The following is a 223,936-nucleotide window of genomic DNA, read 5'->3' as shown; positions in this document are numbered from 1 at the left end:
ATATGAGAAAATCACCTCAGTCAGAAAGTTGATGGGAAAGGGGCAGTGAACTTTGTAGGATGATTGCAACCTGAAATGCAACATCGAACATAGAACAGTACAGCACAGAACAGGCCCTTCAGCCCACGATGTTGTGCCAACCACTGATCCTCCTGTATGCACCCTCAAATCTCTTTGACCATATGCATGTCCAGTCATCTCTTAAATGTCCCCAATGACCTTGCTTCCACAACTGCTGCTGGCAATACATTCCATGCTCTCACAACTCTCTGTGTAAAGAACCCGCCTCTGACATCCCCTCTATACTTTCCACCAAACAGCTTAAAACTATGACCCCTCGTGTTAGTCATTTCTGCCCTGGGAAATAGTCTCTGGCTATTGACTCTATCGATGCCTCTCATTATCTTGTATACCTCAATTAGGTCCCCTCTCCTCCTCCTTTTCTCCAATGAAAAAAGTCCGAGCTCAGTCAACCTCTCCTCATAAGATAAGCCCTCCAGTCCAGGCAGCATCCTGGTAAACCTCCTCTGAACCCTCTCCAAAGCATCCATATCTTTTCTATAATATGGCGACCAGAACTGGACGCAGTATTCCAAGTGCGGTCTAACCAAAGTTTTATAGAGCTGCAACAAGATCTCACGACTCTTAAATTCAATCCCCATGTTAATGAAAGCCAAAACACCAATGCTTTCTTAACAAGCCTGTCCACTTGGGTGGCCATTTTAAGGGATCTATGTACCTGCATATCAAGATCCCTCTGTTCCTCCACACTGCCAAGAATCCTATCCTTAATCCTGTACTCAGCTTTCAAATTCGACCTTCCAAAATGCATCACCTCACATTTATCCAGGTTGAACTCCCACAACATATTAAGACTTGCAGAAATGTTAGCTTCTGCTTGTTCTAAACCAGAAATTTGACTCTCCAGTAATTTTTGGTTTTTTTTTTAGGTTTCCAGCGTTTGTTTCTTTTATGTTAATATAGAATTTGTGTACATTAGTACAAAACATAGAGCACAACTAACCTTTCAATTTTGTTGTTAAATTGTGACCTGCATTTTGTAAGATATTGTAATTATTTCTGTACTGAAATGGTCATTGTGCATTCCTTTTATTATTTGTTCTTTATTTTAATGTTAAGTTTATTTTTATCATCACAATTTGGCACCTGCTGCCATGATGATTTTTCAATAAACCAATTACTTACATCCACACACTTCTATTCTTAGAGGAAAACTTCCTTCTAGAAGCTCGGAGGCGTTTTGAAACATTTTAAAAGGTAAGCCTAAAATAGTTTTATACCTTCAAATGCCATCATTAGATATTATATTGTAATGTAGATTTGTTTATAAAGCAGTGATTCATCATTGAGCTCTTCCCTAGAAAGGTAAATTAACCATTACATTAACTGCCATAGTTTTAGTGCAGAAATGTGTTATGCTATTGCTTTGGGAGAAAGAGCCATAGACTATACAAAAAATGTAGAAAAGTGTGTTGGCAAACCGTGCTGGTCATGTTTCATACAATTGAAATTAAAAATGAACATTAAAAATGTATGGTCAATATTGACTTTCAAAGAGATTAAAAGGATACAATATATTTATCATTTTTAAGAGTTTGGATTTTAAAGTAGTGGCATATGACTGCTAGTTACATTTATGATTTTTTTTAAATTGCAAGGTTAGAAAATGTGCTCCAAATAATAATCTAAACCAGTCTGGGGCAGACAGCAGGTAATTGTAAACCTGGAGTGTTAATGGGATAATATGAACATCTTATGATTGATTTACAAAAGATAAGTGAACATTGAAAGCTTTTAAATTGATTTCAGTTCAGAATAGTCAAGGTTTGATTTTATTTCAGAAAACCCAGAGATTGAGTTTTTGAAGGAGACCTGATTGGGTTCAAAAGCAAGTAGACTTCGTTCTTACCCAGAGCGGTTCAGGGAAACCACAGTTACCTCAGGAGAACCACTAAATTTGTAAAAAGTTTCAAATTTCGAGTGTTTGGTTTAATCTGCAGGATATTAAAATGAGAAACTTTAAACTCTCAATATTGCGAGTATTTGTGAAATAAGACACCACACTTCACAGAACAGACACTGGAAATAATAATTTATGTGGAACTTAAAGATTCATATTGATAGCTTCTTTTAATAATATGCATACATGGAGGTTCTAAACATAATACAAATTTACAGCACTAATTGGACTTTCAAGATGCCTTTGAATGTTGTAGTTTTCTAGGAAGAGAAAAAAAAACAGTGCATTATTTGAAATCTTTGACTGAGACTAAACAGACAAGAGTTAGCAGATAAATTTAATATAAAAATAGAAGCAAGATCTCATAAGGAGCAGACATTTAAAGTGATTACTCAACACATGGAATTGAAAAGAGGAGATATTTGAAATTCAGATGTTGCTACTGAAATTAGCTAAGATGCAAGTAGAAATGAAAGGGGGGGCCATGACCTACTGTATTATCACTGGACTATTAATCCAGAAACTCAGCTACCATTCTGGGGATCTGGGTTTGAATCCTGTCATGGCAGATTGTAGAATTTGAATTCAATAAAAACATTCTGAAATTAAAAATCTCCTGATGACCATGAAACCATGTTGATTGTTGGTAAAAACCCACTTGATTCACTAATGCCCTTTCTTTGGGGCATCCTCACCTGGTCTGGCCTACATGTGACTCCAGACCCACATTAATGTGGTTGACTCTCAATTGCCCTTTGAAATGGCCTAGAAAACAGTTTTATCAATCACTACAAAGTCTCAAAGAAATGAAACCAGACAAATCACCTGCATTGACAAAGGGTCTGGAAAAGGCAATGACAGAAATAGCCCTGTTGATCCTGTAAAATTCTCCTTACTAACATCTGGGGGTTAGTGCCAAAAAAGGGAGAGTTGTATTGCAGATTAGTTGAGTAACAGCCTGACATAGAATTATACCTTACAGACAATGCATCAGACACATCATGACCATCACTGGATATGTCTATCCCTAGTGGCAGGTCAGACCTAGCAGAGGTAGTGGCAGAGTGGTATACAATCAGGACAGAATTACCCTGGGAGTCCTCAGCTTTAACACAGGACCCCATGAGGTCTCGTGACTCAGGTTATAACATAGACAAGGAAACTCCTGTTGATAACAACATGCCATCCTCCCTCAGCTGATGGATTGGTACCTCTGCATGTTGAACAGCACTTAAAGGAAGCACTGAGGATGGCTAATGCACAAAATGAACTCTGGATAGGGGATTTCAATGTTCACCACCAAGAGTGGCTGGGCAACAGTACTACTGAGTCAGTTTGTCCAGTCCAAAAGGACATAGATGCTGGATAAAGTCCACAGCAGGTAGTGAGGCAAAAACATACTTGACCTCATCCTTATCAATTTGTCGGCTGCAGATGCATCTGCCCATGACAGTATTGGTAAGGGTGACCACTGCTATTCCTTGTGGAGACCAAGTCCCGCTTACACACTGAGAATAACCTCCATTGTGTTGTGGGGCACCATCACTGCGCTAAATGGGACAGATTTTAAACAACTCAAGACTGGTCAATAATGAAATGTTGTAGGCAAACAGCAGCACAATTGTATCCCAGCATAATCTGTAACCTCATGGCCCAGCATATCCCCGACTCAACCATTAGCATCAACCCAGGATCAATGAAGAATGGCACGCCAGGAACAGAACCTGGTATACCTGAAAATGTTAACCTAGTGAAGTTACCAAACAGGATTACTTGCATTCTAAACAGCATAAGCAGCAAGTGATAGACAAAGTTAAGCGATCCCACAACCAATGAATCAGCTCGAAGCTCTGCAGTCATGAATCATGGTGGAAAATTAACTCACTGGAGGAGGAGGAGGCTCTGTAAATATCCCCATACTCAATGATGGGAGAGCCCAACACATCAGTGCCAAGTGGATGGTATACCTTGGCCTCCTACAGTGGTCCCCAGCATTACAGGTACCAGTCTTCAGCCAATTCAATTCACTCCACTTGATATCAAGAAACAGTTGAAGACATTGTATACTGCAAAGTCTATGGACAACATTCTGTCAATAGTACTAAAGATTTGTGCTCCAGAACTTGCCACTACCCTAACCAAGCTGTTACAGTGCAGTTACAGTACTGACATCTACCCGATAATGTGTATAATTGCCCAGCTACGTCCTGTAGGACAAATCCAACCCAGCCAATTACCACCCCAGCAGTCTACTCTCAATCATCTGTAAAGTGATGGAAGGAGTTATTAGAATTGCTATCAATATGCACCTGCTTAGTGAAGCCCAGTTTGGGTTCTGCCAGGGCAACGCAGCTCCTGACCTCAGTACAGCCTTGGTTCAAATATGAATCAAAGAGCTAATTCCAGAGGTGTGGTGAGGTGACAGCCCTTGACATCAAGGCTGCATTACACTGAGTGTGGCATCAAGGACCCCTAGCAAAACTGGAATCAATGGGTAGCAGGTGGCAACCACAGGGATGTGGGTTGTTGGAGTCATACCTGGCATAGAGGAAGATGGTTGTGGTTGTTGGATGTCAGTCATCTTAGCTCCACGGCACCTTTGCAGGAGTTCCTCAGGTTAGTGTCCTCGACACAACCATCTTCAGCTGCTTCATCAATAACCTTGCCTCCATCATAAGTAGAGATGTTCACTGATGATTGCACAATGTTCAGCACCATTCGTGACTCCTCAGAGTCTCTGTTCAAGTGCAACCATATCTGGACAGTATCCATGCTTGGGCTGACAAGTGGCAAGTAACATTCATGCCACACAAATGCCAGGCTTATAACCAACTATAATAAGAGACAATCTAACTACTGCCTCTTGACATTCAATGGTGGTACCATCAGTGAATTTCACACTATCATCATCCTGGGAGTCACCAATGACCAGAAGTTCAACTTGAGCCACAAGATATACACAGTGTGTACAAGAGCAGAGCAGAGGCTGGGAATACTGCGTCGAGTAATTTACTGTTACTTGACTCCCTAAAGCCTGTCCACTATATACATGGCAGAAATCAGGAATGTGATGGCATATGCCCCACTTGCCTGGATGGGTGCAGCTCCAGAAGCTTGACAATATCCAGGACAAAGCAAGCCACTTGTGACACTACATCCGCAAAAATCCACTCCCTCAAAATACTATGCTCAGTAGCAGCAGTGTGTACAAGGTGCACTGCAAAACTTCACCAAAGATCCTTAGACAGCACCTTCCAAACCCATGACCACTTCCATCTAAAAGGACAAGGGCAGCAGATACATGGGACACCACCACCTTAACATTTCCCCACAAGTCAGTCATTATCCTGACTTAGAAATATATCACTGTTCCTTCACTGTCACTGGGTCAAAGTCCTGGGATTTCCTCCTTAAGGGCATCATGGGTCAACCCACAGCAGGTGGTCTGCAGTGGTTCCAGAAGGCATCTCACCCCCACCTTCTCAAGGGCAACTAGGGATAGACAATAAATGTTGGTCATGCCAGCAATACCCCCACCCCAGAAAAATGAAAATAAATAAAAACATTAGAGTTAGAAGACAAAGAGAAAGAGAATTTACAATACTCAAATTGGAAGAGAGAGAGAGAGAGAGAGAGAGAAGAGCAATAGAAAGAGAAGAGAAAGTAAAGAGAGCAATAGAAATTGAGGCAAAAAAAATGAAAATTGGAAATAAAGCTGGAATTGTAAACAGAAGATAAATAAAAGATGGAATTTAAAATGAAAACTTGAACACCAAAGAAATCAGTAATTTTGACAAAATGATTTGGCTAACAAGAAGCTGAGAGAAAAGAAAGAAGGCCACAAGGATCGGTGCTGGGTCCACTACTTTTTGTCATTTACATAAATGATTTGGACATGAGCATAAGAGGTACAGTTAGTAAGTTTGCAAACAACACAAAAATTGGAGGTGTAGTGGACAGCAAAGAAGGTTACTTCAGATTACAACAGAATCTGGACCAGATGGGCTGAGAAGTGGCAGATGGAGTTTAATTCAGATAAATGCGAGGTGCTGCATTTTGGGAAAGCAAATCTGAGCAGGACTTATACATTTAATGGTAAGGTCCTAGGGAGTGTTGCTGAACAAAGAGACCTTGGAGTGCAGGTTCATAGCTCCTTGAAAATGGAGTCACAGATAGATAGGATAGTGAAGAAGGTGTTTGGTATGCTTTCCTTTATTGGTCAGAGTATTGAGTACAGGACATTGGTTAGGCCATGTTGGAATATTGCATGCAATTCTGGTCTCCTTCCTATCAGAAAGATGTTGTGAAACTTGAAAGGGTTCAGAAAAGATTTACAAGGATGTTGGCAAGGTTGGAGGATTTGAACTATGGGGAGAGGTTGAATAGGCTGGGGCTGTTTCCCTGGAGCATCAGAGGCTGAGGGATAAAGTAATGAGGGGCATGGATAGAATAAATAGATAAAATCTTTTTCCTGGGGTGGGGGAGTCCAGAACTAGAGGGCATAGGTTTTGGGCGAGAGGGTAAAGACAGAAAAAAGACCGAATGTTTTCACACAGAGGGTGGCATGGGTATGGAATGAGCTGTTAGAGGAAGTGGTGGAGGCTGGTACAATTGCAACATTTAAAAGGCATCTGGATGGGTATCTGAATAGGAAGGGAGGGATATGGGCCGGGTGCTGGCAGGTGGGACAACATTGGTTTGGGATATCTGGTCGGCATGGACAGGTTGGACTGAAGGGTCTGTTTCCATGCTGTACATCTCTATGAATATATAAGTAGCTTGGAGGATGATTCTAGTTTCAATAAGATTTAACTAAAAACCTATGAAAATGACAAACTTTACCGAGGAAGGAGTTGAATGGCTTTTCACTTCATTTGAAAAGGGGGCAAAGGTGCCAGAGTGTTTTGACAGGTACAGCTATTACTGTGCATGCAAAATTGTCAGAAGAACAATCTGCAAACAAAAATAATATTATATAAAGGAAACACTCTATGCTTATAAGCGTGTCCCTGAAGTTGTCAATTAAAATTTAGAACAATGGCAAAGAAACCAATCAGACATTTGTAGAACTTGCAAGAGAAAGGGAATGCAGTGGAATGAATGGTTTGAATCACTGAAGGTAGATGAAATTTTTGAGAATGTATGGAGGAATTCAGAACTAGTATTCCTGCAAACCTTAAAAACTATTTAGGGGGAGATCCAAGATGGCGGCGACTCAGCAAGTCTGAGTCTACAGAGCCCTTCCCAAAGCCTGGGAAAAGTGGGTTTCCTGCCCCCACCACACTTGCCAAACCACCCAAAAAATTTCTTTAATCTTAATTAGCTGCTGAATATTATATTTAAATAGTCTAATACTGAGTGGATAATGAGTAAATCAAAGGGACCCCGCAGCTCTCAGAAAACAAAGACCCCTCCCCCACCCTCCTCTCCTCCGGCTGCAGCTGATGTAAAAACAGGCCTTATAGGGATGATTGCTAGATTGGAATCGACACTCGTCAATTTCATCGCAGAATCCAGACAGAGATGGAATGCATTCGAAGAAAAGCTGCAGAAACAGAATCAAACCATGGAGGAGCTGCAGGGCCGAGTGGAGGGGGCGGAACTAAAGGCCACGACCTCCGAGGCTGCAGCTCAAACAGCTGCAGAACAGGTGCGAGCTCTGGAGCAGAGAGTCCGGGCCTTTGAAATCTACATGGATGATATTGACAACAGAAATCGGAGAAAGAATATTCGGTTGCTGGGCCTTCAAGAACAAGAAGGGAAAGGACAGTTAGCAGCATTTCTGGAGTGATGGCTGCCCCAGCTTTTAAACCTGGGGGCTGAAACTGACCGGGTAAGGGTGGAGTGGGCCTACCGGGTCGCAGTACGCGGATCTGGCCCAAACCAGCGCCCACGCCCGGTCCTGTTCCGGCTGCAGAGTTATAGGGAGAGGCAAATACTCCTGGATGCCTCCAGAAAGCTTGGAAAGAATCCTAAAGCTATGATTCATGAAGGATCCAAGATTATGTTATTTCAGGACTTCTCCCCGGCTTTGGCACGAAGAAGGAAGGCGTTTGATGAGGTGAAGAAATGTTTAAGGGACTTAGATATTCAATACACCTTACGCTACCCAGCGACGTTATGCTTTACCCACGAAGGATCCGAGTATAATTTTAGATCATCGGAAGAGGCTAAGAAACTTTTAGACTCGGTTAAATAAATCGTAAGAGACAATTTATGTTGGCTTGCCTCTCCCACACTCCGTGGGGAGAAATGGATACTTTACTCTACTTTACTTTTGCCTCTGGGAGCGGGGTTGTCTTCCTTGCTATGTTATTATACTTAACTGTAATCTGTTGGAGTTGTAATTTTATAGTTATGTGTGTTTGTACGTGGCATTGATGCTATTAGATATACTCAGGTATGGGTGGGGAGGGGTGGGGGTGCGGCGCTCACTGTTAACTCTAGCTCGGTATTATATCTAAATCCTATTAAGGAGCGCCCGGGTCGAGGGTGGGACACTGTTTGGGAGAGGATATGGTGGAACGTTGGAAAGGTAGTAAGGCCCCCTGAGAACAAGGGGGAAGATCTCCATTCAAACATGTTTAATTTTTTTTTTGTTCTTATTGTTTGGAAATAGCTTCCTTTTTTTTAATCATACTGTTATGAGTGTATTAGAGAACATTTTCTCTTATTTGAAGGATGTAAGCGACTCAACTATACACTCTGGATGATTGTGGATTAGTTGAATTTTGATGACTATATATTTAAGATCTATTTTTATATTAATGTTTGTGCTTGAAAATTCTGCTTATTTTTGTAAATTTGTCAAAATGTTAAATTCCCAATAAAAATATCTATTAAAAAAAATATTTAGATGAATTTCAGGTATCAAAGATCCAAGATGCAGTAATTCTAACAGCTATCTATGACATCTCACACAGACAGTTGTGGATAGGGAGATGGTCATACAGGACAGGAAGATTGTCGGATGGAAATACACAAGGAAATTAGATGAATAAAAATAGCTGCAGATAGAAGTAGTTCTAGTATTAGTGTACAATGAGAAAGATGCTAAAGAAGTGAAGGAGCAAGGCTTGAACTGAAAAATGATACGAAGAAAATAACATTGTAATAAATCTTGACATTCAAAAGCCAATAATTGCAAGTTAAATGGGATACCAATTGAAGGAGTAGTTACATCTGAAAAATCCTCAGAAAAGTGGGTACCACAAAATGAAATAGGTATTAGGACTATCATGGTGGCATTAAAAAAAGCTTCCTTAGAATATTTATAAATAAACTCAGATAATTGGAGGTTCTGAATATTGTACCTCAAAAGTAGTGGCATTTGAGAGAGGGGAACATGTAACCTGGGTGTCCTTGCACACCATTCGCTTAAGATAAACACACAGATGCTGCAGGCAATAAAGAAGACAAATGGTGTGTTGGACTTCATAGCAAAACAATTAGATGAAGAGCTGGGGTGTCTTGCTGCAATTACACAGAGCCTTGGTGAGACTACTCCTGGAATATCATGTGCAGTTTTAGTCTGACAAAGTATGTTCTTGCTGTAGGGGGAGATCAATGAAGGTTGAACAGACTGATTCCTGGGATGGCTACACGTCTCAGTATTCAGTGTGGGATTAAACAGTGACTTTAACAGAAATTGTAATTGGATTACTTAAATAAACCACGATAGAAGGAATTGATTTCAAGTTGAGAAATGACCTGGATGATCCCAAAATATTGGCCTCAGGGAGGGTGAAGCAACAACCAGTGAAAATAAAAGATACTGGATGAACGTCTTGGATAGTTTCTTGACTCTGTTGTGATTAGATATCAGATCCACATAATTAGAGAGGAAGAAGAGGAGAAGTGTCTGAAAATGGAAGATGACTTGGAAATTCACTTATCAGATACAATTTTTGAAAACAAATAAAAGGAATGAAGGCAAAGGGAATTAGCTAGCACCACAATGGCCTCAGGAATTTTTCCACCTTCATGCAAGATCTCATCAGAACTCCCTCCTCCACACCTACCTGCGTATTGATAGTTAGAAAATAAGATCCCACAATCCTTTGATCATGGTTTACTATTCAGAACAATCATGGCTAATCTTCTGTCTTAATTCCATTTTACTGCCTTTTCCTCATATTCTTCAATTCCCTGAGAAACTAAACATCTGTCCATTTCAGCGTTAAATATATCCAATGATGGAATATCCATCCTCTTCTAATGTACAGTATTCCAAAGATTCACAACCCTCCAAGTGATGAAGTTTCTTATCTCAGTCCTGAGTGATCAGTCACCTGTCCTGAGGATTGCGCCCCCATGGTCCAGACCCTGTCCTGGAAATCTACCCTGTTAAACATGGTCGGAATCTTCTATGTTTCAGTTAGCTCTGATCTCATTCTTCCAAACTCAAGAATTATAGAGCCAATCACTATCACCGCTCCTTTACTGTTGCTGGGTCAAAATCTTGGAATTCCCTTCTTAGGTGGGTCAACCTACAGCAGGTGGCCTCCAGTGGTTCAAGAAGGCGGCTCACCACCCTCCTCATGGACAACTTGGGATAGCCAATAAATACTTTCTCTCTCCCAAATAAACTTTAACTCTTGATGACTTTGACATTTAAAGAGTCATTTAAGATTAGTTCAAACAATTTAATCAAAACTGGATGCTGAAGATCTGAAACAAAAATGATAATTGCTAAAGAAACTCAGCATGTCTGGCTGTATTTGTGGACAGAGAAACAGTCCAGTGGCCCTTCTTCACAACAGCATTCAATAATTCTATGATCTGATGGGTTTTCCCAGCAATTTACGTTTCAACAACAATTTAATTGTTGGCTTTCTATGTGAATGGGCTGAGATGACCCTTCTCATCTGCAATTATCTTGTACTCAAACCTGTACACTAGAATGTCTGGATGCCTAGTGTACAATTGATCCCATTATAAGTGCACTTACATTCGGGGTGCCAAGCTGGTTTTTCAGTTAGTTAAGCGGGGGGGGGGGGGGATGTTGATGGCGGTGGCTTATGGACATACCAATACAAAGTATTAAAACTATTGATTTTGTGGATTGAGATTTTAATGGGGACAGAGGGAACCTAGGCAAAAACCATTACCCATTCAATGAGTGATTGATGGTGGTAATAAGGTTCTCAAGAATGTGTCCAGATTGTCCATCTTATTAAAAGAATGGCACCACTGGTCACCTTTTCCAAGGTGACATGAAGCATCAAGCCAATTCTGTCCATCTATAAATGATGACCATGCAAAATACTCAGTTAGGACCGATGAAACTTTCACATTTGCTAATAGGCCACAATCATATTCCAATTTTACTAGTTCACTGATGCAAAACTGTGGGTTACCAAGTTATCCCAGTTTTCATGAACAAAAATGAAGAATCTAAACAGCAGGAATTGTTTTGTTTATTGTGTAAATGTTACTGTTTTTTTTAATCTTATCAGCCAATATAACATTCTGACCATTAATAGTACAATAGACAAATATTCTCCGAAATGACATTAGAAATAGCTTCATACATAAACCACAGTAAAGATTACTCATCTGGGAATATCACAATGGAAGGATTGTAATAAATTGTTAACTTTTTTATGCCAAATTTTTGCTTTAAAAACTCTGGGAGCCCTTTGATTCAAATACCTGCAAGAGTCCAGGTTATTTTAGAAAACAATGTTCAACACCCAGAAGAGACTGCTTCCATTTTCAACAAGGTCTTTACAAAGGATTCTTCGGGCTTCCCATCCAATCAGTAAAGATTTTAAATGATCCGAACAGCTCGGAAGCGATCACAGCCAGCCCACAATGGATTAACGGGAGATGATGCTACAATTTCCAGATATCAGGGATTATGGGAGAGGAAAGCAGCAACATAGGGAAAGTGAACTTACTTCTCAAAATGTTGAACTGTTTCTTTGAAAAGCAAGTACGAGAGACAATTTGTATTTAATCTCACAAAAATGACCAGTTAGATAACTAAAACTGGTTCTTATACATATCTTACAACCTGTTAGGGTAAAATTTACATTGCTTGGATACAGAGGAAGATGTAGATAGCATCCATTTTTACGCATATTTGATACAGTGTTTTCCAGATTGAGTGACTTCGACACTGGATTTCTAGCATCTTGTCTTCGGTACTTGCTGTTTCTCTTTTTATCTCTTTCCCTTTTACAATATTATGTTTATTAGAAGAATACATCTGGCAGATTGTCATTAATTCACAGGATGTTACTGCCCATATTTACTGTGGCAGAACTAATTGTTTTAAAATCTAATGCTCAGTTATTTTGGGTGTGAGAATGATCCAGTCCGCGTGTATAATATATGCCCAATGCTTTTCAGAAGGAAGAATGTAACAATGATGTCTAATTAAAATGCACTTTATAGTTCAGTTACTTAAAAGGCACAATTTCCTGTATTTGTTTACATGGAAACCTCTTCCTAGCGTGTAATTTAAATGTTCTTGGATGGGTTTGCAGGTCCTAATTTAGTTTGATGACTTACATTGCCTTGTATCTTGCTGCCCTATAATCTGTTCCTCAACTAAGTATCATTTAACACATTAATGCAGGCATCTCAAGTATTTGAGAAGTATCAAATGCATTCTAAAGCTTGTGACTCAGTCCCAAATATCCAATTACTGTAAATATAAAAAACATACTTCTCAATAAAATGCCTCATGTCAAGTGTAAACTGCTGTTAAGACTTGGTATTTCTTTAGAAGGGAGAAAGTGAAACTTAACCCCCAGTCGACAAAGACCGTAAATCCAAAGCACCATGTTCTCATAGTTAGAAAATCATGGACGAAAAGTTGTAAGACAAGCTGGAGTTGGATGCATTACTCATATTTTATAGCTCATCACGTGTTCCCTTTGAAAAAGCCAGTTATAAAGTCAAGTATAAAACCAGCTGGCATGATGCAACAGTACCAAGTTTTGATGTGGGTGTAAATTATGCCATTTGTTGCCTACAGTTCAAATTCTGCCTTGTCGTAATTAAACAGGGTATAAAGTCAGCTACTTATAAATCTTCATGTCCAGTGCATCAGCAAAGAGACTGTTTTTTTGGTCATTCAATAAAATACAAGTCTGCTATTGAGAAGATGGTAACATGACATGCTAATAATGTTACCTAAAGTTAATAATACTTACGGATGCAAAGGAAGCTCTATAACTTATAAGTCTTTTGCATTATTAATAGATAGCTTAGATACAGCAACATTCGAGCTCTCTCATTACATGGCTCAAAAGCAAAGTTGGTCTTCTTAACAAAGTGACCCATTGATTTCAGTATTTTATAATCTAGTTGTTTTGAGTTCCTGTATAAATCAGTGTCCTCATCTACACTATTCAAGTACCCTTTGATTTCAATGTCTGTAATCTAGTCCATTCGTATATCAGTTCAGTGTGCTTACCAAGACCAACTGAGTACCTTTCGATTCAATATCTATAATCTAACCTATTCAGGTACCTACTTAGTTGAATACCCGTGAGAAGATCTCAAATAAAAAATGAAATTTTGGTGCAAAGGTGGGAAACAGAGGATACTAAGCACCTTTGCCAGAGCTCCAATATTCTTGAAAGGCCAAATGCTATTCAACCATGATTTACCAGCACCATTCTGATATGTGCACCTGGACTATCCAAATTACAAAGTCATAGGATGATCAGAATAAGCTGCAAGGCAGTAATCAAGTAATCTAAATCAGAAAAAGATGAAAAGTGAACTTGAGCAGTTTATGAATGGCACTGGATTTCAGAAGTGGTATTTATAAAAAAACTCCTCCTCATTTGCAGAGTTGCCTCTCCAGCTGTTTCTGCACCTCACTTCATGGCTGCAAGGTCCAGAATGGTATTGCAGCAGAGATTCAGAGGAGGAGAATAAACTGATTAAAGAGAATAATAGTTCATACATTTCCATCAAAATTATTCACCACTCAAAGTTAGAGCTTACAAAACAAGTAGAAAGTATTCCCAGATGACAGCGCAAAGGCACTCCCAAATATCAGAATCTAAAGGAAACTCGCCTTGTGTACATATTCTGTGACATTCACACACACTATATACAGACTAGATTATACAAACACAATCCATTATCCAGTAATGGAACAACAGGATTGAATAATATTGGATGGAGGATTATTTGCATACAGTGAAAAGTCTACATAAGCAGTTTGGCCTACTAGAACACTAATAAATTATTAATCATCATACAAACGTCACTGTAGCAAATCACATTATCCAAATTCTTAAACCTGTCTAAAATATTAAATACAGAATTCTTTCTAAAGGGCCCAAGGTCTGTCTTGAACCTCCAGCTTCCTCAGAACAGAGTGGAAATAGCATGTTTGGCCTTTTGTGTCTTCCCGCTACTTAACAGCGCTGTACTCAATGAAGGCAATTTATTTTCGAGAGCTGGTTGAACAGGTTGTTATGTTTGTTCACAGAACGTTGCTGTGTTTTTTTTCCTTTTTTTTGTGCTTTCAAGTTGCTGGTCATCTCACTGCTCAGCCGTAATGATACACAAAGTCATAGCTGCTGGGTTCTTTGGGAATAGGAGGTGGTGTCTCAGGGATTTGGATATTCTCCAGGTCTAACAGGCGGAGTTTCATTTCCATACTTAGCAAAGTATCCAGGTCGTTCTTCGTCAGTTCGCTTGTCATCTCTTTTCCCAGCAGGGCGTTCAGTCCATCAGTCCAGATACAGTACTAAAGGGAATATAAATGGTATATTTAGGAATCTGGAAGGTTTGAGCTAAGGGGACGACACATTTTGAGACAGTCATCCCTGTGCTACTCTCATCTCACATGCAGTTTGTGCTATCATGGTCTCTTCCTAAGGATTCATGTGTGGGGCAAGACTCTAAAATAAACTACCCCAAAATCTTTCATCAAGCCCCACTTCCACCCTGAATGAACAAAACAATTAAGTTCAAATGTTTAAGGTAATATTCCAACATTCCCAACTGAAGAACCTGGTTAAACAAACCAGAAGAGCTGTACATTATCAGAGGTTCTGTCCTTTGAACTAGATGCTAATCTGAAGTGCTTTTAGGTCAGCATTATTGCAAACTAGAGTAGAAGTGTCCAAGCAAATTTTCACCTCAACCGACATCACTATATCACTAAAACAGATTGTCTGCATTTGCTTAGTGTTGTTGATGGGACCTTGCTGTAGTCGAACCAGCTACCACGTTTCCTGCATTTAAATGGTGACCACTCCTAAAGTACTTTCTCGGCTATCATGTGTTTTGGGGTATGGAGAGATCATATTATTTACAAACCTTTCTTTATCTTTCATTATGAAGTACAATTTTCAACTAGAGGTTACATCACAGAAGACATTATAAAAATGAAGATTACAGCACTAGAAAATCAAGCTTGCTTCAACTGTCTTATTGCAAGTTAATCTGATCTCCATTCATCCTTGATGAAAAGTATATATGTTTATTGAGCATGTTTATCTGAATACATGTGACTTTGTAGTATTGTCTGCAATTTCCCTGAGTATTTAATGTTTTAAAACTTTCATTTGGGATTAGGGTCAGTTGGTTTATAAAAGTTGATTTTAAAATGGGAACTCACTGGTGTGAGCATCATTCATCAGCCTTGTATACATGGAAATAACGAGTGCCCTACCTGATATTTTGGTCTATTATTTTTTAAAGGAATGACACGTCATGCATAGACTGTTTTCCCAATAAGTACAGAAAGTGGGCAAATGTAGTCATCTGTAAGGTGCTTTCAAAGGTCTTACAATCATCTTCCCCTCGTTAACAATAGAGGTGTTCGCCACATTATCCTGATCTCCTCTTCAAAACCTTGAATGTTCCTCTCTGTTAGGGCTCCCCATGACTGAGCAGCACACAATGGCTGAGGCTGCCCACAGCTAATACAACAGAACATGGCTGACAGTAGTTAGAGACCTTGGGAAAATATTTGCTTAATGTAGTCTTCAAAAGTAGAACAATAGTAGTTCTGCAGACTCAAGGTTACAGGACTGAGATGGAATGTCCAGCTGTAGTTGTTAATACACAAGACATAGATGACATTCAATTAGCAAATCTCTCAAACTATTTAATCAATCTGTTACAAGACAAATAGTAGGTTTTAGTTAAGATTCTGCAAATAATCATTGACATAGAATCCGAAGTAGTAATATATCCACCTATATAGACAAAAAAAATCACTAAAAGCAATAGAAGAAAAGATTCAAACCAGTCTCAGACAGTAAAAGCAGCCATTATCATTACAGGGAAATAAGAAAGTCTGGTAACAATATGAAACTATGTAGGGGGCTGACCATAAGTCTGACCATCTCTTTGTTGTTCAGTAATATGATTAGATTAATTGGAAATATATTGAAATTACTGAGTGTGGCAGTACTTCCTTCGGGTTAAGGACTATTAATATTAAATTGTGCACACGACTGCAAGTAAATTGCTGAGGCAAGCTTGAATGATAAATGTCCTAACTGGGGAGGAGACAAGCCTGACACTGAAATAGTAGTGTTGAGCTCCTCTCGAAGGCAGGAATGACCTGGCTGGCATGAGTGGTAAAGGCAGGTGGCAGTCATGTTGGAGGCTGCTGCTGCCTTCCCAAATTGAGCAAAGCGCTCCTTAAAGGGTCAGCAGCAATGGGGAAGAAAGTAGCCATTAGATGGAGCTTAATGGGCAGTGAATTGGTGGCCAGCAGGATCCCTATTCTCTCTCTAGCCCTTCAAAACTTTCAATTTGATTGAGAGGGGTCAGGATCCTGAGACTACCTCAGGGACAACACTGAGAGATCATGTGTACACCATGTCTCAATCCTGTGGGCACTTGAAAATCCAACCATTGTCCTGATGAAACATTTTACAGACTTATCTACAATGGGTATTAAACCAATAGACCCATTATTTTCTAGTTAATCTCTTTCATCTTTAAAACAGTATGATGTGATTGACCAATTTTTATGGAGACAATTTGTGAACTATTCTGCAGTTTTCATTATCTCCCTTTGCCGCATTTATATCTATTCCAGTCTGTGGGATCTCTACTGTTCTTTGCCTTTGTAATGACTTCTATTATAGTCTGTACCATCTCTCACTTCCTTTGCTAAGCAATTTGTTTAATTACAGAGTAGAACTTTGGCTCTTTGAAGGCATTTCAAAATTGCATTTTACTAAATACTTTGAACATCTCCCAGTGGAGGAACAATACATCTGTATAAGTATCTGTTAATAGTTCTTTCAATTCAACTGGTTAATTTACACTTCATCCCACCAACATCTGACTTCTGCAAAGTTCACACCTTAATCCTGACTCATCCTTCTCCCACTCAAACCCAACAGTGAATTCAGAGAAGTTACGCTGACTATTTATAGCTCTTTCCATACCTTTACATTATTAACTGAGGTTCATCTATTACCTCAAAATCTAAAAAGAAAGCCTGCTCTCCTTTATGGTTCAAGACAACATTTGTTCCAGAAAGCATGCTCAAAAACTCAAGAAATTCACTACTTTTAGAACATGAGATATTTGGGCTTCCCCTAGTCCTTGTGAAAATTAAAGATTGTCCCTCTCGAAATGACAAAATTATAGGATGGCCAGAATAAACTGCAAGGTAGTAATCTATGGATATCATGAATCACAAAAGATGGAAAGTGAACTTGAGCAGTTTATGAATGGCACCAGATTGCAGGAGTGATATTTTTAAAAAATGCAAATGGCCAGTTATAGTCCACCTCCTCCTCATCTGCACAGTTGCATCTCCGGCTGTTTATGTACCTCACTTCAGAGCTACAAGCATACATAATACAGGCTGAATGTGTCAGTCTGTAATTTTGGAAAAAGGCTTCTCCACTCTCCACATTTATGAATTTCATTTCTTTATCACTGCTGTTTGAGTGTGTAGACAGCTTTTGCCAAAATCCTTAACTCTTTTTCCTCATATGCATTCAATCCACAATGGCTGTGATAGATCCTAAAGAGCCACCAACTGATCACACTCCTCACTTCCCCACAATTCAGATTTTTTTTCCTCACTTCCTTCCAAAGGTTACTATTAGATTTGCTTTCACCACTCTTTCAGGCAGTAACATTCCAGATCAAAACTTTTTGAATAAAAAATTCTTTTAAACCTTCACTGTTCGTTTTGCCAGTTTCCTTAAAATATGTGTCCTCTTGGTTACCAACCCACCTGCCAATGTAAACAGGTTTTCCCAGGTAGTGTATTAAAACTCAAAATATTTTAAAAATTATTTAAAATTTCCCTTTAATCTTACATACTGTACAGAGGAAATTTTTATATTTTTCAGTCTTTCCAACTGAAGGCTTTCCAAACTGATATTTTCTAATTAATCTCCCCTTCATTCTCTTTTTGTCAGCCCTTATTTTATTTCTGAAGTGTGATAACACAATTGGACACAATACTGTAGCTCAGGAATAACAAAAAATTTATAAAATGTTTAACTTGCTTGGTGTAATACTTGATGGTTTCCTGATGAAGGGCTTATGCTCGAAACGTCGAATTCTCTATTCCTGAGATGCTGCCTGGCCTGCTGTGCTTTGACCAGCAACACATTTGCAGCTGTAATACTTGATGGCTCAATTATCAAAATGCAAGGAGCTGGTATGTATTTGCAAAAATAAAACCATCATAAATATTTCCAGTAACCTTCAAAAGCCTGTTGTCTGTGGTTCGTGTACCCACTTTAAAATTATTGCAATTTAATTTATAGTCAGTCAGTCAGTAACACAGAACTGGAGTGTTGTTGAAAAAATTCACAGACATTTTCTTGGAGCTTTTCATTGTGCACTCATCAGGACACACACATGGATACCAAATTTCACAGGGAACAATAGAGTACTGAAGAAGGGACACTGGACCCAAAACGAGAACTGCTTTCTCTGCACAGATGCTGCCAGACCTGTTGAGTTTTCCCAGCAATTTCTGTTAATAATTTACACTGCATGAGAGACAAGTTCATTGATTGGTAAATGAACTCTGATTGGACTGGTGTTGCCATGAAAAATGTGTCAGGGAAGATTTTTTAAAAAATTCATTCATGAGATATGGGCGTCGCTGGCTGGGCCAGCATTTATCGTCCATCTGTAATTGGCCATGAAATGGTGAAGGTGAGCTGCCTTCATGAACCACTGCAGTCTGTTCTACAATGCATTAGGGAGGGAGTTCCAGGATATTGACCCAGTGACACTGAACCCAATGGTGAAAAATTTCTAAGTCTGAATGATGTGCCTCTTGTTAGCCTCAGGCCTTTGTTGATCCTTTTTTAAATTTGTATCACCTTCTCTTATGCAGCCAAGTCATAAAACCTTCATTATTTATACTGTCTCTCATTTTTCTGGCAATAATGCATTGCTTTACAGATCTTTGCTTTAAATTGTGTCAGCTAAATATCTACCCATTTCCCTTCAGTCAATATCCTGCTAACCACCTCACTATTTATCACATTTTGTGACAGCTTCAAACTTTGAAAATATTCTATGTATATATGCAAGTTTTTTCTTTCTCAAAGTTCTGCCTTTTCATCAAGTATAAACTGAGCTCAAATTGAACTGCAGGGGTTCTATTTTATTCATGTCACATCATCTGCTTAAACAGTAATTGATTACAATTATCCTACTTAGCACTTAGCTGTCCCACAATCGCCTTGGCAGTAGTCCAAGTTTCACTATTTTTGTAATTCCTGCATTTGAAACTCCTAATCACATCTTTATCTTTCTTCACTTTTCAGAGTGTGCACACACTGTTTTCTGCCCCTCTAACCAATAATTTGGAGGGAATGAAGCAGAATAGGCAAATCTCAAATGTTAATGCCTACTGGTACAAAGCAGCAGTTAATGAGTTCAACAGTTTGAAAAAAAGATTATAAAGCATTGATTTGTATGGAAAAGATGGGGAGTGTGAGGTCATTCAATCTGTACTCATGGAAGCATTGCTGAGAGAAGATTTTTCTTTAAGCTTGTCTTGTACTCATCAAGACAATTTGCAAGAAATACAAGTCAAGGGAAAACCAACATTTATGGTCTATGAGAAGAGAATGCTGATTAGTTGACAAGTTGACTTGGATTGGTAGAGGCAGCACCATGGAAAATGCACTGGGTAATGATGACTGACAGTTAACTGACAGATAATTTAGAGCAGGACAGTACCAATTGGGAGACTGAAGTACCAGAACATGAATAGTTGTTGAGATAGTTTGAGAAGGAGCTCAGGAGTTAAGTCTTCAGCAGTCACAGAATGCCATGTAAAGCTTTAATAATATTTGGTACCCACAGTATCAATAATTTTGGAGGGATTGCTGAAAAATTAGTGGGATCTGTTTTGACTGCATTTTCTATTTCCAAGTGAACCACGAATGGCTGTTACCTATTTTGTTGAGTTAAATCAGGCAACCTGGGTGTCCATGTTCTCTCGGTGTGCAAAGAAAGGGATTCTGGGTATTAATATATGTATTTAACAAGAATGCCACACAGCAAGCCTGAATACAAATCCCAAATTAGTTGTCAAGATAATTCTTTGCACACTCAAGATTATTCAAAAATTGTCCAATCAATTTTCTATCCAACACACCCTGCAACCTTATGGCCCGGATTACTCCCCCCTCCCAACCATTACCATTATGCCAGGGGATCCACCCGGGTTCAGTGCAGAGTGCAGAAGAGCATGTCAGGAGCAGCACCAGGCATACCTAAAAGTGAGGCATTAACCTGGTGAAGCTACTAAACAGGATTAAATTAGATTAGATTCCCTACAGTGCAAAAACAGGCCCTTCAGCCCAATCATTCCACAATGACCCTCTGAAGAGGAACCCACGCAGAGTCATTTCCCTCTGACTAATGCACCTAACAATATGGGCGATTTCCCATAGCCAATTCACCTGACTTGCACATCTTTAGACTGTGGGAGGAAACCCACGCAGACATGGGGAGAATGTGCAAACTCCACACAGATGGTCACCTGAGGCTGGAATTGAACCTGGGACCCTGGCACTGTGAGACAGCAGTGCTAACCACTGAACCACCATGCATCCTAGACACAGAGAGGGAGAAACAGATGAGGAAAGAAACAAGAAAGCAAGCAAGTGAAAGAGATGAGGTTCCCCTACCTCCCTGGCTTCTTAGGGCATGTGTTTGTTTATCAGCATTAAGGAGGATTGTTAAATTGCTCATCAGGAGTTGGGGGGTAAGGAAACAAGGGCAGCGGGTGCATTGGACCACCACCATTTGCAAGTTCCCCTCCAAGCCACACACCACTTCAACGTAAAGCAATACAGGCTAGAGTCCTGGAACTTCCTCCCTAATGGGCACCATGTAGGGTAACCCTACACCTCAAGGGGGGACTGCAACCACTCAAGAAGGTGGCTCACCCCTGCCTCTGAAGGACGAGTAGGAGTGGGTAATAAATACCAGGTCAACCAACAGTGCCGCCACCCCAAGAACCAGTTTAAAAATGCATATTTATTACATCTGCAAAATGGGGCTTGCAAGTTCAGGAAACACTGGGCTGGATGACGAGGTGCCACATTTAGAGTTTTTTTTCGAAAGGTCATGGTGCAACAAAAGACTGATCATTGGTGGTCCATCAACAGTTTGAGAAAGAATCCCCCCAGAGCACAGCACAAGTTGCCCTGGAGACAGGGGGTAATAGGTAATCACATAACACGAGAGGTTGAGGTTTCTTTCCACAGTTTAAATACTGACATATATTGCTTACATGTCAAACAGCACAGCACCAAATGGTAGGCAGACCTAAACAATTCCATAACCAACAGATCAGACCTAAGTTCTGCAGTCCTAGTACATCTAGTCATGAAAGATGGTGTACAATTAAACAACTCATTGGAGAAGGAGGTTCCATAAATATCCCTACTCGAACTGATGCAAGATCTCAACACATCAGTGCAAAAGATAAGGCTGAAGCATTCACAGCCATCTTTGTCCAGGAGTGCCAAATAGATGATCCACCCTGGTCCCCAACATTACAGGTACCAGTCTTCAGCAAATTCGATTCACTCTACGTGACATCAAGAAACTATTGGGGGCACAGGGTATGGACCCTGACAATGTTCCAGCAATAGTACTGGAGACTTATGCTCCAGAACTTGCCACTTCCCTAGCCAAGCTCTTCCAGTATATTTACAACACTGGCATCTACCCAACAATGTGGAAAATTGCCCCAGTATGTCCTGTATATAAAAAACAGGACAAATCCAGTCCAGCCAATTACCACTCCATCAGTCTAATCTTGGTCAACAGTAAAGTGATGCAAGGTGTCATTAACAGTAACACCTGCTCAGCAATAACTTGCTCAATAAAACCCAGTTTGGGTTCTGCCAGGGACACTTGGCTTCTGATCTCATTGGTTCAAACATGGACAAAAGAACATTTAATCGAATGTGGCATCAAGGAGCTGCAGCAAACTTGAAATCAATGCATAACTGGGGGAAAATGGTCTGCTGTTGGAGTCATTCTGGTACATAGGAAGATGACCGAGTTGTTGGAGATCAGTCCAGGACATCTCTGCAAGTGTTTCTCAGTATGGTGTCCTAGGCCCAATCATCTTCAACTGCTTCATTAATGAGATTTCCTCCATCATAAGGTTAGAAACTGGAATGTTCACCGATGGTTGCATAATGTCCAGCCTTATTTGCAACTCCTGAGACACTGAAGCAGTTGATGGTCAAATGCAACAAGGTCTGGAAAATATCCAGGCTTGGGCTAAAAAGTGGCAAGTAACATATACGCCACACAAATACCAGGCAATAATCACCTCCAATAACTGATAAACTAACCACTGTCCCATGACATTCAATGGTGTTACCATCACTGAATCTCCCACTGTCAACATCCTGGGTTACCATTGACCAGAAAATCAACTGGATTTGTCACTAAACATAGTGGCTACAAGAGCAGATCAGAAGTTAGGAATACTGAGATGTGTAATTCATTTCCTGAGTCCCCAGAAACTGTCCACCATCTACAAGGCATAAGTCAGGAGTGTGATTAAATACTGTCTGCTTGTCTGGATGAGTGCAGCTCCAACAACACTGAAGAAGGTTGACATCATCCAGGACCAAGCAGACCACTTGATTGGGACCACATCCATTTCCTCCACACTGAAACTCAGTACACACTGCTACCATTTACAAGATCCACTGCAGAAATTCACCAAAGATCCTTTGACAATTCCATCTAGAAGGACAAGGGCTGCAGATACATGGTAACACCACCACCTTCAAGTATCCCCACAAGCCACTCATCATTCCTGGCTTGGAAATATATTGCCAGTCCTTCACTGTCATTCAGTCAAAATCCTGGAATTCCCTCCTTAACGGCATTGTGGGTCTATCGACAGCACGTGGGCTGCAGTGGTTCAAGGAGGCAGCTCACCACCACCTTCTCAATGGCAGCAAGGGATAAGCAAAAATGCTGACCAGCCAGCGATGCCCAAGTTCCATCAATGAATTAAGAACAAAAACACAGAATCATATCAAATGTTGGACAAAGTGTTTTTGTTGATTGGATACAATCAATATCTTTCCTGTTGTGATGAGCTGAAGACATATGCTATTTGACACAATCTGCCGTTCTTAGGGAAGTATGGCCTACACACCTGGCATCATTCCAGGTGAAATGCATATAGACAGCACTCATCTGTGAAAGGCAGAACATTTTTATGGCTTTATGGCAGTTTTCTCATAATGATACTACTGCAGAACAGCAATATGAAACAGCTGGCTTCACCTACTGCTTAAACGTTTTACGCTTCCAGAGTAATCTAGGCTAAACTGTGCACTTCTCTGGACCAAAGTGACATTCTCAAATCCATTCATCATTGCACAATAGAAAATGAGAAACGATCTGTTCAGGGTAACCACTATCCCATAGGATGCAACTCAAAGAGACCTAGGGGTGCAGGTGCATAGTTCCTTGAAAGTGGAGTCACAGGTAAACAAGGCGTTGAGATGGGACACCATGTTCTGGATGTACAAGACACTGATGAGTCCACTTTTGGAATACTGCATTAAATTCTGGTCTCCCTACTATGGGAAAAATGTTGTTAAACATGAAAGGATTTACAAGAATATTGCCAGGGTTGGAGGGTTGAATGATAGGGAAAGGCTGAATAGACTGGGGCTTTTTTCCTTGGAGCGTTGGAGGCTGAGGGGTGACCTTATAGAGGTTTATAAAATCATAAGCAACATGGATCGATGAACACACAGGGTCTGTTTCCCCAGAGCAAGGGAGTCCAGAATTCTCCACGGCAATCTCTTCTACCAACCAGAGTCCATTTGGCAACTCTTCCTTCATACAGCATTAACATTCATTTCCTTTACATTGCTTTCTTGTGAATTGTCCTCACGTATGCAAGACAAAATCTGCCTTTGTCAGCAGTATTCCAGTGATAATTTACCTCGTATTTGTTAGGGGCAATAAAGTTTAGGGCCTCATCAGGATCATGAAGGATTGAGAAAGCCAACTCTTGAACTTCCTGTGAAAATAATAAAGACAACATTCAATACAAAATACAGAAATTAGGTAGTTTTCATTTACAATATCTGTAGTAGCTGTCCTATGATGCTCACATAGGATATATTATGGATCTCAGTTTCTCTGATGTACATTTTCTACAAACTAACACATTCCAATTACAATATCAGACTTTAAGTCCTTATTACATTACACACAGAATGCAAAGCTGTATTGGTTATCCTCTAGAAGGTTCACAAGCTATTTAAAAATAGTACATTATGATCCAAACTGATGGTATTACTGGGCAAATCAGATCACAGAATGAAACCTGGATTGATAGATTTAAAAGAAAGGTTTGCAGTTAGTTAGTCACTGAAATGCATTCACATACGGCTGCAGGTATACTTCAACAAGGAAGAAAAACAAATCAAACTGAATAGAGAATCAATATCAAAGACAATTTTTAAAAATATTGAGATACCAGTTAATGATTCATGATTAATTAATTTTACACCAATCTGAAGACTTTCAGTTTCTCAATTTTAATAACTTGGAGAGTTCTATTCGAACTCTCCTGGCCTGAAAGCTTTATAAACTATCACTTCCCTTGGAGTCACTGGCTTCCTCAAACTGAACTGAAAACCTCTTACCAGGAAAGGAAAATAAAACTTGTTTCTGAACTTAAGAAAAATCAAAGATTATCTTAATTGAAAACAAAACAAATAGCCTTAAATATGTTTACTCTACCAGTCATAATCTCAACAGTATGAACATCTCTCGATTAACACCAGGGAGTCTGAGCAGTGTTGGATTTAGATAACTGGTCCATAAATTACAGTGACCTTTTAAAAAAAAACAATAACCAAAATCCATGTACTGCTCTTTTCAAGACAATAATGTTTTAAAATGACAATATTGTATGACCTTTTTTTTTAATCACAGATGTCACACAAGGACCCTTGAAACTGTGTATTTAGAAACTGTGGCAGAAGTAAAGTTCAGTCTTTTTACAGTCAAATCTCCACTAAAACCTTTGCATATGAAATTTTCACAGACCTGTATATTACAAATTAATACATACGGTTATGCGCACACATACGTTATAGATTCACATTGTAAATGCACATACACACAAAGATGAAAATAATGTATATGGAAAATGAAAAAGATCCGAGGGTCTTGATTGACAATTTACTGAGATCAATTGATACAGTCAAAATTCAGCTGAAGTATGTGGTAATTCTGCCACTCTGTAAACCATTGATGCAACTGCAGTTGGGATACAGTGTAGAGTTCTGTCACAATGGTACAGGAAGCATAATGCCGTTATTGATAGAATACAGAAGAGAGTAACCAGAACAACTGATAGGATGGAGGCACTGGATCCCGAGGAACGATTACATAAATTAGACATACTTTCATTGGGAAGAGGAGGCAGGGACGTGTTATAGTTATAGTTTCTTGGATTTTAAAGGTATGAGATTCATATAGACCACAAAGAGCTGCTTCACCTCATCCAGTAAAACCACAAAAGATAGGGGAAGGAGTCCTCACGGGGTTTGGATTTGAAAACTAATCTGTGAAAATAGCTGTTCAGTCAATTGGAAGGTATTGAACAGTTTCCAAAGGGTGACAGTGGAAAGCTGTTAGTACTATTTTATTCAAAGACAAGAAGAGACAAGATATGAAGGAAGCAAGGAAAAGGAGACTTTCATTTCTATAACACCTTTCTTGGCCTCAAGGCATCCGAAAGTGCTTTACAGCCAATAAGGTATTTTTTGAAGTAATGGTTACTGTTGTAACATAGGAAACACATCAAGAAATGTGTACATAGCAAACAGTAATGTGATAATTACCAGATAAATTATCTTTGTAATGTTGATTGAGAGATAAATATTGGCTGGAACACAAGGAATAAAGCACCTTCATTGAAACAACATCACAGGATCCATTACATTCACCTCAGAAAGCAATTGGGCCTCGGTTTAATATCTCGCCTGAAAGATGGCTCCTCTGACAGGGAAGCACTCTTACAGTACTATTTTGGATTGCCAGCTTAGACTTTGTGCTCAAGCCTCTGTTCTGGAATTTCAAACCATGACCTTGTGATTCAGAGGCAAGAATACTACTTACTGAGCCACAGGAAATAACATTTTGGATACATTATGACTAATTTGAAAAATGACCCATGTGGAGTGCATTCAAAGAATAGGCAACTTAGCCAAAGTTGGGTTGTCTTTGATTTTTATTGGAGTTTGATTTGAACTGATTATTTGAGATCATGTGTTCTCATTAGTCAAAAATCCATGAGATTTTGGGTTAATCAGATGACTCTTCTTCATTCATTTTGTTTAATAATTGTTATGTTCCTTTCTATCTCTATAACAAATGCACAGATACACACATATCAAGAATTAAGCTGTACCTTGTTTTGTTTCAGGGCGCTCTTTTCTCTCATGTGAGGGCAGTCCTTCCCAGTTACCACTGCTTTGATATCTACAACAGGAACTAAAGAAAGAAAAGAGAAGCAGATGAATAATTACTGTTAAGAAGAATTTGTGTGCTTGGAGACGAAAATGATTGCAGAGTACATGTCACCGATGTACTGGGGAAAGCAGAATGTATTGTAAATATTACAAACTTCAGGCTGCTCCAGATGCTGGAATTCAACATTACTTGTCTTAATTGTAGTTACCATTTAAAATCAATAGTTATATTGTCATCACATGATAGCGCAAGATGGGGTCTTTACAATTAAAGTGTTCTGGCTCTTCAGAGTGGGTTTCTTTCTAAACAATTTCACAGGATGCGAGCATTGCCAGCTTGGCAAACTTCTGTTGTCCATCGCCCAACTGCCCCACAGAAGTTAGTGCTGCCTCCTTGAACTGTAGCTACACCCAGAGTGCTGTTAGGAAAGGAGTTCATCGAATCTTCCCCAGCAAAAGCAAGGTAACGGCATTGCAATTCTGAGTTAGATGGACACTCTTGACCTTCTAGGTCGGGGTGAGCAATCACTAACCTGGGGGCCAAATCCAGCCATTGCTACATTGAATCTGGCTTGCTGGCCTTTGACAAGATCTTGGACCAAAGGAAGCATTGAACCCCAGCAGCACTGCACCATCATGGGGGAGAGCCGGAGTATACTGGAATCACCGCCAGAGAAAGACATCAGAGAACAACCTGAAAACCTTGAACCCATCGACAGTCTCATGAGACACCATGTGAAAACACCAGCACAGGTCTGTACTGGGAATTAAATATATTTGCACGCTGTTCAATATTGAAGCTGATGTACCCAAAAACCTTCAACATGAAATTATAGAACTGCAAGTCAGCATTGACCTTATAGATTAAAAACACAGTAAAACTGCCTCAGATTGAATTCTACAGATGTCATATAGGTGTCACTTATTTCCAGACCTGAGGAAAGACACATCGAGAAATGAATTGCTGTTTGGTAGTACATACCATTGCAAAAACTCTGTCAAACAGCCTGTGTAATTCCAGATAAAAACCCACAATAATTTGGAACAACAATTGAGGTTAGCAACATCTTCACTGCCAGGTGACTTAGAAGGCAGAATAACCTCAGCCACATATTAAAACATCAGATAAGTTGAGAACTTTGATTCTCTCTCTTGGAAAGGAAATAAAGTTGCTTTATCCAGTGTGCAGCCCATGACGAGTTTTATCCACCTGTCACTGGCCTCTAATGGAAGAAAGGTTCCCCATCCCTGTTCTGGGTGGTAGAGTTCATGAATTTGGTGCTATTGAAGGGGACTCTAAGATGCCCAAAATGTCTTGGAAAATTTAATCATGTGGACAACCAAAGAAAACAGAATGGACAGAATCAGTGAGATGTTCCAGTCACATTTGTTACTGATAGGTTAGCTATCCTAGCTACGGGATAAAATGCAAATGGGGCTTGATGCAGCAAACTTGGAGTTCAAAAGCCAGTAGCTAGTAGGACAGTAGAAAGAGGTAAATGACAATGGCAGCAGATGAAGAATTCCAAAGGAGTCTCAATCAAAGAATTATAGCAGGAGACTAACACAGGAACTTGTGAAGAGAATGTGGAGGGGAAGAGGGGCTTAAGTAGGCATTTAAAACTTAGAAGGAATGGAATAGAAATAGCTTCTTCCTGTTATCAAAAGCTTCTTCCTGTTATCGTTCCTATATTTGCACCACATACAAAACCTAATCTCCACTTGCACAAATTAAGACTTACAATTAAACAGCACATTTCACAACCTCAGGATGCTTCAAGGTGATTTGCAGCAGAGCGCGGCGGGAGCTGGGCGGAAGTTCAGGCGGAGCGCAAAGCTGGTCGGGAAGGTAAGTGATTGCTATTTGAGTGGGTGTGTTCTAAACAAAGTAGGGTCTCCCACCCTCCCTCCTCCTCTAACCTAAATTAAGAGTCCACAGACTTTCCACAAAAAGAGGGTCTAAGGAAGTTTAGATCGAAGAGTGAGGCTTCAGCTCAGGAGTCTTTGACAAGGAGGTTGAGTGAAATGATTTTGCCACAGTTGAAGAGGGTGAAGACATGACTGCCCAGCTGGTTCAGTGCGCTACGTGCTTGATGTGGGAGGTCAACGACTCTGGTGTGCACGTTCAGCTATTGACCGAGCATATTGCAGCGCTGATGAAAGAATTCGAGGACCTTAGGCTCATCCGAGAGAACGAGATCTTTCTGGACAAGACCTTTAGCGAGGTTATTACACCAATCATGCCAGAAGAGAGCAGAAGAGAGCAGACGATGAGGAAGGCAGAGAGGACACAGGTGCAAGAGACCCCGGGAGAAGTACCTGTCAGGAACAAGTTGAAGCTTTTGGAAACAGTAGAGCCCGATGACACTGCCAGTTCGCAAGGCGGCCAGGTCTGTCAATCAAAAGTTGGCGCAGAGGCAGAGCGGAAGAGTCAGACGTCGCACAGAGCCATGGTAATAGGGGACTCCATTGTGAGAGGAACTGACCGGGGTTTTTGTGGCAGCAGACAGGATTTAAGGATGGTGTGTTGCCTTCCTGGTACCAGGGTGAAAGACATTGTGGATAGAGTGCGGGAAATCCTCAAGGACGAGGGTAAAGAGCCAGAGGTGGTGGAACATGTTGGCACAAATGCTGTCGGGAAGAAGAGGAGGAACATACTACAGCGGGACTTTGGAGAACTAGGAAGAAGGCTGAAAAGCAGGACGTCCAAGGTGGTTATCTCCGGTTTGCTTCCAGTTCCTCGGGCTGGTGTGGCCAGAAACAGGGAGATAATGGACTTGAATGTGTGATTGGGGAACCCGTGCAGGAAGCAAGGATTTAAGTTCTTGGATCACTGGGGTATATTTTGTGGTAAGCATAAATTCTACAAGAGAGACGGTTTGCACCTTAAAAGGTTAGGGACCAGCATTCTGGCAGGCAGGTTTTCTACTGCAACACCGCTACATTTAAACTAAGTAGCGGGCGGGAGGGGACAAGCTGGATGTTTAAAAAGGAAATTGAAGGGAAAGTTAGAACAAGAGAAGTCAAGAAAGACAACTGTATCAATGAGGCAGAAAACTCAGAAAGGGATCATGCTGTAAGATGGAGTGAAATAGGGGTTGATGGGAAGGGTGAGAGAGGTAACAAATTAAAAATACTATACATGAATGCACGAAGCATTAGAAATAAGATGGATGAACTTGAGGCTCTTTTGGAAACTGGCAGATACGATATTGTGGGGATAACTGAGACGTGGTTCAAGTGGACAGGGCCTGGGAAATGAATATTCAAGGCTACACATGCTATCATAAGGACAGACTGACGGGCAGAGGGGGTGGGGTGGCCTTGTTGGTAAGGGAGGATATTCAGTCCCTTGCGTGGGGGGACCTAGAGTCAGGGGATGTAGAGTCAGTGTGGATAGAGCTGCGAAATACTAAGGGTAAAAAGACCCTCTTGGGAGTCATCTACAGGCCCCCAAACAGTAGTCTGGATGTCGGATGTAAGATGAATCAAGAGCTGAAATTGGCCTGTGGTAAAGATGTTACTACAGATGTTATGGAGGATTTTAACTTGCAGGTAGACTAGGAGAATCAGGATGGTATTGGACCTCAAGAAAGAGACTTTGTGGAGTGCCTCAGAGATGGATTCTTAGAGCAGCTGGTGCTGGAGCCGACCAGGGAGAAGGCAATTCTGGATCTAGTATTGTGTAATGAACCAGAATTGGTCAGAGACCTCGAAGTGAAGGAGCCATTGGGAAATAGTGACCATAAAACATTAAGCTTCAATCTGCAATTTGAGGGGGAGAAGGTACAGTCAGAAGTGACAGTACTTCTGTTGAATAAAGGGAACTATGGAGCTATGAGGGAGGAGCTGGCCAAAGTTCAATGGTGCAATACCTTAGTAGGGATGACTGTGGAGAAACAATGGCGGATATTTCTGTGTATAATGCAGAAGATGCAAGATCAGTTCATTCCTAAAAGGAAGAAAGATCCCAGGAGGAGGCATGGGCGGCCGTGGCTGACGAGGGAAGTTAAGAAACATATAAAGTTAAAAGAGAAAAAGTATAACATAGCAAAGATAAGTGGGAAAAATGAGGACTGGGAAGCTTTTAAAGAGCAACAGAGGATTACTAAGAAGGAAATATGCAAAGGAAAAATGAGGTACGAAGGTAAACTGGCCAAAAATATAAAGGAGGATAGTAAAAGCTTTTTTAAGTATGTGCAAGGCAAAAAAATGGTTAGGACTAAAATTGGGCCCTTGAAGACAGAAACAGGGGAATATATTACGGGGAACAAAGAAACGGCAGAAGAATTAAATGGGTACTTCAGATCTGTGTTCACTGGGGAAGACACAAGCAATCTCCCTGAGGTAACAGTGGCTGAAGGACCTGTACTTAAGGGAATCTATATGTGCCAGGATTTGGTGTTGGAGAGACTGTTAGGTCTGAAGGTTGATAAGTCTCTGGGGCCTGATGGTGTATATCCAGGGTACTGAAGGAGATGGCTCGGGAAATCGTGGATGCGTTGGTGATTATTTTCCAGAGTTCGATAGATTTGGGGTTGGTTCCTGATGATTGGAGGGTGGCTAATGTTATACCACTTTTTAAGAAAGGTGGGAGAGAGAAAACAGGAAATTATAGACCAGTTAGTCTGACCTCAGTGGTGGAAAAGATGCTGGAGTCTATTATAAAGGATGACATCACGGCACATCTGGATAGTAGTAACAGGATAGGTCAGAGTCAGCATGGATTTATGAAGGAGAAATCATGCTTGACTAATCTTCTGGAATTTTTTTAAGGATGTAACTCCGAAGATGGACGAGGGAGATCCAGTAGATGTAGTGTACCTGGACTTTCAGAAAGCTTTTGATAAAGTCCCACACAGGAGGCTAGTGAGTAAAATTAGGGCGCATGGTATTGGTGGCAAAATACTAGATTGGATTGAAAATTGGTTGGCTGATAGGAAACAAAGGGTAGTGATAAACGGCTCCATTTCGGAATGGCAGGCAGTGACCAGTGGGGCACCGCAGGGATCCGTGCTGGGACCGCAGCTTTTTACAGTATATGTTAATGATATAGAAGATGCTATCAGCAATAACATTAGCAAATTTGCTGATGATACAAAGCTGGGTGGCAGGGTGAAATGTGATGAGGATGTTAGGAGATTACAGGGTGACCTGGACAAGTTAGGTGAGTGGGCAGATGCATGGCAGATGCAGTTTAATGTGGATAAATGTATGGTTATCCACTTTGGTGGCAAGAACAGGAAGGCAGATTACTACCTCAATGGAATCAATTCAACTGTACTTGAAATTAACCCCTTGTGCCCTGGGAAATCATTCTGCTGAATGTGCACAGCATCTGTTGCAGGATTAATTACATTCAGGCAGCGAACACAACATTGCAGATAGGGTCCAGCCAAAGCTCTGTTTCCTCCTCCTCCTATCCCTTGTATGAAAATAAAGGCCAACATTCCATTACTTTTATTACATTCTTTAGACTCCTGTACACTAGCTTTGTGTTGTTGCTCTCCTGATTCTAGTAAATGTTCATATCTAGGTCAGATGTGTCGTATTTGCATTTATAAACTCCTACAAAGACGTTGATTTTTATTTCTGCACAGCTCTGCAACCTCTCACCTATCTCATTTCATAAGATTATTGCTGCACAAAATCAAAGGAAAACCTTTCATTGTACCATATGGAGGTTGTCCATAACCACATTCTGCCAGTACCGCACCAATTTAATCTTACAACAGAATATGACCTCAATGTTCTCCTGTGTTTCTTTTGTCTCTTTCCTATACCCTAACAAGATACTCAAGTCAAACTCCAGTCGTTTGCACTTTTAATTTGGGAGTGGTTCATTAGGTCCCTGCTGCTTTCAAACCTACCTGTTTAGATACACTTGTATGTTCCTGAAAACAAATGGATGGACTTGGAGGGAATCTCCAAATGCTCCAACTCAGAGTCTCTACAGAATGAAATAGCAACCATCATGTGGTATCGATTCCCAAAACATATAACTTAAATGCAAAATCCCACTTGTATGGTTAATTTGATATACACTTGCTGCCTTTTCTATGTCAATTTTATAACTTCAGTACAGTATTCATCCCCTATATGTCCTTGGGCCTAGTCATAGTCTGTTGGTGGCACTCTTGCCTCCGATGGAAGCTTGTGGGTTCAAGTCTCACTTGAGATTTGAGAACAATATTGGGTCTGATACACCAGTCCAGTACTGGGGGAGAACTGCACTCTCAGAAGGTGCTGTTTTTTGAATGAGATTTTAAAAAGAGGCCTCTTCAATCTTTTTTATGCCTGTACTGGCTATACTTGATAAGTCCCCATTAGATACAATAGATAATAGGTGCAGGAGTAGGCTATTCAGCCCTTCGAGCCAGCACCACCATTCATTATGATCATGGCTGATCATCCTCAATCAGTATCCTGTTCCTTCCCTATCCCCATAACCCTTGATTCCACTACCCTTGAGCGCTCTATTCAACTCTTTCTTAAATGAATCCAGAGACTGGGCCTCCACTGCCCTCTGGGGCAGAGCATTCCATACACCCACCACTCTCTGGGTGAAGAAGTTTCTCACAACTCTGTTCTAAGTGGCCTACCCCTTATTTTTAAACTGTGTCCTCACCCATCAGCGGAAACATGCTTCCTGCCTCCAGAGTGTCCAATCCTTTAATAATCTTCTACGTCTCAATCAGATCGCCTCTCAGCCTTCTAAACTCAAGAGTATACAAGCCCAGTCACTCCAATCTTTCAGTGTAAGATAGTCCCGCCATTCCGGGAATTGACCTCGTGAACCTATGCTGTACTCCCTCAATAGCCAGAATATCTTTCCTCAAATTTGGAGACCAAAACTGCGCACAATATTCTAGGTGCGGTCTCACCAGGGCCCTGTACAGCTGCAGAAGGACCTCTTTGCTTCAATACTGAATTCCTCTTGTTATGAAGGCCAGCATGCTATTAGCTTTCTTCACTGCCTGCTGTACCTGCATGCTTGCTTTCATTGACTGATGTACAAGAACACTTAGATCTTGTTGTACTGCCCCTTTACCTAACTTGACTCCATTTAGATAGTAATCTGCCTTCCTGTTCTTGCCACCAAAGTGGATAACCACACATTTATCCACATCAAACTGCATTTGCTATGCATCCGTCCACTCACCTAGCCTGTCCAGGTCATTCTGTATTCTCCTAACATCCTCCTCACATTTCACCCTGCCACCCAGCTTTGTATCATCAGCAAATTTGCTAATATTACTTTTAATACCTTCACCTATATCATTAATGAACATTGTAAAAAGTTGTGATCCCAGCACTGATCCCTGCAGCACACCAGTGGTCACCACCTGCCATTTTAAAAGGGAGCCGTTTATCATGACTCTTTGTTTCCTGTCAGCCAACCAAATTTCAATCCATGTCAGTATTTTGCCCCTCATACCATGTGCCCTAATTTTGCTCACTAACCTCCTATGTGGGACTTTATCAAAGGCTTTCTGAAAGTCCAGGTATACTACATCCACTGGATCTCCCTTGTCCATCTTCAGCGTTACATCCTCAAAAAATTCCATCAGAAAGCATGATTTTACAGAATGAATTGTAGAACTCTGAAACTTTATCTCCTTAAAAAGACGGTAAGTACAGAACCAATATAATTTTTAACACTGAGGTCAGTGTGTAGGGATAGTTGGCAAAGAAGCAAGAATGATCACGTTGATGGGATTGTACTATAGGCTCCCCCAACAGTCAGAGGGAATAGCGAGTTTTGAGATGATTTGAGAAGAATTCCTAGAAGCATGGCATTCCAACCAGAACTCTATCAACAAACACATTGAGTTAGACCCCATCTACCACCCCCTGAGAAAAAGAACAGGAAGTGACTTCACCACAGGAAATAACATCACCAAAGGAAATGACATCACCAACCCAAAGATATGTAGAAAGCAGGAAGTTTCAGCATTGCTTTGCATGAGGTCCACTGAAGATGTTACCTAGTAAGGTAATGAAACATCTGGAAATGAGCCTTTCAGCTCAGCAAACAAACCTACATCGAAAAGTCAAAGAGAAATTGAGGAGTAAATATGTAGAAAGATCTCAGATATATATAATAATAGGCTTGTAATAGTAGGGGATTTTAATTTTCCAAACATTGACTGGGAGTGCCATAGGGTTAAAGGCTTGGATGGTGAGGAATTTGTTAAATGTGTTCAAGAGAATTTTCTTTATCAATATGTAAATGTACCTAGTAGAGAAGGAGCAAAACATCTCTTGGAAAATAAGGCAGAGCAAATGATTGAAGTGTTAGCAGGGGAATACTTTGGGACTAGTGATCATAAAAGAGTTATGGAAAATGATAAGCCTTCCATAAAAGTTAAAGTTCTTACATGAAGTAAGGCAAATTTTGATGGTATGAGAGAAGAACTTTACAAAATTGATTGGAGTAGACTGCTCGCAGGTAAAAGGGATGAATGACCAGTGGAAGGCTTTCAACAGTGATAATGAGATATTATATTCCTGTTAGAGTTAAGGGTAAGGCTGGTAAGAGTAGGGAACATTGGATGAATAAAGATGAATAACAAAAAATCATGTATTAGATACAGATTACTGTGATCAAATGAATCTCTTGAAGAGTAGAAAGGGTGTGGGGACATTCTTAAGAGGGAAATCAGGAGGGCAAAGAGGGGATATGAGATAGCCTTGGCAGATAAAGTTAAGGATAGTCTAAAAGAAATTCTACAAGTACATTAAGAGCAAAATAGCAACTAGAGAGAGAGTCAGTCCCTTTAAAGATCAGTGAGGTTGTCTATATGTTAACCTCAGGTAATTGGAGAGATCCTAAATGAATATTTCATGTCAGTTTTTACTGTGGAGAAAGAAATAGAGGCAAGAGAACTCAGGGAAATAAATACTGATGTTTCAAAAACAGTTCATATTACAGAAGAGGAAGTGCTCGAGGTCTTAGAAAACAGAGATGGATCAAAATTGTCCCAAGACATTCTGGGAAATAGGAAAAAAACCGCAGGGCACGTAAGCAGAAAAATTTGTATTATCTTTAACCATGGGTGAGGTACCGGAGAGCTAGAGGGTGGCTCATGTTGAGTCTTTTATTTTTAAGAAAGGTTGCAGGGAAAAGTCTGGGAACTATAGACCTGTGAGCCTGAAATTGGTGGTAGGTAAGTTGTTAGAGGTGATTTTGAAAGATAGGATTTACATGCATTTGGAGGGGCAAAAACTGATTAGGGATAGTGAGCATGGTTTTGTGAAAAGGAAATCATGTCTCTCGAAAAAGTTGATCTGCTTAGAGAAAAATAACCCCAGTCTGTGCAATCTGTCTTCATAACAAACTCTCCAGCCTGACAACATCTTGGTAAGTCTCCTCTACACCCTCTCCAGTGAAATTTCATCCGTCCTATAATGTGGATTCCAGAATTGCACAATACTCTAGCTGTGGCATAAACAACATTATATACAGTTCTGGCATAACTTCCCTGCTCTTAAAGACTTTGCCTCAGCTCATAAAGGCCAGTATTCCTATGTCTTCTTAATCAGGGATGAGTGTACACGCATATCAAGGTCCCTCTGATTCTTGATGCTTATCAGAACCTACTGTTCATCGTGTATTCCCTTGCCCTCTTTGTCCCATCCAAGTGCATTATTTCACACTTATCTTGATGAATTCCATTTGTCACTGATTAGTCTGTCTATATTCTGCAGTAAATCAGGTGCTATCCTTCTCATTTACCATCCACCAATTTTCATATCTTCTGCAAATTTACTGATTAACCCTCCTACTTACTTTTTTCCTGCAGTGATTCAAAGGCCACCTCACCCTGTGGATTCTCATCCAGATCACCATAGTGCAACACCTTGTGATTGAGAGACAGTCGGCAATACCAGAATTTATCTGGGAAAAGAACAGAGGAAAGAAAAGCTGAGGTGAAAGTACAGCACTAACCAGTAACTAAACGCATGAGTATTGCACTAACAGTAATCACACACATATGACAAACATTCGTACATAATTCCCTCCTTGACAAACAAAGGTGTACTATACAGTAACAATGTACATAGAACAATACCAACTATTATGCAGTGCATATTTGGTTGTATTATGTAGATTACCTCATATCACAAACTGAACATGATACAAAATAAATTCAGTAATTGTAGCCAGAATCTTATAGAGGCCTGGACAGCATGGACTTCAGCAAGAATTCTGTGCGAATCATGTGAAACATCCAGCAAGTTATCAAGGACAACTGGCTGCATTTTCCAGGCTTTAAGAGGAGATTCTCTCTCGGCAGCAGCATCATGCCTATAAAGGGGAGAGTAATTCCTTGTTTACAGTCTTATTTACACAGAATCTCACCTCATCAACATGAAGCTTCCCATCCCATCACAAGGAAACTAGATGTCAACAATCACTGACAATAAGTCAGAGTGGGTACTTGCCAACACTAGCTTGCCACTTGTTCCTGCAGACCACCATCTTGGACATTAGGTAACAACACCTCAGGGTACACTCCAGGGGTATCAGTTGCACATATCTATCATCTGCCATTGTTGGCATCTGACACCTCCCAGCCATACAGAACCTTTGTGGCATATCTCCAATCCACTTACAGGATATGTGTCTACTTTAAAACCGCACTTTGGGGTGCACCAGAACTAGCATTTAAATGGGAGACTGATAAGAAGGTAAAAGCACATAGGATCCAGGGTAACTTGGCTTTGAGGCAGGTGCTGCAAGGTTGTTCGTGTGACTGGAGGCTGCTGTCCAGTGTTGCATCATAGGGAACAATACTAAGTCCCTTATTGTTTGCGATATGTATGAAAAATATAGAAGAGAACGTTGGGGGACGGGGAGGGGGAGGTAGGGCAGGCAAGCGATGATAAGCACATTTACGGATGACACGAGGATTGGCAGGGTGGTTTATGCTGAGGATGGAGGCCTTAGGTTACATGGAGGTATGGATGGATTGGTCAGATGGGCAGATCAGTGGTAGATGGAATTTAACCATACAACATGACTTCAGAAGAAGTAACAAGACACAAGAGTATGCAATTATTGGCAGGGCATTAGGAACTCGAGAGGAACAGAAGGAACTTGGATGCCTGTCTATAACTCCTTGAAGGTGGCAGGGCAGGTTAAAAAGGTCATTAATAAGGCACATGGGACATTTAGCATGTCATGGCACAGATTTTAAGAGTAGGGAGGTTAAGTTGGAACCATGCCAAAGAAAAACCTTTGCTTAGGCCAGAGCTGGAGTACTGTGTGCAGTTCTGGTCACCACTGGAGAAAAGATGTGATTGCATTGGAGGGGTTGCAAAGGAGATCCACTAAAGTGTTCCTTGGGATGGAGCAGTTTATCTATGAAGAGAAGCTGGACAAGCTTAGGTTGTTTGCTTTAGAGCATAGAGGGCTGAGAGGGAATCTGTTCAGGTATATAAGATTATGAGGGACATGGACTGAGTGGATAGGAAGCAGCTGTTTCTTAGTCAATAAGGATCAAGAACAGGGGCATAACTTTAAGGGTGAAATTTGGGAGGTTTAAAGGACTTTAAAAATGTTTTCACCCAGAAGGTGATGAGAATCTGGAATACACTGCCTGGCAAGGTTGTTGAGGCAGGAAACCTCACAACTATTAAAAAAAACACCAGGGTGAGCACTTGAAAATGATGGAAAGTGGGCTTGCTGCAACTTCAGAATACTTTAGTTGGAGTCGACTCAATGGGTCGAAAGGCCTCTTCTACACTGTGCTTCTGTAAATACATGTTGCTTACAGCGAGAAGCAGCCAGCTCACAGCCTGTACCAGGCTGCATCTCAGCTCATTTGCTGTCTTAGCACTCACTCATTTAGTAGCTCCGTGCACTCCTGCCTTGCTCAGCTTGTGGTACCTTTTAGCGCATTGGCACCTCAGCCAGAGCCTGAACACTCAGTAGTGCCAAAGCAGATTTGCCAGTTTAGCGCAGCCGCAGAGCCAGCTGCTTGTCAGTACTGATCAGTCCAAGGACTGGGTACCTTGCTGTATGGCACAGTGCTACATCAATCTCATGTCTACACCCGCTTGAGCCAAGCAGTCCTGTGTGAAAGTACGTAGGCGGTGGGACTCCATCCAGGTGGAGGAAGTGGGGGGTGGGATAGGTGTGTTGGTGGTGGAAATCTACTGTCACTCAAGAGTGCAGTCCGCTAATTGACTGTGGACAAGACCCTGGCCTCTCATTGACTCAAGGTCATCACAGTCAGGGAATATATTTGAACACAATCCAGGGAGGGGACTACAGTCAATCCTGTGGGGTCACATTGGGAATCATGGACTGTCAGTGTCAGGTCAAGGTTGAGGGGTCAGGTGGGGGGGGGGGTGGTGCCAAGGGCCAACATTAAAGGCAGAGGTCTATGTGCTGGGTATCCACGAGGGGAAAACCCAGTGAAACAGGCTGTCTATGTACAGCAATGTGAAAGGGTTTGGTGAAACTCTAGAGAGACACTCAGCAGCCAGGCCACACCCAGTATTGGTGATGTCACTGTAAGCTGCAAGGTCAGCAGTCAGGGGTCTGCTTAATCCTGGGTTGTTGGACAAAGTCAGTCAGGTGCTGTAGAGCAGTCAGCCCTAGGGACTCATACTTAAAGTGGTAGAGAGGGGGAAAAGGGGTGCTGTGTGGCAAGGGGATTGGTAAACTGAGAGGGGGTGGGGAATGCCCAGAAGCATGTGTTGAGGTGGGGACAAGGACAATAATGGGAAAGTTAAAGTATAAAAGGGGTCAACTGTACAAATGGGAGTGCATGGAAGGCTACAGTAAGAGGGAGCTATTAGCAGTGATCACTAGTGACAGCACGGCGACAGCCTTGGGTGGAGTTTGCACATTCTCCCTGTATCTGTGTGGGTTTTCTCCGGGTGCTCGGGTTTCCTCCCACAATCCAAAAGATGTGCAGGTCAGGTGAATTGGCCATGCTAAATTTCCCATAGTGTTCAGGGATGTGTAGGTTAGGTGAATTAGTCAGGGTAAAAATAGGGGAGGGGAATATGTCTGTTTGGAGGGTCAGTGTGGACTTGTTGGACCAAAGGACCTGTTTCCACACTGTAGGGACTCTATGATTGACCATAGCCTCAATGGGGGGACTGTATAGTTTGGGGTATAACACTAACTATATTTAAACAGAATTCAAGGCCACACTTCTGCATCAGAGCTGTATTTTAGCCAGCCACATTCCCATAAAAACACTCACACCACTGATTGCTAACTCCCCATATCTAAACAAACATTCAAACCCAATTAACTCCTAATTAATATATCCATTACGTCTTCACTCAGTCAGTTGGGTCTCAGGCCTCCCTGCCGATCATGTTCGATGATAATGCTGGGGCCTGAGAAGCAGGGCAAGAAGCTCTGCGTTCACATGAAGGGGAGGAATAAAAGCAATGGGCATGGGCTGTCATGAGTGGAGGAAAATGAAAGGATACGCAGTGACTCTGGGGGGCACCTGGCAACAAGGCCTGTGTGAAGGATATCCACCTTGAGCTGCACTCCTTGCTACTACCTGCCATTTTGTAGAAGTGACCTGCAACTATAGAATGCCCAGGATAACATCCAGGGTGGACAGATTCAGTGTCAGTTGGATGGCTCCATTGCTGCTGGACAGGAGGACAGTGAAGGCACAAAAGCATTAATCATGTACTTCTAGGAGCTTCTCATTGCCTTAGCTCACATCTGGAGAAATGGTAACGCACTCCCTCCTCCAGATGCTAGCTGGAACCTGGTAGAAAAAAGGAAATCAAAACAGACACCACACAGTGGCAGAGTCAGGCAGGGGATTTAAGACACAGAGGGAGCGGCAAGAAAAAGTGGGAAAAATAGAAGAAAGAAAGAAAGAAAAAAAGAGGGATCAGAAAGAGGCTGCCAGGAAGTGGCAGATCTAAGGAAACGTTCTTCAAAGTGCAAGGCCAAGTTCTCTGAATGAAGATTGCCCAGGGAGAAATACACAGAAGGTCAGGGTACCATACCACAATAATCAACCAATAACCGATTCACAAATTAGGCGTTAACCCCAGAATGCAGTATGCTAACCAACCGCAGATAAACAAACACACTCGTACCTTGGCGCCTGCGGTTGCTGATTTTGCGGAAGCTAGTGCCTTCACACAGTCTGTTCAGACGCTGCTGTTTAATGAGCTCCATCACCTCAGGCTGGATCTTTTCTCGCAGCTCACTGGAACAGGGAAGTTCAGATTAGGGCACAACTCACAGATGTCATCACTGCAACACCCAGAGGAAAAGTCTTGCTCCATTGCATGTTGGAAAAAATATACATCAAGTAACAAAATAGTTTTACAAATATCTATACTCAGAAGTACGGGACTGATTGAAAGATGTTCGCTGGAGAAGGACCCAATAAAGTTAACGTTAAAAAGAGCTTCTTTCATTAATTCCATTAGAAACAATGAAGATATGACACTGAGAACCAACCTCAAACAAAGAGACCAATGGTTCCTAACTTCCCTCAAACTTGTGTGGCTCATTGCACCTTGCAGCCAATTTAAGATTGCTGCAGATATCATCATAGAAAAGGTCCTGTGGTCCGCTGGTATGTCCCTGCTTTAGGATCAGAAGATCTGGGTTCAAAGTCCTACCAGTACAGGAGGTCTATCACAACCAGTCTGAGCTGGTTGATTGAAATACCTATGCCCAGCCTGTTTGTGGCCAGCCATAGTACATTCTAAACTATGGCATCGCTGTGCATTCATGCCGTTTAGAGGAACATTGAACCCAACCCTGAAAAATGCATCATGTGTCAGAGGCACTGTTGCATAACATGAAATCCAAAAGAGTAGCAGTTCTACAAAACCTTTTTCAAAAATATTTGAGTACACTTTACTGTGCAGTGTCTGTTAACTGGACAGACAGCAGCCATATTGCATACACAAGTATTCCATAAGCATCACCAAAGAACTCTCTGGCTACACCACCTCTCCCTTGTAATAAAATTAATGCAGGAAACTTTCCTCGACAAAAAGATAATGGTCAGCACCCAAGGAGAGGACGGGCCCTGTTGGATGGTTCCTTGTGCAGACTGTCAAAATCATTTGGCAGAATGTTTTATTCTTTTCTGTAAGTTCTGGCAAAGACACAGCACGGTTGGTGGTGAGAAGGGATTTCCTAGTCAGATCCTTTCGACATGCCCAGTTTGAACTGCCTCTACACACTATCCTCCAGGTGACGGTTGTGAGGAAGAGGCTGTTGACAACCTCTTTGTAAAGAAGGTGTAGAGCAAGTGGTTTTATTCGAGAATGATCCTGTGCCAAGGGAGTCTGTGCTCTAAGGGCTGTTCCCTGGTCTGCACATCGAGACAAACATCAACTGCTATCAACTTTGTGAATGATACTCTCTCATTTGTCTGAATCTTGCTGGTCTTCCAGCGCAAGAAGTTACCTTTGACCAGATGTTGCAAACTGGCACATACCAAGCTCCAGGACTATTTGCTGAGGGAGGCACAATGGCGATAATGGGGGATGACAATAGATGATATCCTCCTGCCAGCATTCTGACAGAGAATGGAAACAATGCAGAATCCCTCAGGTAATAGCTTTGTCCTGGGATTTATACTTTCAATATCCTGTCAAACCACAACTGTACTCAGACACCACAGAGTGTCACTTGTAAATTTACCCATCTTGACAGTCCAAATAGGACATTACTGGAAGTACTATACAATTCAAGTCTTTAACCAGGTAGCATGTTTAAAAGTATATTTTTAGAAAATGGAAGTCAGCCTTGTTTGAGTGATGGAATTTGGGAGTGGGTTGGGGATGGCAGTTTTCCAATTCAAGAAGCAAGGTGGCTGTGAAATGAACCAAATTGATACCAGGGCTGCTTAGTGCTCAGGAGGCCTGGGCTTCATTGGGGGAAGCAAAGGAAAGTAGGGGATAAAAACTGTCCTCTACCACTTACACCATCTGAACCGAATGTGGGGGAAGACCAAGGAAAGCAGAGTCACTTACACAATCGGCGGTGACTGGAAGTCATCCTGGCTCATCCTTTCAGACTGTCGGAGTCTCAGGATTTCGGAGTAACTCAGGCCACGGGCTTTACTCTTGAACTGATCCAGAGAGTTTGGCTTCGTGCTCAGGGACCTTGTTATTTGTTCACGCACCACCTGCATGACCTACAGTGAGACAGGGAGATGAGATCTGCAGTGAAGAAAGATACATAGCCTGGTAACTTTTATAACCTTCTTAGCCATACAATGGTGCAAAGTGACATGTGTTACCTGGACAACCTGCAACAGCAAACAAATAGGAGATAATCCTCCAGTCACTTGCTGTTGCAGCTAATTATTACATAAAGCAGACAGCCACAGAAACAAGTCGTTCAGCACAAGTGTCCATAACAATATTTATACTTCACCCCGGCCACCCTTCATTACTATTTCACCTAAGTCAGTCAGCATATTCTAATATTCCTCTGTCTTAGATTTCTGATCCTGAGATGGGTAGTCAGAGTCGGAAATGTCCCAGTTTGCTGGACTTGGTTCTGAAGAAGGGTTATTGGACCCAAAATTTCAACTCTGCTTTCTTTCCTCAGGTGCTGCCTGACATGCTGAGTTTCTCCAAAGATTTCTGTTTGTGTTTCTCATTTCCGGCATCCACAGTTATTTGTTTTTTGTTTGAGGCCTAGGCAGTTATGGGATAGAGGCAGGCCCACCTGAGGACACAGATTGGAGGTAACCTTGGGGGTTGCTGAGTGCTAAGGAAAACTGGTTAAAAGACACACCTCAGATCTTTGCAACTTTGCTCCAGTTGAGTCCTTACATTGTATTCCCGCTAGGCCTCACCCACTCCATGCCAACGCATGCCCTCCCCTTGCCGACTGCAATGCCAATAATGTCAACTGATCCATCACATTTGGCCTTTACACCCTCCAAGTCAACTCATAGTATCCAACATGGGCAGACCTCAAGGACCATGTTGAGATGAAATAAAGATCTAAACATCTATTACTGCCTCATTAAATTAAAAAAAAGACTCCCATTCATCAAAGTACAACTTTTATATCCCATGTTCTATTTCTTTATAAATACAAATTCCTATTCATTGAACCATGAAAAAGTTAGACCATTATGAGGATGCCATTCAGCCCACCAGCTCTGTGCCAGCTGAATAAACTGGCTTTCGAACATATTGAGGATTTCTCCCACAACCACTGAAACGGTAAGCAAATTCAAGACACTCACCATCCTGTGCATGAATAAGCTTTTCCTCCTGTACCCTCAAATCCTTTCACCAATTACCTTAATTCTGCGCCTGGTGGTTATTTACCTCTCTGCAAGGAGAAACAGGTCCTCGCTGTCCGCTCCTTCCTAGCCCTTCATCCAAATATCTCAACTAAGTCATCCCTTGGCCTTCTCGGTCCTGAAGAAGGGCTCATGCCTGAAACGTCAACTCTCCTGCTCCTTGGATGCTGCCTGACCTGCTGTGCTTTTCCAGTAACACATTTTCAGCCCTTCTCTGTTCTAATGAGAAAGCAACTTTGGTCGACCTGCAATTTTCAAATGCTGGCAGCATTCTTGTACTGTACTGTGTCTGGGGCAATTCTCTCCTACCTGTAATGTGACGATGAGAACTATACACAATATAACTATACACTATATTCCAGCTGGGCCCTAACCAGCACTATATCCTTGATTTTGTCTTCAATACATCACCCCATGGGATGGAAAACATCCGTGTACCTTCTTTATCACCTTACCTACCTGTCCTGCACTCCAAAATCTAACCCCTCTCACAGACCTCCCATTTACTATGTATCCCTGTGCTTCGTTTGCCTCCTCAAATGTATAACCTTGGTCTTCTTCAGATTGAATTCCATTTGCGATTTTTCCACCCATTCAACCCAACCATAACCATCAACACTCCTGATAATTAATGACAGGTTGTGGAAAGCATACAAGCTTCATAAACAGCCCTTCGGGTAATGTAATGTAACTATAAAAGCAGATTTTTTTAAACTTTTGACACAGATAGGCTTTTTACATCTTCAAAGAGCTGGGGATTTAAATAACTTCACAGCTCAACAGTTCTTAAAATATTCTTCATCCTTCAACAGCATGACATTTACTGTAAAAGCAAGTAACTCCCTAACTGTGAGACAACATCTTTGCTACAGAAAAATGGGTATGTTTGCACCCAGCAGAGAATTCAAATGGCCCCACTGAGTCTGATTTTCCCTCACACATTACTGCATCCCTATTTCCTTTCTCCTCCCAGTAGAAATGGAATTTGCAAGAAACAGGGATAAGATGTCTGCACCTGGGTCCCACCTGTCATTTTTAAAAGAGGAAACTCTGAAAATCCTTTAATCTCTTATGTGTCTACTATCTCCCAAAAAGCATTTCAGTTATTTGCCTGAAGTATACCAATGTGGTATACTCCAAACGCTGTGTAAGAAAGATTCTCCTGAATTCCTCATTGGATTCACTAGGATCTTACACTTACATCTTCTAATTTCGGTGTGGAAATATATGTTCCACATGTACCCTGACAAGTCATTTCTACTGGTTACAACCACTACGTACAATGGTGGCACACCAGCAGCCATACTACACCAGCTACTTACCAGGACTAAGGACCCCGTACCCACAGCATGCAGGACCAATGTGGTATACAAAATCCCGTGCAATAACTGCAATAAGCACTACATCAGACAAAGTGGTACAAAACTAGCCATCCGACTTCATGAACACCAAATGACCACTAAACAACATGATCCACTCTCTTTCATCTCCGTACTCACAGACCAAGAGGGCATTCAATTCGATTAAGTCAAAGTTACTATCTTAGGACAGGCCAACCAAAGGCATGTGAGAGAAGGCTGGTTTTCAACCAAAAAGACCATTAACAGACACATAGAGATTGACCCAGTGTACAAACCACTGTAGAGAAGGCCTGGAAGTCACACTCATCTCAATAGACCGGACCCACATAAAAAACCAAGTGGGACAGAACAACAAGGCTTCACAGAAGTCGCACTGATGATGTTACCCAGTATGGTAACAAAACGTCTGCATGATAACCCACAGCTTGGCAAGCTAACCAACTACCTCAGCCACTTCTCAATTGACAATGATCTGTTAGGCAACCCCTCAGCCATCTCTTTCTATAACAAAGTCCAGCATGTTCATTCTTTCTTGATATGCATAACTTTTCAGTTCTGGTTACTTGTAGTGTTTGCACCATTTTGTAGCATTACAAACATGATCGTATACAGTACTTTAATAGACAGAATTTCTTTATACGCATAAGATACAAGTGCTGGCTAAGCTCGCTTCCCTACAAACAAGTTCAAAATACCAGCCCGCATCTGCTAGGGCTCTTTCCTATTAATGTGAACAAAACAGTCTGATGGAAAAGAAACAAGCAGTCCAATTTATACACTATATCACCATGGAAATAGATTAACATCGCTGAATCAGAAACCTGCACTGCACCTCCCTCCCTAACACTGTTGGGAAGCCCCTTCACCACTCCAAAAAAAATGGGACTGTAAAAAGGTTCCATAGAAAGTCAACCAATATCTGTGACAGCAACTTGGAATGGGAAACAAACAGTACCATTGACAGTGATACCCACAACTAGAAAACGCACTTTCAACAAAAATAAGAACTTTGATGTTTGAAAGAAAACAAGAATAATTGTTTTCAATTTCCTCTGTGTTAGACAATGAACATGTACATAGCATAGAAAGCACACCCTTCACCTTATCCAAACTTGGTAAAAGCACTGACATTAGTCAAGCTGCCCCTGAATTTTCCCATTACTCCCTTCAAGTGTACATACAAATTACGTTGCTACTCTCTGCTCTCCAGTGATCAATTATCATTCTTCTCAGTCATCTGATTCCCAGTCACCCGTGCATGTCCATTATTTGGCCTACAATTGTTACTGCTTTCACTAAGTTGTGCTATCATTTTATCTATTCATACTCCCCATTGTCCTCATTCTGCCCATTCAAAATCACCTCCACACACCTCATCTGACTGTTCACAAGTACACCACAAACATTACGATTGTCAACTGATCAATTCCTGATCACAAATCCCATTCTGAGCTAGTTGTACCCTCACACAACCTGTGCATCCTGATTCCCCACATCCCCATGAATCATGGCTTATTCATTCCAAAACCTTTATTGTCCCCAACTGCTCACAATCTTCATCCTTTCTCTTAAGGTACCCAGAATACAGAGTAACCACTGGTACGATTAAAACATACAACAGCTACAGAATCAGAAGAATCGACTCTTAAACAAGCACTATTTCCTCCTCCCTACCTCAGAAATACAATGTGAGTTGAACTCATGAAATGCCTACCCTTTGACAGCATCAGAAACATATCCATGTGGACAATCACAACATAATTTCTCAATGTAGTAGCACTCACCAGGACGAGTAAGCAGGGCTGTTTACAAGCCACCTAGTAACCTCTCACGCTATTACACAAGGTTCAAACACTGTAAAGTGCACAATGATAGTGTGTTACGACTACATAGCAACGGCAACAAAAGGGAATATGCCTGCAATCAGATTTCATGGTGATATTCTGGAAACCTGCCGCAGGGAAACTCTGTCTTTGAAGTGCTGTTGGCAGGGTTTGCTCCATGTGTGGGTGTCTCTCAGCTGTTTCACTCTGTTGTTAAGAGCGTTTTTGTGGCACAGTCAGTGAAGGAAGCAGCCTGTGTCACAGCAGGGCTCCCACTGCTGAATCTCAGAAAACAGACAAAGCAACTCGAGGTACATGCCCTGGTTAGGTGGGAGAGTGTTGCTTGTGCTCTGTGGTAATTGTTATACAGCATTAAAACCGGATGTTGAAAAATATTAGTCTCAAAATCAAGATAATCCATCAAAATCTATCAGACATCTAAAATATAGTCAATTATATCCGAGACCATGCTGACTGCTCTCCAAAATATGAGAACTATTTAAATATTCACAGAATCCTTTTGAAAGCCTTCAATGCGTGTTAGGCTGCCAGCATACCCTTTATTCCTTCTTTGATCTTTAATTCCTTAAAGATTCCAGGAAATATTCTAACTGGCTCAGAAGCGAACACTGAATCTGCCAGGATTTTTTTGCATAATCTATGCTCATGTTTATTGTATGTGTCAGATGAGGTAAATAGGGGAATAGGGCTCTTTTGCCTAGGGGAGTGAGTTCATAATTCAGAGTCATAGAGGTACAGCATGGAAATAGAACCTTCAGTCCAATTTGTCCATGCTGACCAGATATCCTAAATTAAACTATCATAGAATCCCTACAGTGTGAAAACAGGTCATTTGGCCCAGCAAATCTACACTGACCCTCTTAAGAGTAACCCACCCAGACCCAATCCCCTACCCAATACTCTACATTTACCCCTAACTAATGCACCTAATCTACACTTCCTTGAACACTATGGGCAATTTCATATGGCTAATTCACCTTACATCTTTTATAATTGCGGGAGGAAACTGGAGCACCTGGAGGAAACCCACACAAACAAGGGAGAATGTGCAAACTCCACACAGACAGACAGTCACCCAAGGCTTGGGTCCCTGGCACTGAGAGGCAGCAGTGCGAACCATTGAGCCACCGTGCCATTCAAAAATCTAGCCCCATTTACCATCATTTGGCCTATATCCCTCTAAACTCTTCCTATTCATATATCCAGCCAGATGCCCTTTAAATGTTGGAATTGTATCAGCCTCCACCACTTCCTCTGGCAACTCATCCCAAACATGCACCAACCTCCAAGTGAAGAAGTTGCCCCCCAGGTTCCTTTTAAGTCTTTTTCCTCTCACCTGAAACCTATGCTCTCTAGTATTTGACTCCCCTACCCTGGGCAAAAGACACTGACTATTCAGAGCTGAAAATGTGTTGCTGGAAAAGCACAGCAGGCCAGGCAGCATCCAAGGAGCAGGAGAATAGACATTTCGGGCATGAGCCCCTCTTCAGGGCTATTCACCCTATCAATACCACTCATGATTTTATAAACCATTATAACGTCACCCCTCAGCCTCCAACACTCCAGGGAAAATAGCCCCAGCTTATTCAGCCTCTCCTTATAGTTTAAACCCTCCAACCCTGGCAACATCCTTCTAGGAGGCATACTTTTAAGGTGAAAGGAGAAAGGGACCTGAGGGTAGTTAGTATGCGGAATGAACTGTCAGAGGGAGTAGTAGATGTAGGTACAGTTATAACATTTAAAAGACATTTGGACATGTAAATGAACAGGAAAGATTTAGAGGGATTTGGGCCAAATGCAGGCAAATGAGACTAGTTTAGTTTGGGAAACTTGGATGAGTTGGACTGAAGTGTGCATTCTGTATGACTCTATGTCTCAAAGACACATGAGGATTGTAATCTTATAATACTGTCACTTTTGTGAAAACAGATGGGGAAATACACAAACTGACCCCTGCCCCACTAAAAATCAACATGTAAGAGTGTTAAATTTGGAGACCAGGGTCAACAATTTAGGCGCAGGATCCAAGGTGATATTATTCTTTAAAATCTCCATCTCTCGTTTTACCCACTCATTGTTTTTGTCAACACCATTAGCCTCGAGGGAAGTATGAATGCTCTGATAGTCCTGTGTTGGAGCATATTGCAGTTGCAAGAGTCCTGGTCTCTCAGAGCTGGTTAGGGGGTTTAGATTGTGAACTATGTTACTTCAAATTCAGACAAGGAGCAAATGGGAAGGGTGACAGTACAGCAGTACTGCCCTACTTACAACACAGCTGCATCTTTGTTTCCATGACAACTGCAAAGAATCCTGACAACCCTAGCACTAAGTTACAGTGAACACTTATAGTAGTAATTACATCCAAGTAGCATTGATGCTGAAATATTGTTGGCACCTGGTGAAGGCACTACTGAGAGATCCGGCAGCAGGAGAGCATTGATAAAAGGGACTGCAGCAACATGCGCTGTCAAACCCTAATTCATTTACAGCAGCTACTAGTCTTACAAACCTCATTGCTAAAAGCCTGACAGCACTAGAGATGGTAAAACAAATCAGGATTACTGTATGAACAGCATTGTACCATGGGAAAACATGATGGTACAATCGCAAGCAACTTATACGACACTAAAGATCAAGGAAGGAAGAAATGATAAAGAAAAAGGGTGTGTGTGTGTTTGAGAGAGATAGGTGTATAACACAGACTCTGACTAGAGAGGCAACAAATTGTTCGCAAAAACAAACATTTGAACAGTTAATAATGCAGATTTACTTCACCATTTACCTAATCTAATCCCAATTCAGTTCTAAGCCGATAAAATAGATCGCTCATTCCAAAGAGCACAGGAAGAAGCATTGAGGGAACATAAAGCAAAGAAAGAGGGAGTGCTGTGGGAAGATTGCAGGAGAGAGAGAGAGAGAGAGAGAGAGAAAAAAAAGAGGCAAGCAGGCAGAAACAGAAGAGAGAGAGAATATGGTTTAAAAGATTTTAAAAAATGAAAACCATCTCAGCATGGAAAGAAGTCTAATTCCTAAAACACTACAGGAAAGCCAAGATACTCACCAGGGCTGGTCTCCATCTCCAAGCTGAAAACTGTCTGAAGAGTGAATAAATAACCACTCAAACACTGCTGCGGAGTATATGCTGAGCAGGAATGATACCGTCCAAAGTGGGGTGTGGCAAAGAGCTCAATGAACTGTGAAATCTCACTCCATCTCTCCCCCATTAACACTTGCTTCACTGATCTACTGCTCAGTGATCTTCAGCACAAGGTTTTGGGACATGGCATTTCCTGGAAGGCTCCAGTATATGGAGTTTTCACTGACAACATCCAATGTTGTGTGTGAACAAACCCATTTCAGAAATAAATGAACGAACTGACATCACAAAAAGGGCATTTTAATGAACCTTTACTGGAGATAAGCGAGGCAGATTTTAAAAAAAATTCTTTCACTCCCTCCTCCCCTTACTGATCCAAGGTGTGAACCACATAATGATAGACTTTTCCAGAGGACTGGAATACAAGGAAGAAGGATATTTGGTACAGCAACACAAAGCTCTGGTTGGACCACACCTGGAGTAGATCTGGGTCCAAGAAATTAGGATATTGGTCTTGGAGGAAGTGCAGCTTGTGTTTCCCAGAACCAGTACTTGCACTATATTTTCACCTCCTTATGGTCCCCTGTGTCAGTTTTTCTTTGTCTCTAACAAACCATCATCCATTCCTTTGTCCGTTGAACTGTCATTGTCTCTCGCTGGCCCTATCTTTGCCTATATGCTCACTCTATTTACTTGCCCCCCTCTCGGTCTTCAGCTCATATACCACCCTTTTCAAGCTATGAACAGTTCTGAAGTGGTGTCATTGGATTTTAAAATGTTAACTTTGCTTTCTCTCCACAGATGCTATCAGACGTGCTGAGTTTCTCCAGCACGTTCTGTTTTTAGTACAGTACTTGCACTCCAAAGGTTAAGCCAAAAAGGAAAATAAAACAAACTAAATTTAGAAGGTTAAGGGACGGTTTGAATTTTTTAAAAAAAGTGTTAAAATTTAGGGAAAATAGATAGACAGATGCAGGGAAACTATTTCCAATGGTTAAGGAGTTTGGATTAGGGAACAGTCTGAACAGAAAAATAGAGCCAGAACTTACTGCAGTGGAATAAAGAATTTTTTTCCACACACAAAGGAAAATAGAAATCCGGAATTCTCATCTGCCTGACTCAACTGACTCTTGTAATTATTAATTAAATTAAAGTTTGATAGATTTTTGGTATTGAAAGGTCTTAACATATGAGGTAAAGACTTGTGAAGTTAAGGCTTGGATCAGCAATGATCTCATTGAGTGATGGGATAGGCTCATGGGGCTAAATGGTTAATTCCTGGTTCCATGTCGTTGTGAATTAACCAAATGGTAAGGGCCTAGACAAATAAGATTCCTGAAGAAGGGCTTATGCCCAAAACGTCGATTCTCCTGCTCCTTGGATGCTGCCTGACCTGCTGCACTTTTCCAGCAACACATTTTTCAGCCTAGAAAAATCATGGTTGGTAGCAATTTCACTGTTGCAGACAGCTATCATCCCTCACTGGGCTGGATATTATGGTTTGACAGGGTGAGGAAGGTGGAAAAGAAAGTGATAGGTCCCCTCGTTATTTTCTAAAAGCCTGATCAGGAAGGAAACCAATTTTCTTTTAGTCAGATGTATCCACATTATGCATTTTATTTTGAATACCAAGTACCTGCAAAATGGCTCAGCTGATCAAACAGCTGCTTGAAGGTGGCCAGCCAACCTCCCTTCAGGACAACTGGCAAGAGGCAGTAAGTACTCATATCCTGAGGTCAAGAACAAAACACAAAAATAAAACTTTGAAATACTGAAGACTTGAATTTGGAGTCTGAGACAGCTGTCCGCTGCTACCTTGATAAAGGATGTGTGACTTCGAGCCATCATTACCACTTTTTGGCTCGACATTCTACCTTACTCCCTGTCTTAACTTCACATGCCTCAATGGTTCATCAAATCATAGAATCCCTCCAGTGGGCCATTTAGGCCATTCAGTCCACACCGACCCGCTGAAGAGCATCCCACTCGGATTTACCCCATTCCCAGTAACCCTGCATTTCCCATGGCTAATCCACCTAACCTGTACATCCCTGAACACGATGGCAATTTCTTACAGCCAATCTGTCTAACCTGTACATCTTTGGACTGTGGAAGGAATCTAAAGCACCGGGGGAAACCCATTATGGGATGGGGAGAATGTCTGTGTGGAGTTTGCACAGTCGCCCAGGGGTGGAATTGAACCCGGGTCCTTGGCGCTGTGAGGCAGCAGTACTAACCACTGAGCTGCGCCCAGTCCACTGCAGTTCACCTGATGTCAGTTGACCCATAGTGCCATTAGGGAAGGAATTTCAGGATTTTAATTCTGCAACAGTGAAGGAACAGCAATTTATTTCCAAGTCAGGATGGAGAGTGCTTGGAAGGGAACTGGCAGGTGGTGATGTTCCCACGTATCTGCTGCCCCTGTCCTTTTAGATAGAAGTGGTTGTGGGTTTGGAAGGTGCTGTCTGAGGATCTTTGATGAATTTCTGCAGTGCAACTTATAAATAATACACACTGCTGCTACTAAGCGCCGGTAATGGAGGGAGTGGATGTTTATGGATGTGGTGCCAATCAAGCAGGCTGCTTTGTCCTGGATGATGGCTAGCTTCTTGGGTGTTGTTGGAGGTGCACCAAAAACAATCTGATTTGCTAGTGTCCTTTAGCAAAGGAAATCCATCATCCTTACATGGAGTGGTCTGTATGATGTGACTCCAGATCCACAGCAATGCTTTCAACTCTTAACTGCCCTCTGGACAATTAGAGATGGGAAATAAATGCTGTCCTAGCCAGTGAGACCCACATCCCACAAACAAATAAAAACATAGACATTGCAATTTGAGAACAAATCTTCCAGCTCAGTGAGCAAACTTACAACCTGAACTATTCCCATTCGCTGAAGGGTCAGTAATTAGTAGTCAGGTTAAGATCACCGACAAGAACTGGAAGAAAGATGAAGAAGAGGAACTTTGATAAAAATGCAGGTAGTTGTTAAGAGGAGTGATGGCGGTTGGTCACAATACCCTTGGGATTTGGGCTGAGAGTGGAGAGACAGAGAAAGGAACTGTAAACCGATATTCTGTTTCCTGATCAGTATCAAATGGTGCTTGCTGGAACATGGCCAATTGGTCAGAATAGACACTGGTTCTGCTGCAAGTGTCCTCTATGCTTGCCCCATCACTATTTTGACTTGTTTCAGACTAACCTCTTCAGCAAGTTACTGGACAGAGTGGAAATATACCCCTGCACGGAGAGGGAAATACTGGAAATATTGGTTGAGGAGAGGGCGGGGGATTAAAAAGGCTTGCTGTTGTTTTTGGAAGCGTTTAGTTTCTGAGTAAATGTTGATGCTGGCATAATTATAAACAGTGGAGATAAACCTCAGTGTTGCAGCTGGGACTGGCAGCCACTTTGACAGCAGAATCAGTACCTTGGGTCCCCTGCAATTATCTGTTACCCTGTGATTTTGGGTTGTCAAGGGAACCCAACAAAGCCAAGAGGCCAGAACGGATCATTCATTCTTCTGCTAAAAACTAATTGGCAGCTCACACATTACAGTCCCAGCCTTCACAAGAATCCATTTCAAGTACACTCTAATGACAGATATTCGCAAGGTCAGTGATTCAGGATTGGATTTGAAACTAAATCCAGACAAAGAAAACTGGGCAGGAACTGCCTTGAACCTTCCACAACTTGAGGACATATAGAGTCATAGAGTGGGAGCCATTTGGCCCATCTTGTCCATGCCAACCCAAAGACACCCAGATGCCCTTTCTAATCCCATCTTCCCGCATACAGCCCTACAGCTTATAGCAGGTGTGGATCCAAGTAAGAGTTTAGGGTCTTTATTTCTATCACCAACTCAGGCAGCAAATTACAGACACCCACCACCCTCTGCACAAAAAGACTTTCCTCACATCCCCTCCAATCTATGATTCCTGGTTTTTGAACTCTCTGCCAAGGGAAACGGGTTCCTCCTGTCTACTCTATCTCTACCCCTCACAATATTGTGTACCTCAAACATATCATACCTCAGCCATCTCTGTTACATGGAAAAGAAACCTAATTTCTCTAATCTCTCCTCATAGCTACAATTCTCCAGCCCCAGCAACATTCAAGTCAACGTTCTTTACACTCTCTCCTGAGAAGAACTGCACACAATACTCCAGTTGTGGCCTCTCCAGTATCTCATACACTTTCATCATTATGTCTCTACTTTTGTATACTATATCTCTGTCAGTGAAGGAGAGTATTCCATGTGCCTTTTTTACAACCTTATCTACCTATACCGCTACTGTCAGGGATCTATGCACGTATGTGCCAAGACTACCCCTCTCAGTACATTCCTGTTTATTGAGTGTTCCCTTTTACTGCTTGGCCTCTTCAACACATTACCTCACACTTATCAGAGTTGAACTCCATCTGCCATTTTCCTGCCCACTCCACCAACCGATCCTGATCATTTTGGAGCTGACAGCTAACCTCCACACACGGCTAATTTTTGTGTCATCTGCAAATTTTCCATTTGTAACCCCAACCTTCATGTCAAAATCATTAATGTATAAAACAAATATCAGGGGTCTCAACGTCAAGTCCTGCGGAACATCACTGGAAACAGCTTTCTATTCGCAACGGCAGCCATCACCCTTTGTTTCCTGTTACTGAGCCAACTTTGGATGCAATTCAACACATTACCCTGTATCCGATGGGATTTTATTTTGTGAACAGGCTGCCATGTGGGACTTTGTGAAATGCGTTACACTAAATCCATCTCAACAACATCCAATCAATTCTCTCATCAATCCCTCATCAATTCTCTCCTTGTCACTTCCTCAAAGAACTGATCAAATTTGTTATGCATGACCCTCCCTTAACATGCTGACTAGCCCTGACTAGTCCCACACCTTTCTAAGTGACAACTTATGTGACCTCTCAGCATTGATTCTAACAACTTGACCACCACCGAAGAAAGACTGATTGGCCTGTAACTGGTGGGCATTTCCTTTGTATCCTTTTTAACAACGGAACCACATTTGGATTCCTCCAGTCCTCTGGCACCTCACCTGTGTCTACTGAAGACTGGATAATAATCTGCTATTTCTTCCATTACCTCCTTCAACATCTTAGGGAACAATCCTTCTGGGATGACAACTTTTCCACTTTCAAGGATTCCAACTCCTCTAATATTTTCTTTCTTGTTATGGCTATTTGGTCCAAAATTTCACACTGCTCCTCTTGGATTACCAAATCCATATCTTTTCCTTTGTGAATGTGCAGTCAAAAAATTCACTTAAAATTCTTCTCACATCCTCTGTCTTCACACAAGTTCCCTTCATTTTCTTTGATAGGTCCCATTTTTTCCCTTAACTATTCTTTTGATCTTTATATAATGGTAAAACATCTTTGGCTTTTCCTTTATCTTACTTGCTAACAAGGAAGTCAATTTGAAATGTACTATCGCCAAGTTTGCAAATGAGTAATTTAGCAGCGAAATGGTGAGGATAGTGCAAAGTCTACAGGAGGGATGTAGATGGGTTAAGTTCCTACAATAATATAATGTAGGAATTTGAGAGGTTATGCACTTTGGCAGAGAGAACAGAGCAGCTGAATATGTTATTTAAGTGAAGAAAGACCGCAGAAAGCTGCAGCACAGAGGGATTTGGGAATCTTTGTGCATAAACTACAAAAAGCCAGCAGGTACCAGGAAAGGCAAATGGAATGTTGGCCTTTATTTCAAAGAAAATGGAGTACAATAATAGGGAAATCTTGCTCAAACTGCATAAGGTACATTTAAAATACAGTGAACAGTTCTGGTCCTCTTAGCTAAGGGAAGACATTGGAGGTAGTGCACAGAAGGTTAACTAGATTGATCACAGGAATGGAGGGATTTTCTTATGAGGAGAGGTTGAGTAGATGGAGATTGTACTCATTAGAGTTTAGATCTTATTGAAATATACAAGATTCTTAGGCAGCTTGACGGGATAGATGCTGAGGCTGTTTCACTTGTGGAAGAGTCTTGGGACCAGAAGGTATCATCTGGTTATCCTTTTCAGACAGAGATAAGGACAAATTTCTACTCTCAGAGGGTAGTAAATATATGAAATGCTTTATCACATAGGGTTGTTAAGTATGTTCACAGCTGAGATTGATTTTTAATCAGTAAGGGAATTGAAGGCTCTGGGAAAAAGGCAGGAAAGTGGAGGATGATTGGTTCAGCCATGATCTCATTAAATGGCACAGCAGAATCAATGGGCTGAATGGCCTATTTCTGCTCCTATATATTACAGCCTAATTGTGCACAGCAACTCCCACAATCAGCAAATGACAACAACCACAGAATCTATTTGGGTGATGTTGACCGTTGGATAAATATTGCTCAGGATACTAAGGAACCTCCTCCTGCTCTTCTTCAAATAGTGGCACAGGATCATTTACATTCATCTCAGAGAGCAGATGGTTCCTTAGTTAAACGTCACATCTGCAAGGGGGCACTTTCAACATTGTAACATTCCCATGGTACTGCAGCAGCAGATCAGTCTTGAGGTAGCATGCTCAAGAATTGACTCCACAGCCTTCTGAATGAATGCTTCCCTCACTGACTTATGTAAACTGTGCAGTGGTGGTGGTTCTTGTTGATATGATTTACCTCTGGAGGTCCACACTCTCTTTCGAGTACCGAATCTCAGAGTACCTAGTCTTGGTGTAGGAGGCTAGTTGATAAATATTAGTATGTAATTTAAATCAAAAGTAGGTTATTATGGCCAACCCCAGAAATAATATCATTACATGACTGTGACATTACAACCTAAGAACCCTAGCTGATTGTGTACATCCGACTCTCTGTGCTCCACCATAGTGACCACTCCTTCAGATACCAAGCCTTAAATGCTGACATTCATTCCTTACATCTCAAAATTTGTCATTTTTCCCTCTGTCACATGCTTCTTGAAAGCTCCCATTTTGACCAAGCTTTTGGTCACCAGTCCTAATATCTCTGGCCCAACATGAATTTTTCTCTGAAGTTCCTAGGTAGCACCCTGAAATATTTTTCTCTGTCAAATGTACTAAATAAATTCAACTTCTTGTTGCTTACCGTTTGTTGATCCACAACATGCTGAAGTCATTCCATATGGACAATCATTCTATGCTCAACAAATCAGAATTATAAGGAGCAGTACTTTGAGTAGGATTTCAATACATCCTTGTTGCAGGGCACAATGGATCATTCACCTGATAAAACATACAGTAAGTCGGAGGCTGAGGGGTGACCTTATAGAGGTTTACAAAATCATGAGGAAAACTCTTCCCTGGGTGGGGGAGTCCAGAACTAGAGGGCAACTTTAGGGTGAGAGGGGAAAGATATAAAAGAGACCTAGGGGGCAACTTTTTGTGTGAATGGAATGATTTGCCAGAGGAAGTGGTGGAGGCTGGTACGATTACAACATTTAAAAGGCATCTGGATGGGTATATAAATAGGAATGGTTTAGAGTGATATGGGCCAAGTGGTGGCAAATAGGACTAGATTAATTTAGGATATCTGGTCGGCATGGACAAGTCTGACCAAAGTGTCTGTTTCTGGGCTGCTCTATGACTTTATCAGGACAGAATGACTCATTGCTATAACAAAGTCCTAAAGCAGGATGGGTTTAAGCTACTGCCAGACTACAATCCACAAAGTCCTGCTTTGCTTGGATTTAATGAACTGTTTACCAGGTTAGACAGGCAACATTCTCTCACCTTGTTAAAGTCTTCCGATGTCGCCCTCATCTCCTTCCATGTCTTGTTGAGCAGCTGGATGCAGATGCAGAAGAACTCTTCAAAAGCTCGGTCATGGGTGAAGAACATGGGATGGTACTCATTGCAGCCCTCATTAGCTGCATCCACAAAATATCAACTATTAGATATCAAGATAACTTAAATCATTCAATGATTTCATGCAGCATATTCTTACTCTGTTCATAACTCCCAAATAAAAATAAACATGGAGTAATGTTGCATGTCCTCATATTGAGCTTATATAAATGGTTGACATACAACTCGCTCAACTCCAACTTCCGTTCTTCCTCTCCAAACTTTGAGGTATTTTAGTTCTTCTGCTGGTCAGTGCTGCTAGGAACTCTCCCTTCTTGCGCTTTTCCTGAATTCCAGAGCATTTCCATAAATGCTCTGCCTCTTCCTGCACCTTCATAGTATTGAAGGCAAGGTCCTTCACATTGCGTCCAAAGTCAACTCATTCCTCACCTCTGCCCAACCACAAGAGTCTTCAAAACTACGCTTACCTCACTGGTCATCCTTTCCTTCTACAGTCTACAAGCCAGTTGGCTGCATGTTAGACACAGATCAGATTGGTGTCAATTGCACAGGGTTCAAATCCTGGCCGGCTGGAGTAGATTCAGGATCTGTCTCCTTGCCTTAGCCGAGATGGGCATGTCATTCGGGCTGGAATGGTCTTTGGGCAGAAAATCATAGAAGAAGATAAAAGCCCTGGGTAGGGTTTTTTTTTTCCTTATTTAAACGCGCAGGCGAGTAACCCGAGGCACTACATGAGTAGTGCCTCCCACCCGTCCTCCTCCTCTAACCTAATAATAAGACCAGTTGTGACTAGCAGGTAAGTGCTGCATTTTGCTTGTTTGTTTCTTTAGATTTAGTTGTTTTTTTTAAAAAAGAAAGCTTACTTTTTAGAGGGATGGCAGTGCAGACAGTGCAATGTTCCTCTTGCAACATGTATGAGGTGAGGGAAGCCATTAGCGTCCCTGCTGATTACACTTGCAAGAAGTGCACCCATCTCCAGCTCCTCCAAGCCCGTGTTAGGGAACTGGAGCTGGAGTTGGATGAACTGCGGATCATTCGGGAGGCAGAGGAGGTCATAGATCGGAGCTTTAGGGAAGTAGTTACTCCGAAAGTTATAGACAGATGGGTAACAGTGAGGGGGAGTGGGAGGAAGCAGCCAGTGCAGGGACCCCCTGCGGTCATTCCCCTCAAGAACAAGTATATCGTTTTGGATACTTGTGGGGGGGGATGACTTACCAGGGGCAAGCAACGAGGTTCAGGCCTCTGGCACGGAGCCTGGCCCCGTTGCTCAGAAGGGAAGGGTGGAGAAAGGTAGAGCGATAGTTCCTGGGGACTCAATAGTGAGGGGTACAGATAGGCGGTTTTGTGGGGGCGACAGAGACTCAGGATTGGTATGTTGCCTCCCAGGTGCAAGGGTACGTGATGTCTCTGATCGTGTTTTCCGGGTCCTTAAGGGGGAGGGGGAGCAGCCCCAGATCGTGGTCCACGTTGGCACCAACGATATAGGTAGGAAGAGGGGTGAGGATGTCAGGCAGGCTTTCAGGGAGCTAGGTTGGAAGCTCAGAGTTAGAACAAACAGAGTTGTTGTCTCTGGTTTGTTACCCGTGCCACGTGACAGAGAGTCGAGGAACAGGGAGAGAGAGCAGTTAAATGCGTGGCTACAGGGATGGTGCAGGAGGGAGGGATTCCGATTTCTGGACAACTGGGGTTCTTTCTGGGGAAGGTGGGACCTCTATAAAAAGGATGGTCTACACCTGAACCTGAGGGGCACCAGTATCCTTGGGGGGAGGTTTGCTAGTGCTCTTTGGGAGGGTTTAAACTAACTCCGCCGGGGCATGGGAACCTGGACTGTAGCTTTAGGGTACAGGACCTTGAGTGTAGGGAGGTTATGAACAAGGCAGCAATCTCGAAGGAGGGTGCCTGTAAACAGAAGGGTGGCTTGAAGTGTGTATACTTCAATGCCAGAAGTATGAGAAATAAGGTAGGTGAACTTGCAGCGTGGGTTGGTACCTGGGACTTCGATGTTGTGGCCATTACAGAGACGTGGGTAGAACAGGGGCAAGAATGGCTGTTGCAGATTCCAGGATTTAAATGTTTTAGTAGGGTCAGACATGGGGGTAAAAGAGGGGGAGGTGTGGCATTACTTGTCAAGGATAGTATTACAGCGGTGGAAAGGACGATGGAGGAAGACTTGCCATCTGAGGTAGTTTAGGCTGAGGTTAGAAATAGGAAAGGTGAGGTCACCCTGTTAGGTGTTTTCTACAGGCCTCCTAATAGTCCGAGAGAAGTAGAGGATAGTATTGCGAGGATGATTCAGGAGAAGAGGAGAAGTAGCAGGGTGGTTGTTATGGGGGACTTCAACTTCCCAGATATGGACTGGGAAAGCTATAGCTCGAGGTCGTTAGATGGGTTGGTGTTTGTCCAATGTGTGCAGGAGGGTTTCCTGACACAATATGTAGACAGGCCAACAAGAGGTGAGGCTATACTGGATTTGGTTCTAGGTAATGAACCAGGTCAGGTGTTAGACTTGGAGGTAGGTGAGCACTTCGGGGACAGTGACCACAACTCGGTGACTTTTACTTTAGTGATGGAGAGGGATAAGTGTGCATTGCAGGGCAAGAGTTATAGCTGGGGGCAGGGAAATTATGATGCGGTGAGGCATGACTTAGGATGTGTGGATTGGAAAAACAGGCTTCAAGAGAAGAATACTAATGATATGTGGAGATTGTTCAAGGAACAGCTACTGAGTGTCCTTGATAAGTATGTACCAGTCAGGCAGGGAGTAAAGGGTCTTGTGAGGGAGCCGTGGTTTAATAAGGAATTGGAATCCCTTGTGAAAGGGAAGAAGGCGGCATATGTAAAGATGAGGCGTGAAGGTTCAGTTGGGGCGATTGAGAGTTATAAAGTAGCCAGGAAGGATCTGAAGAGAGAGCTAAGAGCAGCGAGAAGGGGACATGAAAAGTCCTTAGCTGGTAGGATTAGGGAAAATCCAAAGGCTTTCTATAGGTATGTCAGGAATAAAAGGATGACTAGGGTAGGTATCGGTCCAGTCAAGGATAGTAGTGGGAAGTTGTGCGTGGAGGCGGAGGAGATTGGAGAGACACTAAATCAATACTTTTCGTCAGTATTCACTCAGGAACAGGACACTGTTGCTGGTGTGAATATTGAGTCACAAGTGATTAGAATGGATGGCATTGAAGTATGTAGGGAAGAGGTCTGGGGAATACTGGAAAGGATGAAAATAGATAAGACTCCTGGGCCTGATGGCATTTATCCTAGGATCCTCTGGGAAGCTAGGGAGGAGATAGCAGAGCCATTGGCCTGGATTTTTATGTTGTCATTGTCAACGGGAATAGTACCAGAAGACTAGAGGATGGCGAATGTGGTCCCCTTGTTCAAGAAGGGGAGTAGGGATAGCCCGAGTAACTATAGGCCAGTGAGTCTGACTTCTGTGGTGGGCAAAGTCTTAGAGAGAATTGTAAGGGATAAGATTTATGAACATCTGGATAGGAATAACGTGATCAAGGATAGTCAGCATGGTTTTGTGAAGGGCAGGTCGTGCCTCACAAACCTTATTGAGTTCTTTGAGCAGGTGACTAAGGAGGTGGACGAGGGTAAAGCAGTAGATGTTGTGTATATGGATTTTAGTAAGGCGTTCGATAAGGTACCCCATGGTAGGCTAATGCAAAAACTACGGAGGTATGGCATTGAGGGTGCATTAGAGGTTTGGATTAGAAATTGGCTGGCTGGAAGAAGACAGAGGGTAGTAGTTGATGGTATAGGTTCATCTTGGAGTGCAGTTACTAGCGGTGTACCTCAAGGATCTGTTTTGGGACCATTGCTTTTTGTTATCTTTATAAATGATCTAGAGGAGGGGCTTGAAAGCTGGGTGTGTAAGTTTGCGGATGACACAAAAGTCGGTGGAATTGTGGATAGTGAGGAAGGATGTGGCAGGTTACAGCGGGATATAGACAAGTTGCAAAGCTGGGCAGAAAGGTGGCAAATGGAATTCAATGTAGCTAAGTGTGAAGTCATTCACTTTGGTAGGAGTAACAAGAAGATGGATTACTGGGCTAATGGTAGGCTACTTGGTAGTGTGGATGAGCAGAGGGATCTTGGTGTCCATGTACACAGATCTCTGAAAGTTGCCACCCAGGTAAATAGTGCTGTGAGGAAGGCATATGGTGTACTGGGCTTTATTGGCAGAGGAATTGAGTTCCGGAGTCCTGAGGTCATGTTGCAGTTGTATAAGACTCTGGTGCGGCCTCATCTGGAGTATTGTGTGCAGTTTTGGTCGCCATACTATAGGAAGGATGTGGAGGCATTGGAACGAGTGCAGAGGAGGTTTACCAGGATGTTGCCTGGTATGGTAGGAAAATCGTATGAGGAAAGACTGAGGCACTTGGGGCTGTTCTCATTGGAGAAAAGAAGGTTTAGGGGAGATTTGATAGAGGTGTACAAGATGATTAGGGGTTTAGATAGGGTAGACACTGAGAACCTTTTACCGCTAATGGAGTCAGCTGTTACAAGGGGACACAGCTTTAAATTAAGGGGTGGAAGGTATAGGACAGATGTTAGGGGTAGATTCTTTACACAGCGGGTTGTGAGTTCATGGAATGCCCTGCCAGTAGCAGTGGTGAACTCTCCCTCTTTATGGTCATTTAAGCGGGCATTGGATAGGCATTTGGAAGTTATTGGGCTAGTGTAGGTTAGGTAGGATTCGGTCGTCGCAACATTGAGGGCCGAAGGGCCTGTACTGCGCTGTATTTTTCTATGTTCTATGTTCTATGTAAGAAAATGCAGTGAAATGATTTCTTATCGTGAGGGGATCAAAAACAAGGAGTCAAAAAAAAACCCCTTAAAATTAGAGCCTAGCCATTCAGGAAGAAAAGCCAAAGAGTCATATCAATCTATAATTGTCTCTCTGTTGCTCTTTTCTTCTTAAAGCTGTGGATGCTAGGGATCAACTTGAGACAATTCTTTACTTAAGTAAGGGATATGTAACAAAGGCAGGTAAATGGAAGAGATCAGTCATGAACTGACTAAATGTTACAGCAGGCTAGAAAGACTATAAAACTCATCCTTCCTCTTTATTACATTTTCTCTTCTTTTCTCTTTAAACAACAATTCTAAATGGCTGAGGCTTCTACTGATGTGCTCTCAATGGTAGAATCACTGACCTCTTGTTGAAGTAGTGGGTATTTTAATTAATAAGTTGTGTTGCATAAAGGTCATTCAAAGAAAATGTTAAGACTACATAATTCCATTCTTCACTTTGTCCTCACAAAATGAACTTCTTTAAACTAATTCATATGAAATCACACCTTGCCATTCCACTAACCTTCCTAAGGTTTATGAAGATCATTGCAATTTGCCGAACTTCAAGGTTGACGTCTGGATGGAAGAGAACAAAATTCACCCCAAGGGATGGAAGACATGGAGATTTAGATTTTCAGAGAGTCGGGTCAACTCGTAGAGAGCTTTGATAAGGAGCACAAGGACTAGGAGACAGAAATCCCACTCCCATTTCTGACAGTTTTGCCAACACAGGAAAGCTAAGGGGCATGAATCATAAAATTGAGAGGCCCAAACACAGGAGGGTGACCTGAAATTAGTAAAGAGTTTGAAGAGACCCAGTTTTGGCTGCTCCATTAATTTGTTAATAATATCATCTATCTTTACAAGTTTCAACTTGTTTAAAAAATTTATTGCAGATCCCACCTGAAATCCCGCTTCTCTATTGCCCAGTTCTGACTTGACCTACACGGTTTCCTAACCCTATCTTGAATTTAAGATTATTCTCCACAATCTCCCTACAATATTTAGTCCCTATTAGGCCTTCTCGCCATCAGCAGCATTGACACCATTTTAACTCCAAATTTTGATGGTGGTGGAGGTGGTTGGGGGATCATGGGTAATAGTGATGTCATTGGATTAGTAATCCAGAATCTCAGTCTAATTCTCTGGAGACAGTGGTTCAAAAAACAGCTGGAGGAATTTAATAAATCTGGAATATAAAACTATTTGTAGTAATGGTGACCACAAAGCTACCATTGATTGTCTTAGAAATCCCATTTTGGTACTTTAAAAAAAAAACTCTGCTATCCTTACCAGAGCCAGCCTACATATGACTCCCGAGCCAGGAGACTGCACCTTCATGCAACTCCCCTCTGAAATGGCCCAGGGCACCAATCAATTAAAGTGCAATTTGAAATGGGCAACTAAAGACAGCTATGCCCATGATGCTCACATCCCACCCGCGAACAGAGAGAAAAAAAAAATCCTCTAGTTCATTTTCCTCTTCTATAAAGCCATCCAGAACCCATTTCCCAAACAAGGTTTTCTGTCAACAAACTCCACAGGTTTCCACAAGCTTATTCAAAGATGTAAATATCACTAAAGATGAATCTTTTTTTACCTTGCAATCAACAGGGTTTGAAATCAAAAGGAAACCAATTTCAGAAAGGTAAGCACAGTTTCCTCTTTTTAGCAAGGCTCTGTGTAACCAAGCAATTATTTATTTAAAGTCAAAGAAAGAACATTCTTGGGCTGAGGGTATTGCTGGCAAGGCCATCATTTATTTCTCATTCCGCCCCCCCCCCTTTCCAAGTACCCTCAAGAAGGTGATGGTGAATTCAACTGCAAAAAACACGGTGCAGGTACATTCAAGGTGTTGCTAGGCAGAGATTTCCAGGACTGAGCAGCAGCAACAATGTCTTGGGATTACCTGTTGCTGGTAAAGGCATTACACAAAAAGCAAGTTGTTTGTTGAGACTGCAGTATAGACTGGCTTTTCATAAATCTGTTGATTCTGAATATCAAAAACTTACGCAGCTCTCCGACTTGCAGGATCTCGCACAACATCTTGGTGAGCTCAATGCTGCTGCGGCCAAAGGGACATTCGTGTTTATCCTCTCGACTGCTGTTCTCGAGGACAATCTGTGGTCAAACATCACGCAACAATGAACAGGACAAGGATAACCTCCTAATGTAGCCAAGGCAGCACCAAATGTTAAAAGAAGCTGGAGTTTATGTTTCCCCCAGAAGCTCTGAACCACTGGAACTATTCTTCCCTTCACTGATGGGTATGTAGTGAAGAGCAATTTCAGCAACATGAACTGGATCTACATTTATTTTTCATCCAGCAATTAATGAGGACATCAGCCAAGATTGTATAAAATGGCAGAGCAGGCTTGAGGGGTTGAACAGCCTCCTGCTGCTCTGAATACTTACATTCAAGTCAAATGGATATAGGGCCAACTTGTCCATTGTTTCCTCATCATATCCCTCATCCCAGGAATCAGTTGAGTGAAGCTCTCTGATCTGCTTCTAACACAATTACTCTAACATAGTAATGCCCTGTACAACAGTAATAAAACTCATCTACTTCCTATTCCATTTGTCTTGCAAGAAACTACAACATTTCATTTACATTCCTCATCACTTGCTGTAACTGCATAACTTATGTTTTGAGATTCATGTGTCAGATCTCTGTACCTCAGTTCTACAATCTCTCTCTGTCCATTTAAACAATATATCGACACATGCACATTTTCTAACAGAAGGCCTGTACAGTTCTGCTCAGTATTTCTGGACTAAACGGGTAACTGCTGAGGCTCCTGTAGTGCAGATGATTTTGGAAAGTGGAGGTTGGATGTTGGATATTGTGCCCACCAACACCCCATCCCACCCCCGATCAAGTAGCACTCGCAAGGATCAGTAACCGAGCTGCCAGCTGTGGAATTGTACCCAGCAACAAAAAACAAATCAGCAAAATGCTGGACAGGAGCATTCAAACCTGTAAAAGGACAGAGCACGTGTTCTCTCACCCTGATATAGGTGTCCTGGTGAACCTTGGCCAAGTACAGCATGTTGTCAAGTGCAAGCATTCCTGGAGGGGTCTGGGTAAAGTCCATGGCTGGATTGACATGATTCTGTGGGGACAAGAGAGAGGGGATGAAGCAGTGTTACTTACACACCTGGTGAGATACAGGAAACTCAAAAGCTGCAGATGGGACAACTGGGGACCACAACCTCAAATTATGTAGCAACAGAACAAAGTTAGATATTTATTTACCAACCTGTTCATAGACTTGGAATTGAGCCTCCCACCTCAAGAGTAGAACTTAGTTAGGTGCCAAGAATGAGACCCAAATTAATGTATTTCAGGTGGACAAGCAATTTCCTAAAGTGTGTGGTCCTTCTCAATTTTTTTTTGCACAGGAATTTAAGGGACCCAACCCATTCACAGCCTATGCACAACTCTCAGATTGCTACACTGGCTGTGCAACTTTGAGGGAACATTAACAGGAGGTAGTTCTTTTCTACATGTAGAACCTGCTGCCAATTCACTGAATTCCTCCAAGCGAGCTGCAAGTGGTTTGGCCAGGGGGAGAGGTGATCTCATGACAAAGAGACGTTTTATATAATACAAAATTGGGGCCAGACTGGATCTGGCACTATTTAGGATTACGAATGTTGGCAAAGAATTTCTTTTGGCATCTCAACTGACTGGCAGCTTTGAACACAGCTTGTATAGGAGGGGCTGGCTGCACAAGTGGCTCTGTTGCTTTCTGTATTTCTATTGAAGAACTGCTAGATGTTCAGAATGAATTAGAATTCGTAGTGGAAGTTATAATGCAGCAAACTTTGTTTAAACCGGCACCCTCAATAAATTGGCAAAATTAAGTATTGCGAAGTCTGCATTTTAAAGCTGTAAACAAAGTTTAACTGTGACATGTATACACCTTGCATTATATTCCCATTACTTATTGTGTGTTTTTACACTGATTTTAAGAGGTGTGACAATAATTTTACATAGATGCTTTGAGGGATGCTGGTGTCTCAAAAGGTATGCTTGATCAGGGTTTACCATGGTTATATGGACCTCTTGATTGTCCAGAATAATGATCAACTGGCACACCTCTAGTCCGATAGGTGCTGGTTAAGAAAAAGTTTGCTGTACTTCAGGAGCAAACAGAAATAAAGCTTCTATCTCATGTCTGTAAACTGGCATTCATAAGAATATGTGAATCTAATCCAATATTCTTATCAGAGTGATAGGCTGCATATTTGCTCTGGTTTCCTTAATGCCCCAGGAAATGAATCCATAACAGCTGGTGAGCCAGACAGGCTGCTGGAAAACACTGACTTGCAAGAAGATGGGCAAGTCTTGACTGGGATTGCTGCTCCCCCCGATAGCAAAAAGAGACTGGCAATTCTAACTAAGATCCCACTAGGGCTGTTCAAACCAGTGAGGCCTACACTGACAGTGGGACTGGAAGAAGAGAAAATTGGAAGCGGGAAGAATAAAGGAAATGTAGGAATCAGCACCAGCTCAGTACCGTGAGCGTGAAATGCTAAATTCTTACACCAAATCAGCAACGTAAAATATAAATCTGAGCAGTGAGAATGGTAGAGATAAAGTGAAACAGGATAAAAGCCACACATGACCCTAGGACAAGATTCAACAGACCCGTCCACTGGCACATTTCCAATTTACATGCAGCATAGTGCCCAATAAGAAGGTCTGTCTGTATTGCTCACAAGACAAAACTTTTCACTGTGCCTTAGTACACGTGACAATAAATTCAATTCAATTCAATTCGGGAATGCCAATTCCTCTGGTGCCCTGGATTTGGAAAGCATACTGTGTCAACACTACTTTACACCAAACAAGAGCTTTTGCCACCTTGAACCTTACTCTTGGTAACACAGGATTCCAGGACATTTATACCTTGGGGTCATTTGCACACAGAATTGAGACAGTGGCATCATAGTGAGACTCTGCCCATGTTTACCAATAAACCACCTTCCCCCACCCCGTCTGTCTGTGCAAAGTCTCTATTTTCAAATACCAAGACTCTATTTTCTCAGATTGTTCGAAAGGAAATTTGTTTAGTCATTCTTGCATTTCAGCGACAAGAGAATTTAGACGATCATGTGATGACAGACATTTCTACTGTAAATTCTCATTAAAGAGAGTTCTCGATTACTAGATTACACAATGCTGCCTGCACCTACCACGAACCCCAGCATTTTATAATCCCTCGTGTACATGGCTTTCCGCTTCTCCAGATTGCTGCTGCTGTTTGGATCAGATTCAGCATCAAAGGCAACTCTTCGCAGTTCAAATATGATATCCCTTTGTGCCTGTGACAAACAGAAGGAAGGATTAAGAATGATCAACATGAATCTCCAATCTGGATATACCATTCCCATTCCTGAAACACAGAAGGTCAGCTATCATATCAGCTAAAGGTGTGACTACACAGAACACTTACCACAAGGTTAGAGATTTTGGGTTGTAATATAGAGATGGGCTAGACCAAGATCTAATTAAAATGTTCAAAATTATGATGTAGTTTGATCAGGAAGAACCTAGTCCCTTTGGTTGAGGGGTCTATAACCAGGATTTACAACAAATGCAAGGAGGTTAGAGGGAATTTGAGGGCAATCTTTCCAGATGGAAGTCAGCAGAGATCTGGGACCCATAATCCAAAGGTTGTTGGAAGGGAGAAAGCAACATTCATCATTGAAGAAGTAGTTGGATATGTATTTGAGGTGCTGTCAAGCACAAGATTATGAACCAAGAGCTGGAATGTGGATTTAGGCTGGTGACTACTTGTGGGCTGAATGGCCTCCTTCCAAGCTGCAAATTTCTATCATTTTACATTTCAGAAATTAAGATTACTGTACTCTCCTGACTGTGTAACCAACAACACTTCTGATGGAATCAAATTTAAACTATACATACAAACAGATCTGATCAGGGTGAGCAAGAGGATAAGGGCATAACAACCAGGAGGAGGAGCTGGCAATTCAGCCCCCCTGCCATTTGATACAATCGTGGCTGATCTCATCTCAGCTTTAACTCCACTTTCTCTACCCTGCTGTCCACAATCATTCAACCTATTACTCATTAAAAATCTACCTTTGCCTCAAATTTACTCAGTGTCCCAGCATCCACTGCACTCAGGTATGAATTCCACAGATTCATGACCTTTGAAAGAAGTAATTTCTAGGGTCAGACATGATCCTGGTCAGAGGGACGACAGGCTAAGACCTGGATTACCAGTAAATGTTCACTCTTAGCTCCCAAATAACATTGATTATCTGAAAGCTAGAGTGTGCCAAGGATGTTACTCTGCAGTAATAGATTTTGAAGCATGTACAGACACATATGAAAGATTTCCTTTGCTGGCATTTTGCAGCTAGGTACCACAATGTTATTAGATTAGATTAGATTAGATTAGACTTACAGTGTGGAAACAGGCCCTTCGGCCCAACAAGTCCACACCGACCCGCCGAAGCGCAACCCACCCATACCCCTTACCTAACACTACGGGCAATTTAGCATGGCCAATTCACCTGACCCGCACATCTTTGGACTGTGGGAGGAAACTGGAGCACCCGGAGGAAACCCACGCAGACACAGGGAGAATGTGCAAACTCCACACAGTCAGTCGCCTGAGTCGGGAATTGAACCCAGGTCTCTGGCACTGTGAGGCAGCAATGCTAACTCTCTGCCCAATCTATTGGCCATTAAGAGAACAATGTGAAAAGCTGGATACCACAGAGGCTGGAAAGGGTAAATAAAGAGCTAAGATTAGTTAGGAACCTGTGACTAAGTTTGGCTTTTTTCAGAGGAAAGACCAAGGGAGCGATGAGCATGACAGCATTTGAAGTCCTGCCCATGACAGAGGTGAGGGTAGGAGGCAGTGCAATAATATTACATTCTGACACATCAAGTTAGAGGGTGTCTGTTAGTCACATGACACAATAAGTTGAACCAAGTGCGAAAGCAAAGAAAAGACCATTTAACTCTATGAGCTCCCCAGGTCTGCCTGGTCACAACGTCATGTGTCCCATAGTCAGTTAAGTTATAGCATCAAGCCTGACTTCAGGACTTCAGTACACAATTCAGATTGGAATTCAATGCAGAACTGAGAGAGTGCTACACTGAGGAGGTGCTGCTTATCAGATGAGACATTAAACTGAAAGAGGAAAATAAAATGGAAGAAAGTGACTAGTAACTAAATAATAATTAAACCAATCACTAACTTGATCCTGAGGGTCCATCTTGGTCATCATCCTCTCCTCTAGAAGGTTAAAGGTCAGAACCTGAAGGACATACAGCTGATGGGCCATTTCTGTTTTGATTGGACGGTTTCCTCGAATAATGTGCTATAAAACAAAGACAGCAAGCATATTCATTGTACATGGATATTTGGAAAAGACTGTTCAAGCGATAAAAGCCTGGACCTGTTATTCTATCAGGCAAAGGTTCTGTACGTTGTTAAAGTCAACTTTAAACCTATTAAAAATCACATGAGACCAGGTTATAGACCAACAGGTTTACTTGTAAGGACAAGCTTCCGAAGCGCTGCTCCTTCATCAGGTAGCTAGTGGAATAGGATCATAAGACACAGAATTTATAGCAAAAGATTATAGTGTCATATAACTGATGCAATATATTGAACAAACCTAGATTGTTGTTAAATCTTTCACCTTTTAGGAAGGGTTGCAGGTTTTGATTAATTAATTTGTGAATCCCAGAACTTCTTTTAAGTCACATTCCCGAGATAAGTTATCCGCCCAAGTCCAATACCAGCACCTCTACATTATTCCTGTTAGGAAGCAGAGCCAAGCTGGTTTTTACTCAACGAGCTATACATTTTAACATGCATTCACTCTCAGGATGTCACTGGAAAGGTGACCATGTATTGCCCTTCCCTAATTGTCTAAGATGCTGGAGATTAGAGTCAAGTTTAGAGTAATGCTAGAAAAACACAGCAGGTCAGGCAGCATCCGAGGAGCAGGAAAATCGATGTTTTGGGCAAAAGCCATCCTGCTCCTCAGATGCTGCCCGATCTGCTGTGCTTTTCCAGCACCACTCTAATCTTGACTGAGATTTGAAATAACTGGATAACTTGCAGAGCTATTTCAGAGGGAACAGTTAAGAATTAATCACTTTGATAGGGGACTGGAGTCATAGATAGGCCCAGAATAAGTGGAAAAAAGACAAATTTGATAGTGAACCAAAGTCAGGGTAACTTTTACAGTCACCAGCTTCTTATCTAAAAATTAAATTGAAATTTTCAAACCAGGATTTAAACACATCCCCCGCCCAGCCATTACCATCAAGAAAGGCAATCAATGAAGAGTATCGAGGGACTTGCCAGGAGCAGTACCAGGCATTAGGCATCAATCTATTGAAGCTATAAAATAAGACTATTTGTATGTCAAACAGTGTAAGCGGCAGGTCCCCATCAGTCTACTCTCACTCACGAGTCAAGTGATGGAAAGTACCATCAGTAACGTCAAGCAGCTCTTGCTTAGTAGTAACCTGCCCAATGGCACTTACTTTGGGATTTGCCAAAGGCATTCAGCCCTGACCCCATTACAGCCTTGATTCAAACATGGATGAAAGAGCTGAATTCCAGAAGTAAAATGAGAGTGACAGCCCTTCACATCATGGCTGCATTCATCCAAGTGAGGAATCAAGGAGCCCTAGCAAAACAGAAATCAATGGAAATCAGGAGGAGCACAATTTGCTGGGTGGAATTGAATTGAATTGAATTTATTGTCACATGTACCAAGGCACAGTGAAAAGCTTTGTCTTGCAAGCAATACAGGTAGATCACGGAGTTAAATAGCATAGATAAATAAATAATAGGTAAACAGCAGCAAAACAAAAACACAGATTCAGGTAAATGCTAAAAGTTTGAGTGTCCATTCAGTATTCTAACAACAGTAGGGTAGAAACGGTTTTTAAACCACCTGGTGCGTGTGTTCAGGCTTCTGTACCTTCTCCCTGATGGTAGAGGTTGTAGAAAAGCATTGCTAGGGTGGGATGGATCTTTGAGAATGCTGGTGGCCTTTCCTTGACAGCGGGCCTGGTAGATGGATTCTATATGCATAATGGAGTCATACTGGGCACAAAAGGAAGATAGTTGTGATTGTTGGAGGTCAGTCATCACAGCTCCAGGACATCTCCACAGGAGTTCCTCAGGGTAGTTTCTTCAGCCCAATCATCTCCAGCTGCTTCAAATGACCAGAAATGGGGACGTTTGGTGATGATTGCACAACATTCAGCACTATTTGTGACCCCTCAGGTACTGAAGCAGTCAGTGTCTAAATACCACAAGACCTGATTTGGGCTGATAACTGGCAATTAACACTCCTGCCACATGTCAGACAAGGTCCACCTCCAACAAAAACAAAAACTATCTGCCATTGACAGTCAATGCATTACCATCACTGAATCTCATAAAGCATCATTCTGGGGCTTATCAGTAACCAGATGCTAAACTGGACTTGCCGTGTAAATATGGTGGTACAAGAACAGGTTAGAGGCAAGTAACTAACCTCCCAATGCTTGTTCACCACTTACAAGTCATAATTCACAATATTTCGCACTTGCCTAGATTAGTGCAGCTCCAATAATACTTGAGAGTTTATGAATTCAAAAATTCATTAGATATAGGAGCAAAATTAGGCTATTTGGTCCATCAAATCAGCTCCGCCATTCGATCATGGCTGATATGCTCCTCAGGAGAAAGTGATGACTGCAGATGTTGGAGATCAGAGTCGAAAAGTATGGTGCTGGAAAAGCACAGCAGGCCAGGCAGCATCCAAGCAGCAGGAGAATCAACATTTCAAGAATAAGCCCTTCAATCAAGTCCTTCCTGATGAAGGGCTTATGCTCGAAACGCCGATTCGCCTGCTCCTCCTTCATCAGCACCACACTTTTTGACTCTGATAAGCTCCTCACCCCCATTTTGCTGCCTTCTTTCCATATCCTCCAACCCATTAACAATTAAAAATCTGTCCAACTCCTCCTTAAATTTACTCACTGTCCCAGCATCCACTGCACTTTGGGGGAGTGAATTCCACAGATTCACAATCCTTTGGGAGAAGTAGTTTCTCCTCAAGTTTGTTTTAAATTTGCTACCCCTTATCCTGAGACTGTGACCGCTCGTCCTAGAATGACGCACAGGAGGAAGCACCTGCTCCATGTCTATTTTATCCACATCTTTTATCATCTTGAACGCCTCAATTTGATCTCCCCTCATTCTTCTAAATTCCAGCGAGTATCGGCCTAAACTGTTCAATCTCTCTTCAAACTACAAGCCCATCATCTATGGGATCAATCTTGTGAACCTCCTCTGAACTGCCTCCAATGCCACTACATCTTTCCTTAAATAAGGAGACCAAAATTGTGCACAATACTCCAGGTGTGTTCTCATCAATACCTTGTATAGTTGCAACAATACTTTCTTATCTTTATATTCTATTCCTTTAGCTATAAAAGCCAATTTTCCATTCGCTTCCTTTACTATCTCTACCTGCTTGCTATTTTTATGTTACTCATGAATGAGGACACCCCGATCCCTCTGTACCGGAACACCCCGAAGTCTCTTCCCATTTTTTTGACCAAAATGAATGATCTCACACTTATCCACATTAAACTCCATCTACCACATTTTGGCCCACGCTCCTAATCTATCTATATCCATTTGTAAGGTTCATACCTCCTCATTGCAATTTACCATCCTGCCTATTTTTGTGTCATCTGCAAACTTGGCTATAGAGCTTTCTATGAGAAAGTGAGGACTGAAGATGCTGGAGATCAGAGCTGAAAATGTGTTGCTGGAAAAGTGCAGCAGGTCAGGCAACATCCAAGGAGCAGGAGAATCGACATTTCGGGCATGAGCCCTTCTTCAGGAATGAGGAAATTGTGTCCAGCAGGCTAAGATAAAAGGTAGAGAGGAGGGACTTGGGGGAGGGGCGTTGGAAATGCGATAGGTGGAAGGAGGTCAAGGTGAGGGTGATAGGCCGGAGTGGGGTGGGGGCGGAGAGGTCAGGAAGAAGATTGCAGGTTAGGGAGGCGGTGCTGAGTTCAAGGGATTTGACTGAGACAAGGTGGGGGGAGGGGAAATGAGGAAACTAGAGAAATCTGAGTTCATCCCTTGTGGTTGGAGGGTTCCTAGGCGGAAGATGAGGCACTCTTCCTCCAGCCGTCGTGTTGCTATGGTCTGGTGATGGAGGAGTCCAAGGGCCTGGATGTCCTTGGTGGAGTGGGAGGGGGAGTTGAAGTGTTGAGCCACGGGGTGGTTGGGTAGGTTGGTCCGGGTGTCCCAGAGGTGTTCTCTGAAACGCTCCGCAAGTAGGCGGCCTGTCTCCCCAATATAGAGGAGGCCACATCGGGTGCAGTGGATGCACTAAATTGTGTGTGTGGAGGTGCAGGTGAATTTGTAGCAGATATGGAAGGATCCCTTGGGGCCTTGGAGGGAAGTCAGGGGGGTGGTGTGGGCAAAAGTTTTGCATTTCTTGCGGTTGCAGGGGAAGGTGCCGGGAGTGGAGGTTGGGTTGATGGGGGGTGTGGACCTGACGAGGGAGTCACAGAGGGAGTGGTCTTTTCGGAATGCTGATAGGGGAGGGGAGGGAAATATATCTCTGGTGGTGGGGTCTGTTTGGAGGTGGCGGAAATGACGACGGATGATACAATGTATATGGAGGTTGGTGGGGTGGTAGGTGAGGACCAGTGGGGTTCTGTCCTGGTGACAATTGCAGGGGCGGGGCTCAAGGGCGGAAGAGCAGGAAGTGGAGGAGATGCGGTGGAGGGCATCGTCGATCACGTCTGGGGGGAAATTGCGGTCTTTGAAGAAGGAGGCCATTTGGGTTGTATAATATTTGAACTGGTCCTCCTGGGAGCAGATGCGGCGGAGACGATAGAATTGGGAGTATGGGATGGCGTTTTACAGGAGGCAGGGTGGGAGGAGGTGTAATCTAGGTAGCTGTGGGAGTCGGTTGGTTTATAGTAAATGTCCGTGTTGATTTGGCCGCCCGAGATAGAAATGGAAAGGTCTAGGAAGGGGAGGGAGGAATCTGAGATGGTCCAGTTAAACTTGAGGTCGGGGTGGAAGGTGTTGGTAAAGTGGATGAACTGTTCAACCTCCTCATGGGAGCACGAGGCAGCGCTAATACAGTCATCGATGTAGCGGAGGAAAAGGTGGAGGGTGGTGCTAGTGTAGCTGTGGAAGATGGACTGTTCCACATATCCTACGAAGAGGCAGGCATAGCTGGGGCCCATGCGGGTGCCCATGGCTACTCCTTTGGTTTGGAGGAAGTGGGAGGTTGGAAAGAGAAGTTGTTCAGGGTGAGGACCAGTTCAGTCAGTCGAAGGAGGGTGTCAGTGGAAGGGTACTGTTGGTACGGCGGGAAAGGAAGAAGCGGAGGGCTTTGAGGCCTTTGTGATGGGGGATGGAGGTGTACAGGGACCGGATGTCAATGGTGGAGATAAGGTGTTGGGGACCGGGGAAGCGAAAATCATGGAGGAGGTGGAGGGCATGGGTGGTGTCCCGAGCATAGGTGGGGAGTTCTTGGACTAAGGGGGAACAGGACCGTGTTGAGGTATGCGGAGATGAGTTCGGTGGGGCAGGAGCAGGCTGAGACAATGGGTCAGCTGGGGCAGTCAGGTTTGTGAATTTTGGGCAGGAGGTAGAAACGGGCGGTGCGGGGTTGAGGGTCTATGAGGTTGGAGGCGGTGGATGGGAGATCCCCTGAGGTGATGAGATTATGGATGGTCTGGGAGATGATGGTTTGATGGTGGGAGGTGGGGGTCATGGTCAAGGGGGCAGTAGGAAGAGGTGTCCGCGAGCTGGCATTTAGCCTCAGAGGTGTAAAGGTCGGTGCGCCGAACTACTACCGCACCTCCCTTGTCTACAGGTTTGATAGTGAGGTTGGGGTTGGAGCGGAGGGAGTGGAGGGCTGCAGGTTCCGATGGTGAGAGGTTGGAGTGGGTGAGAGGGGTGGAGAGGTTGAGGCGGTTAATGTCGTGGCGGTAGTTGGCTAGATAGAGATCGAGGGCGGGTAAGAGGCCAGCACGGGGTGTCCAGGTGGATGGGGTGTGTTGGAGGCGGGAGAAGGGATCGTCAGAGGGTGGGCGGGAGTCCTGGTTGAAGAAGTAGGCGCGGAGGCGAAAGCGTTGGAAAAATTGTTCGATGTCTCGCCGCGTGTTGAACTCGTTAATCCGAGAGCGTAGGGGAATGAAGGTGAGGCCTCTACTGAGGACTGATCTTTCATCCTCAGAGATGGGGAGGTCTGGGGGGATGGTGAAAACACAGCAGGGCTGGGAACTGGAAGTGGGGGCGGGGACGGAGATCGGTATGGGGGCGGGGTTGGGCATGGTGACGGAGATCGGCGTGGGGGCGGGGTTAGGCATAGTGACGGAGATCGGCGTGGGGGCGGGGTTAGGCATGGTGACGGAGATCGGCGTGGGGGCGGGGTTAGGCATGGTGACGGAGATCGGCGTGGGGGCGGGGTTAGGCATGGTGACGGAGATCGGCGTGGGGGCGGGGTTAGGCATAGTGACGGAGATCGGCGAGGGGGTGGAGACGTATGCGGCGTGATGGTTGTGCAGGTTAGTGATGTCACTGGGGGCAGAAATGGCTGCAGCAACGGCAACCCAGGGGGCGGAAGTGGCTGTGGCGACAACAGAAATGGTGTTATTCCCGATAGCCGTGGCCCCCGCGGAGGCCGCGAACCTGTCAGTGATGGTCTTCCTGGCGATCGTGGAGGCGGTTGTCTGGGCAGCGAACGCGGAGGCTGCAAGGTCAGTTGGGGCGGAAGTGACGTCATGGTCGGTGGCGGCGGTTGCTGCTGCGGGCGCTGTAGCGGCCGCGTGATTAATGGCGCCCGACGGATTTCGGAGGCCGATGGAAGATTCTGGAACAGTTGAGGAACCCAGAGTATGGGGGTAAGTACATGAAAGGTTTTGGTACTTACTGTCTTTAATTTCCGATATGGCTAGGAAGAACTGTTTGTTTAGTGTATGGATTCTTCTATGGATGAAGAACAGTAGAGGTCCTTTACAAGTTTGAGAGTGTTGTCCTGAGCTGAGGTAGGTCTAATTGCAGGGAATGTAGGTAGCGGCGCATGGCTGCAAGCATGGAGCGGAGGATCCGGAGGGGGGTCTGTTTCTGGAGGCTTCGGATTTGTTGTAGGTACTGGTTGTCCTGGTTGGGTCCAAATTTTGTTGGTCTGAACATAGTCCGGAGTCCGTGCGGGGTCAGTCGGTTCCGTAGACAGGTACTGAGGAATGAGATGTGGCTGTGGTAGCGAGTCTGTTTGAGGACGTGGCTGAAGAGCTTCTGTACAGAGGGGATGACCTGGGGGGTGCAGTGAGAGAGGGACTCATTGAAATCCTTGTAGAGGGAGGAAGAGAGCTTCTTCAAGGAAGGCATCCTTGCAAGAGGATTCGCAGTAGGTTAAAATCCTCGAGGAGAAAGTGAGGACTGCAGATGCTGGAGATCAGAGCCTTCTGTCCCTGTATTGACACCATATAGGCCAAAACATCCAACTTGATTGATACTATATCTACAAATATTTGCTTCCTCCACTGACAACACTTGGCAGCAGCAGTGTGGACCATCTACAAGATGTTCTGTAGGAATTCACCAAGCTTCTCAGACAGCACCTTCCAAACACACAGCAACTACCAATGAGAAGGACAAGGGCAGCAGATAAATGGGAAATCCACACCAGCAAGTTCCCCTCCAAATCGCTCTTTTCAATCATTTCCAACTTGGAGATATCATCATTCCTTCAGTGTCACTGAGTCAAGATCCTGGGATGTCCTCCCTCCCTGACAGCATTGTGGGTCTATCTCTACCCCAATGACTATAGCAGCTCAAGAAGGCAGCTCATCACCACTTTCTCAAGCAGCAGTCATTTGTGGGCGGCACGGTGGCACAGTGGTTAGCACTGCTGTCTCACAGTGCCTGAGACCCGGGTTCAATTCCTGACTCAGGCGACTGACTGTGTGGAGTTTGCACGTTCTCCCCGTGTCTGCGTGGGTTTCCTCCGGGTGCTCCGGTTTCCTCCCACAGTCCAAAGATGTGCAGGTCAGGTGAATTGGCCATGCTAAATTGCCCGTAGTGTTAGGTAAGGGGTAAATATAGGGGTATGGGTGGGTTGCGCTTCGGCGGGTTGGTGTGGACTTGTTGGGCCGAAGGGCCTGTTTCCACACTAAGTAATTTAATCGAATATGTAGAACAGAGCAGTACAGGCCCTTCGGTTCTCAATGTTGTGCTGACCTATTTGTTGTTGTTGTGTCGCCATAGCTTTACCAGACCATAGGAGATCATTAGAGAGAGAAGCGACTGATGGTGATTTAACCTGAGGGCCACCAAACCTCAAGCGAGGGAGGGGGTTGAGAAGGAGAGCCCATCATAGTAACGTCAAACCGGTGATGGGAATTGAATCCACGCTGTTGGCATCACTCTGCTCTGTAAACCAACAATCCAGCCAACTAAGGTAAACCAATTCCTGCTGCCCTTTTATCTTACTCTAAGATCAAACTAACCTACATACCTTACATTTTACTATCATCCATGTGCCTATCCAAGAGTCGCTTAAATGTATCTGACTCTACTATAGGGATGGACAACAAATGCTGGCCCAGTCAATGATGCCTACATCCCATGAAAGAATTACCTGAATTAGGAACCAGCTCTATGACCACAACACTGGATTACCTTTCCAAAATAAAAAGTTCCACATTACTTCATGAGTCAAAAGACTCCCCCTTTTGCTACAGACATGGTTATGTATAAGATGCAGTGGTTTTCTTGGAAGGGGAAATGATTTTAAATTTAATTTACAAAAAAAAGCTATTGAATGTTTCAGAGTTCCAAATAAACATGTTGGACTATAACCTGGTGTTGTATGATTTTTAACTTTGTACACCCCGGTCCAACACCACCAAGTCAGAGCTTCGGGTCTTTGTTGTACTTACGTTTAAAATTATGGACCTCAGCTGCTTCTGTGCCAGGATATTGGACATCTCCTGTGGGAACATAGCAGGACTCAGGTATATTCTTGGCTCAGAAAATGAACACCAACATTAGTTATAAAAGAGCAGAAATTTCTGGAAATACTCAGCAGACTGTGCACCTTCTGAAGTGAGAGAAACAAAGATAAAGGTTTCAGGTCAATACCTGGTCATCAAATGATAACTCTGTTTCTCAGTCCTCAGTTACTAACTGACCTATTGAGCATTTTCTGTTTTCTATTCTCTATTTACAATGTCTGCTTTTGCAGCAATTCCACTTACCTTCTCCTGTCTCAGAACAGACTAACACACCACCTACAGGACACTGTTTATATTGCATTTAAAGGTCATAATGCCTCCGTTCACATGAAGGGCTGTCTGGAATTGGGAATAAATGAGCAGGATTGAGACCATTTAGTCTGCCCTTCATGCAGTGGCTTCAGAACGAGCAACATTTTGTGGGAATAAGTTCCAAATGTCCACTATCTTTTGTATGAAGAATGAAGTGCTCTCTGACAAGAGCCCTGAACAATCCCGCTGTAACTTTAAGATGTGTCAGATAGTTCTGGACTTTCCATTTGAGGAAATAGTTTCCCTCCATCCCATCAAACCCTTCAATAATCTTAATTGCTTGAAATTAAATCACTATGTAGTCTTGCACACTCAAGGTAGTTCAAACTCAGATGATACAACTTCTCCTCACACTTCACTGTTCATTACTGCAGTATCATTCCAGTGAATCTGATTTCACCTTCAAGGGCAATAGATCCTTCCCAAAGTGCAGTGCTACAACTAGGTTAATTAACTAAATGGAGTCCGGTCAGAGCATTTTATAGCTGCAGCACAAATCCCACCAATTTACATTATGGCTTTTAGTGACTTCTTTCCTCACACCTCCAAATTCTCTTTGAACCCCTACTGCCCTTACTTTCTCACCATCTGGAAAGAACTGTATGGGCCTAACCCACCAACCATGCCAATCAGATGCTTGGCTAATGCCACCTGCCGCAGTGGACACTGCTGGAGAGCAGCCCGTCCCTAGTAATGGGAGTCACAGGAGTTGGACACCAAGCTACGTGGAGCGTTTCAGCTGGTTAGCAAGAGGGATGTGGAGAGGGCATGTTTGAGTGATAGCCAGGCAGAGACAATGGTCTTGGATAGATGGGTGGTATGGTGGTAACTCTAATGGGCACAGAGGACCTGCCCTAGGAACTGCCCACCCTCCATCCTGAACCTTGTCTAACAAGAACAATTCCGTTAAAACCACCAACTTCCGAGATAGTGCAGGTCTCCTGTGGTAACAGCTAAAGTGATGTGGAAGCTGGAGGAAGCCCTCAAGTGGTTAATTTGGAATTTATGGACTTCAAGAGGCTCATAGGTAGACAGTTGGGGGGGGAGGAGAGGGAGGAGTGAGGTCTGCAGATCAGAGTCAAGAGTGTGTTGCTGGAAAAGCACAGCTGGTCAGGCAGCATCCGAAGAGCAGGAGAATTGACGTTTCAGGCATAAACCCTTCATCAGGAATGAGACTCAAAGGCAGGCAGGTGGAATGACATCGCCACCTACCTTGTCAAATTTCAGACAGATTCAGTTGGGGGTGGAATCAGCTGTGGGTAGGTCTTGTGTTGGATTTTCCAGGTCCCTCTACTTTCAAACAGATTGGTGAGGGAGCATTACAACCAGCTTCATATTTCTTGGGATGAAAGTGGATGACCTCACATTTGCCCACATTGAAATTCCATCTGCCCCATTCTCACCAATTCACATTAGTCAATCCTCCTTTCCAACTCTATCTCCCTTCTGCACTGCCTGGCTGGACCGCATCAGCAAACTCAGACAGATTGCTCTGTATCCCTCCAACTAATGAGTAGGAAGATGACGCTTAAAGTCCTGTGGGGACCACTGCTGCTTAGAGTACATACACATTACTCCTATTCTCTGTCTCCCATCTCTTAACCAATTCTGTACCCATGTCTGAAATTGCTCCCCAATTCCATATGGTCTCACTTTTATCAAGTCAGTTAATGGGATTGTAGTAAATGGAAGCTCACAGAAAGAACATCCTTACTTTTAAAAAAAAAACTTGTTTGTCACAATCACAGAATTGTTATGTAGAGGCATGTCATTCAGCCCATCAGGTCTGCACCAGCACTCTAAATGACCACCATGACTTGGTGCCATTCTCTTGCCTTTTTTCCCCATACACTTGCATATTCCTTCTATTTTAATAATTATCCAATACTCTGCTGAAAGCCTCAATTGAACCTGGCTCAACACGTTTCCAGTCAGTACATTCCAGACTCTAACTACTCACTTTGTGAAAATGGTTTCTTCTCACATCACATTTGAAAATCACATCGCTTGCAAATCACTTGAAACTGCTCTCTCATTCCTGATCCTTTTACAAGCGAGAGCAATTTCTCTCTATACTCTAACTTCGCATTATTTGGAAACTATCACATCTCCCCTTGGTCTTCATCACTTCAATAAGGACAGTTCCAACCTCTCCAATCATATCCTCCTGAAAGTCTCTCATCCATGGAACTATTCTTGTAAATTTCACATACATTCTCCCCAGTGCGTTCACATCCTTCCTAAATTGAACAATGCACAATACTCTAGGTGAGATCTAACAAGTGTCTTGTGCAAGTTCAACATCACTTCCTTGTTCTTGTACTGTAGACCACTATTAATAAAGCCATGAACACTCTATTCTTTATTAACTTTCATTACCTGACCCGTCACCTTCAATGATCTGTGCACACATATATCCAGGTGCTCCTACACCCCTGTTAAAATTTAACTTTAACTTTTGATGCTTCTCCATGCTCTTCCAACCAAACCACATCACCTCACACTTCCCTGTACTGAACTGCTTCAGCTCCTTAACCAGCCACTCCACCAACTTGTCTACGGTCCTTTGGATTTTTACACTGCCCTCCTCATAGTTTGCAATGCTTCCAAGTTTTGCATTATAGACAAACTTTCAAACTGCCCACTGCACTTTAATATATGTCAGTAAAGGCAAGGGTCCAAATACAGACCTCTGGGAACTCACAACATACCTCCCTCTGTTGTGGTTCTGTTCGCCGAGCTGGGAGTTTTTGTTGCAAACGTTTCATCCCCTTTCTAGGTGACATCTTCAGTGCTTGGGAGCCTCCTGTGAAGCTTCACAGGAGGCTCCCAAGCACTGAAGATGTCACCTAGACAGGGGACAAAACGTTTGCAACAAAAACTCCCAGCTTGGCGAACAGAACCACAACAACGAGCACCCGAGCTACAAATCTTCGTACAAACTTTGAATACCTCCCTGTAGTGGAAAAATATCCATTGATCATTACTCTGTTTCCAATCACTCAGCCACTTGTGCCTCCACATTGCAACTGTCCCTTTTATTCCATGGTCCATAGCTTTTCCCGCAAGTCGGATATGTGGCACAACATCAAAATCCTTCTAGAAAGTAGTGTACACTACACCAACAGCATTACACTTACTGACTCTTACTGTTACTTCTTCAAGAAAGTCCGAAAGTTAACTAAATATGATCTTTAATTTGGAAATTCTGCGGACTCTTCCTGATCAATCTACTTTTCTCCATGGAACTACTAATTCTATCCCTCATAATTATTTCTCGAGGTTTTCTCACAACTGAAGTTAAACTAACTGGCAATCGCTGGGCATATCCTTACTACATTTTTTTTAAACAAAGACATGAGGCTTTCAATTCTCCAAGCATCGGGCACTTCTCCTGCATTAGAGGAGACTGAAGATTATGGCTAGTGCCCCTGCAATTTCCACACTCACTTCAATATCTTTGATGCATCTCACACAGTCATAGAGATGTACAGTATGGAAACAGATCCTTCGGTCCAACCAGTCCATGCTGACCAGATATCCAAGTAAAAAGTGAGGTCTGCAGATGCTGGAGATCAGAGCTGAAAATGTGTTGCTGGTTAAAGCACAGCAGGTTAGGCAGCATCCAAGGAACAGGAAATTCGACGTTTCGGGCCAGAGCCCTTCATCAGGAAACATTCCTGATGAAGGGCTCTGGCCCGAAACGTCAAATTTCCTGTTCCTTGGATGCTGCCTAACCTGCTGTGCTTTGACCAGATATCCAACCCAATCTAGTCCCACCTGCCAGCACCCAGCCCATATCCCTCCAAGTCTTTCCTATTCATGTACCCTCCAAATGCCTCTTAAATGTTGCAATTGTACCAGCCTCCACCACTTCCTCTGGCAGCTCATTCCATACACGTACCACCCTCTGTGTGAAAAAGTTGCCCCGTAGGTCTCTTTTATATCTTTCCCCTCTCACCCTAAACCTATGCCCTCTAGTTCTGGACTCCCCAACCACAGGGAAAAGACTTTGCCTATTTACCCTATCCATGTCCCTCATAATTTTGTAAACCTCTATAAGGTCACCCCTCAGCCCCCCACACTCCAGGGAAAACAGCCCCAGACTGTTCAGCCTCTCCCTATAGCTCAGATCCTCCAACCCTGGCAACATGCTTGCAAATCTTTTCTCAACCCTTTCAAGCTTCACAACATCTTTCCGATAAGAAGGAGACCATAATTGCATGCAGTATTCCAACAGTGGCCTAACCAATGTCCTGTACTCAATACTCTGACCAATAAAGGAAAGCATACCAAACGCCTTCTTCACTATCCTATCTACCTGCGACTCCACTTTCAAGGAGCTATGAACCTGCACTCCAAGGTCTCTTTGTTCAGCAACACTCCCTAGGACCTTACCGTTAAGTGTATAAGTTCTGCTAAGATTTGCTTCCCAAAATGCAGCACCTCGCATTTATCTGAATTAAACACCATCTGCCACTTTTTAGCCCATTGGCCCATCTGGTCAAGATCCTGTTGTTAATTTTAAGTATCCACACTCAATCCAACACTTCTTCCTCTTCAAGTCACCAGGGCTACGGTAGCATCGACCTTCTTGGTAAAGACAGGTACAAAGTATTCTTTTAACTCTTTGTGGGCGGCACGGTGGCACAGTGGTTAGCACTGCTGCCTCACAGCGCCAGAGACCCAGGTTCATTTCCCGCCTCAGGCGACTGACTGTGTGGAGTTTGCACGTTCTCCCCGTGTCTGCGTGGGTTTCCTCCGGGTGCTCCGGTTTCCTCCCACAGTCCAAAGATGTGCGGGTCAGGTGAATTGGCCATGCTAAATTGCCCGTAGTGTTAGGTAAGGGGTAAATGTAGGTGGGTTGCGCTTCGGTGGGTCGGTGTGGACTTGATGGGCCGAAGGGCCTGTTTCCACACTGTAAGTAATCTAAACTCCTCAGCGTTGCCCCCTGCAGCCATGTGCAAGTCATCTTTTTGGTCTCAAATTGCTTTCCTATTTGCTACTCGGTTACTATTTATATGCAAGTTTGGGATTTCCTTTCTGTTGGCTGCCAGTCTTTTCTCAATTTATCTTTGCTTCTCTAATATGCTTTCTCACCTCCCACTGGTATCTTCAATAGTCCTCTCGGTTCTCAACTATATTTTTACCTGACATTTATCACAAATACAATGTTCTCTCCTTTATCTTCATTTCTATCTCCTTTGTCAGCGTCAGAGCTCTGAATTGATTTGTCCTATCTTTCCCCTTTGATGGACTATACCTTGTCAGTATCTCATCCAAATTTTCTTTGAAGCCCCACAATTCTTCAGTTGCTGTTTTTCCCACTAACACCTTGCACCAGTCAACCCTGGGAGAAAGTGAGCACTGCAGATGCTGGAGATCAGAGTTGAGAGGGTAATGCTGGAGAAGCACAGCAGGGCAGGCAGCCTCCAAGGAGCAGGAGCATTGAAGTTTTGGGCATAAGTCCTTCCAGTCAAAGCAGTCAAGCTCTGCTTTTGTCCCATTGAAGTCTGCTCTCTGAAAACTGACTTGTCATATTCTGGATTTTTAATACTATTCTGAAAATGGGTCATTGGACCCGAAATGTCGACTCTACATTCTCTCCACAGATGCTGTTAGATATATCAAGCTTCTCCAGCAATTTCTGGTTATGTTTTAGATTTCCAGCAGCTGCATTTCATATTTTTATTTCCGTTTAAATGCAGTCTGCCATTGTGGAATGGGTCTCTTTTGCACCAGACTGGATAGAAAATGTTAAATGTTTTAGTCAGTATTGGCATTGTCACACAGTCTCAAGCATTGGTCTGCAGACATGCTAATTGCTCCACAAAGCCTGGTGGGATTTAAAGATAGTATATGACACGTACAGGAGGTCATTTGACTTGTTGCAGCTTTTTGAGTCAACAATCCTACTCATTACTCTGCAGCCATAAAAAAAAATCCCTTTTGACTACCTAATCCAAGATGGAGGACAGTAAACATTTCTGGCTTTAACAGCCGCTCCTTTTTTGAGGTATTTTAGGTGCTGGAGTCGATTTCCTTGAATTCCAGGAGCAGCAATTACTGTTTTATATGTTGTTACAAAAACAAGTCAAAACAATGGCAATTTTAAAAGGGACAGGAACAGGCAAAGGCAGTACATGGTCAGGTCAGTGCAGGAGGGAGAGAGAGAGAGAGAGACCCACGCTGCTCCCTCACACAGCAGTGAACCTATGCAGTTACTGCCTTTGCTGTTGAATTCATTTTGCACTGGACATCGGAGTGCATCTGGGAAAATTAACAAACAGTGAAATTCACAGCGGACCTTGGAGGAACCCGGTTGGGAGACGTCACAGCACAGAGACAGATAAGTGAAGGTTTAAGTATAGCCTTGCTGTAAATCTACAAAAGTGAGTAGAGCGGGTTTTTTATGGATTATATGTTTTATTTGAGATATGTCTCTTGATTAAACTTAACAATACGAGCCATAAGTATTAAGTTAGCCTGGAACAGTATTTTGCAGAGGAATAAAACAGTGCTATTTTCTTGATCTGCAGATTGGAAGAAGCTAAAATGGCCCTTAGTAGAGTGATATACTCTTTTTGTCAGATGTGGGAGTTTAGGGAAAGTTTACGTGTTACTGAGGATTACATCTGCATTAAATGCCGTTGGTTGCGAATCCAATCAGATTGAATGGATCGGTTGGAGCGACAGTTGGAGGCAATGAGGCATTTACAAGAGCAAGAGGGTGTGATGGATGGCAATTATAGGAAGGGAGAACAGTCACAGGTACAGTCAAGTAGATGGGTTTGCGCAGGAAAGATAGGAGGGGTAAGCAGGTAGTGCAGGAGTGTCCTGTGGCTATCCCCATCTCAAACAAGTGTGCTGTTTTGGAAAATGTAGGGGGTGATGGATACTCAGGGAGATTTAGCATGAACAGCCAAGTTTCTGGTATCGAGACAGACTCTAATGCAATGAAGGGTACATCGGGTTCCAAGAGATCGATTGTGTTAGAGGACTCTCTAGTTCGAGGCACAGACAGATGTTTCTGTGGCCAGCAGCAAAAAATCTGAATGGTGTGTTGCCTCCCTGGGGCCAGGATCAAGGATGTCTCAGAGTGGGTGCAGAATGTTCTCAAAGAGAAGAGGGACCAGCAGGAGGTCATTGTACACATTGGAACCAATGACACAGGAAGGGAAAAGGATGAGATTTTGAAGGGAGAATATAGAGAGGCAGGAATTTAAAAAGGAGGCCCTTGAGAGTAGTAATATCTGGATTACTCCCGGTGCTATGAGCTGGTGAGGGTAGGAATAGGAGAATAGAGCAGATGAATGCATGGCTGAGGAGCTGGTATATGGGAGAAGGATTCACATTTTTGGATCATTGGAATCTCTTCTGGGGTAGAAGTGTCCTGGACAAGAAGGACGGATTGCATCCGAATTAGAAATGGACTAGAATACTGGCAGGGAGATTTGCTAGAGCTACTTGGGAGGATTTAAACTAGTAAGGTGGTGGCTGGGACCCAGGGAGATAGTGAGGAAAGAGATCAATCCGAGACTGGTACATTTGAGAAAAAAAGCGAGTCAGTCAGGACAGGCAGGGAAGAGATAGGACTAATAAATTAAACTGCATTTACTTCAATGCAAGAGGCTTAACAGGGAAGGCAGATGAACTTAGGGCACAGTTAGGAATATGAGACTGGGATATCATAGCAATTACAGAAACATGGCTCAGGAATGGACAGGACTGGCAGCATAATGTTCCAGAATACAAATGCTACAGGAAGGATAGAAAGGGAGGCAAAAGAGGAGAGGGAGTGATGTTTTTGATAAGGGATAGCATTACAGCTGTGCTGAGGGAGGACATTCTCAGAAATACATCAAGGGAAGTTATTTGGGTGGAACTAAGAAATAAGAAAGGGATAATCACCTTATTGGGATTGTATTTATAGACCCCCTAATAATCAGAGGGAAATTGAGAAACAAACTTGTAAGGAGATCTCAGTTATCTGTAAGAATAATAGTTATGGTTTTAACTTTCCAAACATAAACTGGCACTGCCATAATGGAGAAGAATTTGTTAAGTGTGTACAAGGAAATTTTCTGATTCAGTATGTGGATGTACCTAGATTAGATTGGATTACTTACAGTGTGGAAACAGGCCCTTTGGCCCAACAAGTCCACACCGACCCGCCGAAACGTATACCACCCAGACCCATACATTTTACCCCTTCACCTAACACTACGGGCAATTTAGCATGGCCAATTCACCTGACCCGCACATTTTTGCATTGTGGGAAGAAACCGGAGCACCCGGAGGAAACCCACACAGACACGGGGAGAATGTGCAAACTCCACACAGGGAGTCGCCTGAGGCAGGAATTGAACTCGGGTCTCTGGCGCTGTGAGGCAGCAGTGCTAACCACTGCTGCACCTACTAGAGAAGCTGCAAAGCTTGACCTGCTCAGGAGAATTCAAAGGGTTTTTACAAATACATTAAGGACTAAAGGGTAACTAGAGAAAGAATAGGGTCCCTCAAAGAACAGCAAGGCAGCCTTGTGTGGAGCCGCAGGAGATACTAAACGAGTATTTTGCATCAGTGTTTACTGTGGAGAAGAACATGGAAGGTATAAAATGTAGGGAAATAGATGGTGACATCTTGAAAAATGTCCATAATACAGAGGAAGAAGTGCTGGATATCTTGAAACACATACAAGTGGTTAAATCCGCAGGACCTGATCAGGTGTACCCTAGAACTCTGTGGGAAGCTAATGAAGTGATTGCTGGGCCCCTTGCTGAGATATTTGTATTATCAATAGTCACAGGTGAGGTGCCAGAAGACTGGAGGTTGGCTAACGTAGTGCCACTGTTTAAGAAGGGTAGTAAGGATAAGCCAGGGAACTATAGATCAGTGAGACTGACGTCGGTGGTGGGCAAGTTGTTGGAGGGAATCTTGAGGGACAGGATTTACCTGTATTTGGAAAGGCAAGGACTGATTAGGGATAGTCAACATGACGTTGTGTCTGGGAAATCATGTCTCACAAATGTGTCTGAGTTTTTTGAAGACGTAACAAAGAGGACAAAGATGAGGGCAGAACAGTAGATGTGATTGATGTGGACTTTAGCAAGGCGTTCGACAAGGATCCACATGGGAGACTGGTTAGCAAGGCTAGATCCTATGGAATACAGGGAGAACTAACAATTTGGATACAGCACATGCTCAAAGGTAGAAGACAGAAGCTGGTGGTGGAGGGTTGTTTTTCATACTGGAGGCCTGTGACCAGTGGGTCCACTATTTTCCGTCATTTATATAAATGATTTGGATGAGAGTATAGTTAGTAAGTTTGCAGATGACACCAAAATTGGAGGTGTAGTGGACAGCGAAGAAGGTTACCTCAGAGTACAACGGGATCTTGATCAGATGGGCCAATGGGCTGAGGAGTGGCAGGTGAAGTTTACTTTAGATAAATGCAAGGTGCTGCATTTTGGGAAAGCAAATCTTAGCAGGACTTATACACTTAATGATAAGATCCTAGGGAATGTTGCTGAACAAAGAGACTTTGGAGTGCAGGTTCATAGCTCCTTGAAAGTAGAGTCGCCGGTAAATAGGATAGTGAAGAAGGCATTTGGTATGCTTTCCTTTATTAGTGAGAGTATTGAGTACAGGAGTTGGGAGGTCAGGACATTGGTTTGGCCACTGTTGGAATATTGCGGGCAATTCCGGTCTCCTTCTGATCGCATGGATGTTGTGAAAGTTGAAAGTGCTCAGAAAAGATTTACAAGGATGATGCCAGGGTTGGAGGATTTGAGCTATAGGGAGAAGATAAATACGCTGGGGCTGTTTTCTCTGGAGCACTGGAGACTGAGGGGTGACCTTATGGAGGTTTATAAAATCATGAGGGGCATAGGTAGGATAAATAAACAAAGTCTTATCCCTGGGGTGGGGGAATGCAGAACTAGAGGGCATAGTATTAGGGTGAGAGGGGAAAGATATAAAAGAAACCTGAGGGGCAACATTTTCAGAGGGTGGTACGTGTATGGAATGAGCTGCCAAAGAAAGTGGTGGAGGCTGGTACAATTACAACATTTAAAAGACTTATGGATGCGTATATGAATAGGAAGGGTTTGGAGGGATATGGGCCAAGTGCTGGCAGGTGGAATTGGACTAAGTTGGGATATCTGGTCGGCATGGACTGAAGGTTCTGTTTCCGTGCTGTACATCTCTATGACTATTTAGATAATTCTATTTTGCAAATTACTATTGAATTGGTTTTTGTCATTTCTTCAGCATTTTTGCAATCACATCAAATTGCCATATAAGAAAATTCATCCTCGAGGGTGACTCTGTGTAAACAATTTCTTTACTGTTACTCTGTCAAAACCCCTTCAGAATTTAAACACTTTCACACAATTTTCCTCTGCTTGACGGATAACTCCATCTTTTCATTTGGGTCCAGTTGTCTGCTTCTTTGCCTTTCCTGAGGCACTTTAAAAGCATGTGGTTGATCAATGGTTATTTCCATGTGACTTCAACAAGGGCAGGGCTTAGGTGTTAGTCTGAAGCCAGTATCACTCATCCCTCTAACCATACTAGCACTAGTGGTGTGAGGAATTTTACATTCTTATGTTTAAATTCCTCCATAGATTTGCCCCTCCCTAACTAAGTAAGCTCTTGCAATTTTAGCATTTTGGGGAACCTCTATTTTGATTGCTCCACGAATGGCAACTATGCCTTCTGTTACTTAAATCCTAAGGTCTGGAATTCCTTCTCTAAACCTCTCTACCTTGCTCTCCTCATCGAAGATGCTCCTTAAACCTACCTCTTTGACCAAACTTTTATTCACCTGTTCTAGCATCTCTTTATAGTGCTTATGGTGAAATCTTCTTTGGTATTGCTCCTGTGAAGTGCATCTGGATGTTTTAATGTGTTGGAGGAGTGTACGTTGTTGCCATTTCCACCTGCTCTTTTGCATCCATTACCTAATAAGGACAGAAGCGATTTGCAATTGTTTTCTGAGAGGTGCATTGGGCTCGAGAAAGGAAGACAACTCTTCAATGTTATCGCCCATTGAAGGTTTGAAATGACATGCGTTTATCATTACTTACTGTCAAAGGCAGATCGAGACCAGATTCCTCCCCTTCTGAGGGGGGAAGGACAGACTGTCGGTGACAGCAGAGACCCCCAAAGCAATAGCGTCAACACCAATCGGCCGTATCCACAGAGCATGAGTTAGAGCAGCAACAAGAAGAGATAGGGTTAGTAATGACAGACAGGAAAGAGTACAAACAGGGGTGGGTGTGTGTGGAGGTGAACGGTTAGGGTGTTGATAGAATCATGGGCGCTTATTATAGTTTTGAGGGATGAAAATCTAATTAAAAACATTTGGGGAAGGGCCATAAATTCTAATGCAGCCTTTTGGGACACAGTTCAGTAAAAAACAAACAAACTAAGGGGAATTGTCACTTGTGATGAGTCAGAGAGAGCAAGGGAAAAACACAATGCCACATTGTTTCTTTTCCTGTTCATCCTGGTCTTTTCTATATCTAATATTGAGGAGGAATTCCAAAGTTATGGGATAGGCACTGGAGAAATTCAACAAGACTAGTTCAGGGACAAAGGGGATTAAAAAAGGGATATTTTCAGTGGACCAGAGCAGGTTAAGAGGAACTCTGATCGGGATGCTCCAGATGAAGAGGGATTTTGGGAAGTTAAAAATCAGGAGATAATATTGTGAAATTTGAAGGTAATGAAAGAAATTAGAAGAGGACACAGAGGTGCCTGCACCCATACGGGCTGACAGACAAACAGCGGCTGTCTAGTTAAAATGGAGAGGGCTGTGTGCTGGTGGGAGCTATAACCCAGGAAGAGCTGACACATTTGATTCTGTAATATCTTCCAAGTCAAAATTAATCTGAGTTTTTGGTATTCATCCAATGTTGCCCTTTTGACAATTCCCTACTTCCTCCAGGCCACCTTTGACAGAGTAAAGTGCCTTCTACTGTATAGTTGTTAAGTCCAAAATCTGATCTCGAAACTTCTTTACTCAGTTTCCTTCCTCCTTTGTAAATGCCTGATGAAACCTACGACTTTGACCAGATTATTGATGTCAATATGTCCAATTAAGTTCCTGGGAAGTGCCTGGGAATGTTTTACCACATCAAGGGGGGAGCAAGATAAACAAAAGTTGCTGCTCTGTTGCAAGCAAAGTTGACAAAAACAGCAGAGAGGAACAATGAATGGAGAGAGGTTATGGATGGCAGTGAGCAGCGAGTGCTCAGTTACTAAGAACAGCATTTAATGACATTCAACAAAGCCACTCTAATGCAAAATGTTTTAAGCAGATGAGACTACAAAGCAAGCTGCAAGAGGGTTTAGAGGAGATTGTAGTGCAGAAAAAGAGCCGCCCACCCAAACAGGTTAAGAGACAGATAGAACACTGACCTGCCTACGATCCTCTGGTGCTTTCAGGAATAAAGCATTGATCAGCGCAATGGCGTAAGTCTGGATTTCCTGGTTCGATCTGTGGGGATAATGGCATGTTCGGAATTATTGGCTGCGAGAGTCTGTATTGCTGTGGGTTTAAACATCCCGACACTGCTGCGATAGTATACTCTATACATAGTTTAAATCTATTTGTTCAAATATGTTACGTGAGAGGTGGGACATGAACCAGAACCTTTGGCCCAGAGGTAGGGACATTATCAAGGTACTACAAAAATCCAACTTGATCATTGTAGATATCCAGCCACCTTACTTAGGGTTGCAGGACCATAAACTTGTGAAGATGAGGAGTTTATCTGACATCTTTTACAAGACAAACATGTCTCAAAGCCTTCCACAAGGAGTGAAGATTGTGCTAATTGGAATCAGTGTAGGCTACCCAGCAACTAACAAACAGCAATGTGATGGATCATCAGCAGACTGTTGGTCAAGGTCTAAATGCTGGGACAGGCAGTAGGAGAAATAACCTGCTCTTCTTCCAAACAATGCCATGAGATCTTTCACATATAAACAAAAGGCAGGGGCGAGCTCCATTTAATGTTTCATCCATAAGAATGAAGGAATTGTTATGATGCAGGCCATTCAGCCCAGACAGCACTTCAGAACAGTACAGTACTCCCCAAAACTGAAGCATCAGGTTGAACAGCTCAACTCAACTCCTGCATCAGAGGTAAGAGTGCTAGAAGGCCAATTTCTTTAACAGGGGTACAAACCAAATTCTAACCAGATTGCTGCCCCTAAAGTGAATTAGTGAACCAGTTTGTTCTATTTAAACTATCAGCAACAGTTTCATATTCATCACTAAAGTCTAAACTTCTCATTTTTATTAAATTTTGGAGTTCCACCATCTGCAATGGCAGGATTTGAACCCAAGTCCTCAGGATATTACTCTGGTCTCTAGATTAAATTGCCCTGCCATGTTTTCACCATCCCCCAGACTTCCCTCACACTGACCATGAACGAACAGTCCTCAGCAAAGGCTCACCATGGACATCCAGTCCCTATACACCTCTATCCGCCATGATGAAGGCTTCCAAGCCCTCCATTTCTTCCTCCCCCAGTGTTCTGGGTACAGTGCCTGGAACCCGGGTTCGATTCCAGCCTCAGGCGACTGTCTGTGTGGAGTTTGTACATTTTCCCAGTGTCTGCGTGAGTTTCCTTCGGGTGCTCCAGTTTCTTCCCACAATCCAAAGCTGTGCAGGTTGGATGAACTGGCCATGCTAAATTTCCCAAAGTATTCAGGGATGTGCAGGTTAGGTGCATTAGTAAGGGAAAATGTAGAGTAGTAGGGTCGGGGGTTGGGTCGGGGAGGTATACTCTTCAGACAGTCGGTGTGGACTTGTTGGGCCAAATGGCCTCTCTCCACACTGTCGGGATTCTATGATCAGCCTTGAATTGCCAAGCTAGCACTCCCAAGCTCATTACAAGGATCATGAGGGAGAGGACTTTGGTGTGAAAGCTGCACCAATTAGAACAGCACAGAACAGGCCCTTCAGCCCACGATGTTGTGCTGACCACTGATCCTCATGTATGCACCCTCAAATTTCTGTGACCATATGCATGTCCAGTAGTCTCTTAAATGTCCCCAATGACCACAACTGCTGCTGGCAATACATTCCATGCTCTCACAACTCTCTGTGTAAAGAACCTGCCTCTGACATTCCCTCTAAACTTTCCTCCAACCAACTTAAAACTATGACCCCTCGTGTTAGTCATTTCTGCCCTGGGAAATAGTCTCTGGCTATCGACTCTACCTATGCCTCTCATTATCTTGTATACCTCAATTAGGTCCCCTCTCCTCCTCCTTTTCTCCAATGAAAAAAGTCCGAGCTCAGTCAACCTCTCTTCATAAGATTCTCTAGCCGTGCTGGAGTTCAGCTCCTCCTTGGATATTAGGAAGAACTTTGTCACTCGTGTTGATTTATGCTTGGAATAATCTGCCGGGCAAAGGTACGGAGACTAAAATATCTATAGGACGGCAATCAATGAGTCTTTTCTCCTGAAGGTCTCTGTAATAGAAGGATGAGGCTGAGCCTCTCCATTTTGTTCAGGCTCTTATCCTTCAACCCCACTACTGGCCTGACTCTTACTCCAGTGTTATTATCACAGCTTTGACTGTGATTGCTACCTCAGACCGGCAGGGGAAGGGGTTGGGAAAAAGACTCTACGGGATTAGGCACCATTTTGCAAGAGTCAAACCTTTACTGACATGTTTCAGGAGGAGACCCGAGCTAAGGCCACCTTCAAACTGAAACAATGCCATTGAGAATTGGTCTGACTGTGTCGTATATAACTGGGAGTAGCTGGAGTGATCGTTAAAGAGTCATCACAGTCCCAATGGGACAATTGGCTTCTTTCTGTGCTACAGTCTATAATTCTAATCTAGGAAATGTTTGACAGCCATTTCAGATTTTGTTTTGTTGCCCTTCTCATGTGATGACAGGGAAAGGGTTGAATCTGAAGTGTTTTTGCAATAATAACCACACATTGACAGTAGATGGCAGTGTTCTCTCATTTGACAGAGAGGCTTCTTGGCAACTCTACCAGAATGCTTCATCAATTCAGGATCAGTAAGTCTGCACCCCCTCCTCCTTTGACTAATCTCACCCATTCATTGAGAGATTAGGTCAGTGCTATGAGTCAATTCTACTCTGATATAGTTTTCAGAACAAGGAAATAATTCACTGCAGTAAAAGGAAACAAAGAGACGTAGCGCAGTTTCAACGTTTTGCTCAGGATTCAAGCTCTAATGAAACACGTGCAGCTCCGCGGAACTGTCTGACACTCTCAGCTGTGGTTGAGCAGTGAGCTGTGTTACACTTACACCTGGAGATGAGCAATGAGTTGCCCCACAGTGATCTCCTCTGCCACTTTCTTGTAGAGGCTTTGGCTGTTCAACACCATGCTCTCCAGAATGGCCAGTGACCGTTGCAGGATGGAAGCATCCACTGACGTTTGGTTGACATAGCTTGCAATCTGTGGAAAAGAAAAACAGAAACTCACCGTTCAGAATAGGAAGTAAACACTGGTTAAAACAGCACATAGGTATCTAGAATGGGGCAAACAACATCGATCCCAAAATCGCCCAACTCCCAGAGCAAGGTAAAGGTTTCCATTTAGTATTTAGAAACATAGGCAGATGGCCACAACGTGGGAAGAAAATTTGACATTGGGATTAGTTTAAAACAACCATGCAAAGAGCTAGTTGAGAGTCAAAGGGCCAAATGGTCTCCATGTACTGTAAAAGATGCATACTTCTAACTGTTTCTCCTGACTTTCATAACTGCAAATTGTTAAGATATGGAAAGGTTAGAATGTTTAGTAGGTTAGATCATTTGCATGGAAATCCATGAGCAGGCCCCTCCAGCACTGAGAGGAGTAATGAGAGCTAATGAAACCAGGAGGTATTTACAGAGGAAAACATTAGCCACTGCTTCAAATGTGCATTGGCGCTGTTTTGCATCATGTACACAAAATACCACCCGACCACATGGCTATGCTGAACAGCAGCAATAACAATGCCAAAACATATTTGGTCTTGAAGGATGGATTCATTCAGCTGGTCCCTCTTGAAAGATAATTTTGTTTCTCACAGGCCAAGACAGACAGGAATCAGTGCAGTAGTCAGAGATCAGCCCACACATACAGACTAGAAAGAAGGATTTGCATTTCTACATCAACCTGCACAGCCTCACAAAGTCTAAGTCTTTTCCAGCTAATGAACATATTGGAGGGACAGCTGAAAATGTGTTGCTGGTTAAAGCACAGCAGGTTAGGCAGCATCCAAGGAATAGGAAATTCGACGTTTTGGGCATAAGCCCTTCCTGATGAAGGGTTTATGCCCGAAACGTCGAATTTCCTATTCCTTGGAAGCTGCCTAACCTGCTGTGCTTTAACCAGCAACACATTTTCAGCTGTGATCTCCAGCATCTGCAGACCTCATTTTTTACCCCATATTGGAGGGATAGCCAATTCATGCACAGGAGAAGCGTAGAATTTTTTTTAATATCCACCCAAAGGCCAGACGGGACCTTAGTTTAGGGTCTTGTGCAAAAGCTGACCCCCCCACCCCCGACAATGCATTCTCCCCGTACTATACTGACTGCATCAGCCTGGGTCTGTGCTCGTATCTCAAGCGGAATTTGAAACTGTGATCTCCAGACTTAGAGACACCAGTCAACACAACAAAAGACAACACTGACAACCCAAAGAATGTTTACAAATAGACCTGTGCTGGGAAGAAAGACAGCCCCACCACTTCCATCAGAGTGTCACATGCCACCTGCCGACTGCAGCAAAAGGACAGCACAGCGGCTCAGTGGTTAGCACTGCTGCCTCACAGTGCTCGGGACCCAGGTTCAATTCCACCCTCGAGCAACTGTCTGTGTGAAATTTGCACATTCTCCCCTTGACTGCGTGGGTTTCCTCCGAGTGCTCTGGTTTGCTTCCACAGTCTAAAGCCAAGCAGATTAGGTGGATTGGCCATGGGAAATTGCATAGTGTACAGTGATGTGCTGGCTAGATGGGTTAGACATGAGAAATACAGGGCTACAAGGATTGGGCGGGGGGAGAAACAGGTCTGGGTGGGATGATCTTCACAGGGTAAGTGTGGACTCAATGGGCCGAATGGCCTGCTTCCACACTGTAGAGATTCTATGAAGAAGTGATTTGTATAAAGCAGGTTCTCCAGCGGAGTTTGGGATGGCCCCACACTGATCAGACTGAACCAGGGCACGACTCACCCAAGCTGAGTAGGCAAAAGTGAGGACTGCAGATGCTGGAAACCAGAGTTTAGATCAGAGTGGTGCTGGAAAAGCACAGCAGGTCAGGCAGCATCCGAGGAGCAGGAAAATAGACGTTTCAGGCAAAAGGCCTCACCCAAGCTGAGTCAAGCCATTAGCATGTGAGTGAGAGCACTGCTCAGCTGAGGTGGGAAGTGGGGTATGGGGGTCTGGAATGTCCTGCATCTGAAGCACCCAATTCATCAGCATTGTAGATTCAGAGCAGTTTTAGGCCCTCCTCTTCCATGCCACTAGTTACCAATAAGTCATCGTTCAGCTTATTATTGTCTGCAGGATCATTCTGTGCACAAAATGGCTGCAGCGGTGGTCTATGAACCAACACAGTTCAAGATGTTTTTTTTTCCCATGCAAAGGGAAATATTGGTTTCAGAAAAGCGAGAAGGTGCTGCATAAATACACACATTCCTTCACAAGAACAGAAAGGTCTGTAATCCTCTCATCCTGCTGCAGCTGCTTAAAGATATAACAGCATTCTTTTTGCAACCCAATAGCAGGGATCTGTCTTATTCAGTGTTTCCACTCCCCTTCCCCACACCACTGAGAAAAAAAAATAATTACGATCCAAAATCCAGGAGCTAAGAGCCAGAACAATCTTGTCAGACAGCAATAGTCACATTTGTATGTGCTAATTAGAACAGGCAAGGCTGATTTAATTAAACAACTCAGCACGTTCCATCAAACCCACAAACCTCAGCATTCGGCTTCAGCGTGACCCAATTCTCATAATGAAGGGTCTCCCACCTTCTAATATCTCCACAGTGAGGGATAGCACTGGACAGACAGGAGAGAACGATCGGAGAGTGCAAGGGGAGAGACTGAGAAGGAGGAGAACTTGAGAGAGATTTAGTAGTTAATTGTGATGGGGGAAGAATGACAGAGAGAGAAAACACACGATAGAAAGGCATGAAAGAATGCTGAGCAGAAGCAGAATGAGCAAAAAATGGTTTAAAAAAAAGACTGAAATAGGAAGATGGGATCAAAAGTGAAGAACAAGGAATGGGACAGCAGGAGCGAGATCTATACTGAGAAAAAGATAGAAGAGTCAGAATACAATAGAGGCAGAGAGACACACACACGCACGAACTTCTCTACACAACTCGGTGGGAGAAAGCATTCATTCATTTTTTCCCTCGCTGCTTCCTCCTCCTCCACTGTCTTAGAAGCACCAATTCTTCATCAGTCATTTTTGTTTGAAAAGAAGAGAATTACATCACAACTTGAGGAAAATGAATATAGAAGTTTCGAGAAAGCTATAATCAGAGATTGAAATGAGGACAGACTAGATTGACCTAGTGCTGTGGAAACTGAAAGCAAAATGTGTTTAAGATTTGGGAGGAGACCAATATCAAAATCTTCAAAAATCACACACCTCATTCTCCTCCTCTCCCAACCACAGACAATAAATAGTTAATATTACTTTTAATTCTATTTTGACTTTGAAAATAGTTCGTAGATGGGGACTATACTGAAACATTAACCTATATTCTCAACATGACTGGAGTTGAAGATGTATTTTTCTCCTGTTTTTATTTCTCTGTTTTCTAGCTTTTCCAATTTTATTTTTCTCCCTTTTTATTTCAGGAGGTTTGCCCTGACAGCCCAGTGAATGCCTCCAGTCCTGGGCAATGGTGTGTGACACAGTAAAAAGAAAGGAGTTCAACACAGTGGCTTTGTGCCATGTAAGGGTCCTTGCAAGAGGCCTCTGAGCTGTGGGAAAGATTTCTTGGCTAAAGTCAGCACTGGAGTTTCCCACGGGATAGAGTCTGGGATTCAGTCCAGGCTCAGCGATCTTTGTGTCACCGCAGATGGAAACTGAAATACTCCAGAAGAAAGCTACAAACTTTGAGGTTAAACGCTTGACAGGGGCTTCTTTCACTGGGGTCACTTGCTCAGACATTAAACTATTTCCCATTTTTAAAACAAGGAAGGAAGAAGTGGCCCCTTATTTAGACACTGACTGTCATAGACCCTGCGACACCTCAAGCTGCTTTCCAACAATGATACAACAGGATACATATTCAGCTTCTGTGCCATTTAGCCCAACTACTCCATGCCAGCATTTCAGCTGCATTCAGATCTCCTGTCATTTCCTCATCTGAATCCACCATTGTAAAGCTGTATTCCCAATTCCATTGTTCTTCCTGTCTTGCTTCACCTTGGTGGTGGCAGCCTTCCGTCTTGCAAGACAATGGTTTTTGCTGTGATGGTAAACTCCACATAAAGCACCGCCTGCTGTATCCCAGGATTCCCGCTCTGGAGTGGTCATCTCAGCCACATTTCCTGCAGAGGGACAGAGTGCCCCAGGCAGGTAGAAAATGGCCTCTGTTTCCCCCAGCTCCTCCTCCCAAACTGCCCCTCATTCTACTCCCTCTCAGGCAGTCAGCCGACAGGAAGTCCTGGCCCTCACTGAGCGTCTCCCAATCATCAATGTCTGCCTTTGTCAGATCTCACTTCTCTGTGACCCTGTAGTGGAGACTTGGACACTCATGGGGTCATGACCCAGTAGCCAGGTCACTGGGCAGAAAGTCTTTAGGCAAATAGCCATCAGCGTTCTAGTGAACGTGATTGAGCCAGTGTCTACATCATTAGCTTAACAATGAGTGGATGCTGATGGAGTTAACACATTCTAAGGGACCTCAAAGTCAGTTCCCTTGTCCTGCAAAGAGATACTGAGGATTCGTTGGGGACACTGAGAATGGAAATTGTTCAGACTTTTGTCCTACAGATCATTTATTACCCAGACACCTTGTCTTACGATATACCATTCTCAGGCAGAGTCTGTCCATCTGTCACTGTGTGAGATCCTCGGTGTGGAGTGTTGCTGCAGCATCAGAATGAAGCAACTTTGAATATGACTTGTAGCAACTTTGTCTTGTATCTCAGGTGAATGAGACTGAATATCTTTCTGTCAGTTCTGGTCTTTGAGTAGACACAACCTGGAAATGACCTGAAGGTAGTAAGAATTACATCCCAAAGAGACTAAGTGTCAGAACATCATCCTGTTTGACCAGTAGGATAAATCTGTTGCTCTTGTAGCAGACCTTGACTGTCACGTCGTCATGGAAATAGGAGATCACATTGAGGAATTGCAGCAGGCAGCCTATTTTCTCCAGCAGCTCAACTGGATTACCCTTGTTCATGTAGTTGGTTGTCTTGGTGGGACTAATGAAGATGATGTTTAGCTGTCTCTTTTGTTCATGGCATTTCACTTCCAGTTACAAGACTGTGAAGATCAGGTCAATTGTAGACCTCCCGGGTCTGACAGAGTCATGGACTTTAAGGCAGATGCTTCAGCCAGGATCTGCAGTTTGACAACGGCAACACAGGCAAATACTTTTCTCATGATGTTCAGCAGGGAGATCCCTTGATAGTTGTTGCAATCACTGCAATGTTCACAATGCCTGCATCACACAAACCTTTAAGTGCACAGTTTGTATCAACCACTCCCTGTGGTAACAAATTCCACATTCTCACCACCCTCTGGGTAAACAGCTACGCTGAACAGTGTTGAGAGTGTGGTGCTGGAAAAGCACAGCAGGTCAGGCTGCATCTGAGAAGCAGGAGAATTGATGTTTCGGGCATAAGCCCTTCACCAGCCCATTCGCATCCGCAGGTACTCACTTTCTCCTAGTTATGCTGAATACTGAATTTCTTGGTGGCTTTTTCTTTAAAATACTAATAGCTTTCAAGTTCTGCTTTCCCCAAACAAGAGAAAATATTCTGTCCATATTCACTAAAATTCTGAATATTTTCATTTGAAAGTCACTCTTCAGTCTTCCTTTTGACAGAAGAGACCCAGGCTGATATACTAAGAGATATTGCTGCTGTCTAGAAATTTTCTCTGCACTTTCCAACCTCTTCAACAATATGGTAAACACAGCTGCACGTAGTAAGTGAAGTCTCACCAAAGCTCAATACAGGTTTAACATGAACTCTCTACTTTTACACGACTTATCCCTCTAGAGATAAAACCTGATGATTGGCTTGTTTTTATTCCTTCCTCTTTTATCCTTCCGTGTGATACGGACATCGCTGGTAAAGCCAGCATTTGTTCTCAATTCCCTAACTGGCCTTCAACACTAATCCATTTCACATTACTGTAGGTCTGGAATGATAGACCCAGTAAGAATTGGAGACTTCCTTCCCTAGCATTATAATCCAGATTGGATTTACTGAATGTAAATTCCATTAGCTCCTGTGATGGGATTTGAGTCGGTGTCCCCACAGCATAACCATGGTCTAACTAGAGTGAAATTACCACAATATACTAGCTTGCCTGTGGTTTCATGCCCTTGCTAATCTGTGACACAGCTTTTAGTCACTAGTGAATTTGTACTCAGATCTCATTGATTTTCAGCCCATAGACGGTCATCTCCCAGGTGACATGTGACTGCTCATTTCTTCCAATCACAATGTATTACTTAACATTTGGCGGGGCTGAACTTTGTTTGTCATCACAGAAGTACTTTGGAAATTGAGTCACTGCCATAACAAAGGAAACGTAGAAGCAAGTTGCACAGAGTAAATTCCTACAAACAGCAATGTGATCATGATCAGATCAGATTTTTTTATGATGCTGAAAGGAAGGTAGAGTATGTTTGATGCCTTATCTAAAAGATGGCATTTCAAATCATGCAACGCTCCCAAGTATTACATAAAGCTTTAGTCTAGATTCTTTTGTGCTCGGTTCTAGTTTGGGAATCAAATCCACAACTTTTGACTCAGTGGTGAAATTCTTAACATCTGAGTTACAGCTGTCACATACATAAACCAAGGGAGCAGTGAGCTTTTTATTCTGAAGATTTTATTTACTCCACATCTCCCTCAGCCAATTATTACCTTTTCATTCTAACTGTCAAATATCTGCTTCTGATAATTTTTCTTCAGCCTCCTTTTATCACTTCCTTCTCTTTGAACTCCCTGTCCAGAACTCAAACATTATTGGTTTCTAAATGTAAAGGCTCTATTGTGGGAAAATCACTTACACTGGAGTTGGAAGATCCACTTAAACGCAATAATCTTGGCTAACAGTCTAGAGTGCTACTGAGGGTGTGCTGCACTGTCAGAGGTGCCCGCTTTCAATGAGGACATTAAACCAAGGCCTAGCTGTCCTCTCTGATAAAAAATCCCACAGCAAGACTTTGAAGAAGGGGAGTTATTACACTCTGTTGAATGCGAAGTGTTTTGGTAAATCCTATAGTCATGAAAGATGCTATGTAAATGCAAGTCTTTTATTTGTATCGCTAGTGTTGAGTTCAAGGCTCTCCTGGATCTGGCACATTGCCAGTTCCAGCTCATCTTACAGCAAAGTATATTTTTAAAAAAACTGTGCTTATCATGGGATGGTACAAAAGGAACAAAGTACCTCTGTTTGAGATTCAAGGTCAGTATGAAGAACTCCAAAGATGTTTTTGACCTGGGTCAGTGCACAGGAAATGTCTCCCGTGCCAACAATGCATCTCAATTCCAATTACAGGACAACCTGCTCTTGCATCAGTGCAAACAATTATCCATTGATCGCTCCAGCAGACTTCTGGACTCTAAAGAATGCTCTTCTATTATCACAAATGGGCTCTACATAAGTGCAAGGTGACACACTTGGGAAGGACAAACAATGGTGAACAGTAGGACCCTGGGAAATAGAGAGGATCAGAGGGACCTTGGTTTACATGTTTACCAGCCCCTTTAGGTATTGAGCATGTAGATAAAGTGGTTTAGAAGTCATTTGGGATATTTGCCTTTATTAGCTGAGGCATACAGTTTAACAGCAGGGAGATTATGGTGGAAATGTATAAAATGTTGGTTAGGCCACAGCTGGAGCATGCAGTTCTGGAATCCACATTATAGGAGGGATGTGAAGGCACTGGAGACTGTGCAGAGAGGATTTACCAGGACGTTGCCTGGCCTGGAGAGTTTAGCTATGAAGAGAGATTGGACAGACAGGTGGTGGTTTCCTCTGAGCAGAGGAGATGGAGGGAGGAAATGCTTGAGATGTATAAAATTATGGAGGGGTACGGAGAGGGTATATAAGAAGGAACTTTTCAACTTAGCGGAGGGAGCAAATGACCGGGCACACAGATTTAAAGATAGTGGCAGGAGGTCTGGAGTGGATGTGAGGAAAAACATTTCCACCCAGAGGGTAGGAGAAATCTGAAACTCTGTAAGAGGGTTGTAGAGGCATAATTTCTCATAACATTTAAGAAGTATTTAGTTGGACCGAAGGGTCTGTTTCCATGCTGTTCATCTCTATGTCACTATGATTCTATTTGCGATGCCAAAGAATGCAAGGCTATGGGACAAGGGCTGGAAAACAGGATTAGAATAGTTATGTGGTTTGAATGGTGCAAACTCAAAGGCCTTTTCCCTGTGCCATAGATCTCGGTGCCTAAACTGGGAATTTTCTTGGTTTGTGCACAATGTAATTTGGATCAAGGCACACAAGTGAAAGGGCCTAGTCCATCCAGCTTAAGCCTGACAAGTTCTGAGAGGAGAGACAGAGAATTACTTTTCAGTGTCACATGTGGAATGGATAAATCGTGCTGGCTGTAGCAAAGCTGTATAATGTTTACACACCAACATCACACCCTCCATTACATACACATACACACAGTATTCACAATGGAGGAGTTCACGAATAAACAAATACATGGTACAAAGATGTATCGAACTAGCAAGATAAATAGTAATTTAAAACCCTGCCTCACTACCTTAATTCAGCTGCAAACATTTCCATTAGAAATCTGATCAGTCCTGTGCCTTTTCACTAAATAATTCAATTTGCAATGACTATCCATTTGCCAGCTGATGGTCAGGCACCAGACTGTAGTAGGCTGTGACCAGTGGAGTGCTACAACAATTACTTCTGGGATTGGACCTATTCACTGTTTATATTCGAGACTTAAAAATCAACAGATGGCAAATTTGGACACATTGGCTTTATATAGTCAAAAAGTAGACAAAAATATAAGCTAAGAGGTGAACAAAAGAGGCTGCAATAAGATATAGACAGGTTAACTGGGCAACAACAAGGCAGATGATGGGCAACTATGAGGTCATTTATTTCATAAGTTGTGAAATTTGTACATGTTAATGTTCAAAAGGACTTGGGTATGCTTATACAAGGAACACAAAGTTAGCGTACATGTAAATCCAACAACTTGGACAGCAAGTGGAAATTTTGTCTCTATTGGACTGGCAGTGAAGTATTGTACAAGAATAAAGTTTGGCTACAATCATACAGGGCTTTAGTGAGTAAACATCTGGGCACTGTGTGTAATTCTGGTCTTCATACTGAAGGAATGACATGGAGGAGCCGGTGTTGGACTGGGGTGGACAGAGGTAAAAATCACAACGCCAGATTATAGTCCAGCAGATTTATTTGGAAGCACCAGCTTCCGAGGCGCAGTCTCTTCATCACTGTTCCACAACCACTGGATGAAGAGGCTACACCTCGAAATCTAGTGCTTCCAAATAAACCTGTTGGACTACAACTTGGTGTTGCATGATTTATAACTTCATACTGAAGGAAGGATACACTTGGAGGTAGGTCAGTGATTAATCACTGAAGTGGTCCCTGGGATGAAGGAAATATCCCACAATGTGATGCTGCGTGGACAGGGGTCCATATTATTTGCAGTTTAGAAGAATGGGAGCTGACCTCATTAAAATATGCAGGATTTTGAAGCATTTTAAATTTATTCTTTCATGGGATATGGGTGTCATTGGCAAGGCCAGGGTTGTTGCTGATTACTAATTTCCATGGTGTCCTGGCCAACGTTTATACCTCAACCAACATCACAAAAACTGATTAGCCAGTCATTTGACTTGGGACCTTTTTATTTGCAGTGGTTCCTAGATTGGAGAGATGGCTGTAATTCATATGTATTTGACTGACTGCAACTTAGAGTCAATGAGCTGTACAGCAAGGAAACAGGCCCTTCGGTCAAACTTGTCTATGCTGACCTGATATCCTAAATTAATCTAGTCCTGCTTTCCAGCATTTGGTCCCTTTCCCTCAAAACCCTTCCTATTCATATACCCATCCAGATGCCTTTTAAATGTTGTAATTGTACCAGCCTCCACCACTTCCTCTGGGAGCTCATTCCACACACGTACCATCTTCTGCATGAAAAAAGTTCCCTTTTCATCCCTTTTAAATCTTTCCTGTCTCACCTTAAACTTATGCCCTCTAGTTTTGGATTCCCCCCATCCCATGCCCCTTGTGATTTCATAAACCTCTGTAAGATCAGCCCTGAGCCTCCAACACTCCACGGAAAACAGAATATTCAGCTTCTGCCTTGAGACACTGAGGTTGTAAAAGACACTATTAAAAATGCAAGTCTTTCCTTTTAACAATAGAGCAGAGCTAAGAACAATGATCCATACCATTTGATAACAGATCCTAGATACCAAAAGAGTTCTAGACAGCTGATGAGGAATCGTGTCTGTTTCATTTAGGAGGACATAAAGGGCAGAGACCTGAATGGGAGGAGGATACCGCAGGCATTTGCTCGTTAGTCTGTCTCTCTTCTGACCTGTTTGATGAAGGCAGTGGAGATCATATCCCACGAGACAATCCCATGATCCATAAGCTCCAGGAATGCGGTCAGTGTGAAGGCTAGCATCTCGCCAAAACTGCAGGGAAACAGGTGGTTCAATAGGTCAGTACCAAGAACGCCAGCTCATGTTTACAGACTAGGACATACACTGCTCAAATGATGGAAATATCAATAACTGTGTCTATCCTGTGCCCAAGTGGACAGCTTTTCCAAATCTTGGGATGCCACTGAATACCTAGCCTGAAATATATGATGATTTGGAGGTGACGGAGCACTGCTCCTTCATCAGGTGTTGTGGAGCAGAATCGTAAGACACAGAATTTACAGCAACAGAATTTCAGTGTCATGGAATGTAATATTAAACAAATTTAGCATAAGTCTTTTAGAATGATCATGTTAATTTTGGTTCCTTCATATGTAAATCCCAGAACTTTTTTAATGTCACATTCTCAAGATAGCTTTCACAATAGGTGCCATCTCAGCTCAGATAATTTATTAAAGATGTGAAGTTAAAGTCTATCTGTGTCCCAGTGTTGGGTCAGACTGATTCTATTTCTAAAGTTGGATTTACAGAATCTTACCTGGATTTATGCAGCTTTTAAGCAAAATAAAATGTAATTCTACAAGTACAAATTCACCCCACAAACTTATGTGTGTGTGCGTGTGCAGGGGAGACTGAGTGAGTGTGTGCATGTGGATGTGTGTGTGGGTGCGAGTGTAATGAGATATAAGTCTGAGAGAGGGTGCATGTGTGGGTGAGTGTGGGGTCCCACACACTCGCGCAGACCTCTCTCATACTCTCCCCACACTCTCAGACTTATACCCCATCACACTCACACATGTACACAAGCTCTGTCACAGATACTCACACCCCCACACACATACCCACATGCACACACTGACTTGTTCTCTCCTGCATAAGCACGCACAAATTTTTGTGGGGTGAATTTGTACTTGCAGAATTACATTTTATTTTGCTCAAAAACTGCATAAATCCATGTAATTTGGAAATAGTTTAGCTACCCTGTTTTCTTCTGTTAATATCATGAAAACGTTGGTCAGATCACCCCAAAGTCTTCTAAATCCTAGAGAAAACAGGCCTAATTTGTGTAATCACTCCTCATAACTTAACCCCTGAAGTCCAGATATCTTTCTTGTAAACCTACATTGTACTCCCTCCAAGGCCAATTTATCCTCCTTAAGGTGTGGTGACCTGATCTACTCATAGTACTCCAAGTGGGGTCTAACTAAGATTTTGTATAACTGCAGCATAACTTCTGTATCCTGTACTCCAGTCCTCCCAATATAAAGGTCAGTATTCCATTAGCTTTCTTGATTATTTTCTGTACTGCTTTGTGACATTTTAAAGATCTATGCACCTGAGCTCCCCTGTCTCTTTGGACATCCACTGCATTTAACTTCATACCATCTCAAAAGTATCCTGATCTATCCTTTCTCCGTCCAAAATGGATCACCTCATGTTTGCTTTACTTAATGCCATCTGCTACAGTTTTGTTCATTCACTTAGCTTAAAATTACAAAGGAATATTGATAAACTATCTAAATGGTCTACAATGGTACCTAACTTTGTGTCAACAGCAAATTTGGATACATTATTACCTATGCCAATATCTAAGTCATTAATGAATAATATAAATAACTAAGACCCTAATACAAATCCTTGTGGGACACCACTGGTCACAATGTGCCAATTTGATTCCCTACCCATTAACTCTACTTTCTGTTGCTTGCCACTCAACCAATTTCCAAGTCAGGTCAGTAATTTGCCCTTAGCTCTGTGGGTTTTTACCTTAGTTAGCAGTCTCTAGGGTGGCACAGTGGCACAGTGGTTAGCACTGTTGCCTTACAGCGCCAGAGATCCGGGTTCAATTCCCGACTCAGGCAACTGACTGTGTGGAGTTTGCACATTCTCCCCGTGTCTGCGTGGGTTTCCTCTGGGTGCTCCGGTTTCCTCCCACAGTCACAAAGATGTGCAGGTCAGGTGAATTGGCCATGCTAAATTACCTAACACTACAGGCAAAAGGGGTTAATGTAGGGGAATGGGTGAGTTGCGCTTCGGCGGGTCGGTGTGGACTTGTTGGGCCGAAGGGCCTGTTTCCACACTGTAAGTAATCTAATCTCTTAAAAGGGATTTCATTAGGTGCCATATACACATCCATAGATATCCCCCGTCCACCACCTTAGTCACCCCTTCAAAGAATTCAATGAAGTTTGTCAGGCATAACTGACCGGTCATGTTCAAGGTATTCAGGTACCCCAAACGTAAGACCATAAGGTGCAGGAGCAGAATTATGCCATTTGGCCCATCATGTCTTCTTCACCATTTGGCTGATATGTTTTTCAGCCCCATACTCATGCTTTCTCCCGGCAACCCTTGATCACCATACTAATCAAGAGCTTATCTATCTTGGTGTTCAATACACTCAGTGATTTAGCCTTCTGCAGCAAGGAATATCACAGATTAACTGCCCTCTGCCTGAAGAAATTCCTCCTCATCTAAAGGGTTGTCCCTTAACTCTGAGGTTGTGCCCTTGGGTGCTAGTCTCTCTTACTAGTGGAAACATTTTATCCACATCCATTCTATTCAGGCCTCTCAGTATTCTGTACATTTCCAACAGGTCCTCACTCAGCCTTCTAAACTCCATCAGGTACAGACCCAGAGCCCACAACTGCTCACAATATTCCAAATGCAGTCTGACCACAGCCTTATACAGCCTCAGCAGTACATCTCTGTATTTTAATTTTATTTTGTATTTTAATCCTCTCAAAATGAATGCTAATATTGCATTTGCTCTCCAAACTGCCAGCTGAACTTACACGTCAACCATAAGAGAATCCTGAATTTGGACTCTGAATTCTCAGATTTGTCAAACCTTTCTCCATTTCGAAAATGGTCTATCCTTCCTCTACTCCACCTCTATTTTTCCTACTAAAATGCTTAAGTAATTACAGGGCCTAATAATGACCTCGCCATCGAAGTTAGGCTAACTGGTTTGTAATTTCTTAGTTTTTCTCTTTTGCCCTTCTTCAAAAGCAGAATGATTTTGTAATTTTCCAATCCAGAGGGACAACTCCCATGTCTAGTGAACTCTTGAAGGATTATAGGTAGAGTGTCAACAATGTGCTCCCTAGTTCCTTGAACACCAGTGGATGGAAACTGCACGTTCCTAGGGATTTGTCACTATTTAATTCCATGTGTACATTTAATAGAAGTATTAGGAAGAGGCAGCATCTTTTAATGTCTTAAGCTTGCTCTGCCATTCAATTAAATCATGATTGATTTGTATCCACTTGCTTTACGTTTACCTTTAGCTAATAAAAATCTATTAATTTCTGCTAGAAAGCTGCTCACTATTCCCAATATCTGCAATATTCTAAGAGAGAAAGCTTCAGATTTCTTGGGAAGAAAGTTTTCTTTTGATTCACTCATGGAATGGCCTAACGCCAACTGGAAGATTATGCCCCCTCGACCAGCGGAGGCAGTTTCACTGTAACGACCCTGTAACACTGGAATCCTTTTAGCATCTTAAGCAACTGAATCCAATCAACCTTCCAAGGCAATAATTAGGGGTCTTCACTCAGATTAAGCACCAAAGGATTGGCAGGAACTGTACAAAGCAGAGTGTTAAATGCACATGATCAAGGGAAATTAACATGGCACTTGTGCTTGAATCTGTATGTTTAGAACTCACATCATCACATTCAACCAAGCAGCCAATCAGACTGTATCTGTGACTGGACCACCCAATCACCTGCTAATTCTCAGAGTAAGGATGAAAGCGACACTCAGCTTGTTAAATAGCCTGCTCAGCAGATAATTCAAATATTCACAAAGGAGACAAGGCAGTCCTAAAAAAACCCACTTTACTGACAGGGATCTTCAGGCAGTTATGGACAGACTGAAGGGGGAGCATGGATACGAGACAGAAAAGCAAACCGACCAATAAATAAAACAGTCCAATAGGTACAGGCGATGAGCAGGCGTCCATCACAATACAAAATGATGTGTGAGGCGGGGGTCGGGGTCTGCTGGAACAAGCAAGGAAGATGGCTGTTAATGATCTTGGTTCGCTCTACATGTTGCCAATTACCTAAAAGCAATGGGCATTATTTAATGTTGGCACAAATGGTTATCCAATGGGGATGAAGCCGTCAGCCACTCCTGTTTCAAACATTTCACACAAGAACAAGGTTTACCTGAATTTATCCAGTAAGTTGCTGGAAGTAAAACACAAAACGAAGATAGCTGATAAGTATTAGCACAGGCCAGTAATACAAAATGCACAATATTAACTATCCTCATTTCACAGACTGAAATAGCTCTACTCTCCAGTTAGCCAACTGTCTCACATTTTACTTTATTACATCGAACAGTTCATCTTCCCTGCACTTGGTAAAAACTCTCACAGCAGCGATAGAGAGCCAATGATCATAAACAGATGGCTGCTTTCTGCTTCCCAGACAATGCTGGGGTGAGGCATCACAGAGAACATGGATTATGGACGTGGACGCTGTAGCAGGCAGAGGAAATTTACAGTGTACAGCAATGAGCACTTTTGACAGTATCTTGGAGAGATACTTTCAAAACATGAAGTGAGGTGTTGAACTTCTTGGTGCACGATGTGCTACATGTGGTTTCCAAAATCTTTGAAATACTACCGAACCCATTTTACTCAATAAACATTCACGGCACATAAGGAGGAAAACCAATCCTATGTTAAATAAAAAGTGCAGGTCAGTAGAGAATCTAGAAGCATCTGTGGAGAGACAAACAGAGTTAATGTTTCAAGTCTAATATGACTTCTTCAGCATGCGCTGGCTGTTTTAAAAAGAGCTGTTTGTTTAGTCCTACTCCACTGGTTTTTTGTCACAGCTCTACACAGGGCTTTTTATCAAATACTTATCCAAACCTCTTCTGAAAATGACTGCTGAATATTTCTTCTGCCCTTCCAGGCAATGCATTCAAGATTATGATATCCAAACGCATTACAAAATCCTCAGGTCCACACTTTCAATCATCTTGAATCAGTGCCTCTAACCACCTTCCTCACAGCGGCAGCATGTTACTTTATTTACTCTCTCCAAGCCCCTCCATTAAACCTACTTTTAATCTTTGAAAGAAAAACAATTGCCTTTTCTTCAGTTTATCTAAATAACTGAAGTCCAAGTCTTGAACTTTGCAACCATTTAAAGAATCTATTTTTTTTAATATAAAACACTAGCACTAACTTGGTTCCACTTTCCACCAGGAGAGTGAGGATGAAAATTCCTTCCATGTTGATAAACTCAGTGGCGAAGGTGGCATCAGCAGAAAGTTTCGCCAGCTCTTTCAGAGCATCGAGTCGGGAGTCTAGGCCAGAAGACTGTATCCTTTCCAACAGCTGACGGGCTGCTCGAGTCTGTTAACAATATAGTTGCCGTGAGAAATAGCTCTTCTGCAATGTGATGAATTAGTAGTTTTAAAATCAATATAATGCCGAACATGCAGTATCATAGGAATGCATCCAGCTCACTCTCCCTCTTCCAGCCTGCCTTTACTCCACAATGTTGTCTGACAAGAGGCTGTGCGACTGACTGGTACTCGTAGCTCCAGGTATGGGAAAGTAGACTGCACTGATCTTCCCCCAACGCTGCACAACTGTAGCCCTGAAAAATGTGTTGCTGGAAAAGCGCAGCAGGTCAGGCAGCATCCAAGGAGCAGGAGAATCAACGTTTCGGGCATAAGCCTTCATTCCTGAAGAAGGGCTTATGCCCGAAACGTCGATTCTCCTGCTCCTTGGATGCTGCCTGACCTGCTGCACTTTTCCAGCAACACATTTTTCAGCTCTGATCTCCAGCATCTGCAGTCCTCACTTTCTCCACAATTGTAGCCCTACAGGTATTGGCTATCCAGTACCTTTTTACCTCACGTCCAGATAGCGTTCACAAGCTGTCAAGTGATTTACACAGTCGCAATCATCCAATCTGGGCTGATAGTTTGCATCCAATCCTACTGTGGATTTTGCAATGACATGCTACACAACTGTCACAAAGGTAAACTATCAGCCTCGTCCATCTTAACCGATCAACACTTTCCACTGCTGTCCACCTGGATAGACCCACATTTGCCTAGTTTTATTCCAATCGGTCTCATCACAGCTAAAGCATTGTTTGTAATAGCTTCTCATCCAGCTGCCACACAGTGGCCTCCAAAATCTGTCCACGGCCCCATTCTAATTATTTTAAAAAATCTACTTGCTCCCTCCCCCGCTCCTGATCAACACTATCTGAAACCACAGGATTAATTTTCATGTGTACACTGATGATATCCAACACAAACCCCACCACACTCTCAGTTCCTCCACTGTCTCTAAATGATCAGACAGTTTCTCCAACATCCAGTCCTCAAGATGGCACAGTGGTTTTATCTGTTGACTATTAATCCAAAGTCCGAGGTAATGTTCTGGGGACCTGAGTTTGAATCCTGCCACAGCAGATGGAGTTTGAATTCCACTAAAATATTACCTGGAATTAAAAATGGTCAACTGTCAGGAATAAACCATTTGGTTCACTTCAGGGAAAGAAATTGCCAGCTAGTGTGGTCTACACAGGATTCCAAAACCACAGTTACATGGTCAACTCTTAACTGCCCTGTGGGCAATTAGGGATGGCAATAAATGCTGTCCTAGCCAGCAGTGCCCATTCCTGTGAATGATTAATTTTTAAAAATCCAATACTGGATGAGCAGAAATTTCCTCCACCTAGGTATTGAGAAAATATAAACAAAAGACATGTATTTATGTGGTACTCTCCTTGACCACCAGATGTCCCAAAGTATTTTAGATCCAAACAATTTTTGGAAGATTGACAACTGCTTCATTATGGGAAACAACAGCCAATTTCCATACATGAAGCTCCCTCAAACATAAGTGTAACGATATTGGTCAGGCCACCAGTGATAACTCCCCTGTTTTGCACTGAAGTAGTGATGTCGCACAATTTTTACACCTATCTGATAGGCAGACTTTTTTTTGAATATCTTCAAATAGAATACTGGTAACAATATCAAAAAAAAAGAATTAGAACATAGAACATTACAGCGCAGCACAGGCTCTTTGGCGCTTGATGTTGTGCCGACCTGTTGAACCAATCTGAAGCCCATTTAACCTACACTATTCCATTCTTGTTCATATGCCTGTCCAACGTCCATTTAAATGCCCCCCAAATTTGGAGGCAGTGCGTTCCATGCCCCTACTACTCTCCGAGTAAAGAAACTACCTCCGATATCTGTCCTATATCTATCACCCCTCAATTTAAAGCTATGTCCCCTTGTGTTAGCCATCGCCATCCAAGAAAAAAGGCTCCCACTGTCCAACGTATCTAACCCTCTGATTATCTTATGTCTCAATTAAGTCACCTCTCAACCTGACATGGTGCAAGTTTAACATTTCATCCAAACAAGAACACCTCCAGCAGGGAAACACTCCCTTGGTTACTGCATTGAAACATCAGCTGAGATTTTTCTGCTTGAATTCTGCAGTGGGACCTTATGACTCCCATGTGAGAGCCATCTCAACCAAATTGAGATGCACAACTAAAGTCATTACTGGACTGTCTCTGCCTCAGTTCCCTGCTGAAACCTTCTTTCATGCCTTTGTTATTTCTAGACTTAATCATTCAACTTGCTCCTGGCAGATGTCCCCCGAATTACAGTTTGTAAATTTGATGTATTCCAAAGCTGCTTGTGTCCCAACTTTAATAAGTCCCACCTGCACATTACCCTGTGCTAACTGAATTACATAGATTCCTGGCTAAGTAATGCCAGGATTTGTCTGGTGTTCAAATCCTACACCTCTTGCCTCTTCCCTTCTCTGTAATCTCCTCCAGTCCTAGAATCCACCAAAATATCTATGCATCTTCAATTCAGCCCTCAGGTACGCCCAGTTTTGATCATTTCACGACTGACGGCCATATCTTTAGTTGCCTGGGTCCAAGCACTGGAATTCTCTCCTCACATCTCTCTTTCCACCTTTAATTAACCGCTACTTAAAGCCGACCTCTTTGGCCCAATTTTCGACCACGTGCTCTAATCTGGCTCGGTGTACGTTTTTGCTTTCTGACACTGTTGGTTTTCAGAGAAAATCCCATCTGGTTCACTGATGTCCTTTAGGGAAGGAAACAGCCATACTTACCTGGTCTGGCCTACATGTGACTCCAGACCCACAGCAAAGTTGTTGACTCTTAACTGCCATTAGGATGGCCAATAAATGCTGGCCTAACCAGCAACATCCTCATCTATGAATGACAAAAACACTCCTTGGGATGTTTTCTTACATTGAAGGTGATATATAAATGTAACTTGTTGTCATCACAGGCATACTTTCCAGCCGTGTTGGTCAATAAGTAATGATTTTTGCAGTCTTCCTGATTGGGTTAGCTGTTAACACTGGCCATCTGCAGCAGCTTAAGTTACAATACCAAAGTTGCTCATTGGTCTTGGAATGGTTTCTGAATGCTGATCTTCTAACGTTCCACCCAGTCACATTCATAAATAGGAAGCGTACATCTGTGTTTAATTTGCAAAATATGCACAGGGTAACTTCTCACAAACCATATCCATTCATTAATAAAAGTAACAAAAAAAATACGACAGCTGCAGTGACCTGAAATTTAAACCCACCTTATGGAAGAGCTACCTGGGACCATGCATTAGGCATCTGCAGCTCACTCACTGATCTTATTTAAATGAGACCTAGGGGTCAACATCAAGTGCACTTTCCCACAAGTCATTCGTGCAGGATCACATGAACCAAATGTACAGTTTGTGTTTGCACTTCACAAAATGTGGAAAAAAAATACTCACGGGGGAAATGGCCAACCGCAGAATAGTTCCATTTTTAATCTCATTGCGAGTCTTAAGCGAGGATTTGAGAGAGGTAGCAAGAGAGAAAAACAAAAAAGGACAACTATGAATTTTAAAATGGAGAACGGCTATTAATTTATATTCATCTGCCCAACACAAGTACAGTTGGTGAGGTTTACTGAATTGTCTAAAACAGGTCAAACACTAGGTGTGCAGACAGCATAAGCCTAGCTCTGAAATAATTTAAGATGCTACAACAGAGCAACAGCTCTGGATGAAAAGTCAGATTGGCCTTCTTCACCCATTCCCTGTGCAATGAATGTTACGGAATTACTGATTGACGGGCATTAAATGCTGGTATTGCGGAGGTTGAAAGACTTCATGGAGAAGGAGACTGACCTTTTCTGTAATGTATAGCTGGGTCCCATCAGCATACCGTAGAGTATAGTGCTCTGGGTTAGGTAAAGACCACCTGTAATGCAAACCAGATAAATCACATCAAAAATCCCTTCTGTGTCCAGCAGAGCAACTGCAACAATAAACAATAGAGAACCACAATCACTGGCGATCAGATAATATAAATAATTATAGAGTCATAGAGATGTACAGCATGGAAACAGACCCTTCGGTCCAACCCGTCCATGCCGACCAGACATCCCAACCCAATATAGTCCCACCTGCCAGCACCCGGCCCATATCCCTCCAAATCCTTCCTATTCATATACCCATCCAAATGCCTCTAAATTGTTGCAATTGTACCAGACTTTATCACATCCTCTAGCAGTTCATTCCATACACGTACCACCCTCTGTGTGAAAACGTTGCCCCTTAGGTCTCTTTTACATCTTTCCCCTCTCACCCTAAACCTATGCCCTCTAGTTCTGGACTCCCTGATCCCAGGGAAAAGACTTTGTCTATTTATCCTACCCATGCCCCTCATAATTTTGTAAACCTCTATAAGGTCACCCCTCAGCCTCCGACACTCCAGGGAAAACAGCCCCAGCCTGTTCAGCCTCTCCCTGTCGCTCAGATCCTCCAACGCTGGCAACATCTTTGTAAATCTTTTCTGAACCCTTTCAAGTTTCACAACATCTTTCAGATAGGAAGGAGACCAGAAATGCATACAATATTCCAACAGTGGGCTAACCAATGTCCTGTACAGCCACAAACTGATGATTTTTTTTTGTAACAGTAATTAATAATATCATAACCTGATCAGTATACCATTGATAACTGACAAGCTAATCTGATAATCACTAGTCCATTTCCGTTAACAAGGGGTTAATGTGTACTTCAAATCCATTTTTCTGCCATATCTCCACATCACTCAATACCCTTGCCCTACCAAATAGTCCCAAAATATGGAGAGTACAAACCCAGTAATGACCCAAATGTGAACCACGGTGATAGTGTTACATTCCAATTTACACTCAAGGCAGAATCAAAATGGATTTATTCAGAAAACAAGGCCACAAAGGAAACGTCCTTCACTTCACACTGTATCTAATGTCTCCTCTATTAGCGTCAAAGATATCTAGCTCATCTATTACATATTTCTGCAATTGCTCTGCCTATTCCTATTTTCTTCACCAGTCTCATCCTCTTCCCTTATCTCATTTCCTCAGCAACCCACTCATCTGACACTGATGGGGCCCTGTGTTAACACATTGCTTTGAACACAAATTTCCCATTCAACAGTTTAAACTGTACAATACCTTTCATTGGATTAGAAGGTCTTGCAAGTCCTGGAACACTGATTGATTTGCCTTGAGGAGGATATTGATATTAGGACATGTTTACATAGCACTGCTGAAGACAGAATGGATCGGTAGTGATTGGACAAGGGCAAGGTGGGTTTCATTGAGTTTGTAATATCTGATTGGCACAAGTTAACAACCACAATCAGGAGCCTTGGCTGAAAGATATGAACAGGACATTCAGAAAGCCTCCTCACTCTATGGATCCGCTCCGAGCCAGCTGGACAGAGGTCACATACTGTGCACATGTAAATAAAGAGTGATACTGTCCTCTGTGCAATTATTTCAGTGTTGAAATAAATCCATGTGTTATCATCTAAAACATGATTTCCTCATTACAAAGAATGTTACTCTACATCAGCACTCTTACACAAAGCAGATCAGTCTACATCCATTCATTAACTGCCTCGTTCACAATCACAAATCTATTAATAGCTAGGTAGTCATTTTTATCCAATGTGAATCTCTCCGTTTTGGTTAATCTCCACACATACAATGCTACATCAACAAACACCGGCTAAAATACAACTAACCACACCCGGAACATTATTTTATGTTGAAATCATTTCTTCCCCCCCTCTTTGAATGCACTTACTAATGAGAAGATATGAACTCACTGTCACCCACTTCCCTCATGCTTCAGGTACCGATGTGGACATGGAGTGTTGAGAATACAATAAAAGGTATTGGTCTACTGGCGAATTGGAGTGTCCTGCATTACACACAATGTTGTTTATTAACTCCAAAACTCTCAATGTCCCAGTACATAATACTTACTATCCTCAACATCTGCCCTTTCAATCCTGAGTTTAATTATGGACCATAATACACCAAACTCTTCAACCACCCCCACATTACACCCCGACACTACACTCCCACATAGGAAATAGTCAACATTCAGTGTAGGGAGTCACATGCCAACCTGATCCAATTCCTTGTAGTCAATCACAGATGGAACTTCCCTTCTAGATATGGGCAACTTCAAAGACCAGTATATATGGCTGTAGGCTTCTGACATCAAGCCTTGTGAAAGAACAAGGACACCCTGCACTACATGTAGATTGAAATTGCTGCTGATATTGTACAGACAATTGCCTGAGCTAACACAAATACATTTTCCTTTAATCAAAACTTGAGCCAATCATCTTTTATATTTGTAAACTGGCCCAAGTCAATATAAGAACTTTTCAATGACGTTTGCTCTCGAAATACTTGACGTTATTGCCTCCAATTCCATTCTCCTTCATTGGCTACCATTTGAGGACCAGACCAGTGCGTCTGCAATCTTCAAGACCTTCTTTGATCCCAAACGGAAAGTCCAACCTCACACCATCCTGATCGCAAAGACCACCTGCTGTACACAATGGTGACTCCAGGTCCTTTAAACCTATCAATTTAAAATGCTCAAATCCTCTTAACTTCTTTCATATCCTTGACCCGTATGAGCTCGCATACACGCCAAACTTCTGATACTCCGATTCAGCTTCTAGGCCTCAACCCTCCCATTGGTCGTGACATTCCTTCACTCCTCTGGAATTTTCCTCAATATCACTCAGCCTTTACTATTCTTACCTCCTCTAAATCCTAGCTGTTTGATCAAGCATTTAGTCATCTAAGATAGTATTTGTTTCTTTGGCTGAGTATTTGTTTCTTTGGCTGAGCATCCACTTCTGTCTGATGCTAAAGAAGCTATACAAACGCATGTTGCTGGTGGTGTAAACACCTAGAGTAAATTTCAGCACTGTGCCGAGGATGCTATGTGCTCTGAAGGCCCAGACATCCAGGGGCTCTCACAAGATTAGCTCATCAAATTTAGATTTGATTTTTTTTTTAAATGGTAGGAGAGAAGGGAAACCAAGAAGCAATAGCAGAGAGGGAAACCAGGTGGATAGAATATTAGAAGAGGTAAAGAATGCCAGAGATTTGGGAAGACAATGTCATGCTAATGTGGACTCGTAATCCAAAGGTCTGGGCTAGTGGTGTGGTGACATGGTTCGAATATCACCAGCAACTGGTATTTGTCAAATTCAATTAATATAGTTTGGTACATTAAACAAGTCTGAGTAGTAGTGACCATGACAACTCTCACGGAGTCATAAAGTCAGAGTTATACAGCACAGTGGTTCAATGGATAGCACTGCTGCCTCACAGCACCAGGAACCCGGGTTTGATTCTGGCCTCGGGTGACCAGCTGTGTGGAGTTTGCACATTCTCCCCATGTCTGCATAGGTTTCTTCCAGGTGCTCCGGTTTCCTCCCACAGTCCAAAGACGTACAGGTTGGGTGAATTGGCCATGCTAAATTGCCCATAGTGTTCAGGGATGTATAGGTCAGGTGCATTAGTCAGGGGAAGTGTAAAGTAATAGGGTAGGGGAATGAGTTTGGGTGAGATACTCTTCGGAGGGTCAGTATAGACTTGTTGGGCCAAATGGCCTGTTTTCACACTGTAGGGATTCTATGTTGATTCTATGAAAACAGACATTCAGTCCAACTCACCCAGGCTTACCATATATCCTAAAATTAATCTGGTCCCATTTGCCAGTATTTGGCCCATATCCCTCCAAACCCTTCTGATTAATGTACCCATCTAGATGCCTTTTAAATGTTGTCACCGCCTCCACCATTTCCTCTGGCAGCTCATTCCACACACACACTACCCTCTGCGTGAAAAAGTTACCTTTTCAAATCTTTCCCATCTCACCTTAAACCTATGCCCTCTAGTTTTAGACTCCCCTATCCTGAGAAAAAGACCTTGGTTATTTACCCTATCTATGTCCTTCATGATTTTATTCAATTCTATAAGGTCACCCGTCAGCCTCAGACGCTCCAATGAAAATAGCCCCAGCCTATTCAACTTCTCCCTCAAAGAATCCAGCCTGGCAACATCTTTGTAAGTCTTTTCTGCACCCTTTAAAGTTTAACAACAGTTTTCCTGTAGCAGGGAGACCAGATTTGAAGACAGTATTTCAAAAGTGGCATTGCCAATTTTCATCAATTAGTGTATAAACTCACCTGGTTCACTAATGCCTTTCAGGGAAGGGAATCTGCGATGCTTACCACGTTTGGCCTACATGTGACTCTTGACCCACAGCAAAGGTGTTTGATTCTTAACTGCCCTCTGATATGGTCCAGCAAGCCAATCATTTTAGGGACAATTAGGGATGGGCAAAAATGCTGCTCTTGCCAACAGCTCTCATATCCCATAAAAGAACAAAGAAATTAATACATTAAAACTTTGGAGGAATCAGAGATGGCTAAACACTAGGCAGTCTGAGATGGGTTTGGAATGCTTGTGGGTAAGTGCACAGTATGTGACAAACAAGGCTGGTGAACTGCAAGCACAGAGAGGTGATCAAACAGACCTGGTTCAAAGAAAAGAAGAAATAAGAAATGCAATATTCCAGGCTACAAACGTATTCAGGAAAGGTAATGACAGGAATGGATTCAGTATAGATCAAATAAATTACTACAGCCTTGGAGAGGGATGATGCACATGAGGGACGTAAAAGATAATATATTTAGTTAGAACTCACTAATAATTAAGTGAGCGACTTCATATAAAGTTCACAATGTGGAAAAGAGAGAGGGGGTCAAATTTGCAGACAAAACTGCAGCAAGATGCAAGTGTTAGAGCAGTGATCGTAATGTATTTCAATTCTCCTAATATAGATTGAGATAGTAACAATGCAAAATACAATGAGTGAAAGGGATTCCTGAAATATGTACTGGAGTCAGAACTTTTAGAACACAGAAAGAGGCCATTCAGCTCATTGTGTCCATGCTGATGATCAAGCACCTATCTATTCTAATCACATTTTTCAGCACTTGACCCATAACCTTGTACAGTATGGTGTTCTAAATCTTCCTTCGATGTCACAAGGGTTTCCAATTCTACCACCCCCTGAATTCCACATATTTTCAACCCTTTGGGTGAAAAGGAAATCCTCATATCCCCTCCTGCTCCACATCTTAAAACTGTGCCCTCTGATTATTGATCCTTCTACTCAGGGGAAAGATCTCTCCCTATCTATGTCCCTCAGAAGTGTGACTACTTCAATCAGACCCTCCTCCTACCTTCTCTGCTCTAAGGAAAAAAGCTTCAACCTATCTAGTCTCTCTTCATTGCTGAAATGTTTCAGCCTAGACAACATTGGGGTGAATTCCCCTCTTCATCCTGGCTACTGCAATCACATCCTTCCTAGCGGGTGTCAACCAGAACTGCACCCAGTCCCCCAGCTGTAGCCTAACTAACATAATATGCAGCTCCAAGAGTACCCTCCTTACTCTTGTATTTAATGCCTTGAGTAATAAAGACAAGTATCTCATAGGCCTTCTTAGCAACTATCTTGCTGCCTTCAATCTCTCTCTCTCACACACACACACACACACACACACACACACACACACACACACACACACACACACACACACACACACACACACACACACACACACAATGCTCTGTGCATTGCAGAGCCCTACCATTCAACGTGCACTTCCTTGTTTTGTTAATCCTATTAAATGCATCGTCTTAAATTCCATTTGCCAATGTTCAGCTCAACTGATCAATACATCTATATTGTCCTGTAGTCTCCTCACTATTTACCACACCATCAATTTTAGTGTCATCTATGGACTAATGAGTCTTACATTTATGAGAAAGTGAGGACTGCAGATGCTGGAGACCAGAGTTGAAAAGCGTGGTGCTGGAGAAACACAGCAGGCCAGGCAGCATCCAAGGAGCAGGTAAATCGATGTTTCGGGCATAAGCCCTTCTTCAGGAATGAGGGCTTCCTGAAGAAGGGCTTATGCCCGAAATGTCGATTCTCCCGCTCCTCGGATGCTGCCTGGCCTGCTGTGTTTTTCCAGTCTTGCTTTTATGTTTAGATTATCAAAGTATGCTACTCACAGCAAGGGACCCTGCAGCGAACCCTGCTATATGCCAGTGGGCACAGACCCAAAAACATCCTTTGACCATCACCTTCTGCTTCCTGCTACTAAAGCCAATTTTAGAGAAAGAGAATTTGCTTGATCAATGTATTTCCAGCTCAAGTTGCTGGATGCAATTCTGGCAAATAAATTGGATCATTTCCAGGGCCCAACTGTATTGACCCTAGGTTACTGAGAGAAGATTGCTGAGGCCTTGACTAAGATCTTTGTATTCTCATTAACCACTGAAGAGGTCCCAGAGGACTGACGAGTAACTAATCTTGTTGAGATGCATAGATAGGGTTTTCGGTCAGAACGTTTTTCCCAGAGTTGAAATATCCAATACTAGGGGGTGTGCATTTAAGATGAGAGGGGGAAAATTCAAAGGAGACATGAAGGGCAAGTATTTTTTTGCACAGAGTGTGGTATGAATCTGGAATGCACTGCCGGGGTGGTGGTTGGGGCAGATATGATAAGGACAGTTAAAGAAATTTCAGAAAAGCGTATGAATATGCAAGGTGCGGAGGAATATGAAGCAAGGACAGGCAGAAGGAATTAGTTTCATTCACGATACAACATCACGGTCCAAAGGTCCTACTCCATGCTGTACTGTTCTATGTTCTATTCGTGACCATAATACCATTAGTTTAGAATAATTATGGAAAATACATAACTGGAGCCAGCTAACTTCAGTGAGCTGAAAGAAACTCTGGCCCAAGTGAACTTCAATCAAAACTGCTAGGCAAAAACTATAATTGGAGAACAGAAGGATTTCAAGGAGTAAATATTAAATCCCATTAAAAGGAAGAGGAAGGGCATTAATATCTGGGCTCACTGAATGTCTAAAGATAGCAATTAGTAATCTTCCAATCTTCCTTAGATACAGGAGTGGTGGGCCCTCCTGTGGTGCATTGGTCCAGGGGCAAAAACACTACCAGAGAGGTCTGGGCTTCAAGTCTCACCTGCTCCAGAGGGGACAGGGCATCAGCTGCAGTGTGGAGTGGGCCTCCTGGATGCGGTAGGCCCAGACTGTGGGCCCTGCAGACATCCTGGAGCTGTGTTTGGGACCCCGGCTGATAAAGATGAACTCTATTAAAGTACGTTTTTTTTTAAATTGTACCTCAAAATGGCACCAAATTTTGGCAACAGAACTCTTATCACTGTATCACCCTAGTTATGCTTGACAATTAATCATTCATTCATTCATTAACATAAGACAGAAAAAGTAAGGTTCTGATAATTGTAAAGTTAATAATACAGTAGGGAATCAAACTGAAAATAGAAACTAGAGAAGATATCTAAAAATAAAGGGACAAAGAGACAGCATGAATGGTAAGTATCATAAAAGGAAACTCAGATTTCTTTCATGACCACAAAACAGTCAAAGTCAAGGGAAGTGGTGATTAGGGATCAAATTAGGAGACCTCATTGTGGAGGCAGACAGCATGGCTTGGTTCCCAATAAGTACAGTGTACCTGTCTTCACTACTAAATGTATAGAAGGGATAAAAGTAAAAGCATTGTGCCATATTTGATAGGATGCACTTAAAAGATTGACAATCCTCAAAGTGGTACAGATTCTTGATCCAGATAGATTGTATCCCAGGTTAGTGAGGAGCTTGCAAAGCCTATTACCAATTTTCCAAAATTTCTTGGTAATGAGGATATGCCAGAGGAAGATTGTTACAGTGCTGCCCAAGAAATGTGGAGAATGATAAACCCAGCTACAGGCCAGTCAGCTTTACATCAGTGATTGGGATACTTTGATGAAGAACTCTCTGGAACAAGGTTAACTGGCATTTGGAGGAGCATAAGTTGATAAACATAAGCCAAAAAGGATTTACTAAAAGCAAATGACATTTCATTAATTTGATTGAGTTCTAGTTGTGCAGTTTTTTTATTCATTCATGGGAATATAGGCATCACTGGTTGGACTAATATTTATTGCCCATCCCTAATTGCCCAGAGGGCAGTTAAGAATCAACCATGTTGCTGTGGGGCTAGAGTCACTTATAGGCCAGACCAGGTAAGGATGGTAGATTTCATTCCCTAAAAGGACATTAGTGAACCAGATGGGTTTTTCCTGGCAATTGACAATGGACTTGCATTTCCAGATTATTACAGAATTCAAACTCCACCATCTGCCATGGCGTGATTCGAACCAAGGTCCCCAGAACATTACCCGAGTCTCTGAATCAGTAGTAGAACAATAATACCACGAGGTCAAATGAAAATTGTCACTGGATACTCAAAGTTGTTTGACAATGTATCATTTAATAGACTTCTTGATGGGATTAAAGGGCAGATGCTACATAGGTATAAAAGTGGCTAAAAGGACGGAAGGTAATGGTAAATGGCTGTTCTTCAGACTGGAAGGCAACGTGAAAGGGTGCAACTTGGGAACTGGAGTTAACTTCATTCTCCTTTCTGATGTATTTTTGAAAGACTTATACTTGATAGCTAGAATATCATTTCAAAGACTTCAGATGACACAAAACTCCAAAATGCAGCCAATAATAAGGATATTAACAGTCATCATCAGAACAGATATGGCAGATATAACATAACAGACCTTATAAGTAATTTTGGATGTAAGTTTGCTCGCTGAGCTGGAAGGTTCGTTTTCAGACATTTCATCACTATACTAGGTAACATCTTCAGTGAGCATCGAGAGAAGCACTGGTGTTAATGACCTGCTTTCTATTTATGTGTTTAGATTTCCTTGTGTTGGTGATGACATTACCACAGGAAATGACATCACCAACATAAGGGTTGCGCTTCGGCGGGTTGGTGTGGACTTGTTGGGCCGAAGGGCCTGTTTCCACACAGTAAGTAATCTAATCTAATCTAAAAAAAACCCTTTCTATTTATATGTTTCGGTTTCCTTATGTTGGTGACGTCATTTCCTGTGGTAATGTCATCACCAACACAAGGAAATCTAAACACATAAATAGAAAGGGGTTTTTTTTAAGATTAGATTAGATTACTTACTGTGTGAAAACAGGCCCTTCGGCCCAACAAGTCCACACCGACCCGCCGAAGCGCAACCCACCCATACCCCTACAGTAACCCCTTACCTAACACTACGGGCAATTTAGCATGGCCAATTCACCTGACCCGCACATCTTTGTGACTGTGGGAGGAAACCGGAGCACCCGGAGGAAACCCACGCAGACACGGGGAGAACGTGCAAACTCCACACAGTCTGTCGCCTGAGTCGAGAATTGAACCCGGGTCTCAGGCGCTGTGAGGCAGCAGTGCTAACCACTGTGCCACTGTGCCGCCCAAAACCAGTCACTAACACCAGTGCTTCATCCGGAGGCTCACTGATGATGTTACCTAGTATGGTGATGAAATGTCTGAAAACGAACCTTCCAGTTCAGTGAGAAAACATACATCCAGAACCTCAACCTGAGCTACAAACCTTCTCAGACCTTGCTTTGGTATAAAGTAGGAGAAAAGTAAATATAATCTAAATGGTACAATTTTAAAAAGGGGGTGATGGAATGGAGGGACCAGGGTTACACAAATATTTGAAGGTGACAGAACAAATTAAGGAAGTGTTTAGAAATGCATTAAGAATCTCTTACCAGGAAACCATCATTAAAAGAGTATAAAAGCATATGTGAACTCTGCAAAACACTGGCTTCAGCCGTAACACTATAATTGGGCACCACACATTAGAAAAGGACATCAAGGATTTGCAGAGGGTGCAGAAAAGCTTTGCTGAATGGAATTAAGAATGAGGCAGTTTTGTTACATGGGATGATTTAGGAAGTTGCAGTTGAGAAGGTCAAGAGTCAATTTTCTGCAGATGTTCAAAATCATGAAGAGTTGTGACAATTACTCCTTATTTCCACTATTTACGGGGACCGGAGGGTCCTTCATCAAAGTTAAGGCGATTGACAAAAGAACCAGATATGAGATGAGAAACTTCCTGTTTTAGTTACAGTGATGTTATAATGATCTGGAATGGGCTGTTTGAAAATGTGTTTTGGAAAATATTAATCCTAATTGCCTTTTGAAGTCATAGTCAGAATTGTATAGGAAGTCATTTGGCTCATCAAGTGCATTCCGGCTCCAAGTTGAGTAATTCAGCCTGTGCTATAACCCCATAGATTATTTCCCTCGAGGGTCCATCCCCCTCAATTGGCAGGTCCAACTCATCACCATTTATTCCATGGGGAAAGAAAAGCTCTTCTTCCTCACAGCCCATGTACCTTCTGGCCAATACAATTATTCTATGCCCCAATCTCAGATGCCCACATCTTCATCTTTTGGCTAATACATTTATGCTATGTCTCCAATCCTTGTACCACTACCTCAGGAACAGCTTTTGTCTATGTCATAATCTTGAAGACATCTATCAAATCTCAAAAGATTCTTCATTCAGAGAACAAGCTTAGCTTCATTTATCCCTAAAAGCCGCTATAGTGATTAAAAAACACTAAGAAAGCTTGCACCCAAAGCTATACAACAACCATGGGAATCTTTAATATTTATATTGTGGGGACAAATCTAACACAGCAGCAATAACTTAAAGATCAACTCAGAGAAAGTATTTGAAAGTCCCTTGGAGCAAACAGTTCCTGGACTGAACCAGGGGAGAAATAATTTTAAAATTTTGTTACATGTAACGAGGTAGGATTATTGGACAAAAGGGAGAATGGGGATAGTGAGATTAATTGCATAGCTCAATCAAAATGCCAGCACAGCACAGATCTCGAATCACGCTACATTGTCCTGTGATTCTAAGAAAATTCAAATACAAAATATTACTACATCCCTTTTGTTTCACTTTTTACTCCTTCATTCCATTGCTCCCATAACTCATTTCTTCCAAAGTTCCCATCTTATCTTTCACTCATTTCCTTTCTCTATACCCAACTCTTCTTTCCGATTTTCCTCAAACTCTTTAGTATATCAGCCTATTGCTCTGAACTGCCTCCATAAATTTTATTCTTTCCTCCTTGGCTCCGTTAACAAACAGCCAATTTTGCCTGCTGTGCCCACCTCCCCCTCACTTTTCAAGACAACTCCTGGGTAAGCTAGTAACCAAAGTTCGGGTCTCAGTCATAAAGTCAAAGAGATGTACAGCACGGAAGCAGACCATTCGGTCCAACTTGTCCATGCCAACCAGATATCCTAACCTAATCTAGTCCCATTTGCCAGGACTTGGCCCATATCACGCTAAACCCTTCCTATTCATATACCCATCCAGATGCCTTTTAAATGTTGCAATTGTGCCAGCCTCCACCACTTCCTCTGGCAGCTCATTCCATACATGTACCACCCTCTGCATGAAAATGTTGCCCCTTAGGTCGTTTCATATCTTTCCCCTCAACATATTTTGCTGATCCTTTAAACAGTACTAAACACTACAAGAATCAGCACAATCTGGTGTACAAAGCGGGGGTTGGGGGGAGTCCCCAGAGAAGCAGGAACTAAAATATTGAGTAATGTTCACCAGCATGGATAAACAGTCTTCCCACACACACTGGCTAAAGTTAAGGTTATGCCAGACAAATACATACAGATATTAATCCTTGAATTAATGACCATGGGGTAATGAACAGATAATAATTCCCATCAGTCATTCATTCAACAATAATTGCAGGCTGGAACAAATTTGGTTTTGTATTTGCTCTGGAGAGCAGCACACCCTCAGAGATCTTGGTTCCTTCTTCTTTTAGGATCTCTTGCTCAGCAATTCCTAAACCATATGCAGGATTCAGTGGGAGTGAGGCAAGGCACTTTTAATAGCTACAGCAGCAAAGACTTAGATTTGTACGGTGTATTGTAAGAAAACATTCCACGGTATTCCACTAGAGTGTTATCAGACAAAATCAGTGCCAGAATCCTGGAACTCCCTTCCCAATAGCAGCGTGGGTGGTACTTACACACCAAACACTGCAGTGGTTCAAAATGGCAGCTCACCACTACCCCCTGTAAAGGCAATAAATATCGGCCCAGCCAACATTAGCCTAGATCACATCCCATGAAAAAATTATTTTTAAAACTGACAGAGTTAGACAAGATATTGAGCATGATATATAAAAAGCCTGGACAAGAAGGTCACTTGAGAGAAGAATTTAAAAGCAGGATAGAGAGGTAGAGAAATTTAAGGACTGAATTTAGGACAGCACAGTGGCTCAGTGGTTAGCACTGCTGCCACACAGCACTATGGGCCCGGGTTTGATTCCAGTCTCGAGCGACTGCCTGTGTGGAGTTTACACATTCTCCCAAAGTCTGCGTGGGTTTCCTCTGGGTGCTCTGGTTTCCTCCCACAGTCCAAAGATGTGCAAGTTAGATGGATTGGCCACACTAGTTTGCCCACATGGTCCAGGAATGCATAGGTTAGGTGGATTAGCCATGGGAAATAAACGGTTACAGGAATAGGGTCTGGGTGGGATTCTGTTTGGAGGGTCAGTGCAGACTTGATGGATCGAATGGCCTGCTTCCACACTCTGAGGTTCTATGAATTCAAGACAGATAGAAGCTGGGTTAACATATGCGTCAAGTGTCAAAAGAATAACAAAGATGTGGTTTAATTTCCTGGGGAATTAGTATGAAAGAAAACATAGGAATGACAGTGGTTTATAAATACTGCCCAGAGGCAGAATGAATAAGAAAATGACTGATCTCGAATTAAAGCCACGATAATACAATCTTCATGAGAGAATTGTTAATTTTATTGATTTCCTATTAGATTAACCCCTTCCCTCTTTTACCCCATCTTTACCTCTTTCCCAGGCTGCCATTACCACGTGTAATCTTTCCAATTTTCCCTTGAATTATTTTTTTTCTACCCACTCACAGGTTGTGCCAGGATATTAGTTCTGTACGTGGCAGACACTCTGCTACATCACCAACTTGTTTCTCCCACTATGGATGGTACCACAGCGGATGCAAAGCTGGCCCATACCAAACACTGGCTGCGTGGATCCTAAAGTCCTGAATTACCACCAAAACATTTTCACCTCTCCCTCCTCCTTCAAGATACCCCTCAAAGCCTACCACTTTGACCACGCCTGTCCCAATATCTCGGAGTCTCAGAATTAAATTCTGATCCATAACTCTCCATAGGTTTAGGGTGAGAAGGGAAGATTTAAAAAAGGACCTAAGGGGTAACTGTTTCACACAGAGGGTGGTGCGGTTATGGAGAGGAAGTGGTGGAGAACAAAGAAAATTACAGCAGAGGAACAGGCCCTTCGGCACTCCAAGCCTGTGCCAATCCAGATCCTAAACCTGCCGCCTATTTCCTAAGGATCTGTATCCCTCTGCTCCCTGCCCATTCATGTATCTGTCTAGATACATCTTAAATGACGCTATCGTTTCCGCTCCTGCCACCTCCTCTGGCAGTGCATTCCAGGCACCCACCACCCTCTGCGTGAAGAACTTTCCCTGTATATCTCCCCTAAATCTTTCCCCTCTCACTTTGAACTTATGACCCCCAGTAATTCTTGCTATCCACCCTGTCCACACCTCTCATGATTTTGTAGGCATCAAATCAGGTCTCCTCTCAACCTCCTTCTTTCCAATGAAAATAATCCTAATCTACTCAATCTCTCCTCATAGATAACACCCTCCATACCAGGCAACATCCTGCTGAACCTCCTCTGCATCCTCTCCAAAGCATCCATATCCTTTTGATAATGTGGCAACTAGAATTGTACGTAGTATTCCAAATGTGGCCGAACCAAAGTCTTATACAACTGTAACAACTCTTGTATTCAATACCCCGTCCAATGAAGGAAAGCATGCTGTATGCCTTCTTGACCACTCTACTGACCTGCTTTGACACTTTGGGGAATAAGAGACCTCAACACGCAGATCTCTCTGTACATCAATTTTCCCCAGGACATTTCCATTTACTGTATAGTTTGCTTCAGAATTGGATCTTCCAAAATGCATCACCTCGCATTTGTCCAGATTGAACTCCATCTGCCATTTCTCTGTCCGACTCTCCAACCTATCTATATTCTGCTGTATTCTCTGACAGTCCCTTTCACTATCTGCTATTCCACCAATCTCACTGTCATCTGCAAGCTTGCTAATGAGGCAACCTACAGCACTGTTCACAGGTATCCATTTTGAGAAGCTCCCTTCCACTACTACTGTCTCCTGTTGCCCAACCAGTCCTCTATCCATCGAGCTAGAACACCCTAGACCCCATGCAACTTTACCTTCTTCATCAGCCTACCATGGAGCACCTTATCAAATGCCTTACTGAAATCCATGTATATGACATCTACAACCTTTCCCTCATCAATCAACTTTTTCACCCCTTCAAAGAATTCTATTAGGTTTGTAAGATATGACCTTCCCTTCACAAAACCATGCTGCCTAACACTGATAAGCCCATTTTCAAATGGGTATATATCTTATCCCTTAGTATCTTCTCCAGTAGCTTCCCTACCACTGACATCAGGCTCACAGGTCTGTAATTACCTGGATTATCCCTGCTACCCTTCTTAAACAAGGGGACAACATTAGCAATTCTCCAGTCCTTTGGGACCTCCCCCGTTTTCAACGATGCTGCAAAGATATCCCCTGTTGAAGCTCCAGCTACTTCCTCTTTCGCTTCTCTCAATAACCTGGGATAGATCCCATCCGTGCCTGGGGACTTGTCCACCTTAATGCCTTTTAGGTGGACTCTTCCTCCTTCCTTATGCTAACTTGACCTACAGTAATCAAACATCTATTGTTAACCTCAACATCTGCCATGTACCTCTCCTTGGTGAATACCGATGCAAAGTACTTATTAAGAATCTCAACCATTTTCTCTGACTCCACACATATCTTCCCTCTTTTGTCCTTCAGTGGGCCAACCCTTTCCCTAGTTACCGTCTTGCTCATTATATATGAATAAAAGGCTTTGGGGTTTTCCTTATCACTGCTCACTTTGGATTTCTCATGACCGTTTTTGTTCTCTTAATTCCTCGCTTCAGATTGGAAGAATATCAGGAATGTAGGACCAAAGCTTTGTCTGTCTTCAGGTTATAGTCCAACAGGTTTAATTGGAAGCACATTAGCTTTCGGAGCGTCACTCCTTCATCAGGTGATCGTCTCCAAATCATGTTATCAAAGCTAGTGTGTGTCCAATTAAACCTGCTGGACTATAACCTGGTGTTGTGTGATTTTTAACTTTGTGCACCCCAGTCCAACACCAGCATCTCCAAATCTTGTCTATCTTCAGTCACCTAGAACTTATGTATGCATCCTTTTTCCTCTCAGCTAGTACAATTACAATATTTAAAAGGTATCTGGTTGGGTACATGAATAGGACGGGTTGAGGGGGAAAAGGGCCAAATACTGGCAAATGGGACTATATTAATCTAGGATATCTGGTCAGCATGGATGAATTGGACCGAAGGGACTGTTTCCATGCTGTACATCTCTATGACTATGATGCTATGAATCACAAACCTTACTCACCACATACCACATAATTCTGAACATCAGATCTGCCAAATCATTGTATATGACATTCCAATACAACCATATCTTCCTGGTAAGACACCAATCATTGGTCCCAGTGCATCTTCCTCATCCTCTAACTATAATACATCACTGACTGAGCAATTCTTCAGCCATACCTCAATACCTTATCTCGAGAGGACCCTTTTTTATTCAAATATAGGTTGTGGTATCATAGTACTTACCCATCACAGACCTCCCGGATAATTGCAATCAGTGGCTTTTTCTGAAAATAACAAAGAGTTGAGTTAGCAATTAACCAGCAAATATTTCAGATCACATCAAACCCTCAAGAGTTTTATTTAAATAATATTTCATGACAGCTCAAAACCACAACAGCATTAGTTTTATTTTCTAAGAAATCCCCATTTTTGAAATGCAGAGTTACAGCTTCTGTCCTCTCACATTACCCTGCCCTGATCTTAACCACAGTTTTTTTCAGTTTTTGCTTCTTCACCGCTATCACTTATGTGATTCTCCAGCTTCAACGTGTGCCATTTCCTTACATTCTTGTATCAGTTGGGCCCCCTCAACACATCAGGAATATGTGAGTTCAAGTCCCATTCAGGACTTGACCACAAAAACTAAACATTCCAGTGCAGTATGGAGGGAAAGCTGGACAACCAAAGGTACCGTGTTTCAGATGAGACATTAAATCCATGTCTTACCTGTCCTCTCATGTGGAGGTAAAAGATGACACTATCTCAGCAAAGAACAGGAAGGTTAACCTGGACAATACTTATCCCGTTCCAAAGAAGAGTCCGTCCTGACTCAAAACGTTAATCCTGTTTCTCATTCCACAGATGATGGATCTCTCCAGCAACTTCTGCTTTTAATTCAAAACATGGTGATCTGGTCATCATATTGCTGCAGTATTAAATGATGCTACACAAACGCATCATTTTTGGCAACATTATCTTTAGCAAGGGTCCTGGGGAGCTGATGGCCAGTGTGCTCACTTGGGAAGGAGATAAGGGGAAATTGATGGTCAGCCAGTGATTAGTTGGCTGGTTTGTGATGCAGTGATGCCAAAGTCACCATGAAGGCTCTGTTTTCTCAACCTTGCCTCTCAATTGCAACATGGTGACCCTCAGGTCACTAGTAGTCAGTCAGTCACCGTTCTCCATTGACAGGGCAGCCAGTGATCCTCTGGGACTATGGCGATTTTCACTTTTCAATACATTCAGCTCTGTCAGGGCCAGCGAGAATACCATGATTGGGAGGGAAAAGGTCATTTTATACCTGTGGTGAATAAAGCTCAGTGGGATTTCTTTGCATCATGTTTGGCTCTCTGTAGTAGACCAATCTAGAATTGCTATAATTAGTCAACAAAGAACAGACAACAGTGCACAGACCCTTTAGCTCACTAAGATTGCAGTGACACATGGTGCCTTTCTAAATTAAAAAAAACCTTTTATCCCTATACAGTACACATCCCTCCCTTCCTTGCCTTTTCATGTATCTGTCAAGATGTTTCTTAAACGTTGCTATTGTATCTGCTGCCACCATCTCCTGTGGCAACAAATTCCAGACACTTGCCATCTTCCGTGTAAAATAAAATGCCTCTCACATCTCCTATGACCCCGAGAAATTAATATTCTATCCTGGGAAAAAGACTCTGACTAACCATTCTATCCATACCTCTCATTATTTTGTAAACTTCCACCAGGTTGTCTCTCATCCTAATTTCTCGTCAAAGCCAATGCGCTCCAAACCAGGCAACATCCTGGTAAACTATTCCTCTACCCTCTCCAAAGCCTTCACACTCTTCTAGCCATGTGGAATTGTACACAATATTCCAAATGTGGCCTAACTAAAGTTTTACACAGCTACAATATGACTTGCCCTGACTCAAACTCCATTATCATCATTTCCCAGTATGAAGGCTCAAAACATATTAGATACACTTTAGTCCTTGTACATTTAAGAACTATTAAATTCATAGTTAATAGTAAAAGATGCTAAAAGACAAATTGGTAATGAGAGGCATATGGAACCTTGTGTAGATCTCTAATAGTCCAGGTTTCACCCATCTACCACAGACTTTATCCTCCAACAACTTGCAACTCCCTCTATTCCACTGCAACCTCTAGTAAAATACTGAACTTGCATAGGTATGAGCTTTGAGCAAGGTTTGGAATTAGAATATTTCCAAACCAAACGAACAGCACAAATGGATGGGCACAAGGGACTCCAAGAAGGACAGTCAGTTAGGAATGAATTAACACGTTTGAATGGAAAATGCACAATTAAAATTGTACAGATATTAATTTTATGGGTAAAAATTGAAGATGCATGCTTAATAAGTTGGAGGCAAGATATCCAAAATGGAATAATTATTGATGGTTTCTGCTTGGAATATACTGCAAGAGACATGTTACTTAGTTTTGCTCCTTTCATTAAGGGAAGGGCAGTAGAGTCAAGGTTCTGACAGCTAGAAGAAGCTGATAGCTTCAGGCAAGCAAGGAGAGACAACAGAAAATTAGTTGGGAGTTTAGACAAGAGGATAATGCACTGGGATTAACTGTGTACAGAGGAGACCAGCTTATTGTAATTGAAAGGGGCACTGTCCAAAAGACATCCACTCCGCTGCCTGTAACTTTCATTATACAAAAATATCCATGAGGATCTGTGCATGATAAAATGATAATCTTGCACTTGGTTACACAGTGAGCGTGCTCAGTAGCTAAAACCGAGATCTGTGCCTGATATCTCTCAGTGAGCTCTTAATTTAATAGATGCCACCTTTGTTTGAAACAATCCTGATCCCAAATACATTTGCCTGCTTCACAGGAAGTGAGGACAAACAATGTGGTAGTATTCAATCTTGGTTAATAGTGTGACGGGGGCCTTGAATTTAAATCTATAGAGACGGAGGGCAGGGTAAATAACAAAGGCCACATTTAGAACATGGGGAGGGGTGGAGAATGCAGATAGCTCCTATTACAAGAACACTTTATGGAAGAAGTGGATGATAAACAACCTCATTGATAGCCGTAATGGCATCATCTCACGGCAGGGGTGCATATCCACTCATCCTGGAGGTCACTGTCTGTGGATGTATATTATTTAAATATTGAATATAGTAATTTTACATCATCACTTTTACATTGGAGAATTGATTGCCATGGAATTTCTTCAGTTTTGAGTGTTTTGATGATACTCCACTAATTAGGAGAATCTGCTTTTCTATGCCCTCTGCTTTAGTACATCCCCACAGGCCCAGGTCACCCTTCAAAACTAGATCCAGCCATTGAAATGTGAAAAGAGAGTGAATGACAGTAGCTATCCACCCACAGGGTATTGAGCACAATCAAGGTGAAGGTGAAGAGATTTTTAGATACTAAGGGAGTTAGGGCAAGAAAGTAGGGTTGAGCTAAAAGATAATATTTTTATCTAAATGGATTGCCACATGTACCGAGGCACAGTGAAAAAAGCTTTGTCTTGCGAGCAGTACAGGCAGATCACAGAGTTAAGTTGCATAGATAAGTAAATAACAGGTAAACAGCGGCAAAAACAAAAACACAGGTACAGGTGAATGTTAAGAGTTTGTGAGTCCATTCAGTATTCTAACAACAACAGGGTAGAAACTGTTACGAAACCGGATGGTGGGTGTGTTCAGGCTTCTGTACATCTCCCAGATGGTAGAGGCTGTAGAAAAACATTGCCAAGGTGGGATGGATCTTTGAGAATGCTGGCGACCTTTCCTTGTCACAGGGCCTGGTAGATGGATTCTATAGATGGGAGGTTGATCTTTGTGATCGTCTGGGCCAAGCTCACCACTCTCTGTAACTGTCTCTGATCTTGAATGGTACAGTTGCCATACCAAGTCAGGCTTTGAGTAAAGGGTTAAAACATTGCTCCTGCCTCCTAGTGGGAGGTTGAGAGTCCTAGTTTGGCTTGATCCTATTTTCATTTGCTATCTATATAGTATTTGCTTTAAAGAGCAAACTGGATATCTAATTCAGGATATTTTCATTCAGGCCTCGCTCAGGGACATAGATGGCACTGCAAGAGTGGAGTAGAAGTTACTTAACTGAAAATGTGTTGCTGGAAAAGCGCAGGTCAGGCAGCATCCAAGGAGCAGGAGAATCGACGTTTTGGGCATGAGCCCTTCTTCATGACCTGCTGCGCTTTTCCAGCAACACATTTTCAGTTCTGATCTCCAGCATCTGCAGTCCTCACTTTCTCCTAGAAACTACTTAAACCAATTCAGACTACAAACTAAACTTGGGGCCTCCTGGTGCTGTATGGTGACTTATTCAGCCGCAAACAGATACTGATTGAAATCTTACATTATGATCCCTCAGTGACTAATGAGCAACCTGGCAGCATGCTGAGCAATTCGATTGCAGCTCTGTAGTCAGGTTCCAACCTCAGCAACCACAAGATGATGCACAGCTGATAGTAACAGGATGGACCCAGCGATGGCATTATACTGTTGAAACAACTTACCGAACGATTCTAACTTTCATAATTTTGTTTCTGTGGATCAATTTCTTTCTGGTACACTATTGCTTTCTTAAGGACAGTTAGGAATGGGAAATAAATGCTAACTTTGCCAGCCATGACCATTTTCTGTATAAAATAAAATCTCCTGATAAATATCTATGTTTTGTTTTTTGTGAAGCACTTTTGAGGATTAGGCTGTATTTTCCAAGCAGGCCGTAGTCACTCAGAGGCCAGGTTAATACAAGTTATTTGTAATGCAGTGCCCTTGCTACTAGACCCCGAAGAGTGAATTTCACAACCAACCACATTCCACCAAGCTTAATCCTTACCACCTCTTCTGGATGACATTCTACTGCTCTTGGATCAGCCTCTGAAAGCAAGGTTTAGTCTTTAACCTGAATCACCTGCATTGAAAACACTCAAAGTTCAACCCACCACCTCAGAGTTGGCAAAGACTTCCACACAATCGATCAGTATGGATATGGGGTTAAACCAAGATCCGAGCAGTGGAAGGTTCTTCTGCAATACCATGAACACCAGTTTCCTCATATACCTTGTTGGGCATGGACAAGGAAACTCAAACATTGCAGAATAAAGGCAATCCCACAGAACAGTAATATCCAGCCCAGCACCAGCACGCAACACCCAGTTGTTTTATTTATTTCATGTATCCAAGGTTGTCTGCTTTAAGTGGTCATAACCTAAAGAATAGCAAGTGTCAGCAACAGTAGCTTGGATTTATTTATACCACATTTAAAATATCCCAAGGCACTTCACAGAAGCATAATCAGACAAAAAGTGATGCCAAGACAATAAAAATTAGCATTGGTGGTGAAAGACTTGGTGGAAGAGGTTGTGTGTTAACAAGCACCATAAAGGACAAAGAAAAGCATAGACATTAAGGAAAGGAGTTGCAGGGTTTGGGATATAGGAAGCTGAAAGCACTGCCGCCAATGGAAAGAAACGTGGCTGATGTACAAGAATACTGATTTGAAACAATGCAGGGGGCATCATAATTAAGTAAGATCTGTCCTCACCTTAAATTAACACACCAGCACTAGTCAGCAGGAATAAACAGACAGCAATCAAGAATACAATCCCTAATGTATCGCTCTTATTTTAACAGTTCACTGCCAAAGGGATGATATTCTGACTAAGCAGAGTCCAACCAAGCAGCTTTAGCTTGATTCATATGAAAAAATAAATCTCATTAACAGGTAGCAGCTGGCAAACATGCTGCCTGCAGTGATGTGTGACTTCCTAGAACCAGCTGCCTCTCCACCCAGATGTTCCAAGCCAGCATCAAATTTACAGTCCCCAAGCTCAATTGATAGCAAGTTCAAAACTGCCGGTGCGGTGTGTCACGTTGCATCGTACACTCTGCTGTAGTATCAAACACAATCTCAGCAAAGTGTGACAGACTGTCAACCTTCTACAAGGCACAAGTCTGCTCACCTCGTGAATGCAGTTCCAACAACACTCAAGAAGCTCGACATCATCTAGGATACAGCAGCTGCTTGATCAGCACCCTATTAATCACCTTCAACACTTACTCCCACCACCACCACCGACACACAGTGGCAGCTATTTGCACCATTTACTAGATGCACTGCAGCATCACACCAAAGCCTTCTTTAATGCCAGCTTCCAAACCCATCTTTTCTACCTTCTGGAAGGACATGGGCAGCAGATACATGGGAACACCACCCCCTGCAAATTTCCCAAGTCATGTACCAATCTAACTTTGAACAATGTCATCATTCCTTTAGTACTGCTGGATATTCCTTCAAAACAATATCTATTCCCCCTAAATGATTATACTCTGGCTCTTTTATAAACACTTTGTGCAAATGTTAACATTACTGACTTCCAGCCAGCGTTCACTGGATCTTCTGGACGCTCACCTGGTCTATCTCAATCAGCTGGGCATTGGCTCCTGGCCATTCGATCGCCACCTTCACGATGTCTGATGGGGGCGGCATTGGGACAAACAGTCCAGCTTGTACTCTCAAACAGGTCAAAGGGATGGACCAGCACCTTGAGACATCAGAGGTTGAACCTATGCAGCAGAGCAATGTAAAATTAAAAAGCTGTAATTGAACATTTTCCAACTGGTTATATTTACTCCTTAAATGTATAACTTAGGTTCACAGATCTGAAAGTCCAGCTTTAATTAAGAGTTAGCCGATCCCTGGAGGAGTGCCACAATAGATCTTAGGCCCTGGACATGAAAATGAAGAAAGAGCTAGTAGACTCCACACTGCTGGAAGGAGAAAGTGAGGACTGCAGATGCTGGAGATGAGAGCTGAAAATGTGTTGCTGGAAAGGCGCAGCAGGTCAGGCAGCATCCAAGGAGCAGGAGAATTGACATTTCGGGCATGAGCCCTTCTTCCTGACCTCTCCGCCCCCACCCCCACTCCGGCCTATCACCCTCACCTTAACTACCTTCCACCTATCACATTTCCAACACCCCTCCCCCAAGTCCCTCCTCCCTATCTTTTATCTTGGCCTGCTGGACACACTCTCCTCATTCCTGAGGAAGGGCTCATGCCCGAAATGTTGGTTCTCCTGCTCCTTGGATGCTGCCTGACCTGCTGCGCCTTTCCAGCAACACATTTTCAGCTCCACACTGCTGGAAACCACACATGCCTAACATTAAGTACAGATGGAATTCACTGGTGATACACTCAAAACCAAAGTGACCTGTTCGCACTATAAGCTCACAGCGCAGGAGGCCATTCAGCCCATTGTGCCTGGGCAAGCTCTTATAAAGAGGCAACTTATTAGTCCCACTCCCCCGTTCTTTTCCCATACCTTTGCAAATCCTCCCCTTTTGGAGGTTATATCAAATTCCCTATTGAAAGTAAGATTATTTGACAATTTCCGCGACATTTTTTTGGACTGCTTAATAGCTGTGGAAATGCACCATGGTGGGGATCATTATATTCAGGCTCGGAGAGGGGGATGACACAGAAAATGACAACAGAAACCCATTGAAGAAAAAAATGCAGAGAGAGAACAGGAAAACAAAATGACTAAACATATGACACTGCAGAATTAAACTTCAGGCTAGTGGAAGTAGGTGATACCAGTGGTCAAAACATAATGTGTTATAATTCAGGTCATTACAGACCTGAAAAAGACATTATAGCCTGCAACCTATGACTCACCTGATGCCTCGCCACTCAGTTCAAGGAGGCCTGTCCAAAAACAAAGTTAAGAATTGTCCTGTCACAACTCCCAGATGGGAAAGGGAAGTTGGTTGAACCATTGAACAGTATTATAATCTTCTATCTATTATTAAGAAATAGAAGTATGATTTTTTACATCAATTACATATGATATATATATCTCATTGCTTTAAAGCGACAGATACAAAAAATGGTAGACATTTGGCCCAATGCCCTAAATAGATACATTGACTCAAGGACTCAAATCCCAGGGGCAGGAGACATTTGTACAATTCTGGTATGTTGAATTGTTAAGATGGAATTGTTAGCGTCTGAACCAAGACTGACGTGACCGAGCAGTAGGTTTGCTGCAGGCTTGCGGTATCTGAACAGATAGCTTGCTCTATCCACTTACCCCATACAGCCCTGACAACCTCTAAAATCAAAGTTTTAGGGAGGGGGGTGGAATCACAAAGGCGTTTCTTGGGACATACAATCACTGGATCACACAGCACTAATCATTCCAAATGTTCCATTGAACTGCATCCACACTCATTGCAATTACTTTCATTTTTAAATCCCCAGAGTGAGATGGGTAGGAGTTCCATTGGGTCGAGGGAGAAGAGAAAAACATTTAAGAAAAGAAAAGGTCAGCTCCCAGATTCCACAGCCAAGATTCCAGTGAGAAAGTAACGAATTTGTTCAACACTCTTGCAGTTCCACATCTAGCCTCACAAAGATACAGAGACAGGACAAACACATTTAACGCCTATTAGCTTATGCATCATAGTACTGGTGAAAAGGTTGGGGGAGGGGGGTGGTGATGGGGTTGGAGGAGAGGAAGAAAAAAAAACCAAGAACCTGTGCAACAGTTATTCTTTCCCAACATTTTGGAGAAGCTTGGGCTCTCTTCCTCATTATTTTGGTGTCATTTAACCACCACCACTCAAAATGACCTTCAATCCAATTTCTTCAAAGTCATCAGTTCCTTACAAGGTGAGAGTGTGAACCTTCACACAGTTTAGTAGAAATCGCACAATATGGTTGTGGAAATATACTTACTCTCAATCCCCGATCGATATTGACCATGGGCCACCCTAACCCCACAAGCTATTTCTGATGGTGGTCAGATGGTAGCGGAGTGGATTATGTTACCACCCAACAAAATAAATGTCTTTTCTTTCCACTCTCTACCCCCAGCTCTCAACCAGCAACAGCAAACGATACCACCCATCACCTCTGGGTTGCTAGCTCAGTACTATGTTGATTAGGCTGTGATCTGTATTGCATACCAGTCACACAGTACTGGGACACATTACAAGTGTAAACAATGAATGGGTATCCAAAGACTGAAAGAAGCACACACTCAAATTCTAAGGCTACTTAAGCATGCTTAGGAATAAGTACACGCAAAAACTAGGAGACTACAGTCTCAATCTTTGCAATGGTAGAATAAAGTGAAGATCTGGGAGGCTTTGAAGATTCCATGCATTGGAGGATGGAGAGTATAGAGGCAACAAACAATTGATGAAGAATACAAAGTTAGTAAAGCAGAGGCAAGAAGCACTGAGCCATCATGCCATACTTACTTCTTAAATATTTCCAAGGAATCTGACTGTATTAGAAGGATAGGGGAGATGTTTAAAAATGTGTTGCTGGAAAAGCACAGCAGGTCAGCCAGCATCAAAGGAGCAGGAAAATCGACGTTTCAGGCATAAGCTCTTCCTCAGGAATATGCCCGAAAAGTCGATTCTCCTTCTCCTTTGATGCTGCCTGACCTGCTGCGCTTTTCCAGCAACACATTTTGAAGCTCTGATCTCCAGCATCTGCAGTCCTTACTTTCTCCTAGGGGAGACGTTTGCAAGGGTTAGGACCCGAGTAACCTTGATGCCCTACCAAGGCACACATCCACGTCAAATGGAGGTGGGGAAGGGAGACTAGTTTCCCAGGGCTCTCAAAGTTCCACTAACAACTACAAATAGTTGGTTGTTCACACCAACGACCAGCAGTGTGCGATAATAACACTTCTAATGTGTTCTGTCTGGAAATACAGAAAAAGATAGAAGGTCCCAGTAAATGAGTAGGACAACAGTTCAGAGACCAGCAAGACGCGTGACAAACCCATAGCCACAGTCACCACAATGGTCTGTAAGGTGATGTGACCAGTCTCTTGTGAATAGTCTGGGCTTCACACATTAGAAACTTGAGTTAATCATGGAAGTTGACAGTCAAACAATAGGAGCTACACAACAGTTTGACTCTCCTAGCACCAACTCAATTATGAATAGTGACCAGAAAAAGCTCTTACTTAAAAAAAAACTTATAAATTTATGACAAAGTCACTCAAAACTCAAAAAAAAGAGGTCAACTATTGGGCCTGTTATACCCAGTGGAAGAGGTAGTTTCTTGAGATTAAGAACATGGAATATAAGAACTTTTATATCAGGTTAAGAAAAACTTGATAACTGCATACCGATCATGGAAAAACACTGTTGAGATAATAGGATTGACAGAAGCAAAAAATTAGTCAGATTAAGAAAAATAGGAGTTTTGCATGACTTCTCGTGAGGTCATAGTTTTTAAAGGATGGAAAGAGGCCCTTCAGGCCATCGTGTCCATGCCAATCATCTAATATCCATCTCATCTATTCTTATGTTCTAGCACTTGGCCCGTAATCTTATATGCCATGGCACTTCAAGTGTTTATCTGAAAGTCCTTACATGCCACATAGGTTTCCATCTCCACTACCATATTGGAAAGTGAGTTTCAGATGCCCACAAATGACTGTGTTTTCACCTAGAGTCATAATTGTAGAACTGTACAGAATGGAAACAGACCCCTCAGTCCAATTCATCCATGCTGACCAGATATCCTAATCTGTTCTAGTCCCATTTGCCAGCATTTGGCCCATATCTCTTTAAACCCTTCCTATTCATGTACCCTTCCAGATGCCTTTTAAAATGTTGTAATTGTACCCACCTCCACCACTTCCTCCGACAGCTCATTCCATACACACACCACCCTCTGAGTAAACAAGTTGCCCCTCAGATCCCTTTTAAGTCTTTCCCCTTTCACCTTAAACCTATACCCTCTGGTTTTGGATTCCCCTACCCTGGGAAAAAAGATCTTGGCTATATACCCTGTCATCCTCCTCACAAATGTATGCTCCTGTATAATATCAGCCCCTCAGCCTCCAGGGAAACAAGCCCCAGCCTATTCAGCCTCTCCCTGTAGCTCAAACCCTGTAATACTGGCAAAATCCTTGTAAATCTTTTCTGAACCCTTTCAAGTTGAACAATATGCTCTTTACAGGAGCGAGACCAGTGTTGAATGCAGTATTCGAAAAGTGGCCTAACAATGTCCCTCTAAACCTCCTGCTCTTTACTTTTAAACTGTGCGTCCTGGCAATTGACTCCTCTACCAAGGGAAAACGTTTCTCCCTATCTATCCCATCCATGCCCTCAGAACTTTGTATACCTCAAATCAGAGCCCCGTAGCCTTCTCTACTCCAAGGAAAGACAACCCCAGCCTGTCCAGCCTCCCTTCAGAACTGAAAAAAGGAATTTATTTGAAAACTAGAAATCATAAGATACAAATAATTAATTGATTGTGAAAAATGACTTAAGAGCTAAAAGTATCTGTAAAGGAACTTTAATCTAGCCTTAGATTGAGAAATGAAGGAAGGAAAAAAGAAGAGACAGATATGATTTATTTCTCAAAGTGATTGATTCTGAGAAACCCTATCTTTAAGCAGCAAAATAGATTATACACTTGAAGAAATCCAGGCTGTGAATAGAGAAATGAACTAGATTAAGTAATGGTGAAATCCCATTCAGAACAGTATGAAGAACTGGAAGCAGGATCAAAGACAAGACCAAAAGACTGAAAGGGTGAATAAGGGAAGTGATGGGCAGAGGAATAAAAGACATGGATCAAACAAAGTCACAATGGGAAAACAAAAGTAGGAATGAGACAAGGAACATTAAAAAAAAACAAGGCTTAACACTTTCCGCCTGAATGCATGTTGCATTCAAAATAAAAAGGCTGAATTAATCACACAAATGGATGTAACCTGTGTGATGTGGCTGGGGGCTACAGGGGGACGAGGGATGGCAACTGGCCATTCATTTGTACTCCGTGTGTAGGAAGGGCAGACAAAAAGGAAAAGGGAATGGAGTTGAATTACTGGTTAAAGAGGACTTGCACAATATCGAGGAAAGACATTAGCTCAATGTCGAGTCTGGGTGGGCAGACTTGAGAAATACCAAGGGGTAAAACATTTTAGTGGTGTGATATACAGGGAGCAAACTGCAGTGGTAATGTTGAGAATGTTGTTAAATAGGAAATCAGTGATATATACCATAAAAGGAACATTTGTAATTTTGGGTTTTTAATCTTCATATAGATTGGGTGAAACAAATTAGTCACAATACCATAGAGGAGGAATTCCTGGAGTGTATACGATTTGGTTTTCTGGACCAATATATTGAGGAACCAAATAGAGAAAAGGCCATCCTAGACTGGATACTATGCAATGTGAATGGAATAATTAGTAATGTAGTTGTGAGAGATGTCTTGACATTGAGCGGCCATAACATGATAGATTTCTTCATCAAGATGAGGAGTAAGGTAGTAGATTCTGAGACTAGGATCCTCCATTTTAATAAAGTAAACTACAATGGTATGAGGCACACGTTGACCGTGAAGGATTGGGAAATGCTACCGAAAGAAATGGCAGTGGGAAGAGCAAACATTTAAAGAATGAATGGGTGAACCACAACAACTATTTATTCCTGTCTGACGCAGGCAAGTTAGAAATTGGATGCAAAAGAAAAATGCAAACAAATTGTCAAGGGAAAAAGAAAGACCTGAGGATTGTGAACACTTTAGAAGTCAGCAATGGAGAACCAAGTGATAGATTAAGAAGAGGGAAATTGAGTAAACTTGCAGTGAACATAAGAACTGACTGTAAAGGTTTCTGTAGGTGTGTACGGACAAAAATATTTGTGAAAGGTAATGTAGGTCCCTTACATTGGAAACAGGAAAAGTTTATAATTGGGAACAATAAAATGGCTGATAACCTAAATCCATATTTATCTTCTGTCTTCACAAAGGAGGACACAAGCAACATACCCAAAATGATGGTTAACCCAGGATTTAGTGAGAGGGAGGAACTGAAGTAAATCTCTATTCCTAGGGCAAGTGCTGGAGAAATTGATGGGATTGAAAGCTGATAAATCCCCAGGGTCTGATAACCTACGTCACAAAGGACTTAAAGAAGGGGCCCTAGAAACATTGGATGCATGGATCATCTTCCAAGATTCCTTAGATTCTGGAACAGTTCCTACAGATTGGAGAGGAGCTAATGTAACCTCATCATTTAAAAACGTAAGTTGAGAGAAAACAGGAAATTATAAATGGGTTAGTCTGCCATACGTAGTGGGCAAAATGCTCGAGTCCATTATCCAGGATTTTACAGCACAGTACTTAGAAAACAGAGACAGGATCGGGCAGAGTCAGCATGGATTTACAAAAGGGAAATCATGCTTGACAAATCAACTCAAATTCTTCAAGGATGGAAGTAGTAGAGTTGATCAGGGGATTGAATGGTTGTGGTTTATTTGTACCTTCAGAAAGTTTTTGACAAAATCCCATGGAAGAGATTAATGCCTACAATTAAAGCCCATGGGATTGGGGGTAATATATAGAGACGGATAGAAAACTGGTTAGCAGACATGAAACAAAGAGTAGGAATAAATGGGTATTTTTCCAAATGGCAGGGGGGTACTGCAAGGATTGGTACTAGAACTCAGTTATTCACAATATATATTAATGAATTAGGTGAGGGAACTAAATGCATTTTTTTAAATTTGCAGGTGACCCAAAGCTGGGTGGGAGACTGAGCTGTGAGGAGGAGACAGTGATGTCACAGTGTGATTGGACAGGCTGAGTGAATGGGCAAATGCAGGGCACATGCAGTATTACGCTGAGCAAAAGTGAGGACTGCAGATGCTGGAAACCAGAGTTTAGATCAGAGTGGTACTGGAAAGCACAGCAGGTCAGGCAGCATCCGAGGAGCAGGAAAATCGACGTTTCGGACAAAAGCCCTTCATCAGGAATGATGATATTTGGCTGATAAATTTGAGGGTAATCACTTTGGCAGCAAACAATAGGATGGTAGATTATGACTTGAATGGCTATAAATTGAGAAAGGGAAATGTTCAATGAGACCTGGTGTCCTTGTGCACCAGTCACTGAAAGTAAGTACATGATGCAGCAAGCAGTAAAGAAGTCAAAATGTAGAAAATAAACAAATGACTACCAATACTGGAAATTGCTGGAAAACTCAACAGATCTGACAGCATCTTTGGAGAGAAAGCAGAGTTAATGTTTCAGGTCCAGCACCCTTTCTTCAGAATCCAATATATATTTTGACCTTCATAATGAGAGGATTCAAGTACAGGTAAAACAATGTCTTGCTGTAATTATACAGGGAATTGGTGAGAAACATTAACCAAAACTGATAACAAATTTGTTATCAAATATATACGAGAAGATACATTTCAAGTGACTTGTGTCATTCGTTATTCATCAGGTTACTAAAGATGCCTAAAGCAATGGAGTGTGATCATTTGAAAACTAGAAGCTCAAAAAGCAGAATGTTCTCATGGGAGAGAGGGGCCAGCAAGTGGTCATTGTCCACATTGGAACCAACGACATAGGAAGGGAAAAGGTTGAGATTCTGAAGGGAGATTACAGAGAGTTAGGCAGAAATTTAAAAAGGAGGTCCTCAAGGGTAGTAATATCTGGATTACTCTCAGTGCTATGAGCTAGTGAGGGCAGGAATAGGAGGATAGAGCAGATGAATGCATGGCCGGGGAGCTGGTGCATGGGAAAAGGATTCACATGTTCGGATCATTGGAATCTCTCTTGGGGTAGAAGTGACCTGTACAAGAAGGACGGATTACACTTAAATTGGAAGGGGACTAATATACTGGCAGGGAGATTAGCTAGAACTGCTTGGGAGGAATTAAACTACTAAGGTAGGGGTGTGTGTGTGTGTGTGTGTGTGTGTGTGTGTGTGTGTGTGTGTGTGTGTGTGTGTGTGTGTGTGTGTGTGTGTGTGTGTGTGTCTCTCTCTCTCTCTCGCACGGAACAGCAGTGAGTCAAACAGTCAGGGCAGGCAGGGACAAGGTCGGACTAATAAATTAAACTGCATTTATTTCAATGCAAGGGGCCGAACAGGGAAGGCAGATGAACTCAGGGCGTGGTTAGGAACATGGGAATGGGATATCCTAGCAATTACAGAAATATGGCTCAGGGATGGGCAGGACTAGCAGCTTAATGTTCCAGGATACAAATGCTACAGGAAGGATAGAAAGGGAGGCAAGAGAGGAGGGGGAGTGGCATTTTTGATAAGGGATAGTATTACAGCTGTGTTGAGGGAGGATATTCCCGGAAATACATTCAGGGAAGTTATTTGGGTGGAACTGAGAAATAAGAAAGGGATGATCACCTTATTGGGATTGTATTATAGACCCCCTAATAGTCAGAGGGAAATTGAGAAACAAACTTGTAAGGAGATCTCAGTTGTCTGTAAGAATTATAGGGTAGTTATGGTAGGGGATTTTAACTTTCCAAACATAACCTGAGACTGCCATAGTGTTAAAGGTTTAGATGGAGAGGAATTTGTTAAATGGGTACAAGACAATTTTCTGATTCAGTATGTGGATGTACCTACTAGAGAAGGTGCAAAACTTGACCTACTCTTGGGAAATAAGGCAGGGCAGGTGACTGAGGTGTCAGTGGGGGAGCAGTTTGGGGCCAGCGACCATAATTCTATTTGTTTTAAAATAGTGATGGAAAAGGATAGACCAGATCTAAAAGTTGAAGTTCTAAATTGAAGAAAGGCCAATTTTGACGGTATTAGGCAAGAACTTTTGAAAGCTGATTGGAGGCAGGTGTTCACAGGTAAAGGGACGGCTGGAAAATGGGAAGCCTTCAGAAATGAGATAACAAGAATCCAGAGAAAGTATATTCCTGTCAGGATGAAAGGGAAGGCTGGTAGGTACAGGGAATGCTGGATGACTAAAGAAATTGAGGGTTCGGTTAAGAAAAAGAAGGAAGCATATGTCAGGTACAGACAGGATAGATCGAGTGAATCCTTAGAAGAGTATAAAGGAAGTAGGGGTATACTTAAGAAGGAAATCAGGAGGGCAAAAACAGGACATGAGATACCTTTAGCAAATAGAATTAAGGAGAATCCAAAGGGTTTTTACAAATATATTAAGGACAAAAGGGTAACTAGGGAGAGAATAGGGCCCCTCAAAGATCAGCAAGGTGGCCTTTGTGTGAAGCCACAGAAAATGGGGGAGATACTAAATGAATATTTTGCATCAGTTTTTACTGTGGAAAAGGATATGGAAGATATAGACTGTAGGGAAATAGATGGTGACATCTTGCAAAATGTCCAGATTACAGAGGAGGAAGTCCTGAATGTCTTGCAACGCATAAAGGTGGATAAATCCCCAGGACCTGATCAGGTATACCCAAGAACTCTGTGGGAAGCCAGAGAACTGATTGCTGGGCCTCTTGCCGAGATATTTGTATCATCAATAGTCACAGGTGAAGTTCTGGAAGACTGGATGTTGGCAAACATGGTGCCACTGTTTAAGAAGGGTGGTAAAGACAAGCCAGGGAACTATAGACCGGTGAGCCTGACCTTGGTGGTAGGCAAGTTGTTGGAGGGAATCCTGAGGGACAGAATGTACATGTATTTGGAAAGGCAAGGACTGATTAGGGATCGTCAACATGGCTTTGTGCATGGGAAATCATGCCTCACAAACTTGATTGAGGTTTTTGAAGAAGTAACAAAGAGGAGTGATGAAGTCAGAGCAGTAGATGTGATCTATATGGACTTCAGTAAGGCGTTCGACAAGGTTCCCCATGGGAGACTGATTAGCAAGGTTAGATCTCACGGAATACAGGGAGAACTAGCCATTTGGATACAGAGCTGGCTCAAAGGTAGAAGACAGAGGGTGGTGTTGGAGGGTTGTTTTTCAGACTGGAGGCCTGTGACCAGTGGAGTGCCACAAGGATCCGTGAAGGGCCCTCAACGTTTTGTCATTTACATAAATGATTTGGATGCAAGCATAAGAGGTACAGTTACTAAGTTTGCCAAGATGACACCAAAATTGGAGGTGTAGTGGACAGTAAAGAGGATTACCTTAGATTACAACAGGATCTGGACCAGATGGGCCAATGAACTGAGAAGTGGCAGATGGAGTTTAATTCAGATAAATGTGAGGTGCTGCATTTTGGTAAAGCAAATCTTAGCAGGACTTACACACTTAATGGTAAGGTCCTAGGGAGTGTTGCTGAACAAAGACCTTGGAGTGCAGGTTCATGGCACCTTGAAAGTAGAGTCGCAGGTAGATAGGATAATGAAGGAGGCGTTTGGTATGCTTTCTTTTATTGGTCAGAGTATTGAGTACAGGAGTTGGGAGGTCATGTTGTGGCTGTACAGGACATTGGTTAGGCCAATGTTGGAATATTGCATGCACTTCTGGTCTCCTTCCTATCGGAAAGATGTTGTGAAACTTGAAAGGGTTGGGAAAAGATTTACAAGGATGTTGCCAGGGTTGGAGGATTTGAGCTATAGGGAGAGGCTGAACAGGCTGGGGTTGTTTTCCCTGGAATGTCAGAGGCTGAGGGGTGACCTTATAGAGGTTTACAAAATTATGATGAGCATGAATAGGATAAATAGACAAAGTCTTTTCCCTGGGGTCAGGGAGTCCAGAACTAGAGGGCATAGGTTTAGGGTGTGAGAGGAAAGATATAAAAGAGACCTAAGGGGCAACTTTTTCATGCAGAGGGTGGTACATGTATAGAATGAGCTGCCAGAGGATGTGGTGGAGGCTGGTACAATTGCAACATTTAAGAGGCATTTGGATGGGTATATGAATAGGAAGGGTTTGGAGGGATATGGGCCGGGTGCTGGCAGGTGGGACTAGATTGGGTTGGGATATCTGGTCAGCATGGACAGGTTGGACCGAAGGGTCTGTTTCTATGCTGTACATCTATGACTCTAAGTTGTCTAAGGTGATTGAAAATCATAATAGGAAGGAATAATAGCACATTTAAAGAAAGACAAAGTTAAAAATTACACAACACCAGGTTATAGTCCAACAGGTTTATTTGGAAGCACTAGTTTTGGGAGCACTGTTCCTTCGTCAGACCCTCGTCAGAGAAACACCTGATGAAAGAGCAGTGCTCCAAAAGCTAGTGCTTCCAAATAAATCTATCACCTGGTTTTGTGTAATTTTTAACCTTCCTCAGAACACACTGGAGCCAAAACATTAACTCTGATTTCTCTTCACGTAAGCTGCCAGACATGCTGAACGTCTCCACCATTGTTTTTGTTTTTGAGTTACAGCATCTACAGTTCTTTTGGTTTTTATTTATGACCATTTACATGTGTTTTATAGACTATGAAAGAGCTTTTGATCAAAGTCATCACCAAAAATTAACAGATGTGTTGTTGAAATGCAACATTCACAGTAAAGATATGTGATTTAGCTACAGTTTATAAAGGATTAATAGCGAGTATCGGTCATGTTGGTAGTGAAAAAGAAAAGAGAACTCCTATCACCAAAATTATTCAATCTAATAACAACAAATACTGAGCATTAAATATAGGCTGTGATCAAAACTGCAGGCAAAAATGTGAACTTGCACCATACTGCAAACACAGGACTGCTAGCAAAGTCAGAAGAGCCCCTCTAAAATATCGTAGATCAAGTAAAATCTAAAAGTTGAGAATAATGGATCGAGTATAAACACCAGAAAAGGCCAACACAACAGGAGAAGGAATACATTTGAAGAAACTAGAATGAAGTTTGAAGTGAATGGTGTGACACTGGAACAAGTCAATAAGTATATCTATTTAAGACCAAGACAGTAGATTATAGATGTGATGCAGAAGTTAGATAAAAAGATCCCAGAAATAATTTTGTGAAGGTGAAGTATGTGTTAATGAGAAATGAGAAATTTGCTCATACATATCTCAATCTTCTGACTCCAAAAATCAGTCTGGGGTCTTATCAAGGTTCAACGTCTCCGTGATGGCATCTCATTCACTTAGACTCCACCCTCTTTCTCATTCTCACATAAAAACATGAGTACCTCACTGAACACTCCTTTCCACTCCAACAGCAGCACAAGCAGATCATTTAGTACTACCACCATCTGCAGCACCCCCCATCCCAACCTCACCTCCCCTACTTCCTTGAATACCTCACCTCAGATCTCTTATACCCACATCTCACAATCCACAGGGGTGACTCACTCAGCTTGGTTCATCATTCTCAGATGTTCTTCACCCCAGACCCCAAAAAGAGAATGATGCTAGACAAAGATGCACTGCAAGTGGAGACAAAACCAATGAAGTAAATTCAATAATTAATGTAGCTCTGAGATCAGCTGATTGGAGAGTACCACATGGTCACCTTCACCACTGGTTAATGGTCATTTGCTCGTCTGTCACAAACTCACTTGTTTTCTGTGTTCCATTGTTGCATATTTAACAGCCTGGCTCCTGTTCTGCTATAAACAAATTATCCAATACATATTTCCTCATGGTGCCACACCACCTTCACTTTCTAGCAATCAAGACTGGTCGTTGCAACTCCAATTCATGGTCTAGCTAACGCTATAAAAAAAATGTAGAAACCTCTGCTAAGCCTACATGCTTTCAATGTTGAGCTTGACCACACAAGTGAACTTATTCCCAATCTTCTTGAGCTCCAGGGTGCTTTGCTTTTTGTTGTCTCTCGGTGAAAATGACAGTACAACTTGGTGCAGTAACAGTACTCTGGCATCCAAGCCAGATGATCTGGATCAAGATATTCAGTCCATAATTTAGGTTAGCACTTCAGCATACCAAGCATTGCATCTGATTTTTTTTTTAAGCTGCAGAAGAGCAAGAAGCAATTAACTTTTTTTCTGTGTCCTGATCAACAATAGTAAAACAGGGTTATGGAGCCTTTATCTCATTGCCTTTTATGGAACTTCAATGTGTGCAGACTGACTGGCATATTTGTCTCGAATAACTAGACAGCAGCTCAACACACACAAGTGCTGGGGATAAAAAAGATACAATAAAAATGCATGTTATTTCTTGGCAGCTTCTTTAAAGAAGTGGCAGGGGAGAAAAGGAGTAGATATGGAGCAAACGTTCTATTTTAGTATACAATACGAAAAAGGACAAACTAACTAGGTTATGAAAGTAGGTTTTAATTATCTCAAATTTCAGGTCAGCTTGGAGTCATATATGTGAAACCAAAGAACTTTTCGTTCTAATCTTAGAAAATTAACATAATTTATACTTAACAATAACCCAGGTAAAATAAATACGATATGTTCATTAATTAAACCTCAGTGTGACTTTCACAATAATGGAATCAGCTCTCTGTTGCTTTCATGGATTAATACATTCGATATGGTGGTACTGAGCTATAGTATTGGGTTGAATGGCCCGAAACGTCGAATTTCCTGTTCCTTGGATGCTGCCTAACCTGCTGTGCTTTAACCAGCAACACATTTTCAGCTGTGATCTCCAGCATCTGCAGACCTCATTTTTTACCCTTGAATGGCTGATCTGTTGATCTCAGAGCCAAAGATAGTTGTTTGTCCTTCTTAGTCTAAATTAATGATAGGCAAATATTAGATCATGGTGCCTGAACATTTGCAAATTTTCATTTTGGCGGTATGAGTTCATGCTCAAACAGCCTGCTGCTCAAAATGCTACAGTATTCAATACCTCGAAGAGTGGAGTGGAGAAGGGAAAAAGAGAATGGGCAAAGGCAAGGAAAAGGAATGACCAGACTGACAAGGTCATTCCTACCAAAATGCAAAAATGACCTACTTGCAAGAATTTTCCACCAGTTACTTATGATTCTTACTGTTTCATTTGCAGCAGTTTGCCCAGTAGAATGCCTTTATTCATTTTCTCTCAATATGGCTACAGAGCTTGGACAATTTCCTTTCTGTTCTATTTTAATATCCTGTCATCTCAGGCATCGATGGTCCAGTGCATTAAATGTCACACTCCAAGTCAGCCCAGGAAGCACATGCTTTCCCCCTGCAACGCCATATTTCCTTTACTCAGGTCACTCTGGCTGCCCCAGAGCCATCAGCACACTGCCCTGAGTTGCACTTAAAAACAGAAGACAAATCATAACTGTCAGCATGATCTCCCATAGGATACATAACATAGCATCTGAACATGTATTTACTATTGCTTGAGTATTGAGAACACTGAACACGACTACTCACACAATTGCTGAAAGGTTAGAGTCTAAATGGATGAATACTTTTCTTGATACATTTCTGGGTTAAAAGATTGTGCTTGAATGCAGGTGTTCAATATGGGATTGAATGCTGCTGTCTATCTTCAGCAACTGCCCCTTCCCAGCTTATTTCATAGACAGCATTGAGGTGCTCGCTTACTGCTGATGATCTGTAGGTTTCAGATAGAGAGGGGACACATATTTTCTTGCAGTTGAAGGGTGAATTCAAATCCAGCAGCAAGCTTTCATTAGTTTAAGATGAAGATTATTTATTCACCCACACTTGCTCCCAATTAACACAGACTCATTCACTCATTTGATCTCTCGTTCTCACCCACAAAAAGAGACTGTTACAGATTCACGGAGTGAACTTTTATTGATTACTGTTCAGTCAGGCTCTATTTTACGATCGAGAGTGTGGTGCTGGAAAAGCACAGCAAGTCTGGCAGCATCCAAGGAACAGGGGAATCGACATTTCAGGCAAATACCCTTAATCAGGAATGAGGCTGGGAGCCTAATGGGTGGAGAGATAAATGGGAATGGGGTGGGACTGGGGAGAAGGCAGCTGAAAGTGCAATAGGTGGATGGAGATGGGGGAAAATGGTGATAGGTCAGAGGGGAGGGTGGAGCGGAGAGGTGGGAAGGAAGATAGATAGGTAGAACAGGTCAAGAGAGCAGTGCTGAGTTGGAAGGGTGGAACTGGGATAAGATGGGGGAGGGGAAATGAGGAAACTGGTGAAATGGGGTTGGAGGGTCCCAAGTTGGAAGATATGCATTCTTCCTCCAGGCATTGGGCGGTTAGGGATTGCTGATGGAAGAGGCCCAGCACCTGCATGTCCTTGGCAGAATGGGAGGGGAGTTGAAGCATTTGGCCACGGGGTGGAGGAGTTGGTTAGTGCGGGTGTCCCAGAGATGTTCTCTGAAGCTCTCTGCGACTAGGCATCCTGGCTCCCCAATGTAGAGGAGGCTGCATGGGGAGCGATGGATACAGTAAATGATATGTGCAATTGCAGGTGAAACTTTGATGGATGTGGAAGGCTCCTTTGGGGCCTTGGACAGGAGGTGAGGGGGGTGGGGGGGGGGGGGGGGGGGGAGAGAGGGTGAGTGCAGGGCAGGTTTTGCAATTTCAGAGGAAGATGCTGGGAAGGGAGGGTGGGTTGGTGGGGTGGCGTGAGCCTAATGATGGAGTTGCGAGGGAACGGTCTTTACGGAAAGAGGATAAGGGTGGGGAGGGAAATATATCTCTGGTGGTGGGGTCCCTTTGTAGGTGGCCGAAATGGCGGAGGATGATGTGATGTATACGGAGGTTGGTGGTGTGGAAGGTGAGGACCAAAGGGTTCTTTGTTGCAGTTGGAGGAGTGGGGTTCAAAGGCGGAGGTGCAGGAAGTGGATGAGATGCACTGGAGGGCATCAACAACCATGTGGGAAGGGAAATTGTAGTCTTTAAAAAAGGAGGCCATCAGGTGTATTCTGTGATGGAACAGTTGGAGGACCAGGCCCACACAGAACACACCAGATGGCCTCCTTTATCAAAGACTGTAATTTACCCTCCCACGTGGTTGATGATGCCCTCTCGCGCATCTCATCCACTTCCTGCTCCTCTGCCCCACCCCTCCAACTGCAACAAGGACAAAACCCCCAGTCCTCACCTTCCACCCCACTGAAACTCCATGTACATCACATCATCCTCCACTATTTGCACTACCTATAACAGAACCCACCACCAGAGATATATTTCCCTCCCCCACCCCTATCCACTTTCCATAAAGACCATTCCCTCTGCGACTCCCTCATTAGGTCCACGCCACCCCACCAACCCACCCTCCCTTCCCAGCACCTTCCCCTGCCACCGTAGGAATTGCAAAACCTGCGCCCACACCTCCCCACTCACCTCCGTCCAAGGCCCCAAAGGAGCCTTCCACATCCATCAAAGTTTCATCAGCACTTCCAGACATCATTTACTGTATCCGTCACTCCTGATGCAGGCTCCTCTACATTGGGGAACCAGGATGCCTAGTCACAGAGTGCTTCTGAGAACCTCTCCAGGACACCCACACCAACCAACCCCACTACCCCATGGCCGGACACTTCACCTCTTCCTCCTACTCCACTGAGATCATGCAGGTTCTGGGCCTTCTCCATCAGCACTCCCGAGCCGCCCAACGCCTGGAGGAAGAACACCTCATCTTCCACATTGATGCCATGGGTTTGGAGGGTACCAATGTGGATTTCACCAGTTTCCTCATTTCCCCCCCCAACCTCATCGTAGACCCAACCTTCCAACTTGGCACCATCTTCATGACCTGTCCATCTTCCTTCCCATCTATCTGCTCCACCCTCCCCGCTGACCTATCACCATTACCCCCAGTTCCATCCATCTATCGCACGCTGAGCTACCTTCCCCGTCCCATCCCCATTTATCTCTCCACACCCTATGCTCCCAGCCTCATTCCTGATGAAGGGCAGTTGCCAGAAACGTCGATTCTCCTGCTCCTTGGATGTTGCCTGACCTGTTGTGCTTTTCCAGCACCACACTCTCGACTCTAATCTGCAATCCTCACTTTCACCTGCTCTATTTTATGATCTCCAGTCTTAAACATGGCATGTGGTGTTTGAAAACGTGTGGTGATTCAAAGGTGAAGAGAAGGTCTTGTAAAGCAAAGGACTCCCTACAGTTCAAGGTTTCTCATAGTTACATTTTTAGCAGCTTGGATCTCAGGTGAACTTTAGACTAGAACAGGTTATGTATTTTGACAGCCTGTTGTCTTGCAGTGAGAGTTTTCAAGTCTGGTTCACAATCAGGCAGAACCACTGAATCCCTCCAGTGCTGCAAGAGGTCACTCAGCCCATTGAATCTACACTGACCCACAAATAGCATCCCGCCCAGACCCATCCCCATAACCCCACATTTACCGTGGCTAACCCACTCAGCCTGCACACCCCCTAGATATTATGGGCAACTCAGCAGGGCTAATCCGCCTAACTGTGGGAGGAAACCAATGCAGACACAGGGAGAATGTGCAAACTACACACAGACAGTCAACCAAGGGTGGAATTGAACCAGAGTCCCTGGTGCTGTGAGACAGCAGTGCTAACCACTGAGCCACCGTGCTGAACTGATGGCTTTTGTGATTCTGTTTGCAAACAGCTCTCAGCCAATCTTTTAAACAGATCAAGAAAACATGGTTGTCTTACCATTTGGCATTTAAGAAATTCAAAGTCTGTTCCAAACAAGGTGTTGTCTTATTTGGTGCTGTGGATTAACCCTTCGGAAGCCCACCTAGACAGATTTGGATTGGGAAAGCAGTTGTTTTAAAATGGGATGTTCATAGTGGCCATTCATCTGCCAGAAATTGAGTTTCAATTGTCCCTTCTGTTTAGTATGAAACGTGAAAATATGTAGTGTGTTGGTCTGTCTTTAAATAGAGAGATGTGTGAATTCTCCAGAAGGCCACAATTGCCCTTGGAGTCATAGAGATATACAGCACGGAAACAGACCCTTCGGTCCAACCCGTCCATGCTGACCAGATATCCCAACCCAATCTAGTCCCACCTGCCAGCACCCGGCCCATATCCCTCCAAATCCTTCCTATTCATATACCCATCCAAATGCCTCTTAAATGTTGCAATTGTACCAGCCTCCACCACATCCTCTGGTAGCTCATTCCATACACATACCACCCTCTGCATGAAAAAGTTGCCCCTTAGGTCTATTTTATATCTTTCCCCCTCACCCTAAACCTATGTCCTCTAGTTCTGGACTCCCCAACCCCAGGAAAATTCTTTGCCTATTTATCCTATCCACACCCCTCATAATTTTGTAAACCTCTATAAGGTCACCCCTCAGCCCCCGACACTCCAGGGAAAACAGCTTCAGCCTGTTCAGCCCCTCCCTGTAGCTCAGATCCTCCAACCCTGGCAACATCCTTGTAAATCTTTTCTGAATCCTTTCAATTTCACAACATCTTTCCGATAGGAAGGAGACCAGAACTGCACGCAATATTGCAACAGTGGCCTAACCAAGGTCCTGTACAGCCATAACATGACCTCCCAACTCCTGTACTCAATACTCTGACCAATAAAGGAAAGCACATCAAATGCCTTCTTCACCATCCTATCTACCTGCGACTCCACTTTCAAGGAGCTATGAAGTAAGGTACCAAGTTTTAAAGACACTGGATGGATTACACAAGCAAGAAGAACAAAACTGTTTAGTTGAGGTTTGCACTAAAAGAAAGGTGAGCTCCGCCAATGGTTAAAGTTAACGGTTCAATCTTCTGTTGGGCTTTGATGTTCAAACTAAATACATCCTCCTCACACTGGGATGATTAGTGTCAAGATGGTTCATGTTTCAAAGCCAGATCTGAAGTTGGACAATTTAATTTCAGGAAATAAAAAGAAACCAGACCAGTGTTTACTTTTGAAGAAAAAAAGACAAAAAAAATGCCAGAATTCTCTAAGGAAGGAGAGATTAAAGAGATTTCCTGATATTTTGTCTATGAAAGTTTAATAATGATAACTACTCAGTGACCAAATATGAATACGTATAATCATTAGTCATGACCAACACATCGTAGACCATGACCCCTTCAGGACTGAATCAGTTCCTTGATGACCAATTTATTTATTTTTCCTTCTCATTTCCCTTGTGGGCTCAGACTTTGCTTTGATTCAACTGCCTCCATTTCATTAAAGTGACCACTTTTTATTTGCCTCCAAGTATCTGCAGTGTATGATGAAGAAGACACATGCAACAAGCCAGAATATACGAACTTCCTCCAACATCCAGAAACATTCACTTTCCAGTAAAGGTCATGTATCACAAATTGGGTGTGGCTACCTTCACTGATATTTCCCCTCATTCCCAAACCCCTCCCACCCAACCATGCCCAGGCCTCAGCAGCTCATTGTAAGATGCCAGGCTTCATCCCTTTGTAATGGTATTAGAAGGAATGGCAATGCAAGCAAAAGAGTTAATTGGGCACAGAAGTTTACTAAATATTATACTGTCACTGATTTACAGTCATAGAGATGTACAGCATGGAAACAGACACCTCGGTCCAACCAGTCCATGCCAACCAGACATCCCAACCCAATCTAGTCCCACCTGCCAGCACCCAGCCAATATCCCTCCAAACCCTTCCTATTCATATACCCATCTAAATGCCTTTTAAATGCAGTCTGAAAAACAACCCTCCACCACCACCCTCTGTCTTCTACCTTTGAGTCAGTTCCGTATCCAAACGGCTAATTCTCCCTGTATTCCATGAGATCTAACCTTGCTAATCAGTCTCCCACGGGGAACCTTGGTGAACACCTTACTGAAGTCCATATAGATCACATCTACCGGTTTGCCCTCATCAATCCTCTTAGTTACTTCTTCAAAAAAACTCAACCAAGTTTGTGAGACATGATTTCCCACGCACAAAGCCATGTTGACTATCCCTAATCAGTCCTTGCCTTTCCAAATACACACACATCCTGTCCCTCAGGATTCCCTCCAACAACTTGCCCACCACCGAGGTCAGGCTCACTGGTCTATATTTCCCTGGCTTGTCCTTACCACCCTTCTTAAACAGTGGCACCACGTTAGCCAACCTCCAGTCTTATGGCACCTCACCTGTGATTATTGAAGATACAAATATCTCAGCAAGAGGCCCAGCAATTACTTCACTAGCTTCTCACAGAGCTCTAGGGTACACCTGATCAGGTCCTGGGGATTTATCCACCTTTAACCGTTTCAAGACATCCAGCATTTCCTCCTCTGTTGATTGCCTTTATGTTAAAGTAAATTGCTTGATTCAATTTTTAGCAAGGTTAGATCTCATGGAATACAGGGAGAACTAGCCATTTGGATACAGAACTGGCTCAAACGGTAGAAGACAGAGGGTGGTGGTGGAGGGTTGTTTTTCAGACTGGAGGCCTGTGACCAGTGGTGTGCCACAAGGATCAGTGCTGGGTCCATTACTTTTTATCATTTATATAAATGATTTGGATATGAGCATAAGAGGTATAGTTGATAAGTTTGCAGATGACACCAAAATTGGAAGTGGACGGGACAGCGAAGAAGATTACCTTAGATCACAACAGGATCTTGATCAGATGGATCAATGGGCAGAGGAGTGGCAGATGCAGTTTAATTTAGATAAACGCAAGGTGCTGCATTTTGGGAAAGCAAATCTTAGCAGGACTTATACACTTAATGGTAAGGTCCTGGGGAGTGTTGCTGAATAAAGAGACCTTGGAGTGCAGGTTCATAGCTCCTTGAAAGTAGAGTCGCAGGCAGACAGGATAGAGAAGATGGCATTTGGTATGCTTTCCTTTATTGGTCAGAGTATTGAGTACAGGAGTTGGAAGGTCACGTTGCGACTGTACAGGACATTGGTTAGGCCACCTTTAGCATATTGTGTGCAATTCTGGTCTCCTTCCTATTAGCAGGATGTTGTGAAAACTGAAAGGATTCAGAAAAGATTTACAAGGATGTTACCAGGGTTGGGATTTGAGCTATAGAGAGAGGCTGACCATGCTGGGGCTGTTTTCCCTGGAGCATCAGAGGCTGAGGGGTGACCTTGCAGAGATATATAAAATCATGAGGGGCATGGATAGGATAAATAAACAAAGTCTTTTCCCTGGGGTGGGGACATCCAGAACTAGATGGGAATATGCTTAGAGTGAGAGGGGAAAGATATAAAAAAAGACCTGAGGGGCTACTTTTTCACACGGAGGGTGGTACGTGCATGGAATGAGCTGCCAGGGGATGTGGTGGAGGCTGGTACAATTGCAACATTTAAAAGGCATCTGGATGCGTATACAAATAGAAAGGGTTTGGAGGGATACGGGTCGGGTGCTGGCAAGTGGGACTAGTTGGATGGGGATACCTGGTCAGCATGGATAGGGTGGACCAAAAGGTCTGTTTCCGTGATACATCTCTATGACTCTATTATGGTTTGGCTAAGGCAAATGCTATGTCAATGAACAGTTTCATTATGAGGCGGATCAACTAGCTAAAAGAGGGAATTCGATTCAAAAAGATACCACTGTAATATCAGTTCCCAAATCTCATGAAACTCTAACTGCAGCAAATATAGCAGGGATTCGTAAACATTAGCTTGTGGCCTGACAAAATTGATTGAATAGTTTTGAGGCAGTGACAAAGGGAATGCAACATCCATTTGTCAGAAGTATTTGATAAAAGTCCTTCATACCAGACAGTTATCAAAAATTAAAGCTCATAGAATTGAAGGCAAAGTATGGACTTAATTAGGCGATTGGCTGAACAACAGGGGACAGGGAGTTGGGTTCTTGTCCACTTGGAAGAATATGACTATTGGTGTCCAGCAGCAATCTGTATTGGACCTCAACAATTCGCATTTATTAGCCATTTAAATTATGGAATAAAAAGCCATATGTCTATATAATCAAATAAAAGATTGGCAGCATTGTAAGTCGTGCAAATTGAAGTGCAATCCTGCAAAGCAATATTGATGGATAAAACAAATGGAGAAAATGATAAACACAAAAGGATTTCACAATCATAAAACAGTTAAGGCACAGAAGGCCATTTAGCCCACTGCATCTGCACCAGCTCTCCAAATGAGCATCATGACTTTGTCATTCTCCCACCTTTTCTCCATCTACTTGCATGTTATTTAAAAAGAAACAATCCTCCACAGACCTCTTGAATGCATCAAAATAGCAGCATTGATTTTGACCTTTCAGAATTCGCTACATTTTAAAATAATCCATGCAGATTAGAAGACAGAAAACATGAATCCACTTCGAAAAAGTAAGGTAAAATAGGGAACTGGAGACCAGATACAAAGAAATATAAAGAAAGAAACTGTTAGAATCTATTAGGTATGTGGAAACAGAGCAGTTAGAAATAGGAATATAGAAATCCATGTTGACTGTGCAAAGATATGAAACGGTAAACATGAATTAAACTCCAACAGGTTTGTCAAGGTCAATTGAGCCTGCCTTCACCACGTTTCCAAACAGTTTGTTCCAGATCCAGACTACTCGTCGCTTGAAAAATCTTTCTTCACATCACATTTGCTTCTTTGCAAAACACTAAATCTGGGCTCTCTTATTTTTGATCCTTTATTATCAGAAACAGTTTCTCCCCATCTACTCTATACAGACCCTTCATGACTTTCAAACATTTTAGCCTTCTCTCCAAGGAGAACAATCCTAATTCTTCAAACTATCCCCATATCGAAGGCTTCTCATTTCTGGAACCATTCCTGTAAAGCTCTTCTGCAATCTCTTCAACACTTTCCTACAGTCTGACACCCATAAGCATACAAAATATTTCAGCTCAGTCTATTTAGTTCAGCATCGCCTCTTTGCTCTTGTATTCGATGTCTTTAGTAATAAAGCAGAGGATACTGCATGCTTTATTAATCCGTCTGTCCTCCCATCTTCAATGATCTATGCGCGCGCGCACACACACACACACACACACACACACACACACACGCCCTGTGATAACTCCTACAAAGCCCATGGAGAATCACTAATTAATCATTTGGTGAAGCTCATTGAGTAGGAGTTTCCTCAATGACAGGCTGCCTGTCCAGCTGCAACTCATCACCTGAGCCCATTACAAAACAGACCCAGGGATAGGTCTGCAGAACTGTCTATCCTAGGCTGGGACTAGTTTTGTATGCCAGAAGTACTGGCTCTATTTCAGTGTTTAACAATAACTAATATATCCTTTCCAGTCGGGTTTCCTGAGTTATTATATCCCCATTTGATCTGGCAATCCTTTATTTTCTATTGTCTGTCCATTTTCTTCCTACAAAAATGCAGCACTTCACACGCTGCCAACAATGTCCAAGTCCGTTTGAAATACTACACTGTCTTCCTCACAAAATTACAAGCTTACAAAATTACAACATTTAAAAGGCATCTGGATGGGTACATGAATAGGAAGGATTTAGAGGGATACGGGCCAAATGCTGGCAAAGGGGACTAGATTAATTTAGGATATATGGTCAGCGCAGATTTGGACCAAAGAATCTGTTTCCATGCTGTACAACTCTATGACTCTAAATAGCTGCAAGGATCAGTGCTTAGAGCTTTATGTATCATTAACTGACAGATGAGAGAAGCACATGCAGCATTTCCAGGTTTGCTGAAGACACAAAACTGGTTGGCAAGGATGCTTCAAAGTGATTTGGAAAGTTGAGTGAATGGGCAAGCACATGGCAGATAGCTAAATGCAAAGCTTTATACTTCAGTTGAAAAATCAAATAACACAGCATTATACAAAATTGTGATATATTTGGAATTGTGGACATATAAAGGGATCTGGGTGTTCTAGTAACCAGTCAATGGAAGTAGACAGGAAAGTACAGCAAGCAACTTTGAGTTCAGAAGTAGGGATATCTTACTGCAGTTACACAGTGCTTTGGTGAAACCACACTTGGGGTAACTTGTATTGTTTTGGTCTCCTGACCCCAGAAAGGATATACTTGCTATTGAACATATGGCAAAGATTCACAGCTGACACTGGGGATAGCAGGACTGTCCGATGAGGAGGAATGGGCTTGGCTAGGCCTATATTCACTACTGTTTAGAAGGATGAGAGTGAATTGGATCAAAACATAGACTATGCTAACGGGGTTGATCAAACTTGATGCAGGGAGGATGATTTCCCTGGTTGTAGAGTCTACAACCAGAGCACACAGTCTCAGAATATGGAGTAGGCTATTTAGGACTGAGTTTAGAAAAAAATGCCTTCATTCAATGAAGTTAAAAATCACACAACACCAGGTTATAGCCAACAAGTTTATTTGGAAGCACTAGCTTTCGGAGTGCTGCTCCTTCACCAGGTGGTTGTGGAGCAGGGTCAGGAGATTACAGTGTCGTGCAACTGAAATGATAGATTGAGCAAACGTAGACTGCTGTTAAGTCTGTCATTTTTTAGAATGGGTTGCACGTTTCAGTTCATTAATGTGTAATTCAATGATTCAGTGAACTGTGGAATTCTGTACCACAGAAGATTGTAGAGATCAAGTCAGTGAATATATTCAAGAACGAGACAGATAAAATTTCAGATTCTAAAAGGTATCAATGTGTACATGCAGAGGGCAGGAAATAGCCTGGAGATAGAAGATCAGCCATAATCATAAAGAATGCCAGAGCAAGGCTCAAAGAGAAACATGGTCTACTCCACCTCCTGGTTTCTAGAAATCCAGTGAACTTCCTCTGAACTGCTTCCAACACATTTACATCTTTCCTTCAAGAAGGAGTCTACTGTGCACAGTGCTCCAGATGTGATCTCACCAGTAATTTGAATGAATGAAACATAATCTATTTTGTACTCATTTCCACTCACAATAAGTAAAAACATTCTATTAGCTTTCCTAATTTACAGCTGTATAAACCCTTTGCAATTCATGGACTAGTTTTGCTGAGCAGTACATTAAAAATGTCTGATTCCCAGCAGTGCTCCAGTTTCTCCCTCAACTACAATCAATTCCATCAGTGATGGAACAGGAAAAAAGGGTCCTTCCACTCCATTTTGGTGAAATGGAGAAGCCAAGCTGATAGATTTAGAACATATTAGGGTGCATGAAGGTTCTATCTTCACAACCTCACCCCTCATTCGAGATGTAGTGATTCTCAGGTTAAATTCACCATCATCTCTAGCTACTAACAATGCAGCCTACAATCCTCTAAGGTCTTTAAAAAAGTGAAAGTCACGAATTTAAAATTTAAGGGTTATCTTAGTAATTACATTGCTGCAACTTCCCCATCACTTTATTCTGATAAGTTGAACTTCCATGCCAAGAGCATACAAGGGGAAATCTCAGCTGTGATGCACTGTACACAATCAAGTGACCTCCAGATTGTTACTGACTGATTAAACTAATAGATATATTAATGATGTACTGTACTAAAGAATGAAAACTTAAGTATCCATCCTTAAAAAAAATCCAATCTCTCTTTCAGCATTTGCCAATTGCTGATCCTTCTTCACACCAAGTTACAGACAGGAGGTAAAACAATAGAAGTCAGGACAGCATATCTGCCCCAATTTAAACACTGGCCCTGCCAGGCAATCAAGAGGACATGAGGGAACCCTCCTCTGGTTGAGTGGGCCCTGAAGACTTTCTCCTGTGATCTAAAACAGATGAAGTTTGAAGCAAAATATGATCACTTGGTATGCTGCAGATCTTTGAACTGAAGACAGAGTGCTCTTGGTTGGTAGCCCAGTCCAGTCCAGTGTTATCTCATTACAATAGACAACAGACAATATGTGCAGGAGTAGGCCATTCTGCCCTTTGAGCCTACATCACCATTCAATATGATCATGGCTGATCATCCTTAAATCAGTACCCTGTTCCTGCCTTATCTCCATAACCCTTGATTCCACTATCCTTGAGAGCTCTATCCAACTCTTTCTTAAGTGAATCTAGAGACTGGGCCTCCACAGCCTCCTGGGGCAGAGCATTCCACACAGCCACCACTCTCTGTCTGAAGAAGTTTCTCCTCATCTCTGTCCTAATTGATCTACCCCGTATTTTTAAGCTGTGTCCTCTGGTTCGGCACTCACCCATCAGCGTAGAAACATGTTCCTGCCTCCAGAGTGTCCAATCCTTTAATAATCATATAAGTCTCAATCAGATCCCCGCTCAGTCTTCTAAACTCAAGGGTATACTAGCCCAGTCACTCCAGTCTTTCAGCATAAGGTAGTCCCGCCATTCCAGGAATTGACCTCGTGAACCTACGCTGCACTCCCTCAATAGCCAGAATGTCTTTCCTCAAATTTGGAGACCAGACCTGCACACAATACTCCAGGTGTGATCTCACCAGGGCCCTGCGGAAGATCCTCTTTGCTTCAATACTCAATCCCTCTTGTTATGAAGGCCAGCATGCTATTAGCCTTCTTCACTACCTGCTGTACCTCATTGACTGGTGTACAAGAACACCCAGATCTCTTTGTACTGCCCCTTTATCTAAAATGATTCCATTTAAGATAGTAATCTGCCTTCCTGTTCTTGTCACCAAAGTGGATAACCACACATTTACCTACATTAAGCTGCATCTGCCATGTATCTGACCACTCATCTAAGCCGTCCAGGTCACCCTCTAATCTCCGAACATCCTCCTCACGTCACCCTGCCACCCAGCTTAGTATCATCAGCAAATTTGCTAATTTTATTACTAATACCACCTGCTATATCATTAATATATATTGCAAAAAGCTGCGGTCCCAGCAATGATCCCTGTGGTACCCACTGGTCACTGTCTGCCATTCCGAAATGGAGTCGTTTAACACTACTCTTTGTTTCCTGCCAGCCAACCAACTTTCAATCCAAGTTAGTACTTTGCCCCCAATACCATGCGCCCTAATTTTGTTCACTAACCTCCTATGTGGGACTTTATCAAAAGCTTTCTGAAAGTCCAGGTACATCTACTAAAGATATGAAAAATAAGTCCTGTGCCAAGAATAATACATATTTTATCAAACTACTCTTCCAATGGTGAGAAAACCTGCAGAATCCTGAAGTTGTGAAGGGTGTGAGTGACAAAATCGATATGAAACAACACCAGAACTGAGGGTTGGAGAGCCAGTGAGAGGGCAAATATTCAAAGAGTTGGCCTATGTGACAACTTGCAGTCACCTCGATCATGTGCACTGAACATGAATGACCACAAATATCGTTGTAACTGCAGTCATCTATATACAACTAGAGGAGCTTTGACTTTACTGCAGGCAACTGTTCAGGAAGATGCAATCTCTCGACTTGAACAGACTACACAATGACCATTAGTCCCAGAGTCCTACCATTTCCCAACAACAGAGATAGATTAGCAGCAACAGTTGTTTTTGCAACAGCATTCACCATAGGAGTACAGTTCCACCCCAAAAATGAGCAGTGGTGGAGGCTGGTACAGTTGCAACATTTAAGAGGCATTTGGATGGGTATATGAATAGGAAGGGTTTAGAGGAATATGGGCTGGGTGCTGGCAGGTGGGACTAGATTGGATTGGGATATCTAGTCGGCATGGACAGGTTGGACCGAAGGGTCTGTTTCCATGCTATACATCTCTATGACTACATCTACTGGATCTCCCTCATCCATCTTCAGAGTTGTATCCTCAAAAAATTCCAGAAGATTAGTCAAGCATGATTTCCCCTTCATAAATCCATGCTGACTCTGACCTATCTTGTTACTACTATCCAGATGTGTCGTAATTTCATCATTTATAATAGACTCCAGCATCTTTCCCACCACTGAGGTCAGACTAACTGGTCCATAATTTCCTGCTTTCTCTCTCCCACCTTTCTTAAAAAGTGGTACAACATTAGCCACCCTCCACTCCGCAGGACCCTATCCTGAATCTATCGAACTCTGGAAAATAATCGCAAATGCATCCACGATTTCTCGAGCCACGTCCTTCAGTACCCTGGGATGTAGACCATCAGGCCCCGGGGACTTATCAACCTTCAGACCTAACAGTCTCTCCAACACCAATTCCTGGCAAATATAAATTCCCTTAAGTTCAGGTCCGTCAGCCACTGTTACCTCAGGGAGATTGCTTGTGTCTTCCCCAGTGAACACAGATCTGAAGTACCAATTCAATTCTTTTGCCATTTCTTTGTTCCCCATAACATATTCCCCTATTTCTGTCTTCAAGGGCCCAATTTTAGTCTTAACCATTTTTTTGCCTTTCACATACCTAAAAAAGCTTTTACTATCCTCCTTTATATTTTTAGCCAGTTTACCTTCGTATCTCATTTTTTCTCTGCGTATTTCCTTCTCAGTAATCCTCTGTTGTTCTTTAAAAGCTTCCCAGTCCTCCGTTTTCCCACTTATCTTTGCTATGTTATACTTTTTCTCTTTTAACTTTATATGTTTCTTAACTTCCCTCATCAGCCACGGCCACCCATGCCTCCTCCTAGGATCTTTCTTCCTTTTCGGAATGAACTGATCCTGCATCTTCTGCATTATACATAGAAATATCTGCCATTGTTCTTCCACTGTCATCCCTGCTATGGTATTGCACCATTGAACTTTGGCTAGCTCCTCCCTCATAGCTCCCTAGTTCCCTTTATTCAACAGAAATATTGTCACTTCCATTTGAACCCTCTCCCTCTCAAGTTGCAGATTGAAGCTTATTGTATTATGGTCACTACTTCCTAATGGCTCCTTCACTTCGAGGTCCCTGATCAATTCAGGTTCGTTGCACAATACCAGATCCAGAATTGCCTTCTCCCTGGTAGGCTCCAGCACCAGCTGTTCTAAGAATCCATCTCGGAGGCACTCCACAAAGTCTCTTTCTTGACTACTGTTTGGGGACCTGTAGATAACTCCCAAGAAGGTCTTTTTACCCTTAGAATTTCTCAGCTCTATCCATACTGACTCTACATTCCCTGATTCTAGGTCCCCCCGCACAAGGGACTGAATATCATCCCTTACCAACAAGGCCACCCCACCCCCTCTGTCCGTCAGTCTATCCTTACAATAGCATGTGTAGCCTTGAATATTCATTTCACAGGCCCTGTCCACTTGAAGCCACATCTCAGTTATCCCCACAATATCGTATCTGCCAGTTTCCAAAAGAGCCTCAAGCTCATCCATCTTATTTCTAATGCTTCGTGCATTCATGTTTAGTATTTTTAATTTGTTACTGCCCTCACCCTTCCCATCAACCCCTATTTCACTCAACCTTACAGCATGATCCCTTTTACGTTTTCTGTTTCATTGATACAGTTGTCTTTCTTGACTTCCCTTGTTCTAAGCTGAAAATGTGTTGCTGGTTAAAGCACAGCAGGTTAGGCAGCATCCAAGGAACAGGAAATTCGACGTTTCGGGCCAGAGCCCTTCATCAGGAATGAGGAGAGGGTGCCAAGCAGGCTAAGATAAAAAGGTAGGGAGGAGGGACTTGGGGGTGGGGCGATGGAGATGTGATAGGTGGAAGGAGGTCAAGGTGAGGGTGATAGGCCGGAGTGGGGTGGGGGCGGAGAGGTCAGGAAGAGGATTGCAGGTTAGGAGGGCGGTGCTGAGTTCAAGAGAATCGACTGAGACAAGGTGGGGGGAGGGGAAATGAGGAAACTGGAGAAATCTGAGTTCATCCCTTGTGGCTGGAGGGTTCCCAGGTGGAAGATGAGGCGCTCTTCCTCCAACCATCATGTTGTTATGTTCTGGCGATGGAGGAGTCCAAGGACCACCAATCCAACCACCCCATGGCTCAACACTTTAACTCTCCCTCCCACTCCACCGAGGACATGCAGGTCCTTGGACTCCTCCACCGGCAGAACATAACAACACGACGGTTGGAGGAAGAGCGCCTCATCTTCCGCCTGGGAACCCTCCAGCCACAAGGGATGAACTCAGATTTCTCCAGTTTCCTCATTTCCCCTCCCCCCACCTTGTCTCAGTCGGTTCCCTCAACTCAGCACCGCCCTCCTAACCTGCAATCCTCTTCCTGACCTCTCCGCCCCCACCCCACTCCGGCCTATCACCCTCACCTTGACTTCCTTCCACCTATCACATCCCCATCGCCCCTCCCCCAAGTCCCTCCTCCCTACCTTTTATCTTAGCCTGCCTAGCACCCTCTCCTCATTCCTGAAGAAGGGCTCTGGCCCGAAACGTCGGATTTCCTGTTCCTTGGATGCTGCCTAACCTGCTGTGCTTTAACCAGCAACACATTTTCAGCTCTGATCTCCAGCATCTGCAGACCTCACTTTTTTCCCTTGTTCTAACTTTCCCTTCAATTTCCTTAAACATCCTGTTTCCCATTTATCTTAAATGAAGATTGATTGTTCATAATACAACAATGTGTTTCATAAATCGGTAGACAAGCAACTCATGCATTCCGCACAGAATACAAAAAAACTTGCATTTACACTGCATCAGACTGCCCCAATCCAAACAATGATGTACTTTTGTAGTCACTATTATTTCACAGGGAGATGTAGCAATCAATCTGCAAAACACAATGCCCTTCCAATTCAGGCAGGCATCTACATCATTGTCAGGATTAGAATAGTGCTGGAAAAGCACAGCAGGCCAGGCAGTATCCGAGAAGCAGGAAAATCGACAGGTCAGGCAGAAGCCTTTCATCAGGGGTGGAAACATCTATACCATTGAGCAACAGTGCTGATGGAATGCATCTGATTTTAGGCATGTAAACCTCATTCTTTCTGCAATACCATGAAACACAACTGAGAACATATAGCCGTAAGTTTCTTTCTCACCATGCTCTTTTCTCTATCCCCACCAATCCCCAATAAGAAAATCACCCATTCTGTTTGAAAGTCATATCACAGTCAATTCAGCTCCCACCAGGTCTGCCGGCAACAATATGTGGGGGTTTCATTATTTTGTTAAAAGAAAAGTGAGTCAGTCAACCCAAGTACAACCAAAGAATGCTGTTCACTAGCTCCGTGACAGGAAATGAATAATGAATGCTGCAGAGTGCTCTGGGAAGCTGGGATTGAAGACAGGAAGTGGAGTGCTTCCTGAATAGCACTTGAACAAACAAGTTAAGCCTCCAGCTAAAGAAGAGTCAAAGGCACTGGTTCCCCCGGAGACCAGTCATTCAGCCTCAGACAAAGAGCTCTGCAGGTCAGGCTTGCAGTTATCCAGGAGTCCCAGCTGCAGCTTTCTACACCACGAGGCCTCCAAACATTCTTTAAAAAGCCACAAAATAGCAGTAAGGCAGTATGTTGGAACTAACAAGCTTCCATGCAGGGACAGCATTGCAGCTCAATTCATTTAAACACACACACATACAAAAATGCCTCTTCTCTAAGCACATTTGGAAACTCACAAATGCACAGAATTAAATTTCATGCAATTTGCATGCTGCCTGTACGAGTTAGCTGCTCTGCTTAGTTTATGACACGTCTTGAATATCAATTAATTTTGCCAGAACAAGGTGCCTGACAAGCTTACGGCAACGGCACGAGAATTTAATCAACTAAGGCACAGTACATACTTCACGGATGGAAAAATATTCATTCACAACCACCTGATGAAGGAGTGGTGCCCCAAATGCTACTGCTTCCAAATAAATCTGTTGGACTATAACCTGGTGTTGTGTGGTCTTTAACCATTTCAAAATACAATTCCATACGAGGTGTATGTATGGCTGTCGTATGTTCCATGTCTCACTTGTGCACAGTGACTGTGCATGTTGAGCTGTACACACAGACAGGAATTGGGAGGGATGCGCCTGAAACCAAAGTATCCCAGAACTCCAATACAGGAGCACTCTGCAAGATCAATACCAATTCTGGCTTTGCTGCAGCGTGCTCTTCAGTCCTATTGGTCAATCTGTGTGCAGTGATTAGGAACGCAAGTGGAAGGTTTGCATCGATCACGTGGAAAATAAAGTATGAAATTAGGGAGATATTACTGAATTCAGGGACAATGACAGCCAACCACAGAGGAGAGGAGAGGAGATTGTGCTTGTTCTGGAGATGGTTTGGGGGTGGGGGGGTGAGGGTGGATAGTGGTTGCACTGAGGAGAGCATGCATTAAAACCCAATGCCAAGAGCAGCTGACAGAGGCATGAGGCCCATCAGCAGTGGTGCAAAAAACCTGATACTTGACTTTTATGCTCTGGATACAACAAAAATTGCATAGGCTATAGAAACCCCACCTTGAAATAACCATCACAGGGGTGGTGCTAAATAGGCACCTCCTCAGCTGATTTAGTTCGGTGGCTGTTTCGGACACATACCTTAGAACATAGAACAATACAGTGCAGAACAGGCCCTTCAGTCCTCAATGTTGCGCGAGCCTGTGAACTATTCTCAGCTCATCCCCTACACTATCCTTTCATCATCCATGTGCTCATCCAAGGATTGTTCAAGTCTCCCTAATGTGGCTGAGTTAACTACATTGGCAGGCAGGGCATTCCATGCCCTTACCACTCTCTGAGTAAAGAACCTGCCTCTGACATCTGTCTTAAATCTATCACCCATCAATTTGTAGTTATGCCCCCTCATACAAGCTGATGTCATCATCCTAGGAAAAAGACTTTGACTGTCTACCCTATCTAATCCTCTGATCATCTTGTATGTCTCTATCAAATCCCCCCTTAGCCACTTTCTTTCCAATGAAAACAGACCCAAGTCTTTCAGCTTTCCCTCGTAAGACCTTCCCTCCAAACCAGGCGACATCCTGGTAAGTCTCTTCTGCACCTTTTCCAATGAGAGATGCCAGGATTCTTTGATGCACCAAGAGACACTCAGAGGGAAATGAGATCAGAGTGGTGCTGAAAAAGCACAGTAGGTCAGGCAGCATCCGATGAGCAGGAAAATCGACGTTTCGGGCAAAAGCACTTGGAACAGGGCCAGGTGGATCTCATTGACTGCGAGTTCCCTGATTGGACCAGGCTGACAACCCCAATCAGAGAGCCTTGGCTAGCAGATATAAACAGGACATTCAGAAGGTTTCCTCTGTCCAGGGACTGGCTTTGAGCTGGCTGGTCAGAGCCAGTATATTGTGGAGGGAGGAAGAGAGCTTCTTCAAGGAAGGCATCCTTGTAAGAGGATTCGCAGTAGGTTAAAATCTTCGAGTAAAAAATGAGGTCTGCAGATGCTGGAGATCACAGCTGCAAATGTGTTGCTGGTCAAAGCACAGCAGGTTAGGCAGCATCTCAGGAATAGAGAATTCGACGTTTCGAGTATTCCTGATGAAGGGCTTATGCTCGAAACGTCGAATTCTCTATTCCTGAGATGCTGCCTAACCTGCTGTGCTTTGACCAGCAACACATTTGCAGCTGTGATCTCCAGCATCTGCAGACCTCATTTTTTACCAGTATATTGTGCTCATGTTAATAAAGGGGGACTTAGCGACAGAATACCAGCCTCTGTGCAGTTATTTCATACCCTGAGATGCAAGTCACAGGTCCCATCTCTTCCTTATGTTGATTAGCCAATGAAGCTGAAAGCTGATTGGCCTCAATGAATGGTACTCAGCAGGGACAGTCAGTGTGAAGGTTAAGCCTGCAAGAAGCTGGGAGAGGGGAAATGATATTTCAATCTGCAAATCAACAATCCAGAAAGTTCTGGACATTTGTAGTCACAGTGGACCGTTAAAAGAGCTTGTTTTTATTCTCTTGTATTTCCTTTATGGAAATATGGAGAGGGGTATTATAGAGAGCAGTTAATAGGACACAGGTATGCTGCTACTTTGAGACTGTGCTGCAACTTTTAAGGAAGCATCTTGTTTTGCTTCGCTGGACAAGTTTAATAGAAATCCTCTTCTTCTCTCCGCCCACGAGCCTGCCTCCTCCACCACCTCCGCAGCCAATGGACAAGGCTCAGAGATTTGACAAAAGACAGAAGACAAATAACAACTTCTCCAAGGGAACACAAGAAATAACATTTCCTGCGGATGAATTTGGAATTATAATTGAACGATTCCTTCACATAAACCATATGTAAATTTTGTGATGATCAACCTAATCACATTTTCCAAATAAAGCATATAAGTACAATCAATGTCTTAGTTAATTCACTTGATTTTTCACAATTCGACACATCTTCACGCTAATGCATAAGGTGTTAACTCATTAGAGGAGGGTTTGTAAATTCTCTTTTATACAATTTGAACAACAGTTTTTACAGCTGGGAAAAGCCAATCAATAATCACAGTTTCACACCAGCAATTGTCAGTCAGTCAGCAGTTGGGAACTGGGAAGAGCCATGACTGCCTGGCAACCAAGATTAACCGTTTCCAGCTGGTCTCACATAGCAATTAGCAAATGGTTTAACTGCACCAGCTAAATTGGTCTTTTTCTCTGGAATTGCGAGTTCAAAGCTTATAGGTGAGGGGCCAGTCTACAACATTTCTCTCAACAAGATGGGGGTGGATAAAGAAAATAAGAAATCAACCAGGATTCTCACTATCAATAGTATTTGTGTTGTATTATTAATTCACAGGCCCATTCAGCTCTGTAGATCATATCACAATTCATCCAGTCCTGTCCTTCCGTTCTAATCCTGTAGACCTGAAAAAAATTATTTCCCTCAAATGTCCAGACAATTCCCTTTTGAAATTATTTTGATGGCAGCAGGTTCCAGGTCAACATGATTCACTGCATAAAACAGTGAGCTTCCTCCTGCTTCACACCATCTCGCACCTGTAACTTTCAATTTACGTCCTTCAGTCCTTCTATCATGAGCTCCTGGGAACAGCTTTTCCCTCTCCACCTTACCTAAACATAAATCTTGTTCAGCTCACTTATATTCCTGCCTCTCTACAGCCTTTGCTCCAAGGAAAACAACTGGGCCATCACCCGACCCAAAACTCTAACTCTGCTTCCTCTCCAAAGATGCTGCCAGACCTGCTCAACTTTTCCAGCAATTTCTGTGTTTATTTCTGATTTCCAGCATCCAGAGTCACCTTGGTCATCCAAAACTCCCCTGCCCATGCCTTAGCTCACAGAGAGTCATCTTTCCCATGAGCTTGCGCTCACTGGTTCCCAATCAAGAAATGTCAAAATTTTAAAATTTACTTTTAGTTTCCAAATCCCTCCATGGCCTCACACCATCTCTGTAACCCTCACCAACTCAGGTTCTAATGAAGGGTCACTCAACCCAAAATATTAACTCTGCTCTCTCTCTCTCTCCACGGATGCTGCTGGACCTGCTGAGTTTTTCCAGCAATTTGTTTTTGTTTCTGATTTATAACATCCGCAGTTCTTGTGGTTTTTATTCTGTTTCCTATTAGTTAGCCAATCCTCTATCCATCCCAAATGAATATCCCCAATTCCATGTGCTCTGACATAGCCTACATTCCGCACCTTACCAAATGTCTTTGAGGAATTAAATATATTATATCCACTGGATTCCCTTTATCTACTCTGCAAGTCTTCTCCTCTGGGGAATTTTAAGAAATTTGTCATGTATTATTTACCCTTCATGACATGACGCAAACCTTTCCTTGATTAGATTATATTTTTTTTTAAATGATCTATCATATTCCTTATAATTTTCATAATCCCACAAATATTAAGTTAATTAGTCTATACTTCTCTGCATTTTGTTTCTTTCTCTTTATAAATTAAGGCAGTACATTGACAGCTTTCCAAACCTTTAGTACTCTTCCAGAATACAAGAATTCTTGGAAGATTACTGACACATATAAAGTTACAGGAATCACTATTTCCCTTATTAGCCTAGGAAGCAATCCATCAAATCCAGGAGACTGATCAGCCTTCAGCCCCATTAGGCTCACCAATATGTTTTTTCTAGTCATAGAAGGCACGTTTATCTTCTTTCCCCTAACTTTAGTATTTTTTATATGTTTTTCACGCCTTCTACCGCGAAGACTGATGTAAGTTATTTGCCATTCCTGATTCACTAATGTTATTTCCCCAGCCTCGTTCTCTAAAGGCACCTACATTCATTTTGGCTTCTCTTTTTATATATTTAGAGAAGCTTTTGATAGGACTTGCAAGTTTATCCTCAACATTTATTTTCTCCATCTATTATTTTTTGATCATCTTTTGTTGATTTCCAAACTTTCCCTCCAGTTATCACTAATCTTTGCCACATTGTGTGCATTTCGTATTTCAATTTGATATTGCCTTTATTTTCTATCACTATCTATGATTGGTCTATCCAATTTCTGGTATCCTTCTTTCTCACTGGAAATTCAAACAAGAAAAAGAATCACATCATTGACACTTCATTTCATCAGTGTCAGCAAACAGCTTTATTCAAATTGGGAGGCTAATCGTTAGAACAAAAGTAATTCCACTGACAATGATGCAGGACACATGAAGTTGGAAGAAACTGGCGGCATTGTTGAGGTCAGAGAAGACGTTAGAGACAGAGACAGAGAGAGAGAGAGAGAGAGAGAGAGAGAGAGAGACAGAGAGAGAGAGAGAGAGAGAGAGAAGGAAAGACAGAGAAACAGAGAGAGAATGAAAATTAGATTTTCACTAAAATGGTTAAAGCAATAAGAAACTTCAGCTTACGTTGATAGATTAGAGAAATTGAAATTGTGTTCCTTTGAGCGAAGAGAACGTTGAGAGGGGATTTGATCAGCAATTTAAAACCATCAGGTATCTGGACAGAGTCGATAGGGAGGAACTGTACCTTCTGGTGAAAGGATGGAGAAACAGAGGGATAACTGGCAAAAACAAAAGTGACAGAGGAAACCTCATCTCCACACAGCGAGAGCCTGGGTTCTGGAACAAACTGCTTGAGAATATGGTCCAGGCAGATTCAGGTGAGGTACTTGTGAGGAAACTGGATTATTGCCCGAACAAGGAAGAATCTGAAGGGCTATGGGGAAAAGCAGCGAGAGTGTCATTAAGTGTATTGCTCCTTCAGTTTGCAAGCACAAATATGATAGGTGAATGGCCTCCTTCTGTGCTGTAACCAGTCTAAGACTCTACATAAAGGGAATGATAACAGATGGTTATGGTCCTGGTCTAGTAAACAGGAGGCTTGGACTAATGCTCTGGAGATCAAATTTAAATTCAAATTACACCTTAGCAGCTGAAGAATATTTATATCAAATTCATTTCATAAATCTGGAAACAAAGTTATTTGGTAAAAATACCAGTAATAATGAAACAGCCAGATTCTTATAACAATTTATTTGGGTACTAAATGTCCCACAGGAAAAGAAATTTGCCATCTTCACTCTGCATGTGGCCACACATCAACAGCAATATGATTGACTTAGTAAGCTGTTCAGAGCCAGAGCCCCTCAGTTGTATAAAACTGCTACAGAAACATTGAGTTAGAATAAGACTAGGTGGACTACCTGGCACTGACATAGACATACCCTGTCCAGTCAATTCTGCATTGTATACCTGACTACTACCGAGAAAAACCCAATGCAGCAACACCACGAACTGCAAACTCCCCTCCTAACCATGCACCTTCTTACTTGGAACCAAACAGCCTTTCCCTCATTGTCACTGAGTCCACATGATGGAACTCCTTCCCTAACAACACGACAGGTATACCTACATCCCAAGGGGTGCAGTGATTCAAAGAAGGCAGCTCATAACCACCTTCTCAAATACAATTATGGACTGGCAATAAATGCTGGTCCAGCCAGCATAACCGGCATTCCACAAACAAATAAAAAAGATTACTGAAGCAGAAGAGCTTATTGAAGTTACAAATTAACAGTGCAGTATCTTGCTTTGGCAGAACAACTATAAACACACATTCCAACTGCATGGTCAAAATGGAAGAGTCATTGAGCCTGAGGAAGGGAGCAAAAGTCAACTAATTTAGGAGTTGAACATCTCAAGCTGTGAACTTGTTTAAAGGTATCAGATAGAGAACAACAAAAAAAGAACTTAAGCAGTAGCCAAACAATAGCTGGGGAAGATTGGAGGTGTTATATTGACAGACCCAGTACGAAGGTATAGAAAAGGTATTTAAAGTACTAATTGGAAACCAATCAAATTGGACTGAAGAATGGAAGGCGATTAACACTTCACATAAGGGGGTGATAGTTTGATGTTGTATGGTCATGCCAACCCACTGCACTGTAAGAGCTGTTGCTGGATATTACATATGTACAACCATTACCTGGCTATTACTGCATCACAGTTTTCGGGAGCTTACGATGCCACACTTCAAAAGAATTTCAGTGGCTTTCAAGCATTTTATGGCACGCTGAGGCAGTGAAAGGCTCAATATAAATGCAGGTCTCTTTTCTTAACTAGCTATGAAAGTGGCCCTGAGGACATTAGACCATGAGCAATGTCAGCAGTGTCAGTGTAGCCATGTCCTACAGATGAATTAAAATAAAACAATTTGCTCTTGCAATAATATATTTAAATTGGTCAGATTTACTGTGGCATTTTGCAAGACCCCTTGGGGTTGGGAGAGGAATAGTCAGAGGGTAGAGAGCTCCCCTTTATACTGGTTAGTTTTGTACAGGCTTTCAGGGTACCCACAGCTTCCTAGATGAGATCAATTCAAGACAGCAGCTCAGTCCCTTCTCCAGAAGAATTGGGAATGTGCAATAAATGCTGGCCTAACCAGCAGTGCCAACGTCCCATAAATGAGATTTTTCCAAAAATAGGAATTAGGAACAAGAAAGGTCACATGGCTCCTTCAGCCTGTTCCACCTTTGATCTTCCAATGGGTGTAATCTGGGTCTTAGTGACTCTGTAGCCCACTTGGGGTTATGTACGAATCAAGCTTCCCAAATAATGGCATGATGCCAGAAATGTTTACCCTAACTCAAAAATGACTGTTGCAAGTGAATTTCTTCAGGGGCATATTTTTTTCTCTTATTGCCATTGCAATAACTCTACAGAGGCTGGTATCCCATCACCAAGTTATCCTTAATTTGCACGTGCATAGTAGGCCACTTGAGATGCCTGGAATGCACATTTTTCTTTTCAAAGATGTAATCCTACCTTGGAGAAACATCTAAGGACTATGACCAAGTTCTCTAAGTGCTTTTTATTGGTCTTCCCTGTTATTAGCACATCATCCAGATAAATGGCAACCTGACGTAAAATGTTCGCCATCGTCTGCTGAGAACTGGGTGACCATTTAACCAGACGTTTATTTTGATTGGTTCTGATTTGGATGTTGCTAAGCAATTTAACTATTCCAAGCCAGATGTAGGTGGGCTCTCCAGGGTGTACACTCTCCTGGATTCTGGTCTATGGAGTCCTCTTACTCAATCCAGGCCTAGTGGGACTTCTTTGCTTTCTCAAGTCCACAAAGGCTTGCCGGTCTAGATCCTGAAGAAACTTTTAACAGTTTGGCCGAGGCTTGGCTTTGTTTTGGGTCTTGCTGTGGGCTGACCTAGAGTCCCGCTGACCAGGATAAGTCCCGAGTGAGTCTATGCAATTGCCATCACTTAATTATTGTCCCCTAAGCTCAGTCAGCCTGGTGCGGGTGTCCACTTCCATTGGAATACCCTATAACTCATATGCTCCACTTGCTGCATTTTCTAATGACAAAGCCAGTTGTAGTGCCTGTTTGAAATCCAGTTGAGCTTCATCTGGTAGGCACTTTTGCACAGTTACATCATTAATGCCGCATACCAAACAGTCACTCAGCATCTCATTAAGAGTTAAACCAAAGTCACATGCCTCTGCCTGTCATCTTCAAAAATCCCAACACAAATTCCCCCCGTTCTCGAATGGCCAAGTAAAACCAATAGCATCTCAGAATTAGAGGAGGCCCGGGGTTGTTGTATTCATTAACTAAATCCATCAACTCTTGAAAAGTTTTAGTATCTGGTCTGGTGCCTCAGTGCCCAAAAACCCAAAAAGCTGCAGGTGCATAACCTGCCAGGAGAATTACTCGTTCCTTTTTATCTGCCTTAATGTAATTTGCCTGGGAAGAAAAAAAATGCCTTCTTTCTATGAACTGGGCCCAGTCTTCAGTGACAGGATTGAACAAATCAAACTTCCCAAATAACAGCATGATGCCAAAAATGTTTACCCCAACTCAAAGATGACTGTTGCAAGTGAATTTCTTCAGGGGCATATTTTTTTCTCTTATTGCCACTGCAATAACTCTACAGAGGGTGGTATTCCATCACCAAGTTATCCTTAATTTACATGTGCATTGTACTTAACATGATGCAGCTTTCTTAGAGCCAGCTCTCAGACTGAACAGAACCACCGACACTCCTGTTTTATTTGTCAGCCAGGGCTCCCTGATTGGACTGGGTTAACAGCCCCAATCAGAGAACTCATGTTCTATGAGGTCCCCCTGTTTGACCTCCTTAAAATCACTAGACAGACATTCAACTATTTAAGCAGTGCAACTGAAGTTTCAGGGCAACATCCTTATTTGGAGATGATGGAAAACACTAAATTAGTGGAAACTAAACAAAGGTCTCAGAGATTATCCAACTCAAAAATAAAAAAAAAACTTACTCTCAAAAAGAAAAACGTTCACAACTTTTGGATGTCCCAAAACATTTTGCAGCCGATGAGGTACTTCTGAAATGTGGTCAATGTCTGAAATGGTGTGGCAAATTTGCAGACAGCAAGTAACTTCCTTCTGGAGTGGTTCTAGAACCTGCTTTGCGCTGACGTGCAGTCTAGATGGCTACCTACTTAGTACAGTTGTTAGGAGCTGCCGTTTGGCCATGTAACTGGGGCTTTCATTTGAATTTATATCAATCTTTACACAATCATCACGCTTCCTGTAGTTTGTAGACCTAATATAGCAAAAACCTGAAGCGCAGTATCTGTCTTTATAAGTATCTTTCATGAGGTAGGACAACCCAATGCATTATAAAACCAATAAGGTGAAGTCACAGTTATGACAGAAGGTATCATTCATGTCAATTTCTACACAGAAAGCTCATGGTATTGGGATTTGAGTCAATGGTATTGAGTCAGCGAACAAGTTGCCTTTTACAAAAAAATGTATTTTCGTATTGTCAGGCAATCTAGAGGAACTCCTTCTTTCTCAGAAATCGTGCCATGGGACCTTGGCCTTAGCGAAGACAGGGCCTTGGTTTAATGTCTCATCCAAAAGATGATACCTCCAACAATGCGGCACTCCCTCCATTCGGCATTGGAACTCCAAATAAGGATATTCCCCTCTAAATCTAGCTGCACGTATGAAAGTCTGCAAGCTGTACTTTTCTCATGAATCTTCATTCTCTTTTAGTTAAAGCTTGGAAGGGGTTGGCCAGAGGAATGCAGATGTTGGAGATCAGATTCAAAACGTGAGGCACTGGAAAAGCACAGCCAGTCAGGCAGCATCTGCGGAGCCGGAAAGTCAATGCTTCGGGCATAAGCCCTTCATCAGGAATTGGGCTGAGTCACTGGCAGCTTTAAACTGTGTTATTTTAACTTCCAAATATTTCAAAGAAACCTCTCATTAATTGATTGTAAATGAGCATGCTGGCACCGTCTTCTGGAGTGGTTCTATAATCTGCTTTGTTCTGAGTTGGAGTCTAGATGGCTGCCTACTTCGTGTAGCAGTTTAGCCATGTAACTGGGGCATTCGTTTGAATTTCTATCAATCATTACACAATCATCACGCTTCCTGTAGTTTGTAGACCTAATATAGCAAAAACCTGAAGCGCAGGATAGTATCCATGTAGTAGAGAATACAAGGTTAACAAAACAAATGGTAATACAGCATCATTCTTGATGTTTAGGGAAAGCTCCCTTCTTTGGAGACTTTGTTGCTTATTTTGGCATCTTTCACTTTGACTGAACCATGCTTCCATAGGATCTCCTTACAAAGAAAAACCTCTGTTAATCGTATGGTGTCACTCAGGCAACTCAATATCATCCTTACTGGATGAAACAAATTAAGAATTTGCAATTCCTGAACAAGGTGAAAAACACCACAAATTGCCATTTGAAACACATTGTGCATTCTAGAAAACCAATGAAAAGGGCACCCAGATAAATGCAAACTATTTCGTCGTCTGGAGATGCTGTCAGATCTGCTACACACTTCCAACGTTTTCAGTTTTTATGCCAACGTGAATCTCACGGGCAATCAGGGATTAGCAATAAACCTGTGACTGAATATAAAATTCCATTTTCAGTGTACTAAACTCATAAACAGCTAGGAAGAAGCATTCTCTAAGGGCAGAATGATTTTCTCATGCAGACAGAAGGAAAAAAAAATTGCTTCAATTATCAACAATCGAGTCGGGGATAAAAAAATATCAGTCACAGGAGAATACCTAAGTGCTTGGACAGGGGGAGATCTTATCGTTTGCTACTGCAGTTTTACCCTCTATCAGATTATCAGGAGCATAAATCTCATCGACGGAAGGAACAAAAACACTTAATCAGAGAGTACCGGAACCATCAGGCAAGCAGGCTGTAAGCAGCAATGTGGTCAAACCCACATCATATACAATGACATCCAAATCTTAGGTTCATACAGCTCAATACTGATGCACTCTATTTCGTTACTTGGTTTCTGAGCAAGATGCAAACAGCACCTTACAGATTTTGGTGGGTACGCATGGGACCCCATATTTCAACTATTTCTCCCTCACCCCAAACAACCTCAGTGGTAATGAGGCAGGGATAGACAAGTGCAGCCACTTACTCCATGAGATGGATGTCTTGGCGCAGCATTCTGGCTCAGAGGTTAGCAATGCCGCCTCATAATGCCAGGGACCTGGGTTCACTTCCAGCCTCGGGCAACTGTCTGTGTGGACTTTGCACATTCTCCCCATGTTTGTGTGGGTTTCCTCTAGGTGTGCTGATTTTCTCCCACAGTTCAAAGATGTGCAGATTAAATGGCTTGACGGTGTTAAAAATTACCCATAGATCCAGGCATGTGCTGCCAAAGAGGGTTAGCCATGTAAAAAAAACCCATGTGGGGATACGGGGATCAGGTGAGTTCTGGGTGGGATCCTCTTCAGGGCGTTGGTGCAAACTCGATGGACAGAATGGTCTCTTTCTGCACCATGGGGATTGTATAGGAGATCCTGATCTGCTATTTGAGTGAAGAAGGGATCAGTGACAACCTGACCTTCAAGCCACACTTCCTTGGAGGGAAACATAGAAGATTTGAACAAGAGGAGACCATTCGGCCCTTCAAGCCTTGTCACAATCATGGCCAATTGTTAACTCAATAGCCTGATCCTGCTTTCTCTCTATAACCTTTGATCCCATTCACCGAAGTGCTATATCAAGTGGCCTCTTGAATCATTCAATGTTTTGGCATAATTACTTCCTGTAGTAACAAATTCCACAGGCTCACCACTCTTTGGGTGAAGAAATGTTTCATCTCCATCCTAAATGGTCTGCCCCGAATCCTCAGACTGTGACGCCTAATTGTGGATGCACCCACCATCGGGAACATCCTCCTTATATCTATTTGATCTACACCTATTAGAATTTATGTCTATGAAATCCCCCCTCATTTGTTTGAACTCCAGTGAAAACAACCCTAACCTAGTCAATCTCTCTTCATACGTCAGTCCTGCCAAACCCAGAATCAGCCTGGTAAACCTTCGTAAACCTTCGCTGCACTGACTCGAGAGTAAGAGCATCATTCCTTATAAAAGGAGACCAAAAATGCACAAAATATACTAGGTGTGGCCTCACCGAGGCCCTGTATAACTACAACAACATATCCCTGCTCCTGTGTCGAAATCTCTCGCAATAAAGACCAACGCACCATTTGCCTTCTTAACCGCTACTGCACATGCTTCAGCGACTGGTGCACAAGGACACCCAGGTTCCACTGCACACTCCACCCTCCCAATTTACATCTATTCAGGTGGATAATGAGGCAGAAAATGCCCAAGCTGACAAGCCTCAGGGTGAACTTTAGGTTTTGTTATAGGCCGCAGTGCTCTTCCAGGTCTATAAGAAAGCGTTAAGTCTTAAGCTCATGCTTTGTCCTTTCAATTCCAGCAGCCTTCACCTCACTATCAGAACCATTCCCACAGAAATGTCACTTAAATCCCACTCTCAGCCGCTGGACCAGGTCACTGGGTCAAGCAAACTCCAGAAAAATTCATGTCAAAGAAGGCAAGCAGATTGGTTCTGCACTATGCAACTTCAGGTCGTCAATTTGGCTGGAGACATTTCTGAAGGTTTGCTTGAATGTCGTCCTACAATTGTCATTGTATTTTCTTTATGAAAGGTCGTAGTTGAATAGTCTTTCTGGTTGTTTCACAACAGCAACTGCTGTGTGAGGAATTCGCAGAACTAACTTCCCCTAGCAAAGGGGGAAAAGAAAGAAGGAGGGGTTGGAGGAAGTGATCTCAGAAGTACTGTGGTCACTCCATTTCCTCACTTTGTGGGTTTTTTTTTCCTTAAACTCATTCATGGGCTGTGGATATCACTGCTTAGAAAAGTGGTTATTGCCCATCCACAGTTCTTCTCAAGGTGGTGAGCTGCTTCCTCTGCAGCGCATGAGGAACTATAGAGCCTGAAATCTGTACAAAAGTTACCACTGATATAAAGGGGAGCACTCTATCCTTTGATCATACTGCTCCCCATCTTAAGGGGTCATGTAAGATGCCACAGAAAACATGGCCAAATGAAGTGCATTATCGTAAAAGCAAATTGCTTATTTCAATTCATCTGCAGGGCATGGGCATCACTGGGACAGTTGACGTTACCGATGTTGTAATGTTCTTAACACAGATGGTCTACTAAATAATTTTCAAGGCCAGTTAAGAAAAGGAACTTGCATTTATATACAGTACAGTCTTTCTCTGCCTCAGCGGGTCTCAAAATGCTTGAGAGTCAGTGAAATAGCAAGCTCCAAAAATAGCAATGCAATAATGACCAGCTTTTTTTTTAAAAGAAAAGTGTTGATCAAGGGATAACTATTGGAGAGAATCCCATGTATCTTTCCCTTGCTTGACCTTAGGTACTGCCACAGGACCTTTAATATCCAGTTTAGAAAGCACACGGAGGCCTTGATTTAAGGTACCACCTGAAAGGCAGCAGCAACAACACTAACACGCTCAGTGCTGCATTAATGTACGAGCCTAGATCTTAGGCTCAGAACTCTCATGGGACTTGAACTCTCAACATGTGCGGCCCAGAGGCTACTAAAATGAGCCACAGCTGTCACCACATTAACAAACCCATTGCTGTGGGTTCAGAGATATTAAATGAGCAGATGATGTATGAGCACTTTTCACCTGCTATACAAATCTTCTCAAAACTCATCTCTTCAAACTTTCCTCACCCTTCCTAATTCCTTCTTTGCTGTTTATCATCCATTTACCAGGCATGCATCCAATAATCATTACTGAATCACACAATGTTGTTACAGCTCAGGAGGTCATTCAGCCCACTGAACTCTACTCATTCTGTAACCTTATACCAATCACCTGCCATTTTCCCACATTGATGGGGGACCTGGGTTCGGTTCCAGCCTCGAGCGACTGTCTGTGTGGAGTTTGCACATTCTCCCCATGTCTGTGTGACTTTCCTCCGGGTGCTCCGGTTTCCTACCACAATCCAAAAATGTGCAAGTCAGAGGATTTGGCTGTGCTAAATTCCCCATAGAGTTTAGGAATGTTTCATTGAGGTGCATTAGTCAGGGGTAAATATAGGGTGGGGGAGAATGGGTGTGGGTAGGTTACTCTTCAGATGGTCGGAGTGGACTTGTTGGGCCAAAGGGCCTGTTTTCACACTGTAGGCAATCTATAAAAAAATCCCTGCACACCATTGCTATTTGAAAAAAAACATCAAATGGTACGGTCAAGTGAACAAATGAAGACATCACTACCTTAAGAATATCTCCTCATGAACACTCAATCATTATTTTTGAAAGAAGCAGTGAAGTGAAAAGGTTAACAGTACAGAAGAGAGATTAATTTCCAACAATTCCAGTTTTTATCTGGCAGATTCCTCTTAGTAAACTGCCTGTCCCTTTTCTCACAAATTCAGAAACTCCTCTCTAGAGCCATTAACAGATCTCTAGTTGAGACAGAGCAGTCACATTTGTGTGGATCTTTTAGGAAGCCAGAGTAGTGTTATGAGACCTTAATCATCACTTAATTGCTTCAATCTTTCTTTAAAATGATATAAAACGACAAAACAAAAATATTATTTTATTTCTGTCACACTCAGTTGTCACAAAACTAATTCCAGCCAGCTAGCTATTGGGATGCTTGTCATTCACAAATCAATGTGTCGACAGTAACTCAGTGGCAGTACTCTCACCTCAGAGCCAGGTTTTCTTGGGTTTAGATTCCACACCACGGAGGCAGTCTGCTTTCAGCTGACCCAAGCCAAAAGGAAAAGAAACAAGAATAGGGAAAGGCTGCATCGCCTTGGGGCCATTTTCCCTAAATGGTCAGAGGTTGCAGGGTGACCTTATAGAGGTTTAAAAAATTATGAGGGCCATAGATAAGGCGAATAGTCAAGGACTTTTACCCAGGTTACGGGAGTCCAAAACTACAGGGCAATGACTTAAGGTGAGGGGAAAATATTTAAAAGGGACCTAACGGGCAACTTTATCATGCAGAAGCTAGTGTGTGTATTACATTAGATTAGATTAGATTCCCTACAGTGTGGAAACAGGCCCTTCAGCCCAACAAGTCCACACTGACCCTGCGAAGAGTAATCCACCCCCCTCTGACTAATGCACCTAACAATTATGGACAATTTAGCATGGTCAATTCACGTGATCTGCACATCTTTGGAATGTGGGAGGAAACCGGAGTACCTGGAGGAAACCCACACAGACACGGGGAAAATGTGCAAATTCCACACAGACAGTAGCCCAAGGCTGGAATTGAACTTGGGTCCCTGGTTTGGGGCATCTTGAGTATCAGTATTAATGCCTACACTACATGGAAAATAAAACAATCCAAAATTGAGAAGTCTCTGTTGTCAAGCACTCATAATATGCGAGATAAGTCAGCTCCCTACAGGACAAGCTTAATCAGGCAGCATCCGAGGAGCAGGAGAGTCGTTGTTTCAAGTATAGGCTCTTCATCAGGAATCAGGCGGGGAAAGCCAAGGAGGCTGAGAGATAAATGGGAGGGGGTTGGGGGCAAGTAGCTGGGAATGGGATAGGTAGATGAAGGTGGGGTGAAAGTGATAGGTTGGAGAGGAGGGTGGAGTGGATAGGTGGGAAGGAAGATGGAAAGTAGGACAGTTCAAGAGGGCAGTGCCGGGTTAGAAGGTTGCATCTGGAATGAGGTGGGAAGAGAAAACTGGTGAAATCAACAATGATCCCATGTGGTTGGAGGGTCCCAAGGTGGAAGATGAGGCGTTCCTCCTCCAGGTATCAGGTGGCTGGAGTTTGGTGATGGAGGTGGCCCAGGACTTGCATGTCCTTGGCAGAGTGGGGTGGTGGGGGAGTTGAAGTGTCCGACCACAGAGTGGTGGGGTTGATTGGCGCATTTGTCCCAGAGATGTCCTCTGAAACATTCCACAAGTTGGCGTCCAGTCCTATCACATGCCCAGCTACCTTCACCCCAGCCCCACCCTCCTCCCATTTATCTCCCAGCTCCCTTAGGCCCCTTACCCCACACCTGATGAAGAGCTTATGCTTGAAACATTGACTCTCCTGCTACTCAGATGCTGCCTGATCAGCTGTGCTTTTCCAGCACCATACTTTTCCTGTCTGATCTCCAACATCTGCAATCCCCAATTTCTCCTGCAAGCTTCATCAATTCAATTAATCCTTCCACTTACTCACATCTAACATCTGCAATCGGATATGAAAAGAAAATTCAAGGTCTGGTTTAACATCACAGATAAGATCAATATATGCGGTGAACAACTGTACTCTTTGCTGACCACTTATCAAATGAAGCAAGGAGAAAATTGATCAAAAGGGTGGTAGGGAGGTTGAACAAGGAAATCCCAGAATCTAGACAGTTTGTATTTCCAAACCCAAAACAGACTATACTCACATTATTTCATAGCAGTTCATATAATCAATTCTGAAGAATCAGATCAGACTCAGAAGGTTAACTCAATTTCTCTCTGTCCACAGATGCTGTCTCACAATCTCCAACACCTTCTGTTCGAATTACACAATTTGCATGTTCAGTGGGCCACTGGTGGTTATACTTAGAGGGGCAAAATGTGCTTCTTTCAATGTCATGCCTGTCTCTTGCCAGTTTGTGCAGAAGAATTCAATAATCTGAGTGGCAGTGTGTGAACATACTCTGCTGAGCTCATTGAAGTGCTCTTCTATCATCAGGCTACAAACAGCTTCATTCTACCTGATACAGTACAGGCTTGATAGCCCGAAAACTCTGTTGAAGGCTTCACCATCTACAGCTGTCGTGCCACAATGGCATTCACAATGTCCTTCAGTGCAAAACACACACAGAGAATTTAAGTGAGTTTTAGTCGGAGTACTCTCCCAGTCATGCTGCCATTACCTTGGCAACCTCACTTATTATTTTCACTGCGACAGCAGCCCGCTGAAAGAACAGAGCTTGCAGAAACAAATCCTTGGATGGTGGAGGTATAAAGGAGGCAAATGATCAACAAATTTAATAGGAAATCCTACATATGGATCTTTGTCATTACGTTTTCAAACTAAAAGCTGTACTGTACAAAGACTTTGAGAAGGAGAGGATTAATAGCTCATTTAATCTTCCCCCTTCACTCCCATTCTGCTCAGATTGGTATCAGAGTAATGTGACATACACGCTTTGGGATCAGCTACTGCTCACCTGCCAGGAATTGGCAGCTGCTTCAGTCTCTGTATGAAAGTGCTTGATTTCACATTTCCTCTCTAAAGCACTCACATAGGTGTTATGATAAACATTTTAACAATTTAACTGATCTTGGCATCTACTCTGGTGCCTCCATTCACTAATCCCTCCAGTCCATGTGATCTTTCTGTGTATGAGTGCATGAGCGACAACGTGTTAGAGAGAGAGAGAGAGAGAGAGAGAGAGAGAGAGAGAGAGAGAGAATGAGAGAGAGAGAGAGAATGAGAGAGAGAGAGAAAGAGAGAGAAAGAGAGAGAAAGAGAGAGACCCACTCCAATTTGCCTATCAGACAATCAGATCTACGTCAGATGCCATATCACTTGCTCTTCACTCCTCCCTAGAATATCTTGACACCAAGTACAGCTACATAAGAATCCTACTCATTGAAGTCTGAACTATAGTCAACACTATTATCCCCTTGAGTTTGATTACTAAACTTAGTGATCTCGGACTAAGCCACACTCTCTGCAACTAGATCCTCGGTTTCCTGATCCACAGGCCACAATCAGTGAAGATTAGGGACAATATTTCATTTTCACTAACATTCAACACTGGAGCCCAGCAGGGATGGGTACTCAGTCCCCTACTGTACTCACTGTATACCCATGACTGCCTTGCCAAATACCAGACCAATGCCATTTACAAGTTCGCTGGTGACACCACCATAGTCAATCGAATCTCAGATGGTGACAAAACAGACTACAGACGGGGAGTGGAGACCTGGAAAAATGGTGCATTGAGAACAACCTAGCTCTCAATGTCAGCAAAATCGAGGTACTCATAATTGACTTTCGGAGGGATGTTACTCATGTCCCCCTACACGTTAACAGCACAAAAGGTGGAACAAGTGGAGAGTGTCAAGCTCCTGGGAGTGATTACCCACAACAAGTTTTCTTGAACTCTTCATGTGGACGCACTAGTTACAAAGGCACAACAACGTCTCTTCTTCCTCAGGCAGCTGAGGAAATTTGGTGTGACAGCAAATTCCTTGCCAACTTTTATAGGTGCGCCATCGAGAGCATTCTGTCTGGATGTATCACTACCTGGTATGGCAACTGTACCGTTCAAGATTGGAGACGGTTACACAGAGTGGTCAACTTGGCCCAGACAATCACAAAGGCCAATCTCCCATAACAGAACCCAACTACCAGGCCCGCTGTCAAGGAAAGGCTGCCAGCATCCTCTAAGATCCATCCTGCCCTGGCAATGTTTTTCTACAGCCTCTACCATCGGTGGGGGGGGGGGGGGGGGGGGGGGGGGGGAAGGGGGAGTACAGATGCCTGAAAACATACACCAATTGGTTTTGCAACAGTTTCACAAACTCTTAACATTCAGCCGTACCTGTGTTTTTGCTGCTGTTTACCTATTATTTCCTATCTATTCTACTTAACAACGTGATCTGCGTGTATTGCTTGCAAGACAAAGCTTTTCATTGTGCTTCGGTACATGTGACAATAAATTCAATTCAATTCAATTCAAAAAGAGAGAGAGAGAGAGAGAGAGAGAGAGCGAGAGAGAGGACAGACCGACCGAGTGAGTGAGTGAACCAGTACTTAACTGAGTAAAACCTAAGTAGCACTGCAGAATGAGCAGGTAAAGCAAAAATGTAATGTCACTAAAAAAACACAACTAACTTAAACATCTTCTACTGATGGCAAGGTGGTTTCATAGCATGTTATCCACCACACAGTACTGAGGGTGGATGGTCCCACATTGAGATGGAGGTGCCTTTTCTAGTTGGGAAAACAAGAAGGACATCTTCTCCTCAGACAAAGTACAAAAATCACAGAACGACGTGCTTCCTTTTGAATACCGTGCAAATGAAAAGATGACCAAGCTGACAGCCATCACAGGGTCTAAACAATTGTGGCTTTTTCTAGGTAAGCAGAGAATGTTTGATTCATGAATTGAGAGCTTATGGATCTCCTTCAGAGTACCATATCTGAAACAGCAAACCCAACTAGACAGTGTATGCCAATAAAAAACACTGAATAGTTTTTAAAAAATTGATTGCCTTAAGAATAAATATCAGGGCTCTGAGTGCAGCAGACCACCTAGACTGAAAAAAAATCCTGAAATAAAGCTGGGTGACCGGATTGAAGTGGTGCCAATTTTGATTTCAAAAAGACTCTCGGCAGAAAAAAGAAAAAAACCCCAAGGGTTTAACAGCATTGGTTCAACCTTGATTTATGAAGGTTACTGCAGATCACTAATACAGATGGGTTTTTGTTGAATAAAACATCAAACTCACCTTCAGCAACATGTTGTCATGATTACTCAAAATCATGAACAAAAGCCAAGCTCCAAAGAAAAAGAAAATCTCCTCCAGAAATCAACACAAAACAGATATTATTCATGAATGTCAACTGCAGAGAAACATTTGCAACATTAGAATTATTCCACCTTCATCACCCACTCTGCAGTCACTGGTCCCTTTGCACATAGAAATCACCACATAACCTGGAGCAGAGAATAGGGACCAGGCTGTGGCCCATCAGTTAGGCAATACCTAAGGAAGTCCGTCACATTCGGAATTGGACAATTTATTTCACAACTTCAAGATGTACGGAAGGTAGTTGCAGGCAGTGCAACAATGATATGTTCATGGAACTCTCCTTCTCTCAACAACGATAAGTAGCTTTCTAATCTTCCCACTCCAACCTGGTCTCCCTCCTATAGGAAAGATATCGTGAAACTTGAAAGGGTTCAGAGTAGATTTACAAGGATGTTGCCAGGGTTGGAAGGTTTCAGCTATAGGGAGAGACTTGAGCATTGGAAGATGAGGGATGACCTTAGAAAGGTTTATAAAACCATGATGGGCATGGATAGGGTAAGTAGACAAGGTATTTTCCCTGGGTGGGGAGAGTCCAGAACTAGAGGCCATGGGTTTAGAGTGGGAGGGGAAAATTTTAAAAGGTACCTAAGGGGCAACTTTTTCATGCATAGGGTCATGTGTGTATAAAATGGGCTGCCAGAGGAAGTGGTGGAAGCTGGTACAATTACAACATTTAAAAGGCATCTGGATGGGTATATGAATAGGAAGAGTTAAGAGGGATTATGGGCCAAGTGCTAGCAAGTGGGACTTGATTAATTTAGGATATCTAGTCGGCGTGGACGAGTTGGATGGAAGGGTCTGTTTCTGTGCTGTATATCTATCTCTATAACTCTATATCTCAAAGCGACCTGAGGCTTACCTGCATTGGACTATATTTGTTCAAATTGGAATAGTACTCCAAATGAGATTTCCCACTGCTGCCAACTCAGTTTTAATGCCTTTTCCACATTTCCTGAAAGTGTCCAATGTCAATGTGCAATTAGGTGGAAGATTCTGGATCAGTGGTGCTGGAAGCCCCTAGCTTATCTCTCCATGCTTCCAGCTCACTGCCTTTATTCCTGATGAAGGGCTTTTGCCCGAAATGTCGATTTGGCTGCTCGTTGGATGCTGCCTGAACTGCTGTGCTCATCCAGCACCACTGATGCAGAATCTGGTTTCCAGCATCTGCAGTCATTGTTTTTAACCCTTAGGTGAAAGATTACCAACATGGAAAGAGGCAAAAGGTGTGGGAGAAAGAATGCCTTAATATAAAAGAAAAGGTGCTGGAAATGCTCAGCAAATCAGGCAGCTTCTATGGAGAGAAACTAATGAACTTCACAGGAGAGTTAACAGATAGAAGTACCAATTAGGGTCAAATCTCACATTCTTTTGGCTAATTGGGAGTTATCAAATTATTTGGAGGGATTTTCACCATGACACCAAGTGAGATTTCTTGCCATACCTTACCAAGTGTTCCTCATCATCTACCTATCCAGCTTCTGTGGAGATCCTCATGTCAATTCTAGTCCTATTTACTAGCTTTCCATGGAGTAACTTGCCACTTACAGGACATCTGCCAAAGGACTGGCATCCCTGACATCGAGCCAAATTTACAAAGCTTCTGTTCACCTGATCACTGGCATTCCAAAGATCCCCACTCGGTGAAGAACTGAGTCTGAAAATGTCAAAGGGGAGTGTTGGTACCATGATTCTGCAACATGGATCTGGAAGACCTGGTCGAGGGGGTGATGCAAAGATGGAGAGGAGTCCTCTTACCAGTGGACCAGCAGAGGAGACCCTGGCAGCCTGGTCAGAAGTCATCACCTGGTCAGTGGTCATCACCTGGTCAGTGCCACCTCCACAGAGTAGAGGAATGGTCAGCATTGCCGCATGAAGGTCAATGACCTCTCCGCTCCACCCAATTACATGTCACACACTGGGATCTCACGTCTCCTTTCTGCTACTGCACCTACATACCATCAAGACCCATGCTCTGCCATTATCACGATTCCCTGCACCATCTTCCCTCACGCACTCTCACAACGAAACCCCCAACTTCTAACACTATTTAACCTGGATCCCATCTGAGCTGCCAACTTACTCACTTCACCATCCGTCAATCACCCACATTAGAATTAACAGCCATGCCACTTACTTTCATCTCATTCAAATCTTCCCTGTCTCATTCCAGGAGAAGTTAAAGCCCAGAACAGGGCAGAAAGGTAGAATGGCCAATATTCAACTATTCACAGAAGAACAGTGGGATGGTTCCTACAGGGATGCTGAGACATATATATCCTACCAACAGAGTCAGTCCCATCCTTCATTCCACCACAACTTTCATAATAATTCCACTATCCTTCTCATTCATTGCATACCATTTGGCGACAATGCATTCTCTCCCTCGTGTCTTTGCAGGCACCATGGGCTTATTCATCACACCCAGCCTTTGAGGATGACAGTGCCAAGACCTCGACAGAAGCACTGGCAAGGTTGCCAAGAGAGGGTGCATTCTTAAACTGGTGAGAACCTCACAGTAACAGCTCTGCTGCTGGCACAGTAAGGAACACTCACAGCTGCTTGCATTCAAAGGCCAAAGGAGACCAGGCATCAGTTCAGGTCCCAGGCAGGAGAGTGGACCTGTGGTGTCAGTAATTGGGGTCTTCAGCCATAGGGAACTACAGGAGCAGAATGTAGGAGCCAATGGCCCTCATCGCCCAGAAGCTACAGCAATATTGCAAATCCAGTCAGCGACCACCTGTCCCCAATGGGCAGGTGGCAGCTCCTATGGAGAGCCAGCCCCTGCCCCCTCAGGATCTGCTGGAGAGGCTCCCAAACCTATACTCCAATCACCCAACCACTGATCTGCAGGAGAGAGGGATTAAAACCCCCAGGGTGACCTGTGAGCACCTGGAAGCACAAGGAACAAGGAACATTGGACAGTAGGTTCTGCTGGTACCATTGCCCCTTGACCTACAATGCTCCTATTGTTTCCTTGGCCTCTATTGGCATGATTGAGATACTCAGGTGATGTCAGAGGCAGGGAAGTGCTCAGCAAACAGAAAGCCAATGCATCAGGACAGCCAGAGAGCAGGGACTTCCTCTTCAAGTCAAGTCACTTCGCCAAATGACTCCAGCTGTGGTCAGTGCCATTTTCTTTACCACTTTTGATTTGTTAGTTTTGATTTTCAGAACACTGGAAGGTGACATCAAGCACTCTTTGACCAATGGCTTTCAGCCTCCACTTTTGTGTGTTACTAAGGCCCTAAACATCCAGATCCCCTTCCTAGCAGCCCTTCCTGTGAACCCCATCAGCTTCACATACCTCCCCAGGTCTCCAACCAGCCTATCTACAATGAGTCTGCACCTGACCATCTTTCCCACCAGCCCTGGCTGAAGTGTGACCATGCCAGATGGTCATACACTGTCTCATGGAAGCATGGTAGACCACTGAGTCCTTCGAACTTGCTCCACCATTCAATAATGATGATGACTGACATCCAATCCTGTTCTCTTTCCATACCCTTTGATCCATTTCTCCGCCAAGAACTATAACAAACTCCTTGAAAATATCCAATGTTTTGGCCTCAACTGTTTTCTGTGGCAGATAATGTCACAGGCTCACCATTCTCTGGGTAGAGAAATCTCTTTTCATTGCAGTCCCAAATGGCCTACGCATATCCTTGGACTGTGAACCCTGGTTCTAGATTTCCTGGTCATCAGAAACCTACTAAATCATGTTTTTCGCTGTCTAATTTCGTTTGAATTTTATAAATTTCTATATTGGGAGGCTGAGTGGGAAGTTAAACATCAGTTGAGCCACAGCGATTAATGTCTCCAAGTCAAGACTCATGGCTGGCTGCCTCACTCTCTTAACTCAAAACCATTCAACAAAGGAAGGTCGAAACCACAACTTATTCTGAAAAAAAATAATTTCACGCCTATGGCAGCAAGAAAAAAGTTCCTTGTTTGGACACATCTTGTTGTCACACGTCATCTATTTGAAACCACTAGGGTACTTTTGTCTGTACAATTTCATCCAGACAAGTGTAAAGCAGTAACTGCATTAGCTTTGTCCAGATTTTGGAAATGATAAACTGTGCATTTTCACCACTAACAATTTGCTTTTACATAGCCCTTCTCCTGCAGTAAAGTAACTCGAGCTGTGTTACTCAACAAAATTTAGACACCAAATCATACAAGGAGTTGCTGAGGTTATAACCAAGCTTGGCCAAAGAGGTAGGCCAAGAGTAGGTAGATAAAGAGTATTTTAATAAAGGAGAACTGGGGGCAGCATTGTGGCCGAGTGGTTAACACTGCTGGCTCACAGCACCATGCACCCGGATTCGATTCCACCCTTGGACGACTGTGTGTGTGGAGTTTGCACACTATCCCTGTGTCTGCATGGGTTTCCTCCAGGTGCTCTGGTTTCCTCCCACAATCCAAAAGATACGCTGTTTAGGTGGATTGGCCATGTTAAATTGCCCATAGTAGGGATTTACAATGATAGATTTGCAGTATCAGTACCAAAATCACACAACAGTCACTAATTTAGCTTCCCTAATTTTCTGCACTGGGATCTGACATCATAGCTGACTTAGGATTGGCTTTACACAGATGCCAAAACTGCTTGCATCGGACTTTTACAGCCCCTCACCCACAGCAGAGACAGACCTCTCCCCATCTCATCCAGCCTCTACTGTCAGAGGTGAGCGGCCACTGCTTGTGTCATGATATCCTGCCTCAGTGCATAATTTTGAAAAGGTAAGGTAGAATTCTCTTTGAATATATTTTGATATTTATAAGGCATTGGGGAATTATTCATAGTCATCAAGATTAGAAATGCCCTGGGGAAAATATTATGTTTCAGTGAGAAAACAATGGCAGCTCAGACGGAGAAAGTGATTTAATTGACTCTTATTTGAGTTAAATCAGTGAACAGAGAATTGCAAACACTACAGGGACAACGCTAAAATATTACTATCATACTATTTGTTTGGTTTATATATGCTTAGTGGGGTAAAAGTGATAGGAAGGGGACACAATGTAATCTTAACATCAATTCATGTTCTAATTAGGATTTAAGATCGTGAATTGAAAAAGAGAACAATCTTTTCTAAGGAAGTTGGCATACTGTCACGGTCACACTGATCCTTGTTACATCCTTTGAGAGAACATTTACTCTGGAGCCCCTGATGATTTAGTGTAAACACTGCCTAATTTAGCACTAACACAACAGAGAGCAGAATGTCCCAGGCTCTGTACAAAGTCAACTGATTTCACTCAGTTGGAGTTTTGCAATAGGCCTCATTGTAGCTTTTGGCCTATCTTGGGGAGTGGTGGGGTTTAAAGAAAGAGAGGCCCAGAGTTCTCCCCCTTAGCTGCTACCCAATGACTCTACAGCATGCAGCAACATGGACAGTCGCTGCCATCAGCCCTTCACATTTGACGAGCCAGCTGATATTCTACGTCATTGACGAATAGTCACTGGAGGAAGGCCAGTGGCCCTGGCAAACACCCCCAGATTCTTCCCATTGTGTTTCTATGGTTACAGGTTGAGCAAGCAGCCAACTTCCAGGCTGCTGCCGTCATTCTCCTTGGCTGATCATCCAGCCAATCTCATTTGTCTGCCACCTTCCCCCCCCCTCAACCAACCAAGGAGAGAGATATCATCTCTCACAGTGACTCAGGCTGGAACCAGAACCTGATTTAAGATTCTTTCACAAGATGTGGGAATCAGTGCCCTTCTACTGAGTGGCTTGCTCAGCCATTAAGAGTCAACCAGTCCCATATAGAGCAGACCGAACAAGGATGACAAATTTTCTTCCCCAAAAGGGACATCAGTGATCCAAATGGGACTTTACAAGAATATCAGTAATAGTTTTACAAGCACCATTACCGAGACTAGCTTTTAATTCCAGATTTATGCACTGAATCTGAATTCCACCAGAGGCCATGGTGGGAATTTGAACCAACCCAAAAATAAGATCACCCAGTCATTTATTTAAAAATCACTGTTTGTAAAAACATCCTTGCTGCGTCCAAATTGGTTGCCACATTTCCTACTTTACACATTTGGCTCAAAAGCACTCTGGAATGTCTTGAGAGCGGGGAAGGTGCTATCTAAATGGAAGCCTTCCTTGCATATGGCTGTAGAAGATCCATCCCAACTCCCCACTTAAATCAATATGGAGTGGTTTGAATTTTTCCCCATATTTGCAAGGTAATCAGGCTTAGACCGAATATAAATCTCACCTCATGTCTCCAACATCTTGAAATATAGTACTGGACTGTGCATGAATCCCTCTGTTGGAAATTTCTAGCCAACCAATTTTAAAAAGAAACGCAACAAAGAACCTTTGTTGCCATAGGTGGACATATTGCACAGATCATGAAGAATAAATAAATTATAGAATCCAGTGAGAGTGTGAATGACCATTGGAGGCTCTTGCTCAGTTGTCAAATCCAGACATATTAAGAGACTCTTCAGGGGCAATTGGGACTCCAACCTAGACTATCACTGGACCATAAGATCCCATCTTCTGATTTTACAAGTTCACACAAGTCTGAAGTTCAACTGTCACTGACATTCCAAATGGATGGTGTTAGAATGATCCAAAATATTTTGGGAATAGGCACAGGGTGTAGAGGTAGACTACTGAACCACTTAAGCCTGTTATCATTCTACCTCAATCCCATTTCACCTAGTGATCTAGTGATCAGTCTTGAGAACTTCAAGTGACCTGTTAATACAATAAAATAAAAATAAAATAAAACATAATCTTTTAGGGGAAGACAGTTCCTCATTCTGCTACCCTGTGCACGAGGAGATGTCTCCTGAATTCACTTCTGTTTCAAAAACAAAGTCTTCTAGTTCTTCGCTCCCCATCAGAACACAATCACTACTCTTATCAATCTAATTGAATATAGCTTGATCAAGGAACCTGTTAATTTTCTACATTGAAACAAGAATTCAAGCAGCAGTTCTTCAATATGAATGTGCACCACAATGTCATATAATTAGTGTAATAATAAAGAGAATGTAAAGAACCACCAAAATGTGTAAATTTATCCATCTGCATTGCAAGCAGCAGAGATCTAGGAACAGATCACCTCTTTCCACTTTCATTTCCTGACTTCTTCCATCTAATGTTGAAATCCCAATACAATACAATTCCTCCATTGAGCGTCTCCATTTTCTAAGTCAAGTGTGGGGATATCCTCAAGAGCGAGAGGCCCCTGCTCTTCAAACAAACAATGAGAAAGCACACTGGATCACGAACCAAAGATGCTGACCAATGAGCCCTTTGGCTAAAGGGCACAACTCTTCCTGAAGCTGCCAGTCAATCAGAGGCTGGCAAAAGGCAGGAAGAACACAGCAGGTCAGGCAGCATCAGGAGGCTGCCTCAAGGTACCTGACCACGGGCTAAACATCAGCCATGAAAATTGTGATCAAAAATGAAAAGATGTGTTTTGTTTTGGTGCTGGTGATGGAGGAGTCAAATTGTAGGGTCAGAGGCAATAGTGCGACCCTATTGTCGACTCTTCCACATCCTGTGATCAAGGCCAATAAACATTCCACAACCCAGTCAGGAAGGTTTTGGTATTACCTGCCTGCCAAAAGGCAGGTTGAAAAAGAAACAGCAGGTCATTGGAAGGTTGAGACCCTTTAGTGGTTGTGAATTGACCACCGAAAGAAAGATGTTAATTGGTGGCGAGTCAGGAAAGCCAACCATGAACCCCAAACTGAGTTCCTGAGGCTAGATTAGGTTAGATTACTTACAGTGTGGAAACAGGCCCTTCGGCCCAACAAGTCCACACCGACCCTCCGAACAGCAACCCACCCAGACCCAGATCCATTCCCCTACATTTACCCCTTCACCTAACACTACGGGCAATTTAACATGGCCAATTCACCTAACCTGCACATGTTTGGACTGTGGGAGGAAACCGGGGCATTCGTAGGAAACCCACGTGGTGATAAGGAAGTGGTTACTATTCAAATGCCAACCCACCTGACTGTCTGCTCCTTCCATCAATTTTACTGCTAGATTTAGAGTTCTCATGGAATACTGTTTCTTCTTTGCTTCACATCCTTCAGAACCACAAGTAGCTAATCAGCATTGTTTTACCACAGATCCTTCTAAATGTAAAAGTTTACTGCAGTTGATTTAAAATTTGCTAAACTGCAGAATTTTCTACAGTATCAGCAGGATTCTGAAATATTTCAGACTCTCCCCAAATCAGCACGTGGCTATTTGCATAATCACCCAAGCCTGTATTCAACTGCAACGTCGAAACAAAAGATCACACCAGGAAGATTTCTCAATCCCTATCCAACTTGATCTTCTGATACTGCACAATAATTCAGAATGGCCCCCAGTGGAAACAGCCATGGTGCATCCTTTTCCACAGGAGAAGTTATTTAAATCAGATCCAGTGATCAAGGGTCAGATTTTCAACACTCTTACTGAATCCCTGACCTCCAAGAGAGAAGTGCTGCAGCAAACACCACCAACAATTCCTTGCATTTAGGGGCTTCTTAGTCATAAAACTGGCAAGGGTCTTCAAAGTGGCCCAGTCAGGCCAGCAGTAACACAAAGTCAAAAGGAGGAGCTCATCCACTGAGTCCAGAATGGACTATATTCTTTCACCAGTTCTGAATGAGGACAAATGGCAACAGTAAGGGATTGCTGTTAACTGACATGTGTTAAATTTTCAGCATTTTGCATTAATTCAGATTTTCCAGCACCTTAACTAAATTAGTAATTTAGCTCTGACCACAGGTCAATCAGTTTGAGCACAGAAGGAATCCAACTGGCATGGACAAGTTGGACCGAAGGGTCTGTTTCTGTGCTGTACATCTCTATGACTCGATAAATCACATTTGCTTCAACTCTTTGGCTGAGCAATTCAAAACTGACATTACCCAATTATCCTATACAGTATTCGGCAATGTTTGGAATTTTGACCTACCCAAAGAAAAACCTGAATTCCAAAAGCACCTTTCTCCATGTCTGCTTGTATTGACCCAAAGCTGTCATTTCTCAATGTCTACTTGTCCCAAAGTGCTTTACAGAAGTATGACTGAAGTACTGTCATTCCTCTAATGTACACTGCCTATCTACACAGAGCAAGCTCCCTCACACTGAAATGTGGCCACAACCAGATAAACTTAAGTGTTGCTGATAGAGGGGGGAAAAGACACCAGGATAAGCTCTTGCTCTACCTCAAAAGGAGATTGGGACTCAATTTAACATTTCATCCAACTGACTAGTTCATTGCTGGAGCTCCTCTCAAATGTCTTCAAGTCTCTGGTCTGAGTCTGGAGCCCACAGAGGCCGCCATATTTCAGCAGCTACTTCTGAAAAGGACTTTCTTCAAATCTTCTTCTCCTCATAATTAATTACAGCTTTAAATTGAGGAATTCCCCCATTGCCAACAACCTGACCTGCTCCTACCTCCATAGCAGGACTTCAAAGGGAAGTTCACTCTAACATTATCTTAACTTGTTTGCATCATCTCCTTCAACAGTGACCACATTTTTCAAAAACTATTCATGGGATATTGGCTTTGCTGGCTGGACCGCCATTTACTGCTCATCCCTTGCTGACGTGGAGAACGCAGTGGTGAGCTGCTTTCTTGAATTGCTACAATCAGTCTGGAGCAGGTAGGCCCACAATACCATCAGAGACAGAGTTCTAGGATTTTGAGCCATTGGTACTGAAGGAACAGAGATATACCTCCCAGTCAGTATGGTGACTGCCTTGGAGGGGAAAGCTGCAGTTGGTGGTGGTCCCATGTATGATTAGATTAGATTACTTACAGTGTGGAAACAGGCCCTTCGGCCCAACAAGTCCACACCGATCCGCCGAAGCGCAACCCACCCATACCCCTACATTTACCCCTTACCTAACACTACGGGCAATTTAGAATGGCCAATTCACCTGACCCGCACATCTTTGTGACTGTAGGAGGAAACCGGAGCACCCGGAGGAAACCCACGCAGGCACGGGGAGACCGTGCAAACTCCACACAGTCAGTCACCTGAGTCGGGAAATGAACCCGGGTTTCAGGCGCTGTGAGGCAGCAGTGCTAACCACTGTGCCACCGTGCCGCCCACAATCTGCTGTCCTTGTTGGTTCAGGAGGGTGTGGTTATAAGTTCAGAAAGTTCTGTTTCAGGAGCCTTGCTAAATTTCTGCATAGCATTTTATAGATCGTTCACACTGCTGTGACCGAGTGTTGGTGGTGGAGAGAATGAGTGTTTGTGTATAGGCTGTCAATCAAGCTCTGATCTGGTTGGTATCTAGGTTTCTGTGTTTTTGTGGAGCTGAACTCACCCAGGCAAGTGGGGAGTATTCCATCACACTCCTGATTTGTGCTTCGTAGATGGCTTTGGGGAATCAGGAAGTATGTTAGCCCCTGAAATACTGTTGTACCCACAATGTTTATATGGCTATTCCAGGTCAGTTTCTGTTGAATGGAAACCCCCAGAGTGTTGATTAATTAAATTAAATACTTCATTGGCCACAAGGGCTCTGAGGTCATGCAAAAGCTGTGCAAATACAAGCCTTTCTTTACCTTCCCCAGGGCCATATACAGAGGAACTCGACTATCTGACATTCAATTACCCAAATTTCGGATTATATGAACAAGATCGCAAGATCCTGATGATGGGCTAAACTGTGTTATTTGGCATTCGATTATCCAAACATTCAACTATCTAAACAAAGTATTCCCTGCCTAGGTCATTCAGATAATCAAAGTTCCGCTGTACTATATTGCTTCTATTTCATTAATACCTTTTTCTACTTTGCACCAGCATTACTTCCACTAATTGATCAGTTGCGCTCCAACACAGGCTCTTGCCCAGATCCTTCCCCACCATCCCACTTGTACTACCTCCAAGCTGGCATTAGAACAAACAGTTCGAGCTCTCTCTTAGCTCTGATGTTGACCTGAAACTTTAACTTTCTCCACTGATGTTGTGTGCCTGACCTGCTGAGTCTCCCAGAATTTGCTATTTTTAACTCCAGATTCTCAGCTTGCGCAGTAATTTTCTTTTACCTAAGAAACCGATGTAAAACGTTTTGTGGCTCTAACCAAAAAAAAACAAGCCAGCAAACATAAACAGTAAGAGATTGAGAGAAAAAAGGAAAAACAAGCAGAAACAGCATTTCAGACGTATACTGGAGTATTAAGTCAATAAAATGGAAAATAACAATAAGTTAGCCACACACCCCCTCAAGCCTATTAAAAAAAATGCATGTCTGACGTGAAGTTGATCTCAAATCCACTTTCCTGCCTGGTCCCCATAACCCTCAATTGCACTTCAGTGAAAACAAAATCTGACCATCTCATCCTGGAACACATTCAAAGACTCAAGTCTCTACAGCTTTCTAAAGACACAACCCTCAAAAGGAAACTTCTCTTCATTACTATCTTAAAACGAGTGACCACGGAATCTTATTCTATGTTCCCTCATTCAAGTAATGAATTAATTAAGGCAATATTTCAGTAGCTGCATTGCTATGATAATAGTCTGTTTCAGCTGTGTGTGGGAGCTGAAAAATGTTACACAAAAAGAAATGGCCATCCAGGGAGCCTGGAATTTCACTGCATTTGCCAGTAGTTACAAGACCTGGAAAACAAATGAGGCAAAATGCCAATTATATTAACTTCCATGTATGTGCTTTACGTACAAAATAAATGATTATGTTTAAGAGGAAGCAGAAAGCCCAGTTCAAGCCCAGAGCAGAGTGTGCAAAGATTATCATCTTGTACAGAGTCCCAACCTGCACTAGGCATCAAGCTCAGGATCTCTGCAATTGTGAGGTGTGGGTGGCACGGAGTTGGTGACAGAAAACAGAAAGAAATGACTTTCAGCAACTGTTTCTTGCCTCCTAGGTACTGATTGAAGAGTGGGATCCTGAAAGTAGACTGGGCTCCTGTCACTCATCCAAAGGTTGCCCACATGATCCTAGGGAAAATGGGAAGAAAATAGAGGCATTCATACCCGCACAGAAAAAAAATGTTAAACGTGCCGGCTAGGAATTCAAATGACATCAGCCAAGAAATCTGCCCAATCAAATGGTATGCAACTCTCTTGAAATCCTATTAACATTTTTACAATGAATTCCGGATAATAACCTCATCTAAACAATGAATTCCAAAGTAGCATTCACTCCCATTAATGAAGAATTCCCGGTTTGAATGGAATGCAGGATGAAGGATTTAACAGTGCTGCATATGCAAGGAGAATCAGTTGAAACTGCAGATCCTGTGAGTGGATGTACTGTGTCTTTGACTTTCACAAAAAGAAATAGTCTTAGCAGGCCATCTCGATCTGCCCTCAAGAGACATTGGGAAAGATAATCCGACAGTTGAAGCAAAACAACAGACTATTAAACAACGCAAATAACCAAGGCTCCTGCTCATCACAATTCATAGAACATAGAAAAATACAGCTCAGTACAGGCCCTTTGGCCCTCGATGTTGCGCCGACCAAAGTCTACCTAACCTACACTAGCCCAATAACCTCCATATGCTTATCCAATGCCCGCTTAAATGACCATAAAGAGGGAGAGTTCACCACTGCTACTGGCAGGGCATTCCATGAACTCACAACCCGCTGAGTAAAGAATCTACCCCTAACATCTGTCCTATACCTACCACCCCTTAATTTAAAACTGTGTCCCCTAGTAACAGCTGACTCCATTAACAAAAAAAGGTTCTCAGTGTCTACCCTATCTAAACCCCTAATTCATAAAACAAGAAATAATTATACCTTCATGTAGCACCTTTCATTACCTCAAGATGTAGCAAAGCACTTTGCCAATTCAGATCATTTTGAAATGAGTTTACTGTTGTAATATGGACAATACAGCAGCCAGCTTTTCCACAAACAGTACTGTGATTGTGACCAGAGCTGTAATCTGTGAAAATGATGTTGGTTGAAGGATCTGCCAAAGCACCAGGGAGAATGCCATTGCTTTTCTTCAAAATATCGCAAAGGCTTCTTGTGAGATCTTCTAGGAAGGCAGGCAGAATCTTAATTAATTAATCATCATTAATGTCAGAAGCACAGCATTTCCAACAGTGCAGCATTCCTTCAGTACTGCACTGGAGTGTGAACATAGGTCATGCATACAATTCTCTGGATTTGAGCTTGATCTCACAACCTTCCAAATAATAAAAAAAAAAGTACAGTCTGCACTGAGCACAGCCAATATCCAATGCCCCAGGAGTGGGGATATGAGGCAAAAATGAACTCAGCTAATATACTCTCTGTAGGTAAAAACAAGGACTGCAGATGCTGGAAACCAGAGTCTAGATTAGTGTGGTGCTGGAAAAGCACAGCAGGTCAGGCAGCATCCGAGGAGCAGGAAAATCGACATTTCGGGCAAAAGCCCTTCATCAGGAATAGAGTCTAACATACTCTCTTAGGCTGACAACATCATGTGCTCGGGCACATGGAACAAATAATGGCCACTTTGACAAGATACCAGAAGTAGACGAAGGAAGACATCAAAGTCTCCAGAAAAGGAGACAGAACAGTTTGTGAAAAACGTAAAGGTAATTCTATTCTTCTGTACGAGGAGCTTAGTCAACGAGAATCGAGCAAGAATGCAGCGAGAAAGTTATAACTTACTTCCTGTGGCCCTCTGGGCTGTGACAGGCCTAGAATTAACAAGGATTTGTACTTATTGATCACAAGAAAAGTTACAACTTTAACCTCCCTGTACATGTATCTTGATTAAAGACTGCCTCAGAAGTGGTCTTGGTCTAATGCCCAATACAGGTGAGCAACCTGTCAATCATCACCCATAGCTGGAAGAGATGGGCACTTGGGTGAATGGCTGGAAAGCTGCCCTCACCTGTTTCCTCCAGAAAGGAGTCACCAGAGGTAAGAATACCTAGTTATCAACACCAGAACTGGAGGTGGTCACTTAGCCAGTTGAGCCAGTTCCGCCATTTACCTAGTTAATGGCCAATCCAATCTGACTCATACTGGCAACCACCACAGTTTTGGGAAGGGGGAGGGGGAAAAAAGAGGAGTGTGGTTGATGGAGGAGCACAAGAGGTGGGGGAATTGGAACTGGGGGAGGGGGTGATTGGAAGAAACGCATAAAATAAATGGATGCCTCTCCTGCCATCACACCACAAGTGGCCTAGCTTCAATTTTAAGAATAGGGTCCATATTCAAAAACTCATATGTATCTTCCAACATATCTCTGAATGATATAAGTCCAGCTCCAATCTTCAGCTTTAAACTGGTCATCAAGCCTTTCAGTTTCCCCAGGCATGTTAAGAACACTTTCTCACTCAACAATTCCCTTCTCTTTCTCCCAAACCCATCCAGGTTCTGAATATTGTTCCAAAATCTAAGCTGATTTTCTTGTGTTGTAGATGTTTCTCTCGCTCAGTGGGCAACATATTGGTCATTTGTTCTTCATCTCTTCCTGTTTTAAAAATTAACAGGAGTTAGTGCTGCTCTAATTGAACCACATGTTCCACCCAAGATGCAGATATATCTGCTTACATCCACATCATGTTGAGATGTAGGCTCAAGATCACATCATCTCATATTCTTAACTTATGCTTTCCCAACAGCTCAAAAAACGACAGGGCTCTTTACCTCTTTCAAGTCTTCTTTTCTTCAAACTTTAAAAACCCAAACTCAATCCAATTGCTTTATCCTAATTTATCTCAACTTTTGTTTTACTCAATCTTGGTACTAATCTGCCCTATAGATATTAGACCCACCAACTAAAATATTATTTACAGAATTCATTCCTGCACATTCCATGCATCAATGTTGAATTCCTCTTCAAAAGGGTCTTCTGGTGCAGGGGATAGCATCCCTGCCTCAGAGCTAAAATCTCTGGGTTTGTGTCTCACCCCAGCTCTCCATGGCTAAGGAAGGGGTGTTCATTACGTAATGAATAGGTTGACAATAATTTATAAATCCTTCCAACACACACCAATGGTCGGGGAAGGAGGAGGATGGAGAGGAGGGGGAGAGTAAGAGACAAGATTCCTGATCAGTCAGATGATGGACAAGTCTTGGACTTGCTATATCACCCTTCATCAGACTAAAATATTTATGTAAAGGTGTACTTTACAAAAGCAAATCAGGCATAAAGGCCATGCGACAAGAGGACTGGTATAGATCAGATTGACATCAACAGCACAGGTGAAGGTGAGGACTGCAGATGCTGGAGATTAGAGTCGAGAGTGTGGTGCTGGAAAAGCACAGGTCTGGCAGCAGGTAGGCGCCTGGAACGTGTTCCCAGCAGAGGTGGTAGAGGCAGGCATGGTAGATTCATTTAAAATGCATCTGGACAGATGCATGAGTAGGTGCAGAACAGAGGGTTACAGATGCTTAGGAATTGAGCTACAGGTTTAGACAGTGAATTTGGATCGGCTCTGGCTTGGAGGGCCGAAGGGTCTGTTTCCTGCGTTGTAAAGTTTCTTTGTTCTTGCATCCGAGGAGCAGGAGAATCGACATTTCAGGCAAAAGCCCTTCATCAGGAATCCCAATGAAGGGCTTTTGCCTGAAATGTCGATTCTCCTGCTCCTTGGATGCTACCTGACCTGCTGTGCTTTTCCAGCACCACACTATCAACAGCACAGGGTTCAATCACTACCCCAGCTGGAGTAGACTCAGGACCTATTTCCTTGTTCCATGGTGCAGGCTGTGACCTGCCTTTATGCAGAGAACTCAAAAAGTAGAATTTCTCCTTTGACATTCAAAGTGCAAAATACCCAATGGAAACTAATTATGCTGCAAGCACCCTTCCCACCACAGCAGAATCACTGACAGGCATGCAAAGTTTATTCTAAAACATGGGGACATGGGAATTTGGACAGCAAAACAGAATTAGAGACAAAATGGGGCTTGAATCACACCTATATAAAATTATCCTCAACCATTTATTGAGATTTCACTTGAAGATTATGACAGGTGTTTACTCCTCATGTGCAGCTTCATGGAATCAACTGGTCTCATGGAGAACAGGGGAGGTCTGGCCAAAGGCAGATCAGTAGAATCTCCAACTGCTCTCAGAAACAGTTCTACAGCTCCAGCATATCAAATGCCCCTTTCACTCCCATCCCAATGAGAATCCTACATCCTTTCACAGAAGCTAGACTCTTTACATGTACGGAATATACTCAAGGTACATTTTTAACAAAGTCTCAATACAGACAGTTTCAAAATGGTGGGGTGGCAGTTCTGACAAAAAAAGTACAGGCGAAACAAGTGTATATTAAAATGCTTTCCGCATTTCAGGTGCACCTTTCAGATATTTAGTCTGTTGCACTCTGTATATTTACAACCTCCCTTCACACATGAAAGATTCGGTCTTTCACTGAATATTGTCCAGAATTTCCCTCTTGCCGGTTTCAATAAAATAAGACACTTAGGAATTAACGATTCCAAACTGTATGCTCAAAAATAAACGCTTGAATAAAACTGCACTCTGAAACAGGCTGCATCTAAAACTTGTGATTTCCCATCACCAGTCTCTTCGTGCGGCTGAAGAAAGGTTTCTTCCTCCCTCTTGCAGGTATGAATCATTCTCCAGCCCATACTGTGACTACACTTACAATAACCACACACTCTGCTTTCATCTCATTCAATGATAGTTCCTTTGAACGATTCTTCATGCCTTTAAAGCAGGAATCTCCTTCTCCAAGGCCACCTTGTTCTGTCTCCCCTGGGGTCAAGATTTTTTTTGGGCGTTCGATGAAAAAAGAACTTTCCAAGGACACCAACAACACCAGAGCATGATTTATCTGCTGGTGCGAAAGACCGACCTTCTGGAGGTGACCGAAGCTACGTTCGCTCATTTGGAAGAGCAGTGGCAACTAAATTAAATTCATTTACAAAACAGAATTGCCGGATGGAGTGCCCTCCTCTCTGAGGCAGTTGCATTGGTGCAGATGGAGTGAATGGGAGATAGAGGATGAGGGGATGACAGGGTGATAGACGATGCAAGATGCTGTGCCGCCTGTTACCTGTGCTGTTGTTGTTGTTGCTGTTGCTCTCGCTCCAGCAGCCACCGCTGTCCTCCTGCACAGTGGCCGGCTCCTGTCCTCCTCTCTCCGGCTCCGTCCGTCTGTGTCTCTGTCTCTCTCTCTCTCCTCCGCGACTCCGGCTCCAGCACCTACCGGCAAGGCGGGACGCCCCAGCCGGTCCAGCTTCCCCATTGGTCCCATCCGCAAGGGGGCGTGTCCGGACTCACGTCTCCGGGTATTGATTGGTGTAATCGCACGTCAGTCACCCCGCTGTTGCCAGCGATGCCTGGCGACCTTTCAATGTAAACATTCATTAAAGCGAACCTTGGCGGGCTCTCACATTGCCATCGCTGCATGTGCTCCGAACAACTTACGCGTTAGACACGGAGATAGCGACGAATTCAATAACAATTTTGCCAGCACAACAGTTAAAATGGAGAATTTTGGATTTAATAGTGTACACCTCTAAATGTTGTCAATGAGTCAAGTGCAGGAGAGTGAAAACACATTGCTGGGGAAATTCATCAGGTCTGGCGTCATTTGTTGAAAGAAACAGATTTAATCTTTTGAGTTCAGTGACCTTTCTTCAGAACTTATAGTATTTCTGATGCTGCCAGATCCGCCACTTGCCTCAAACAATTTCTGTTTTAGTTTCAGATTCACACTCCTTCGTGTTATTACAGTGCTAGAGAGAATCAGCAATCCAGGCAGCCTCTGTTAAATCATTGCTTTTCCTCCTCAACACAACTCACAAAGCTTCCACCCAATGAAAGACTTCTGAACAGCAGGCAGCATTCCTCAAACAGGAGAAAGTGGACTGCAGATGCTGGAGAGTCAGAGTTGAGTCTGGTGCTAGTAAAGCACAGCAGGTCAGGCAGCATCCAAGGAACAGGAGAGTCGAATGTTGATGAGGGCTGATGCCCGAAACATCAATTCTCCTGCTCCTCAGATGCTGCCTAACCTGCTGTGCTTTTTCCAGCGTCACACTTTTCGACTGTTCCTCAATCAAATTAAGTAAAAGGTTCCCTGAGACAACAGTGTGCACAATGTGGGCTGAATTTCCTGGACAAAGAATATGTTCAGCCAGCTATCCATCAAACCAACATGCCTTCAAGGTTAATCTTCTGGAAGGTGACCAATTAGCAAGCTGCTTCTGGCAATTGCTATTTAGATGAGGGCTGGTTGAGAAGAACAGAGCACACTAGGAGCCCTCACAGAGCCGAGAGTGTGCTGCTGGGATTCAAATCGCCAGGGAGGACAGTGTTGAAAGGCTGAGGAAACGACCAACCATCTCTGCACTGCAGGCATACAGTCTGTGAGAATTGTGCCCAGGAGTCTCTCAGCCTCCTGCTTGTAGTTTCTTTCTCAGCTTCAGGCTCGCTGTTTGCATCATTAAACATTCAGATTGCAGTTTAACCTCTTGCTCCTTTGACTTCCTACTGTGCTGCCGCCTACTCTGAGCAGTCCAGGTTCTAACACTAGGCAGGGCCTTTGCCTCATTAGCAAAATTACACTGCCGATGGGAAATAGATGTTGATTGCCCATTTAATGTACTTAATTGGTCTCTCAGCAATGCCAGATGTGTCACTGCCACCACAAAGATGCCAGCTCTGGGAACAGTGGGAGGAGGTAGGAACATGTCCAGAGAACTGCACAACATATCTTTCCTCTGATCTTGATCACCAACCCAGCCCCCAACTGAGAATCTAGCAAAAATATCCCACTTTCCATGTTGGCTGAAGCATTAATTTTGACCAAGATAATTCCTGTCCTCTTCAAAACGTTCAATCAGATTTTTACACACTGACTGAACAAAGACATCAATTTAAACTTCTCAGTTGAAAGACACAGTCTTCAACAACTAAAGTTATTCAGTATCTGCATTGAAGCATCAACTTGTTACACACCCAAGCAAGATGTAAACAAACAAAGTCTTTACTCTGATGCATAACTGATGCTGATCAAAGCTGATGGGAGATGAAGTAAGTAATGTTGCTACAGTCCTAATGGATCAAAGGGCTGCTCTCTCATTAGAGAGAGACAACCAGTGGTGGTTTAGCCTGGGGGGTCACCATGGCTCAGGTCAGGAGAGAGGTTGAGAAAGAGACTCCTTCATGGTAATCTTAACCAGTGTGGGAATTGAACCCACATTGTTGGTATCACTCTGCACTGCAAACCAGTTGAGCAGCCAACTGACTTAACCAATCTCTCCTTCTAAAAAATAATTGAGAGACTGAATCTCTCCCCAAGAAAACGAATTAGTGAATTCAGCAAGGACATGCCAAATCTATGGTATATAAAGGCAGCCAACTACTCCTTCCTGCACCTATTACTGTAACAGCTCTCCATTGGACAGTGCAAGTAATTCAGCTTCAGACAAATGCCTCCCCAAGGTATAGACGTGAGCAGTCTGTCTCTTATTAATAAATTGAGTAATAACTGTTCTGAAACAGACTTCATTAATTATTTAGTTAAAATCAATGTGCTACTTTATTATATTGCCAATAAGTCAGAGAATTTAAGCCCTATTCTTTGTCTTTTAAATGTTGCATTGTCAGAGGTGCTAGTCTTCTAACCAGACTGAAACCCCCTTTGCTGCCTCAGTAATGCAAGTCGTTGTTAAAGATACCGAAGAATTATTTGAAGAGGGAAGAAATTTCCCAATATCTTAGTGGTTAGCACTGTTGCCTCACAGTGCCAAGAACCTGGGTTTGATTCTAGCCTCTTATTGTAGCTGCAACTCGCATTCCCTCCCACCCCCAATAACATTTGATTTGCCTGCTGGTTACGAAATCATTGTGTACGAGGGGCTCTGAGGTATTTCAGTGGCAAATATACAGAGGAATCAAATATTCAGAAAGACACAAACATAGTGTGTTCCTCTGATGAGATCCCTTACCTTTATGTGTATTACTTCCTCGACATTTTGGAGTGCATTGTTAAATGGGGTTGCATTGGAAAATAGTTTGCAAAGCATAGATCTATTCTGTATGCCTGGAATTTTGTACCCTCAGAAGCTTGGGCCTCACCAGGTTTGTATCTACAACAAGATGGGCCTGGTAGGCTAATTCATTGTTGGGTTGAAGCCAGAACCTCTACTAATTTGCCAGCATCTGCAGCTCAGGAAACCCGGCAGAGAGCCAGATCATCACAAGTGCTTGACCGAACAACCGATGTTTTTTAAAAAAAATCAGCAGCTAAGTAAGAATTCATATGCCTTATTATTAATTACTGCACTGAAAAATTATAGATGCCATTTTCACGAACAGGAGCCACAAATACCTTGACATAATTACATATCCAATTGTCAGAATTTAATATTTAATAAAATGAAGAATTTACATTTTTTTGACAAAATACAAATTTGGAGATTTGTTGCATCCATCTTTGATGAAGCATCGCCACCTAGTGGGTTGTCTGAGAAATACATGATTTCATTTTACACAGGCTCTCTTCTAACTATTTGATAATATGATTTGGAGACTATCACCTGATGAAGGAGCGTCGCTCTGGAAGCTAGTGTGCTTCCAATTAAACCTGTTGGACTATAACCTGGTGTTGTGTGATTTTTAATTTTATATTTGATAACAAACCTTGAAGTTATTATCCACCCTGCAAAACAAAATCTTGAAGTGATAGTGATTTTCAGTCACTTGGTAATACAGCATGTGAATATTGCTAAAACATGAGGCATTTAGCTGAAGCTTTTCATCTTGCACTCATCAGGGTTAGCACTGCTGCCTCACAGCACCAGGGTCCTAGGTTCGAGTCCAGCCTCGGGTGACTGTCTGTGTGGAGTTTGCACATTCTCCCCGTGTCTGCGTGGGTTTCCTCTGGGTTCTCTGGTTTCCTCCCACAGTCCAAAGATGTGCAGGTCAGCTGAATTGGCCATGCTAAATTGCCCAGAGTGTTAGGTGCATTAGTCAGAGGGAAATGTGTCTAGGTTAGTTACTCTTCAGAGGGTCGGTATGGACTTGTTGGGCTGAAGGGCCTGTTTCCACACTGTAGAGAATCTAATCTAATCAGGACAAGCACAAAAATGTCAATTTGTAGATGATCACAACAATTATGACAATACTATAGTGTGCTGACTAAGTGGCTGAGATATTGCTACATGCTCCTTCTGTATCTGGTTAATTCAGAAAGACACAAGGATTGAACATATTTTTTCTGTTTGCAGTGAACAAATCCCTACATGTAATAATACTTGTAGCAAAGGTAAATGAGCCAAGCTCTGAGCTCAACTGATAATTTTAAATTAGTTTAGCATGTGGCAATTAGCACAGTGGGACTGCACTTGCTGAACAATTCCAAGTGAGGAATTGCACTAACATAAGTGTTCTGTTTTGGATTTTGCAAGTGCGGGCTGGCTGACCACAGTTTGTACTCTGCTTCTTGCAAACAGCTGTAAAACGTGCTGTTTGATTCGACCAGCCAGATGCTGTCATATGGCCTACAGAGCTGACATTACACGGGAACTAAAATTCAATGTGATCGCTGCTATTGCTTTGTGAGTGGGATTTGAAAATGAGCCTTGGACCAGGATGAAATCACATAACCAACTGCCATGTGCAGTCCAGCAGAAGCAAGCTGTAGTCAGGTTATCTGTAGCTGCATTTGTAAATGTGAACTGTTAAATAAACCTGTGTGAGATTTTCATGTAAATTGAAGTCTGCTACTCAATCTATGTTACACAAGAAGTATGACAAGGTGATCAGCACTGGAGTTTTTTCTTAAGAAATGAAAGCAGTGATAGGATTCTGTATTGATTTTATTCCTGGTATAATTTCTGTGCTGGTTGAAGTCTTGCCCAAGACAGTGTTCTGTGATTTTCAAGCTTATATCACGATGAAATAATCAGAGACTAAGATGAAGTCATCTCCATTCACAATAAATAGATCAGTGGCAATTTTAGACCAAGGAACTGATAGGATTTTTTCTTACATGTGAACATTGCAGCAGCAGCAGCCAGATCAGATCAATGGAACCATGATGGTTCTGTTGTACAATGGGTAAGGTTGAAGTGTAGGTAAGCAGTATTGACAGGGCACTGTCTAATCAGGAGAAAACACAGCCATTTCTGTGGCCGCAGTGAGACTCCAGGATAGTGTGTTGCCTCCCTGGTGCCAGGGTAAAGTGTATCTCTAAGCGGGCACAGGATGTTCTGGAGGAGGAAGGTGAGCAGCCAGAGGTGGTTGTACACACTCAGACTATTGATGTAGGCAGAAAGAGAGATGAGATCCTGCGAAGGGAATTTAAGGATTTAGTTGGAAGTTGAGAAGTTGTAATCTCAGGATTACTCCCTGTGCCACATTCTAGTGAGGTCAGAAATAGACAGATAATATGGTTGAATATGTGGCGAAATAACTGGTGTAGGAGAGTGGAATTCAGATAATTGATCATTGGGGTCCCTTCTGAGACAGATGGGACCTATACAAAAAGGATAGGTAGGTATCCTAATCTGAAATAGTCCCAGTTGCCTGCATTTGACCCATATCCTTCTAAACCTATTCTATCCATGTACCTGTCCTAATGTCTTTTAAATGTTGTAATTGTACCTGTCTCTACCACTTCTTTTGGCAGCCATATACACACTACCATCTGTGTGAAAAAGTTGCCCTACCAAGTCCCTTTTAAATGAACTTCTTTGTAGAAGAATTTTGTTAGCCCTCAGCTGGACTTTTATGTACAATTTTGATTGTCATGTGAATGCATTGGAGAGAGGGCAGGAGCACTTGACAGGAATGGTTCCAGCCAGGAGTAACTTCGGGTATGAGGACAGGTTGAAAAGGTTGGGACTAATTCTTCTTCAAGAGAAGAAGGCTGAGAGGAGATCCGATCATTTCAAAATCATGAGTGGGCTGGATAGAGAATATGGAGAGTAACAGTTCCTGCTCATTAAAGGAACAAGAGGGAATAGATTTAAACCGATGTGAAAGAAGAAAGGATAACATGAGAAAAACCTTTCACACAGCAAGTAGTTAGAGTATGGTGCACTCTGCCTTGGCTTGTGGTGGAGACAAGTTTAACTGAGGCATTCAAGAGTGTGTTGGATGATTATTTGGATAAAAATAATGTGCAAGTGTATGGGGGAAAGCAGGAAATTGGAAGGGCTCATGCTCGAATCGTCGAATTCTCTGTTCCTGAGATGCTGCCTGGCCTGCTGTGCTTTGACAAGCAACACATTTGCAGCTGTGATCTCCAGCATCTGCAGACCTCATTTTTTACTCAATGATGCCCATTTAACCAGTTGATGATGCAGATATGATGGACCGAATGGTTCGCTTCTGCACATAACACTTCTTTAATTCTGGGTCCAGGTTAATTTTCAAGTGTTAAAACAGAGTCATGTTAGAAAATAGTTTGGAAAGCACTAATTTATAGGGAAGCTAGATAAACACATTAGGCAGAAAGGTGTAGTGGCTAAGCTATAAGGGTCAGATGTAGTGGTTGGCAGGAGGCTGATACAGATCATGACCACAGTCATGGATGTGCTGGTTGGAATGGTCTGTTACCCTGCTGTATGTTCTGCGTACTAAGTACTCATTTTCAAGCTTATATCACAATGAAATAATCAGAGACTAAGATGAAGTCATCTCCATTCACAATAAATAGATCAGTGGCAATTTTAGACCAAGGAACTGATAGGATTTTTTCTTACATGTGAACATTGCAGCAGCAGCAGCCAGATCAGATCAATGGAACCATGATGGTTCTGTTGTACAATGGGTAAGGTTGAAGTGTAGGCAAGCAGTATTGACAGGGCACTGTCTAATCAGGAGAAAACACAGCCATTTCTGTGGCCGCAGTGAGACTCCAGGATAGTGTGTTGCCTCCCTGGTGCCAGGGTAAAGTGTATCTCTAATCGGGCACAGGATGTTCTGGAGGAGGAATGTGAGCAGCCAGAGGTGGTTGTACACACTCAGACTATTGATGTAGGCAGAAAGAGAGATGAGATCCTGCGAAGGGAATTTAAGGATTTAGTTGGAAGTTGAGAAGTTGTAATCTCAAGATTACTCCCTGTGCCACATTCTAGTGAGGTCAGAAATAGACAGATAATATGGTTGAATATGTGGCGAAATAACTGGTGTAGGAGAGTGGAATTCAGATAATTGATCATTGGGGTCCCTTCTGAGACAGATGGGACCTATACAAAAAGGATAGGTAGGTATCCTAATCTGAAATAGTCCCAGTTGCCTGCATTTGACCCATATCCTTCTAAACCTATTCTATCCATGTACCTGTCCTAATGTCTTTTAAATGTTGTAATTGTACCTGTCTCTACCACTTCTTTTGGCAGCCATATACACACTACCATCGGTGTGAAAAAGTTGCCCTACCAAGTCCCTTTTAAATGAACTTCTTTGTAGAAGACTTTTGTTAGCCCTCAGCTGGACTTTTATGTACAATTTTGATTGTCATGTGAATGCATTGGAGAGAGGGCAGGAGCACTTGACAGGAATGGTTCCAGCCAGGAGTAACTTCGGGTATGAGGACAGGTTGAAAAGGTTGGGACTAATTCTTCTTCAAGAGAAGAAGGCTGAGAGGAGATCCGATCATTTCAAAATCATGAGTGGGCTGGATAGAGAATATGGAGAGTAACAGTTCCTGCTCATTAAAGGAACAAGAGGGAATAGATTTAAACCGATGTGAAAGAAGAAAGGATAACATGAGAAAAACCTTTCACACAGCAAGTAGTTAGAGTATGGTGCACTCTGCCTTGGCTTGTGGTGGAGACAAGTTTAACTGAGGCATTCAAGAGTGTGTTGGATGATTATTTGGATAAAAATAATGTGCAAGTGTATGGGGGAAAGCAGGAAATTGGCACTAGGTAATGATGCCCATTTAACCAGTTGATGATGCAGATATGATGGACCGAATGGCTCGCTTCTGCACATAACACTTCTTTAATTCTGGGTCCAGGTTAATTTTCAAGTATTAAAACAGAGTCATGTTAGAAAATAGTTTGGAAAGCACTAATTTATAGGGAAGCTAGATAAACACATTAGGAAGAAAGGTGTAGTGGCTAAGCTATAAGGGTCAGATGTAGTGGTTGGCAGGAGGCTGATACAGATCATGACCACAGTCATGGATGTGCTGGTTGGAATGGTCTGTTACCCTGCTGTATGTTCTGCGTACTAAGTACTCATTTTCAAGCTTATATCACAATGAAATAATCAGAGACTAAGATGAAGTCATCTCCACTCACAATGAATAGATCAGTTGCAATTTTAGACCAAGGAACTGATAGGATCTTTTCTTGCATGTGAACACTGCAGTTAGCAATACATTTTTCCTATATATTAAATGTCAATTGGATTTGCAAAATTTGCAGAACTGAAACTAAAGCACTTTAGGGTGGAGGTATTTGGATAAATCCTTCAAAGGACCCTCCCAGGCGTAATATTCTTCTTCCGCTGAATCTGTTTACACAACATTTCAGGCAGTGTTTTCCAGATCATAAGTACTCACTGTGTGTTTAAAAATATCTAATCTCTCTTAGATCTTTTGTCAATTATCCTAAATGTACTTCTCTCATTACTACTCCACCCCCAACTGGAAACCCACCTTAATTACTATCAAAACCCATCATATTTTTGAACATTTCTTTAAGCCTTCCTGAAGCTAAGATGATAAATACCAGTACGACATTTCACAATTATAGAGTAATACAGCTTAGAAACAGACCCTTCCATCCAAATTGTTCATGCTGACCAGATTTCCAAAATTAATCTAGTCCCATTTGCCAGCATTTGGCCCTTTTCCATCTAAACCTTACCATTCATGTACCCATCCAGATGTCTTTTAAATGTTGCAACTGTATCTACCTCCACCACTTCCTCTGGCAGCTCATTCCATAAATACACCACGTTCTGCATGAAAAGAAATGCCACATATATTTTATGCCACTTATGCCTTTTATATCTTTGCCCTCTCACCTTAAATGTATGCCCTTGCGTTTTGGACCCCCACCCTGGGGAAAAGACCTTGGCTATTTACCCTAACCATACCCCTCGTGGTTTTATAAACCTCTATAAGGTAACCCATCAACCTCCGATACTCCAGGGAAAATAGCCCCAGTTTATTTAGTTTCTTCCTACAGGTCAAAATCTCCCATTCCAGCTTGTAAATCTTTTCTAAATCGTTTCGTTTAACAATATCTTTCCTATAGCAAGGAGACCAGAATTGAATGCAGTATTCCAAAAGTTGCCTAGCCAATGTCCTGTACAGCCAGAACATGACCTCCCAACTCTATACTCAATGTACTGACCCATAAAGGCAAATATACCAAATATTTTTAGGATACTCTTTACAAAATGTAATTTGACTGGCTTACTGAGGTCTGTGTGATTTTATTTCCTGTTCCTTCTCTGTTCTCATAAGGGTACTAACTCACTGAATTCAATACTGAAGCACCATTTCCCCTTTAGTACTGTAATTCATTTCTGTGTGTCAATCCACATGGTGCACGGACAGCAAAGGACTGGAAACCAATCTTGACCTCACCTGAACTTCATAACTTCAACCATAAACAGATAATGTTGGAAATACTCTGCAGGTTTATTAGTAACTATGAACAAAGTAACAGAGTTAAACTTTCAAGTCTGTTATCCATCACCATTTAGTTGAGCAGAAACCAGATGTTTGGCTGAAAGCCATGATAACCAACTCAGTTATTAGTTCAGCCACAAGGTGCGCTGCCATCGAGATTAGCAACATACTAACTACTCGTATTTAAATATTCCCTTAACAGTGCACAACATCTACTTTTCCGAACAGCACTGTATTAACACCACATGAGTAGTAACAGGTCAAGAAAGTGGATCATTACCACCCTCTCAAGGGCAATGTGAATAAGTAACAAATGCCAGCAACACCCACCCACATCCGATGAAAAATTCAAAGAAAATCACAAAATTCTCGAGAGTGTTTTCAGACAAGAAAATGTCAGAGTTGTATCGAGAAATAACAGGAGATCATGTTGAGAATGTACGGGATGTTAGTAAGACCTCTTCTGGAGTACTGTGTGCAGTGTTGGTCCCCTGTTATAGAAAGGATATTGTTAAGCAGGAGATGGTTCAGAAAAGATTTACCAAGTTGTTGCTGGGAATGGAGGATTTGAGTTATAAAAATAGACCGGAAAGCCTGGGACCTTTACACTGGAATCTAGGATGTTGATGGTTGATCTTACAGACAATGTAAATGACAAGAGTCTTTTCCCTAGGGAATGGGAGTTCAAAACTAGGGGGCATATTTTTAAGGGGAAAGATTTAAAATGGACATGAGGAGCAACTTTTTACACAGTGTGGTTTGTGTGTTGAATAACTGCCAGAGAAAGTGATGGATGCAGGTACAGTTACAATGTTTAAAAGACATTGGGAGAAGCTCTTGAATAGGAACAGTTTTGAGGGATATCGGCCAGGAGCAGGCAGGTGGGACTAGTTTAGTTTGGGGACATGGTCAGCATGGACTGGTCTGTATGACATTATAAAAGAAAATCAAAGGTTTGATCATATAGTTTGGTTTAAGGAATAGTTTAAAAAAGAGCAGTTAGACCCTGAAGGTTTGACTGTCAATGACAGGGCAATAAAAAATTGAGGATATCAGAATAGATGAAGCATAAAATACTTGGCAGGTTCTAGGACCGGAGATGGCTGAAGGGAATAGGGTGGGTCGAGGCCATCGAGGGATTTGAAAAAAAGGGCTGCAGATTTTAAATTTGGTATGCCAACATGGGTCAGTGAGCAGGGCACGTGAATGGGATTTGGTGAAAGCTGAGGTCTGGGTAGCAGAATACTGGATGAAGTCATGTTTGCAAATGGCATAAGATGATGAACTCTCTTTGCTCACCGTGGTCTGGGTCATTCAGATATATTTTGTTTGTTTTAATGGGCTTTGTGAAAAATGGTTGAGAAAACATTTTAGTTTCCAACACTTGACAAAATGGCATAAGCACACTGGAGTGTAAATAGTGTCACAGCATTTCAGTATGACTGAAGTGACACTCTGTTCATCTCTCTTTCCAACAACAATAATATTTTTTATAACGGCACTTATGCATGTCTAAAAACAACTGAAATATTGGAAATACAATAGTATGGGTGGAAATCTTTAAATTTTCAGTGAAGTGAAGAACGCTTGAGAATGGTGGTGTTGTGTTACAGCTGAAAATGTGTTGCTGGTTAAAACACAGCAGGTTAGGCAGCATCCAAGGAATAGGAAATTCGACGTTTCGGGCATAAGCCCTTCATCAGGAATGAGGAGAGGGTGCCAAGCAGGCTAAGATAAAAGGTAGGGAGGAGGGACTTGGGGGAGGGGCGATGGAGATGTGATAGGTGAAAGGAGGTCAAGGTGAGGGTGATAGGCCGAAGTGGGGTGGGGGCGGAGAGGTCAGGAAGAAGATTGCAGGTTAGGAGGGCAGTGCTGAGTTGAGGGAACCGACTGAGACAAGGTGGGGGGAGGGGAAATGAGGAAACTGGAGAAATCTGAGTTCATTCCTTGTGGTTGGAGGGTTCCCAGGTGGAAGATGAGGCGCTCCTCCTCCAGCCGTCGTGTTGGTATGTTCTGCCGGTGGAGGAGTCCAAGGACCTGCATGTCCTCGGTGGAGTGGGAGGGAGAGTTAAAGTGTTGAGCCACGGGGTGGTTGGGTTGGTTGGTCCGGGCGTCCCAGAGGTGTTCTCTGAAGCGTTCCGCAAGTAAGCAGCCCGTCTCCCCACTATAGAGGAGGCCACATCGGGTGCAGCAGATGCAATAGATGATGTGTAACTGTTTGTTTAGTGTGTGGATTCTTCTGTAGATGAAGAACAGTAGAGGTCCTTTGCAGGTCTGTGACAGTGTTGTCCCGAGCTGGGGTAGGGCTGATTGCAGGGAATGTAGGTAGCGACGCATGGCTGCAAGGGTGGAGCGGAGGATCCGGAGGGAGGTCTGATGCTGGAGGCTTCGGATTTGTTGTAGGTACAGGTTGTCCTGGTTGGGTCCAAATTTTGTTGGTTGGAATGTAGTTCGGAGACCGTGTGGGATCAGTCGGTTCCGTAGGCAGGTGCTGAGGAAGGAGATGTGGCTGTGGTAACGAGTCTGTTTAAGAACGTGGCTGAAGAGCTTCTGTGCAGAGGAGATGACCTGGGGGGTGCAGTGAGAGAGAGTCTCACTGAAATCCTTGTAGAGGGAGGAAGAGAGCTTCTTCAAGGAAGGCATCCTTGCAAGAGGATTCGCAGTAGGTTAAAATCTTCGGGTAAAAAATGAGGTCTGTAGATGCTGGAGATCACAGCTGAAAATGTGTTGCTGGTTAAAGCACAGCAGGTTAGGCAGCATCCAAGGAATAGGAAATTCGACGTTTCGGGCATAAGCCCTTCATCAGGAATGAGGAGAGTGTGCCAAGCAGACTAAGATAAAAGGTAGGGAGGAGGGACCTGGGGGAGGGGCGATGGAGATGTGATAGGTGGAAGGAGGTCAAGGTGAGGGTGATAGGCCGGAGTGGGGTGGGGGTGGAGAGGTCAGGAAGAGGATTGCAGGTTAGGAGGGCGGTGCTGAGTTGAGGGAACCGACTGAGACAAGGTGGGGGGAGGGGAAATGAGGAAACTGGAGAAATCTGAGTTCATTCCTTGTGGTTGGAGGGTTCCCAGGTGGAAGATGAGGCGCTCCTCCTCCAACCGTCGTGTTGTTATGTTCTGCCGGTGGAGGAATCCACCCGATGTGGCCTCCTCCATATTGTGGAGACGAGCCGCTTACTTGCGGAACGCTTCAGAGAACACCTCTGGGACGCCCGGACCAACCAACCCAACCACCCCGTGGCTCAACACTTTAACTCTCCCTCCCACTCCACCGAGGACATGCAGGTCCTTGGACTCCTCCACCGGCAGAACATAACAACATGACGGCTGGAGGAGGAGCGCCTCATCTTCCACCTGGGAACCCTCCAACCACAAGGAATGAACTCAGATTTCTCCAGTTTCCTCATTTCCCCTCCCCCCACCTTGTCTCAGTCGGTTCCCTCAACTCAGCACCGCCCTCCTAACCTGCAATCTTCTTCCTGACCTCTCCGCCCCCACCCCACTCCGGCCTATCACCCTCACCTTGACCTCCTTCCACCTATCACATCTCCATCGCCCCTCCCCCAAGTCCCTCCTCCCGACCTTTTATCTTAGCCTGCTTGGCACACTCTCCTCATTCCTGATGAAGGGCTTATGCCCGAAACGTCGAATTTCCTATTCCTTGGATGCTGCCTAACCTGCTGTGCTTTAACCAGCAACACATTTTCAGCTCTGATCTCCAGCATCTGCAGACCTCATTTTTTACCCGGTGTTGTGTTACAGTTTACTCAGAAAGTCCAAGCTACTATGGTAACATATGCTTTTATGAGTTTGTTGTAGCTTGGAGCTATGGATAATAATGGAATTGGCTCTTTCCACCACATGGTTAGCAAGATGACTCTCCCACACTCTTACTTCTTGCCATTGACATATGTTGGAAGGATTTAGAAGTTTGGCTGTCAATCAGCTTGGCTATGTTATGAACTCACCTTCCTTAGCCATCAATTCTGGAGTGGGAATTGAACTTAGAGATTTCAGCTAAAACAAAACCCTGAAGTGCTGAAAAAACTAAGGAAGTGTGACCTGTGGAGAGAAAGCAAAGTTAACGTTTCTGGTCCAGTGACCCTTCTTCAGGGCTGATTGTAGCTAGGAAGAGGTTAGTATGTGTGCTGAAAATAGAGTGGACCGAGGAGATAAATGATGGGTTAAGATGGAGCCCAGAGAGAGAGAGAGAGAGAGAAATAGATGTCCAAAGAATGGATAATGGTCAGCCTGGGGGAATAAATAGCTGCTAATAGGGACTGTTCGTGGCTGAAATGGGTTATTTGGGGTAGTAGTCCATGTGTTGACAAGGTCTGGTATGTGGGGGTTTGGGGTAAGGCCATGGAAGGTGGTGTTCAGGCCCTAAAATTATTGAACTCAATATTGAATCCAGAAGGTTGTGGGGTTCCCAAGCACAAAATGGAGTGCTGTTCTTCTAGCTAGCGCTGAGCTTTATTGGAACACTGTTGAAACCTGAGACAGAGATGTTGGCCAGGCTGCTTCAGTGAAGCTCAGTGCAAGCTGGAAGAACAGCACCTCATTTCCAGCCTGGGGAGCCTGCAATCTTCTGGACTCTCTACTGAATTTTAGGGCCTGAGCATCTTCTCCCATGTCTTTACCCCCAAAGCCCACATACCAAGCCTCGTCATCACATGAACTGTTACCACTAACAATCCATAACAGTTTCCAGTAACAGTATTCATTCTCCGGGCTGACCTTTTCCCATTCCTTTATCTGCCTAATTGGGGTTTTCTCTCTATCTAGGCTCCATCTCCACCTATCGTTTATTGTTTCCTCCTCAGTCCACTATTGCTTCAGCATATAAACCAACCTTTTTTTAAGCTACAATCAGCTCTGAAGATGGGTCACTAGACCCATATAGGTTAACTCTGTTTTCTCTCCACAGATGCTACCAGACCTGCTGAGCTTTTTCCCAGCAATTTCTGTTTTTGTTTCCAGCATCTGTACCACTTTTAAAAAATGTTAGCTAAAAGGAGGAACACTGCTCACTAGTGCACGCGACTCTCTCACTGGAGAATGCATAGGAGTGAAATCTATGACCAAGATGAGTGAAAACAGGTACATTTACAGCTGTTTGAAAACTGGATGTGCTCAGACTTTTGAATGCAGTATACAACAAAATTAATTGACCTTTTATGAACTCCTGGGAGTATGGCATTCTGAAGAAAAGCTTAATTGCCCTTAAGTACAATATGTAAAAATGGATTTCAAAGTGCTTCAGGAGTTGAGAGAGTCAACCTAACCCTTGCCTTTAAAGTCACGTAGACTCAGGTCCCTCTCCGCTTAATTTGAGCTGCTCCAAATGATGGCTAATAGCTGCACAGAGCTAAGGGAGTGCTGCACTTTCATACAATGCTGTCTTTCATTTGAACTGTTAACTGGTTTAACATGAAATCTGATTTAACATCTGACAAAGCAGCAAACCCTCAGAGCTACAACCTAAATCATATATCCGCTCAGGTGAATATAAAAGGCCCTCTTACTTCGACAGATTCTGGAAGAGTCACTGTTCCCAATGTCAACGGCGACATGTATTCCACAACCAAGGTCATACAATGTGGATTATTGCATTATCACTATGTCGGACGTTGTTGGGTCATAATTGCTACGCTACCAACGTGGCAGTACTTTAATACATCTTGCATGCAACTGAATGCATGTTTTTCTTTCAGACCATGGTAATAGCAGCAACAGCAAATACAATAACTAACTTGTATTCATTTAGCACTAAAAGTTTGACAGGTTCCAAATAAGGTGTTGGAGGAATATAATTGTATCCTTGCTGTTCATGCTGGTGATCTCCCTGAGGTAACAGTGGCTGAAGGACCTGAACTGAAGGGAATTTATATTTGCCAGGAATTGGTGTTGGAGAGACTGTTAGGTCTGAAGGTTGATAAGTCTCCGGGGCCTGATGATCTACATCCCAGGTTACTGAAGGAGGTGGCTCGGGAAATCGTGGATGCATTGGTGATTATTTTTCAGAGTTCAATAGATTTGGGATCAGTTCCTGCGAATTGGAGGATGGCTAATGTTGTACTACTTTTTAAGAAAGGTGGGAGAGAAAGTAGGAAATTATAGACCAGTTAGTCTGATCTCAGTGGTGGGAAAGATGCTGGAGTCTATTATAAAGGATGAAATTATGACACATCTGGATAGTAGTAAAAGGATAGGTCAGAGTCAGCATGGATTTATGAAGGGGAAATCATGCTTGACTAATCTTCTGGAATTTTTTTGAGGATATAACATGAAGATGGATGAGGGAGATCCAGGAGATGTAGTGTAACTGGACTTTCAGAAAGCTAGGAGGTTAGTGAGCAAAATTAGGGCGCATGGTATTGGGGGCAAAGTACTAACTTGGATTGAAAGTTGGTTGGCTGACAGCAAACAAAGAGTAGTGATAAACGGCTCCATTTCGGAATGGCAGGCAGTGACCAGTGGGGTACCGAAGGGATCAGTGCTGGGACAACAGCTTTTTACAATATATATTAATGATATAGAAGATGGTATTAGTAATAACATTAGCAAATTTGCTGATGATACTAAGCTGTGTGGCAGGGTGAAATGTGAGGAGGATGTTAGAAGATTACAGGGTGACCTGGACAGGTTAGGTGAGTGGTCAGATGCATGGCAGATGCAGTTTAATGTGGATAAATGTATGGTTATCCACTTTGGTGGCAAGAACAGGAAGGCAGATTACTACCTAAATGGAATCAATTTAGGTAAAGGGACAGTACAAAGAGATCTGGGTGTTCTTGTACACCAGATTTTAGATTAGTGGTGCTGGAGAAGTGAAGGGCTTTTGTCCGAAACGTCGATTTTGCTGCTCCTCGGATGCTGCCTGAACTGCTGTGCTCTTCCAGCACCACTAATCCAAAATCTGGTTTCCAGCATCTGCACTCCTTGTTTTTACCCCATTCTTGTACACCAGTCAATGAAGGTAAGCATGCAGGTACAGCAGGTAGTGAAGAAGGCTAATAGCATGCTGGCCTTCATAACAAGAGGGATTGAGTATAGAGCAAAGTGATTCTTCTGCAGCTGTACAGGGCCCTGGTGAGACCACACCTGGAGTATTGTGTGCAGTTCTGGTCTCCAAATTTGAGGAAAGACATTCTGGCTATTGAGGGAGTGCAGTGTAGGTTCATGAGATCAATTCCTGGAATGGCGGGACTACCTTACGCTGAAAGACAGGAGCGACTGGGCTTGTATACCCTTGAGTTTAGAAGACTGAGAGGGGATCTGATTGAGACATATAAGATTATTAAAGGATTGGACACTCTGGAGGCAGGAAACATGTTTCCGCTGATGGGTGAGTGCTGAACCAGAGGACACAGCTTAAAAATACGGGGTAGACCATTTAGGACAGTGATGAGGAGAAACTTCTTCAGACAGAGAGTGGTGGCTGTGTGGAATGCTCTGCCCCAGAGGGCAGTGGAGACCCAGTCTCTGGATTCATTTAAGAAAGAGTTGGATAGAGCTCTCAAGGATAGTGGAATCAAGGGTTATGGAGATAAGGCAGGAACAGGATACTGATTGAGGATGATCAGCCATGATCAAATTGAAGGTGGTGCAGGCTCAAAGGGCAGAATGGCCTACTCCTGCACCTATTGGCTATTGTCTATTATCTAACTCATGTGACTTCTAATACTGCTGTAAATGCCTTTGTGTCCAATCTGACACTTTGAACATGGTGTCAGGAGTGAGTAGGCTCAATTTATTCCAATATCATTCACTGCAGGAATGTGAGGTTGATGTTAAAGTTTAGCTAACATCCAGATCCAAATCTATGGCAACATTCACAAAGAGCTGACAAAGGGCTGAATGGGGAGCATTAAACAGAAAGGTAAAACCAAACAGCTGTTAGACCACCTGTAAACTTGCATCAAAATAGGAGGTGATCTTTGTGTTGAACCCCAGGAGATGGAAAAGATACTAAATGAATATTTCGCATCAGTTTTTACTGTGGACAAAGAATTGAGTCTAAAGAATGCAGAGAAATAAACATTGATGTTTTAAAAAATGATACACACTACAGAAGAGGAAGTTCGGCAGGTCTTAGAGAATATAAAGGTTGATAAATCTCTGGAACCTGATCTAATGTCACCCAAAACATTGCGGGTAGTTACAGAGGAAATTACAAGAACACTTGCAAAAATATTTGCATCATCTATAACTGCGGGTGATGTGCCTCATGACTGTAGGATGGCTAATGTTGTACCTTTGTTTAAGAAAAGGTGTAATGAGAAACTGTGGAACTGTAGACCCTGTGAGTCTGACTTCGGTGGGGGGTAAATTGCTGCAGGTGATTATAAAAGATAGGATTTATGGACATTTAGATGGGCAAAAATTGATTAGGGATAGTCAACATGGATTTGTGCGGGGAAAATTGTGTCTCACAAACTCGACTGAGTTTTTTTTGGGAATTTACCAAAAGATTGATGTTGGCAGAGCAGTAGATGTTGTTTATTTGGATTTTCGTAAAGTCTTTGACAAGGTTGAGCATGGTAGACTAATGAATAAAGTTAGGTCACATCGAATTCAAGGTGAACTTGCTAATTGGATACAGTAGGAGACAGAGAGTAATGATGGAGGATTGCTTTTTCATTGAAGGCCTGTGGCCAGCAGTGTTCCACAGGAATTAGCCTGGATCCTCTTTGTTTGTCATTTGTATAAATTATTTGGATGAAAAAATATAGAAGGAGTGGTTGGTAAGTTTGCGGATGACACCAAAATGGGTAGTATAGTAGACTGCGAAAAAGGTTTTCTAAGATTACGAAGGAATCTTAATCAAATTGGTCAATGGGCTGAAAAATGGCAGATGGAGTTAAATCAGGAAAAATGCATTTTTGAGCAACAAACAAAGGTAGGACTTTCCAATTAATAGTATGGCCTTGGGTTGAGTTGTAGAACAGACAGACCTCGGTACAGATACATAATTCTTTAAATTGCCTCATATATAGACGGGGTAGTTAAAAAGACGTTTGGCAAGCCTGCCATTATTGCTCAGTCATTTGATTATAGGAGTTGGGAAGTCATGTTGAGGTTATACAGGACGTTGATGAGGCCTTTTCTGGAATACTGTGTCCAATTCTGATTGCCCAGTTATTGGAAGGATATTAATAAACTGAAGAGAATTCAGAAGAGATTTACCAAGATGTTGCCAGGTATGGAAGGTTTGAGTTATAAAGAAAGGTTGGGACATTTTTCAATGGAGCACAGGAGATTGAGAGGCGATCTGATAGAAGTTTATAAAATAATAAGAGATATAGAGTTGATGGTAGTTGTCTTTTCTCTAGGATAAGGGATTTCAAGACTAGATATTGAAAAAGGTCATGAGGTAAAATTTTCTTACATAGAGGGTGGTGTATGTCTGGAATGAACTTACTGAGAAAGTGGTGGATGTGAGTATAACTACAAAACTTCTCCAAAATCTCAAATAATTACAACATTTAAAAGATAGTTGTATAGATACATGATTAGGAAAGGTTTGGAGGGATATAGGCCTAGAGCAGGCAGG

At 42.8% G+C, this 223,936-nt stretch overlaps 1 protein-coding gene across 2 annotated transcripts; it reads right to left on the bottom strand.

The window, feature by feature from the left end:
• Positions 1–11,426: 11,426 nt before the first annotated feature.
• LOC132822882 (engulfment and cell motility protein 2) lies at positions 11,427–204,937 on the bottom strand. Of its 2 annotated transcripts, XM_060836266.1 has the most exons (21): positions 204,830–204,937; positions 136,753–136,907; positions 130,582–130,622; positions 114,632–114,704; positions 114,233–114,283; positions 110,620–110,789; positions 105,346–105,445; positions 94,834–94,985; positions 91,950–92,028; positions 79,140–79,190; positions 70,400–70,522; positions 68,360–68,488; positions 66,166–66,270; positions 65,167–65,275; positions 58,283–58,419; positions 42,955–43,118; positions 41,053–41,165; positions 36,752–36,859; positions 26,898–26,980; positions 24,414–24,491; positions 11,427–14,702 (listed from the first exon to the last, which is right to left on the bottom strand). In XM_060836266.1, the coding sequence occupies exons 2-21, from the start codon at positions 136,828–136,830 to the stop codon at positions 14,502–14,504; spliced, it is 2,145 nt and encodes a 714-aa protein (XP_060692249.1). In that variant the 5' UTR covers positions 136,831–136,907; positions 204,830–204,937; the 3' UTR covers positions 11,427–14,501. The 2 variants fall into 2 exon arrangements, with proteins under 2 accessions (XP_060692249.1, XP_060692250.1); XM_060836267.1 differs by lacking the exons at positions 65,167–65,275; positions 66,166–66,270; positions 68,360–68,488; ... (9 more) ...; positions 136,753–136,907; positions 204,830–204,937 and having other exon boundaries at positions 42,955–43,143; positions 58,283–58,309.
• Positions 204,938–223,936: the final 18,999 nt, after the last annotated feature.

Source organism: Hemiscyllium ocellatum, chromosome 15 (assembly GCF_020745735.1).
Source record: "Hemiscyllium ocellatum isolate sHemOce1 chromosome 15, sHemOce1.pat.X.cur, whole genome shotgun sequence".
Lineage (NCBI taxonomy): Eukaryota > Metazoa > Chordata > Chondrichthyes > Orectolobiformes > Hemiscylliidae > Hemiscyllium > Hemiscyllium ocellatum.
This window is presented reverse-complemented; position numbering and strand designations above follow the sequence as displayed.

What these genes read in the sequence shown, in the direction of transcription:
- LOC132822882 (XM_060836266.1), bottom strand. Translation starts at nt 136,830, where the DNA reads ATGCCGCCCCCATCAGACATCGTGAAGGTGGCGATCGAATGGCCAGGA. An exon ending in AGCTATACATTACAGAAAAG is followed by an intron (nt 114,284 to 114,631) that starts GTCAGTCTCCTT and finishes TCCTCGCTTAAG; the next exon opens with ACTCGCAATGAGATTAAAAA. An exon ending in TGCGGTTGGCCATTTCCCCC is followed by an intron (nt 110,790 to 114,232) that starts GTGAGTATTTTT and finishes TATTGTTAACAG; the next exon opens with ACTCGAGCAGCCCGTCAGCT.